Here is a 288358-nt window from a genome sequence, read left to right as displayed (position 1 = left end):
GTATATTTGTGAATGTGGAGATGTTATATTGGTGTCACTGGTAAAAATAAATAATTGAAATGGGTATATATTTGTTTTTTGTTAAGTTGCCTAATAATTATGCACAGTAATAGTCACCTGCACACACAGATATCCCCCTAAAATAGCTAAAACTAAAAACAAACTAAAAACTACTTCCAGAAACATTCAGCTTTGATATTAATGAGTTTTTTGGGTTCATTGAGAACATGGTTGTTGTTCAATAATAACATTATTCCTCAAAAATACAACTTGCCTAATAATTCTGCACTCCCTGTAGTTTCCTCAGACTTTTAAAAGACACACTGCACTCCATGCAGAGGTATGGCAAGTTTTTGGCTAAAAGCTTTTGGGTATCAGCTTGTTAGTGAACACCTTCATATTTGGCTTTTTTGTAGATTCAGCTCATGAAATGGGAACCAATCATGTATTTTTGTGACAGGTGCCTAAAGATATAATTGATTCTCATTTATGTACAAACTATGTTTCATCTCTTGAATTAGGTGCCTTTTTTATAAGTACATATTGGTTCAGTAAATTTTATTTACTTCATACAGTAGCAATTTGCTTGTGTACTCTGTACGAATGACACTTGGTTTTGCTAAATCATGTCTGACATTCTTCCCTTATGTCTGTCTGTGGTACAAAATCAGCTGGTTAACTCTAATATACTGGAGAGAAAGAAAAATCGCCAGAACAGATTCCACCTCCCCCAAGATGAATTCCCTTTTCCTTTTGCTTGGCTTATTATTGCGCCACTCTCAATACAATATGTCCTTATTGAAGCTTTCAGATGCAAATGAGAGCCCTGTCACCTTCTCTGTGTCCCGCCTGACAGCTGTGAGGCCTGCTACCCAACCTCCTATAATTACTACTAATTGTTATTCCCCAATCAGGCATCAGCATAGCACTTCAGAACACCCAGCACCCTGTTATTTGGACTGGGGTGCTGTGATGTGGTATTATGTTGTAGGTTTATGTCTCTACCCTGTTAACGATTGGTTTTGATTTTTTAAAAAGTAAATAAAGAAAAAAAACATGAGATGTGAAGTAACTTATTTAGTGAACAAAGGAGAGTTTAGAGCGATTCACAGAAAATGATTTAGCAAAGAATTAGATTAAATTAGACTACAGTAAGTCTACTCAGTATGGTACTTGCAGCTGTTCTGCATTTGCTAGTTATGTTTCAAGGGACCTACTTTACTAATTTCTTGCACTATTAGAATAGCTTTGTATGATTGATAACTAAAAAGAATCCCTGTTTATCTTAAACAACAGTCCCTCAGTTTGTCCTCTGTCTGAAACAAGTCATTTTAGCTTCCTGTCCTCTTCTTGTATGCCAGCTTTATTTTGATTGGGTGCCCCTCGTAAATGAAAGGTTTTGAACTATACGTGAGTGGAGCTTTATGCTAGATACAATCACATTTAGGATATCTGGTTTCATTGATATTATCAAGAAAAAAAGAGTAGAGAAAACTATCAGCTCACAGGGATCATTACATACTGACCTCAGGCGGCCTTAGGTGAGATTTTGGGCATGTTTAATACAGTCCCAATCAAAGGTTTAGGACCACACCTCCAAAAATCCCATAAACCCCCCAAAAACAGAAATCAAAGTTCCAAACATGAACTCCGTAATGAGCAGCTCCACCGTTATTGTTGATCACTTCAAAAATTCATTGCGGCATGCTTGATGCAAGCGCTTCCATGAGGTGAGTGGGAACAAGTGGTGAAGACGGCCGCATGAAGGGCATCTATTGTCTGGAACTGTTGTCCATGTTTGTAAACTTCCCTTGCCATCCATCCCCAAAGGTTCTCAGTTGGATTTAGATCACAAGAACACGCAGGATGGTCCAAAAGAGTGATGTTCTTTTCCTGGAAGAAGTCCTTTGTCCTGCAGCGTTGTGTGCTGTAGCGTTGTCCTGTTGATAAACCCAGTCGTAACCAAACAGACGAGGGCTCTCAGTCATGAGGACGCTCTCTGCAACATCTGGACACAGCCAGTGGCCGTTTAACGTCCCTGCACTTCCTGAAGCTCCATTGTTCCACTGAAGGAAAAAGCACACCAGACCATTATGGCGTCCCCTCCACTGCGGAGCGTAGAAAACATGTCAGGCGGGATCTGCTTGTCATGCTGGTAATGTTGGAAACCATCAGGACTATCCTCATCAGAGAATAAAACTTTCTTCTACCTTTCAGTGTCCCATGTTTGGTGCTCTCTTGCAAAGTCCAAATGGTCAGTTCTGTGGCGTTCAAGGAGACGAGGCCTTTGAAGACGTTTTTAGTTTTTGAAGCCCTTCAGTCTCAGATGTCATCTGATGGTTATGGGGGCTGCAGTCGGCACCGGTAACGGCCTTAATTTGGGTCTGTTCCATAACCCTCAGGATCATTTATGAATTTTCAAATGTCTCATTGCATCCCACCTCAGCAGCGATGGCGTGCTGTGAGAGACAATGCTTATGCAGTTCAACAACCCGGCCATGTTCAAAAGGGGAATGTTTTTTGCCTTTGCCATCAGAACATCATGACAGTGTGACTACCTGACAGAAAATGACAATGAATCCACATTTTTGCATTTTGCATTATGTGGTCCAAAACTTTTGATCAGCTGTAAAACAGCCTGTGTGTTTAAGTTTAAGTGGTGTGTTTAAGTGGTGTTTTCAATAAATTGCATGCTCAAAATTTTTTGTCTCACTCCCAGTTCTTCTTGTTGCATGTTGAAGTTCTACTTGGAACCTTGTTAAGATCCAACCATGCAAGATACGATTTTTTTTGCCATTTCTCCAAAAGTCTTAAACTTTTGATCGGGACTCTATCTGCCATTGTAGCAGCATATATACGACAGAAAGCACAATAGGACCACTTTTAGTGAAGTGCTTACTGTTAATAAAGGAAATGATGTATACTGAGCAGTTACTTGTAAGTGGTTTAAGCAAATCCAGGAGTGACATAATTGCTATTACTGTTGTAATTACTTGATGCTGACCAAAACAAATTCAGGTTGTATTTGATGCCATTTCAGTCAGTTTTTGGACTAGTGATTGATTCAGGAATAAAAAAATAGATAAATCATATTAGTGTTGTATGACAGCTTTCATACATTCCTTCTAGACAATGGGCCTCATATGTGGGAATATATCAGAAATGTTAATTTTCTTCTCACTGTAGCATTTCCTCATGGCGTTTATTTGCTTGCTGGTCTTTTTTGCATTTAATGGAATTGAGAAACTTTATGACAGTGCTGTATGAGATCGCTTTACTTTGGTATTTCTTCATTTATGTCTAAATTTAGATTTGACAAGTAAAGCACTGCTTGCCTTGCTTGTCCTGGCAGAACATCACTGGTTTCTGTTTTCTGCCGTCTCCCTGTGGTCTTCTTTTCTGTTCTTTCCCCACGTCCCACAAACCAGTCGCAGCGATGGCTGTCCCTCCCGGAGCCTGGCTCTGCCGCATGTTTCTTCCTGTTGAAAGGGAGATTTTTTTCCCCGCTATCACCAAGTGATTGCTCACAGGAGGCTGTCTGTTGCTGTGAATTAGCACTACGTTAATAAACTGAATTGAATAAAATTGTGTGTGTGCGTGTGTGTAGGTGGGAGATAATGTAGATGAATCAGATGCTGTTTGCTGCATTGCAGTTGTTTTCTCACATCATTTCCTGTGGGCATTAGACGGAGACAGAGAGTAGTTTATCTGTGTCAGAATGGTGTCTGTCTGTCTCTGTGCATGTCAAATCTATGTTTATCTGGACTGACAGCCCTGAAAATCTTGCTAGCACGCACGCACGCACGCACGCACACACACACACACACACACACTTTGATCAGATTAGCGTGCACATATAATTAGTCTGGAGAAGAATATACACAGGGCTTTGGGCACCAATGTTTGTTATTCACACAGTGAAAAAACCATTGGATTTTTATGAATGGCTTTATTAAATAAAATAATAAAAAACATTAATATACAATATTAATTAAATACTCTCTGTTTAAAACATTTGCCTTTCAAGATATTAAAAATTAGACATTACAGCACATAAAAGTAAATAATATTTGTGTAGCAAATGAAAATAAGGTTTATAAGATTCAGTTTAAACACCTGCTCATATCTGTCTGTTTATATATGTCCATAGTCAGAACCTCACATACATCAGAAGTTTAACTGCTGAGCTTCTAACTTGCCAGAAATCCAAATGCACAGTTCTTCACTGTTAATGGTATTTTCCTTCAAAGTGCATTGAAAAGTAATTAGATTTAACTTCCAGTGCAGTTTAAAAAGGTAAAAGCTTTACAGTCAGCACTGTAGAGTTGTCAGATGTGTTTCTCTCATTATAATCTGGATAACAATATTTTTAGTATTAGTAAAAGTTCATTGGTGCTCAAAGATTTCTCTGGATGTTTACTTAGATAGCGCTGACTTTGTAGATCGTACAGGTGTCGTACTCTCCCTAGCTGCTTTTGGTAACAGATGGTTCTACTGTGGTTTCTTCTCTTAAGTATTAAAATGTAGTTTGTTTTTTCCTTCAGCACCCTGTGGACACAGCGATCCTTGTCTTGGCATTCCTGCTGGTAGTATGAAATGAAGCATCGGTTACAATCAGAAACTAGTTTGGTGTATGGAAAGCTTACATGAAACAAAGAGAGTTTGAAAACTGTCCATCACGGCCACAGTGTATCACAGGCATACGTCAGCCATTAAAATCAAGGAACCACTACTGATGGATCTAATTCGATAAATCAAATTCTTCTCACAATAATATTTTTTCAAAGGAAAAAAAGCCATTTTATTTTTTTAAATTAAAAACTCTGTCTGCTCTCCAGTTCTGGTGTAAGTGATGCAATAGCAACAGCTTATCTAACATCTCTAGAAGCATACCGTTGTTATTTTTGATGGTGAGTAATGAAATATAATAACTGTCCAACCAACAAAGGTTTGGCTACAAGCCTACAGCTGTAAGGCAAGTCTTATGATTGTAACCCTGTTAAAATAAAAGGGAGAAGCTTTGTGTCATCGTGGTTACAATAATGAACACATAAGGCTGTGGAGCAATACAGTTTAATGAAAGTGTATCCTGTAGTTTGGATGAACAGCAGTCCTCCATGCTGATGTTTGATTTTGTCAGTTCACTCATCTCAGCCTGCGTGATGTCACTGTGTTACCTTGGCGCACACTTTTATTCCTGGAAGGTGATTTATTTTATTTTATTGTATTTTTTTTACCTTCTAGAATCTACCAGCTCTCGGGCAGCTGAAGCCTTTGTAGTAAATCCTGCTCCCCTGTGATTTGAAGATGTTTGGATACGGGAGCACCACTGAGATGCGTTTGATGGTCCTTAATAATGTAGTTGTTTATGTATCTGACATTGCAGATTTATTCTTTAGAATGATAAAGTAGCTATTAGGAGACTGACTCTGAAAACAGTCCCGAGGATGCAGTTAAAACTGCACTTTGTATTAGTCTGACCCTCCTGCTACATTCTTTCTCTTTTTACAACATCGCTTCACCAAATCCACTCATTACCACTCCTAAAAACAAAGTGAGGGTCACTTTGTTTTTCATTTATTGAAAAGGACTCCTTCAGCTCTGTTGCTAAGTCAAGTGAAGTGCTTCTTATCTTCTGTTAAAACTATAACTATGAATCATTTGTACTGGAGCTGTAAAAAAAAAAGTGTATGAACACAAACCTTTAAATCTCGCAGAAAACAAAATGTTTTTTATTCCATCATCGTGTACCAAATTTTTCTTTGTGATTGAAAACATCCCTCGTTTGTAATTTTAGAGCACTGATTGTAATGTTAATGCATCCAAGTTGAAAATATACCCAGCGCTAACCTTGACCAATAATTTGTGCATCTATTTAGACTTTCAGATGACGTGATTAGGTATTTCTATATTACGCATCCAATTAGTCTGCATTTATGCAGTTGTTCAGTTTACTTGTGTTTTGTCCAGCACTTGTACAGACTCACCTCTGCTCACCTCTTGACATACTTACCATCTAAAGATTGCAAAATGAATAAGGCTTTGGAATCACTTTGTTCCATGACTAATGGTGTAATTTAGCTGCATTGATGTGCAGTAGGAAAAGTCCTTTGAAGTAGAGTAGAGCAAGACACTGATGCAGCAACTCAAGCAGCCATCTTCAACATCAAAGAGAACAAATAGTTGCCATGGAGGTAAACATCATCCCTCCGTCCCCTTATTCCTTTGTCATTACTTCTTTCTGTGTACCGTCATTTACTGTTTGTACTGAAGCAATACCTGAAAGCCTATTTGTGTGAATCTACTCTTCCTTTTCTGCTGGACACTTTATCAGGTATACATTCAAAGTACTGGGATTCACCTCCTTTTACCTTTAGCACTACCTTAATCGCTCATGGCAACAAGGTGTGAAAACATTCCTCCGAGATTTTGATCTACTTTGAAATGATGCAGTTGTTGTATTTGAATACAGTGAATTTACCAGTTTCAGATTATTTGAGCTTTGTTACATTGCGACCTGATAGCAGCAGCCATCAAAAGATGAGTACACTTTGGTACTAAAGGGATGGACATGGTCATACAATGGTGTTTAAACAATGCTCTCATGGTGCTACTGGGCCCAAAGTGTGCCAATACAATATCCTCCGCACCATTGCACCACTACAACCAGACTGAACCGTTGATACAAGACAGGATGAATGTTTGCATGTTTTTATCCAAATTCTGATCTTATCATTAGAATATTGCAGCAGAAATCCAAAATCTGTCACCACCATAGTAAAGAACAAACAGCGATAATTCCCCCAACGTTTCAAGCACAGTGCATACACAGGCAGGTTGACAAACATGGAGGAGCTGGAGGGGAGAGTGAAAAGCAGGTCCAATATTATCTCTCAAAATCAGCCAACCAGTGAAGCTGTTGAAGGACAGGAGAAATATATTCTACAGAAGCGGTTCTGGTAGTTACACGAGCAACTGCATTTTGGACCAGCTGACGACTATGGAGAAGTAACCAAGAAAAGACAGAATTACAATAATCAACGCGGAGTGTAACCAGGGCACATACAAAAATAACAATCCGGTCATTCAGTCTGACGTCACTAGTCGTGTCTGGACCTAAACTCCGCTGCAGGTCCATATATCAAACGATCACTATGGCATTACTGAGAGTTGAAAAACTGTCTAAAGTCTTTCATCTTTAATAAAATGATCAGCGTTCCGCTCTACCAGGTGTAACAATTGAGTTTAACATCCAGGCATCCATGAAAACGGAATTTATGACATTTAACGGAGTTAGAAGTTAGCAGGAAGTTAGCTTGCTAGCTTCTATCTAAATACAATATAGCATGTCCTGACTGCGAGGTTTTGGAAACAAATTAAAACGTACAGCTCTGTTATCACTTCCAACATAAATGAAGACAGAAAACTAAACAGCAGTGACGTTTGTAGGGTTACTGAAGTTGGGCTAGCTGGTATATAATGATGTGCTACGTGACCGCTAGCGACACAGCTATGTTAGCATAATATAAACAAGCTAACTTTTTTTCCACTCGATAAAAGTTAACGTGAGTGTTCTCGGTGGTCAGGAACAAATGTAATCGCATGGCAGGATGCTGTAAAAGGACCAAACTTCAGCCAGGAGAACAACTGAGATAATCCATCCACAATATGAGGTTAGTCATTCATATACTGCTGCATGGGCTGGGCTGTAGTTACATCCTAAGGTTTTAAAAACTGAGCTTAAATAAATGATTAGCGGTAATAAAAGCCGAGGGAGGTCAACAGTGATCACTGACTGTTTTAGGAGCTTTTTGAGATTAAATAGAAGAAAATACATAACACTAAACATGTTAACAACACAAAAGCCATATTAAACGCAGACTACTTTAGGCCCGCAAGTAGGATTCGTCACGTCATCACTTAACGACCGGATTGTTTGACGTCCTGGTCACTTGCTTGTCCAACAACACTTAAAACTATTGAAAACATTTATAAAAGAAGTTTAAAACTACTTGACAAAAAACAGACTTCCCACCACCACTGTCATGTGTTAAAAAAACATAAATTATTGAACTTCAATAATTTAGTGGCACCCCCATACTCTGCAACCCGCCAAAGGGGGCCCAGGCCCATCCGGACCGGGGCCTAGTTCAGCAGCACCTTTTTGGTTCCCAGATGTTCTGTACTCATAAAAAACATTCATAGCTTTTGTCCCATCACTTTTGCATGTCATATTATAATAAGTGAGTCAAATTTTAGTTATGTATTTACAGCATAACAACAGAATTTAACAGTTTAATCTTTTAAATAAACATATTTGTGAAATTGTTTTAAACTTGTGACTGTTTTGCAGTTTTTTGTGTGTAGAAATGTGCCTGGCGGGACTGTCGATCGAGGACGCTGAAGATATCTACCTATTTGGAACCATGATAACAGGGTTCTTGCTGATCGGAGCTGGCTTGGCCCTGGCTTATCGGAGAATTAAGAGAGCAGAACCGGCTGTTCAAACCCCCCCAAGGCTGCCCGCTGGGATTGAAGCGATGGGTTGAGGCACGACTTCTCACAACGAACGCAGCATGGTTAAGAGCTTGGAGACGCTTACAGCTGCCCTGAAGACTCAAAATAACACCATTGAGCGTATGATGGGATACATCAGAGAGAGGCCTGCTCAAAATGAGACCCTTGAGCAAAAGTTGGATCACATCGCAGAACGGCTCACTGCAGTTGTGGGGTCTCAGAATCACAAGAATGACAACACCACAGACCAGAAGTTTGATACCATCTTGGGGAGGCTCGCGGCTCTACAACGGGAGATTGAGAGACCAGTGTCGGAGTGTTAAAGATCAGGTTTGAAATTCTCCTAAGCTGCTCGCATAAAAGAAAAATCAACGGCATCAACATGCGAACACCACGGCGCCAGCTGCACGGCTCAAGGCTGGAGCCGCACAAAAACTCCCTGATAACGACTGTGTTGAGTCTGTTCCTTCCCATCCCATGCAAGGCCACCTGGTTTGGCTGGAAGACTGTTTACTTAGCCTGATAGGGTGAAGGACACTGTCTCAGCTGAACTATGGACACGCACACACATACACTTACACTGATAAGCACTCACACATCCCCCCTCCCCTTCCAATGCCTTCGATGCTTGTTGCCTCCTGGGAACACGAGGCGGGTCTGGGCCCGCGCTGGTGAGTCGGCGCAGTGGCAGGATGGCTGCTGTGTTGCCTGGGATTACTCCTTTCCCCTACCCAACCCTGTTGCTGGTCACGTGCTCTATAATGTTGTGCTGTGGACATTTAAGTGCTTTTTTGTGCAGAGGAGTTTTTTTGTTTCCTGTTCTCATGCTGTCCTCTATAGCCCAGCATGAGCAGAGGTCTCTTTTTTTCCTCTTGTACTTTTCCCATTGTAGTGTACATTTCAGTGGTTTTTTCTGTAATGCAACCGTTCTCTGACTTGTATCCCCATGTGATGTCTGTGTTGTGTGTGTAAGGTCGGGGGGCGGGTTCATTTCACTGCAGTTTACTGCATGTGGCGATTAAAAGTTGATGATGATGATGATGATGATGGCCTTTATTTGTCAGTTGCAGGTCTTTTGCCCACAACCGAGATGACAGACCTTGCCGACCGTACATACAATACAAACATCACATTGGGGAGACAGGTCAGGCTAGGTAGCGAGGAAAAAAAACATTGAAATGTGTAACACAGAAGGATAATACAGGAATGCACAGATATCAACACACCACAGCACAATAAACACAGACAGCAACATGGGAAAGTGTTCCAGTGTGTACATCTGATCTGGGACCGCTGCAATCTTTCGACTGCACCTCCAACTGACCCGATGTCCACATCAGAGGGGAGGCAAGCATTGGAGGTGGCATTGGATCCAGGGTAGGGAGGGTGATGCGTCAGTGAGTGCTTATCAGTATCAGTATATGTATGTGTGTGTGTGTCCATAGTTCAGCTGAGACAGTGTCCTTCGCCCTGCCAGGCTAAGTAAACAGTCTTCCAGCCAACCCAGGTGGCCTTGCATGGAATGGGAAGGAACAGACTCAACACAGTCGTTATCAGGGAGTTTTTGTTCAGCTCCAGCCTTGAGCCCACAGCTGGCGCCGAAGGGATAGCCGCATTATGATGGTGGTTTGTCTTTTGCAACAACTCATGAGAATTTCAAAGCTGTTCTTTAACACTCCGACACTGGTCTCTCAATCTCCCGTTAATAGCTGCGAGTTTCTCCATGATGTTATTTACCTTCAATTCCGTGGTCTATTCAGGCTTTTGCTCACAGAGCAGATTCTGAGACCTCACGACCGCAGCCAACTGATCCGCGATGTAATCCAGCTTCCGCCCAGAGGTGTTATTCTGAGCCTTCACTGCAGCCGTTAGCGCCTCCAAGCTCTTAACCATGCTGCACTCAGTGAGCCCTTTCTGAGAAGTTGCGCCTTGTCCCATCGTTCCAATCCCAGCGGGCAGCCTTCGGGGGGGGGGTTTGAACAGCCGGTTCGGCTTTCTTAATTCTCCGATAAGCCAGGGCCAAGCCAGCTCCGATCAGCAAGAACCCTGTTATCATGCTTCCAAATAGGTAGATATCTTCAGCGTCCTCGATCGACAGTCCCGCCAGGCACACGATCCTCCATGTCTGCCACCCGTCCATCGTGTATCCGGCAGGGAAAGTACCTCCAGGGCACTCGGGCTCTCCTGAGCCCAGACTTCTCTTTAGGTTTTAGAAACAGACTGTGAGAGAGTGTTCCAGGGAAAGTAATACAAAAAACACACGAGACAAGACAAGGACATAAGCAGGGAAGATAAGGGAGAGGAGAAAAAGTGCGTCCGCCTCCTCCGAGAGCCAAAGTAGTGACTTGAAGCAACTGATCAGCCTACACTGTCAGTGTCATCTGTCGTATGTAGCCACGAGCCATTATTAATAGTCAGTAACAGTACTTTGACCCGGGGGCCTGCTTCGTCTGATTATATGAAAATATTACAGTTTGATAAGATCAGCCAATTCCTTCTCCTTGTTCTGTCCACTTCAAGTGTTTTATCTTTTTCACACTCACTGGGTATAAGCAGCCATTGATGGACTTACACATATACATGCAACCTGAGTTTTACTTTTCCTGTTGCGTGTCTTACTTGGCAGGATATTGAGATAAGGACCAATGCAGGCCTGTACCTGCCCCAGATCAGCGACTTGTTGAACAGAGTTCCCCGGCAGATGCTGTTGCTGCTGAAGACCAATGACCTGCTGCGAGGCATTGAGACCACGCTACAGACCAGGGCCTCATCCTCATCCTTCATCAACATGTCCCGCTGCTGCATACGAGCCATAGCCAGGTAAGAAATGTACTTTCAGAAAGAGGTGACATAAGACATGACATAAGAATCTGTTAACATATCAAAGTCTTGGCTGGTCTGTGAGTTTTGACATGTTTCACTGGTAACATAGAATTTACATGAGTGACGGCTCTTTAGAGGTTACCTTGTTTTCAAACTGCAAACTTTTTGCTTTATGGTAGGTGGAAAAAGAATCAAATATAATAACCAGGGTGTTTTGTTTGCTGTATGTTGCAAACATGTGGAGGTTACTTTGAGTGACAGTTTGACCAAGACTTAGATTTCATACATGTAATGGAGGTGAATGAAATATTCTTTGTGCTCTTTGGAGCACTGAAAAAACCTTTTGATAAAATGTGGTATCACCTGTTCTAATTGCATCAGTTTTTAAAAATTGAAATAGGACACCCAAGAACCAAATGGACTCTCCAATGTGGACAGCACATCTCACTGGGTTTGTGCAGCTTAAATGAACAGAGGATAGTGAGGGAATGTGGCTAAAGAAAACTACATCTATGAAACTACCCAAAGGTCCAGTTGGGCTGCAGGTTGGTTCCATTTAGATGAACAATGTCAAGAATCCAAATATTCAATACCAATTTATCCATGACTAATGGTATGAGAACCTGGGCTTGAAGTGAAGGGCTCCATGGGCTGCTGATGAAAGTAAATTCTCATTTGTGTGTTCATTAACATCTTACCATTGTCATCCAAAAAACAACAAAACTTTACAAATAAATGTGGTTTCTTTTGATTGCACCATATTCTGTTTGTGTGTTTGGCAACAACATTTTAAAATGTCTGTGAAGATTCTCAGTCATCCAGGTCATCGTAGTCAAAGGAGCTTGCAAAGAAAAGCGTCTGGACTTCTTTAAATTAACGTCTTCAAGTAACTTAAAGAAGTCCAGACGCTTTTCTTTGCAAGCTCCTTTGACAACATTTTAAAATGTATTTTCCTAACGCTTTGAACATGTACAGAGCACATTGATTCATTCTTCTGTGCATCACAGTGCAAACGTCCTCACTATTCCCACAGTGGTAAACAGATGATGGCTCGTGCAATTGTCTGTGATTTTGTGTGAAACTCATGAGAAATGGCTTTTGAGAGAAATCTTGATTTTATGACCCAGACTGTGCCAAAGGCATAACCACTTCCTCTTTCTTCTGCTTTGTCTGACAGGCACAAGAGGACTAAAACTCAGAGCAGGAGAAGGCGTGTGCAGATCACGCTGGCCGAGTCTCTCAGCCTGTGGAAACTCTACATGTATGAACTGTTTCTGTGGCTGAAAGGATCCATGACCATTCTGATGCCATTACTACACTGAGACATATTTGGATGTCAACCTTGTTTTAAATTCATCTTTTACCTCAAGTGTCCACTCATTAGTGTTCAGATAATGATTGTAACATCGTTATCTGTAATTTACTCAGTATGCTGTACATTGCATTTTCAGCAGGTCACTATTGTTGGGAATTTTATGACGTGAAAAAACATTCTCCTGTAGGTTCTGTAGTGCAGAGATGGATCCTACAACATGAGCTCCGAGACATCTGGAAACCTGAACTTTTAATTTTAGCTTAAAAATGAAATATCGCAGTTTATATTCGGTAGGGAATAACACATACAAAATACAAACGGATTAGTTATTAGTTAGTATTAATTAGTTGTTAAAGGTGCATTATCTAAAATTGATGGTCAATAGAGCAGGAAAAATAGTAACTCTTACCAACACCTGATAAAACTCACCTGCAGATATCTACTGAGCAGCTAGCCTAAATGTTTGGCCAACAGCAAATTTGTGCTGTTGTCATCTTTTTACATGGTGGCACATACCAAACATGACATCATCATGAGGGTGGGTGTGGCTTAGCAGGTAGAGCGGGTTTGTTTTTCAATGGGAAGGCTGATGGTTTGATCGCCTCTGAGAAGCACGTGAGACAGTATTTGTGACAGAGAACGTCACATAAATGTTGCTGTATTAACTTCTATTCCTCTTGTCTTCATTGCATACCTCCACCTCTGCAGGCTTTCTTCCACCTGCTCCCCCACTCTCACTACAGATAAAAGTTTTATCCACACACGTCATAGCCAGGAGGACTCCTGCCTGAGCTCATCTCTTTACCTGCCCATCACCATTGCAACCAACAGCTGATCCCTGGTGTAGTTCCACCCCCACCTTGATCCCATCTGTCACTCCTATGCACACCTCACCGCTGCCTTGCTGTTCTCATATATGTCCTGTGCAGCCCTCACCTGCTGCTCTGCCACTCCTAATTTCCTCATATAATATCCCAGTTCCTCTCTTGGAATGCTGTCAGGCTGTCAAACAGAATGAACCCGACAGACGGAAAAAGAAAACGAAGGAAACGAATCATGACCCCTGGATCATGTATAAAACGTTTACCGTTAGGGTCATATGATCCTCTCAATGATAAGAAAATGGTTTATATTTGAATGTCAATTTAATGTAAGTCTGATACAGATCAGTTACAGATTTCCTACATACAGTATACAGTAGTCTGCATCTATCCCTCAGTCACTCGTTCAATGAAAATCACCTCACACTGTCCTAAACTCATTATTTACAAATGTTCTTGGCAAGAATGTCAAAAGTGGACAACTAAATGATGTAAGTGACCATTCCCCATGTTTTATCACAAACTGGTACAATCCCATTAAAAAATAATTAGTCAAAAACATATTTTCTCTCTGAATCATAACTGCAGTAAAATCTTTGTAGATGATTTAAATGAAGCTTGCTGTCTATAATGACTCTTCTTAACAGATACTGTCCAAACAATAAAACACAACTCTTACCTCACACCTCAGTGTCTGTCCTCATACATGTCCTGCACCACCCTCACATATGTCTCTGCCACTCCTGACTTCCTAACGTAGTACCACAGTTACTTTCAGGCACCCTAGCATATGTTTTCTCTAGATTTCCTTCTGACCTTCTGTATACTTCTCTGTTAACAAAAGTCCACTACAGTCTCTCCTGGACCTTTTTATACCTCCACAGGTGTGTCATCGGACCATTTGCCTCCCACTCTGCTTCGTAGCTGCCCTCACGTTCTCCTTTCGAATCATCACTTCCTGATTCTCTCTCATGTTCTTCATTCATTAGTCCCTCAGCGTATTCCTTTTACTCCTCAACAGTGTGTTACAAAGATGAAACACACGTCTTAGTACTCTGCTGTCTATCCTTAGTCTTAACCCACGTCACATCATTACAGCTTCCTCTCTCTGCCTAGCCAATCAGTACATGTCATTTTCTCTGTCCGGGATCACATATAACTCATACAACTATAAGCCTTTTCGTTTCCAGTTTATTTTCCTGTAAAACCTCGCTCTTTGCTGGACACCTGACATCCCGCCACTCCTGTCTGCTTTCTCCATTTCCCTGATTATTCCACTTCTCTTTGAGATACCTTTCTATACTTTCTCATTCCACCACAAGAGAGGTCTCCTTGTCTTCTTTCCTCTGTCCACGAGATACACTAAATACCTTCTTGACTGTTTCACTCACCACTTGGGCTTTACTTTCCCAGTCATCTGGTAACTCGTCCCTAAAACCCAGAACCTGTCTCAGCTCCTCCTGGATAATATTCTTCTTTCTTCAGTTACTGCCATTTAGTACTTACCTCTGCCTTCCCACACACCACCAGTATACCCTAACCCAGGGGTCGGCAACCTGCGGCTCTTTAGTCCTTACAGTGGGGCTCCGCGTGGTTTGGGAAAATAAATTAGAAGTATTTAGCTGAAGTGTATTTTATTTATGTTAGTTCTTTTTTAACTTGTAGTTCTAAATTGTTAGATTATTGTGATGTTGAAATACAAAAATACAATTATATTCTATTATTTCTTCATTGCTCAAAATAAGCGTCACACTCGCGGGAGCCGGCGTACTCGCCGAAACACCATTAATTTATCGAGACTTTCAACCCCAGGTTGGCCAATTATGGATCTTCGGATCCACATTATGTCAGCAGCTCCACCGTGAACTATGTTAAAACAAACACCGCTCACGCCTCACAGACGACAGCTTACAGTCCTGCGTAAAGATGAAAGTGACTTCGTACAGCCCCGATTTGAAGACGCTGTGCGCAGAGGTTCAGGAGCAGAAGTCCCGTTGTAAACATATCACGGCAGACCTTGCCGTACGCACACAGCCGGCTGTAGCTTTGCAGCTCACAGCCCGACACACACCAACACAACAGCATAGATCGCACAGACGTTAAGGCGGCGAGGCGTGATTGTGGGTGCCGCTCAGGTGCGTCCGCCTCCCCTGCAGCGGCGCTGCAGACCACGCCCCGCCACACACATTAACCAGGTAAAATACATATTTAGAATTTTGTAAATATTTATTTTTCTTTCTTTTTTTTAGCAGCATAGAGCTTTTTTCCCAGTTATTTTTTAAAAGTCAGGTCAAGGCTCCAAAAGCCCAAAGGCGATATAAGGGTGGCTCACAGCAGTTTTTGTTTGCTGGATCATTTTAGTTCAGCTGGGTGTCTTTGCTTTTGTTATATTTCTTTAAGAGTTAAAAATGTGTTAATTACTTAAATAAAATGTAATTTTCTCTGTAGCACTTCATGGATTTCATAAGCAGCACACCTTAGTTGTTCACACAAAGCATAAAGGTTAAAAACAATATATACAGTGTTATCTTCATTTTAGATGTCAACAAGTATTTGCAGCTCCCAGTGTTTTCTTCTGCGTGGAAACCGGGTCCAAGTGGCTCTTTGGTGTTAAAGGTTGCAGACCCCTGGGCTAACCCATGTCTACCCAACATCTGCTCATAAACTCTGTCTACTAACATCTGCTCCAGTTACCAGTTACATCTGCCCTCCTTACCAGTCCCATAGTACATGTAAAGTCCCTACCTCCACACTCCTGCCTTCTTTCTCCCTGCCTCCAAGGTTTTCACCCTCTCCTCCTATGTTTGGGGCAACAGCACACAGTTTCCTTGGACAGCATGCTTGCCAACACACCGGAGGTTGTAGTTGTTAACCCAAGCTCTGACTGACCCGATACAGAAATCTCATTCTTGTTGATGTTTGATTTGGCAGAATCCCACTGCTGACACAACCCTCCCCTTTTATTTGGGCTTAGGACTGGAACCATATTTTACATACTGCACCTTTAAAACACACGGTGATTACTCTGGATGGCAGAGCTTCCAAATGAATGTAAGAATATTTAGCTCTCATTACCGGTCATGTTATGAAATTCAGTAGTCCTGATATTGAGACAGGAAGTATCATAAGCTGCCTTTTAACCCTGACTTGGCCAAGAGACTCATAACATTATTTCATAATTATCGTCAAATGTTTCGGTCTAAAATTTCAAAAAGGTCTGCTGGAGCGAAACAAACATGTAAAGGAAATGACGTCATAATAATAAAACAGTGAAGCAGCCAAGTGCCACATCTTTAAGCCTTTTTCAAAGTGCCACAGATACAAATGCTGTTTCAATGCTATGAGCCAACAAAGTGATGAAGGGTGCTGAGAACTAGAAGAACAACCTGTACGAAGCTCAGTCCTGACAGTATTTCTAACTCATTCCTGCTCCTCTACAAAATACCTCAAAGATGTTTCCATCAGATCACAGAGGTTTCTGCTGATGGTGAATGCATCTGATGGATAAATAGCTTATGATAGAATTATAGTATGTGACTGACCGTGTTTACCATTTCAGAGTACTGTTGATCTTAGGTCAAATACTAGGCACTCATCCCTTAAACGCAGCAGTTTGTGTTACTGACTGTGAAGCTGTCTGAGCTGACAGATAACAGGTACAGCGATGACAGAGACTGAACTTTTCACACCATCTCTGAGCCTGAGTCCAGCTTCAGAGAAAGCTCGTTCCTGCCCCTTGTATCCACAGTCTCATTCCAAAGCTGAGTGAGGGTAGGGATGCAGACTGACTGGTAAATCAACAGCTTCAGTTCTGGAGAGTATCGCAAATTCACATAAAAATTATGATATTAGTATTTATTCATAATTTTTAAGAAACCAGACACTGGATGGTTTACAACAGACAGGAACTCCATTTCTGTTTCTGTGACATTCATGTCTTTTATTGTTTTATGCAGAAGTTTCGCTTCATCTTATTCAGTGGATGACTTTTGATTTATGAGGAGAAAATATTATTTTAGTGTTTGGCATAAAAAAAAACTGATGTTCATTAAAGTTTTTCTATTTTTATTGTCATCTTTACTTCTGGATCCAAGTCAAATAGAAAAGGCTTTGGGTGTAGTGGAAGTTCAATGACGTCTTCACAGTTCACCACCGTGTTAGAGCACACAGGCCACAGTGTTTGTACTTTGCACTTCTTAGAATTAGCATGTGCAAATAATGAGGAAATCCTACACATGTCTTTGAAACAGCTGGTACGACGGAGATTATCTGAGACTTTACTGATTCTTCTATGAAATGATCCAGCACTGACCCTTGTGCCATGGCTTGAAGTAATTATCATTTTAGGTAATGACTGCTTATTGTTATGTTATTATTCTTATCTATTGAGCATGGAGTGTTTATTTTATTTGTATTTTTTTATTTTTTTTGTCCTGTTAAAAATTAAACGATTTTGTGTGTTTTGAAAACCAACCACTGCGTGTTTTGACTTTATTATTGAAATACAATAACCATGGTTAATAAAACGCAAAAGCCTTTACAAATTATTTCACTACAACAAAGAATGAAATGATCATAATGAATATCACGTTTGTTTGGAACGTTATAATTAGCAGGTGGACTGTTTTAAATCAAGACTGTTAACCTGGAAACTGGTCTTATTTTTTCTTTGGTTATATTTAGACTCAAAATATGTCTGATTGTAAAATTAAGGTTGCATCCAAAAAGTACACACTAATCAGAGGATGTTAAACTGTGACATCGAATGATGTTGATAAAGTTTTATTAACAAGATTTCCACTCAAAATTTTGTAGGCTGTAGCTCAGGAGCTAGCACAGTCAATTCCATAATTAGATCTACTGATTGGATGGTGGTAAATGGAACCTGGGGATTCAATTCCTGGGTGCCTCAGTCTGCATGCTAAAGTATCTTTGGGAAAGATACTGAACCCCAAGTTGTTGATGAGGCATGTTTTATAAAGTGCTTTGAGTGCTAAAGTAGAAACGGGCCATTTACCATTTACTCACTGATCAGTAACAAACTGTATAAAAAAATAACTTGAGTGTTACAAGCTAACTAAATGTAAAATGTAGTTGACTCCAGTTATCATATAAATATATATGATGGTACGTTTTTAAAAAAAAGTTTATTTAACCATTCATTTTACGTTTTATTATTGGTGATTATTATTTATTTTGATAATTATCTCCGGCTGTTACTCTTAAATTGAGTCATATCATGTGCAGTTGCCACCAATCAAATGAAAATATAAAACACTATACCTGTATCCCACTAATCAGTGTTTTTGAAGGCCCGACACTGTGATTCCTGTTTCATTCCTTCTGTGCCACAGAATGTTGTTGTTACTGATAAATGGGTAACAGTCACACTTCATTATCTTGGACACCTACGCTGTAGTGTGTTTCCATTCATTTATGCAACAGTGTCTGAAATGGTTGATCTGATATCCTCGTGTTGGTGTTGTTCCCAGATCATCATACTAAATGTTGTTCCAGGATCAACATTGCAAGTGACCAATCAGAATGTTGTGACGTCATACTTTTGCGACTTCGGGAAAAACCGGCGTAAAACAAAAAACTGTACTTAAACTGCGTGAAACCGCCTCTGTCCGCCGATCAACAGACCCTGACCCTAACCCTAACCGTAACCCTTTAATAAACAGTAAGCAGAATTGATATTGTCCTTGCCTCATTGGAATTTCATAAATGCACGAATGGAATAACGTCACAACAATGTGATTGGTCACTTGCAATGTTGAACCTGGAACAACATTTTCATGATGGTCTGGGAACAACACCGACACGAGGATATCAGATCATCCGTCTGAAATAATCAGCTGGCACAAACAAACCAAACAATAAATAAACACCAAACTTTGGACAGGCAGAACACTTCACCTTCTACAGCTTTTTGAATGCTGTCCATATGTATTTAGGATTGGCGTGTGCTTAATGATGATGTCATGTTCAATGGGCTTCAGCTGAGTTCTGAGCAGACAGACTGCTCCTGCATTTATCTTTGTGCTTCCAGTGACACGGTCAGTGAATGGCAGCCATGCATAATCAATCCATCATTCGGTAAATTAAGTACTCTACTTCTTCCTAAGGGGAATTGGTATTGCAGCAGTGTAACAGACACTGAAGAACCCGTATGTTTGATGGATCTACTCTGTTTCTTTTTCTACCACACATTCATCTTTTTCATCAGGGGACTTTGACACAGGTAGAAATTCTTCATTACAGAACTCTAAAGGTTCAGTTTTGGAATATCACAAGACTAATTAGTGACAAATATGAGTTACTAAAGGTTGTATCTATGAAAATCTTCATCTAACCCCGCTGTTAGGTGATATGTTTGTGTTCCTCAAGCTTGAGTCCTCTACCAGGAGGTCCTGCACTGTAAGAAAATACATACATATTCAATAATCATCCAAACATCCAGAAATCCTGGACTGAAAGACAGCACAAAGGCACTAATCATGGCAGCACAGGAACAAGCTCTGAGCACAAGATCCATAGAGGCTGGGGTCTATCACACCAGGCAAGACCCCAGGTGCAGGCTGTGTAAAGATGCCCCAGAGACAATCCAGCACATAACAGCAGGGTGCAAGATGCTAGCAGGCAAGGCATACATGGAACGCCATAACCAAGTGGCCGGCATAGTGTACAGGAACATCTGTGCCGAATATGGCCTGGAAGTCCTGCGGTCAAAATGGGAGATGCCCCCAAGGGTGGTGGAGAATGACCGAGCTAAGATCCTGTGGGACTTCCAGATACAGACGGACAAAATGGTGGTGGCTAACCAACCGGACATAGTGGTGGTAGACAAACAGAAGAAGACGGCCGTAGTGATAGCGGTTCCAAATGACAGCAACATCAGGAACACCTTTTATAATTATGTATATATGTATATAATTACCCTAACCCTAATGGAAAAACAAGGTTCAAAATAAAATTGAAATATCGCAGACAGGTACAATTACACACATCTGCTGTAAACATGTCAATATTCCAGTGAGAAGAATTATAATTCGTTGTCCTTATGTCAATCAGGCAATTTGGTATTTAGGAACTGGTCCTCAAACTTCAGTGTTTCAGGTTGAGCTATCTGGGAAAACAAAAGTGAACATTTAACAAAAGCAAAGTTTAGTTGTGTGTAAAATATATATATTGTAAGGTTGTAGGCAAAGGAACAGGTCAAACCAGGACGACAGGGCCAGCCCACTGCAGTAAGCCCACTCATGACTTTCACAGTGTCAGCCTTTCAAGCTCCACCAAGTTCTGAGTGTCCTACAACATTAAGCTGTAATCAGTGTCATTATATAAACTGTATATAGTTAGCATATCACATCACTATACATGTCAAAGGACATGTGGCTCCTAGCAGAGTATTAAAACCAACTAAAATAAAACCAATAGGTTTGATCATGTCACTGCTGGCATGTCTTCACAAAATAAATGAAACAAAAACACTTTGAGTATTTCTCTAATTTAGAAATTTACAGAGATATTTTGTTTTTGTGCAACCTGGACTTTATTTTTGTTTATCTGGTGATTGTGCATAATGATTCTGTATCTGACCTGTACAGACTACAAAGCGCGTCATCAGAGTCCCTCTAAGGTGATTCAAACTTTGTTTCCTCAGAGGCTGCATGAAATTCAAGGACACTGATACTGTGATGCATGTGTCTCATTTCTCTCTCTTCTGATCTGATGAGCACAATTAACAAGAGATTATGTTGAAATGGATATCCATGTGTGATTAAGCTAATAATAAAACAGCATAAATTTAATGAGACATGAAGAAAAGTATCTTCATGTAGTTACTGATAAATCATGTTAAAGTACAAGAGAAATGTAAGGAAATTATTTTAAAGTTTAAACTTTATTTTAGGCCGTGCTGCAGTGAGATCACAGAGGGAGGATGATAGGGTGTGGCTGGACATCAGGTGATTCTCTGCTCATTTTTCTTGTGCTGCATCACTGCGGCCACAGCACCAATCCGTCTGTCGATCTCCCGCTCCCTTCTCCCATCACTCGTGAACAAGACCCCGAGATACTTGAACTCCTCCACTTGGGGCAGGAACTCATCCCCGACCCGGAGTGGGCACTCCACCCTTTTCCGGCTGAGAACCATGGCCTCAGATTTGGAGGTGCTGATCCTCATTCCCGCTGCTTCACACTCGGCTGCGAACCGTTCCAGTGCGAGCTGGAGGCCCTCACCCGATGAAGCCAACAGAACCACATCATCCGTGAAAAGCACAGATGAGATTCTGAGGCCACCAAAGTGAAAGCCCTCCGCCACTTGGCTGCGCCTAGAAATCCTGTCCATAAAAATTATGAACAGAACCAGTGACAAAGGGCAGCCCTGGCGGAGCCCATCACCCACCGGGAACGAGTCCGACTTATTGCCGGCAATGCGAACCAAGCTCTTGCAATGGTTGTATAGGGATTGAATGGCCCGTAGCAATGGGCCAGACACCCCATACTCCTGCAGCATCTCCCACAGGACACCCCGAGGGACACGGTCGAATGCCTTCTCCAAGTCCACAAAACACATGTAGACTGGTTGGGCAAACTCCCATGCACCCTCAAGTATCCTTGAGAGGATAAAGAGCTGGTCCAGTGTTCCGCGACCAGGACGAAAACCGCATTGTTCCTCCTGTATCCGAGGTTCGACTAGCGGACGAACTCTCCTTTCCAGCACCCTGGCACAGACTTTCCCAGGGAGGCTGAGGAGTGTGATCCCCCTGTAGTTGGAACACACCCTCCGGTCTTCCTTCTTAAAGATGGGGACCACCACCCCGGTCTGCCAGTCCACAGGTACTGCCCCTGATCTCCACGCAACATTGCAGAGGCGTGTCAACCAGGACAGCCCTACAACGTCCAGAGCCTTCAGGAACTCGGAGCGGACCTCATCAACACCAGGGGCTCTGCCACCAAGGAGTTATTTAACTGCCTCAGTGACCTCGCCCCCGGAAATTGGCGGGTCATTCCCCTCATCCCCAGACTCTGCTTCCTCCTCGGAAGACATGTCAGAGGGATTAAGGAGGTCCTCGAATTATTCCTTCCACCGCCTGACAATTTTCTCAGTCGACGTCAGCAGCGCTCCGCCAGCACTATACACAGTGCAGGTAGAGCACCGCTTTCCCCTCCTGAGACGCCTGACGGTTTGCCAGAATCTCTTCGAGGCAGTCCGAAAGTCTTTTTCCATGGCCTCTCCGAACTCCTCCCACACCCGAGTTTTTGCTTCAGCCACTGCCCGAGCCGCATTCCGCTTGGCCTGTCGGTACCTGTCAGCTGCCTCCGAAGTCCCACAGGCTAACCAAGCCCGATAGAACTCCTTCAGCCTGGTGGCTCCCTTCACCTCTGGTGTCCACCATTTGGTTTGGGGGTTACCACCATGGCAAGCACCACCCACCTTGCGGCTGCAGCTCAATGCAGCAGCTTCGGCAATGGAGGTGCTGAACATGGTCCATTCGGACTCAATGTCCCCAGTCTCCCTCGGAATGCTGTTGAAGCTCTGCCGGAGGTGTGCGTTGAAGATCTCACGGACTGGGGCCTCTGCTAGACGTTCCCAGCACACCCTCACTACGCATTTAGGTGCACCAGGTCTGTTCAGCGTCCTCCCCCGCCACCTGATCCAACTCACCACCAGGTGATGATCAGTTGACAGCTCAGCCCCTCTCTTTACCTGAGTGTCCAGAACATATAGTCGCAGGTCTGGTGATCAGGGAGGCTGTTCCTCCCAATCATGCCTCTCCAGGTCTCGCTGTCGTTACCCACGTGAGCATTGAAGTCTCCCAGTAGGACAACAGAGTCTCCAGGCGGAGCACCTTCCAACACCCCACCCAGCGACTCTAAGAAGGCTGGGTACTCTGAACTGCCACTCGGCGCATAAGCACAGATGACAGTCAGGACCCATTCCCCGACCCAAAGGCGCAGGGAACAAACCCTCTCGTCTACTGGGAAGAACCCCAACATACAGGCAGCAAGCCGAGGGGATATTAGAATACCCACCCCAGCCCGCCGCCTCTCACCAGGGGCAACTCCAGACTGAGACAGAGTCTCCTTCCCCACCAGAGAGGTGACATTCCATGTCCCAATTGCCAGTCTTGGTAGCCGGGGATCAGTCCGCCAGGGCCTCCGCTTCTGGCCGCCGCCCGGCACACAATGCACCCGACCCCTATGGTGCCTCCTGCGGGTGGTGGACCTGCGGGAGGTTGGGCCCATGTCCCCTTTTCGGGTTGTGCCCACCAGACACTCACTCTCAGGCACCCTCCCCGCGCCTGGCTCCAGGACAGGCCCCGGTAACCCATCCTGGGCAGGGTGAACTGTTCCTTTGATGGCCTTCTCATAGGGGCTTTCTGAATCGCTCTTTGTCTGGTCCGTCACCCAGGACCAATTTGCCATGGGAGACCCTACCAAGTGGCCGAAGCCCCTGGAGAACATAGCCCCTGGGGTCCCTGGGACACACAAACCCCTCCACCATGATAAGGTAGCAATTTGCGGAGACGCTGCGTAATAGCCAGTTCACAAAAAGCCAGTTCACACCTTCTTGTATTGGAAGTGCCTGGTCGAGAGCCAACAACCTTGTAAACCTTCCCTTTCACTCTTGTTGCTATCCTGCCATAAATCACCCTGACACAGCCCACACTCTGTGACACAGAGTTTATGTCACACTACTTGGGCTGGTTTTACCTGCGTTCAGTTGCTGTGGTGTTGCCAGCCACCTCCAGCTCTTCCTTTCATATTATCTCTGACTTAATCAAATGTCATATCTGTTGTCACCTTAGATCATACACATAACTAAAGGTGGAATGATTAGTTATTTGACAAGATTTGTTTTTACTGTTTTGACCACCTTTACTGTTTTTGATCCCTCCACTGCAAACATGTCATGGTCTCATTTATATACAACAGACAACTGGATATAATTGTATAAGCCGAACCATCAGCTGACGTGTCCTTGCATTCAGCTGATCTCCCAAGACTGCATGACTGAACTAATGTTATATTGTTACAAGTTACAAGCTTTAAGCTACAAATAGTATCTCTCAGAGAGATGGGAGAAAATGTGAAGAGCCCAAAACAACCTAAGATGCTTGAACATGTTGAAAATAAAAAGTCAGAGCTACTTGATACACAGTTTTCCAAAAAAATCCAGTTGGCATAATGGTGCTATATTATATGTACTATATTTAACCCTTAACCCTAAGGGTTTGTGATACCTGCAGAACACCACTAAGGTATATCCACACAATTTCCTCACACTTTGAATTAACATGTGCTGTAAATGGATGACCTCTCATACTCCTTCAGAGCTCTTCCACCACGGGAGGGCTCGTCTCTGCTCTCTCTCCATGAAAGAAAGAGAGAGCTGCTCTTATTAGCATTGGCATCCCTGGGTGGCTCTGTGTGATAGAGATGGATGGTCCTCCTGTGGCAAGTATACGCACGCACGCACGCACACACACACACACTATACAATATATCTAGTGCAGTCATGCTGGTCTTTATCTCTTACAGACAAACACACAAACACACTGGTCTGAGAAAACACTATAATGCTAAACCGTTGGGAGATGAGCACCTCTGCATCTTTTGTGTGATTTTGGGTGAATCTAGATTGACACATTTGGAGAAAATTTGTCCCCTGACATGTAGAGGAAATGCCAAAAAATCAACACACATTTGAATTCACCTCACAGGGCATTGCAAATGAGCACAGCCACTGGATGTTCAGTGTCTTGTCCAGAAACTGTTTCCCTTTTGACACTTTTACAGTTATGCAGTTTGGCTAGGTCAACTGCCCAGACAGACAAATTATCAGCAGACTGAGTAGTGAGTGTGTCTCTGAGACTGGCTGGTGCAGGGATTATACCCTGGGAAATGACAGGCTGATGTTCAGAGTGTGGCCTGAATTTCAGAGGAAAAGAATTTATATATATAAGTTAAAAGCCACTTGTTCCATCTTGTCTTTGTTTGGAGTCTTTAAAGAATAAAACAAACTGGTGTGATGTGCTGCATTTGCTGGTCCCTGGGGTTCCTTATCAGATTCTGGGAGGGCTGTGATGTTTGATGTCTGGCATGGTGGTGCAGTGGAAGCTTTATGCGTCAGATCTCCTGGTCGAGTGGGGACTTCCTGTGTTGAGTTTGCATGTTTTAACTGTACCTTTGTGGGTGTCTTCCAACTTCCTCCCACAGTCCAACGGATGCAAATTAAGCCAATGTGTGAATCAACGGGTATATCCCAAAAGGTGGATATACCCGTTGATTCACACATCTGGACGTTTTCAGTGCAAGAAATGTTTCATCACTCATCCAGGTGACTTCTTCAGTCTCACCTGACTGCAGGTTTCCAACCTTATAAACAGCACATTTGCACAATGACCGAAACTAGCACCACTGAAGGAACAATGGTTTCAGTCATTAACATTACTATAACATTATAATATATATAATATAATATATAATAATATATTATATATAATATGTATAAGACTGAGCTCATTTTAAATACTTAATATTGTGTTTAATGTCCAGCATCAGATTCTGTAATCATGCTGTAGTGGCTGTCCTGGGAGAATCACTGAAAGGTCTAGTATGTTAAAATAGTAATAGCAAAAAAATCATCTCAATTAAAAGGCTTGAGCAGTGTGTGACATGGTTAACTGCTAATATCTACATAGGAGATTAAAAATATTAATGAAAAATGAAGATGAAGTGTTGGAAAAATAGCTTAAACATATTAGATTCGCTCATTCTCATAGATGCTAATCTGAAAGTGCTGCTGAGCCTGCACCTAGTCAACCCGCCTGTTTTATTACAACAGACACAGTCTGAGCTGTAGTCCCCTCCATCACTGTCATGGATTTCCTTACTAATGTACTAAAGGACTTATTAACAACTTTTTTACACTCCATCTTCTCTACATGACACATGTTGGCCAAGATGAAACTTACCCGTTACAGTTCTGAATCACTTAAGGTCAGTTACTTGCTATTGCTAGCTCTGTTTCCATACAAGGTGAAGGTTGTAACTGATCTCAGGGCAGTGAAAGCAGCGCAGCTTGCCTCCTATGTTGCTCGCCCATCAGATTGTGGCCAGAATAGTGGTTTACCCACAATGCCCGTGCACAAACCACCAGCCTCTCAGCTTTCCCAGCTGCAGTCATTGTTAACAGGAGACAGACCCGCCCTCAGACACAGAGAGAGCTACACAATGACTATATAAAAGATGAGGCTACCCTTCCTCCCATTGTACAAACTTAGAGCCAAAACTTCCTGTTTGTTAAATTATTAGGTACATTAGTATGACGTTATTTTTGTGCCACTATTCTGAGCACACGTAAAACAAATTTGAGCGCACGTGAAAAAAGTTTGCAGGTACAAGTGTTGTATTTTGAGGAGAAATTTATTTTGAGCAAAGAAAAGCTGAATTTGAGTGAACAAAATTCATTCCTGCGTGCAAAAACTGTATTTCAGTGTTTGCTGTTATCCACACTCACACACAATAACAGCCCCTCTCACTCAGTTTTTGCATTTGCGCAGCTCCGAAAACGTTAGAGCACTTATGCAAATATGTGATGTCCTGATGAATCGAGCAGGTATTTGAAGTTTACACAGAAACATTCTCACATGAAAATATCTTAAAAGTTTATTTTGTGACCCAGAAAGAGTAATATTTCAAACCCCGCCACTCTGTGTTCCTCCACCACTGCCTCGTTTGAGTTTTGGACGAAATGGATTCTGGGATATTGCATTTCATCATTTTGAGCTGATTGGAGACCAGAACAGCCAATCAGAAAGAGTTGAGCGTGCACGGGCAGAAATGTTGAGAGCGCGAACAACACTTTGCGAGCGAGCGCAAGTGCAAAAACTGAGCGAGAGGGGCTGCTGTTGTGTGTGTGTGTGGATAATAGCAAACACTGAAATACATTTTTTGCACGCAGGAATGAATTTTGTTCACTCAAATTCAGCTTTTATTCGCTCAAAATACATTTCTCCTCAAAATACAACACTTGCACCTGCAAACTTTTTTTACGTGCGCTCAAATTTTTTTTTACGTGCGCTCAGAATAGTGGCACAAAAATAACGCCATACATTAGCCTCTAGCATATGCACTGTGTTAAACATAATGATGCTCTATTCAGTCCTGCAGAAAATTATACACATTTTGCATAAATATGTAGGAATGACTCTAAATAAACTCAAACAGCACACACTATTAGAAAAACACTGACACAATTCTAGATGAGTTTTTAGTTCAACATGCAAGAAAAAACGTTTGACCTTTATCAAGTTCTATTTACTGCTGTCAGAGAAATGTCATGTTTTCTTCATGCAGCGGACGACATTCAGTTACAGAAGCAGGTCTGAGATCAGAAGCCAACACTAAACTGAGCTACTGTTTATTTTCCTTTATGAATGGAACTGAACTGAATTGAACCAAACCTTTGTTCAGACCTCTTCAGTTAGTTGGACCTCATTAGATAGAGGGGTAAAGACTCCACAAGGCCCAGTATAGGTTTCAGATTTCAGTGGCTCACACTCTGGTTTCAAACACACTCTACAATAAACCTTCACTAACTAGTGGATTATGTGGTGGCCATTTCAATCCTTTCTATACAGTCTGTGGTCAAAGTAAGCTCACGTTCAACTGAACTACAGCTAAATGAATCAGTGGGTCATTATACTGTGAGTGATGTTGTGCATAAGTGAGATCATCATCTTCATCAACAAACAATGACCCAATGCACTGATAATGAATTTGGTTTCAACAAATCACATTAAGTATGAAAGAAAAAAGAATAAAACTTCTTATATCTTGACAGATCACCATCACGTGTCTGGTAGAGATTTTTTCTGGCTTCTTTAAGTCAGACTCTGTTAGGCTCTCAAGGCCACCGTAAACCCAACCCCAACTTTGTGGCTCTGGCCTGCTCTGCATCATAGGCCAAAGCAATATCATTATTCCTCTTCAGGATAATAAATAAGGTGTCACTATCCATTGGCCCACACTGTTCACAGCACAGCAGCACAGACCACACTCTGTCTCAATAGCCGCTGATGTAAAACAGGGTTACAGGGTAAGTGTTTTTTTCTTCCCTCCCATCTGTCTCCTTCTGGCTTTCTTCTGTTGAGTCACCTGACAGAAAGTTCACTCACTGAAGCCTCTTGGTAATGTCTTCTTAGTTACATCGAGGCTGATATTTTCTTCTTATTAAAAATCCAATATACCTTTCACTGTGGTCCTCCCTCAGCATGACATATGCGATGGAGTTCGTTTGATTTGAAATTTATGGTAGAATTAATCAATGTGACGTTTCCTGTCTATTGGAGGAACCTGGCTGAATTGATTCCAGCACTGTACTTTACCTCACTTTCACTCATCCATTTAGAAAAGCTTTCATCAGTGTGCACTCGACAAAAGTAGTGGCCCACCTAGACATTTACCTGTAAGAACTACTCTCCACTGGAGACCAGTGCCATTGAGCTGTTGGTACACAGTTTCTATAATTATGTCGATGCTAGAGGAGGTTTGGAGCTCTGCAGTTATTGAGTCAGCGGAGTGTTGGAGTCTTACACACAATGCCCGGCCCACTCAGCAGCCCTGCTCTGTAACTTTACATCGGCTGCCACTTTGTGGCTGAGTTGCTGTGATTCCTAAACACTTCCACTTTGCAACAAGACCAGTTGATCAATATCAGGAAAGCAGAACATTTCTCAAACTGAATTGTTGCAAGGGTGCATCCTATGCAGCACTGCAGCTGGGGTGAGAGGGGATTTTTTAATACATATAAAATTCCCCACTTGCCCTGAGGGGGGTATTTATGCTTCAAGTTTGGGCTCTCTTTCAGAGTTCTGGGAGCTTCAGGATCCTGTGCAGTATCTTTCCTGTTCCTACGACTGCGCTCTTCTGGACAGAGATTTCTGATATTTGGCCAGGGCCTGCTGGAGCCACTTGCCCAGCTTGGGGATCACTCCCAGTGTTCCCCACAGAGGAGCTCTTCTCTGAGCCCTTGGTATGTCTCCAGCTTCTTATGTTCCTTTTTCCTGATGTTGCTGTCACTCAGTTAAGCTACACATATGACTATGGCTGTCTCCTGCTTGTCCACCACCATTTTCTCCGTCTGTATCTGGAAGTCCCACAGGATCTTAGCTCGGTCATTCTCCACCACCCTGGGGGGCGTCTCCCATTTTGACCCCGGGACTTCCAGGTTATACTCCGCACAAATGTTCCTGTACACTATGCCGGCCACTTGGTTATGGTGCTCCATGTATGCCCTGCCTGTTAGAATCTTGCACTCTGCTGTTATATGCTGGATTGTCTCAGGGGCATCTTTACACAGCCTGCATCTGGGGTCTTGCCTGGTGTGATAGACCCCAGCCTCTATGGATCTTGTGTTTCAAACTTGTTCCTGTGCTGCCATGATTAGTGCCTCTGTGCTGTCTTTCAGTCCAGCTTTTTTAAGCCATTGGTGGGATTACTGGATGTCAGCCACTGGTTTTTCTCCTTGCTCCTCTTTTTTCTTGGGTTTCTACTACCTGAGATGTTCACTATGCACATGGTCTATTATCGCCATCTTGTTAATGTACTCATGGGGATGGTCATTGTCTCATGCTGGATGGGGGTTATGGCACTCACTAGTCCCCGGCCTCCTTCTTTTTGCTTAGCATACAACCTCAGAGTGCTGGATTTACCATGCATGGCAAGGAGCTTCCTTGTCTTGATGTCAGTGGCTTCTATCTCCTATCCATCTTCATCCGCTTTATCCGAGGCTGGGTCGCGGGGGCAGAAGCCTAAGCAGAGAGGCCCAGACCTCCCTTTCCCCAGCCACCTCCTCCAGCTTATCCGGGGGAACACTTAGGCTTTCCCAGGCCAGCCGAGAGATATAATCTCTCCAGCATGTCCTGGGTCTGCTCTGGGGCCTCCTCCCGGTGGGACATGCCCAGAAAACCTCACCCAGGAGGCATCCTTGTCAGATGCCCGAACCACCTCAGCTGGCTCCTTTCGATGTGGAGCAGCAGCTGCTCTACTCTGAGCCCCTCCCGGATGGCCAAACTTCTCACCCTATCTCTAAGGGAGAGGCCAGCCACCCTTCGGGGGAAGCTCATTTCTGCCGCTTGTATCCGCGATCTCGTTCTTTCGGTCACTACCCACAGCTCGTGGCCATAGGTAGGGTAGGGACGTAGATCAACCGGTAAATTGAGACCTTCGCTTTTACACTCAGCTCCCTCTTCACCACGACGGACCGGTGCAGCGTCCGCATCACTGCAGGTGCAGCACCAGTCCGTCTGTTGATCTCCCGCTCCCTTCTCCCATCACTCGTGAACAAGACCCCGAGATACTTGAACTCCTCCACTTGGGGCAGGAACTCATCCCCGACCCGGAGTGGGCACTCCACCCTTTTCCGGCTGAGAACCATGGCCTCAGATTTGGAGGTGCTGATCCTCATTCCCGCTGCTTCACACTCGGCTGCGAACCGTTCCAGTGCGAGCTGGAGGCCATCACCCAATGAAGCCAACAGAACCACATCATCCGCAAAAAGCAGAGACGAGATTCTGAGGCCACCAAAGTGAAAGCCCCCCGCCACTTGGCTGCACCTAGAAATCCTGTCCATAAAAATTATGAACAGAATCGGTGACAAAGGGCAGCCCTGGCGGAGCCCATCACCCACCGGGAATGAGTCCGCCTTATTGCCGGCAATGCGAACCAAGCTCCTGCAACGGTTGTATAGGGATCGAATGGCCCGTAGCAGTGGGCCAGACACCCCATACTCCTGCAGCACCTCCCACAGGACATCCCAAGGGACACGGTCGAATGCCTTCTCCAAGTCCACAAAACACATGTAGACTGGTTGGGCAAACTCCCATGCATCCTCAAGTATCCTTGAGAGGATGAAGAGCTGGTCCAGTGTTCCATGACCAGGACGAAAACCGCATTGTTCCTCCTGTATCTGAGGTTCGACTAGTGGACGAACTCTCCTTTCCAGCACCCTGGCATAGACTTTCCCAGGGGTACTGCCCCTGATCTCCACGCAACATTGTAGAGACGTGTCAACCAGGATAGCCCCACAACGTCCAGAGCCTTCAGGAACTCGGAGCGGACCTCATCAACACCAGGGGCTCTGCCACCAAGGAGTTGTTTAACTGCCTCAGTGACCTCGCCCCCGGAAATTGGCGGGTCATTCCCCTCATCCCCAGACTCTGCTTCCTCCTCGGAAGACGTGTCAGTGGGATTAAGGAGGTCCTCGAAGTATTCCTTCCACCGCCTGACAATTTTCTCAGTCGACGTCAGCAGCGCTCCGCCAGCACTATACACAGTGCAGGTAGAGCACCACTTTCCCCTCCTGAAACGCCTGACGGTTTGCCAGAATCTCTTTGAGGCAGTCCGAAAGTCTTTTTCCATGGCCTCTCCGAACTCCTCCCACACCCGAGTTTTTGCTTCAGCCACTGCCCGAGCCACATTCCGCTTGGCCTATCGATACCTGTCGGCTGCCTCCGGAGTCCCACAGGCTAACCAAGCCCGATAGGACTCCTTCTTCAGCCTGGTGGCTCCCTTCACCTCTGGTGTCCACCATTTGGTTCGTGGATTACCACCATGGCAGGCACCAACCACCTTGCGGCCGCAGCTCAATGCAGCAGCTTCGGCAATGGAGACGCTGAACATGGTCCATTCGGACTCAATGTCCCCAGTCTCCCTCGGAATGCTGTTGAAGCTCTGCCGGAGGTGTGCGTTGAAGATCTCGCGGACTGGGGCCTCTGCTAGATGTTCCCAGCACACCCTCACTACGTGTTTAGGTGCACCAGGTCTGTTCAGCGTCCTTCCCCGCCACCTGATCCAACTCACCACCAGGTGGTGATCAGTTGACAGCTCAGCCCCTCTCTTTACTCGAGTGTCCAGAACATATGGTCACAGGTCTGGTGATACGATTACAAAATCGATCATCGACCTGCGGCCTAGAGCGTCCTGGTGCCACGTGCACTTATGGACACTCTTATGTTCGAACAAGGTGTTCGTTATGGCCAAACTGTGATTTTCACAGAAGTCCAATAACAAAACACTGCTCGGGTTCAGATCAGGGAGGCCGTTCCTCCCAATCACGCCCCTCCAGGTCACGCTGTTGTTACCCACGTGAGCATTGAAGTCTCCCAGCAGGACAACAGAATCTCCAGGTGGAGCACCTTCCAGCACCCCCCCCCCCCCCCCCCCAGTGACTCTAAGAAGGCTGGCTACTCTGAACTGCCACTCGGCGCATAAGCACAGATGACAGTCAGGACCCGTTCCCCGACCCTAAGGCGCAGGGAACAAACCCTCTCATCCACCGGGAAAAACCCCAATGTACCGGCAGCAAGCCGAGGGGATATTAGAATACCCAGCCCAGCCTGCCGCCTCTCACCAGGGGCAACTCCAGACTGAGACAGAGTCCAGCCCCTTTCCAGGAGACTGGTTCCAGAGCCCAAGCCATGCGTAGAGGTGAGCCCGACTATATCTAGCCAGTACCTCTCAACCTCACGCACTAACTCAGGCTCCTTCCCCACCAGAGAGGTGACATTCCATGTCCCTATTGCCAGTCTTAGCAGCTGGGGATCAGTCCGCCAGGGCCTCCGCTCCTGGCCACCACCCGGCACACAATGCACGCACGATCTGATATCGTCGTGTTGGTGTTATTCCCAGATCAACATAGTAAATGTTGTTCCAGGATCAACATTGCAAGTGACCAATCAGAATGTTGTGACGTCATACTTTTGCGACTTCGGGAAAAAACGCTGTAAAACTAAAAACTATACTTAAGCTGCGAGAAACCGCCTCTGTCCGCCGATCAACGGACCCTGACCCTGACCCTGACCCTTTAATAAACGCTAAGCAGAATTAATATTGTCCTTGCAACATTGGAATTTCATAAATGCACAAATGGCTTGGCGCGTCAAAGAATAACATCACAACAATGTGATTGGTCACTTGCAATGTTGATTCTGGAACAACATTTTCATGATGGTCTGGGAACAACACCAACACGACGATATCAGATCATCCCACAATGCACCCGACCCCTGTGGCGCCTCCTGCGGGTGGTGGGCCTGCGGGAGGATGGGCCCATGTCTCCTTTTCGGGCTGTGCCCGGCCGGGCTCTATGGACTAAGGCCCGGCCACCAGACGCTCGCCCTCGGGCACCCTCTCCGGGCCTGGTTCCAGGGCGGGGCCCTATTCCGGGCAGGGTAAATTGTTCCCTTGATGTTCTCTTCATAAGGGTCTTCTGAATCGCTCTTTGTCTGGTCCCTCACCCAGGACCAATTTGCCATGGGAGACCCTACCAGGCGGCAAAAGCCCCCAGACAACAAAGCCCCTGGGATCCCTGGGACACACAAACCCCTCCACAGCGATAAGGTAGCGATTCACGGAGAGGGCTTCTATCTCCACATTTGGCCAATTTATAATCCCAGCAGGGTATCTGATTATTGGCAGGGCATAGGTATTGATTGCCCCAAATCTTGTTCTTCCAAATCTTGTATCCTCCGCAGGACTTGCCTGACTCTATCCAGGTATTTGGTGGTTGCAGTTTTTCTAGCGGCCTCTTCATGATTCCCATTTGCCTGTGGGCTCACAAGGTACTTGTAGCTGTGCTTGATGTCTGCAATATTGCCTTCTGGTAGTATATTCCCCTCAGTTCTGACTACTTTCCCTCTCTTTGTTACCATCCAACTACACTTCTCCAGTCCGAATGACGTTCCAATGTTGCTGTAGATCCTAGTGGTGTGGATCGGTTAATCGATGATTCACTCTTGGCATACAGGTTGATGTCATCCATGTGGAGGAGGTTGCTGACGATTGCTCCATTCTGTCGTTGGTATCTGTAGCCAGTCTTGCCAATGATCTCACTGAGGGAGTTCAGGCCCATGCAGGACAGCAGTGGGGACAGAGCATCTCCTTGGTAGATGCTGCACTTGATGGTGACTTCTGCAATTGGCTTGAAGTTGGCCTTTTGTGTTGTTTGTGTCATGTCCATTGAATTCCTGATTAAGGGTCTTGGGGTCCCGTTAATCTTGTACAGTTCTAGACATTTCTACACAGCAGCCCTGACATCTAGCATGTATAACACGTCTCTTAGCTTTTCAGTTGCACAATTTTTGCCATTTCTTCCACACTACATTCTGCTCTACAAGCTGCGTGAGTGCACAGCAAAGGTAGGGGAGGGAACAGCTATGTTAAGAGATTTGATTGGGCAATACAGTGTCAGTAATGAAAGTAATTGAATGGACTGCTTTCAGAGATTATAGGGCTGGTGCACAGCCAGTACTTCAATTGACCCATCGACCCAAAAGTCTGTCAGCCCCCAGTCAAATTCCTGATATGCCACATTAACAGTCTGGCTCTGGCTAAAAATAGGGATTGGAATTGAGTTTCCAGTAGGTCAATTCCTTGGAATTGTTAGTTTGCCTTTCAAAGTCACTTGTACTTGTGCTACAATCAGCTGATTTTAGATCATGTTTCAGGAAAATAGTGGCTGGTGTTTATCTTTGCTTTGTGCTGTCGCCTTTGTGTTCATACATTTTTTTTCTTCTTTTGTCTGTCCCGTTTGGTCCTTTATCCATCAAAATTGTTGTCTGAAGGCCAACAAAGATGCCCAACGGATTTATTTTACCAAGTGGATCATCACGGCTGTGCCATATCTGTCCATTTGATCGACCTTTGTTGTTATTATTTTATTTTATTTTATTTTATTTTATTTGTGAGGAAGATCATATATGTGCCCCTCGTGCGCATCCATCAGCCAGCATGCAGCCTGTTACAGCTGCTCCTGCTTTTTCGCTTTAGTTTAACTGTTTTCTTACTTATTTCTTTGTCCTTTTCTTTGTAATTAGAGTGCCCGTCTGTTTTAATAGCTTACCTTTCATTCATGTGGATTGAGAGAGTTTTGTTCTGCTTGTGGCCGCGGAACTGTTACTTTTATTGTGTAAAAGCCCCTACACACCGCACAGGTTGTTTACTTCAGAGATCAGCTGATTGCCCTGATGTCGGCTAGCTTATTGGTCAGATCTGGAGGAAAACACGCAGGATGCAGAGGTGGAGAACAGAAAAGGAAAAGGAAGGAGACGGTGAGACAGCAGAGCCTCAAAGAGAGAAGGAGGTACAAACCATGTCTGCTGCCTATTATAACGGGGAACGTTCGGTTGCTAGCAAACAAGATGGGTGAACTAACAGCACTAGCATGGAGTCAGAGGGAATACCGGGAGTGTAGCTTGATTGGTTCATCAAATTACGCATGCACCAGGATATTCCAGAAGACAACGCATCCGTGGAAGGCTTCCGCACTGTTCGGGCTGATAGGGACAGCGCCGCTAGCAGTAAGCAGAAAGGAGGGGGGCTTGTTGTTCTTGTTAACAACTGGTGGTGTAACCCTGCCTACATAACAATCAAAGAAAGGATTTGCTGCCCGGACATTGAACTGTATGCTGTTGGACTCAGGCTGTATTATTTACTCAGGGAGTTCACCCATGTGATCCTGGTGGCTGTTTATGTTCCTCCCTCTGCTAACCCCACAGCTGCATGTGACACTATCAGCACCCAAGTGCCTTCACTGTGATCTTGGGTGACTTTAACCATGTCACCTTGGACAATACACTACCAACATTCACACAGTATGTGGTCTATCCCACCAGGGGGGAGAGAATCCTAGACCTACTGTATGCTAATGTCCTGCGCTATGTGCCGATTGTGAGGAGGGAACCTGTGATGACGACAAGCATTAGGAGGTGGTCAGATGAGGCCTTAGCAGAACTACAGGGCTGGTTTGAGTTGACTGACTGGGAGACACACTGAGGACATCAACTGGCTTACTGAGTCAATTACTGACTACATAAATGCACTGATTCCATTGTTTCAGCTCAGACTGTTCATTGTTACCCAAATAACAAGCCGTGGGTGACTAAGGACATCAAAGCTCTCCTCAATGACAAGAAGAGGGCTTTCAGAGGGGGCAATAAAGAGGAGGTGAGAACGGTACAGGTGTTACTAAAGGACAAGATCAGAGAGGCTAAGGACAATTACAGGAGGAATCTGGAGTGGAAACTACAGCAGATCAGCATGAGAGAGGTGTGGAGTGGAACGAAGACCCCTGTTTCAATCCAGGGGGTCAACGTGGACATTGTGCAGGACTACAAATACCTTGGAGTACACATAGACAATAAACTGGACTGGGTTAAAAACACCACTACACTCTACGGGAAGGGCCAGAGTCGTCTCTATTTTCTGAGGCGCCTGAGGTCCTTCAACATCTGTCGGACAATGCTCAGGATTTTCTATGAGTCTGTTGTGGTCAGTGCTATCCTCTATGCTGTTGCATACTGGGGCAGAAGGTTAGGGTTGCAGATGCCAACAGACTCAATAAACTGATCTGTAAGGCCAGTAATGTTGTGGGGATGGAGCTGGACTCCTTAAGGTGGTGTCTGAGATAAGGACAATCCTGGATAATACTTCCCACCCACTCGATGACATGCTGGCCAGTCACAGGAGCACACTCAGTGAGAGACTGAGATTACCCAAACGCACCACAGAGGAAGTAATTCCTGCCCGTGACCATCCCCCTGTACAACTCCTCCATCTAACACACTGTAAACACTGTAATAGTTACACCCATTTGCACACACTCTACAGTAAAAAAGCAAATCACAAAGTTCACAGGTTAGAGTCAAATGTTAATCATATAAATTCCATATATATTGGTGTGTGGGATTGTAGCCTATAGGTTTATTACATTGAATGGTAATTAGGAGACAATGCGGTTCATTTTACAGAGGTAATTAAGTAACTACAGTATTCTCTGTAATATGAGTAATAATTAATTAATTTTTTGGAGAAATGAAGCCAGCACTGATCACAACAAAGAGGGGAAACACCTCCAACATGCACAAACCTTTGATCACACGGCATGCAATTAGTTTGAACAAATGTAATGTCTTAGCAGTGGTGGTGACTCTCAAAGCAGAGCCAACGAGAACACAGTGAGAATCGATAAGTGATACTGATAATGGAATCAATATAACTAAATTCTTATCAATTCTCATCCCTAGCTATAACTATTAATGAATTGTCAAAAGCTCAAAGCTTCGACTGTGTCTCATTTTCTGCACTAAATTCTGCTGCCAATTTGTGATTTTAGCCTATAAATCATAAATTACTCATAACATAACATAATGCACTGTCACTCTATTCTGAAGTAGGTTTGGCTATATTTTGCAGTGTTTTTTCCATTTTCTTGCAGCCACTTACATGCTACCTTAAGGTGACTAAATGATACATTTCTAAAGACCCAGCAATATCAACAGTTTCACCCAATACTGCCTGGCAAAGCACCTGCAGCTGTGCCCAAAGTCATTCATACTGTGTGTGCTTGAGCTTTTGAAAAAGCAATGAGTATATGATGTAAAGAGCCATGTGATCTGTCCTTCCTCTAGCATCTGCAGAGCATTTCAGTAAACTGGCTGAGTATTAGAGTTTGTCTGATTCAGCACGTTAACTATTTAGAGGATGAAAGGGAGAAATACTGAGAAGAAATTTATCGTTTTTAAAGGGAGTGTAGATTTTAGTAATTAAAAAAAGGAAACGCCTGAAAGGGGAGAAAAAACTCACCATTAATAAGATATTTTGCCAAATGAAGATAGTGAATTAATTAAAAATATGTAAATAAACTTCTAAATTTATAAAGAAGCAGAAACTACAAAAGATCCTACAAGGAGAGGCCTTTGGGGATTATAGGACATTTAAAAAGGGACAACAATGAATTTTTCACTTTTCAGAAGAGAAGGTGATGACTTTTATCAAATGCTAGCAAAAATGAGAAAATCTGGGGGCAAAAAACAGGCCATTTATAATTTGAACCAGGTGAAGGAGAACTGGCGAGGGAAATTGTGAAGCTGTATCTACCGAAAGATAACTAGTACCTAGCTCGCAGGTAGGCTAAATTCTTGTGGTCTATCCACACAGTAAATGGATCTTCGGCAACTCCTACCAATGTCTCTATTTCTCAAAAGCTAGCTTTATAGCTAGCAATAGCAAGCACACATTTCTCAGAGGCATCAAACTCAACAATGAACTGTTAATGCAGGTCTGGTTGTATCAAGAAAGGTGCTGACATAAATCTCCTTTTCAGGCCCTGAAACACTACCTTCAGTAGAAACTGGTAAAGCCAAGCGCTGGAGCAACTTCAGGGTTGTAGCGGTTAGTCAGCTGCAGCTTTTACCTTTTACATATCAGTCTTCACCTGCCGACTCTCAAACACATATCCCAGCCAGGTTACAGATTTTACATGTAACTCAAAGTTTTCCATTTGGTAGTTTTGCCAGTTTGTCGATCTGTATTTGGACGTATACTCAAACAGTGACTTGGTGTTCTTTTTGTGGTAGAGTATCCCTTCCTGTTCCTGTTCGAACACACAGTGGTGTTTTTGTGTAGCTTATCTGCGTAGCAATTTAATTAAATTAAAACTTTAATTAAAACCTTATAGATATAACTTCTTATTTCATAGTGTAATCTTCATGTGCTTCATCCAAGCACTCTCTTGGATACTCTTGGAGGGGACACTCTCTAGCTGTCCTGAGCAGCTGGGGAAACAGGATGGCTGGGTGACGGCGAGGAGGAAGTCTTAAACAGAAGTCCCAGGTGCACCACCAACCTGTTCATATATCTAACCATTTTCCCCCACTCGGCGACACACCCGCCGGGGGTCCAACTCTGGTAATTGGTGATTCTGTTCTCAGACATGTGAAGCTAGAGACACCAGCAACCATAGTCAGTTGTCTTCCAGGGTCCAGAGCAGGCGACATTGAAGGAAATTTAAAACTGCTGTCTAAGGGTAAACGTAAATTCAGTAAAATTATAATTCATGTCGGCAGTAATGACACCCGGTTAGGCCAGTCGGAGGTCACCATAATCAATATTGAAGGAGTGACATGTTTAGCCGCATGTTCTCCTTAAATTGCTGGCTGTCTGAGTGGTCTCCAAAAAACAGTGTGGGCTTTATAGATAATTGGGAACCTTTTGGAGGAAACCTGGTCTTGTTAGGAGAGACGGCATCCATCCCACTTTGGATGGAGCAGCTCTCATTTCTAGGAATATGGACAAATTTATTAAACCCCCCAAAATATGACTATCCAGAGTTGGGACCAGGAAGCAGAGTTGCAGTCTTACACGCCTCTCTGCAGCTTCTCTCCTCCTGCTACCCCCCCAAAACTCATCTCCACAGAGACTGTGTCAGCTCCCAAACAGACAATAAACTATCAGAATCCTTGATGCGCAGGCCGACGGTGTTTCTTCTTCACTCACTATGTGTTAACCGACCTCTCTGCATTGAATCATACCTGTTATTAACCTCTGTCTCTCTTCCACAGCATGTCTTTATCCTGTCTTCCTTCTCTCACCCCAACCGGTCGCAGCAGATGGCCCCGCCCCTCCCTGAGCCTGGTTCTGCCGGAGGTTTCTTCCTGTTAAAAGGGAGTTTTTCCTTCCCACTGTCTCCAAAGTGCTTGCTCATAGGGGGTCATATGATTGTTGGGTTTTCTCTGTATCTATTAATGTAGGGTCGACCTTACAATATAACGCAGACCCTACCTTGTATCAAGGCAACTGTTGTTGTGATTTGTTGTGATTTGGTGCCGTATAAATAAAAGTGAACTGAACTGAATTGATTGCTCATTCTCTCAGGTCATTCTCAACTACTTTTGACCTTGGGACTTGGGGTCTACCACACCAGGCAAGACCCCAGGTGCAGACTGTGTAAAGATGCCCCTGAGATATTCCAGCACATAACAGCACGCTTCAAGATGCTAACAGGAATGCTATAACTAAGTGGCTGGCATAGTATACAACAACATATGTGCCAAGTATGGCCTTGAAGTCCCGCAGTCAAAATGGGATTCCACTAAGATCCTGTGGAACTTCCAGATAAACATTGACAAACTTCTGATGACTAACCAGTGGTGGGCAAGCAGAGGAAGAAGACTTAGTCACATATGTATCTATATCAACTGACAGGAACATCAGGAAGAAGGAACATTAGAAGCTTGAGAAATTCCAAGGTTTGATAAAGGAACTAGAGAAGATGCAGAGTATGAAAGCAACAGTGGCCCCTGTGGTACTCGGTGCACTCAGTGCAATGATTTCCAAACTGGGTGAATGGCTCCAGCAGATCCCAGGGATGACATCTGAGATCTTTGTCCAGAAGAGCACAGTCCTAGGAACACCAAAAATACTGTGCAGGATAAATACAGCCTATTTTTATGTCGCTGTTGTAAAGCTTGTGACTATAGGTCTTTGCGACAATGTTGCATTACAATGCCCTGGTTACTGCTAATGTACTGTTTTAATCAGGGTGCAGACCTCTTCACTGAGACACTGATTATTGGTAATAACTTACAGATTACCAATAGATCAGTGTTATAGAGTGCCACTGGTCAAATATTTGTGGTGCAACAACAAAAGTTTATCTACTACTTATTTAAGCTACAGATGTCAATAAAAGCAATCAGTTAAGTGGTCTTATGTTTTATGACGGATCTGCTTACTGGGAAACAGAGCCTTTGTAAGGATGCTTCTGCTTATTCTGAGACAGTGTGAGCATATCAAAGGCGAGTATGGGCTTACCAGAGTGAATGAATATTGCTGTTTAACACTATTATGGACCACTTCAGTCACTTGACATTGCTGGTCATTGGCATGTCAACTTTCTTTTGTCAGTATGTGCGCCACCCCCTGACAGACGTATGCAGCAAAGAACCACATATCTACACACACATACACACCCCCTCCTTGCTCCTTGTGGGCAGGCATGATTTATATACTCTGAGGTGAAGGAGATAACAAAGTAGTGTGAAGAATAGAGCTCTGTTCACAACCACTCCCTGTTCCCCATCCTTAGTATATATACTGTTAGAGGGCAGTAAAACGCTCCGTTCTCTTTCTCTTTATTTCACTTTATCTTTATCACCATCGCTATCCCTCAGTACTAGACCCTCTGCAGTTAAATGTCTTTCTTTCTGTCTGTCTGTTTTTCTTGCACTAATTATTTTTTTGCAGAGAAGATGAATAAGTCCCCCAGAGGGATCACCTTAAAACTCACCAGAAGCCCTATATATCACTCATTTGACCTCACTGCAGGGATTTTTCTATTCAGTATTTATGTAAAATGCAGAGAAACAACTTGTTCTCACTCTATCACAGAGCTCAGACAAACACATTAATGTACTGTACTGGGTGAAACAACGTATGCTACTCTTATTTTGTTCCCATTGTAAATTCAAATCTATATACAGCCAGTGCTGTTAAAACCAAAATGTGTTGTATGTTGAAGTATGTATGTTCTTCAGGGATCATGAATATGCTCACCAAGTTAGGGGTGGCTGTAGCTCAGGAGGTAGAGCAGGTCACCTACTGATCAGAAGGTTGGTGGTTCAATCCCTGACTCCTCCAGTCTGCATGCCAGACACTAACCCAACTTGCTCTCCGATGTGTGAATGTACTTAGAAAGCAGTGCTTGTGTGACTGGGTGAATGTAGATAGAGTGCTATGAGTACTCTGGGAGAGTAGAGAAGCGCTATATAAGAATCAGTCCATTCACCAAATGGGCATGAGACTGATGGCACAAGAAAAGATCATGGAGTATCTAAATCAGAGAACCTTTAGGCCAGGTTACATACTTGTCTCTCCAAACAAGCAAACTACAATTGTAGATTGACATGGAGAGAAACACTCAAGGAGCTTACTTGGTCAGTAATTACAAAGAGAAACTATAAGAACTAAAAGGCTCAAGACACTAAGGAAAGAACCAAACATGATATGTTACAGTAAACAAAAATCTCGTCATGAAATTTGTATCATTCATCATCCCACTTAAGTGTTTAAAATGTCAATTTTATTTTGAGTGAGCTTTTGGGTGTAGACTTTGGCCATAGCGCATTTGCTTTTTTGTAGTTCAGCTGCTCTAAACAATTTCCAACAGTTTCTTCTACGATTGACTCCATCAAGAGAGAAGAGAGACTGTGGCTTTGAAGGGGGCGGGGGTGTGGTCTCTGGCTCTGCTGCAGTGAAGTGCAGTACCATTTCTGCAGAGAGTGTGGCGCAGGTGCTGTTTCAGGTCATCTGCCGAGTCGGCATCCTGAAAGAGATACTGACTGATCAGGGCACGTTGTTCATGTGTCGCACACTAAAAGAACTGTACAAATTATTCTGCATTAAATCTATTCGGACCAGCGTCTACCACCCTCGGCCGGATAAGACTTTAATGTCCATGATTCGTAAATTCATGAGGACGAACACAATTGGGATCGCTGTTTAGACCTTCTGTTGTTTGCAGTGAAGGAGATGCCCCAGGCCTCCATGGAATTTTTTCCCTTTTCAACTGCTGTTATCAGGAAGCCACGGGGGTGTTGGTGTCACAGGGCGGAATGGACAAGTTTAACTTGGTGTTTTTATTTCCTTGCATGTAGTGCTGTGTTTTATTTTTTGATCTTTTAGATGGACTGGTTGGTAAATGGACTGGTTCTTATATAGCGCCTTTCTACTCTTCTGAGCACTCAAAGTGCTTTACACAACTTGTGCATTCACCCATTCACACAAGCGCATTGTTCTAAGTGCTTTCTAAGTAACATTCACACACATTCATACTCCGATGGATGCATTGGAGAGCAATTTTCGGGTTAGTATCTTGCCCAAGGATATTTGGCATGCAGACTAGGGGAAGCCAGGAATCGAACCACCAACCTTCCGATCAGTAGATGACCTGCTCTACTGCCTGAGCTACAGCCACCCTTCTTTTATTAGCGTGTAGTGTTTTATTTTTGTGCGGTTATTGCGTGCTTTTTATTTTGATATGTGATTTGTTCTGGGGGGATGCCCATTCCACCGCCCCTCCTGATCATTAACCTGACACACCTGGGACCAATCAGGGTTCGCCACAGCTATTCAATAAGAGGGAGAGAGAGCGTGAGAAACAGGGGGAGAGACATGGCGTGGTGACCGGGGTTGGCGACGGCCTGGCATAGCGACACAGAGGCGAGAGGGCCTCCTCTCTCCCTATAGGGCCTCTGTGCCCTCTGTGCCCTCAGCCCTATAGGGAGAGAGGAGGCCCTCTCTCCTTTTAGTTTGCACCAGAACGAAGAGGCAGACAGGACGGCGACAATGCTGCCAGTCTCTGCGCCGTTTGGACTTTATCTTCGTGGCTGAGGCCATTGGATTTTGGCTGTATTGTTTTAATGTTTTTAACTTCATGTTCTGCCTGGACAGAGTATTTTAGGGTTTTCTATGTAACTAAATTAACAACGTGAGTTATATTTTCTACTTCCTTTGCTCCTCCACTGCTCTCCCCGTTCTCCCGTTTCCCTTCTGTTTCAACCTACCACCTAGTGTCCACTTATATTTGCCCTAATTATGGAAAACTGGGAGGAAGGTCCAAGCCCGGCAAAAAATGAAAGTCAGTACTAGGGATGGGTATCGTTTAGGTTTTATCCGATACCGGTGCCAAATCGGTACTTTTGAAACGGTGCCGGTGCTCAAACGGTGCTCAAACCGGTGCTTAAAGAATGGAGAACACAAAATTGGTCCAAAAACCTCTCATGTTCAGCTGGTTTTTTGTAAAAAGATAACAATGTTAGCCTTTTCTGCAGCTATGGGGCATATATGGTATCACTCTTGGCTGGAAGCAGTGCTTAAACAATGGAAAAAACACAAACTTTGTCCAAAAACCTCTCATGTTCAGCTGTTTCCCTCTTTTTCTTTGGTCATTTTAGCCTTTTTGGCCAGGGTGAAGGGAGTATCTGCCATCAAACAAGAAGACAGCCGCATGTAGCTATGATGATGTTTGCTAGTTCATCTTACATGCATTAATGTAATAACGTGGTTAGCCTACTCAACGTAAATTACACACGAACAACATTAAGCTACTCACGCAGAGAAGAACGGCTGTTGCTGCATCATCATCCTCATCATTTCTGCTACACTGGCAGGGCTAGGGGCCAGGACTCTCCTCTTTGGGTTTTTGGGTATGTTGCTAACTCCGGGTCTGATAACAGGCACCACACCCGCAGTAGATGTGCTCGGTGTGAGGTCTCGCAGCAACCTATCAAATACGGCGCATTTCTCGGCTTTTAAAAAAAACGCTATGCGTCGCCAGGTGTTTCATCAGATTCGAGGTGTTACCTCCTTTGACAGTATCACAGTATCAGCTTAAAGCACTTGTTGCTGCTGAGTTTGCATCTTTTGCTGTGAAGTACAGCCAGACTTTTGACCGCTTCGCCTTGGGCATTTTTAATCTGTAGCTCTGCTCTAACAGAACTACGTACCTGGCCCCGCCTACTATCCTCGGAAACGTAAAATGATTGGCTAGAAGTGTATCACAGCTCAGGAAAAAAAAGCACTGAAATAAAGCACCGAAATGTGCGCTGCTTTTCGGTCTGGTTACTACCGTTTATGTCAGAACCGGTGCCATCATGGCACCGGATACCGGTACCCATCCCTAGTCAGTACGGCATGGACCTGAGAGCAAAGCTGAAAATGCTTCTCTGGAGAGCCTGGTTTAGGAAAGAGAGTTGTGTTTGGAGGTGCCATATTCATGCCTACCCCATGCCCCGGGTCCACGAGCTCCTTGACCGGTTAGGCACCACTCAATTTTCACGACGCTGAATTTAACCAAGGACTACTGACAGATTCAGACTCCAAGAAAAAAACAGCCTTCTCTGCTCTGTACGGTTTAACCAATTCGTCACACTTCCGTTTGGCTTGTTCGGAGCTGCATATGCATGTGCATGTGCATGTGCAGCGCGTGACTGACGGGGTTGGCTGTGCAGTGTCACAGCCAACCCGAAGAAGTGTGCGGTTGGATGGAGGGAGGTACAGAATCTGGGGTACCACTTGGGGGGTGGACAGGTGCGCCCACAGGTGGAGAAGACAGGAGCTGTTGCATCCTGCCCGTGTCCCAGAATAAAAAGGAGGTGAGGCTGGCTGGTTACTATCTCAAAGGGCAGTGCCAAGGTAGGGCAGCTGCTGTCATTTAGTAATCATGAGCTCCCCTTTTTCAGTGACACTGGAACCTGAGGGGAGAGAGGAGTATGGAGTGGGGAAGCAGGTGGAAGCTGACTGACCCGACATCAAAAAAAAAAAAAAAAAAAAGAACGCTGTCATATAAATAAAAACACTGGAAACTGTCACCTGAACACTGCGTGGGTCCCGACCACTTCACAATATGCATTACTTATTTTATACTGTGAATTATTCTAATCCAAGAATATAAATAGAGTTCAGTCCCTAAAGAGTTTGTAAAAGTAGACTTTATTTATTTTTATCTTTATATATCTTTATGAATTTTTCTGTCTTTAGTACTTTTGATTCAGACTTTTTTGATCCAAAGTTTGGACTGACTCTCAGTAAAAATGTTCACTTTGAGTCTAAATTAAAATTCAAAATTACTGTCTTTAAGCAGTTTTGAATGTATAATTTCCAACTGTTACTCTGCCCTGACACACTGATGAAAAACACAGAGCATGTACAAAGGTTATAAAACCTTTAATGCAACAGTTATTGCTTAGCTTGTTGTTCAGTGAGCTGCTGGTGCTGTTCACTCACATGTTTAAAGTGAATATAGATGTTTTACCCTTTCATGCATGAATTATAACAACCTTAATCAGGATTTTTTTCTTAAGTATTTTTATTCATCTTTAGGCATGAAAAAAGACTTTTGAACTTAACATGTACTCTTCAAAGAGTTTTTACATGTCCACTTGAATTTGACAAACGAATAAATAATATACACTATGTGTTGTGTTTATGTGCAAGTAACCATCAACACTGACACAAATACAAGACAGCAGCCTTTGAATAGCTGTCCACTATGTGTGAAAGGGTTAAGAAACGGAAATTTGTGTGAACCCCCCACTGCTCTTGTGTGCCTTTATAGCCTTTGGAGAGAGTGGAAGGAGTCCGAAAAGATCTTCCTGCTACATACAAGCTTGAACTAAGGGGTTGCATAACGGGTCACTACAAGTAAGAAGGTTTTTGAATTCTAAATCACAAATTTTAAGTCAACAGAATGTGATCTACAGAATGATCACCCTCACAGGAAAGAATTAACAATGAATCAAATGACATTTGGAGATATTGTACCATTTGTAAGACATTATTGAAATAGTAATTATATTTTAATAAAAATTGCATCATTTATTAAACTTTTTGTACATGTAATTCAGAATTTATTGCTTCATTGTTTGTGATTAAACATCGAAGGACCTTTCTTTGTAACGTGGGTGGTGAAAAGGGGCTAATAGCTGCTTCACTTCAATACAAATGCTCTCTACAGGTGTACAGCCAATAAATGCAAGGGACTCCTCAGATGCAAGCAGTTTGAGTACTAAGAGGATCATTGGATTCTCTTTACTGTGCAGTGTCAGAAGAATCGTGTAAAGCAATCACGAAATCAAACGGACAGATTAAGTGGAATTAAATCCTGTTACTTTAAAATACAGGTCAAGTTTGGGTACATCTGCTTATTCATGGATATTTCTGTATTTAATGTAAATATATTATAAAACACTATGAAACTAACACACAAACTGTAAAGCAATGTAATAATTGTTACATTGTTACAGTCACTGCTCAGCATTTACTTTAAGTAATACATCATAAAGCAGAAATAGAAACATTTATTTTTGAAAATAAGAGCTAAACTGTAAAATGTATTGTAAACATGTCGATAAATTATAAAAACAAATGTTCAATTCAATTCAATTTTATTTATATAGCGCCAAATCACAACAAAAGTCGCCTCAAGGCGCTTCATAGATACAGAGAAAAACCCAACAATCATATGACTAAAATAACTTACATTTGGAACCCCTGGCCTCTGAGACAGGTTTTAGAAAACATCGTTTCTCTACTCAGAACGGCACTTTTTTCAGTAAGTTTTATGTTAAGAAACTGAGGACCAGTGTTGGTCAAGTTACTTGAAAAAAGTAATCAGTAACTAATTACTGATATGCACACACTCATCCCCCCTCCCTTTCCAAACGCCTTCGACGCTTATTCCTTTCCGATGCTGACGGTGGATCAAGGAGACCAGCGCACAGGCTGCAGTACTGTCTAATTCGGCTGTCTCTCACCCTTTACCCCCCCTGTTGCTTGTCATGTGTTTCTTTGGTGTATTAAGAGTTTTTCATGTGCAGAGGTGTTTTTTTCTGTTCTCAAACTGATCTCCCTGTTGGAGCTCAGTCTGGGGGAGTTATTTTTTTCTCCTTATCTTTCCTCATGTGGTGCATTTTCCATTGTTATACCTCTCTGACCTGTCTTCCCCATGTGATGTTTGTGTAATGTATGTGTGGTCAGAGGGTAAGATGGCGCCGCCATTGCGTGCAATAGGTCGGCAGCCTTATGAAATTTCCTCTTGTGGGACTAATAAAGGTATATCAAATCAAATCACACGAGGAAGAATCATTTTCTGGTGGATTATGAAGACAACATAAAACCACTTACTGCTTAAGCGACAGACAGTGAAATATCCTCGGTTTCTTAACATGAAACTCATTGTTAGAGCCAGGGGTTCTAGTCAGCTAACATTAACTACTGTAAGACCGCAACCAACAAACCAACCCGATGAGGTCATGTCCTGTACTGGCACAATGTCAATAAACATGCTATAAAAACTTTAACTTTAAGCACTAAATGTCATAGCAGCAGGGGTGTGGAGTTATGAGATGCAGGTACTGGCTTTTATGCGATGAGTGAGCTTTAATTACACGTAGTGAAAATACAGACAGGAGCAGAGGTGGTGAGGACAGGAACTAAGAAATAACCTAAACTGGGAAAATCTAACAAATGAATCTGAAACCTAAACTCACAGGATGACATGCAGTGAGAAACACTGGATGACTCACAGAGGAAAACAGGAAGCTACGCGGAAATACAGAAGCACCAGTGATGAGCACAAGAGACTACACACTATCAATACACACAGGAGGGAGGACGCAATCTGAATACACTGACATCAGACACGGACCTACAAAGTGTTTAAGGTGAGATAAAGGCCATCGAGTGCCACAACAATCTTATTAGCAGGCGTGTCAGCTGGCAAGATAACAGGAGAAACGAATCACTGTAAGGCTCCAGTGCAACATTACTTTTTTTACATTATTAGTCAGTTACTTTTCAAAAAATATGAATAGACATTTGTAGATGGTTGGTAGCTGCTATTTTAGAAAAATTAATATGTTCTAACTTGTTCATAAGCCTTTAGTAAACCTTGAAGTTGGCCATAAAACTCTGTTAGTAAATGGTTAACAAATAACTTGAAAGTCAGTCATAAACCGAATGATTATTATTATTAATAATAATAATAATAATAATAATAATAATAATAATAATAATGATAATAATAATAATGGATTGCATTTATATAGCGCTTTTCAAGGCACCCAAAGCGCTTTACAATTCCACTATTCATTCACTCTCACATTCACACACTGGTGGAGGCAGCTATGGTATGTATGTAACTGTCATGTAATATGATAACATCTAGTGATCTATTAATCGCTTTCCTTGTGTGCTTATTTACATTTTACCTGCTTCCCTTAAGCCATATTATTAGAAGGCATAACATATCTGTAACCCTAGTCATGACTCTTGACAGCTTGGTGAGGTTTATGATGATTTTTTTTTTTTACAAAAGAGCATATTTGTCTTGCACGGTTGTAGCATCTCCGACTAGACAGCTTCCCAGCCGACATCACACAGTCACTGAAAAAGGGGGGGAGATGTGATTACTCAACGAGGTGCAGCAGCCCACCAGCCTCCCTAGCACTGCCCCTCGAGCCTGGCGCACCACCCCTCCCTGAGCGTGAGGCATATTGACTGCCTTGAATTTAAAGGGCTGTAAAGTCAAATACAACCTGGTGATCGGGCATTGGCATCCTTCATGTGGTGGAGTCACTGCAGTGGGGCGTGGTCTGAGCAGAGGGTGATGAGTGTTCGAGGAGGTAATTCTGAAGGGAAATGAGCTCACGAATACCACCTGGCAGTGTTCTGCCCACTGGACTAGATCTGGGGCACCCTTTCAGGTAAAATCAGTCAAGGGGCTGGTTAGGTCCTGGCCTGGCTTTTTATAGCAGATAACCTTAAAAATATTCTGCCGTAGATCAAAAACTGAAGAAAACCATGTTGAAGTGAAGCAGAGCAAAGTTACAGAGGTTTGATTACAGACACAACTACGAGTTTTGTAATTTGGCAGAATTTAAAAAGTTTACATTTCTTCGGTATTGAACAGCAGACATTAGGCTTCCTTGTTGGAGGTCATTCTCTATTCTATTGTTTATGCACATATGTTTTCAAAGTACTTATACCACATTTAAAAGTAAGATTGTGTTGGCTTTTTATTATTAGAGTTACAGTCATACATATTTTCAGAAGCTTGTATTTAATCTGTATAAGAAACAGTCATATTAAGCAGCTTGCAAATTACACATTTATTGAGAAAATTACATATTTTTATTGTAAGATCATGAGGGAGGAAACTATATGGTTCTCCAAAAGAGAAAAATAAAGAAAAACTCCATATTATGGAGTTGACAAGGTGCTGACGGTGGTGACACACTAGTAGAAAACAAGATATTATTTCTTTCAAAATGACCATTAAACCTTAACAACCTTTGTAATATCACAAGACGCATCATAACAATTCTGTTTTTGCACATGTCAAGTTCTACATCTTAATAGTTCACCAGCAAGTAGCTGCCTGCTCCTTGATTCCTAAAGTTCTCTGTGGTTGTGTGTTTAGACGCTGCTGGACTTTCTCTCCTTTTGTTTCTGTGCTTGTTTCCAAAACCTTTCAGATCACTGATGTTCTTTGTTTTTCCCTCTTTCACTCTATTTCTCCATCTTTCCCTTTATGAGAAACTCTTTCTTCAACTCAGGCTGGATGTTAATTGTTTCTCTCCTTCTTTTTTGATACTCCCTGTTCCTTCTCTTTCGTTCCTCTACTGACAGGTTCCCCTTTGCTATTCTAGCCTGAAATGTACCATTTTGTAATTACTATAATTTTTCTGAACCTTATGCTTTTTCACAGATTAAGGATGAATATTCACAACACAATTATGCTTTAAGGCAGCGGTCCCCAATCTTTTTTGCGCCACGGACCGGTTTATGCCCGACAATATTTTCACGGACCGGCCTTTAAGGTGTCGCGGATAAATACAACAAAATAAAACCAGTACTGGTACCGAAAAAAAGAAGATTTATTCATAACACACGTGAAAAGACCCAGGAAAACAGAGTCAACGATAAAAACGATAACAAAATAACGCTGAAAACCGATAAAAACCCTGAAAACCATACATTTCACACCTGAGCCTCAACTCTCGCGGCCCGGTACCAAATGACCGCTGCGGTTGGGGACCGCTGCATTAAGCAATAGAAATGCTATCCGGCCATTAAGTCTGATGTCATTAGCCGTTTCCAGGTCCAAACTCCGCTGCAGATCCCAAAGTCAAAGGAACTCTGCAGCATCACCGAGAGTTACAAACTGTCTAAATTCTTTCATCTTTAATAAAATGATCAGTGTGGCTGCTCTACCAGGGGTAACATCCAGGCATCCATGAAAACAGAATATATGAAATTTAGGCTGACAGTGATCACTAACTGTTTTTAGGGGCTTGTTCAGATGTAATAGAACAAGATAAAAAGCATTAAAACATTTTAACAGCACAACAGCCTTAATAAACACAGAGTAGTTTGGGCCCAGAAGCAGGATTCATACATCATCAATTAAAGAACAGCTCTCGGGCACAGCTAGCTCAGCAGATGCCACATGATCGGAAGGTTGGGTGTTCAAATCCAACGAACAGAGGCGATCCTGGATTGGTAGCTGCCCACTGCATCACTGAGCGAATGGGTTAAATGCAGAGGACTAAGCATGTTCCTACAGGATTAATAATGTATACATAAACAATGAGATTCAATATAAGGCAAATTTGATTATATTTGACACATCTGTGAAGCAGAAATATCAGTAAAATACACAGGAAGTAATATGACTGAAATATTAGTAAAAAATAACTTAATATAAATGGTGAATAGCACACTTTTGTGGCATTTGTCAACACCATTAGAAAAAGGGTCAACACCGTCAGACAAAAATCCTGATGGTGTTGACACAATACCCGACTTTCTCTCATAACACATGTTTTTCTGACAGAAGCCATCTTGTTTTTCATCACTTACTTATGGCCTCTACAATCTACCTAAATTAAGCTCTTTTTACAAGAAAAAATAATTAAATCCTGGATTACATCAACTGTGGTGTTGACGCACTATGGTTGTGACACAGAGCTTTATCAGAAAGGTGTGCAATAAATGAAATAAAAATAAAAACATTATCACAGCAGTGACCTCATGGCATGTGTATCAAACAGGAAGTGGTAAAGGGGTCCTCAGAGTGTAAGCTGCCCACAATAATTCCTGATTTTTTTGTACTTTTAAAAATATCTGACGGTGTTGACAAAAACTCTGGACACGAATTTAATCACTTAAAAAATATTTAAAAATAAATTTTCAATTGCATATTTTGATATTATATAAAGTATTAACTTAAATACTTAATGAACAGAGCCATGATGTTTAATTTAACATTACTTTTAATTTTTTTTCTGTATTTTAATATTATCACACCTGCTTCTGGACAATGGATTTTTAAGGTACTGGTAATGTATTGTACCACTTAAAATAAATATATATGTATAAAAAATGCTAAATCATACTTTTGTTGTATAAACATTGCCTTGGTTTGTCTTTTAGGCAGTTGGGTAACACTTGTATGCATATTTTTAACCACAAAATTGGGTTCTATCTGCCGGACATGTTTTGTCCCTTATCTCGAGAATCACTGAATAAACAGATTTTTTTTTATGTTAAACTGATAACCAAAAACTGACAATGTTTTTTAAACCCTACCATGGTTTTTTGTGTCTGTAATCAAACCATGGCAAATTGGTCCTGGGTCCTGGGTGAGGGACCAGACAAAGAGCAAATCAAACAGACAAAAAGCGATTCAGAAAGCCCCTATGAGAAGACCATCAAAGAAACAGTTCACCCTTCCCGGGATAGGGTTACTGGGGCCTGCCCTGGAGCCAGGGGAGGGTGCCTGAGAGTGAGTGTCTGGCACAACCCGAAAAAGGGACATCTTCCTGCAGGTCCACCAACCGCAGGAGGCACCGTAGGGGTCGGGTGCATTGTCATCACCAGTGTGTAAATGTGTGTGTGAATGGGTGGATGACTGGATATGTAAAGCGCTTTGGGGTCCTTAGGGACTAGTAAAGCGCTATATAAATACAGGCCATTTACCATTTACCATTGTGTGCCGGGCGGTGGCCAGGAGCGGAGGTCCTGGTGGACTGATCCCCAGCTACCAAGACTGGCAATTGGGACATGAAATGTCACCTCTCTGGTGGGGAAGGAGCCTGAGTTAGTGCGTGAGGTTGAGAGGTACCGGCTAGATATAGTTGGGCTCATCTTGATGCACGACTTGGGCTCTGGAACCAGTCTCCTGGAGAGGGACTGGAATCTGTCTCAGTCTGGAGTTGCTCCTGGTGAGAGGTGGTGGGCTGGGGTGGGTATCCTGGTATCCCCTCGGCTTTCTGCCTGTATGTTGGGGTTTCTCCCAGTGGATGAGAGGGTTTCTTCCCTTCGCCTCCGGCTCGGGGAACGGGTCCTGACCGTCGTTTGTGCGTATGCGCTGTGTGGTGGTTCAGAGTACCCAGCCTTCTTGGAGTCCCTAGGTGGGGTACTGGAGGGTGCTCCGCCTGGGGACCCTGTTGTCCTACTGGGAGACTTCAATGCTCACGTGGGTAACGACAGCGAGACCTGGAGGGGCGTGATTGGGAGGAACGGCCTCCCGGATCTGAACCCCAGCGGTGTTTCGTTATTGGACTTCTATGTAAACCACAGTTTGTACATAACGAACACCGTGTTCAAACATGAGAGTGTCCACAAGTCCATGGGGCACCAGGACGCTCTAGGCCGCAGGTTGATGACTGATTTTGTAATCGTATCACCAGACCTTTGGCCATATATTCTGGTGAAGGGAGCCACCAAGCTGAAGAAGGAGTCCTATCGGCCTTGGTTAGCCTGTGGGACTCCGGGGGCAGCTGATAGGTACCGACAGGCCAAGCGGAACGTGGCTAGGGCAGTGGCTTAAGCAAAAACTCGGGTGTGGGAGGAGTTCGGAGGGGCCATCAAAAAAGACTTTCGGACTGCCTCGAAGAGATTCTGGCAAACCGTCAGGGGTCTCAGGAGGGGAAAGCGGTGCTCTACCTGCACTGTGTATAGTGCGGGTGGAATGCTGCTGACTTCAACTGAGAAAATTGTCAGCATGTGTCCACTGGCACCAGGGTGCTGGAGAGGACAGTCCGTCCGTTAGTCGGACCTCAGATACAGGAGGAACAATGCGGTTTTCGTGCTGGTCGTGGAACACTGGATCAGCTCTTTATCCTCTCAAGGATACTTGAGGGCGCATGTTTGTCCAACCAGTCTACATGTGTTTTGTGGACTTGGAGAAGGTATTTGACCGTGTCCCTTGGGGGGTCCTGTGGGGAGTTCTCTGGGAGTATGCGGTGTCTGGCCCATTGCTATGGGCCATTCGATCTCTATACAACCGTTGCAAGAGATTGGCCCACCTAGCTGGCAATAAGTCGGATTCGTTCCTGGTGGGTGATGGGCTCAGTCAGGGCTGCCCTAAAAAACTGAGCCATGAACTCAGGGCGTGGGATAAGGATCGAACTGTGACTCCTCGTTCACTTTGTGGTAGTCGACACAGAACCACATAGACCCATGCTTCTTTACCACGCGAACTATGGGGCTACACCAAGCGCTGTGCGACTCTTCTACTAGACCCATTTTCAGCATTTCAGCCAATTCTCTCTGAGCAGTTTGTATCTTATGCTCAGCTAACCTGTAGGGCCATGAACCCAGCATCACACCACCCAGTGTGTCAAAACAGTGCTCTATGAGATTGGTATGGCTGGGCAGGGGGGGAGAACACATCTGAAAACTGCTGTTGCAATGCAGCAGCATCTGCTCTTTAGGCCTGTGTGATGGTCATCACAATGGAGGGAGGTGGGAATTGCCGATTGCACCTCCAGCACCAACTCATGTCTTTCATTAAACATGCTCACCAGAAAAACGGTTTCAGCCTCTTCCCATGCTTTAAGGAGGTTGAGGTTATATACCTGTGTGGATCCTCCCCTGTCCGACTGTACCACTTCATAGTCTACGTCCCCCACTCGCAGTGTGACCACGAAGGGACACTCGAACAAGTGAGTAACACAAGCACACTATCTCCCAGTGAAAACTGCCTAACCCCTCTGTTGTACAGGCACTGCTGACGTTCCTGGGCCTGGAACAAATTTTCTCGTGACAATCTCCCCAAAGTGTGCAGCTTTGCCCTCAGGCCCAGAACATATTGACTCTCATTTTTAGCTGGGCTTGAACATGGCCTGGAGCACCTCCCACACTGTAAACAACAGAGGGTCTAACTAGTGATCACAATTGCGTTCAGCTGGTGCCCACCAAAGCCTGGCGTATACCTCCATTGCACCTTAGTGGAATGCTGTACATCCCTTCTGGATTGGGGGAGGGTGACCTGAGACACCTGAGACACTCCTGTCCACTAAGGTGCAATGGAGGTATACGCCAGGCTTTGGTGGGCACCAGCTGAACGCAACGTTACAGTATAATGTACCTTGATGGGACGTTTGTTGTGATTGGGCACTATGGAAATAAGAATAAATTAAATAAGAATTAAACTGAAATGTTTAAGAAGTCAGCAGTAAATGATAAGTATCTGACTTGTTTGTTGATATATTTACCAATTAAGGGTACAAAATGATCAAGATCATTTTACATTTTTGAGCAAATTATATTAAATGTATAATTGATCTAAAATGTCAAAGAACATTTTTAAACTGTGCTCATCAGCCACTTGGGTTTTGTGTCAAGTGTGTGAGACGTTCCAGGAAAGCCCCTGAAATGCAAATAAATGGCAGCTAAAAACTTCATGTGTGTCCCTGAAGTTTGTAGCTGTCATTTACTTGTCTGGACTAACAAGTGCAGCAGGAAAAAGGTGCTTGTTCCTGATCTGTTATAGAATATTTATAAATGTGGAGTAAATCACTTACAAAGCGTTCTTGATTCCATAATGTAAAGAGTAAATCATTCATTCCATACAAACATGTAACTCTAGCATTCATTGATGTTCTTCCCCCGTTACAGGTCACTAAACTGAAATTGTGTTACATTCTTTACTCTTGTTTTTATGTGGAATGAACTCAAATAAACCTTTTGGTTAATCACTTGGGACAGCTAGGAAAGAATTTGTATGACATTTAGCTGTTTTTATGAACAGTAATAACACTATGGAATCACATTGTGGTCGTAAATATTTTGCACTTCAGACTGCAGGATTTTCTTCCTTTCAGCTGATTGGTTAATGTCATGTCAATCACAAATTTAACAATCCAATCAGAGAACAGATGGGTTTGGCTGCCGGAGGACACTTTGCTGAGCATCAGGTCCTGGAAGGTTTTGGAGATGGAGGAGCGACAGCACTTCTGCGGCGCAGTGTGACTCACAGCACTGGTCCTGGGTCAGCCCTGACTTTGTGTTAAAGTAATACTAAAGTAATAATGGTATTTCTGATCACTGGTATACCACAACTAAGGCGACCTGACTATATTTCCTAATGAAGCAATAAAGTTTGGCACGAAGGTGACAGACTCACTGAGAAACGGCCTCAATAGAAAGGTGGCTTACATTCTTAAGGCAAGGAAACCGGCTGAAGTGGTGCTCATGATCTTATTAAAATTGATGGAACTTTGAAAGCAAAAAAATACTGTCAGATTTTGATCAACCATATAAAACCATCTGAAAACATCTTTCCACATGGCACCGACTTTTCACTATGACAAGAATCCCAAAGAAACTGCCAATGTGTTAAAACCATAACAGGAAAAATCCACAATGGAAAACTATCGGTCGTGGATTGGCCTGTCCAGAGCCTCAACATAACTGAAGCTCTGTGGGTTCATTGTGACAGACAATAGAACAAAAGCCTGTCAACACAGTGAAACACTATCCCAGCTTACAAAGGGCAAGTCTGGTATACCCAGAAGAGTTCTCCAGTCTGTCACAGTTTACAACCAGTCACATTAAATTCATTTAGGTTAATTTAGTTAATGTTTCAAAATATATTGTGAAATATTATGAAATTATATTTGATTAATTTTGAAAGTGCAGAGCCAAACAAATGATTTAATATGATTTTGAAAAGTTTGATTGCGTGTTTTTTATCCCTCAGTTTTCATAGAATTAGCATTGTTTGTTTTTGTATTGAAAAATAAAAGGAACAAGATTGTCGGCAAATGACAAGAAATTTCAATACTTAAATGTGTTTGAGCAGATTTAGCTTTAAAGGTGTTTACAGATAGTTTGCAAATGTAAAACTTGCTTCAAGGACTTTGAAGAAAACATGTTTAATGTAAGGAAAGAAAATAGTGGAGATAAAATCACTTGTTTTGTTGACGTCTTCATCGAGGTTGTAATCAGATAGTGACATCATTCTACTTCTTCTTTGCAACCACAAGAGGTCACTTGCTCAAAAAACTGTAGTCCTGCTGTTTTCAGAGCTTGAAAAAACTGCTTTCAGGAAAGCTGTGGACGGCCCATTCAGCTCCATTTCACTGTGTTGCAGAAAGAAAAGGGAAGACCTTCAGTAGAGTTAAAAAGAACATCTGGGAACCTTTGTAGGACACAGTGTGATGAACTGAAATGTGGAACATCTAATACAAGAGCTTTGATGTCATTTAGTGTGAATGAAAAACAATAAGGTAAGCAGCATATGTTTCCCTGAGTAACTTTATCCAGGTGGAAAGCAGGTGCTTGACTGTGTGTGTGTGTGTGTGTGTGTGTGTGTGTGTGTGTGTGTGTGTGTGTGTGTGTGTGTGTGTGTGTGTGTGTGTGTGTGTGTGTGTGGAGGCGGTTACACAGGGAGATTGTCCATGTCATGCCTACCTCTGTTTATTCAAATCTATTCATCTAACAATAAGGCTTTTGCAGGCAGGTCTTCCCACAGTTGAAATGATTAGAACTTGCTGTTCAACTCATTTTTGGATGGTTTGCTTTTTATTTCTGATAATGTCAAAGTCATTTTATCCTTGTAGTAAGATGAAGAAAGTAAATTATAAACAGTGGGTCTGTTTGCTGCACTGACAGTGTTGGATGTCCTTCATGAGTCTTAACAGGAACACACATTTTGTTAAACGTGTGTTTTCTCTCACCAAATATATGTACTACCCAATAATCTGAAGCATGTTATTATACAGGTGATGAATTAATTTCCCTCAGTGAGCACTGCAAAAGATAATAAAGGTGAAACATTTTATGAGGTGTCTGCGGGCATTTCAGCACCTTGGATAGCAGCACTGTTAGCCTGCTGCTGACAGGCTCCTCCTCTAATAAAGCTTCTCTTTAGTGAAGATCTTCTTATCTCAGCTACAGAGAAAGGCCACAATAAAGGGAGTTATTAAAAAAAGGTAATTTAAAGAAAACTTTTTTGTCACATATTCTTCAATTATGGTTAAAACAAAAACAATGTAATGCATAATCAGTCAGGTTATCAGTAATATCGATTACACTGTAAACACAGCACAAATCAATGGCTGAGTGCAGCTACACCTTACATCATGCTCTTCTCCACATGTGAAGCCCGAAAGATCTGGTATGCTGCTGACCCACGGTGATAAAGTGAAGCACCACACCTCCTGACAAAGCCTATTACCAGCCTAAAGCGCAAAAGACCATATTTAGAGGTGTGTGAGTGCGAAAGAGCGGGCCGTTATTAACCAGTATGCCTTTAAATGGCGTGTACTGGTGCTGAGGAGAGGGCGGACCTGGGTGGCGCGCGCGTGTGCGCCTTTCGCCTGCAGCCGCTGCAAGTGGCACCGAGCTAACAGCGGCTTTTGTGCCCATGATGCACCGTGGTCGTCGCACCTGTAAGGAAGGATAAAGCTGTCACTGTACCGTCTCTACATCAGCACCACCGGCGCCGGAAACACTGCTGCTTAAAAAAAAAAACACAAGTCTGGACTAGAAGAGGAAAAAAGATCTCTGTGGAGTTGGATTTTAGCAGTTGGATACTCTTGGCTGTCTGTTTAACTAAGGTCAGTAACGTCGTCTGTGTAGTCTAGTCTGTCCATATCATTTATCCACGTATGACTTGAACTGAGACAGGAGCATGTTCCAGGGAAAATATGGGGAAGAGGCGGATCGAGTTTCCACTCCTGACGGACAGGTACCACGGGACTAGCCACTTTTACGGGAGTTTCCCCTTCACTCACAATTTTTACGCACCGAAACGGCGAATGTGCCGAGTCTCCTTGAAGGAAAAGTCGCGTCTGAGGGGCTGAAAATGAGAATTTCTGCCATGTTGTCTTCTAAATTGGTCTGATGGAACAGACGCACAGTGACTGGCGGGTGTAGAATTACACCCCCCTCCACTCTCTCGGTGTTTACAACAGAAATGCTCAATTTTCGTTTCATTATATTTCACACATACACAAATAAACATGCTCGTGTTGAATATGAAAAACGGGGCTTTGAGGGAAACCTGCAGAACTCGTTTTTAAAATGATGAATAATAGATGAGGTGAACGCCAGGTGTCCAGTGTCCGCGCATTGTTCTTGTCTGCAGCTTTTATGCTGGAATGTCAAACACACTGCGACGCCCTTTAGGCCCCACAAACCCAGCCTACAATCTTTACATTTAGCTTCATGTCATTTCGTGTCATTTGAGCAGTTTGATTCATGACCTTCCGGAGATGGACAGCGCGCGGCGGCAGGCTGCACGCTTCCTCGCCATGAAATAACCACCACATTCCTCAATCACCCCCCATTTTTCTGATTTTTTTTAAGCTAAGCGCAACTCAACGGAATTCTTTAAAAGCCTTCACATTACTCGATCAAGATCAATAATAGCCGGTTCAGTTTTAGCATTTGCTTGGAAAACGAACGTGCTCCGCTGAAATGGAGCATAGCGATTATATGTGAGGAAAATTTCATTTCCGTAAAAGGAGTTTTTGGATTTTGGTTTTCCCCCTGTGGATCAAATGGCGTCCGCAGTAACAGCAGGGAGGTTTGCTGACTGCTCCTCTCAGCAAACTGCCTTTCATGGCGCACAATAAGCTTACAACTTTTTTTCATCTGCATCACTCCACATTTGCTGAAGGGGCCTGTTTTAACTGGGCCCGATTATAAGATCAACTCGAATTCATTTAACAACAACAACAACAAAATAAATAAATAAATAAATAAATAAATAAATAAATAAATAAAATGTCATTTTAATTGGACAGTGTTTTCCCCCTTTTACACCATTTTTTTTACACTGCGGCAAATGCAGGATGTCTCATTTACATCAAATCTGACTGTTTTCCACAGGACAAAAACAAAAGGCCCCGCGCTTGTATAAGAATCCACCGTCTGCCGCAAAATAACAATCAAGGCCTCGATCTGACGCCGTCTAACATCAGCTCTACTTCGAACCCATGAACAAGAGTGAAAATGAGTTCAGGCGGATGGCAATTAGATATTTTTTTCTTCGCCGCTGCAGTGCATATTTCGATGTGTCGGATTTGTAGAGTTAATAGGATTAGATTTTTTTTGTGTGCTTTTATGCACGGGGAATTCCTAATCTGGATTTTTTAACGCTTCTGTGGATGGGCGTAACCCAAACCTAGAGAATGCGTCTGTTTCCCCTGCAAAGGGCCCAATGATGTCTCATCACCTACACTTTAAATGGCTAATATTCTCCGAGGCTGACAGTTCTAGGAAGAAAAAAAATCTTTCGTTTGATTATTTTTAAATATTTCTCGGCAGGTTGTGTTAAATCTGATTGTAAATGTGTGTTCATTATTAACATGTGATCCAGTGTTGGGTTGATATATACTGAAAAACGCCTCAGAATACGACGCGTGTTTGATGCAGAAATATAAAACACCCCTTTAATTTTCCTTCATCCTAATTTAAGGTTAGGGTGGTGGTGGTAGTGTGGAGGGTGGGGGTGATTCGGGTAATTTGGCTGTCCCTTTTCCCCCGTGGTTGGCAGCCGATTAACTACGCTGACAAATCAAGTGTAAAAAGCCAAGGGCTCTCAAGGTACCACTAATCCCACTGGGCGGGGAGAGTCAAATAATACGCAGCATTCTGGAGAATGCTCTTTTCTTTAGTTTGGTCGTTTTCTGCATTTTTTCGTTGTGAGTGTGTCATAGTTGGGCCATAAAAAAATCTCAATTTTGTGAACAACTGATCATTTAAAATTGTATGTGTCAGCCTGAAAATACAAGTTATTTCTGATGAAGGTTTTAGGCTTAATGATGGGCAATTCAATAACCGAGTTTTTGGATAACATGAGAAATATAAGGTGATTAAAATACCTTCAATCAAATGAAAAAAGTCCTCAGCTATTAGGCTGTCTGGTGTTACGTAAACGGGTGGTGGCGGTGTGTGTGTGGCTGAGAGGTGTATATCCGTGCTTTGGCTGTCGCGTACACGTGCAGTCGTTTATTCTTTTTATTCGAACGTGCACACTCGTGATTAGACTTATGGAGTGTATGCTGTACGCGTGCGCTCGCGTGTTGCGTGTACTGCCGTTGGTAAAGTATAGGCGTCTGTGGTGTCGTTGAGCACACGTGCACGAGGCTGTGGGAGTTTGTGGGGTGCTGGGTGCTCTCTGACTGGGTGATGTAATGCCGTGAAGGGTGCTGCAGCAGAAATCACGGAGCCCAGGGAAGGCGTGTCCTGCCTGCTGAGAAGCTGGATAACAACACGGTGCCCACGCGCAACCGCTGCCAAATACACCCCCCTCCCGCTCTCTCCCTTCCTTTGCTCCACAAACACACACACACACACCGTCCCTCAGCTTAGCTTTCTTTTATGTTGCTGTTATTTAATTTAATGAACTTGTAGTTTATTTAAAAACGAACAATCTGCAGTAATAAAATATGGAAGCTTTTAACAGGTCAGCAAAGAAAATGAGACTGAACGTTGACTCATTTCATGCTGAAGGTTTTAGGGTCAGAATTTAATAATGAATATATTTGGTTTCCACGACGTTTCTCTGTTGATACGTTGAATTGTTTGATAATTGTATGAATAAAAATATAAAACAAAAAACAAATAAACAAACAAACAAACAAACAAACAAAAAAAAAACCAAAACCCAACAATGTTTTCAGTCAAACAAATTACAATTTCCACCTTAAAAAGATGAAATGATTTATTTTAGTCGACTTCTAATAGAGATTCTGCACATTTTGCCAGTACCTTGGTACATATGATGGATTGTTAGGTTGTCGTCATATGAGATTTTCATGGCATGATTTTCATGTCTGTTAGAATTATCAAAAAACATTATTACTGTCTAAAAAAGCTGAACAATGATCATTTGACCATCTCTTAATCTCATCTGTAATTTCATGTTTCATTTCATGCCAAAGGAATAAACACACGAGTACAGAGAAGCAAAGAGACGTTCTATTGAGGAACAAATACACGCTATCTCAGCGGCTTGTCCAGAGGTTTCAGGACATCACAGCACATCGTCACATCCAGTCTGTGTAGAAGAACTGAGCCCAAATGCATCTGCCTAAAATGGTGGATCAGTGCTGCTCTGTGTACCAGGAAAGGTCTGTTACAGACTTGAAGTATGTGTTTGCAGTGTGATGAAGAATAGTGTTAGGGTGTTTTGTGAAATGCATGAGTGGGAATGGATGAGGTGGAACATCCCTCCCTCCTCCATCTCTGTTTCCACTCATCTTTCCTTCTGCTGTCTCTCCTCCTCCTCCTCGCCACTGTCAGCATGCATGTGCTGCTCAAATGATTTTGTACCACTGCAGCAATAAAGCCAGCAAAGAAAATGGCACTTCTTTGAATCCGCTGTGAGATGCAAAATGGCCAGTGTCTCTGTACGTATCTGGAGGCTTTACTCTCAGTGAGATAAGCGCGTCCCAAAAATCTGTAGCCTGAGATATTATCGTTAAGCTATGGAGGACATTTTGTCTCTGCATCTGGACAGCATTACCGCATGCGTGTGTGTTTTTGTGCAACGGGTTACGCTTGTGATCAGGGCACCTGCTGTAAAATTACTGGCAAGTAGCATCAATTTAAACACAAGAGGCCAGCCGATTGGTCGCTTTCATCTGCATTTGCACACACACACACACACACACACACACACACACACACACACACACACACACACACACACACACACACACACACACACACACACACGCTTCACTCCAGTCCGTGTGGCTCTTAATAGGATTCAGTGTGCTGCTGCCTTTTGTCAGTGAGTGTATGTGGAGTCGTCCCTGTGGGGTTCGTCAAAGGAGCCTTTTACCGAGAACAATGATCCATGCCGTTTAGCCTTTTAACCCCCAACACTTCTCACACAGCAACAAAAGACACACACGTGTGCACACGCGTCGTGCAGAGTGTACACATCCTGAAACCAAAACTGCAGACTTGCATCCTCAATTTCTTACTGCCTAATACTGCGATGCCCATGTGGGGCTGATAATGCAAATTACGACTACAACCACAGAACATTTAAAAATCAAGATTTTACTCATTTGAACATTCATAGAAGATTTCAAAGGATTTGAACTATACCTGCAGCCTGTGCTGCTAGCTGGAAGTTCCTGTTTTCAGTAAATCAGCTAAACATTATGTTCTCACCATCCTGCAGGTCTTTTAAAAAATGTAATTAATTTTTTGGGATGCGTATTAAAGTGATGCAAAATGTTTTGTAGATGATGGCTGCTACTCGAGTAATATAAAATGCACATTCTTAACATCCTTAATATCCGAGTAAATGAAATGATAAAGTTTGCTTCTAAATGCAACATTTAATAATCATCTTTGGCATTAATGAAGAAGAGAAGTGTTTCCAAGAGTGGAGCAGCTGATAATTGAGGGGTTCAGCATAGCACAGTGAGATAGTGCAGGTGTACTAATTGAAAGGCTGGTATTTTAAATCCTGGCTGCCCTAGTCGGCATGCTGAAGTACCCTTGGGCAATTTACTGAACCCTGAACTGATCCCGACGGATTCGTTGGAGTATGAATGCACGCTGTGTGCATTCACTTAGATGTGGAACGTGCTTCTGTGAATGAAACATGTTCTATAAAGTGGTCTGAGTGAAAGGTGCTCTAAAAGAACCAGCCCACTGTAGACATTGTGTGTGCTGATAGAGTCATATGACACAATCATCACACAACACGTAAAAGTCTTACGAGGATCGTTTTGGAGGTTCAGTGATATGATGATGCAAACATCCGTGGCTGTCTCTGTTCTGGTTTCGTTTTGAATTCTGTTATTTCTGCTAAACAGACACTGCAGAGACTCTCTCCGTCAAAAATGGCTTAATTTATGTCAGTAATGCCAGTTTGGCCTTTTTTGGCTGCTTTACTTTACTGGGTTACATCAAGTTGTATTACCATGGTAACCCAAGCAAACAACCAAGTAATGATCAACAACATAAAACAAAATGTTATGTGTGTCCGTGTAAAACAGTATATTAAAATATTTCTTGATTTCACTTCTCAGTTTATACTTGAAAAGTGTCCAGTGATATTAACACGACTGCACTGCATGTTTATACTGGTGTGTTCACAGAGGTGAGCATTCCTGTGCAAATGGTTTGCATAACTCGTACCACTGGGCACATACTGAGGCTGTATGAGTAGTTGACACAGTTTAGCCCAGAAAACAATTTGCAGTGACATCTGGTTAAGACTTCATAATTAATCATGATCCACAGTATAACGAGCCCACATTTCAAAAGAGCTGAAAAATGAGTGGTGAAGATTTTTCACCCAAACAGTTGTCACATGACATCTCGCCAGAGCTCCCACCCCGAGACACAGCAAAGGATTCGGGTGGTGTTTCAATAAACTCACCGAGAGTGTAAATATTCAAAGGGCTGATCTACGGTTTCATTTTTAAAAAGATGATTTATTCTTATTGTAGACCGTGTACAGAAGAAGCTTTGTGAAATACTCTGGTCGGCCGATCTTCATACATTTAATAATAATTATCACATACAACAACAAAATACATCAGTACTGTGTGTACAAATAAAAAACCCACATCATTGCTGTAAGTGTCACTATTACATTTATGTTAGAAGACTGTTTTAGATCAAAGTCATGAAGGTAACATTTTTGTATAATTTTTGTCAGTTTGTGACACCAAATTAAAAGTCTTTAAACGTAAAGTTGTCATGTGAAAATGTATCAAAGTCCTTCATCATGATCAACTATGAAGTTTAACTGATCCTAATGCTGTGCATGAAAAAAAAGAGCTTAATTTTAGTTATGTCTTATTTATAATGGGGTTTTACACACACACACACACACACACACACACACACACACACACACACACACACACACACACACACACACACACACACACACACACACACACACACACACACACTGAGAGAGAAAATGCAGCAGTAATAATTCTACGTAGTAATATTGTACACAAATATATATTAGAAACATTGTATGCACGACAGAATATGTATTGGAAACATTGCCAGTTCCAACACTAATATTAATGACTTTTCGGTGCAGGCCTGTAACAATGCCTGCTAAATATTACCCTGATTATTATATAACAGGGAGCAGTGCGCATGAACAGAACAGAAAAAGTCGAACTTCATGTTGATTATTCAAAGATATTGTTTTCAGTTATCACTCAGGAGTGGAGGACGTACTTGTTGCAGTGGAGATATGGATTATTATTATGTTTACATGCCTCCTCCACGCTCAGGTTGGCCTGCGTTCTTTGATTTTATAATTTCGCTGTAATTTATCCGCCCTTACCCGTGTTCACAATTTCATGGCTCCATGTCGGAATATGTCGGGAAACTTTGAATTCTAGAAAGATTTATTTTACTGCGATGGTGAGAAAAACTGGTTGCTGTAGATCACAGTGGGACATGACCTGCTGGTGAATTAAATGTACAGCTGTATACATTTCCTCGTCTGATTCATTATGTGCACAAAAACTACTCAGATTACTTTAGTAAGGCACCAATTTTTTTTAAATTTTTTTTTTTACACATTTTAGTATTTAGTAAATTTTAGGGAAATTTCACTGATCCAAACAGTTAAAGGAACCCTGTTTATTCAGAGTGTAGCATTAAGTCAACTAAACTTCTGTGATCTTGCTCCGATCAGTTACAGCGCATCCAGAAAGTATTCCAAAATGGATTCAATTCATTTTCACCTTAAATTCTACACACAATGACCCATAATTACAAAGTGAAAAATGTTTGAATGAAATTCTTGCAAATGTATTAAAAATTAAAAGGAATAAAAATGTACATAAATATTCAGTCTCTGTCCTGACACTCAGAATTGGAAGTGGAGGATGAAAGTAAGAAGCAGGGTCTTGAAATTGACAAAGGACTCCCAGACCACGAGAAACAAAATTCTCTATCCTACTATTGCTGTTTCCCTACTAGGGTGAAACCTCCTCAAAAAACCCAGGTGAGTAGTAGAAGTTTAGGCCCAGCAGGAACTGTGAGACTAGTCAGGGTCAAGAGAAAGATGAATGCAGGAATTTACAGAGACATCCTTAATGTTAACCACTCTGTTAATGTCCTTAAGATGCAAGACCAGAGCCCAGACTTGAACCTGATTGAACATCTCTGGAGAGATATGAAAATGGCTGTGCACCGATGCTCACCATGCAACCTGGTGGAGCAATCGAGCTTCTGCAAAGATGAGTGGGACAAACTTCCCAAAGACAGGCGTGCCAAGCTTCTAGCATCACACTCATGAAGGCTGGAATTGCTGTCAGAGGTGGTTCAACATAATATTTAGCAAAAGCTGTGAATACTTATGTACGTGTTACATTTTTGTTCTTTATTTTTAATACATTTACAGGAATTTAAGCTGTTTTTTCATCTTCTCATTAAGGGCTATAATGCAAAGAATTATGAGGTGAAAACAAATTGAATCCACTTTGGAATAAGGCTGTGACGGGACAAAATGTGAATACTTTCCAGATGCACTGCAGGTAACAGGTGTTGCTAATCACTTTGAGGTGCCTTGGTGTTAATGAGACAACAGAGGAGCAACTAAGGCTACGTTCACACTGCAGGCAAAGCGCATCAAATCCGATTTTTTTGACCCTATGCCACCCATATCCGATCATGGTGTGACAGTGTGAACGGCACAAATCCGATATTTTCAAATCCGATCTGGGTCACTTTCGTATGTGGTACTGAATCCGATACATATCAGATGTTTTAGAAAGCGACTGCTGTTTGAACGGTCATGTCGCATTAAATCCGTCTTTTACGTCACTGACACAAGACAGACGCCAATTATCAGCGCCGGGGAAGCGCCCGAGAAGACATCGCGAACGCTTCCTGGCCATCCCGTGTAGATGTTAGTGAAACTGTTGGGAAGACAACGTGAACATTTTATTTGTACTATATAATCTGCAGATTCTGACAGAAATCTGCAACTATCCTTTGAAGCACCGCTCCTCTCTTAAACAGCAATAAGGATCATTATTAGGTTATTTACATTATTATGTAAATAACAAAATAACTTAAAGCAAAATTTGGGAAACGTAAAGTCCGAAGTCTTTCTATTAAGGGCCATCAGTCAAACAATATTGTTTGCTTTGGGTCTAAACAGAGCGCGTTGTGTATGACATCTTCTTTTGCGCATGCGGGCCGCATCGAGCGTTCACACTAGAGCACGTTTGCTGTCGCATTTTATTTGTAGTGTGAACAAGCAGACAAAAAAATTGGATTTGATCAAAAAATCGGAATTGAGCATTAAGACCTGCGGTGTGAACGTAGTCAAAGAGACAGCCACAAAACAAGAATGGTTTTACAGGCGGGGGCCTCTTACAACAGGATTAAGATCGGTAGAGCCGTACAAAATGACCTCTGTCAGGCCACAGGTGCGAAGGTCTCGGACCAAACAATCAGAAACAGACTTCATGAGGTTGACCCACCGTCCTCTAGAGGGGCTTGTGATCACTGCCCCACACTGTGGAATACGACTGGGATGTGCCATATATATCAGAATCAGCAGGTCTACCACAGGTTCACCTTAAGCACATGTGACAGACACGGAGAAAGAAGGTTGTGCTGCCTGTAATTTTTTTTAGCATGACCGGTTTGGTGGCCATATGATGGTCTGAGCGATATAACCATAGAGGGACGCTCAGACCTCTTCAGGTTACACAGAGGCACCTGATCGGTATCGGGATGATAGACAGATCGTCAGACTTGACACATTGTCGGGGTTCTTCTTTATGCAGTGGCTGGTCTCATGTGGACTTCCTAGAGGATCAAGGACTCCATTGCCTGACCTGAAGCCAAAAAACATCTCTGGTTCATTATGTTTCGGTCCATCTGGCCCTGCCAGGTTGCATCTCAGACTGTCCAGGAGCTCAGTAAAGCCCTGGTCCAGATCTGGGAGGAGTTCCCCAGGACACCATCCTGCTCAATGTTGTCAGGCATGCATAAAAGCACATGAGGACCATACAAATTACTGGGTACTATTTTGAGTTGCTGCAATGACATTTCAGACTAGCCTCCTGTGTTTCTTTTCCACTTTTCATTTCCATCCCTGCCCTGATGTGGCATCTTTTAGTTGCTACCCAGTCCATATCAGTACAGATAGCCAGTTTTTCCCCAAGTGTTCCTTTATTATTTTTTATTTTTAGCAGTGTGGTGTAGAAAATATAACTCCACCAATTTTGAACACTTCCTCTGCAGCACTGGCTGAAATGAAGCCCCGAACCATAACAGAGCCTCCACCGGGGCTTACACATTGCTGTACACACTCACTTTTGTGCTGCTTTTCTGACAGTTTCACCTACAAATTTCAATACTTGTATTCATCATACTGTAAGTCCAGTTGCCACAGATGTTTGTAGACGAGTGCTTGTGTAATTTGGCATAGATCACTTTTTTTCTTCCTTAAGATCGGCTCCATGACAGCTACGTGAGACCTTTCTAACGGCGCTCCAGTGAACACAAGCCGGATGAACTGAGGGTCCAGGAGCAAGTCTTAGCCTCTGTGTCTTTAAATGTTTCGCTGTTTCTTAAAGACATGGTTTTCAGATATTATCTGCTGTGTGTAGTTTTTTAGGCCTGACACTTCTTCTTTTGTCCTCCAGGTGTCCAGTTTCCTTCAATTCTTAAAGGTCAGATGTGTTCTGAGATATGTCAAGTTATTGGTGCAAAAAGACCATTCGATGCTTATCTTTGTGTTGTGTTTGTTATTTGTTTTTTATAGATTAGACTAAAGACGATGTAGTTTAAAATGAGTTCTTTTCTATGCTGTCCTCTCTTGAGTTTGGTGCTTTTTGATGCTTGAGTGCTTCATAGGTTAGTGTTGGGAAGCTTAACTAAAAACAAAAGCAAACAGCTCTGAAAATGGACCGGATTGAAAATGAGTGAAAAGCAGCTATGATGAAAAACTATTGAACCTCAGGCTCACTGTAAGCTCGTTGTTCTTTGTCCTTGGACGTGAATAAATCAAGAAATAAGTAAAGCAACGAGAGGTGTCTCAAGATGTTTGGATAGTACTGTGGAAGGACTTGACAGTTCATACAGAAAGCATAAATATAATTTTTTGGAATATAAAAGACCGAGTGTACAATTTGTCTGTATTAAAAAATATATAAACTGAGATTTTATTAAATAAAATAGTATTTAGCTAGTGGATCCGTGCCTGCTTGTGTTTTTTCTGTGCTTCTTTTTATTCAGCTGAAAGCTGAAGCTGAAAGCTGTCTCTCCAGGCTGGTCATCAGATAAAGGCAGTGCGCCTGGCTGACTGATAGTCATGCACTGCCATGAGAATAATGAGACTAATTTCCCTAGCAGATGACCGATAACTCCCAACAACCTTTGTGGAGGAGGGAAAAATGCAGTGATTTCACAGGCACTGTTATTCAGGATTGTTTTCTGCAGCGTGCAGGTTAGAAAGAAAAGGTTGAATGTATTTAGTGGACCATTCACAGCTGAGTGTGTAACCTGGTTTTTCCCTCTGATTATCTCTGCACATCTCTGAATATGAAATAAAGATGATGAAATTCTAATAAACAAAACTGCATTTTTTACAACAAGTGTTTTCCTAGCTGCTATGTGCACAGATGCATTTTAGTGCTCCACTTTGTGTCTGTGTCTGCCACTGAAACTGCATCCATGTGAACAGCCTGGAACAGAGCTGCAGTGGTCTAGCATGTGTGCTGCATAGTGGACTCATTGTAACCATGTGCCTTCTGTTTTGTGACAGGGATGTAACTGCAAAAGGCCAGCGGCTCCCCTGCCAGCTCCACATCCCAGCAGACAAAATGAAGGAGGAAATTCCACTCACATGACCTCGCACCACAAGTCTCCATCTTCGTCCGGTCTGAAGAGCAGGGCGACGTCTTAAAGGTCTCCTCCTTCTGTCAGCTTGCTCGGTAACATTTAAAAGGACAACAATCACTGCCCTGCAACACCTGGACAATTTACCTTACGACTGTTAACTACAACGACTGTTCTCCTGCTATTGCCCTTTCCCTCTTTTAAAGACATATTTTTTTATAATAAATGTTTATCCAAATATATCTATATTGAAGATTGAACTGTGGAACCCTGAAACTGAGTCCAGTCCCTGAGATTTGAATCTAACCGAATTCTCGTCAGACATTTTTTTGGATTAAGAAATTACTTACAGCTATGGATCTTGTAGGTTTTTCTATCAGGCTGCATGTGTTCCTCAGCACATGCCTGGGACTGGAGTTTTTAGGTACACCAGGTCAGTGGGCACGCTACCTCCGCTGGGATGCCAGCACCCGCGGTGACCTCAGCTTCCAGTTTAAGACAGAGGCCTCAGACGCACTGTTGCTGTACTTTGACGATGGAGGTTACTGTGACTTTCTACAGCTCTCAGTGGCGGAGGGACTACTGCGGCTGCGCTTCAGCATCGACTGTGCTGAGACCACTGTTGTGTCAGACAGACGGGTAGATGACAGCAGCTGGCACTTTGCCACCCTGAGCAGGTACAACCTGCGCACAGTGCTGGTGCTGGACGGCCAAGCCAAAGCAGGCGAGGTAAAGCCTCAGCGTCAGTTCATGAAAATAGTCAGCGACCTGTTCCTAGGTGGAGTGCCTCAGGATATCCGCAGCGGTGCACTTACACTGCCTACAGTGCGAAACATGCAGCCCTTCAGTGGCACAATCGCAGACCTCAAATACGGCATCTCACAGCCCCTGTTCCTAGGAAGCCTTAACGTGCCGCTGGAGTCGGAAGGATGGTGCACCGTGAACCCGTGTGAGAATGGTGGGATGTGCACAGTGGTGGACGGAGAACCGGTTTGTGACTGCTCCAAAACAGAATACAAGGGCCGCTTCTGCAGCGAAGGTAAAACACCTAGAAATCCTGCTGCTATTGATCCTGAAGGATTTAGACAGGACTAAAACTGCTAAAAAGTTTAAACTTGGCGTGTCAGCCTCTCAGTATCCTGGCGGTTGGTAGCGACGTCTTCCAGGGTATAGTTATGTTCCCCTTTTCTACTGTAATGAGACTTTATTTGAAAGATCTTCTGACATCTTCTGTTTCTGAAACAGCGTTTGTGTTAGCATGTGGCTAATAAGCAGTGTAACCCCGCCTATATTCTTACTCCTACGTGGTTTCGCTCTAAGAGGCAAAGCTGAACTAGCTCAAATAAGAATGGGCTTTAGCTGGGACAGTATATAGCCGACTTTAGTGAAAATAACTTCATAATAAGAATGTTAAAACATTGTCCTTTTGCACATAACTTGGCTTTTTTCCCTCCGCTGTCACAGCAGGAATCTGGGCGAGCGTGTGGATGTGTTTTTGTATGATTACACCATAAAATCAGAATCTAATCCAGCCACAGTTAGTGAAGTCCAGGTTAATGACATCGGCCCTGCAGGCAGTGATAAGGATGTCTTTCCAGAGAACGGGCCCCCCCGAGTCCCTTTTCTTTACCCAATCACACGATGGCAGGTGCTTTATATCACATCCTTTTGTGCTGACAATTTTGCTGGAGCTGTGTTTCAATTGCTTTACAGATGTATGTAGCCAGGGTGAAATTGATTTCTATTTAAAGAAACCTCCTTTACTTATTTCCTCCCTACAGGCCAAATAAAAGGCACGTTGATTGACTTTACATAGAAACTTCTTGTCATTTGATAAATCCTGAGCTCCGAAAATTCGCTTCTTTCTCTGTGAACAGTACCACTGGTACATGAAATAGATCCCAGCACCTCTCCTTTTATGTGCGCTGAAAACTCTTTCCATGAATTTAATTATTCACAATCAATACACATTTGTCCAAACCACCATCCTTCAGCTACTAAGTAGACACAATAATCTGACTCCTTATAAGATAATCAATACCACTTAGATGAAAAAGTCCCTGGACTCTTTTTTTGTTTAATTAATTTAGATCAGATGTCATTTAAATACATTTATTCTTCTCTTTTCCTCCGTGTTTCGTAGACTTTGGCGTGCTTCTCTTAACCTTTCACAAATATAGAATTTCCATCCCATTTGGGCTGATGCCACATCCCCAGCACACAGACAAAGGCCAGGGAATCTGGAGTTTAAAGATTAGACTCTTTTAATCTGTCTTCGAGGTAGGAGGAGGTATGAGGGCTTTCCTTTTTCTCTCTGTCTTGGTGGTAGCTCAGCTGCTTTGCCTTTGTACAGCTGATTGAAGGAAGGCATTTAACTCACATGGAGGGAAGAAGTGTTTGTGCATTGATTCGTGTCTTTTGGTTGCTTTTGAGAACTGGAGAAGACTGCCTAACGTTTAACATCATGTGCAGAGTGGAGGACTGTCTGCTTGAGAGGGGAAGCCACACTTTCTGTATACTGACCTGTCTGCTCCCAGAGCCAGTCCAATATATAAGAACATTTTGTTATCCTGCTATCAGACCTGTTATTTGCCTTCATCCTTTACTATTTAGAAGATTTATAACAATTCTAAATGGGTCATTTGGGCAGGGATCTTTCAGAATTTAGTTTAGTTTCCATTTAGTTTCTTGTTTTTTGTCTTAAAGCCTGATTCTTTGGGATGCGTTTGCTGACGTTTCCTACAATATGGTTTTTACATGAATAGAATGAAACCTATAAAGACATGTCTGTAGTCTCAGCTCAGGGAAGCATTTGTCCAAGTTTGTTCTGTCTTTAGACTGATGGATTAAAAAAATGATGGTAACTTAAGATAATGAATATGATAAAGGTGACGTCAGAAGATTATATTGCTGTAAGAGAGAGAGCCCACTTTTGAATCTGTTACCATCTAACCATCTGTCAAAACTGGCACAGTTTCAGGAAACAGAAGCAGATCAACACAGGTACAAGTTTCTCTAGTTTTTTTTTACTCAGAATATTTTTATTGAACAATTGTGGATAAAGTTAACAAAACAAGAGAGAAAAAGACGAAGGGAAACATAAAAACAGGCTACACTGAATACAAAACAGAACTTCTCACGTTGGAACATAAAAAACATACAATTAACAAAGCGTTTCTCTAGTTTTTAAAACACATGAAGGTGGTGTAATAGGTGGTGTAATAGGTGAAGTAGTAGGTGGTGTAATATGTCGTGTTATAGGTGGTGTAATAGGTGAAGTAGTAGGTGGTGTAATATGTGGTGTTATAGGTGGTGTAATAGGTGGTGTAATAGGTGAAGTAGTAGGTGGTGTAATATGTCGTGTTATAGGTGGTGTAATAGGTGAAGTAGTAGGTGGTGTAATATGTGGTGTTATAGGTGGTGTAATAGGTGGTGTAATAGGTGAAGTAGTAGGTGGTGTAATAGGTGAATTAATAGGTGAAGTAATAGGTGGTGTAATAGGTGGTGTAATAGGTGGTATAATAGGTGAAGTAATAGGTGGTGTAATAGGTGGTGTTATAGGTGGTGTAATAGGTGGTGTAATATGTGGTGTAATAGGTGGTATAATAGGTGAAGTAATAGGTGGTGTAATAGGTGGTGTAATAGGTGAAGTAGTAGGTGGTGTAATAGGTGGTGTAATATGTGGTGTAATAGGTGGTATAATAGGTGAAGTAATAGGTGGTGTAATAGGTGGTGTTATAGGTGGTGTAATAGGTGGTATAATAGGTGAAGTAATAGGTGGTGTAATAGGTGGTGTTATAGGTGGTGTTATAGGTGGTGTAATATGTGGTGTAATAGGTGGTGTAATAGGTGGTGTAATAGGTGGTATAATAGGTGAAGTAATAGGTGGTGTAATAGGTGGTGTAATAGGTGGTGTTATAGGTGGTGTAATAGGTGGTATAATAGGTGAAGTAATAGGTGGTGTAATAGGTGGTGTTATAGGTGGTGTAATATGTGGTGTAATAGGTGGTGTAATAGGTGGTGTAATAGGTGGTATAATAGGTGAAGTAATAGGTGGTGTAATAGGTGGTGTAATAGGTGGTGTAATATGTGGTGTAATAGGTGGTATAATAGGTGAAGTAATAGGTGGTGTAATATGTGGTGTAATAGGTGGTATAATAGGTGAAGTAATAGGTGGTGTAATAGGTGGTGTAATAGGTGGTGTAATAGGTGGTGTAATAGTGGGCAGGCAGGTGGGTTTACTTCTAGATGGGCCCAACATAACTGTTACTCTCTTTGTTAAGCCTGTTATTGTTGCATTATTATACGCAGACCACTTGTGTATATGAACTGGTTCCTATATTGTGCTTTCCTACTCTGAGCACTCAAAGCTGTCCTCCGCACTCACTCACATTGGTGGCTTGCATCTCCTTTATAAATAAACTGAGGACTTTGCTATTTGGGAGAGTAGAGCTGCTACTCCTCCACATATTCTCTGTATGTATTGAATGTAATATTAACATGCTCAGCACTTTTATGGATTTGTATTCTCAGAAGTATGATGAATGGACTATAGAATAAATCCTTGGGACTAGTAGTCATCCATTATCAGTCATGTGGTGTGTGTACTGGTTAAAGTGGACTGTTTATGTATATCTTTGAGTGCGCAGAGTAGAAAAGCGCTTTATAAATACAGGTCCATTTACTGTTTACCTCAGCCTTATGTAATATATTCTGATGCAGTGTTTCCGAAATAATGACACCGATGTCTGAACAGCTAATGTGAAGCCAAAAGCTCAGGCTGCTCTGACACATAATGTGCAATGCAAGCAAACAGAAATAATAATAATTAAAAAATGTACGTTAAAAGATTATCATTAATTTAAACGACACACACACACACACACACACACACACACACACACACACACACACACACACACACACACACACACACACACACACACACACACCTAACAACCTTTTATCTATTGACCCTTGTAGTTTGATAGGCTGCTTTCTCCCGACCTTGATTTGGAGCCTCCATGCTGGGACCCATTCCCATTGTTGATTTATGTCTGGCTCTCCCTCCTTTGCCGATCCGCCTGGCTGCCTTCTGCAGAGCAGTGATAGGTGAGGGATGCAGGGGCCTCTTCCAAACCAGAGAGAATTTAGATTAATTTTTGTTAAGGCATAAATGACATGCTTAATGAGGCTGGCTGGTATGGATTGGTCGATTGGCTGCTTTCTGAATACATTATGGAGAGAAACTGATATCTTACTGAAAGTAAACAAATACAGCTTTTAGCATATATTCTAAATTTATTCTTCTAAAACACGTGTAAATTATTTAGAGATAATGACCAATGTGATTAAAAAATGCAACTAAAAAGAATCTTACAATATAAATATCAGAAACCAATCTTTGTCAAGTTTCTTGGCCTTTTCCAGCTTTTATCAGACAGATCAGTGAAGCAACAACAGGAAAGCAGGGCAGATATGTGGCAAAGGGTCACAGGTCAGACTTGAACTCAGGCCGGCCGCTTTCAGCCATATGGCATGTAGGCGCCGGCTCAATGCACTGAGCTAACCCGCTCCCCCCGCTCCTCTTCACTTTCATTTGTGCTTTAGCCTTTCATTCTCACTCTACTCTGTCTTTGTGAATTATGCATCATCCCAAGCAGAAGGAGACTCAAAGCAGGAGAGATGTACTGTAGTAGTTAGCAGCCAGTTTACTCACAAACAATAAAGTGAATATCTATGAACAAGTGCCATGTGCAAAACATACAAGCCATCAGGTATGCAAGGAATACCACTTTGCACTTCGGGAGGTAATATAATTGTGACAAACATGTCTGTGGTCACATTTGCTAGTTTTAGCAGCTGACAGAGCAGGTGATCTGCTGTCTCCACTTCTGCCAGTGAGGTTTAAGAGCTGGATATGCCTACTTATCAACTTTACTAGCTCTTTCCACTTTTTCCAGCATATTGGGAACAGTAAGCTAATAGGATACATTAGATAGATACATGGTCGTTGTTTAAGTCTTCAATAAAAATTCTTAAAATTCAATATTAGTTTTTCGGCATGTCTGTTTAGGTTTGGCAGAAGATAAGCTGATTCTTTGCTGTGACAAAAAACCGACATCTGATCGATGGTACTTTATTTAGAAGCATGTGCACTTGGTTTTAAACTCATTAAAACAAAGATGCACCTTTGTGTGTTAAAAGTATCTGAGGAATGTGCGATGCAGTAAAACAGCGCTAATTGTTTAACCACTTTAAGTCAACCAGGTTACTGAGAAACCAGTAACTCAGAGGTCGTGCCACATTTTAGCCACATACCAAACAAGCGTTGTTTGAGAAACTAAAAGAAGCAGGTAACAGTGATTTCATTATACTGAGCTACCAGCTGTACTGAACCTGGACATGAGCAGGTAGCTTCTGCTGCACGGCTCAGCTGTGTGTTCATATGAACATGAACCATGGCGGCTGGTGGAAACTTAGTTCTTTAGGTCCCTGAATGGTGAATGTGTGTGTAGATAAGTGGTCAGTGTATTGGTTTACCTTTTGTGTTTCTAATTTGCAGAAAAAAAAATCAGTTAGCCAACAATGATGATAGAAAGTAGGTTTTGAATGCCTCATTAATCACTGCGCTCTCACACTTTTTCCTGTACATCATGAATCATCCCTTTAAGTAATCCACTTTCAGCTCTAATCCTCTCCTATCCTCACGTCACCTTTCGGGTACTGAATTAAAAGCAGCACAACCTTACTGGTAGCTGTGTATCCACTGATGAATAAACAGATTTGTCAAAGTCCTCGTGAATCACCTCAAAGTGTTTAGTAAGTAATTTGTAAAAAGCAATTTCTGAGGTGAGCTGGAGAAAACAGAGAGTGTTCAAAGGTTCCTGATTCGGTAGTTGTATTGAATTAAATGCTACGAGGCTCCCAGTGGACATCTGTGAGTGTTTGACTGGTTTGTTGACTGGAACCTTCATCAAAAATGTATGTGTTCACATCTTTCTCTGTGTCTCTCCTTTGCTGCAGACACACACACACACACATGCGCACACATGCGCGCGCACACACATACACACACACACACACACACACACACACACATGCGCACACATGCGCGCGCACACACATACACACACACACACATACACACACACACATGCACACACACACACACACAGGTGCACACACACACATACATGAACACACACACACACACACACACACGCACACAGGTGCACACACACACATACATGCACACACACGCACACACATGCACACACATGCACACACACACATGCACACACACACACACACACACACACATACATGCACACATACATGCACACACACACACATACACACAGGTGCACACACACACACACACACACATACATGCACACATACATGCACACACACACACACACACACACACATACACACACACACACAGGTGCACACACACACATACATGCACACACACACACACACACACACACACACACACACACACACACACACACACACACACACACACACACACAGTTGTTGAATTTTACTTGAAATAGTCTTTCGGCACTTGGAAAGTTGGATCACCTGATGCTACTGTAGCACATTTTCTAACCCCCTATCTTGTACCACTGATAGTGGTCTACAGTCCAGAACAATCTACTTTGTGAGAGAATTTGTATGTTTGTCCGATGTTGACTAACAAATTGTGCTCCTGAAGCCAGTTATTTCATCAAGTTTGGGCTGCTGACACCTTTTTTGGTACGCTAACTGCTAGCGCTAACAGCTCCCACAGTTTGTGCTCGCTGCAACATGTTTTGCATTTAGATGGTAACGTAATGTTAAAGTGCTTCGTGGTATGCAGTGGTATTGAAATGAAGTTTGCCTCCGATCGGTCCTGGCAAAGCGACCGTGGCTCAGGGGGTTGGGAATCGCATCTGTAACCGGAAGGTCGCCGGTTCGATCCCTGGGCTCTCTGTCCTGGTCGTTGTGTCCCTGGGCAAGACACTTTACCCTACTTGCCTACTGGTGTTGGCCAGAGGGGCCGATGGCGCGATATGGCAGCCTCGCTTCTGTCAGTCTGCCCCAGGGCAGCTGTGGCTACAACTGTAGCTGCCTCCACCAGTGTATGAATGTGAGAGTGAATGAATAGTGGTATTGTAAAGCGCTTTGGGTGCCTTGAAAAGCGCTATATAAATCCAATCCATTATTATTATAAAGCGCTTTCTTCTGATTCTTTGTAGCTCTGATGTGTAATCGGTATACCAGGAAATCGTATATACACTATACACTACCATTTTAGAACACCCCAATTATCCAGTTTTTTATTGAAAACATTTTATTTTTTATTTTTTATTTTAATATCTCATTCACTTACAATGAAAGCATAGTACAAATAACCTATAGACCTTCTAAACTTTTGACTCATCAAAGTAGCCCCTTTGGCAGATATAACAGCTGAACACACCTGTGGCTTCTGTCTACAACAGAAATCAGATATTCTCCCATATCTGTAGCAGAAGTTCCCATAAATGTGGACCTTGTAGGTTGCTTTGGTTTCACTCTTCTGTCCAGTTCATCCCAAACCAGCTCGATGGGGTTTACGTCTGGAGACTGTGCTGGACACTCCATGTTTTCAAGCTCACCATCTTTATTCCTGAGGTAGTTCTGGCACAGCTTCAACTTATGTTTGGGGTCATTATCTTGCTTCATCATGAGGCAAGATAATGGTCGGGTTCATGCCCCGACCTAGTTGGCACCATACCAGAGGGTGCTGCATGAATGCTGTGGTAGCTGTTTTGGTTCATGGTGCCTCCCACTCTACAAGTCGCCGACCCTGGATCCAGCAAACAGCCCCAGATCATCACACTTCCTCCTCCATGTTTGACAGGTGATGACACACACTGTGGAACCATCCTTTCACCTACTCGACGACAAAGATCCTGTGTGATGAACTGAAGATTTCACATTTGATCCATCGGTCCATAATACCTTCTTCCAGTCTTCAGCAGTCCAGTGTTGGTGTTTCATGGCACAGACAAGCCTCTTTGTCTTGCCTGGCTTTCTCGCTGCAACTCATCCTGTCAAACCTGCAGCTTGAAGTCTTCTCTTCACAGCTGAAACAGACTTTCTTACTACGAGCACTGTTAAGCTGCTTGAAGCTGTTGTCCTGTGAGCCGCCATCACATGACCTGATTCAGTCGTGTCTCTGGGTCTGTCAGACTCTTCCTGTCACAGTTTGTTTCATAGTGCAGAAGGAAACTGGACTCACTGACACCTTGACTTTCTTTGCAGTCTCTCTGTAGGACAGACCTACATTTATAAGAGTTATGATGGTCCGTCTCTCTTCCATTGTTAATTGCCTTTTTCTCACCATGTTTGTACCAACACACTGCTTTCTGCAGCACAGTACTGTTCAGCTGATGCTGACGAGGGTACCACAGTGTGTCCAACACTGCTTTATGCAGACAGACGGGGCTGTAAGTAATCCAGAAAGGTTGGAACACCTGTAGGAATTAGTAGCACCAGCTTCCAAGGCTTGAAAGCTGGTGATACCTGGTGATCCTTCTCCCAGGTGAGGGAGCCAATGAAGCATGTGGATGGCAGGATGTTTTCTGGTTCGGCCGTTTCATCCTCTGAGGCAAAGTCAAAATATCCAAAAAGCAGTGACCATGGAGCCTGATGAGAATTCAATCATTTAGATCATAGGTGTCAAACTCTGGCCCGCGGGCCAAATTTGGCCCGCAGCCTAATTACATTTGGCCCGCGAAGCCATACCAAATTACTATTAGAGCTGGCCTACTGGTATTATACAGCTAATATATATATTGTTTAGTATTAAGCTTTGCTTGTTCCATATTCAGTTTTTCAGCAAAACTTGTTTGAGTCCATAAGAAAAGATTCATTCTTATATCTGGAGGAAGATTTTTTTTTTTTTCAATAAATATTAATGTTAGCCCACGACTTTGTTCCAGTTTTGAATTTTGGCCCACTGTGTATTTGAGTTTGACACCCCTGATTTAGATATTTCTGAACAGACTAAACGACAAATGGGTGTTTGGGTGTTGCCACAAACAATGTTGCTACTCCTCTAATGCTAACTTTACAGCTTGCGGCTCCCATTTTCTGACATTACAATGGCACTCATCAACAGTTAGATGACAGGAAAAAAAGAGCAAGGCTATAGTTTACTTTCTAGAGTGGACCGTTGGGAGAGGGGTGTACCAACACCAGAGGTAGAGGCGTCAACTTCAGTAATAAAATTTGCAAATCCTAGGAAGCGCTGAAACTGCTTCTGAGTCGTGAGGGTGTGCCAGTTCACGGCTGCTTTGACTTACTCCAGATTGGTCTTCATTTGCCCACCCTCAAATACAAAACCAAGTAAGGTGACCCATGGGACTCACATTTCTCTGCTTTAACATATAACGAGTTCTCCAGTAGACTCTGTAGCACATGCCACAAATGGACATGGTGTTTCTTCAGACTTCTGGAAAAGTTTAGGATATTGTAGAGATATACAAACATTAAGAGATAAGGGAAATCACAGCATTAGTGGCTAAAACACTGCAGGGTGCTTGTGAGTCCAAAGGGCATAGAAACTTAAAATACTTACAATTTGTAAGGTTTGTGAAAACAGTGGCCCTTTGAAGTTATTAGAAAGCTGAACTTTCAGAGGGAGTTGATTTTTTTTTTATTGTAATTTGGTCCGAAATGTGGTAATTGATGCATGGCCTGAGACTGTTGTCTTTCTAAGCGACAAAGAAGAATCCTGCAACCACAGGAGAAGAGGATGGTATGTACTCAAGGTGATAGAAGTTACATAATCTGCTGTAGGCAACAGAGTACAAGAAGGAGATCTATGGAAGAATCCTAGGTGGTGGGAGAGAGTGTTTTATCTTTACTGAAGACTGTTGGAGAACATGATATGCTTGTGATACCAAGGATAGGTGGGCTGCTCTGGATTCTGACTAGCAGGTGGAACAGCAGACTGGAGACAATGTGATGAACAAAACAGGCTGCAAAATCTAAAAGATTGCATGCTCATGGTGATTGCTGGAAATAACATGGAGGAGTCTGGTGGTTACTGTAGCGATAATGTGACCATCTATTGAAGATGCTGTAATGGGAGTGTATGGATGTGTGTTCTTCTGTGGGTACCCTCCATGTCTGAGTGGATGTGTGCTGTATGTTGATATATGTCTGTCTTGTATGGGTGTGTCTGTGTTTGAATTGGGAACAGGACCATGCGTTTCTGCAGAATTTCCTGAGGAAGCTGGTCATTGAAACTGAAGTCTGTCCTGTCAGTTTCTGGTCATGTCTCTTAACCAGTTCTCTTCATCTAAGTTTAGCTGTGTACACATTACAATGCTACTTTCAAAAGAACGTTATTTGGATTTCAGTATATTACAAGACTTTTACAGTTGAGCTTTAGTCATTAAACATGAGGCAAAGGATCAAATGTGACAATCAGAACTTTCAAAAGTAAGTTAAAGAACTATTAATACTACTAATGTAATATAGTAGATAAGAGGAGAAATACACACAAGGTTATTTTGGTCTCCTAACCACATGGAGACAGTCCACCAAATCATCAAGCAACTAAAGCAGTTATTCAGTACAGATGCAATCAGACTGCTGCTCCACACACCTGGACAAGAAGCAAACTGTTAAGAGAGCTGGTTTTCAAATTTGTGCAAACCCTCTCTTTATTGTGCAGGTTCAACACAGGTCATCAGTTCCAAGACTACGGTGCACCTGGAAAATATCCACAGCACTTCACTTGCTCCACATTTTGTCATGTTACAACTTTATTCCAAAATGGACTTTGGGGTGGCTGTGGCTCAGGTGGTCAAGCAGATCAGCTACTGATCGGAAGGTTGGTGGTTCGATCCTTGGCTTCCCCAGTCTGCATGCCGAATATCCTTGGGCAAGATACTAACCCTGAGTTGCCCTCCGATGCGTTCATCATGTGAATGTAGTTCAGTTTGCACTTGTGTTTAGAAGTGCTTGTGTGAATGAGGCATGTTGTATAGAGTGCTTTGAGTACTCCAGGAGAGTAGCAAAGCACTATATAAGAATCAGTCCATTTACCATTAAATTAAAAAAGTTAAACAAACAGTTTTTAAACATAATAAACCAAAAATTATAACATGTACATAATTATTCACAGCCTTTGCTTAGTACTTTGTTGAAGCACCTTTAGAGATTTACAATTGCAGCCTGAAGTCTTTATGAGTATGATGCTACAAGCCAGGCACACCTATTGTCTCAAAATATTCTTTGCTGAACCTCTCAGGCTCCACCAGGTATGATGTGGAGCATCTGTGTCATTTTCAGATCTCTCCAGTGTTCAACTGGGTTCAAGTCTGGGCTCCAGCTGGGCCATGCAGAAACACTCAGTGAGGTCCCAAACCCATTTCTTTCTTATCTTGGCTGTGTGCTTGGGGTTGTGGTCCTGTGGGAAGATAAACCTTTGCCCCGCCAGAGCGCTCAGACCAGGTCATCATCAAGGATGCCTCTGTACGCTGCTGCATTGAACCTTTGACTCTGAATAGTCTCTCAGATCCCGCTCCTGAAAGTCTTCCCCACAGCATGATACTGCCACCCTCATGCTTTACTTCTGAAGGCTGTTAACTGTTACCATTCATATTAAAGAATATGTTTTATTTAAAATGTCCCACAGTATTTTAAGTGTGGTACAAAGTATCCATGAAACGCATCTTGGTTTTCTTTTTCTTTCTTCTTTGTTCAGCAGTTATTGCTTTCTACCCAACTTCATTATCAGTCTATTTTCTCACCTGGTTCTCACTGCATATGCACATTTGATAACAGCATAACACACTGCTTAGTTATGTGAAATAACCAGTAATAACCAATAATCAGTGAACATACTCAAACAGGGGCTACAGGGGCTGTCAAAGTACGGAGGCATCCGTGATGATGACCTGGTCTGACCACTACCACTACAAGTCCATCGCTGCTTGTTTCTTTTCCTCCTCTCCTTCACTATCGTCCTCTGTCACTCAAAAGGTAAAATGAACAGGGAAACAGATTTACAGTCCAATAAGGTTTATAGCAATATTCTAATATTGAATAAGGGCTGTTGGACAATAGCTAATGTCCATCTAACTTAGAGCTGGGCGATATGAGATTTTTTCATATCACGATATGTTTTTTTCATTTCAGGCGATAACGATATCTATCACGATATAAGCCAAATAACTATATTTGTAAGATTTAAATGTGCCGTTGCTCACAAGTAAAATGTGAAATAATCAGCAGCTTGTTTTTATTTAAATATTTATTTCCCATAATAAGTTCAACAGGGTAGATGTACTTAAGGAACATGAGACTTTTTCAGCTAAATAAAGGCAAATATTGCAAACTACACAAAAGGCAGCCGCTAAAGCGTTTAAGTTTCAAAATAGAACAAACGAAACAGACTAAATTGTCAATTCCACTTAGAAACAAAATATTAATTCTAAAAATAAATCTTAGTTTGTTTTACAGAAGAACAGACAAAACTGACTAACTTTTGTCAATATCAAATAAACTGAGAACTAAAAGGAAATTCTCAATCTCTCCTTGTTGTATAGCTGAGCTTTTCAAACAGTTTTAACAGTTACTTTAGTCTGACAAAAGCCGAATGACGAATTAGCGCTTCCAGTCAGAGACTGAGGCTACGTCCACACGTACACGGGTATTTTTGAAAACGGAGATTTTCCGTTTTCGTTTTAAAAAATAATCCCGTCCACACATAAAGGCAGAAATGAAGGAAAACGCTGCTATGAACATGCCAAAGCAGCAGGTGGCGCTAGATTCCTAACCGTGCCGAAATGTTGGCCAATCAGAAGTCTAGAAGCCTCGGTGGGAAAAAGTAAACAAAGCTGGGGCATAGAAGCAGAACCGAGTCGTATGTGTGGACGGACAGTAACTGTGTGTACATGTAAGCATTTAAACACTGCAGAGAGTAGAATTAACAGTATTGTAGAAATTCATTTCACCGAAACAATAACGTGGCGCACAGTGTGACGCATGCACCAGTTTATTGTATTTCCAGACTTGCTTTCGGCACAATTTACAGTGCACGCTACTCTGTTTTTGTCAGACTTGAAATAGCCGAAATACCTTCACACTACGGAACTTCTCTGGCTCTTCCGTTCGACAATCTCTCCGGCGTTGGAACCATCATCTGTTTTCTCTCCGGTCACGCTCGGTTGATTTTTCTAGTCGGCACACTCATTTCCTCCATTACCTGCTGGCTGCTTCCCAAACAAACACACGTGCGGCTTGGCACTTGTGCTGTATGTAACAAGTCACGCGACGTGACGCTGCGGCTGTGATTGGTTCGGCTCTGCGCTACTTAATTTGGATTGGCTGACCTTTTTTTTTTTTTTTTTTTTTTAAGAGGACAAGAGCGGCGAGGTCTATCGCGATAGCTTAATTTCTCTATCGAGTAAAAGTTATATCGCGATACATATCGTTATCGTTCTATCGCCCAGCTCTAATCTAACTGTACTGTAAACAATCACCTAAGCCCAGTTTGACCACATTAAGAAACTGTAACAAACGAAGACAATAAAGTACATCAGTTCCTTGGCCAGCAGACTGAAGGTTAAAGTTACAGTTAAAGTTGGCTAATGTTAGCTAACGTTTTAACACTGTTTAGAGAGCAAGTCTACATAAACAGACACTTCTAAGTCATATGAATGACTCTGCGTTTTTGCACTTTTGCTTGCTAGTGTTTCAGGTAATGTTTGTTTTCAATCTGCATCACTGATTTCTGTCATGAAATGAACCTTTGACTTTCTTTCTACTGCACCAACGCATCTTATTTACTAATGATAAGCCTGCACACAATGCCTCTTAGTGAGTGATTTTATTTATATAGTGCCAAATCACAACAACAGTCACCTCAAGGCACTTTATATCAAGACATTAAAACTTTGTTTTATTCTAACTTTTACTGTCTTCAGTAGACAAGCTGTCAAAATGTAACATTAGAAAACAATGTCAGAAAATGATACTGAAATTCATTGCTATTGCCATTGTTAGCTGGAGCACTTCATAAAGGGGTTTAAAACCTACCAATGGTTCCTCCGACTTTCTTTGTCTTCTTCTGAGAGTCACGTCATTCCCTCTGTGAATGATTCTGCCAGTTCTCCGAAGGCTGTGCTCTGCTTCACTGAATTACAGAAAGCTTGAAACTCTTTGTGGAGAATTTCAAGTAGTGACAGACATGCATCAAAACTGGATCGTTTTTTTATCTATCGACTCCAGAACGTCCACCATAACGTTGGAAATGAAAACTAACCAGTCAAATGTTGGTAATCACTGGTGTGCCATCATATTCAATACTGCCGAGACTTTCATTGAAATATGTCGTTATTACAGCTTGTTGTGTACACACACACACACACACACACACACACACACACACACACACACACACACACACACACACACACACACACACACACACTTCCTCCCCCTGATTACCACTGGATCAGCTTGTTTGACATTTGAGCACAGTTGACAGTCTTCACTTTAAACTGAATTAATATGTAATGTATATCAGATTGACTTCCATCTGCCTGCGTTCGTGTTAACTCCCTAACATGCCCAATTTGTCCATGCTAAGAGGATTTAATGGATCGCAAGTCAGTCACACCATTGCTTCATTTCTGTGAGTGGCCCAAACGAATACAGGAAGATATTCTTCACTGATCTAAGAGCAGAATTGGTTTTTAACCAAGAACATTGTATCTTTTGCTACTAACTAAACCTATGAGCTGCTCCAGAATAAACTCACTAGTCTGTTTTTGCAAAATATCTTTGCATTCGTGACAGCTAGAATTTGTCATAACTCACTTGCATGACTTTTTTCTTTCTCTTTTTTTGTTTTTACCATTTTACCTTTTTAATATATTTTATATATTGTATTTGATAAATAAGAATTGACTCATCTGTCAGTAATAATGGATAAGAGCTAAAGTTTGGGTCAAATATTTAATTAAATGTAACCTAATTGAGTGTATTTAATTAGGTTAACATAACAACACTGCTTTACTTGTCTATAGTCTTTTACTTTTTCAAAATGTAGATAATAAAAAAATCAATCAAACTAGTTTATATATCTGTGATTAGGGCTGGGCCATATTATACCGTTCACGGTAATACCGGTATAATGTTAGGCAACGATAGGAAAATGAAATATCGCGATAGAATGGGAGTAAAACGCGCATGCGCAGTGCCTTTGTTTTCATACGCACATGGCCGATTGTTGAGTGAAACAGATGAACCAGAATTGGTTTGTAAAAATGGTGCAACTTCCGTGATGTGGAACTGGTTTGGTGTTTGTCCGTCAGATACACAACAAAGCACATTTTTTTGCAGAACATGCAAGCAGCCGTTGTCATTGTCATATTTGTCGGACTAAGATGCTCTTAAATCTGGGAGTAATCTGGGTCCTAAACTCCGTAATCTTCAGGTCAAACAACACTGCAGCATCACTTAGAGTTAAAAACTGTCTAAATTCTTTCATCTTTAATAAAACGATCAGCATTGCTGCTTTACCAGGTGTAACTATAAAGTTTAACTTCCAGGCATCCATGAAAACAAAAGTTATTACATTTAACGGAGTTAGAAGTTAGCAGGAAGCTAGCGGAAGTTAGCTCGCTAGTTTCGCTAGTTACCTAAGCATGATATAGCATGTTCTGACGGAGAGATTTCTGAAAAAAATCAAACGTACAGCTCTGCTATCACTTCCAACATAAATGAAGACAGGAAACTAAACAGCAGTGACGTTTGTAGGGTTACTGAAGTTGGGCTAGCTGGTATATAATGATGTGCTACGTGATCGCTAGCGACACAGCTATGTTAGCATAACATAAACAGTGAAGCTGGAGGACGAACACTAACACTTTTCCACTTATAAAAGTTAACGTGAAGGTTCTTCATGGTTAGAGACAAATGCAATCGCATGGCAGGATGCTGTAAACGGACCAAACTTCAGTCAGGAGAACAACTGAGATAATCCATCCACAATACGAGGTTAGTCATTAATATACTGCAACAACATGGGAATAGAGCAGCTGCCAGAGAATTCAACATTAATGAATCAATGGTACAGAAGTGGAGGAAGCAAGAAGAATGAGTTTAATAAAGTTTGATTTATCTGACTGCTTTGTTTCGCTTAATGTGCCTTATAATCCCGTGCACCTTATGGTCCGAAAAATACGTACTGCACACTGCAGTTTAATGTTGCAAAGCACCTATTTTTAACTTCAGTGGATATTATATATGGTTATGCTCAGGATATGTCAGCCCATTTCTACTGGAAATGCCTTTTGGTTAAACTTTCAGCAAGGAATTTGCATTTGCACTGTTACATTTTTATAAAGCTTTAATGTACATAAAAACCAGCTTCTTGTTTAAGTGAAAATAAATGGAAGGTTGTCTTTTTGCGCTAGTAATGTTGTGGAGTTGTATTTTGTCTCGCATCAATTATATCGTCGGTTATATCGTTATCGCAAATTTTCAAATATATATCGTGATAAATATTTTTGGTCATATCGCCCTGCTCTATCTGTGATTGGTTCAGAAAATGTTTTTGATTAAATTGGGCCTGTTAGAAAACCTGATTAAAAAACTTAAAGTGAATTAACACTAATTCAAATATCATCCCATTTTGCTTTTGAGACTACCATATTTCTCAAGACAATGGTGTGGCAGATCACATTTCAATATTTCCCTAGTTACCTGTAAATCACCGGTGTCAACAAAAGTTAGATAGCTGTTCTGTTCAGTCTTATAATGCCAGTTTACAACAACAGCTGTCTCAAAGCAAGCCTTACTATATTAGAAAAGCCCAATGATCAGATGATCTCTTATGAGCAAGCACTTGGGAGAATTGATAAGTTAATAGAAGAATTTCAGTTTAACAGGAAGAGACCAAACATAGCTGCAGTAGAGACAAAAGGGAATGACTTGCAATAGTAACAAAGAGCAACAGCTACCTAAATTGTACTTTATGTACAGAAGTCCGTTATCTTGCAGCAGTATTAATTCATGACTGCATACAAATCTGGATACTGTGGCTCTTCTGAAAAAGAAAGCAACCAGTCAGAGACATTTGACTCCCTGGTACAACCCACAAATATGAGCCTTCAAGTAAAGAACTCATAAGTTGGAGAGGAAATGACACCTTGCTAATTTAGAAGATCTTCATTTGGCCTGGATAAATAATTGCTCTATAAGAAAAAAAAAGGGTCTTTGTAAAGCTAGGACATCTTACCATATGTAAGAAAGAGGAAAATGGGAACCTGCCAGGTTGTCAGCCTTGTACCCAGGCTAATAGAGAGTTTGAGCTCTGTTGAGCTATTGCTTTAGCTTTGACTAGTGATGACTTCACTCATTTCTTTAAAAGTCGCCTTCCCACAGACGTGCCTGTAGTGGTCGCTGATGTTTGCTAGTACTGTTACCCTCCTATCCTTATTTACTTATTTTCATTCATTTTCTCCTTTAAATCATCAATAAGTCTAATTCCTACAATTCATTAATGTTTCAGTTTTAAATATGATCAGTTTATCTTTATTAAAACAGACCTGTTTTACGATTGCGGCAATTAATTATTTACTTAAAAAAGCTTTTACTGTCATAGCAAATTATTGTATAGACCAATTTCTATGCTTCATTTTATTAACAAAATATTGTAAGAATAGTTCAAAAATAGCTGGACAAGTGTATGCAAAGAACTTGTTTATTTGCGGAGTTTCAGTCAGGATTCAGACTATAGTGCAGAAACAGCACGAGTGAATGTTACCAATTATCTTTACATTGCCTCAGAAAGTGGACTTATTCGATTCAGTTTAATTCAATTCAGTGTTATTTTATATAGTGCCTTGAGGCAACTTATCGTGCTACACCTCAGTGCATCATTTGATATTCTTGACAATAATATTTTATTATATAGATTAGAGCACACAATTGGTATCAAAGGAACTGTGCTGTAATGGTGTGACTCGACTCTATCTGACAGACTTCCATTTGTTGTTAATGTAAATGAGGAATCTTCTTAGTTATGGGGTTCCGTTACTTACACTACACCAATGCCAAGTAGCTGGTGGACCTAATATCAGACCACAGCAACCTTTCTGAACAGGCAGACATCCAAGACTGGCTTTCCAGTATGAGGAGTTGGACACCACCAAGCCCTGACATGATTCACGCCTACTGGCTGAAGAAGCTGACTGCACTCCATCGTACATATGAACCAGCTAATAACCAGCCAGTCAATGAGAGATACCCAGAATGGCTAACCGAAGGCTGGGCAGTCCTGACACCCAAGGACCCCCAGAAGGGACCGGTCCCCTCCAACTACCGACCAATAACCCGCCTCAGCACCACGTGGAAGCTCCTGTCAGGCATCGTAGCGGCTAAGATGAACATGGCTCAATAGATGAGAAAGGAATTTGCAAGAATACCAGAGGCAGAAAACACCAGCTACTGGTAGATGGAGCAGTCACCCGAGACTGCAAGACTAGGCTGACCAACCTGTGCACTACCTGGATTGACTACAAGAAGGCCTATGACTCAATGCCCCACACCTGGATCCTGGAAGGCCTAGACCTATGCAACATCAACAGGACTTCATCAGGAACTCAGTGGGGGTGTCTCTCTTCTCTTCTTGTCCTTAGCGGGTGACCAGCGGTGGTGGTCTGCCGCGCAACCAGTACGCTGCTGTAGGTGCCGCAGGTTCTCTTGCTTGACCAACGATTATCTTCCACGCTTTTCGATCTAGGGCGATGGTTCTTGCCTGCTCGAGGTCAAGTCGAAGGGCCTTCAAATCATCCGGGATTTGTTTCATCCATGTCTTCTTTGGTGCATTTCGATGCACCCTCCAATCGGTGGGGCGGGTCAACCAGAGTAGGCCATGGGGGTAGCGGCTCGGGTCCATTCAACAAATGTGGCCAAACCAACGAAATCGGCGGCGCTGGATTAGGTGGCCGATCGTCGGTTGGCTGCCGCAGCTGGTGAGGTAGATGTCATTCGAATGACGGTCGCGAAGGGAAACGCCGAGAATGCATCTAAGGCAATGCATTTGGAAAACTTTGAGCTTGCTCAGGTTGTGTTTGAGCATTGTCCACGTCTCTGCGGCGTAAAGTAGAATGGGCATGATCAGGGTTCGGTAAAGGCGGATCTTTGTCGCCAATGAGATGTTGTTCTTCTTCCAGATGCACCAGAGCAGGGAAGCGAATGCTGCCGCCGCCTGCCCAATTCTGGAGCGTCTCTCCACTGATGATGCCACTTTCTTCTCCTCGACGAGGGACCCCAGATATTGAAATTGTTGGACTTGTTTGATCTGCACACCGTCGAGATGGATGATCGTTGGTAAGCCGTCGGTGGTCAGGACTTTGGTCTTCTCGGCATTAACCTTGAGGCCGTACAGTTTGGAGTGCACTCCAGTGGGGGTGTGGCGTACAACACTAGAGGCCAACCTCAAGCCCATAGCACAAGTCACCATCAAGTGAGGGATCTACCAAGGAGACGCTCTGTCCCCACTGCTGTTCTGCATAGGCCTGAATCCCCTCAGTGAGATCATTAACAAGACTGGCTACGGATACCAACTACAGAATGGATCAGTTGTCAGCAGTGTTGGGACTAACTAAACTAAACTAAATTATGATAGGACCCTAAAAAAATTACTATGTACAATAATGGATTTCTATACATTTTACATCAGATGAAAACATTTGTTGCAAGATTCAGATAATTATTTGTTAAAAGTGAGACATTTTAAATGAGAATAAGAATGAAAAGTATTTCTTTGTGCCCCCCTTTCCCTTTTAATGCCCCACCTGCCCCCCTGGCAAAACTTTCCTAGACCCGCCCCTGCACAGTTACCAGCTGTCAGCTACATTAAAAAAAAGGATCCTGGTGTTATTAGTCTCTCAGAAACAGTTCATAACTTCAACCCATTCATGTCACCTAAAAGGTAAACCTGTTTCTCCATCACCTGTTCAGCTCTGATGATTCAGTAAGGACATCTCCTGGTTTCATCTTCATGTTTCCCTCTCACCACATATCCAAACCGACATCATGACCAGCAGCTTTACAGCTGTGGCTCCAGCAAACATCAGCTGATACTAGAAATTAATATTAAACACATTCTAACAACAGCTGATCAAGCTTAAACGTGCTGCTGTTGTTTAACGCGACATCCGCTGGTTTCCTCTTTCTGGCGCAAAGTGGACGATAAATAAACAAGAGAGAAAAGCCGATCAGCTGATCACTGATCAGTTTCATGATTGAAGTAGAAACAGGAGAGGGAGGGGGAGAGGATGAGAAAAGAAGAGGCAGCTGTGCAGCAAAGACAATAATTCCAGCTTTGTGTCTTTTTCATTGTAGCTGAAGTCCGGGACAAACTGTTCCTTTTCACCTCAATACGAAACGTGTAATATTGTCTTTTCGATTCTGTTTTTTACTGGACGGTTGGAAACTCTACTAACTAACCTTATAAATAAAATAAGACAAAACAAGTTCAACATCATTAACATCATAGCACCCGCCCAGCTGTATATAAACTCCGTCATGCTAGCTAGTACGCAGTACGAGTTATTGTAACTGACTGTAAAAACTCAGCATAACGAGAATAAACTCCACCTAAACTTGGTTTATATCTGACCCAGAGAGACTGCAGGTCATAACTTCTTACCTGAAGTTCAGTTCACCGCCTCGGGTCTCTGCTCCTCCTGCATTTCATCCACCTGCCAGCGTGTTGCACCTGCTGCCCTCCACCACTTGCTAATGTTACTGAATCTGTGGAAGCCCCGCCATAGCCACCACCAAACAACTGAGTTATTTTTACACATCTCCCAGCATCTGGCCAATCCACCACCTTTCATTGTTTATACCGTTACGGGAAAAAAACGAAAAAAAGAAAAATTGCCGATGGCCAGTCCAGCTATGCCTATTTGGGATTAATGACATACTGAAAAATGAAGCAGTACATGTGATGCTTTTGAGATGCTATAGCATGGAGGATCACAATCTGCTGGTACTTTTCTGCGTTTATCATTTTGACAAGATCCTCAGCACCACTGGTTGAAATGTAGTCCCAGTCTATGTGTGAAGTTTGCATTTTCAAAGTTTCAACTGAACACATGGAAAGATATTTCATGCTGTTGTGACAGGCTCCCAGGAACAACAATAGCAGAGAAATACAATCTAAAATTTGTTCTTTGCTAACTTGTTCTTTATAGATTCCACAATTATTCATTTCTTGAATTAAGTGATTTACAGGTTAACTGGATTAAGAAGCAAGCAAACAAACAATGTTCCACCTAAAATTGGTTTCCAGTGGCTTTAAATCACTGATTTTGTTGGGTTTCTCTCCAAGCCTGTGTTCAAGGTAAATAAATATTAGTTGCAATGATAATTTGTACTGCTTTTAACAGCATACAGTATGAGTTCTGTGTAGCAAACTAAGTTATACAGAGATCTATTTTTTTGTTGCCATCATTGTCTTAGTGGATTATTTTGCTAATGTAAGTAAATTTGTACGTAAAAAATAGATTGAAACTCATATAGAAGCTCAGTTTTCTTGCATCTGTGACAAAAGCTCAAATAGCTCCATATTTCCACATTTGTATCTGTGGATATGCAAACATGCAGTTGTGATCACAAGTTCACATCCAATCATCATCATCTAACCCACGCAGGGTCAAATCAAATCAAATCAAATCAAATCAAATCACTTTTATTGTCACATCACATGTGCAGGCACACTGGCACAGCACATGCGAGTGAAATTCTTGTGTGCGAGCCCCACAAGCAACAGAGATGTGCAAACACAACAACACAAACGAGCAAAATACAAGAATGGCCAACCTGAAACTAATAAATATATGTACAATATGTAATAGTGTATGCATTTCTGGATGTGTATACTAAATATTTTCCTACGTGTGTGTGTGTGTGTGTGTGTGTGTGTGTGTGTGTATACACATTTTTACAAATTAAATAGTAAAAAAAAAAAAAAAAAAAATAATAATAATAAAATATATAGAATATACAGAGTTGAATATGTGCAAAACAAGTGGCATTTATGAGGATGCGGGGGCTCATGCCGAATCTTTTCAGTCTCCTGAGAAAGAAGAGGCGCTGCTGCGCCTTCTTCACTGTTTTGTTTGTGTGTACTGACCACGTAAGATCCTCAGCCAGGTGTACACCAAGGAAGCGGAAGCTGCTCACTCTCTCCACAGCAGCGCCGTTGATGGTGATGGGGGTGTGTACTTCTCTGCACCTCCGGAAGTCCACTATCAACTCCTTTGTCTTTGCGACGTTGAGGGTGAGATGGTTGTCTTGACACCAGTGGGTCAAAAGTGCATATACAGGCTCAAATAAATAAAGTGTGTAAAATCTCACTGCAGTCAGCTGAATTCTGCATTATTATTTTATACTCGGATAAAGCGGATGAGGATGGATGGATGGATGGATGTTTTATAACATGACAAGGCCAAGGCCTGTTAAACGTTTTGTTAGTGATCATGATTGACTTCTTTCTGTCAGCATAATTTGTTTGGCAGCACTCTTCTGATTGGCCTGAAGATCCAAGAGCTAAGAAAGAGAACTGTGGTCAGTTATCCAACCAGAGTTTTGTCACAAGCTTGTTGATACAAACGTATCCTGTTAAGGTTCAACTTGCTAAGGGACATTTCACCAAATATTCATGGGGATTAATGTAGACATGTAGATCCTGTATTTATACTGAGGTTGGGGATTGCACCTAATACTTAAATAAAGATCTGTTCTGTAAATGGCCTGTATTTATATAGCGCTTTTACTAGTCCCTAAGGACCCCAAAGCGCTTTACATATCCAGTCATCCACCCATTCACGCACACATTCACACACTGGTGATGGCAGCTACATTGTAGCCACAGCCACCCTGGGGCGCACTGACAGAGGCGAGGCTGCCGGACACTGGCGCCACTGGGCCCTCTGACCACCACCAGTAGGCAACGGGTGAAGTGTCTTGCCCAAGGACACAACGACAGAGACTGTCCGAGCAGGGGCTCGAACCGGCAACCTTCCGATTACAAGGCGAACTCCTAACTCTTGAGCCACGATCGCCCCTGTACAGTTACTCCACCCTGAAAGATGCCCATAATGAGTCTCAGACCACAACCGTAGATCTTTGACATTAGGGCCTTTCTGGCTTTAACATTTGACATTTTTATTTTTTCTTTGCATGTCTTCGTGCTGTAGTAACAGTATACTATTACAGAATAAATGAGGTAATGTGACTTCAATGCAGGATAAGGGGAAATGCACACATGCGTGAGAACAAATGCCTTTTTGTGCTGAACATTTCTCTTTGTATTTCCTGTCGTGATTGTGGTTCAAAGTGCTGCTGCTTTAAGTGCTACTTGCTGAAACATTCTGCATTGTAAAGAACATGCAAAAGGCTGAGTGTACTGCCAGCCCTCTGTATGAACTATGTGTGTAATTATTTGCATGATAGTCAGCATGCAAGAAACAAGTGTGTTTCTAATACTACCTTTGCTTGTTTTCTTTGTCTCCTTTTTTTTGCTCTAGAAATCAACAGCAACAACATGCCAGGTGAGTGTTTTTAGTGAATAATGTCAGATGGAAGCAGATATTCAGACAAGTGCAAACAGACTTGGTGACGACAATGTGAAGCTACTGTTCCAGCTTAATGAAATGTTCCTGTCTGTGCTTTAACATAATTCACATTGCATTCCCTGAAATGGGATATTTCTTTTACAAAGGAGGGACAAATGACTAAGACTATTACTATGACACTATGTGTTAATTATTCAACCATGTGCAGATATTAGGTTTATCTTTCAGTTACAAATGTCCATAATATTTCTGTTTATTCCTTCAGAAATCTGATTTTCAACACAGATTATAGGATCCTGCCTCTTGGGCTGTCTCATCATACCAGTAGTTACAGATTACTTACCTCTAACAAGTTCTATAGAGATATTTAAGTATCTGATTGAAAACAAAGAATTTATTAAACTAGAGCATTGCATTAATTCTCATTATTTTACTGTCTTTGCACAAAAGTGATGAAATTCAGTTCTTGTGGACTAAAACTTCACAGGACATTCATGGTGTGTCAAATGCTTGGACAGCTCACGAGCTGGCCTTCAGGAAATCATATTTAAAATATTATATATTCTGTCACAATTCATTTTAAAGCAGCTATAATACTAAAAAAAGACTAAACCAAAAAATAGAACTGGACAATAACCAGAAACAGAAAAACAGACATGTCACTCCCATCAACTGGATGTTTAAATAAGCAGCTGTGTGTTAGCGTGACAGGGACATAAACTAATAAACTGAAGACATTTCAATAATGTGTTTATAATTTGTGTTTGCTGCCTCAAACAGCCAAAGAGCAAAGAGCAAAAATCGCATTTTTATGTCTGTACAGCAGGTCAGTTGAGTTCTGCTACACAAACGTAAAAAGCACACATGAGCTTTTTATGTGTTATACTCGTTACGAGGAAGCCTCCTGCTCAGGCACAGGAAGCTTTGTGGCACCTGTGTGATCTGATGTTATGCTTTCACTATGAGTAAAAGCATGAATCATCACAATACCAGAGGGTATTGAAACTAAGTGTTCTCTTTGCTGAAATATTCTCTCTCTTTCCTCTCTTTTATACCTTTCCTATTTTCTTAAGGCCTTGCACATATGATGGCAGAGCAAGGTATGCCTCTCTTTATGTCTTTGCTACAAGTCTATCTTTGGTTGTGACTCTGTTGTGCTGTGCTGTGGTTGTTTTTGATGGTGTTGTTCAATACACGATGTTATTTTATTTCCCCTCTCTCCTTCTTTTTACTGTCCTAAGAAAACTGTAACAAACAAAGCTTGTTTTTTTCCTGAAATGTGTTGTCCTGGAGAGACTGTAGCTACAGTGGGCAGCATCAGACGTAGTCTGTAGAGTGTTTCTGGAAATCGGGCAGAGCCAAGCGTTACAGGGTGGAAGTTGAAGGAGGAAGTTCAGAGATGAAGTGAGACAGAAACAGCCAAGGAGGTGTATGATTTATACTGTGGACAGAGGAAAGAAGACAAGGACAATTGTCTTTTGGTGGAATGAGGATGCACAGGACAGAAAAGGCATTTCCCAAAGGAAGGAGTGGGAAAGGCAAAGAAAAAGGCTTTTATTGGTTTGTATGTAAAACGTGACACTAAGGAGAAAGATGGATTGGCAGTGATTGAGCTAGAAACAATGTGAAACAGGTCAGGGTGATTAGTGATAGAGATGGACACGGGTGTTCACTGCGCACACTAAAAAAAAAGGAATAGAGATGGAAATGTAGTAACAAGTTACAGGTGTGGTACGAAGATGGGAGGAGTACTCTGAGAAGCAGATAAATGAAGAAAGATGAGAGAGAGATTAGGATGGATGGAGGAAAGTTAGTGATTCAGAAAGTGCAGAGAATTAATAAGGAGGAAGTGAGCAGCTTTAAAAAGGGATTGAGAGTGAAAGGCACTTGGTCCACATCACACACTGGTGCAGGTGTGTAGATGTCTAGGAGAGAGGAGCTGTGCCGGTACTGATGGCTACAGAGGGAGTGGAACCATACCATGAAGCTATGAGAAAGAGTTTTTAAAGTGACCCGATGATCAGTGAGCAGCAGAACGAGAATTACAAATGTGATGCTTGCTCTGAGAATGTTGATGGAGAAGTATAGAGAAGGTCAGAAGGGCTGCACTATTTCTATCTGGAGAAAACGTGTCGTAATGTCAAGAGAGACACACTGAGATGTCTAGTGAGAGTAGGAAGACCGGAGAGGTGAAAGTATGCAGTGGAAAGAAGAGGAATGAATGTCAGTAGAAACGGGACAAAATGCATGAGTATGAATGAAAGGGTAAATTAGTGAAACAGCTCTGCATGGTCATGTAATATATATTGTAAGTTTATTTTCATGCATGCATCTCTACTTTTAGATATTATACAAATTTCCTCATTTTCCTGATGAGTGTTCTATCCGCCCCTTTTCCCAGAAGTCCTCTATTTGAGTAGTTACTGCTCGTGGCTTTCATGTGTTTGAGATGTACAGTTACATCAAAGATGGTGCTGTGCATTATTGAATTCTATGACATGATATGGTTGGTGTCTGCTATAATTTGGACTAAATTTCCCTCTTCTTCTTCTCCCCTCTCTGGGCACTCTTGGCTGTGGATTCTGTGCTGTCTCCGCCTCCCCTGCTCTTCTAGCTAAAAGCAAAGGTACAGCTTTTTCAAAATCTTTCCTTTTCCACCTCTATGAAAAGCGACGGTTGCTCTGTGAGTGTTTAAGAGCAGTGCAGTGTTATGTGTTTGATGTTTTAAAGGTGTGTATTTGTCTGTATTCACTTCTCTTGTGTAATGGCTTTTCACAGAGAGTGCTTGGAGTAAGCAAGTAATTAAGCCAACTTTAATTGAAGAAGGAAAAAAACACACTGTGTTGCTTTCTGCTTGTTTATAAAAGCGTGCATGTGTTTTGTAATTTGATCTGAGTTGTATACAGTACACCTGTGCAGAAGCTGCACATGTTAAAAGAACAAGCGTCACTGTGGGGCAGTTTACAGAACAACCAGGAGAAAATAAAGGATCTTCTCCTGGCTGATGGAACCAGTGACAGAGCAGGTTGTCCTTAAACAATGCTCAAAATGTAACCAGTGTGTTGTGGTCTGAGAACAATGTAGGTGCATTTAGTTTATTTATGTTACTGATAATTCATCTTATCAAGCAAAATCATGCAAACAGACCACTGATACAGAACAGCAGATCATTTAAGCTTTCCAGTAATTTAGTTTTTAGATAGATGCTGTTGATGTTCAATACCCGATTCTGCATCTCTTAATATAAACGTGCTCCAGAGAAGGGAAACTGCTGTTGGTGACCTTTTGGGCAGATTTCTGCAGCGCCGTCTTGTCAGCCTCAGAGCAGTTGCCATAACAGACAATTATAGAAGAAGTCAGAACACTCTCCACCAGAACACGGTACCCCAAGATCAGCTACTTCAGCCTCCTCATGAAAAACAGTCATTGATCAGCTTCCTTCATAATACTGGCTGAATTCGTGGCCCATGTGAGGTTGCTCTTCCACCTCTTTCCTGTACGTAGAGATCAGAGATCAGACCAACAACAGCCATCTACAAACTTCAGAATATGATTGCCTGGATACTTTGCTGAGTAATCACGTGAGAAGTGTACACAGTAGAGGCCACCATACACACCGTTGTGGAGAGCTGGCTTTAAGTTTGATGGTGGAGGATGGCCTGCCTGTCAAGACGTCCAGCACCCAGTTACACACAGTAACAGCTTATTGGTTAGTGTCTGTGGAATGATGGTATTAAATACAGAGTCAGAGTTCAGAAAGAGCAGGCTGACACATGCATGAGAGCAGAGTGGATGACAGACTGGTTCTTCCTGTATGCATGCTGCTGTGGACCCACACTGATGTCAACTGACTCCTGAATGGGGCCAAAAGCAGCCATTCCAGCCACTTCATGATAAGTGGGGTGAAAGCCACCAGGCAATAGTTACTCATGGCTTTCTCAGCTGGGTCTTTGGGCACTGGGAAAACAATGGACCAAAGCCAGAGAGAGAGAGATGTTAAAATTGTCAACACCATGGTGAGTTCCTGAGCACACAGTCTTAAAACCCAGTGATGCTCTTTATTTCCTTCCACATGCTTCAAGGGCCACTGGTGAAAAAATGACCATGTATATTTTGGGCATAGGTTGCCTTTCCCAGTTTAATATCTGCATCCAATTCCCTCCCTGCTCTTCTCAGTGCCACTGGATCTTCAGATGCAAACGCTGAGCCCTGTATCCTTCAGAGATCTCACCTCCACATTTAGCCAGGGTTTCTGATTAGGAGAGATGATTATAACCTTTGTGTTACACATTGCACTTGCTGATGTATCCACAATCTGAGCAAGCAAAAGACTTTAAAGTCTACCCCGCCATCCAGTGGCGTGTCTAGAAAATTTTTGTTGGGGGGGCCAGGTAGGGGCACAGATTTGGAGAAGGGTGGCAGATGTAATTGGCAGATAATGTTTTAAAAAAAAATTCTACCAACCATTAACCATAATTCAATAATCCTATAAACCTAATAACCGAATGCGCTTTTAACTCTTATTAGAATGAGATTTTAACCACTACGGTGCAAAGTTTTTAGATACTGCATTGATAAAGTACAAGAGATACAATCAGTCAGTGTTTATTCAGCATTCAAGGACAGCAATATTTGCATAGTATTTTTACTGACATGTAGTGCACATATGTTTTGGGCAAAAACATTTTTGAATAATAAAATACAAACATTTGTAACAAACAATTGACAAATTAGCCAATGCAAAACTTTCTCTGCCTGTTAAAAAAAGAAGATAATCTTCTTACAAACTGGTGTTTGATTTTGAAACAGGTAAAAAGTGGAGAAACAACTGAAAAGACTAACATTTGAATAAAACCTGAAAGCAAGTAAATACTTTCTATGCTGCCTTATGGTCAACTTTGGTAATATTGATCAAGAACAACACTGGCTGATGATGAAATCCAGTCAGCTGGCATGGTGACACTGCCAGTATAACCTGCAGGGCTGGACTGGGACAGAAAATCGGGCATTTTGACTACAGACCGGCCCACCAGGTAGTAAAGCCATAAAGCCTTTGAATGAAAACAAACCCTGTGGTGACAGTGATGTACAGTCTTGTTGGTATATGTATGATTTCTATACATTTTACGTCAGATAAAAACTTTGGTTGTAAGATTTAGATAATTATTTTTTAAAAGCGAGATATTTTAAATGAGAATAAGAAAGAAAAGTATTTCTTTGTGCCCCCCCCCCCCCCTCTCCCTGTTAATGCCCTACCTGGCCCCCTGGCAACACTTTCCTAGATCCACCCCTGCACAGTTACCAGCTGTCAGCTACGTAGAAAAAGGATCCTGGTGCTATTTATCTCTCAGAAACAGTTCATAACTTCCCTTCAACTCATTCATGTCACCTAAAAGGTAAACCTGTTTCTCCATCACCTGTTCAGCTCTGATGATCCAGTAAGGACATCTCCTGGTTTCATCTTCATGTTTCCCTCTCACCACATATCCAAACAGACATCATGACCAGCAGCTTTACAGCTGTGGCTCCAGCAAACATCAGCTGATACTAGAAAGTAATATTAAATAAATTCTAACAACAGCTGATCAAGCTTAAACGTGCTGCTGTTGTTTAGCGCGACATCTGCTGGTTTCCTCTTTCTGGCCCAAAGTGGGCGATAAATAAACGAGAGAGAAAAGCCGATCAGCTGATCATTGATCAGTTTCATGATTGAAGCAGCAACAGGAGAGGGAGGGGGAGAGAATGAGAGAAGAAGAGGCAGCTGTGCAGCGTAAAGACAGAATAAATCCAGCTTTGTGTCTTTTTTTCATTATAGCGAAAGTCCGGGACAAACTGCGTCTCTTCTCAGCTCAATATGAAACGTGTAATATTTTCTCTGATTGAGGGACCATTCCATTTTTTTAAGGAGCCGTTGGCAACTCTACTAACTAACCTTATGAATAAAATAAAGTTCACTATCAGTAACATCATAGCAACCGAACAGCTGTATAAAAACTCTGTCAAGCTGGCTAGAACACAGTACGAGTTATTGCAACTGAGGGTAAAAAGTCAGCACAACGAAAATAAACTCCACCTAAACTTGGTTTATATCTGACCCAGAGAGACTGCAGGTCATAACTTCTTACCTGAAGTTCAGTTCACCTGACACTCGGACTGGCGGCTGCCTCGGGGCTCTCCTCCTGCCTCCCCTTCCCTCATCCACCTGCTGGCCTCTGTGGAAGCCCCACCATAGCCACCACCAAACAACGGAGTTATTTCTACACATCGACCTGCATCTGGCCAATCCACCACCTCTCATTGTTCATGCCATTACAAAAAAAAATAAAAAATAAGTCACTGGGGATATGCCCGACGGCCAGTCCAGCTATGTTAACCTGCAACCAAATCTGCAGCTCCATACAGCAATGTTACGACTTAGATTATATCTTATAACTCAGAACTCTTATGTTAGCTGCCCTCAGTAGCATACTGTCTGAAATATTTGATGGCTGCAATAATTCTTTAAGTGTTATTTTTTCCTTGGTATTCTAATTTCACCGAAGTTTACTAAACTCAACAAACTTAATATTACTTACCGGGACATTCATTCTGTCCTCATTTTCTTTCACCGAAAAATTGTTTCTTGCAGTGCCGTCTTTCGTGCTTGGCTCTCCTACCTTTGCTAACGTGATGCACATAGCGCAGAAGCCGGTGCTGCATTCACTTACACTCGGATATCTGAGCTTCACCGTGAAAACATAATCGGACATTTGATATTTGATTGAATTTTATTGTTTTGCCTTTGGGGTGGCACCTGGGGTGGCCAGTCTGGTTGGGGGGGTGGCCTGTGCCCCCCCAGGCCACCCCGCTGGACACGCCACTGCCGCCATCATGAATTGCTGCCTCTCTGAAAACCTGCCAATTGGTCTACTCAGAATAGTCCTGGAAGCATCCTTCTAAGCTCATCACGTGAGCTAGGATAATTTTCAAGCCCTCCAAGTAATGGCCCATGGTGCTGAAGGAAGGGAAGTTGAATTGGCTGATTTTAGGGACGGTCATCTCATCCATCATTGAGCAACCAGTCAAGAGTTTGGGTAAGCCTGAAAGAATCCAGAAGCTAAATCAAGAACTTGGAAAGTGGCTTACCAAGGTCAACAAATCTGGCCTGTCTGGTAGATTTAAAACTCGGATCCACCAGCATTCCATCCTGTCCAGAGTCCAGCAATCACTGCTGGACTTTGCAGTCCCAATAAAACCTGTTGAGTCTTTGGAAAGAAATACTTCCCAGGGCGATCGTGGCTCAAGAGTTGGGAGGTCGCCTTGTAATCGGAAGGTTGCCGGTTTGATCCCCGGCTTGGACACTCTCGGTCGTTGTGTCCTTGGGCAAGACACTTCACCCGTTGCCTACTGGTGGTGGTCAGAGGGCCCGGTGGCGCCAGTGTCCAGCAGCCTCGCCTCTGTCAGTGCGACCAAGGGTGGCTGTGGCTACAATGTAGCTGCCATCACCAGTGTGTGAATATGGGTGGATGGCTGGATATGTAAAGCGCTTTGGGATCCTTAGGGACTAGTAAAGCGCTATACAAATACAGGCCATTTACCATAAGGGCTAGCAGTTTTTTTCTTTTAACATTGGACTGTTAAAATACATTTTCTACTTTCAGCTTCATCACATCTTTAATATGTGTGATTGTAAATGTGCTACTGAAATTCTAGATAGTATAGAGTGTACTGGATTTATAAAGCAGAAAGCCTCCCGTCTGTTATAATTTTATAAAGTATTAATTGAACTTAAAAAGACTTGTTCCACTGCATGTACAGTTGGTGCCACTCTATGTTTGATGATCACATAATACTTCAGCATGCCAATTCATTTGGAAATTTAAGAGCTGCAGTAGGTGTTGGTACAAAGTCTTCAGTGCAAAAAGATTGTCGGGTGTTTGTCCTGAGAAGCTGTGATTGGCTGGATCTCGCTGTGTACACCTGTGATGGCTTCCCCCATTCACAGAAAAAGCTTGTGTAAGCTCCTGGAGATTCCTCTTCCCTCACCACCTGTGCGGTTTTTCTTGTTACTGTGTCTAATCCTTGAGCAAGATGTAGACATTATTAGGTATCACACACATACACAGGCTCCCTGTTGTCTCGTATTAGGCAGACAAGAGGCTCCGTTCTGGCTCCATTTGCATGGCAGCTCACTGGTGGCAGAATAGCAGAGCAAGAAAGGAATAATAAAATTTGGTGCGTCTGCAGTTGTGGAGTCACATTTCTTGATGTTTTGGGCTGACATAAAGCGATTCTGTCCTCATCTTGTTCAGATATCTGGTCAGACTCTTTTTGTCTTTTTATTATTTCCATGGTCAGTCACCCTCTCTGCTCTACTTATCTGTCTTTGCTTTCTTACTCTGCATCTTTTTACTCCTCTTTTATGGTCTTTCCTTCACTGCCTGCCCCTCTTTCTTTGGCTCATCAGTTTTTGTTAGCTTCGTTCTCTGTTTGTATTTTTTCTTTTATTGCATTTTTGTATACCTTCTGCTCATTTACATAAGCCTATGCGTTGTGATGAAGCAGTTAAGAGAGTGTGTGCAAAAATGCACACTGGCAATAAAGCTGTCGCAATCGTAGCTGAAACTAGTTTGTAATGTGAACAGTTCTGAGTTGTAAAGTCTTTCCTGAGATAAAACCGTATTCAGTTTTGTTGCCTGTGAGGATGCACTTTTCTGTTTTCACTGGTGTTTATGACGATGAGTGAACAATATCACTACCATGCATGTTATCTTGCTGTTGCTTCAGACATCACTTGATTCATACAAACAGTAAAAAATCTCTCTGATAGATAGTACATGAGCCTATAGCTTGTTTGTAAAGATACTGCAATAAAGTATCAACCTAATATACAATTAAACCGAAATGTTAAAGCAGTTTCGATAGAGTGCAGTTTGTGAAAACAATACTGAGACATATCCATAATATTGTCTTTCTCTAATAAGTAGTTCAGCTGCTCTGCTGTTACTCTTTTTCCAAAACCTTTGACACAGAATTCTAGACTGGTCTGTAACTATTCGACAGAGGTGCGTCTACTGTGGTTTCTTTGGCCCAACAGCAGCTTGTTTGAGCTGGAAACTGAGCAATAATCCTTTCCATGATACAGTGGCCAACACAGTCAAACACAGTCAAACACAGTCAAACACACTAATTAAAAACAAAAGTAGGAAGGACATCGAGGGGGCTTGAATTTGGGGGACATTATTGAGACAGTGATGGAGAAATACTAATGTCAGTGACCTAATTTACAAATTGTTCAAAAACTCATTGTACTCAGACCTGGTGCATGTGGAATATTGGAAGAGACAATATTGTTGCATCAGGTGAGGAGGCCACCCATAAATGTTCTAACTTGTGACAATATCTCATAAAATGACAAATATTTATCCAAGGACAAACATGTTACCATTGGACAATATTTTGTTTCAGAGTTGCTCCTGTACCTGAATAGATTGAAAGTCAAAGGATGAAAGAAAAGTGTCATGAAATGTGGGGATTATTATATGTGCAGGGCCAGAAACATGTTGCTGAAAGTTAAAATACTCTGTGATAATGATGAGATCAGCAGCTGTCCTACAAGAGTCCATCAATCAAGAGTTCGTCAATATGAAGGTTAAAATCTCCCAGTGTTACATCCATCTAATGATAAATGACAAAGGTCATTAAATTCAGTTAAAAAAGAGTCCAGCAATGCCAGCAGGTAATAGATTAAAATAAAAGGTTTTCGGAGAACCGACCTTAATCGTCTGTAACTCAAATGAAGAAAACCGGTTTGAGTTCATCAGGCAGCAAGTCCTCTGCTATGACTCAAAAGACACGACGTTCCATTGACGGAGCAGCCAGAGAAGTGAATATAATCTATATGTCGCTGCCACGTCCGAGTCAGCAACATCAACTCTACACTCTAAAAAAAGATCTGCTGGCTTAACTTAAAAAAATTAAGGTAACAATTTGCATGGATCTTTTTAAGTTACTTCAGCTTAGCCACTATAGCGTAAATGCCACAAGAGTTCTCTAGTTAGGCAAACTCTGTTCCTTACGTACAAACAACATGATTTGCTTTGTCCTCTACAAGCTTAATTAAGTTGAACCAACTTAATTTTAATTGTTTAAAAATTACTCCATTTAGTTATTAAAACTTATTTTTTTACTTTTATTCTACTCAGAAATATCCATGCAAATTGTTACCTTAATTTTTTTGAGTACTAATAACTTACAATAACTTATAACTTACAATTATACAATAAATTACACATTGAAATTCCAGTTTTATGATCAAACTGTTTATTAGAACACCAGTCCACCATTCCAGACTCACTGACATTTCAATAGCAGACAAAATTGTTGCCTCCATAAAATAAATGACATAAAACACCCCTGTAAATCTGTCTCAAAAAGACTGAACATTTTGACAGTCATGCTCTGATTCAAGTTTGTTTGTGTTAAAGTGATAGTTTAGGTTTTTTTTAAGTATGAAGTACATTGTGAGTATATTACACACAGTAGACAGCAGTCAGCACATTCCTGCCACCGACACGCACGATAGGCTCAGTTTGTTTGTGTGACTTTGGTAAATCTGAACTAACCCGAACTAACACCAAAGTCACCAAATAACACAATTACACTTACTGATCAAGGCAGCAGGAGACCAGCAACTCCTGTGTGCTGTCAGGTAAAATTGCTGTTTTTGTCCATGGACGCTGGTGGGCCAGAGCGATTGAAACAACAAGCAGTAGAACTTCTCTTTCCCCACAGAAAAGGCTGTCTGATAGCAAAATAAAGCAGTAAACATATTCTTGATATAATGTACATTTAAACTGACATCAGTTTTATTAGGATGGAGGCTCATCTTGCGTGCCGGTGGCCCCGTCTGCTTCTCCGTAGGTGGAGCTTACTGACTGCCATCTACTGTGTGTAATACACTCACTATACATATGTACCTCATACAGCCTCACTTCAAAAGACCCAAGCTATCCTTTTAAAGTGCATTATTTTGAACTAGGTGTACTTAATGCTCAACGCTCAACTTTACACCTACTGCCTACTGTACAGTATGTAACACAACACATTGCAAACAACAGTGGAACATTTCCCGTTTAATTTGAGGATAGCCTCACTCTTCACATTTTTTAGTACAACAGTTTACTTTTTAGTGACATTACCTTAGGACTGGCTTTCAGATCATCCAGCTCGAGGAATATCTTTTGAAACACTTCAAAAGTGTTTTTCAGTTCTTTTGGGTAGCTGAGGTTGAGTGCATATATCAGCCCCATTAGCAAGGCACAGGCTCTGGGTACATCCAGGTCTGCTAGGACTTCTGTTCCTTCAAGTATGATCCGTGCACTGGCTGGATCAGACGTTGTGGCACCTCTGGTTACAATCTTCATCACTTCATTGGTAATATCCCCGCCACCATCCTGGTAGGTCAGAATCAATATAAATGTTTTAAGTAATCATACTTATACATGAGAGTAACACAAAATAGGGCTGCAACTAACAATTTTCTCGATTATCTGATTAGTTGTTTGGTCCAGAAAATGTCAGAAAATGGTGAAAAATGTCAATGTTTCTCAGAGCCCAATATGATGACCTCAAATGTCAAACATATTCAGTTTGCTGTCATAGAGGAGTAAAGAAACCCCAAACCATTCACATTTATGAAGCTGAAACCAGAGAATTTGGACTTCTTTTTCTAAAATAATTACTCAAACCGATCAATCAATTATCAAAATAGTTGCCGATTAATTTAGAAATCAATTAATAATAGATTAGATCGTATCTCTAATACAAAGTATAGTCATGTCTGATTTACCTGCTCTTTGAAGAGATCCTCCTCCTTTTCCCTGAGATACACCACTAAGCCACGGATAGCGACCTCTCGCCTTCTCTCCACAGAATCGTCCTGTGAATAAGAAAAAGAATGTCGAACTGCTCTTCGAGGAGGATGGGTTTTTGATAATTACATCCAAAAAAAAAAAAGGATTGACTTTATATGGCCTGAACTGTACCAATTATAGATTTCCAGTGATAATCAAAGTAATGAATTGATCATTTCAAAGAGCCATTTCTCTGAAATGATCAATTCATGAACTTGAAAAATCCAGGTAACAAATAGAAAAACTGGAAAATCTTGCAAATTACTCTGCCAATCATGATCCACATCACCTATAATTTGTTTTATTATTAAGTATTTATAGTTTTAATTGATATTTGTGCCTCAAGCTCTAAACAATAATTTGACATAGTTGAGTTGTAAACAGCTACCTTTTAAGACTCAATATCACCTATTGGAAAAAAAAAAGTGGATTATCCTATTTGAAATAAACTACATTTCATTCATTCATACCTCTAGCAGCATGTTCTGGATGCGCCGAATGCGCATTTTTGCAGCCCCTCCTCTTGAGGACAGCAAGGACATTATTTTCTGAGAGTACTGGTCCAGCTTTGCCATGAATGTTGTCTCCAGGTTAACAGTGGTGATCCTTCTGAATTCTTGGTTTATCTGTATAAAAAAAAGGCACAAATAGGCACAACATGTTAATGTATACAATTTACTTTAAAAGAATACATACTGCAAATTATCTTATGGAAAAATATTTACCTGAACTGCATCAAAAAGAGCAGGCCATCTTTCTTTCAGGTCATTGATTTTTGGTGCTTGATTGACAACTTCCTGCCTGCGAATGGAGAATGTCTTCGCCATTTTGTCACTGATGATCTGACAGTTGTCCCTCTTCCTCACTTCACTGAGGAGCTCCACTCTTCCATATTCCAAACTTTCTTCCGTTTCTCCTTGTGGGTGAGGAGGTAAATAGTTCACTTCTGACTTTTTTGGCTTTTTGACATTCTTTGCAGGTGCTTTCTCATGTAGTCGCTTCTTTCTGAGAGAGTTCACATCAAGTTCAGGGCATCCGAGCCCTCTCAACTTGGTTCTATAGTTGCCCATTTTATATTTTAGTCTCTGTTGCCATCCATAGCATCCATTATATGACCCTGGTTCTTTAAGGCAAGGATGCTTCTGAATCAGCGCCTCAGCAACATCCACAAACTGTGCGCTTGTTGGGTAGGCAACATACTGAAAGACGCTTTCAGCCAGTCTCTCAAGGATGTCTGGAAGGATTGAGGTAAAGTTGAGTGGAATTCCATCCTTCTTGAAAGCTTCATTTCCTGAGGCAAGCAAAAGCTCTGTGTCATAGGCAAAGCGAGGTACAGGAAATTCAGCCGGCCACCGCTGTGATCGCTGAATCCCATGTTCAGGTGATGATAGAATCAGTGTATCCTGGGATCCGGATGAGCAACTGCTTTGGGGAGGACCGACGGCGGTCACTGAAGTACTGACTGAGGTTGCTGAGCTATAGATGGAGGTTTCTGATTCACTTTCAAAGGAAGTGTTCACTTCAGTTAAGTTCAGAGTAAATGTGGGAGGTTCAACAATGTTAACCACTTTTATTGTGTCCTTGTCCTTGATGTCACTTGTTGAGGTAAGACTGAAATATTCCTCTCCAAAATCAGCATCCTTGTAATGCAAAGTAAAATTCCCTTGAAGCCCAAATGTCTCTCTTACAATGGACTCAAGTTCACCCACAGTCCCAGGGAGGCCATGAGGTAAGTCAAGTTTGCGAATGTCATGGTCCTGAAGAACGATCCTAAGTTTGGTTTGATGAGACATTGGAGTGTCTGTAAGAGAAACCACACGCTTCAGTTTGATTTATAGAATACATCCAGTGTCAACCTTAAGACATTAAGTATCAGAGGTAAATATTACCTTTGATAAGCTAAGGACTTTTCATCACCTTTGAGATATTAGCTTGCATGCAGAAAGGAACTAAGGTAGTGATTACGTCTCTAATCATTAGCTTTCACATTACACTGTGACATTTTATATATGCTTTTTGTCAAAATTGACTACTGCGAAACTGAGTGCCCATTTATATACCTGCTTTTAGTTTGACTAAATGTTTGAAACATTTATTTCTATGGAAAATAACAGGAGTCTTTTTTCATCTTCTTAATATTTTCCATTTTTTCATTGAAGCATAATGTAATAAATGCAAAACTACAAAGATCACAAAATTACAGTAGCTGAAAGTAATGTCACATGTCACATAAAAGCTACAACCATAACATTTTCAGTTATATGCCAGTCATATTTACAACTACTACTCAGATTTACTTTTTTGTTTCTGCATACTAGTGGGAGTCAAGAGATTCATCTCTTTTTGCTCTAAGAAATGGCATGATCTGAGATTAAAAGGCGTTCCAGGCTTTATTATTATTATTATTATTATTATTATTGTCCAATGTCTGATGGTAGATATAACATTCTCACTTGAACTGTAAAAAACAAAACACTTATACAAGGTAAACATATTAGCCAGCAAATCAAATCTTTCACACATCAGATGGTGCAAGGCCAGGTGAAAATGATTAACTTAAGTTTGAGATACATACGTTAATGTAAACAGCCTTTTTGTTTTCTTCATGAAATCATGACCTCACCTATAAAGAGTATTTTTGGTTATGCATTTTATCCCAGAACTGCCTGGTGTGTAAAGTCAAACAAATGAGAAACTGTTAATGACCACTACACATGGACATAAATGTAACGCTTCTGGGTAACAATACGCTTCCCTGCAACAGTGTATGCTGCCATTGGGAAGATGTCAGACAACTCACTCAGCTCAATCACCTTAACACTTCTTGTGTTTTCGAGTTCATAGCTTCTAAGATGTTCAATATACCATGCATTTAAACATTTCACAATAAAGCAAACCTTTCCGTTGACAACAGCTATCTGAATCAACTCCACAAAATCTGGAAGGCAACCTGTTGAGCCATGTGCCAAGATCATTCCAGTGGAGTAACTGGTGCCACTGCAACACACTGTAGTTGCCATCTGGACAAACGACTTGCTGGGGAATTTTACTTGCAGTGCTTTTTTTATGTCTTCCCTCAGCACAGTCAAATCCACTATTGACAGTTTTGTTGCCTGCAGAGATGGTGGAACAACTGCACCACCATGTAGATGGTGTGCAACCATGAACTGATGCTTCACTGCAAGAGACAACAGAATGTTTCGGAAGCTGTGGGTATGCCTGACCACACGCTTGAAAAAGCTGTGTTTAGCTTCAAAGCGCATAGTCCAAAGAGATACAAGGGGACCAAAAGCCTTTATTAGCTGTGGGTAGTGCTCTAGAAAATGATGCTTTGGAATAAGTCTTTCCTGAGGGAAAGTCTCCAGGAATCTGTGTCGATGCTCAGAAATCTTGCTTTCAAGGAAACAAATAGTTAGGTCTGTATGCACAGGAGAAAGGACAAGTTCAACTATGTCCTTCAGGTTCAGGATGACCAGCCACGTTGGTTCACTCTCTGGTATTCTTTCTCCAACTATCAGGGGAAGGAGGCGAAGCAAAGCCCAATTCTCATGGGCATTTCCAGCGACAGTCTTTCTTGTAGCAAAAGCCAGTGGAACTGCTTGTGGTGAATCAGATTTATCTGCCCATCTGTATGGGAACTCTTTGATCAATTTATTTAGTTCATCAAGTGCGAAATATTTTTTTTTGATTAAGGCATTTAAGCACAGTGCTAACTCGAAAGGTACAATACCTTCAAAGAGGTCGTGGAGCAAATCAGGTGGGTAGCCAGATAAAACATCAAAATGTTTTAGTCTTTCAGTCAGTGGGCACTGTCTCTTTACTCCATAACAATGATTATGTCCCTGTGCTGTCTGAACATGAGCCTTGTGCTCTTGTATTGTCCTAGGCTTAAATGCTCCAGTTCTAACTTCACTTACTTGGAATTGGGATCTTTCTCCAAGACAGAACCTGCAGACGTGTGTACTTGAGAAGCTCTCCACAAATCCTCCGATAGAGTGGGCGCCAAGGTTATCTGCAACAACACAATACACAGTACCTTTGACTCGAATGTCTAATGAAGGAATGTAAAGTCCTTCTTCTTCAAGGCTGGCAAGATCTTTTAGCATTGGCTCAAACACAGCACTATAGCCAAACTTTTTGATATCATCAGCCTTGCAGAGAATGGCAAGGTATATCGATGTTAGTGATGATCTGAGCAATGGTGGCACATTTGCTAAAACCCAATACACAGCAGTAATTTTGTGCTTTTTTCTTGAAGTGCCAAGTGGATTACACACTTCAAAATCATCCACATACAGAATAAGAGAAATAGCTGGATTGTTTTCTGACAGCAATGTATTGTTTTTAAAATGTGTGCCATCCTGAAATGATTTGTATTGACTTTCGGAACTGCTGTCTGCTTCATTACTAGATGTGAGCAAATCCTGGATCTCTTTTTTCTTCAAAACCTCATGCAAAGACTTCAAAATAGGTACATATTGAAAACTTCTCTGCTCCCTGGCACTGAGCATATATTCTATGGGTTCCACCACGGAAAAATGCTCCTTGAAATATTCTCTTCTTTTGTAGGAGGTGGAAAGAGGACCATTATGCCCTAGGGCTAATGTAATTGGGTTGCACTCACATAGGTCTGTTACCATCTCAGAGATGATCAAATCATCAACTTCACAATTATGCTTTTTTAAGCATGACTGTAAAATCTCTTTTAAAATAGGACCTGAAGCTGATGAGGAGATAAAGTGTAGCTCTTCAACTAACTCATCAATACACCGTTGTGGTACATTGAATATGCTTTCCAACTTAAGCAGCACGTGGGCTACATGTTTTTCTATTAAATTCGGCAATTCTCTTATTTCATTACCTTCAGGGTCTTCACTCACTGCACCTTCAGTATCGTCTTCATCCACAGGATCATCCCCTGCATTTAGAGGATTGACACACCTCTGCAAAAGCTCAGGCTTGAAGTCATCAAGTGTATGAGGAGTGTGTTTCCGGCTCCTATGAGAGGCAAATGTTCCATGAATGTTTGTTTTGAAAGGACAATTTTCAAAAACACAAGACACAGTTTCCTGTTTCTTTAAATGACGACCAATATGCTCAAAGTATTCTCTTTCTGTGGAGATAGTGTTTAAAGAACAACATGGACATTTAAATGACAGTACAGTGGACAGTGTCACTGACTCACGGGTCGAGTGAGTTCTTGACAGATGGGTTCGCAGGCTGCCCCATGTTTTAAATGAGCAATAACACTCCCAATAAAGACAAGGGTGAAATTCTCCACCATGACCATGTCTTAATCTATAATGCTTTAAGAGATCTGTCTTTCTTGGTGTTTCAAATTTGCAAATTTTACAGATCCACTTCATTTTAAAAACAAACAGTTTAAATTACTTTAACTTGGGTGATTCAGAAGGCTGTAGTACAAACAACTTGTGCTATATCAGCATTACAGTAAATTTTAATTCATTGTTTTTGAATATTCAAGATGAAAAACAAGAAAAATGCTTGTAAACTACTGCAAAGAAATGGGCGAACTACACGCAATCAATATTCACGCTTTTTTAACTATAGTCTTTAGTCTAATCATTATCTCACAGGAAATCCTTATGACATTAAAAGTTAAAACTATGTATATTATTTTTAGTGTTGAGTTTCTCCTAAAAGTTGCTTTATGTTTCCAAATCAAAGATATTTTTTCTTAAGTGATACAACTGCGCTTATGTATCTGCAGTTAACACCCAAAAGAGCAAAATTATATTTTATGTGCTAATGCACACTCAATGTAATGTCATTAAAACAACTAGTTTATGAATGTTACTTAAGATCTTTCCTGTGGCGTTTCTACAACATGGCGTTCGCTTCCTCGCCCGCGTTTTTTGACTGAACTTTGACACAGGCTGTTCTTCAGCTAGGGCTCAATTAACAAACTTCAATCTCACATAAAAATAACTCTAGGACTTAAACATCAAAATGCATCGATGTTAAACCGAATGTATACTCAGTAACCTACATTTGTTTAGTCATGAATGTAAAATGGCCCAGCCTTTTGCTGGTCAAACCTTCATCAACGCTGCAACGATTTCAAAGTAGAAAGAAGAAAAACGTGTATTACCCTGTCTTTGCAGAGTTAAAACTACTGCTACAGAAGCTCAGTGTCAATTAACACCATTTGGCTGCCACCGTAAAACAAAACTTAACAAAGACTAATGTTACGGTCGAATTACTTCACAAGTTAGCCAGAAGTGTAACGTTACTAGCTTATCACCACCACTCGCCGAGGAAGAGTTTAGTGTTGTGTAAAAAGGATTTCTTGCAGTGCGTGTTGATAGAGTTAAAGTTAGAGTTATTAGCTGCTGTGAATAAAACAAGGCAAAAAATTGTACTCACCACAAAGCTTTAACGTTTGATAACGTTCCGTACAAACTGGCGCTTCTCCGCTTTCTCTCTTTGCCTCCGTTTCTTTCGATCAGTGGTCTGAGAGCAGCATGTCCGGGCAAGTCAGCCTTGTACTCAGCTTTTAAAGGACGCTTACGAGATTTTTAAGTTGTATTAACTGAATACACTTTCATGTTAAGTTAACACAGAAATGTCTGTTCAAAATCGATATATTACTGAGCTAAGACTGTTTTCTTTATTTTCATTTCGACCAACTCATTAAATTAAGTTATCAACTGATTACAATGTGTACATGCAACAAACTTAATTTTTTATGCAGAAAAAGCTATTGATTTTAAGCTTTACTTACTAACCCCATGAATCGTTTTTTAGAGTGTACAGAGTCCTTAATAAAGAGATTATTTAGAATAAATAATGTAAACATTAAACAGGGCAAACTGGATTGGTGACCATTGATTGGGACATTCAGCAGCTCACTGGAATTCAACACCTGTACACATCTGCGAACCTGCATTGACTCCTAAAACAGATAAAACGATCACTGATGAGAGGACATCGCTGCCACCAGTGAAACAGACCCAGATGACCATTCTGCCATCGAGCCGTGGACCCAGAGCCACAGACAGCAGGGCAGTGTGCCTGCCAAGTGACAGGAGAGGAACTGGCCACAGGCGCTGGGAGTCTCCCCACAGCCAAGAAGCTAGCCTCCAATGCTGCCTGTTTCACCTCGATAATAACTCTGTGTGTTGTGTACAGTATCAAACACTCCACTGAGGAACACAGAACGGAGGAAAGGCTTTGCTGTAGTTGCTCCAGCTGTCACATTAGCTGTCCAATGAATCCGTAATGTACGTCGATCATAAATTCAAACAGCATACAAAAGAAAAACATAACGCTGCAAATGGCGATGGCCGGCAATAAAAAACTACACCAGCAGCGGCAACCAAACATGGGTGCCACCTTGAAGAAAGCCCATCAATACAGATATTCAAGTACACACATTGATCCAGTGCTGAGTAAAATTGGCCTCTAAAATAAATCTGAAAATCCTGTGAAGCTGTTAGATCAGGTCATGGACACAGCGATGTGGGAGTGGGGGATGCTTGGACATTTGGGTTTTCTGTGCTTGACTGAGTTCTGGTAAGTGTGCCAGACTCTGAGGCTAGCCAATAATATCAATGCATCAATGACAGCAGGTAGATGATGAGTAGGCCTATGAGTGTATCCAGGAATCAGGGTGAAATATGCTGTTAGTTCACCCTGGAAAGCAGTTATTTTATTGGCTTAGTTAAAGTCGTAACAACAAAGCAGCAATATTACAGCTTGCACTTCTAAAACATTTATATCAGTTACTTGGTGTTGGATCAGTGTTAGTCCCAGTTTTATTTATTTTATCCATGTCAGTATTCATTTCCAAATTCAGCACTGTGAGATGTATTTTTGTACTGATGTTCTGTAACACTGGTAGCACTGCAGACCTGCTTTTAACAACTCGCAGAATCATCTGCTGAAACCAAAAAAATGATCCCTCGCATATTTTGATTATAGATTATAGATTTATTACTGCAGATAACACGATAACCCTCATCTCTGTGAATTTAAGAAAAAGCGTCTTTGTTTGTTTTTAAATGAATTTGAAAAGAATACACAAAAGCATTTTGGGAGACTAATCACTGCAGCGATGTACAGAGACATCTTTGATCTAAACCTGCTTCAGAGCGCTCTGGACCTTCGACAGGTTTGTCTTTAAAGAGGACAATGACCCGAAGCACGCGGTGAAGATAACAAATGATTAACTTCAGGATCATGTGAACATCCTTGAGTGGTCAGAGCCCAGACCTGAACCCAATGGAACTCCTCTGAAGAGATCTGAAAATGGCTGTGCACTGACGTTTTCCATCCAAGCTGATGGAGCTTCTGAGGTTCTGCAAAGAAGAAACTTTGTCTAGTGTCATACTCAAAAAGACTGTAACTGCTGCCAAAGGGGCTTCAACAAAGTATTGAGCAAAAGCTGTGAATACACATGTACATGTTACAATTCATTTTATTTTTTTCCACTCTTACTTTGGTGTTTCGTTTGTACCTGGGTTGATGCAGATACAGGCAGAACATTCAAACTTCATACAGAAAGTTTCCATCAGGCTGGTGAGTTCAAACCCAGGCCGTCTTTGGAGGAAGGTGGAGAACGATGTTTACATGTTCCATGTTCTCCCCTTGCCTTCGTGGGTTCTTTCCAGGTTATTCCGAAAGGTTTAAAATGACCAAAATGTGTGAATGGTTGACTGTTATCTTTGTGACAGACTGGCAGCAGATGTGACAGGCTCTAGGACCCAGAGATCTTATGTGCCATTCTACTTATTTGCTATTTGTTATATGTTTGTTGTTTTTAATGTAATTTTTAAATGATGTAACAAATAATTTCCCAAATCAAATCACTTTTATTGTCACATCACATGTGCAGGTACATTGGTACAGCACATGCGAGTGAAATTTTTGTGTGCGAGCTTCACAAGCAACAGAGTTGTGCAAAAATACAATAACGTAAAACAAGCAAAATATAAGAATGGCTACATCTGAAAGTAATAAATATATGTACAATATATAATAGTATATGCATTACTGCATGTGTATACTAAATATTTTTCTACGTGTGTGTGTGTGTGTGTGTGTGTGTACACATATTTTACAAATTAAATAGAGTAAACAATAAATAAAATATATAAAATATACAGAGTTGAATATGTGCAAAACAGTGGCGTTACTGTACAGTATGGAGTGTTAAAGTTCCAGTAGTGAAGCTGAGGTGTCTATGACGTGTTCAGCAGTCTGATGGCCTGATGGAAGAAGCTGTCTCTCAGTCTGCTGGTACGGGACCGGATGCTGCAGAACCTCCTTCCTGATGGAAGCAGTCTGAACAGTTTATGGCTGGGGTGACTGGAGTCCTTGATGATCCTCCCCGCTTTCCTCAGGCAGCGCTTCCTGTAGATGTCTTGGAGGGAGGGAAGCTCACCTCCAATTATCCGTTCAGAGCACCGCACTACTCGCTGGAGAGCTTTGCGGTTGTAGGCGGTGCTGTTGCCATACCAGGTGGTGATGCATCCAGTGAGGATGCTCTCAATGGCACAGTGATAGAAGGTCCTGAGGATGCGGGGGCTCATGCCGAATCTTTTCAGTCTCCTGAGAAAGAAGAGGCGCTGCTGCGCCTTCTTCACTGTTTTGTTTGTGTGTACTGACCACGTAAGATCCTCAGCCAGATGTACACCAAGGAAGCGGAAGCTGCTCACTCTCTCCACAGCAGCGCCGTTGATGGTGATGGGGGTGTGTACTTCTCTGCACCTCCGGAAGTCCACTATCAACTCCTTTGTCTTTGCGACGTTGAGGGTGAGATGGTTGTCTTGACACCAGTGGGTCACGGCGCTGACCTCCTCCCTGTAAGCCGTCTCATCACCGTTGGTGATAAGACCCACCACTGTAGTGTCGTCCGCAAACTTCACAATGATGTTGGAGCTGTTAGTGGCTGTGCAGTCGTAGGTGTAGAGTGAGTACAGGAGAGGGCTCAGTACACACCCCTGTGGAGCACCAGTGTTCAGTGTGATGGGGGATGAGGTGATGCTGCCCAGTCTGACCACTTGGCGTCTGTCAGACAGGAAGCTAAGGATCCAGCTGCAGAGGGAGCTGCTCAGTCCTAGATCCTGCAGTTTCCTGTCCAGCTTCGAGGGAACGATGGTATTGAATGCTGAGCTGTAATCTACAAACAGCATTCTCACATACGTGTCTCTCTTCTCCAGGTGTGACAGGGCAGTGTGTAGTGTCAGGGCTATGGCATCATCAGTGGACCTGTTGTGGCGGTATGCGAACTGTAGAGGGTCCAGTGAGTCGGGTAGTGCAGAGCAGATGAAGTCCCTGACCAGCTTCTCGAAGCATTTGCTTACGATGGGGGTCAGGGCTACAGGTCGCCAGTCGTTCAGTGAGGAGATGGTGGAGGATTTGGGTACAGGGACGATGGTGGCCATTTTGAAGCAGGCTGGGACTACAGACAGAGAGAGGGAAAGGTTGAAGATGTGCGTGAACACTCCAGCCAGCTGAGCCGCGCATGACTTGAGGACGCGGCCGGGAATCCCGTCCGGACCAGTAGCTTTGCGTGCGTTCACCTTCCTGAAGCACCTCCGCACATCCTCCTCAGACACAGTGTGCGCACTGACGTCATCCGCGGTGCGCACACTGTCCGGTCTCATGGTGTTCGCTGTGTCGAATCTAGCGTAGAATACGTTTAGATCCTCACACAGAGAGGCCGTGGTCTGCGGTGTGCTGAGATGAAAAAGCGCATCTCATCTTATTACCCTGTGATCTTATATGTTACCACATTTTGAAAAGTCACACGCACCATACAATGAATAATACGTTTTCTAGGAACTACACGACTTGCCATGTGATTCATACTGGCGAGCTACTCACAGCCAAGCTGTTCATGCAGGGCCATACTGTGCTATGTACCTTACTGGCACAGGTCACGTGTCAACAAACAGCAGTGGCAACAAAAATAGAGGCAAAACACACACTGAGAGAGAGAGAACACAAACACTGACAAAGCTTAATTCTCTTGGGTTCTCTGGTACCAGCCCACACAATTTACCTGCAAAACTAAGGCAAAATGCAGAAGCAGCGTATGAAAGTGCACCCCATCATTCAACAGTTTAACTTTAGTGCTCTCTTGTTGTGCAGTTTTGGTCATATAATTGTTACAGTGTTGCTTCAGTGTTCCATTGAGGTTTGTGGACATTTGTTTATGAGCAGTTCTTTCATTTCCTGTCAGAACGGCTGATATCTTCACTGTTATCACTGTGAAATTGCAACACTTGTTGTTCTTGTTTTGTTGTAAATTTGCTGATGTGCTTGGGATTATTGTCCTGTTGCATTTCCCTGTTTGGAGCACACTTTAGTGTTTAGACAGATAGCCTTACATATTAATCTAAAATACTTTGGCATGCAGAAGAGATCATGGATTCAATGACTGCAGCACGCCTGGGCCTGTGGCTGCAAAACAAAGCCAAACATTATCCTTCCACCACTGACAGTCGGTATGAGGTATTTATGCTGACATGCTGTCGTTGTGTGGCGCTGTGCATTGTTGCCAAACATCTCCACTTTGTTTGTTAAGTCATTTCAGATGCGATGAACTATGCATAACTTTGTATTAAGATGTGCTAAGTGTTGGGGTGTGTATTAAGATATTTATTGAGACCCTAACGGCCTGACCTTTTGGTGAATGTGATGGGACATGCGTTCCTGGGAATAATGGTAATTGTCTTAAATGTTTTCCACTTTGAATAATTATTCTCACTGTAGACTTCAGATTGTTTACAAATGACCTCGTAAACATTCACAGACTGAAGGGCAGCTTGCTGATGTCATCCTTTCTTGGCACTGATTAGCTGATCATCAGTTAATCAGGTGCATTTTGGCTTATTTTGGCTAAATAAACAATGACACAGTGCAATATGTCAAGGCTGACTAAAACCTTATTTTTACCGTGTCAAATGTGTGTGTGTGTGTGTGTGTGTGTGTGTGTGTGTGTGTGTGTGTGTGTGTGTGTGTGTGTGAGAGAGAGAGAGAGAGAGAGAGAGAGAAATATTTGAAACATTGGTTCACGAAGGCTTCATTTAATAAACATATTACCCTTCGTGGTTTTGTGCCTGCCGCCCTCTGGAAGGTGCTACTGAGCAATAAGCACCTAGAACAGCTTTTAACTAAACACCATTAAATCTGTCTCATAACTTTGTGCCCTGCTGGGACACTGCCTTGTAATCCCTGTGTGCTTATATAGTAACTAATACTCGTTCTCTCTTACTTTATCCAACTAAAAAATATATAAATGTAAGAATATAAAAATACAAAGGGTCTTTAGCCTTTAATAAAGCAGCTTGTAATGACTGTTGTGAATGGGAACTATACAGGTAAAGTTGAACTGAAGTTTTTTTTTCATTGGTGAAGAAAAGGTAAGATTATTTTTCAAATCAAAATCACTTTCAGTTGATGAAGGTGTTCTCTGAAAGCTCTTCAAGGCTCTGCACTGACTGCAAACTGCAAACACTTGAAGCTGGTGTCAACCATACAACATCAAGGTCTCTTTTGTTTTTGCATATGATGAATTTGAAATAATGCAAACAAATGCAGATGTTTTTTTTAAATTGAATATTTCAACCTAATTGTTTCAGTGTATTTGAGACAAGACGCTGCCATATGAGTTCTAAAGCAGTCTATAACTTACAGCTTGCTATTGTTCTGATAACACTATTAAGAGTAGAGTATGAAAATCAGGAATTGTCTAACAGTTTTTTATTTAGCTGCAGAATGCATCTGCAAACAGTGAAGCAGAACACTGACACTGTCCCACAGACCACACAGTGGATTGCAACCCATTAAGATTTCAGTCCCAGTAGTCCATTTGCCGTAAAGCAAACATTTTTCTGCTGCAGAGCACAACCTAGACAACATTTCAAAGAGGAGGTTATGGGGGTGGGTGAATGAAACATGCTTCAGGGGAAGAAAAACATAGTGTCGATCTGGGAAACGATTAAATCCAGATTCCTACCAACAACATTTCTCACCCCCCAGAGGGGACTGACACGAGCAGCAGCTCAGGAAGAGAAATTGAGTGAGAGAAAGATGGAGGAGGAAAGAGAGAGATTATGAACGAGAATGTGCTAGTTATCTTAATTAAATGCAAGTGGATTTTATGCTCCTCCTATTGATTTCTGCCAGGGGCTTTGTGTGTATTTCAAAGGGAAAGTCTGCTCTGTAATGCTGGTTCAGAAGCATTTTCCTTTTTTTTGCTTTTTGCTCATGGCTGATGAGACTATTGCACTCAACAAACTAGCGAGACATTAATTAAAAAGTGCAACCAAGCTAAGCTCTAAGAAACAATGTGCAGATGTCAGACTCAATTTGGCTTATACTTTAGGTACAGAGTTTGATAGAACAAAAAAACATGTGATATGCATGGAAAGATAGAATAGTGCACATTTGGAAAGATATCTGTTTGCATGGATGCTTTTTATTGTGTGTGTGCACCCACCGCAGTTTGCCAATAGAGATACCACCCCAGTTTCAGGAGTCAGGCCGCAGGTTGCAGATAAAAGCTGATATATTCTTCCCGGCTTCCCTTTCCTTCCATGTGTCATCCCTCCAGTTTTGATTTTGGAAGGTTAATGTTAACATATTTGTCAAGCTCACTGTGCCCCAGGCAGCACTGCTTAAGTACTTCTTTTGCAGTTTAAGTGACCTGCTTTCTGGCATCGCCTTTTTCCCATTACTGGGAATAGCATTTCATTTAGATGGCATCAATCATCTTTCTCACCCCCCCTTCCCCTTTCTTTGCCTTTTTTTTTTTCATCTGTTTTAAAAAAACATATTTACTGCACTCTCTTTTTGCTTTCATAACCTGGCAATTATGGTTTATGCCTCTTATTTTAATATATAGGGGGGGAAATAACACTTGAATTCACTAGGTGCTATTAACATGAAGTTCTAGCCAGACGTTGGTAAAAACCCGTTCAATCCACACATGTGAAGAAATTAAACCCTAGATGTTAATAAACTAAGTTTTGTGTAATAATAATGTAGTAATAAATTACAGGGAAAACTTATTGAACACACTTACTGAAATTTATTTAATGCTTCATATAAAAGCCTTTGATGATTATGACGCCTCCTCCACAGAAACAGTTTCAGCTGGATTCAGGTCAGGTGATTGGTTGGGCCATTCTAGGAGTTTATTTTCTTGTTTCCTTGGCCGTGTGTTTAGGACGATTTACTTGTGACCTGTAGGGTGTCCTGGTGCCACGTGCACCTTTATGTTTGAAGTTGGTGTTTGTTAGGGACGGACTGTGGTTGACACTGAAGTCCAATCACACTGGGACACCACTGGGTTCAGATTGTGCAGGCTTTTCCTCTGAGTCACACATTTCTAGGTTTAATGAGCATTGACTGGGTCCTGCCCACCGAGCTTGGGTAGGGTGAAGTGGTTCCTCGTCTTTCCTTACTTCATAGGGTCACCTGACTCATTCTTCCTTATCCAGGATCAATTTTCCTTGAGGGACCAAACCAGCATACCTCCTTAGATCACTGGGAGACACAAATCCCTCCTTTGCAATAAGTTGGTGATATATATATATATATATATATATATATATATATATATATATATATATATATATATATATATATATATATATATATATATACCCAGTGTAGACCCTCTAAACTAAGTTTGGGGGATGTGATCTTTCAAGAAATGCAGACCAAACTGTTGTTGTTTGTTTACTTACACAGCATGTCTTGTAGAATTAACTGGAGTCACCAGCAACAGCATAGTGCAGTCATATCTCAAGTCTAATAACAGAAGACAGGAAATGATCAGTAAAGAAACAACTTCCCCAAACCAAAGCACAAATAAAACAATAAGTAAAACAGGCTGGTCTAAAGAATGATTAAAGTTCAGCCTGATTAATATAAATGTCACTGACAGTTGTTAATATATTGGAAAACCAAAATACTTACCACTGAGTTGATGTCTTTCTGTCCAACAGCAGGAGTGCTGGTCCCGAGCCTCCCGAGCAGAGGGAGAAAAAACAGAACATTTTTCAGAAACTGATTTGATCCTTAATGGCTGTGCAATCATTGTAACATAGAGTTTGCTTATGTTGTTAAATAAAGGCTAGATTTGACATTAATAGATGCCACAGATGTTCAAAAGCTGCCATAAAGCATGAAAAAAATGGACGTCTCCGAAAACGTCGGAGCATTTTTGCAAATATGTGATGTCTTGATAAATTGAGCAGATATTTGAACTTTACACAGCTACATTCTCGCCTGAAAATATCTTAAAAGTTTATTTTGTGACCCAGAAAAAGTAATACGTTTTTTAGCCGCGCTCCTCCGCCATTGCCGCGCTTACAAGTACGCACAGGCTCCGACAACCGGTGACAAATGCGATCCTCCTTTTCCCCAGACTACCCTTTCTGGGTCACAAAATAACCTTTTAAGATATTTTCAGGCGAGAATAGCTGTGTAATGCTCTAATATCTACTTAATTTATCAAAATATCACATATTTGCAAAAGTGCTTCCACGTTTTCGGAGAGCTCTGTTATCCACCAGCGCGATAGCTGACCGGGAGGTCAAGGCTTGATAGAGTCCAGGAGCACAGCTAACTCCTGGCTTATTGTATTCAACCCCCCTGCACTCTTTTGCTACTCAGGTCAAACACGATATATATAATTAGTTAGTTAGTTAGTTATGGCTATGGATTGAAAATACCCCCCACACCCCACCACACCCCTAACGGCTGCACCTCCCGAAGAATTTTGTCTGGGCTCTTATCTCACTTTTTTATTTCAAACAATCAACAGAAAATTTCACAGACATAGTTTTATGTAAGGTTTAAATCTAACTATGAAACAAATGACACTCCAAAAGACCCCGGGCTTCTGACAAAATGACCCGGGCTTAAGCCCAGTAAGCCACCCCCCCCCCCCCCCCCCCCGCTCTGCCAATGGTTGACTCCAGATATCCCGAACACTATGTCGATCTGAGAAAGCAAGACCGAGACAGCGAGACCAAGACGAGACCGAGGGATCCGAGACCAAGACCAAGTATAAGTGGTCTCGAGACATCCAACTCTACTAAGTCCCCTACTGTACACTGTGTACACACATGACTGTGTTAGTACCCACCCAGACAACGTAGTCAGATACTTTGAGGTGGTTTGGGCATCAGATTAGAATAAGCTAATTATATGAGATGATGCTCATAATATGTTAACTGTTGTTGTATTTATATAGAGCTTCTAATACTTCTAATACTTTTTCAGTACAAGCCACATTCATATAGATTCTGTGCACTTTTATGCATTTATTTATGCATTGAGGTAATTTGGGGTTCAGTGATTTGCCAAGCAACCCTGTGACATGCAGACAACAGCAACTAAGCCAGCAAGCAGCAGTGTTCTGATTTTACAGCCCATTTTACATCTTTAGGTGCACCACTCGAAGAATCACTCTAATCTGCTCACGTGACATTAACAGCAAAAATCTTAAAAGTCATCACTCTTGTGGTCAGCCTCAGTAAGAGCTCTGGTCATGAGGTCATGAGTTTTTAAAATATACCAAGAAAAATAATATGAAAGTTTCAGATTTTAACAAGGCTCAGTAGTGAAAGTTGAACACTGAACTGGTGCAGCTCAGGAAGTAGTGCTGCTCAGCTACCACTGGAAGTCTGTCAGTCGGTACCTACTCTACTTTACACGTTGAACTATTCTTGGGCAAGAAATGGAACACCAAATTTATGTGTCCACACACTAAGTGCATATATGTGAGGTATACAGCTGTGTTTTAAACATAATGTAATGTTCTCTGTTTTCTGAAAAATTACCACTGAGTCACACTGGCCATTTGTTCTATTCTATTCTATTTTGGATCTTTTTATTTAATCCTACAATGGCCCAATGTTTAAATGCAACTTAAGAAAACACCAGTAAATAGAAAAAGACTGCAGAAAGAAACAAAACATAATGTAAGGTGAATAAAACACAAGGGGAGTAAAAATTTCTTAAAACAGCTGTAAAAGTGACAGAAATCAAAACAGTCAAAGTATTTCGAGGTGCAAAGTCACATGTGTTTTGATTGCATGATTCATGTAACGCTGCCGATGTTTGCTTTTAGCCATTTACCGTTAGCTTGTCTCTTCCACACTGTTCTGTCACATTATTGAAAATACTCTGTTTTTTGTGAGGTTTTTGTGAACGTTTGCTGTGTTTTTTTCTGTTTCCTGTTCAACTTCTGTCGTTGTTGGTTTTTGTTTGTTTGTCTAATACCCATTGTCTTTATTCAGCTTCCATTGTGTTTTGTGTGTTTTTGGAGCATTTTTCTATTTGCTGGTGTTTTCCTAAGTTGCAGTGCATTTGAACTCTCTGGGCCGCTGTGTGATCCAGACTACTACATGACATCCTATTTGGGAAAACCAAGCAGATGTAGTTTTACTATCTCAGTTTCTTTACACTGACATTTCCACTGTTTTGTTGAGTGTCTGTGAAGGTTCTCAGTCATCCAGGTCATCGTAGTCAAAGGAGCTTGCAAATAAAAGCGTCTGGACTTCTTTAAGTTGCTTGAAGACGTTTCACCTCTCATCCGAGAAGCTTCTTCAGTTCTAAGGTCAAATGGTGGGGAGTCCCAGATGCCCATAGTGGACCTCATCACAGCCACAGAATCCGCCATACGGATTAATAAATGATCACAGACAGAAGCAGAGCAAATCAGGATGAAAGTCTCAGCCACCCTCTCCAGTGCCAAAGTCCCTCCGTCCAACCTCACAATACAAGAAAAGAAGGCCGTCGCTTCCCTGAGCAAAGACCACAACATCACTGTTTTACCAGCTGATAAGGGAAGATGCACCGTGGTCCTAAACACTACAGATAACCATACAAAGATCACTACTCTCCTCAGTGACAACAATACCTACGAAGCCTTAAAGCGAGACCCCACAAGCAGCTACAAAAAGAAAGTTATAGCTTGCCTTCAAGACTTTGAAAAGGACAAAATCATTGACCGCCTTACATATCACCGCCTTTACCCAGGGGATGCCATACCCTGCATCTATGGACTTCCTAAAATCCACAAGGAAGCTGTCCCACTCAGACCCATAGTCAGCAGCATAAACTCAGCTACTTATAACATTGCAAAACACCTTGCTACCATCCTTGCTCCTCTCGTGGGGAGCACCCCACACCACATCAAGAACTCCACTGACTTCACTGACAAGGTCCAGAAACTTGCCCTGGATCCAGATGAAACCATGGTGTCCTTTGATGTAGTCTCTCTCTTCACTTGCATACCCACCACGGAGGCCGTGGAGACTGTCAGAAAACGACTACAAGAAGACAGCTCCTTGGAGGACAGGACCAACTTCACACCCAATCAGATTTGCACACTGTTAGACCTCTGCCTCACCACTACATACTTCAAATACAACGAGGGCTTCTACAGACAAAAACATGGCTGTGCCATGGGCTCCCCCGTGTCACCTATTGTAGCCAACCTTTACATGGAGGAAGTGGAAAGGAAGGCTCTTGGCTCTTTCAAAGTAAGAGTACCCAGCCACTGGTACAGATATGTGGACGACACCTGGGTCAAAATCAAGACACAAGAAGTGGAATCCTTCACTGCGCACATTAACGCTGTGGATAAAAACATCAAGTTCACCAGGGAAGACACAAAGGACAACTGTTTGCCTTTCCTGGACTGCGCTGTGCACATCGAAGAGAACGGCAAACTCAACATCGAAGTTTACCGGAAGCCCACACACACGGACCAGTACCTCCTCTTTGACTCCCATCACCCTTTGGAACACAAACTTGGAGTAATTAGGACCCTACACCACCGGGCAGAACATGTTCCCTCTAAGCCTGAAGGGAAAAAGAAGGAACACACACATGTAAAGGAAGCACTCAAAACTAAATGGGCGTTCTTAAAGTCAGCAAAGAGGCACAGAAAAGAAGACCAGACACCAGCGAGGGAGGATAAGAAGGACAGACGCAACAACATTGTCATCCCCTATGTAGCCGGTGTATCAGAGAAACTCAGGAGAGTTTTCTCCAAGCAAGACATCCCGGTGTATTTCAGACCCAGCAACACGCTCAGACAGAAACTGGTTCACCTGAAAGACAAAACGCCAAAACACAAACTTAACAATGTGGTGTTTGCTGTACAGTGCAGCGAGGAATGCTCAGACCTCTACATTGGAGAGACCAAACAGCCACTTCACAAGCGCATGACACAACACAGAAGAGCCACCTCCACAGGACAAGACTCAGCAGTCCATCTGCATCTTAAGGATAAAGGACACTCTTTCGAGGATGCCAATGTTCACATTTTGGACAGAGAGGACAGATGGTTTGAAAGAGGAGTGAAAGAAGCATCTATGTCCACTGTGAGCGACCATCTTTGAACAGAGGCGGGGGTTTACGACACCAACTCTCTGCCATCTATAATCCAGTTTTGAGTTCCCTCCCCAGACGCCTTAACGCCCACTCACATCCTGGGCCATCTGACCTCAGGAATTCGCATGATAAGGTGGGGCCAGGTTTCACAATGAACACACCCAAAACTCTGGCTGATTGGGACCCACACCCAGTTTCACACCTTGGCTCAGGCGGTTAGAGGATCATCAGGGGGTCCTTTTGTCCCTCTGTGGGGGGTCACTCCCACTAGGTTTATATCTGGGACTCTCCACCATTTGACCTTAGAACTGAAGAAGCTTCTCGGATGAGAGGTGAAACGTCTTCAAGCAACTTAAAGAAGTCCAGACGCTTTTCTTTGCAAGCTCCTTTGACTGTTTTATTGAGTGTACTACACTTGAAGTGTGTGTTTGTGTGTGTTTACTCTGACACACGTCATATTATGTATGCTGACGGTATGCCCTCAGGCTGCATATAGCTGTCCAACCTGATTCTTTGATTCCAGTCAAATCTAAAAAAATGTTGGTCTGATAGTACAGTTTACCAAGAAATAAACATCCAGTAGTTTCTGAATGTGGACATTATTATTTATTTATCTTAAATGTAATTGTTTAAACTGAATGTTTATTTTTTTAAGTGTATTTATTGTGTGTTCTACAGAAATGTTAACCGTTGGGAGATTTGGACTTTGGTTTAACCATCAGATATAGGTCATGGATCTCAGAGACAAAAGCTGAGCATATTTTTGTCAGGACCGCATTAAAAAGACTTTAAATTTGGTGGTATTGTTTGTTTACACATAGATTTGCCATCCATTTTTGTTTAACCAATTCAGAATGAAAATATTGCTGTTAACTTTAAAGTTGTTGAGTCATTCAGTGCAATGTCACCCAAGCTAATCCAAGGGTTGGCAGCTGACAGTCATGGTAGATTTTGGACCTAATGCCAAGACTGCCCTGACAACCGAAGACGCAAGTATCCAGTATCTGTTTTACCTGCAATATTATTTCTCTTACTTCCCCCCCAACAAAAGCCATGAAAAAGGTCTGGCCTAGTCTTCATGTTCCATTTAATACAAGATACTTTACAGGTTTTAGTGAAGTTGTGTTGCCTTTTTTAAGACAGAGAGATAAATAGGCAGATGGAGAGCGAGAAAGAGGAAACTTTACATATTACATATGAGTACATAAATCTAGGCAGGTTGATACACTGAATATTCGTTTTTTCATCATTGCCCCATCATTGATGCATTCAAGGTTCAAGGTTCAGATGTGAAGCTGTCTTTGTGCTACAGAGGAAGAAGAAATATTAAAGATAAACCGAGTTTAATCTTCTGGCTGTTAGTTTAAATACAACTTTTCAACACGCAAACACTTTCTGTAAAGTTTGGCAGTCAGTCTTTCTGCTACAGGTCCAATGACAGTCATTTACAGGAAAGTAAAAAGTGTGTAACAATTTTACTCTGGAGATAAAAAGTGTAAGAAAGAGAGGACAGAAGAGGAACATGAGAGCTTCTTTTCTAAAGTAAAGGCTACTCAAAGTGGCATTACGTAATCTAGAAATTTAACGCTTACGTGTAAATCCTTACTCATTTTATATTTTTTATATGATGTTGGATTTGATGTGATAATTCATAATAATCCCGTAATACATTAATAATAATCCCATCATAATAATGTTATAAGTTTATACTGGACTGGGTGGGTTTAAACGGGAGTAAACTGGGTAGCTTACAATGATTCATTTAACAGTGATAAACTACCGTATATTCCACACTATAAGGCGCACTTAAAATTCTGAAGTTTTCTCAGAAATCGACAGTGCGCCTTATGTATGAATTCCGGTTGTGCTTACTGACCTGGAACCGATTTTACGTGCTACACGGTGCGCAGAAATCTGTCAAAAATGTTGTAGTACGACTTTGGTAAGCTATGAAGTCGCCCCGCTTGATGGATTGTTGGAGCATTACGGCTACCGTAGTCAGGAGCCTCATGCTGTCCACACAGACAATATTAACTTGTAAATGATTCACTAACAATGTTGTCAACACAAAGTTCTTTATTTAGAGCACATTTCTAAGGAAAGATAAGTTACTGAAAAAGTGCTTGTGCTTAAAGTGCGTTGGCACTCTTTGGCAGTATTGTAGACAATGTTAAACTTAATCATCACATCGGCTCCTCTGACGACCTGCTTGCCGCTGAAAGGCAGTGTTAGAGGGGACACTTGGGCAGTTATCGCAGCATATAATGTGTTTCCTGGATACACTGTGCTTTTTCAGCATTCAGAGGTTGATGGCTCCGTGTCAGAGCTGGCTATGAATTTCAGACAGATCAGGCCTTAACTTAACAAAAAATGTATCAATAGTTCTTTTCATCTTTTCTTATTACCCACAGCTACATCCCCTCTGTCAGGCCTAGGCTGCTCATGAGGGCTGGGCATCATCACTGATTTCTATAATCCATTCGTCTCCGATTCACAAGGTCCTGATTCGATTCAGTTTTGCCTGAGACAGTCAGAAATATTATAATTCTGATCATTTATCAGAACTGATACATGTGAGACTTTAACAGAGGTGTGAGCATCACAGTAGAGGCCTTTGTGTCAAAGTAACTGAGGATAAAACAGAAAAACATGAAGGAGATTTTCCTGGCCTGGATTTTTATAGCAGAGAAACTTAAAAATATTCTGCAATATTGCATAATTTGAAAAAGTTTAAATTTCTTCAGTATTGAACAGCAGAAATAAGTCTTTCTTGTCTGAGGTCATTTAAGTAAAGTAAAAAAAAAGACAGCGGTCGACAGCGCTGTAAACAACGGTAGACTGATGGGTAATGGTCAGAGGGCCCGGTGGCGCCTGTGTCCGGCAGCCTCGCCTCTGTCAGTGCGCCCCAGGGCGGCTGTGGCTACAATGTAGCTTGCCATCGCCAGTGTGTGAATGTGTGTGTGGATGGGTGAATGACTGAATGTAGTGTAAAGCGCTTTGGGGTCCTATGGACTAGAAAAGCGCTATACAAATGCAGGCCATTTAATAAGTGAATGAGTAATGCAGAAAACAGAGATTTGAGATGGGAAGCTGAGAGACAGCTGTGCATGAAGTGTGATTTTATTGTGGTGGAAGCAAAACAGCAAAAGTAAGAGTGAATTAATGACGACATTTAACAAATGTGAATCGTAGTTTGGATCTTCTTTTGCTGCTGGTTCAGGCAATTTTGGTTGGAGAGAGATAAAACCTGCAGCTCAGAATCTAGCATAAAAAAGACACAAACGCAAAGCGCGGACCCGCCGTCGCATCAGAATCAGTGAGCTGTCGGCTTTCAGCCCCAACGGTGTGTCCGTGTATGGGCCGTCGGGTGAGAAAGCAGAGACAGAGAAATTTGAGACCAAATTGGTCTCTCTCTAGAGCCCTGTACTAATAAGTATACACTAATATATAATATTTATTAGTGTTGTCAAACAATTCAAATGTTTAATCAGATTCACCACAGGGTTACTGTAGATTAATTTTGATTAATCACGATTAAATATTCATTTTTATTCTATATTAATCGCATTATATTGCATGAGTAAACAGACTTGAGAAAACAGTTAAAATATGTGTATTGAACATCTTGCACATTCATGTTAACAAAAAACTCTGTAAACATTTATCCACTCTGTCTGTCACTCTGGGGAGGCACTTCAAGTCCTTGAAACGAGGAACCAAAGCTGTGTAAAGTGCATGTTTTCAACAATATTAACAGGTCTGCAGTTTGTTGCAATCCCTTTGGCAACTGTGTCAGTCAATATGTCCAAGCTAGACTTACTGCGTCCCCGATGCTCCGTGAGTGGTTTGTCCAAGCTGTGTGAGACGTTAGCCAAAGTGCTAGCAGCCTAACGTGTGCTTCACGTCAATGTGATATTTTTAGATGGTTGTGCTTCAGTGAAAAGGAAATTCCTTGTTGCACAATGTGCATAATACTTTTATTTGTTTGTTTATTTGTTATTTTTTAATACTCAAATTTCCCATCGAGAGAGCCAAAGTGCGTTTATCATTTTCCATATTGAGTTGATTGATTCAGCCATTAGCACACGTGCGAAGGTAACTCTACTTGGACAAACTGCCCGGAATGTGTTGACAGAAACATTTCGGGGATTTTGAATCATTCTGCACTCCAGATGCGTTAATTGCATTAAAGATTTTAATCACGTGACCGTGATGGCGGATTCATTTGCGTTAACGTGTTAATTTTGACAGCACTAATGAAAACAGACCTTATGGTCCAAAAAATACAGTGTATTGCAGTAGTCCTATTAGGCTGTAGTATTTAGTGTTTTTTCTTAGTTTAGGTAATAGATAACAGTACAGACGATAAAAGAGAGAGGGTTCCCCCACCCGTCAATTCCTACTTTAACTAATTGTCAGCCTTGTGATAGAGGAGGATGCTGAGGAAACTGGAGACCAACTTTGGCAACTTTCTGTAAAAGGTTAATGATATGCTGGTGTATCTCTGAAGATACAATAAAGTAAAAGTGTATCAATTTGGCCAAAAAGCCAAGCAACAATATTACAAACCTGAATGTGGCCATTCTGCTCTGTGCAAGAACTATATGGTCTCACAGCGGATGTCCAAATTATGATGTTAAAACAAGTCATCTGAGAACCAGTTTTAGGTTGTGTAAAAAGATAAGAAAACACTGTCTGTGTGTGTTTCTTTCACACACTGTTTCTTTCTCTTCTTTCAATGTAATTGCTTTCTAATGTTTCCATGTGTCCCATTAAAGTCCAATTAGTATATTTTGTTCAACTTCATATTTATTGTAGACGCTACACAACTTACCAAGATGCAACGAAACTCGTCTCCTCATTACCATCGTCCCACTGTGCATGACGGTGTCAGCCATTGTCACTACCACACAACCCCACTTTATTGTCCTGTCATTATTCAGTCCTCAGTGAGCCTCTGTGGACTCTATCAGTGGCTTCATCTTGTGTTAAAGGCTGCAGTGAGGGAGCAGTGACAGGATCCAGTGTTCTATAGATATTATCTTCATGTCACGATGCTTGCAAGCATAACTTGACATTTGTGTGTTTGCGTGTGGCAAAAGTGTCAGGGGTTTGCTTCCTGTGTTGACTATGTTGTTCCAAGTGTGTACATACACAAAAATATTATGAAACAGAGTGTTAACTGATTGGAGCAAGCTTTGACTAAGTTTGTACGTGTTGAGCTATTCCCACATGTACAGCAGTGTTAGTGTCATGTTTAAAAAAGTCCATTGATTCTAGTCTGAGTTCATTATTGTTGTATCTCACTGTAGTTAACCACAAAACAACAGCTGTCTGCTGTCAATACTGCTGCCTGTTATTTCCACTTCAGTAGCACACCATCCAACAGTGATTGAAGAGGTTGAGATCATTTACAGTTATGACTCTATACACTGAACTACTATTGATTCTCAAACCTATTAAAATCCTTATTCTATTTTTGAAAACACTATCATATGTATGACAGCATAGTAACACACATGATAGTAGAGTAATAATTTGATGCATACAAGGTCTTGAATAATCAGGCCCCATCTTATCTTAATGACCTTATAGTACCATATCACCCCACTGAATCATACCTGTTATTAACCTCTGTCTCTCTTCCACAGCATGTCTTTATCCTGTCTTCCTTCTCTCACCCCAACCAATCACAGCAGATGGCCCCGCCCCTCCCTGAGCCCGGTTCTGCTGGAGGTTTCTTCCTGTTAAAAGGGAGTTTTTCCTTCCCACTGTCACCAAAGTGCTGCTCATAAGGGCTCATCTGATTGTTGGGTTTTTCTCTGTATGTAATATTGTAGGATCTACCTTACAATATAAAGCACCTATAAATGATAATAACAATAATAATAATATAAATAGGTAATAATCACATAGTAAATTAATATAACCAATGGTATAGATGAGTAATAATAGCAAGGAATTTATTTTGCACGGTTACAAGAAAAGTGACTGAATATAAATATTTTGAGAGCATTTTACAAATAAGTAAATGCAGTTAATAGAAAAAGCAGTGCTTGTATGCTCAGGTATAGTTGAATATATAATAAAGTACATAAGAACCAATCCATTTACCACATTATTACTCTGTTGCCTCACACTTCCTGGTTCCAACTCATTCTGTAGAAAATGATGTCTCATTGGTTTTTCCGTCATATTACCCAAAAGTTTATTTTGGTTGTTGGTCTTTCCTGCAGGCGTCGTCATTATGTGAAGAAGCGACAACAACAAAACAAACAAATACTGTTGGAAAGAATCATTGATGGTGATTTGTTGTGGTAATGGTGTACGTTTACTGAGTGTACAGGTTTTGATGAACACTTTACCGGACAACATTTAATCATGATAAAGTGTGTTTTCATGGATTCGCGTGCGATGTGTGCAGAGTAGATTACTGCAGTGGACCCTGCTATCTTTATCAACCAGATGCTCGCTGTGACACACTATTCACATGACAATTCAAAGAGAGAGAGCGCTGTTATCTCTTTCTGTCCAGATCCTACACTCTCACCTCCCCCACCCCGCTCCCTCCACTCCTGGTGCCCCTTCACATTTATTCCTTTCTGTCCCCACCCCCCACCCTCGTTAATGCATGATTGCTTTCCTATTCATCTTTAGGCTTGAAACCCTTTGCCTGTTAAAACTGCTCCTTTTATTTAATTTTAAACAAGTTAAAAAAAAGGCCACTGAGACAAGTGTAAAGTATTTATAACAAAGGTAACCGTTAGTCCAGCAAGTTTTAAAAATGGCAAAACTAATACTAGATTTCTTTCTTTGAAATATTATCTATTTTATCCTGTTAAAGCTAAACAAACCCCACTCTGAACTGTAAGCTTGCAGATAGCAGGACAATGATGGAAACGAGAGTAAAACAAAGTCAAAAAATGATCAAACAATGATGTGAAAGGACCACATGGAGCACAGGTAATGAAACTGTCAGATGAGTGACATTAAGCTCAGCAGTCAAAGAACTGAGGAAGCAGAAGAACAGATCGGCGAGGTGGAAAACGGTGTGCAAACAACTTGGTTCACATTTAAAAAATGCTTAATGGTCCAAATGCAGCACACGCTGACCAAAGAGGAAGGTCAAAGAGAGATTTTCTTCTTTTTTCTATTAGAATATACAACATGCTGTAAAACGAGGAGGGAGACTTAGTGAACACGCTGAGAGAGAGTATGTTTAATTCTGATTGGCTCACAGAGCAAATATCATACTGACCAAAGTTACGCACCAACACAGACAGGATGATAAGAGAAATGTCAAAAGCCGAGTTTTCTTTTGGGGAGCCTGTCTTCTGGAAAGATTTGTGGTTTGGATCAGGTGAGACATGAAGTGACTGACAGACAGGATCAGACAGACAGTAGGACCACTGAGGAGGAGGAGGCCTGTTCCAAGGCCAGCAGTCTGGGACTTTACCTGGTCTTAGAAAACAACAGATACGTCATGTCTTCTTTTTTATTTGTCCTTGTGATGAACAGAAAATAGAAAATTGTTTTACAAAATAGATATTGTATAATCCTATACATACAGCACAAACAAACAGTTAAAAATAGATCATGTGATCTTTTGTGTGCTCACTGGCCTGCTTATTCTACTCTGGGGATTTGGACATGATGTTTTCTTGGATATCTTGATAATGTTCATCCATTTCTTTGTTTATCCAGTTCAAGGTTGTGATCTGAGACTTTTCAGCTGTCACAGGGTGAGAGAGAGGGCACACTCAGGTTCCCAGTCTATCACAGGGACACATAGGAGCAGACAACAGTTCACACTTACATTCACACATTTGGCCAATTTAGAATCACCCATTAAGTAAAATGCACTTACAGAAACTCAGCTGTTTGCCCAGCTTTTCTGCATTCAGATGATTTACCTCCTGCTGGCTATTAAAAAGAATGAAGGCTTAAGGCAGAAATGCCGCATCACTGTGGATGCTGCCCCAGTCCATCTGTCAGTCTCATGCAGAATCTCCCCTCATTTCTGTACGGGACACCGAGATAGTTAAACTCCTCCACTTGGGGCAATAACTACTCCAAGACTTGGAGTGAGCACTTCATCATTGTCTCAGACTCATACTGCTTCACACGTGGGTGTGATCTGGGCCAGACCAAGCTGAAGGTGAAGCCAACAGAACCAAATTATCTACAAAAAGGTAACCACCTGGCTATGCCTACAAGTTCTGTTCATAGAATTGGTGACGAAGGGCAGTCCTGGCAGAGTCCAGCACCCACCAGAAACAAGTCTAACTTAGCTAACATAGCCTAACTTCTACCCAGGGGCCAAATGACCCATAACATCGGTTAACCTTCCACAGGGTACCCTGAGGGTTGAATGCCTTTTTCAAGTCCACAAAATACATGTACACTGGTTTGGCTACCTCCTATGCACCCTCAAATATCCTGGTGAGGATAAAGGGCTGGTTTGGTGTTCTGCGGAGAGTCACATTGTTCCTCCAGTATCTGAGGGTTTTCTCTGTGTTCTCTGTATTGTTGTAGGCTCTTTACCTTACAATATAAAGCACCTTGAGGAAACTGTGATTTGACCCTATATAAATCAAATTGAATTAATTATCATTTAATTATAAATGTATGATAGTAACACACTGACATTTTTTTCAAACCAGTATTTAACAAAACTGCTTGGTTTTATTCTGCATTTCAGTTTTGTGTTGAAATTTCCTTTTCGGTGGCGTGAAGCTCCGACGTGAGGCGAGCTGTTGTGTTGTAGGGGGAGGAAGAGGGGCAGATAGCGATGTGATTATTAGCCTTCCTTGGGGGCTTTTGTCTGGGCCCCATGAGAGAAAGAGGTTAATGCCACTTAGCCTCAGGAAGGCTTGCAGAGGCCCATTGTGGGTGTTTGTGTGAGTGCACATGAGTGTGTGTGTGTGTGTGTGTGTGTGTGTGTGTGTGTGTGTGTGTGTGTGTGTGTGGCTCTGAGAGTGATAATGCGATATGCTTCTCTGTGGCGAGCCAAAATCACTTACTGTTTTTGTCAAGTCGCACACACACACACACACACACACACACACACACACACACACACACACACACACACACACACACACACACACACACACACAGGCCTGCATGTGTGTTTTAAATAACAGCGTAAAATAGAGAAGGTTTGTGTTTATCAAACATCCTTGAAAGAGTAGTTGTCAAACAGCTAACAGATCATCTGCAGAGGTTTATTTGAAGAGTTTCAGTCAGGTTTCAGAGCTCATCACAGCACAGAAACAGCTTTAGTGAAGGTTACAAATGATCTTCTTATGGCCTCTGACAGTGGACTTCAGTGCAGCGCAATATCTCATTATCTATATCATTCTTCTTCTTCTTCTTCTTATTATTATTATTATTTAATCATATGTAATGATGAGAGGGCCTAAGTCAACAGTGAGGTGCACTATATAGTATAGAAACAGCTATTTTATTTGTACATTTAAAGTTACCAAAATGTGTTTTTCTCAGTGTGGTCTTTTTGTTCTGGGTGTTGCCGTGTATGGAAGAGATTAGACATAAGCCTTTAGACAACTCGGGTTTGGGTTAATAGATACAGATAGTATAGCATATCTATTAAATCTGTTACTGAAACTCCATAATTCCCAGAAGTTCCACATGCCTGAGGATCTTTTTATTGAATTCAACACCGCAGTCCAGTCTGCAGTCTGCTCATCCAACTCTGCATGGTGTGAACCACCAAAGAAGAGCAGACTCGAAAGGACAGCGAGCTCTACAGAAAAACAAACATTGGTGCCCACTTGCCCATGATTCAGGATTTGTAAAAACTGAGCGTCAGGAATCGAGCAGGCAACATCGCTGCGGACCCATCACAGACGTCACGGCGACGAACACTTCAGATCTTCACATGCAGACATTCACAGAGTGTCTGTAGTGCTGTATCAGAGCATATATACATGAACTTATATTACTAAAAGGTGAACCAGCGTTTATTTATTATAAATCAATAAATTTGTCACACAATCTAAAACATTCAGTTAAAAATTGCAAGTATTGACATATTGCTGTAGTGAGATGATACAATATTTCTAATTATTTATTCTTTTAATTCAGAATAATCGTGACATTAGTTTACAAATTACTTTATTTAAAAGTCTGATTCATCCATCACGACCCAGACAGGCTGCCTGTTGCTGTTCACAGAGGCTGCAGTCCTCAGCTGAAGCTCGCAGGCATCTCATAATCCTGACTGGACTGTCTTTTCATTAGGTCAGAGTGAGCATGGAGTATTAGACCTGCCACATCTCATTGTTGCAGATTGCCTGGAGACAGTGTGTGGAATTGCCACCTTACCAGTGTCCTTCAGGAATGAGTTTAGGTTTTTGATTAATCTGGCCCTTGTGTCATCCGTCCCTCTCAAAATGCAATTATGTCTTTTAGTTAAAGGACAAACTGTCCATCAGCCGAGCATGATAACAAATATGAGAAAAATGATGAGTGGCAGTGGAAGAGGAGCGAGTGTATTGGGAAGATATGTTTGTTGTATTTAGGAGACAGAAAGGAATTCAGAAACAAGACTAAAGAAGGAGCGACCCAAAAAAGAAAACGAGGAGGCCGAATAAACTGTTTCAGTTTCAGTGTTCAGGGTTTTCAAATCTAAACCAGTGTTGCTACTGTAATGTTCACATCACCCAGCATCGAGAGAATTCCAGAACATGTGTGTTTTTAGAATATATACATCGGCTTCCTTCTGCCTTGCACCTCTGATCATTTGTCAATTTGAAATCTGACACAATTGGAAATAAAAGCTAGTGCTCAATGCTGTTTTAAGTAGAGATGGCACGATACCACTTTTTTATGTCCGATACCGATTCTGATATCATAAATTTGGATATCTGCCGATACCGATATGAATCCGATATAGTGTTTTTTAATCAACAAAACTGTTTTTTTTTTAAATATCTTGCTGCATTTTGTATAAGTTCATACTCAAGTTTAAAACAACAACTACACTAAAGCTATTCTGTTATACCTGTATGTAAAAAAAAAAATTTCATAGTTCAGGAATACTGATCAATCTAATAAACTTAAACCTACACCATCCTCCCTATTCTGGTATTTTAAAGAGTACTTAGCATAAATATTAAGCAACCTAACTAATAGGGTTCCAACTCCCAGCAACAACAAAAATAAATAAATAAAAAATAGGGAACCACCCCTCACGCTCCACCTCATGATGCTTAATCGACGTAATCAACCTTAATTTGATGCAGTGTGAAAAAAAATGCACAGAAATCAATTATTTTTCAAGAAATATTAAATAGATTCAACATCTTTCTTCAACAAAATTGCAGACTGCACAGATGGTACCTTCCCAAAGTAAAAAGTACTATAGCTTACTAGGGTATATTAGACTTAATAGTCACTATATACAGTAATGGACTTCTATACATTTTACATCAAATTAAAACTTTGGGTGTCAGATAATTATTTATTAAAAGCTCGACATTTTAAATGAGAATAAGAAAGAAAAGTATGTCTTTGTGCCCCCTTTTCCCTGTTAATGCCCTATCGGCCCCCCTGGCTAAACTTTGCTAGATCCGCCCCTGCACAGTTACCAGCATCAGCTACGTAGAAAAAGATCCTGGTGTAGAAAGTAATAATAAATAAATTCTAACAACAGCTGATCAAGCTTAAACGTGCTGCTGTTGTTCAGCCGCTGGTTTCCTCTTTCTGGTGCAAAGTGGGCCAAAAGCAAACTAGAGACACGGACTCGCGACAGAAAAGCCGATCAGCTGATCGTTAAGCAGTTTCATGAGGTGCTTTCGTGATATTTAATGGATCGGATTACATTTTTTATTTTTCTCCGATATCCGATCCAGTAATTTAGGTCAGTATCGGACCGATACCGATACGTAATATCGGATCGGTCCATCTCTAGTTTTAAGCACCTTGGACAGATCGGCTGACACAGGGTGACATCTCGAATCACCAGTTAACCTGACCCCACTAACTGCACTGGGGTCAGGAAAAGAAAGGGCTTTTCAGTAAATATGAAACATGTTCAACAATGACTTTTGTTCTTTCTGGTGTGGACGAAAATGGTTTGTTTGTGTTCCAGAACAATGACCGAAAACAACTAAATCAAATCTGATTCTGCATTGAACTAGCTCTTGTTCTCGTCCTTTATTCCTTACTCCCTGTAATAATCCCCCATCAAAACCACCCTCACCAGTGCCCCCTTTCCCCCCAACACTCCTGTTACCTTGGTGACCATCAGCTGAAAAATGGCAACCGTGGCCCTTCATTAGGTATCAACACAGGCTCCGACAGCCCAGATAATAGCCAATAAGAAGCTGTGCGTGATTGTGTGTTTGGGCGGGGGTGGGGGTGGGTAGGGATGCGGCATTATGCTGGGCAGTAAATGAAAAGCCTGCAGGGACGAAGTCAACCTTGTTGTCATGCTTCAGTAAATTGTGTGTGTGTGTGTCTGCGTGTGTGTGTTTGTAAGCGTGGCTGGAGTCATCCTTCACTTCACTTATGTGGGAAGATATGCACATGCAGTTTTACACACGTGTATGCCTCATCTACACACCGACACTGTGAGGAAGGACTCACAGAGACAAAGGCCCATGAAGACTAGTCACAAGTCAAAGCTTTGTTTGTCAAACATGCTCAACCTCGCTGTCAGCAGTTGTTAACATCACCAGTTACTACAATAATATATTAAAAAAAATACAGAAAGAAAGGTTAAAATTTGGCAAAATAAATATAAAAAGAGCAAAATCAAAATGTAGACTAATGATAAAAGAAATAAAATGAGAGAAGTTGAAAATATGAAAATCTGTTTTAGTGTCGTTTTAGTTATAACTAATATAAAGCAATGCTATTATAAATTTACTGTGGAATTAATAGATCACTGCACTTTAATAAATAGTTACTTTAAACAATAATAAAGTCATCATTAATAATATTTAATCCCACATATTAATATTTTAGCCTACAGAAAGTAGATGGCGAATAAAGTCGAATGGCATAACCTGCCACTTCAGTGTTGTTTCTGCTGATCTCTGGAGTTCTGTAATCTTACACTGGTTCACTTTTTTAAACTTGGTACTGTTAAACTAAGGCACCAGCGCCTGCCCTTGGAACCTTCAACCATCATGCATGCACATTTTAGTTTATTTTATTTTATTTTACTCAATTGAATTCTCTTAAAATCTTAAAGAGCCCACTATAATCACTCTTTAGATCTTGAAATACATCATGGAAACTAAACAGTCATTAGCATTCCTTCTTTTTCTAATCACTTTATAATAACATTGAAATCTGCAGGAATGAAATACACAGCAGTGAGAGTACATTTCATTACAGTAGATGTCTTTTGTTATGTGCTGTAACTACATTTAAAGACATAATTCCTCCACTGTTGCTCTCTTCATTACCACGTACCAACACAGTGCAGAGCAGCTACCTAAACTCTTGTGAGTTGATCATCTCAGTAATAGTGTTACATCCTCACTGAAACAATCTTGGATACTGTGGCTCCTCCTCCTCTGAAGAAAGCCTCAAACTGAAGTACTTGAATCCTTGGTATAACTTTTAAACACTCACCTTAAAGCAGATCATCTGTAGGCTTGAAAGAAAATTGCATCTCACTAATTTATTTAGGAAAAAGAGTTTGCTTTATAAAAAACCTAAAAGGCTGTACAGACATGACTCAGTGTTCTGCTTAGATAAATAGGCTTTTTTTTAAATTTTGTGCAAGGTTGATGAGCTATGTGCAAGTCATTTTCCACATTTTAATATTTTTAATAATAATGTTATGACGTTTGTTCCCTTTACATTAACCTGAAACTAAATACAAATAAAACAAATGTTAACTTTTGGAAATAAATTTAAACTTGCATTTTTTTTTACTGCTTAAACATTTTTATTTTTAATATTAATTATTGGCAGTGTTGGCAAATATAACTTAGACTTAGTCATTATTCAAACAAAGTGTAGCCGACTGAAATACGTCTCTATGCTGAGAGTACTGAAATCTGTCAGCACCTGCAACAGTCATAGGGACTGTGCAAAATGCATGCAGAGGAACATGTTTCTGTTTATGTGGGTTATACTGAGCGTGTATTATTATTACAAAATAAATAGTGTGTAGAAAAACAAATACATTTCCCAGGGAGCCTCTTGCACATTTTTTCGACATAAAAGACTCATCAGTGGCGCTGGTTCAGTGTCAGGAGTGTGGGTACAGGGAGATAGGAGTGAGACGGTAAGCTGGAGGTTTGGTCTGTTTGGATTGGCACCAGGTCGGCAGATACATACACTACCTGTCAAAGGTTTGGACTCAGCTTCTCATTTAATGGTTTTTCTTTATTTTTACTACTTTCAACACTGTAGATACTTATGACATCAAATATATGAAGCAAGATATATGGAACTATGTAGCAAAGAAAAAAATGATAAATAACTCTAAATACGTTTTATATTTTAGATTCCCTCCTTGCTTTGTTGACACTGCTGCAAACCCTTGGCCTTCTCTCAGTGTGCTTCATGATATGGTCACCTGACATGGTTCCCAGAGTATTTAAAAGTAGAATGGGAGGCAGAGCCTTCAGTTTTCAGGCCCCTCTTCTGTGGAACCAGCTTCCAGTTTGGATTCACTATCTCTACTTTCAAGATTAGGCTTCAAACTTTCCTTTTTGCTAAAGCATATAGTTAGGGCTGGACCAGGTGACCCTGAATCCTCCCTTAGTTATGCTGCAATAGTCTGCTACCTTATGGCACTGAGTATTTCTTCTTCACTATATGGTGTTTATATATAATCAGTTATTATCAATCCCTTTTATCCTGTGTTCCTTCCATCAGCCTCCAACCAGTCGCAGCAGATGGCCCCGCCCCTCCCTAAGCCTGGTTCTGCTGGAGGCTTCTTCCTTTTCAAAATGAATTTTCTTTCCCACTGTCACCAAGTGCTTGCTCGTAGGGACTCATTTGATTTGGTTTGAATTTAGTTTTCCTTCCCCCCCAAAAAATTGTTATAACTGTTATAATATTTGTCATTAAGGTTTGTTTGTTTTTATTATCACGTTTCCTTCTAGATAGAAAAACAAAATTAACAAAGCTTTGAGTCTGGTGGAAGCTCCCTTTTTCCCATTACATATCATTCCGTCCCCAAAAAGCATCCCTTTAAAGGTTGGGGTTTGTACTGTGGACTTCTTAGAATAAGTATGCCATAGTAATTTTGGATATAAGCAAAAACAATTGAGGATATTAAAAAGCAAAAAACTAGTTTTTTTTTTTTATTATTATTATTTTTATTTTAAAACAGCTTTTGGAGAAAGGTGATTTCTGAGACTTGGCTGATTTATATGTGAAAGGACCCAAAGGTGAATTGCTCCTTGGGACTAAAAAACAAGAAAAAAGTCCAAAACTTAAAGGAGCAGACTGACGCAGGAGGAACAGTCAGAGGGCAGGCTGAAGAGGGAAAGCAGAAGAAGAGAAGAAGACAAACCTTGACCCTGCAGAGGCTTCGCTGGAGGCTGGCGACCATGACAGGACATCTTGGGATGAAATTCATACATGGCATTTTGATGCCATGTATGAATTAAGTTTGCCCTTAATCTCACAGTATATAGAGAAACCATCCAACCAGTGTAAAGCCAACACAGATGTGCTTCTGGGTACGATGGCAATTTTGTAACAAGGGCACTTATCCGGTCTTTAAGTCTGACCGAGAGAAGCAGACAGTGATCACTGCCTGTTTTTAGGGGCTTGTTGAGATTAAATAGAACAAGATACAAAGCATTAAAACATGCTAAAAACACATCAGCCTTATTAAATGCAGAGTAGTTTGGGCCCGGAAGCAGGTTTCATCACGTCATCACTTAAAGACCGGATAGTAAATAAACTGATTCTTATATAGAGCATTCAAAGTGCTTTATACAATATATGTCATTGACATATTCACACCCACTCACACTTTTGTTTTCTACCTAACATTCACACATAACTTGGAGTTTCTTGCCTAAAAATATTAGGCATGCAGGCTGGAGGAGCCAGGGAACCAGGAAACGTCCGATTCCCTTCAGCCCATCTGAGCCAGCACCACCCCTCTGCGTTTATGAAGGAGTCCCAGGGGAGTGCCAGGAGCTTTGATGTACTACAATATGGTTATTATTAGGGCTGAATGAGTGGGAAATATGCTCCACAATTAGTGGTCTATTTCCAGTAGGCTGCTTGCCCTTCCGGGTCATTCTGCATATGATTTTATAGAATATTATCACCATTTCCTGTTGTCGCATAATGCAGGCCATATGTTTGCCACTCAGCTTCTTATTATAATATTAATCTCTTCGATTTTTGCCATACAGTCGCTCTAATTTTCTCTCTTTTTTAAGTGAACATCAGTTACAAAGTGATGTTTAATCTTTAGCCACATGTGTTTTCTGTGTGTGTAAATATTGAAGACCCTATTGTCTGAGCAGCTCAGCCTCCACTCTCTGGACACCACCAAAATGGCAGTACTGACTTCTTTTTGTTGTTGAGCTAATGCCTGACAGGCTCCATCCCCCCTTCCTGTCGCTTCGGTGTTTCAGTCCCACAATGCTGTTTGGTTCAGACATCCCAACGCACCACTGGTCAAGCTAACAAACAAATGGAAACCCACCAGCATGCTGAAATTACTGATGGTTATCTCCAAACCCTTCCCCCTTCATCGTCACAAACTCCCCGTCAGCCTATTCTGTTTTGCCTCCTTCAGCCATCCTGCACCAATCAGCCTCCCCTCAGATAAGCTTTTTCAGCTCAGAGGGATGAGGATTTTCTCGCCTATTTTTTTTATTTATTTATTCCCACCCCTATTGCTATTATTCTGTCATTCACATCCACTGTTGGTGATCCTGCTCCAGTTAGTGAAGAAGTCAGCAGTAAAAGTCATATAGCAGTTATTGTATAATATGTTGTGATATAATTAATGCCTATCTGGTGTGTTTTTAGCTTGTTTGTCAAAGAAAATGCACAAACAACTAAAAATCTAAAATTAGACTTATAACACTTTCCTTTCTGTCTAACCAAGTGTCTTCTATGCTCTTTGGCCTTACTGTTATTCTGCCATTCCACTTGGGTTACCAAATATGTGAAATTTTCTTTGTGTGAAAGTTGACAGCACAGATACACACAACATAAAACATACAGAGAGGATTTAGCCACCTACTGGCTTTGGACTCCATGTCAGACTGCATTATAAAGTCTCAACATCTGGGTCACCACAAGTCAGAGATCACAGTGCTGACTTTTCCAATTAGTAGGCAACCCTTTGGAGATACATTTGCTATGAAATGCGATACTATCCATACAATCCAAACACTTTTTTTAAACTATGCTTTAAACACATCTCCAATTGCAAAAAAAGCTGCAACACTGGGTAAAAACTAAATAAAAACAGAATGCAATGATTGGCAAATCTCTAAACTGTCATGTATGGTGCTGTGTGGCAGGCAGGACGAGGACCCAAATGCAGGACTCATAAACAATAGAGGAAGCAGCCTTAATGTGCTAGAGCCAAACTCAAATACAGGATATAAGAACACAACACCTAAAAACTAGGAACCAAGAAACTATGAACTAATAAACTAGAAAACTAAAAGCTAGGAGTTGTGATGGACACGAGGTACAGTGAAAAATCAAACAGCAAATGGGACAACACAACAACAGACAGAGGGAAACACAGCTGGGACTAATCAGACACAATGAGTCAGGGAGCAAAACCAAAGCAAACAAGGAGAGAAAGGCTGACTAAATATAGAAGATAAACACTGAGGGAGGGAGAACCAAGATCACTATGAACCAAATCACAATAGTTATTCAAAAACAAGCAAACGCATTCAAAAACTGAGGTCTAGCAGGACAAGCACAGAGATGAGTCCACTGTCAGAGGCCATAAGAAGATCATTTGTAACCTTCACTAAAGCTGTTTCTGTGCTGTGATGAGCTCTGAAACCTGACTGAAACTCTTCAAATAAGCCTCTGCAGATATTTATCCTTAGCCAGCAGCTTTAAACTTGCCTCAGTGTTACCTGCTCTTGCCGTTAGACGACAATTGACTATGGTTGCTGGTGTCTCTAGCTTCACATGTCTCAGAACAGAATTGCCAGTTACCAGAGTTTGATCCACAGTGGGTGTGTCACCGCATGGGGCGAGACAGTTAGGCACTTGAATGGGTTGGTGGTGAACTGGAGGCATCTTTTTAGGCCTGCGCTTACTCCTCACTGTCAAGTATCATTACTGCTAAAGGAGGCAGAGGAATAACTAAACACCTGACACAAAGAGCAGGAAAATGCAGGGTGGACAGGTGAAGAGGCCATGCTGCTAGTTTTGATCACATTAGTCCGGAGAGAATGTCTGCCTCTTTATAAAACCAACTGGATGAATTTGTCTCTCTCTGGTCCCCATTGATCAATTCCATTACTTAGTGAGAGGAGTCAGCTGTAGTCTTGTTTCCCTATTTGCCTTACAGGTGGGTGGGGATGGTCTCTGGGACTACTGGTATATGGCGGCCCCCTGGGGGCTGGAGAGCTGTGGTTGCTGTTTTGGAGTGTCTGTATGTCTGCCTTGGTTGGTCACCGTGGAGGATGTGGGGTCTGGGGTTTTTGTGGTGGCAGGTGGCCTCATCCTGGTGGAGGCAGGTGCTGGGCCTGGTCTCTGACTGAGTCCCTCCTTGTGCGAGGGTGGTCTGGACCCCCCTGACCACCTTGGCATGTCGGGTGGGTCGACCCATGTTAGGATGTCTGTGCCTCCAGGGCTTGTTGGGTGGGGTGGGGCATTCAGGTGAGCGAGCAACCATTTTTTGGTGCAGCTTGTCTGACACACAAAACAGTTTATATCATCCCTTTACTGTATGTGTCTGTTATAGCTGAGTGGTGTTGTGACGCAGTGTGCAGATCAGGCCCCTCTTCTGTGGAACCAGCTTCCAGTTTGGATTCAGGAGACAGACACTATCTCTACTTTCAAGATTAGGCTTCAAACTTTCCTTTTTGCTAAAGCATATAGTTAGGGCTGGACCAGGTGACCCTGAATCCTCCCTTAGTTATGCTGCAATAGACGTAGGCTGCCGGGGATTCCCATGATGCACTGAGTTTTTCCTTTCCAGTCACCTTTCTCACTCACTATGTGTTAACAGACCTCTCTGCATTGAATCATATCTGTTATTAACCTCTGTCTCTCTTCCACAGCATGTCTTTTATCCTGTCTTCCTTCTCTCACCCCAACCAATCACAGCAGATGGCCCCGCCCCTCCCTGAGCCTGGTTCTGCTGGAGGTTTCTTCCTGTTAAAAGGGAGTTTTTCCTTCCCACTGTCGCCAAAGTGCTTGCTCATAGGGGTCATATGATTGTTGGGGTTTTCTCTGCATGATTTATTGTAGGGTCTACCTAAATTGAATTGAATTGCAGATGAGTCTTTGGACTCATTTGCACACTCCAGTATCCGCTATGTGGTGGGGGTGGTGGGTGCTGCTGCAGACTTGGTGGCATTCCAGGGCATTGCCATTGTAGGCCCTAGACTTCCTATCCTGGTTCAGGTTCAAGGTTCAAGGTTCTTTATTTGTCACATGCATAGTTATACAAGTATAACACACAGTGAAATGTAGCCTGACACGCTCCTCGACATGTGCAAAAATTGGGGGGGGTGTAGAGGAAGAACATTATATATATATATATATATATATATATATATATATATATATATATATATATATATATGTATGTATATATATATATATATATATATATTTATATATACATACATATAGTATATACACTGGGTGAATGTGCAGTAGTAGCAGCAAGCAGGTGAATTCTGTACATTAATATGAATAGATATCTGACTATTTTACAGGATAGACAATATAAACATATTTAAAATTAAAGGAATTTGAAATGTACATTGTGCCTTGGTTTAGAGTGTTTGGAAGAGTCCTGTCTCAGTCAATTATAGATGATGTGAGAGGGCGGGTGTGTGTGTTTAGGGCACGGATGGCTTGGGGATAGAAGCTCCTCTTGAGTCTCTCTGTCCTTGCCCGGAAGATGCGGAACCTTCTACCAGATTGCAGAAGTTGGAACAGTTTGTTGCCAGGATGGGACGGGTCCTTCAGTATCTGCTCTAGTCCGGCATCTCCTGGTGTAGGTGTCCTGAAGCGGGGGGAGAGCAATCCTGCAGCAGCGTTCTGCTGTACGGATCACTCTCTGGAGAGCTTTTTGGTCCTTCACACAGCTGTTCCCAAACCACGATGTCATGTTCTGTGTGAGGATGCTCTCCACAGCGCCTGTATAGAAAATCCTGAGGATCTTTGGAGAGACCCTGAACTTCCTCAGTTGTCGTAGGTGATACAGGCGCTGCCTAGCCTTTTTGGTCTGGACCTGAATGTGGGCAGCCCATGTCAGGTCTGAGGAGATGTGGACACCAAGATACTTGAAGGACTGCACCCTCTCCACTGGAGCTCCATTGATGATGATGGGCTTGTAGTCTCTGTGCTGACCCCTTCTGAAGTCCACCACCAGCTCCTTGGTCTTGCTGACGTTCAGCTGGAGGTGGTTGTCCTGGCACCACGATGCCAGATTCTTCACTTCATCCATGTAGGCCGCCTCATCGTTGTTGGAGATGGCACCCAACACCACTGTGTCGTCAGCAAACTTCACAATGGTGTTGGAGCCATGGGTGGCCACACAGTCTGAAGTGTAGAGGGAGTAGAGCAGTGGCGAGAGGACACATCCCTGAGGTGCTCCTGTGTTGATGGTGATGCTGTTGGAGAAGCACCTGCCCACCCTCACCACCTGAGTTCTGCCAGTGAGGAAGTCCAACACCCATGCACACAGACGGCTGTTAACTCCCAGATCCCTCAGCTTTGTGAACAGTCTGCAGGGCACTATTGTGTTAAACGCTGAACTGTAATCAACAAACAGCATTCGCACATAGTTACCCTGTTTCTTGTCCACGTGGCTGAGAGTGGTGTGTAGGACGTGGGCGATGGCATCCTCTGTGGATCTGTTGGATCTGTAGGCGAACTGCAGCGGATCTGTGGTGTCTGGGATGGAGGAGGAGATGATGTTCTTCAGCAGCCTCTCAAACACCTTCATTACTACCGAGGTCAGTGCAACTGGCCGGTAATCGTTCAGGGATGAGGGTTTGCTGTTCTTGGGCACAGGGATGATGGTGGATCTTTTGAAGCATGTGGGGACCACAGACTTCGCCAGGGACTCGTTGAAGATGTAAGTGAACACACCTGCTAGCTGGTCAGCACAGCAGCGCAGCAGACGGCCGGTGATGCCGTCTGGCCCCGCCGCTTTCCTTGTGTTCACTCTCCTCAGTGCCGCTCGGACGTCATGCTCCGCGATGCTGGTCACCGGTCTCTCGCTGATGACGTCACTGTCCTCGGTAGTCAGGCGGTAGATAGCATTAGCCGCCTGGCTAACCTCAAAACGGGCGTAGAACCGATTCAGCTCGTTGGTGAATGCAGAGTCGGCGTTGATCGGCGCAGTGTCCCTGGCTTTGTAGTCCGTAATGGTGCGTAGTCCTGTGGCCTGGTGTAGGGAATGGGGGTGCCTACTGAGCCAGTTGTTTGCTAGCTCGCTCCTTCCGGAAGTAGACCTGTACGTCCCGGTCTTACACGTTATATTGTGTAAGGCCATTCGTGTGCCGGGTGGTTCTTGGGCCCCTGGGACCCTGTTCTTGACTTGTACCAGTTTTTAGATGTGTCCTTGATCCAACACAGCTGATTCAAATGGCTAAATTACCTAACAACATGTTTTATAGTTCTCCAGAGGCCTGGGAATGAACTAATCATGTGATTCAGGTGTGTAGACCCAGGGTGAGATCTAAAACCTGCAGGACACCGGCCCTCGAGGCCTGGAGTTGGAGACCCCTGATTTACAGCTTTGTGGTAACTGACTTCTTTAACTGATCTTAATGGAGAACTTTATTGTCATGTATGTGCTCAGTGTTTGAAGGGAGAGTCCATGAACAGTCTGAATGCCTTTTTAGTTATCGTTGTGAGATTGTGCCTTTGGCTCACCATGTGAGGCAGTTTGCAGGCTAAGCTGGTAGCCAATTTGGCAGTAAAAAAATCTGAGTGATGAGGTCTATCTTCTAAATGTAAATGTTAGTGAAAGTCACCACTATGAGATCTCTCACCTCTGACAGAGCTTCAACAGCATTCAGAGGAAGACTGGGGACACTGGGTCTGAATGGACCATGTTCAGCTGCAACTAAAGATTATTTTTGTAGTAGAATAATCTTCTTGTTTTTAATTAGTCGATTAGTCAACAGTTACTTTAATAACTCTTATCTCCACCATCTGTGTGCAAACCTGCTGTTCTAGGGTCCAGTACCCAACCGGCTCTAAGTTCTAATAGTATTTAAACAAAAAAACTACCTAAACTAAAAATGCCTTCTGTCCAGAAGTTTAAATAAAGCTTGAAACTAAAATAAAAGTTTTTATATTTCCAGTCAGTTTACATATGATTTAGTTCATGAATTTATGTAGTGGACATGCTCCGGAGTGAGAGGTTTACTGTTCAGAATAAACAGTAATATTAATGTGAGAAACAAAACTAGGAGACAGTGTAGCCCCTCCTGTTCACTGGTTTACTATGTATTTCACTCATTAGCTAACAAAGATGAAAGTGTTAGCTTAGCAAGCATCATCCATGAGAAGTTTCTGACAGCTAAGCTAACATAAACATTACCGTACAAACATTGACATAAACGAGGTACCAACACGACACACTAACTTAAATTAAAACCTACCCATTCAGCGTTGATATCACAGCATCCACACTAGTGGCAGGTGGGCAGCATTTACACATGAATGTGATAACTTGAGAATGAGGCAATGTGGGATTTTGAAATCAATACCATAGGGGGATCTACTAAAAGTCTTGTAAGAGTTGAAGGGCTCATTGGAGATGGTCATCAGGGGTGGTCATCAGGAGTGTCTCGTTGCCCTCGCCCTCACCACCTAAGGGGTACCTTCCTCTGCCACTCCGCCTCCAGCCATGCCACCTGAGTGTCTTCACTGCCATCTTTGACCTCCTGTCAAAAGTGTCTTCCTCTCTATTAACGTTGACCCTCGCAGTTGCCACCTGAGTTGCACCATTGTCTCTGTCAACATTTGCCTTGGCTCCATGGTTGACCCCGAGAACTGTTTTTCCCCGTCAGTCCCCTTAATCGCTACGTGGCCTCAATTTTGCCCCTTGGCCAGGCCAACCCTCTGGACTGGTTTTCTGTTCTATTTGGACTCTGTTTCTTTGGTTCTGTTGATGTTAATCTGAAAATGTTGGTTGAGCTTATACCTCTGTATGAAACTGGAGATCCTGTCACAGATCGCTGTGTGACAGGCAGCGGCAGGAGTTGGACTCAAATGGAGGACTCACACACAAGGGGAGTAAACTGAAAGAGGCAGCTTTATTGGCAGTTCAAAACTCAAGTACTAGATACAAAAAAACATAACCTAAAATGGGAAAACTACAAGCTAGAAGCTGGGAGTTATGAGGAAACTGAGGAGCACAGTGAAACTACATAGCAACGAGGGACGACGTGACAACAAGCAGAGGAAGACAGAGGACTAAACACACAGAGGATAACCAGAGAATGGGAAACGGAGGAAACACAGCTGGAACTAATCAGACTAACGGGACAGGAAAATAACTGAACATAATGCACACAGGATAGGAGACTATCAAAATAAAACAGGAAACAAACAGAAACACACTAAGACATGGACTGAATGAATGCAGGGAACAGACAGAAGGAGAGATACGTGTGGGAAACAGATGAATAAACATAGAGACAGAACCTGGTAACTACATGGTAACTACACAGGGAGGCATGAATGACTAAAATGAACAATAACCTAAGAACTAGAAACTAAACTCAAGCTAAATGCCACATGAGAGCACAAGAAACAGAAACACTGGGTCATAGACTCAGTACCACAACAGTATCATCAATACTTTCCTTGTGCTGAATTAGTTATTAAAAGAAAAAACTTTAAAAAAAACGTATCGGTTAAGACGATAAATCACAGAGTAAATTGTGTACTGCATGTTTACAATAAATGTAAGTGATATCAAATCAGTGGAAGGAGAGCTATTGGCAACGTTTCTAGCACGCCGATCTCCTGTCAGTCTCCCATTGAAAACTAGAAGACTGTCCACAATGCACTTAAGCAAGCATTCTGAAAAAGCTGCTCTCCTCCGCGCCAAAGTTTGTTAATGGTTCATGGACACGCTCATGAAACTGACTGAGCACATCCTGGACATTGAGTGCATCAGCACTGAAGCCCCTCAGCACTGTGCACGTTCTCCTCTCCTCTGTATTCAAGCATTGTTTTCAATGAACTGCATGCTTAGAAAAATGCTTTGTCTCACTCCCATTTCTTCTTGTTGCATGTTGAAGCTCAACTTGGAACCTTAAGGTCCAACGATGCAAAATATGATGTTTTGCCATTTTTTCAAGTGTTCTTAAACTTTTGATCGGGACTGTATCACCAGTATTTTTTTGTTTTACACCAAGCCAATTTTGTGGTGACACAACACATTAGTAAATCTATCCCAAAATGCTTTTTAAAAAATTCCTTATTAACAGATTACAGGTGGCTCATACTTCCTTTGTCATGTTTGCATGTTTCACTGTCTAACCTATTATTATTATTGTTGTTGTTGTTATTTTGATGATGATGATGATGAAATCAGTGTGCATATGGTTTCTAAACAACACCCCCAATGAAATAGATGAAACCTGTACTCGTGCAGCTCCTTGCATTGGAGTCCTGTGGTTATATTGTTTGATCAAAGTGTCCAGCATTCTTGCTTTAGAGACAGAAAGTTAATTGCAGATAACACCTTACATGTGTTATCCCTCAGCTGTCCAGTTCCTTTTCTTCGGTTCCTCTCAGCACCTGGTTTTGCAGGTTTTGCTTTTTGCTCTGTCATGTCCGATATTTTTGAAGGGTCATATTTATACAGTTATCACATTGATATTCCTTTTATTCACCTAAGAGTATCTCTTGGTTTAACTGACCTATCTTAATTTATTCAACCTGTTTTTTTCTTTCTTTTCTTTTATATTCACCCAATTGCTCAGTAAGCAAAAAAGAAAGAAAGAAAAAAAATCCTGTAAATACAAATATGATATGATAAAGTGTAAAGATATTATTATATTATATCTTTATTATATAATACAGTGGGGCAAAAAAGTATTTAGTCAGCCACCGATTGTGCAAGTTCCCCCACTTAAAATGATGACAGAGGTCAGTAATTTGCACCAGAGGTACACTTCAACTGTGAGAGACAGAATGTGAAAAAAAAATCCATGAATCCACATGGTAGGATTTGTAAAGAATTTATTCGTAAATCAGGGTGGAAAATAAGTATTTGGTCAATAACAAAAATACAACTCAATACTTTGTAACACAACCTTTGTTGGCAATAACAGAGGTCAAACGTTTACTATAGGTCTTTACCAGGTTTGCACACACAGTAGCTGGTATTTTGGCCCATTCCTCCATGCAGATCTTCTCGAGAGCAGTGATGTTTTGGGGCTGTCGCCGAGCAACACGGACTTTCAACTCCCGCCACAGATTTTCTATGGGGTTGAGGTCTGGAGACTGGCTAGGCCACTCCAGGACTTTCAAATGCTTCTTACGGAGCCACTCCTTTGTTGCCCGGGCGGTGTGTTTTGGATCATTGTCATGTTGGAAGACCCAGCCTCGTTTCATCTTCAAAGTTCTCACTGATGGAAGGAGGTTTTGGCTCAAAATCTCACGATACATGGCCCCATTCATTCTGTCCTTAACACGGATCAGTCGTCCTGTCCCCTTGGCAGAAAAACAGCCCCATAGCATGATGTTTCCACCCCCATGCTTCACAGTAGGTATGGTGTTCTTGGGATGCAACTCAGTATTCTTCTTCCTCCAAACACGACGAGTTGAGTTGATACCAAAAAGTTCTACTTTGGTTTCATCTGACCACATGACATTCTCCCAATCCTCTGCTGTATCATCCATGTGCTCTCTGGCAAACTTCAGACGGGCCTGGACATGCACTGGCTTCAGCAGCGGAACACGTCTGGCACTGCGGGATTTGATTCCCTGCCGTTGTAGTGTGTTACTGATGGTGACCTTTGCTACTTTGGTCCCAGCTCTCTGCAGGTCATTCACCAGGTCCCCCCGTGTGGTTCTGGGATCTTTGCTCACCGTTCTCATGATCATTTTGACCCCACGGGATGAGATCTTGCGTGGAGCCCCAGATCGAGGGAGATTATCAGTGGTCTTGTATGTCTTCCATTTTCTGATGATTGCTCCCACAGTTGATTTTTTCACACCAAGCTGCTTGCCTATTGTAGATTCACTCTTCCCAGTCTGGTGCAGGTCTACAATACTTTTCCTGGTGTCCTTCGAAAGCTCTTTGGTCTTGGCCATGGCGGAGTTTGGAGTCTGACTGTTTGAGGCTGTGGACAGGTGTCTTTTATACAGATGATGAGTTCAAACAGGTGCCATTCATACAGGTAACGAGTGGGGGACAGAAAAGCTTCTTACAGAAGACGTTACAGGTCTGTGAGAGCCAGAGATTTTCCTTGTTTGAGGTGACCAAATACTTATTTTCCACCCTAATTTACGAATAAATTCTTTACAAATCCTACCATGTGGATTCATGGATTTTTTTTTCACATTCTGTCTCTCACAGTTGAAGTGTACCTCTGGTGCAAATTACTGACCTCTGTCATCATTTTAAGTGGGGGAACTTGCACAATCGGTGGCTGACTAAATACTTTTTTGCCCCACTGTATATATATTCATTATATTATATGTTATATAATGTAAAAAAGATTAAGATGTTAACCTTTATTGAAACATATTCTTCACTACAATCTTTTTTTCTTACTATAGCAAGAGAAGAGAATGTGGCGACTTTCCGTGGCTCAGAGTACTTCTGCTACGATCTCTCCCAGAACCCAATCCAGAGCAGTAGCGATGAAATTACACTCTCCTTTAAGACGTGGCAGCGGAACGGCCTTATTCTTCACACCGGCAAGTCAGCTGACTATGTCAATCTGGCGCTAAAGGACGGAGCTGTCTCCCTCGTTATCAACTTGGGCTCTGGAGCCTTTGAAGCCATTGTGGAGCCGGTCAATGGGAAGTTTAATGACAACTCGTGGCACGATGTCAAAGTGACCCGCAACCTCCGGCAGGTAAGGTGTACTTTAAGATATGAACATGTCAGTGTTTTGGTCAGGATTATTCAACAGCAGCTGAATATACCTTGTAGAACATAAGGACGACAGCACACTGACAGCTGCAAACGGGCTGTTAGTTATCCTGCTGACTGCCACTAGGAAGCAACAAAGCTACTTATGAGTTTAAGTCATGAATGCATCTGTGGGTAGTTTTTACACTCATCCCTGATTCTGTCCTTTGCCACTTTTATCAACGGATATACTTTGTATGAACAAAGCCTCTGTTCAGTCATATAAACTTGTCTTACCCACCCCATCTTTCTGCAAAGCAAACAGGCATTGGATATGGTGTGATAAACAAACTCCATTGTATGGTAGATATCATTCTTATTATCGTCTTTTTGGTTTGCTGTGTACTTCGATCTTTCCTCTTTTCTGCCTTTTGTACCCTTAGATAGCACTCCTCTAAAAATAAGTGAGCAGGTTCATTTTGCTCTTCTGATCTAGGCTTTCTTTGGCTCCTTTGCTCACTTCTTCATTTTCCTTTTAGTCTCTTCTTCCTTTTGTTTTAAATTAACTTGTTTTTCATTTTTGAATTTCTTGTTAACCTCTTAACATCAACCTGATTAAGACTAGGCTGACATCGACCCGTTTATGTTGAATGTTCACCTATGTGGTATAATAACCAAATGGCAAATCTTGTAACAGAAAAACTGTAAGGAAAGATATAAGCTGAAACAGAGACTAATCCACATTACAACTCAGATAATAGTTTACTGTATACTGTTTATATCCCGTAAAATTATATGGAAAATATGAAATAGAGCAGGATGCAGGAGCATAATAGATAAGTACCCGTTGCAGTAAGAGTACTGGCTTTGAGGTAATTACACACTGATTGTACAGACTTGTAAATACGAGAAAAGGAGTCTTCAAAGAAAATATATCTCTCTGGAAACAACACTACCTGAGCTGGACGTGAGCTTTAGCATGCTAAAGAAGCAGCTGGAGGCTTGCCTAATCTAATACTATTTTCTTCAACTTCGGCACAAATGTTCTCCTTTGATGGTCGAAGATCAACGTGACCTTTGAAAACACATTTTTGATCATATCTTAAGAATTCTTCTGCTAATTATGAAATAAGCTCAAAAAGGATCACAGATGATGATGATGATATTTTGGATTTACAAAGTCAAACTCCAGGTTCATTGGTTTTCCTTTCATATATTACATGCTTTGGCAGTTGAGTTATTGGCATGCAAGACATGCAGCTGGAAGATTTAAGTGTAGAGTTCTCTGGTAACATCTTTTTAAACCATAAATCTTACCAGTAGAACCAGAGGTCCTCACAGCAATATTACTTTATTCCTTATTATTACAATATTACTACATTTTCCCATGTCCTGCGATGTGGCCTGCACTCTTTGATTCTGTGCGCTCAGCATTTCTTTCCTGTTGGTTGGTTGGTTTCATCTGCTCTTGGTTGCCACAATATCCTCATTATTTTCTTTTCTATATTTATTATATATATTTACATGCAACAGAAAATCAAATCATCTGCTTGCTTGATTACTAGTTACATATGAATATTAATGCATGTTTTTGTTGCTTGAAGCTAAATCCAGTCAGTTAACATATTGTTTTACTATTTTACACAGACAGCAAACTTAGCACAAAAAGTGATTGATCAATTATTTCTTTGTTGTAACAGTGCTTCTTGGCAAACCTTAAACTGTTGATAAGCCTGTTTAAATGGTGCCACATTTGTAGGGAAATTTGATTTGTGGGTTGAGCAGCAGAGTTGAGTATCTGAGCTGCACCCGAGAAAATCTTCTCTGCCAATGCCAAGCAGCTTTGTGCTATTGACTCTTGGTTGGTGTCATCGGATGATTGAAGTCTGAAGAAACAAGACATGTTGGGAATTTAACAGTCGATCCATTTGACAAACAGGGCCGCAGTATCATGTGGAAGAACCATACATAGCCACTGGTTACAGATGTTATCTCGCTATCTCCCTGCATTGAAGTTGCCTCCCCTCCAATGATGACAAGCCTTTATTATCAGTGAGGGAGATGACGTCCGACACATCACACTGCCTCCGCTAAAAGCAGTTATCTATTATCAGTGCAACAATCACCATATGATCCAACTGCTGTAGACAGAATCTGGACTCATTGCTGCACATAATGTTCCTCCACATGTGCAGGTTCCATAGTACATCCATATGTACATAGTACACAGTAAAGGACAGTCATGGCTGCTCTAGAGTCTGGAGATTGACTGTTCAGTCTCTCACAAATTTTAATGGGTAGAGAGCCACCAGCCATATCATCCTGCAAACCTCGGCTCAAACCACTTTCTTCCTGTGTTATCATTTTGGCACACCTCTGACATCCTCTGCTATATGAATCTTGGCTTTCGATACACTAGCTTGATGATGCCCTGTGGCACTGGCCCTCAGTCAGATGTGAGCAGATATCAGCTGATCACTAGGTCCATGCTCATAGGTGCTCCTAATCGAGTGCCCATCAGGCATTGGATTGTCAGCTCTGCACCTGGGGTAACAGAAGCTCAGCGCAAGAGTCAGTCACAGAATAAGCTGTTTGGCCTTGGCAGAGAAGATTTGGCAAGTTTGTCTTGTGCTAATCCACATTCTCAACTCTGATGCTCAATCCACAAATGAATCCACAAATCTAGTGATATAAGAAACATCGTTTCAACAAAGAAATATTCAATCAAACAGAAATTTACTAACTGAAAAAAAGAGAGAAATCAAATGGTCTGGCACAATTTTCTCATCATCTGTCTCATGTCATCAGTAACACAGATAAACCAGGTCTGGCATTTATAATTAAACACCTGAGTGTGCTCTCAAATAGCAGCAACCGCTCTATCTTACACTCAAAACAAAACAATTCTGCCTCACCTTGCTTTTACTCCTTTTTGCCAGGTGACAATATCAGTGGATGGGATTCTGACAACTACAGGCTACACCCAGGAAGATTACACCATGCTGGGCTCCGATGACTTCTTCTATGTGGGTGGGAGCCCCAGCACAGCTGACCTGCCTGGTTCTCCAGTTAGCAACAACTTCATGGGCTGTCTCAAGGAGGTAAATACCTCGCTTACAGTTCAGTTTGATTACTATGCAAATACATTATTTAAAGCTGGACATCAGAAGAATGCAATTTTTAAAGACCTTAAACCTCAGTTTTGGCTTTTTGGACTGTTTATTGGATTCCATGTTCACATAATAATTAATTTCTATTTTGTTTTTTAGACTAAAGATTAGATTTCAGGGATCATTGAGTTTCATGACAAAAGAGACCAACAACATGTAGTCGTAGTTCTTAAATCTGAATGCTGTTGGAAGAAGCAGACGTAGTTTTGAAGCTTTACTTTCATGTTATTTACATTTAGTTAAAGTCAGTTAGTTACAGATTGGATATATTTGACCTACAGAGAGCAGAGCACTGAAGTTCTGTCACTAAATGAAATAGCAGTAGCACTTTTAAGGAGCACACTTAATTGACTGCTATATTAGCCATAATTCTGATGACATCATTTCCTGCTTTTAATTAAGTCCAGTCTTCTTAAATGTGTTTGCATTGCAAGACCAGTGTGTACAAAATGCACTTTAACACATATTTCTTTTTAATTTTTTTTACATTTAGGAATTTTTGTATTAAGAGTCTTTTTAAAGGTTGTAATAAATCAAAATCTTGCTTCCAGTTTGCTTTCATTTCACCAGGGGGACGAACATCTACATCTACTCCTGTTTCCCTCTGTGTAAGCAACAAATCTTGTTTATAAACAGGATAACTGCTTTTATTTCAAATATAAAGTTCAAGACAGAGAGAGCATCACCGCTACTTTTAGAAGGTGTTTTCTTGCATTTGCACAACATCTCTAAGTGAGAAATATCCTGCCTGAGAGTGATGCTGAAAAACTAGTTTATGCAAGTGTTACTCCTTGGCTGGAGTATCGTCATTCATTATTATCAGCTTAACTAAAAGCTCCCCCCAACCCCCTTTTTCATTTAACAGTTAGTTTCGCAGACCTTCAGCTGGTTCCTCGGCTTTTAAAAGTAGAATGGGAGGCAGAGCCTTCAGCTTTCAGGTCCTTCTTCTATCTCTACTTTTAAGATTAAATTTGAAACTTTCCTTTTTGGTAAAGCATAGTTAGGGCTGGATCAGTTCTGGTAAGCCGAGGCTGCCTGGAGTTCCCGTGATGCACTGAGTGTTTTTTTTTCTTCAGTCATCTCAATTCACATTCTCTCACTTCCACAGCGTGTCTTTTGTACTGTCTCCCTCCCTCACCCTGCAGCCCCTGCCTGAGTCTGACTGTGCTGTGGTAAAAAGGAGTTTTTCCTTCTCACTGTTGCCAAATTCTTGCACAAAGGCAGTTGTCTGATTGTTGCCGTGTTCTCTGTGTTACTGTGGGGTCTTCACCTTACAACAAGGTTTCTCAAGGGAAACGTTGTTGTGATTTGGTACTATATAAAAAATGATTAAATTGTAGATTACTGGTACATTTTGCAGAATAGACAGAAAAACTGACACACACACACACACACACACACACACACACACACACACACACACACACACACACACACACACACACACACACACACACACACGTATTTGTCACATACACTTGCAAATATTGTTTGCTTAAGGTGATGTCATACCACAGCACTAACTGGAGGAAGAGTAATATGGCAGTGGGGGCTTGGCTTTCTCTGTCAGTGTTCACCAACTACACACACACACACACACACACACACACACACACACACACACACACACACACACACACACACAGAATACACATATGTCTGCAAGGAGAAGGGGGTGGGGGATGGGGGGGCACAGTAGTTATTTAATCCCCTTCTGGCCTACTTCCTGCTCTGTGTCACGCTGGTCATGTTTGCAGTTCTCTGTACTAACCACTCTCGACAAGTACACACAGGGACAGACAGACACACACATTCACAAATAAACCAAATCATCAAAACCTTTATTCTCCATCAGAAAACACAGGATCAAAGCATAAGGTAACAACAGCAGAACACAGCCCGCAGTATTACAGTGTAAAGGACGTCCTCAGGTCGTCACATCAAACTGCCTCAGACATCGGGTCACAGACACAAAGATGATGCTTCAGTGGCCATCACTGTAATGGTTTGGCTCACTGGCCACTAACATGGAACAGGATGCACTCGATATGTAGATATGAAGCCTCATGTTACACTAATAATAATAATAAATACCTTGGAAAGTCATAATTCAGCTCTACCTCCTTGAGCAGTCTGTCTGTGCTGACTGTTGGTGTGATACCAACTGATTATACAGTAATGGAAATATAATTATGAATGATTAATTAATGATTATGAAATTAATTATGAATACTACAGTAAATTTCTGCTATTATGTCTACTTATATTTTGCATACTAGTTCTTTTAAATTATTTTGAAGCCTTATGTTGTCTGCTGTGATTGTGATTGCAGCCCAACTCTCTGTGAATGGTTCTCATGGCCACTGATCAGTGGTCTTACTAGCTTTACAAGGCTTTACTAGCAATATAGATCAGTGCTTTTTGTGTGTGTTTGAAGTCAGTGCTGAGACATGTACACAGATGTGTCAGTGCTTTTTTATTGAGTGGCAGGAGAGCTTAAACATTTAACCACTGTTTATGTTCACTGTTGCCATCTTGAATTGTTAACTCAGTGTGGCTGCATATAGCTTTATAAATCAAGTTTTACATGTAAACGATGTGGGATGCACAAGGAGCAAATAGTTTTAACTACAGTACGTTTCTGTATTAGGGATGTAGGCAATTTCTGTTAACTCACTTAACTGCGAGTTAACAGAAATTGGATGCACACACAATATAAGGTATATATGTTGCAGCCATAAGTGCATTTTGTGTGTGTGTATTTTATAGGGTTAGTCAGAAAGAAAAATAACATTACATACCTTAGACAATAATACGGCTTTTCAGTGTAACCATACGTCGACCACAGTGTACAGACATCAGTATAAGAGTGGAGTGGATAAGCATCAGTTATGTCTTCAGTGCAAACTAAAGCAACCTCTTTATTAGGATATATGGTCGACTCTTAAGTCATAAAGTGCTCATGATACTAAGCACACAATACTCTGAACACAAAGCTGAAGCTGTTTTTAACATGATTTGAAGAATTTTATGAAACAGGCAGATCAGCAGTTTAACCAAAAGCAGTTAGCACTGTGTGGTTGATTTATCTTTGAGCATCTCTGCCTGAGGTTTGCTACTATTTCCCTTTTCTGTACATCCACAGGACGTGCAGGAACATTAACTACTTCCAGTTTTGATTTAGGGTGGGAAACACTGGTACGGTCCACAATCATTTGGTGGAGTTTCTTTGCTAATGTGAGCGTTGTATTGGTCAACAGCAAGTTTCTTTTGTAAGCTGTAGTCAGGGGCCATGTTTTGCAAAGGCTTTAGCTGAAGGACCAGATTTGCGCACCACTTGAACCGACTCTAAACATGAACACTATGGCTTTTGAGAAGAATAGCTGTTAAAGGTGATCAGAACAAATGGAATGGTCAACAAATAGTGTAACTCCTGCAGTAACGGATCAAGAGCTGTAACTGGCACAACTAAAATATACTCCAAGCTATGTTTTGCTCTATAACCTTTGCTGGTAGAATCATTTTACATTGTCTCTTCATATATTTCTTTACATTTCCGTGTGTACTCCCACACGGAAATGTAAGGTCCCACAGACCCATAGGTCCATTCACTACCTAGAGAGACAAGAAAACGTTGTTCCTGTGATATTATACATGAGAGTAACGGACAAATATCACAGTCTTAGTTTCCAAGAACATAAGAAGTGTCCAGTTGCAGACAGGGATATGTACCTGCATGTGCACAAAAGAAACATCTGAGCACATGCAACTACCTTTTTACCTCATCTTTCCCTTATATTTAAAATATTTAAATATTACTTGAAAGCAGCCACTCTGCACATTGTTCAGCTTTCCCACTGTACGAAGAACCGAAAACTTAGAAGTGGAGCCTGAGGAGTCGGTGCTGGCCGTTTAAGCTGATGGTGCCAAAAAGTGATCATCTGCCTAAAAATGATTTCTGGTTTTTGCCAAAAAGTTTTTGCCTTTATTTTATTAGTGATGTGTCGGTCGCGAAACGAAATGGCTTTTAGAGCCGACTCTTTGAAGTGAACGACGTGAGCCGGATCCTTATTGGGAGCCGTGTTTTTTTTTTCTTCTTTCTCTCACCCTCTCGCACTTTTTTCCCACTTCACTCCGCACGCAAGCCTTGTGCTTTGCGCTACACTCGCAGTAGTACAGGAACAGACCGGGGGGGGGGGGGGGGGGGGGGGGGAGAGAGAGAGAGAGAGAAAGAGAGCCAGGGATTAGAAAGTTAGAAAGGTATAGTAATCATCCACAAGTATTTTTAGTTGCAGATGATAAAGGATTCAGAAAGTTTATTCATGCAGGTCCATATGACAGAGAATGTGCATCTTCTGTTTGTTTTCATATTTTTTCATATTCATATTTAATTGTGTTGTGGTTTGCAGCGTTTTGTGTTGTTTCACTTTAAATTTGTGTAAAAGGAAAGAAACTGAAAATTTAAATAGTTAAAAGTTGAAATGTAAACAGTTGTTTTTTGTATTATATGATTTATTTATTACATTTTATATGGAGTGAATAAATAAAAGTATATTTACGGTGGCCCCTAGAGACAAAGCACGTACAAGCTCCGAAGAAGTGCTCCAGGGTGCTAGGGGGCAGTGTTGAGCTTTTGTTACCTAGTGGCTACACAAGCCAGCAAGTACCAACGACCGGATTTGGTGTGTGGTAGTAACAGGTAAATGAACATTTTTTTTTTAATTATTTCAATATATGTGAGTGTTTGTGTATAAATACACGAACAATACACATATGCTTTCAATTGTGTAATTTAAGTGATCTAGGTAGCTCTGTTTTGAAAGTTCAATCAATCAATCAATCAATCAATCAAAGCTTTATTTGTCACATGCAGGTTGGGACCCCCCACCCGACCTTACACACATAACACAGACATCACATGGGATTACAAGTCGGAGATCGGTAGCGTTGCAGAAAAACACTGAAAGGTACATAACAACGGGAAGGTACAAGAGGAAAAAAAAAGAGACCTCCACTCATGCTGTGCTTCCATGGCAGGACAGCACGAGAACAGGAAACAAAAAAACTCCTCTGCACAAAAAAAGCACACACCATAGCACAATAAACACAGACAAGCAACAAGGGAAAGTGTTCCAGTGTGTACATCTGATCTGGGACCGCTGCAATCTTTCGACTGCGCATCCAACTGACCCGATGTCCACATCAGAGGGGAGGCAAGCGTTGGAGGTGGCGTTGGATCCAGGGTAGGGAGGGTGATGCGTCAGTGAGTGCTTATCAGTATCAGTATATGTATGTGTGTGTGTGTCCATAGTTCAGCTGAGACAGTGTCCTTCGCCCTGCCAGGCTAAGTAAACAGTCTTCCAGCCAACCCAGGTGGCCTTGCATGGAATGGGAAGGAACAGACTAAACACAGTCGTTATCAGTTATCATGCTAGAAATGTGTTTTGGAGTTTGTATGTGTTTTGTCTCTAGGGGCCATCGCATATATTTATATATAAACATATATAAATAAAAACACTTTTTTTTTACATTAGTAATTCATTTTGTGCATAATTTTATATTGTTGTTAATAATAAATTAATTAAAGCAACAAAACAACCTTTAGAGCTGGTTGGGGGCCAAAAGAGCCGGTTCTCTAAAATGAGCTGGAAATCCCATCACTATATTTTATTTAAATGACTTGTTGTCTTACAACCTGTGAAACACTTGTCAAACATATCTTTCGTGAAAGCCTCTGTAGCATTTTAAGTTATTTTAAGCCAGAAACATCATTCCTGTTATAATGCAGAAGCTGTAAATACTTTGTTGGCGAAAAGGCTTTTATATAGCTTTTATTTATATGGGTAACAAAGTGTAATTAAAAATGTCTTTTCCAAGAGAGATCTGGCCAAGAGGACAGCAGAAATTACAACAAACAACGCATTACATTTCTATAAAAATACTTTAAGTAGCTAAAAAGAACTGGATTGAGTGTAATGTAGGTAAAACAACAAAAACACTTTCAAAACAGGTCATTTCTTTATTATATATATATATAATCATTTCATACATCCTGTTGACTACAGTTTATCAGAATCAGAATGCTTAGTTAATCCCAGAAGAAATGATGTGGTCACAGTTGCTCCCAGACAGCAACAACAGACCCTAAACTAAATTGAATATTACAATATATAAAAATGTTACAAATGATAACAAAATAGCTCTAATAAATCCAAATGGCTCTAATTATAAATATCCCAGTATATTACACAAAATTAAATAGATAAGATTGACAATGAGGTGTCCTTTTTATCACATTAACTGTAATTTTCTCTGTAGAGGATGTGCAGATATTAACAGTGTAACTATTGTAGCGTGTACTTGTACTTTAACTGGATGAATTGTACAGAGAGAAGGTCACAGGCAGGAATCATTTCCTGTGTCGTTCAGTGGTACATTCCTCAATGAATGTGCCCTGTACCAACACAGAGCAGAGCAGCTATCTGAACGCTGCTCCAACAGAGGTCGATCATCTTGTTAATAATTTCACCTCCTCACTACGTACGACTCTGGATACTGTAGCTCCTGTGAAAACTAAGGTCTCTAATCAGAAGTACCTGACTCCGTGGTATAATTCTCAAACACGTAGCCTAAAGCAGACGACTCGTAATCTGGAGAGGAAATGGCGTGTCACAAATTTAGAGGATCATCATTTAGCCTGGAGAAATAGTTTGCTGCTTTATAAGAAAGCCCTCCACAGAGCCAGAACATCTTACTATTCATCACTGATTGAAGAAAATAAGAACAACCCCAGGTTTCTCTTCAGCTCTGTAGCCAGGCTGACAAACAGTCAGAGCTCTGTTGAGCCAACCATCCCTTTAACGGTAACTAGTAATGACTTCATGAACTTCTTCACAAATAAAATGTTAACCATTAGAGAAAAAAATACCAGTAATCATCCCACAGATGTAATATTATCTACAGCTACTCTTAGTACCATTGATGTTAAGTTAGACTCTTTTTCTCCAATTGATCTTTCTGAGTTAACTTCAATAATTACTTCCTCCAAACCATCAACGTGTCTTTTAGACCCCATTCCTACAAAACTGCTCAAAGAAGTCCTGCCATTAATTAATGCTTCGATCTTAAATATGATCAACCTATCTCTAATAATCGGCTATGTACCACAGGCCTTCAAGCTGGCTGTAGTTAAACCTTTACTCAAAAGCATCTCTAGACCCAGCAGTCTTAGCTAATTATAGGCCAATCTCCAACCTTCCTTTCATATCGAACATCCTTGAAAGAGTAGTTGTCAAACAGCTAACAGATCATCTGCAGAGGTTTATTTGAAGAGTTTCAGTCAGGTTTCAGAGCTCATCACAGCACAGAAACAGCTTTAGTGAAGGTTACAAATGATCTTCTTATGGCCTCTGACAGTGGACTCATCTCTGTGCTTGTCCTGCTAGACCTCAGTGCAGCGTTCGATACTGTCGACCATAATATCCTATTAGAGCGATTAGAACATGCTGTAGGTATTACAGGTACTGCACTGCAGTGGTTTGTATCATATCTATCTAATAGACTCCAGTTTGTGCATGTAAATGGGGAGTCCTCTTCACACACTGAGGTTAATTATGGAGTTCCACAGGGTTCAGTGCTAGGACCAATTCTGTTTACATTATACATGCTTCCCTTAGGCAGCATCATTAGAAGACATGGCATACATTTACACTGCTATGCAGATGACACCCAGCTCTATCTGTCCATGAAGCCAGATAACACACACCAATGAGTTAAACTGCAGGAATGTCTTAAAGACATAAAGACCTGGATGGTCGCTAACTTTCTGCTTCTTGATTCAGATCAAACTGAGGTTATTGTACTCGGCCCTGAAAAGCTTAGAAATATGGTATCTAAGCAGATTCTTACTCTGGATGGCATTACCTTGGCCTCCAGTAACGCTGTGAGGAACCTTGGAGTCATTTTTGACCAGGACATGTCCTTCAATGCACATATTAAACAAATATGTAAGACTGCTTTCTTCCATTTGCGCAACATCTCTAAAATTAGAAATATCCTGTCTCAGAGTGACGCTGAAAAACTAGTTCATGCATTTATTATTTCCAGGCTGGACGACTGTAATTCATTATTATCAGGATGTCCAAAAAACTCACTGAAAAGCCTTCAGTTAATCCAAAATGCTGCAGCAAGAGTCCTGACAGGGACTAGAAAGAGAGAGCAGATTTCTCCTGTTTTGGCTTCCTGTTAAATCCAGAATTGAATTCAAAATCCTGCTCCTCACATACAAGGTCTTAAATAATCAGGCCCCATCTTATCTTAATGACCTTGTAGTACCATATCACCCTATTAGAGCACTTTGCTCTCGCTCTGCAGGCCTACTTGTTGTTCCTAGAGTATTTAAAAGTAGAATGGGAGGCAGAGCCTTCAGTTTTCAGGCCCCTCTTCTGTGGAACCAGCTTCCAGTTTGGATTCAGGAGACAGACACTATCTCTACTTTCAAGATTAGGCTTCAAACTTTCCTTTTTGCTAAAGCATATAGTTAGGGCTGGACCAGGTGACCCTGAATCCTCCCTTAGTTATGCTGCAATAGACGTAGGCTGCCGGGGGATTCCCATGATGCATTGAGTTTTTCCTTTCCAGTCACCTTTCTCACTCACTATGTGTTAACAGACCTCTCTGCATTGAATCATATCTGTTATTAACCTCTGTCTCTCTTCCACAGCATGTCTTTATCCTGTCTTCCTTCTCTCACCCCAACCAATCACAGCAGATGGCCCCGCCCCTCCCTGAGCCTGGTTCTGCTGGAGGTTTCTTCCTGTTAAAATGGAGTTTTTCCTTCCCACTGTCGCCAAAGTGCTGCTCATAGGGGGTCATATGATTGTTGGGGTTTTTCTCTGTATCTATGAAGCGCCTTGAGGCGACTTTTGTTGTGATTTGGCGCTATATAAATAAAATTGAATTGAATTGAACTACAGGAAAGACATAAAGTCACATGCATTCTGTATTCTGCCCACCTCTTAATCACAGACCCACCCACATATCTGTAGTACCCACCAGCTCTCCCTCTGTCTGCTGTCCAGCACCTTCTTGTCCTCCACTCCTTGCCATTAATGCTAATTTGCCTGTTCCCGATGCTCTTGTCCTCGCCATCCACTGAGCAGCATTATGGATAAATGCTTTGTTACCATGGCACCAGGTACTGGTTGCCTGTGGTAGCTCCTGCAACTGGGGGGACTATTATTTTTATGCCTTTTATAAGCCAGCAATTACAAAGAAAGCCTACATCTCAAAACCTACAAAATACATAATGGCCTACAATAACACATAATTGCTATAATTGTCGTTGTCATTACACCTCCTCAACCACTCACACGGAGGCTTCTGGCTTTCCCGTGTACTGTAGCCAAGAAAGAAACACAAAGGATGAGCTCACAGACTGAGCACTGAATGGGATCAGCAATGACAGTATTTTCCAGTGGAAATATGTCTTTGTTACTCTAATTAATCACGTTATAACAGCTATATTACACATTGCTATTATATTTATTATATTCTTTCTGAACTTAAGTTTTTTTCCCTAATTTTATGTAGTTTAAAATAATAATTTTGTCTTTAATAATTGTAGACAATTCTCTACTGTGAGTGAGAGCAAGCCAGATAATGCAGTAAATTAATCTGGTGTTGTCATCGAGTGTGGATGGAGCGGACTTGAACGCAGATCTCCTTTGCAATGAGACAGTAAATTTATTTACAGTGCAAAAACAATGACAGTTCAGTGTGAAATCCTTAGGCCGTGGCTCCCCGTGGTCATTTCTCCCGACTCCCGATAGTGCTGTATGGCGATGTGAAAAAAGGCGACACTCTGCACTTGTGCATTAATTCCCCGCTCGTGGTTCAGCTCCTGTGTTTTCCTCTCCACCTCCAGGTGCAAAAGACAACAAAGGAGAGAGAAGGTAACCAAAAGGGCATCTGAAAGAGCACACGATCTTCTTACCTGTACTAACGAGCTTAGTCTAATGATCCAGCGCTGACTGAAGCCTGGTCACGGCGTTAAATACATAGGTGTCAAAGGTTCCAAAGCTAACCAGAGATGGATAACACTGGTTGCAACTTTTTGAACAATTCGTGGGTCGTCTTTGGTCGAATTCATTGCAGATTATTTCAGGAGGAAATATTGGATATCAGAATCAAAAATACTTTATCAATCCTGAAGGAAATTGTGGGTTACAGCAGGCAGCATGCTGGTTGGTGCATGTGCAGTAACAAAGGAAAAGGATATCTTAATCATATGAACTGCAGTGGTAGAATTTATAAAAGGGAAGTTATTACAAACTTTTCAGGATGTACTACAGTTGGTGATGTGCATGATTCATGGATCCAAATCGCCCTTATTTACCTTCTTGGTGCAGCCCTTCAGTTCATCCTCTGCCTGGAGGATGCCACTTTGATTTGCTGCCCCTCACAAATGTTAGAATATCAGGGGTTTCGAGTTTCAAGGGAAGTTTAAATTCACCTCTCCCTGAATTCTTACAGAAAAAAGTCTAATCTTTTGGAGACGATACCCAAAAAGCAGCCCAATCGCCGATCTAGCACTTTTTTAGCAGCACTTGGAATACCATGAGGGATGTCCTGTGGTGTGTGCCATCTGTTGGCATCTTGGGTCATGTGGGTTGCAGAGCGAGGCCTCCATACACTGATATTGTTCCAGTGTACCCCACTGATGCTCTATTAAATTGAGTCCTGGGTGATTTGTACTATTTTAGATTTTTTCTCAGCTCTTCTGGCTTTTGTATCGGCATTGTAGTTCTTAGGGATATGGGAGGATGTTCTTGGTTTGGAACCAAGGTTAGTTATACACACCAAGAACATGTTTACTTAAATCCACCGTACTTTCTTATATTTACGTGCTGTGATGCAGTGGGACTCCTTCTCTCCCTCCTGTTTAGGATTTCTGTGACTGCAGTAAAAATGATCCCAGCTGAACTGGACTGAAATAAAACTTTTTTTTTCATTAATTCACCAAGTAGTGCATACAAAACAAAACAAAACAAAACAAAACAAAACAAAACAAAAGCAGTACAGACAGGCAGAGCTGCTGATTTACTAAATAACCAGCAAAAGCAAAAAACATATGGGTTACACATGTGGCTTATATGTTAGGTTACATTGTTTTCAACTCTTGGCAGTTATTTCCTGGTTTGTTTGTTTGTTTGTTTGTTTGTCTGTTTGTTTGGGGGGTTTTTTTAGGCCGGGGTGGGGTGGGGGGTCCCAATATTCCTTGTTTTAGTTAAACCCTGTTTCCCTAATGCTGTGGCATCAGCTCAGTTGTAGAGTTATAGAATATATTTGAATGAAATGTTCAAATTGTTTTCTTATGTATTGATGATTGTTGTGTGAGGTCTAGCCATTGTGATGTGCTGATCTTTGTCCTGTTTTTCCAGTTGGGCAGTATTGTTCTTGGTGATAGTCAGGGACACAAGCAGGGCTGTTTTGATCTGCATTATGTTTAGTTCTTCCAGATTGCGAGGTAAACAGACAGAGGGGTATATCAGGTCTTTTTCCCATTTGTTGATTGGCGTGTGAGGTGCATTATCATTAGAGAATATTAGTTTATTTAGCTTCGAGAGTGTGTTTGTGTCTGCGCTGTTTTGTTGATGCTGTCCAGTAGTGGTAGTTGTCTTAGCTGAGTGTCATTGATACTCATTTTTGCTTTGATGGAGTGTTTTAGTAGGTTATACTGAAGAAACTGTTTCCTGTCAATGAGCTGTTGAAGTGTTAAGAAATGATTCTAATCACAAATGTGGCAGAGGTGTGTGATGCCTTTTTCTTTCCATTTAATGCCTGCCAGGGGTCATTCATTTGCACTGAAGGGTTGTTCCATATGGGTGTTTGAGTTCTTTTTGATTTTGCTCGTCTTCCACCAGGCTGTCAGAGTTGTTGCTATTGGCGGGCTTTTAAAGCAGTTGTAATGTCTAATTGTATTGTTGATGAATGGTAGATTTTGGATTAATATGTCTTTACAATCAGATTGTTCGATGTCCAGCCATGGATGAAGGTGATGGGTTGAATGCATCCATTTGATGAGGTGTTGTAGTTGGTTGACTAAGTAGTGGTGGAGATTTGGTGCATCTAGGGCTCCTTAGAGTTTTGACTGGTGTAATGTTAGTTTTATTATTTATTATTTATTTATTTTAGTTTTTTTGTTTTTTGTTTTTTCTTTCTTTTTTTTTTTGCCTGTCCCGTTTGGCTCTTTTGCATCAGAATTATTGTCTAAAGGTGACGAAAGATGCCCAACGGATTTACTTTACCAAATGGACCATCCCAGCCTTGCCGTAATGGTCTATTTGATTCACCTTTTATTGTTTATTTTATTTTCACTTGCTAAATACGGGTAAAGACTTGACTGGGGAAAAGAAAGGGGAGAAAGAAAGAGGGAAAGAGAAACAGCGGGGAAGAGGGACGGGGATAAAGGGCAAAAAACAAAAAAACAAACAAAACAAACAGACAAAAAATACATCTATCAATCACCTGGATCACGTGTTGAGAAAGAAAAAGCAAGCCCCAGGCTCCAGGCCCCGATAAGCAGCCACCAAGGAGTGAGCCGGTGTGTACCTGGACGCCCATCCCTGGACACAAAGAACCACCAACGCACCGATGTCTGAGGGAGTCCGCCACTGGCAGGGGAAGTGGTGGTGGGGGGAGATAGGCCTCCAAACCTTAGAGGCCCTGAGATGTCCCCAGAGAGGTGGCGTCTGATACCCAACCTGGCATATAGACACAGACATACAGGCACACACATATACAAACATCCATTCCCACCCTCATGCTCTCATATGCACTTACTCCACACTCAACCAACGTGGAGACAGACATAAAGAGACGCTGTACACACGATCACACTCCCCAAGCGTACTCTACAAACCGGGTCTAGGTACCCTTGCCCCTGGAGGGGGGAACTGCACCCAGACCCAGGTGGTGTTACCCTTTTCCCTGCGGTGGGGAGAGGCAGACCACCCCGACTCCGCAGCAGCAGGGAGGCCCCACACTCCAGACCGCAGTCGGACGGCTGACTCCTCCTCCCAGCCCCCCGCTCCAGCAGGCCGCAGAGAATGGGGGTGAGAGAAGACTCCAAACCTCCCTCCACCCGCTCATTGTAGTGTTGATGCATGTGTGTTCTAAGGTGCATTTAAAACCCAGGAGGGCTTGGAGCTACCTGCCAGAGAGCAGCAGGTAAGCGCATGGTCCCTCCTGCTAGCCCTCAATGTCTACGTGTATTTAAAATTGAGAGGTGGGCAACAACGCCAGGGGTGGGGTGTACACCCTGATGGTACTTTGGACTCCGTGTATCGTGCCCACCCCCAAGATCCTACATGTATGTGTAATGAGAGTGTGAGTAATGTGAATGTCTAAGTTGTGGGATAAAATTGAGGCAGAAGCAGCCAGAAGGGGACAGAGGGGGGGTAGCCTCCCCTGCACCCTGGTGACACACCTTTACCCCAAGGCCCTGCATGTGTGGGTGGTTGTGGTGGAGTGGGAAGAGGGAGGCAGCTGGAGATGGGGAGGGAAGGAAGGGAGGGGCAAGTGACCGCTGACCCCCGCTGACCCCAGTAGGCACCCCCATACTCTGCAACCCGCCAGGGAAAGGGGGCCCAGGCCCATCCGGACCGGGGCCCAGTTCAGCAGAGAGCCCAGGACAGCCCACCCGACCCCACCACAGAGAACTGCACCCACCCCGTCATCCACTCATCTTCCAGACTACACAAGTCAATAGACGCCCAGGCTGAGAGCTTCCTCCACCTCTCCTGTATCTCCCCCTCCTGCAGAGTGAGTTCCTGGAGAGAGGAGAGCTCCTGCAAGATGTAACAACCTCCCCCACCAGTTGAAGAGCCCCCATGGTGGCTCGATGCACTGGTGGCATCCTGCGCCAGGGCTGGGCCCCCATACACCCACCCGCCCACAACCCCGGCAACACACCAACCAGGACCCAAGCCCCAAGGCCCAGCCAGGGCCCCAGCCCAGAGACGGAGCGCCCCAGAACCTCACACCTCTCCCAGACCCACCCAGGGACAGCCAGGCTACCAGGTCAGTAACCCACGTCCGTCAGCACAGACCCTCCCCTAGCCCCGCTGCACGCAGCCACGAGGAAACCATCACCTAAGAGCCAACAGAGCCCTTAATAGGCCATGACCGCAACCCCGGGTCGAACCCTCCAAGGAAGATGCTCCTGGGGAGTTTTTTTGTTTTTTCAGTCGAATGATGTTATTACTGTGTCCAGAGTGGTGAAAAAAAGCTGTTGTGGGTTGAATAAGGATCATTGTGAACAAGTAATTGATCTTGTATATGATTTGGGAGTATGTTTTAATGATTTGGATTAGTTCTTCAACTGATTTGTTGGGAACAGGAGTGCATCATCTGCATATAAACTTAGTTCATGTGTTACATTATTGGTGTGAATGCCTGTGATGTTAACGTTCTGATGGATTGCTGCTGCTAATGGTTCAATGTTTAATTGTAGAGTGTTTTGATCCATTGGATAAATGAGTGTTTCCATAAGAAATGTGCCGTTTACTTTGTCAAATGCTTCTTCTGCATTCTGAGAAGATCGTTGTTTTATGGTTACTTTGGTGAGAGAGATGTACGAGGTTGAAAAGTCTACGTGTATTATTTAAAGAATGTCTGTTCGGTCTGGATGAATGGGAGAGGAGATAACTGATTCAATGCGGGTTGTTAGAGCTTTGCTGATTATTGTGACGTCCGTGTTAATTAAGGAAATAGCTCTGTAACTGGAGCAGTGAATAGGGTCTGAAATTAGTGCTGTATTCACATGATATGGAATGAACTGGTTATTTTTAATTTCATCTGGCATTTTAACAAAAAGCGGAGACAGAAATTTCAGGGGGACATCCATCAGGAGCTTTATTGTTTGACAATTTTTGCTCTCTCATCTTCTGTGGATGTCAGTGGGGAGTCTCAGATGTCTGCCTCTTCCTTTGACAGTGACAGTAATGTGATGTTATTGATAAACTTGTCTGTTTATTTGAAATCATATATATCATCATATCTTTATATATTTCATAATGAAATTGTCTGAAGGTGTTATTTATGATGTAAGAGTCGTTGGTGATGTTTCCTGTCCAGTCTTTAATTGCTGTAATGAGAAATGAGAAACTTGTACTGTTTAAGACTCGTCATTGTGTTTAGATTGCAGTCTCTGTAAGATAAATTGTGTATTTTTTTTTTATTAATGATGCTGTCGAGTTGAAGTTCTGTAATTTCTTTCAGTGTTTGTTTTGTGGGATTTGTGGCATATAAATTGTGTAGTTTTTTCTTCTTCTGTGGCACAAATATAACGGTGTAGAGAAAGAGTTGAGCGCGCACGGGCAGAAATGTTGAGAGCGCGAGCAACACATTGCGAGCGAGCGCAAATGCAAAAACTGAGCAAGAGGGGCTGCTGTTGTGTGTGTGTGTGTGTGGATAATAGCAAACACTGAAATACATTTTTTGCACGCAGCAACGAGTTTTTAGTTTTTTAATTTCAAATTTAGCTTTTCTTCGCTCAAAATAAATTTCTCTTCAAAATGCAACACTTGCACCTGCAAATTGTTTTTACATGCGCTCAGAATAGTGGCACAAAAATAACGCCATAGGTATCTCACTTTTTCTTTGAGTACTGTCCTGTACTTCATCACTATTCCACAGTCTCCTTGTGGAAATGCCAAACATCTGTTTCATCCTAGATGCAATCTAGTGAGGCAGTTACCCTCACCAGATTATATCAAGTACAAATTAAGATGTCATGTCACACACAATTGTGAATTTATTGGATGTAAACCTAAAAAAAGTTTAGATGATTCAGTTTGTTTGAAGGTGTACTTACAGTCTATTTGACAGGAGTTTCATGTATTTAAAAAATAGTGTAAAACTTACTGTAAGATTACAGGGTTTTATTTACAGTGAGTCTGTCATTATTGCAGCGGTCACTTCCCAGGGTTAGCACAAAGCTTGTGCTCCTACCAAAAAGATTTAAGCAGCTGGGCCTTTCCAACCTTTCCAGTATACCTTTGCATCATTGCTGCTTTGTTGTAAGCTTCTGAAAGCATACATAATGTTTTACTGTGAATTGTTTTCTTTTTTCTTGGAGAAAATTGTGTTACTTCCAATCTTGTGGTATTTCTTAGTGAATGATACCAGAAAATTGTGGTAGCTATATTAGCGGGCAATCTAAAAGGTAAATTAAATATTGTGTTATGTTGTTTTTTCTCAGACACTGATAAGTGCGTGTGTGCATACATGTGTAATGATGTGCACGGTGGAAGTCTGGTGGAGGGGATACTGCATTGATGGTTTCCTTTCATCTAACCATTGTCTAACATTTTTCATTATTTTCTCTCTGTCAAGCTAAAACATACTCAAGCATTTTTATATATGCTTGTGTGTATATTATGTATTTATCACATGTCTGATATGATTAGGTATTCCTCGGTCTGCTATCAGTGTCTGCTTATGCTTCATTCTCGCGTTAACCTGCAGCCTGCATCTGCAGTGTGTTGATAAAGCTCTCTTTATATTTTCAAATGCCTTTTTGGTATTATTGTTCAGAGGTGGCAGGACCTGAAAGTAATTTGTCAAATCCTCAGCTACGCCTTCCATCCTTATCCCCTTCTCCCCGTTACACCCCCCTTCTCCTCTACCTACATGATCACATTTTTCACCAGCAAGGGTGCAACAGGAGAGGAAACATTAACCACATTAAGAACTTGTTCACATATATGTGTGTGCAAGATACCTTTTTGGATGCGCTGAGAGGCATCATCAGTGATGTAACCTGGGCTCAATGGGGTGTGTCGGGTCTTTCAACATAAGACAGTCTCGCCCAGACAACCCAGCTAAGGTTGATCAGACCCCAGCCTGCGTCCCAGCAGCAGCCACCCATGGACCAGCCCTCTTTATCCACAATCACCTTGTGGCTTTCTCTGCGCCTTCACATACAGACCAGATGGCCCTCTTCCTAGCCACTCCTGTTAGGTCCAGTTGGTTTAGGACTTTGCAGAGTGAGCATCATGCAAAGGCTCTGCAGCCCACCTGTATTCGCTCATATTACGCCTTCCAGCCCCTTCCCAGAACTTCTCTACCAGCTCCTGGTACTTGGCGCATTTCCTTTCATTTGACTCTTCCATATGCTCCTTCCAGGACATGGTGAGTTTGAGGACAATAAGCTGTTTTGTTGCCTCTGAGACAATAATTATGTCTGGCCAAAGTGATGTTTCAGTGATGTGCTGAGGGAACTTCAACTGCTTCCTTAGGTCAGCTTGCAGCTGGCAGTCTGAGGCTGTATAGAGCAGACCTGACCGTATTCTTTGCTGCTGACAGGTCTCCTCTCCAGCTTTAACAAATGCAATTCTTGTCTTTTGGCCAATATGGTGTTTGCCAGGAGTGATGGTGTTGCTTATGCTTTCTGAAACCGCCTTCAGCACCTGGTCACGGTGCCAGCGGTAGCGACTTTCTGCAGGGACTTTGTACTTTCAGCTACTCGTGTTGCAAGGATCCCGTTCCAGAGCATGGCTGACATGCTGGTGTTTCACTATTGACACAGACATGGAGGTTGACTGGGATTGGTAAGGCATCATATGCAGCCTGAACAAGGAAATGGACAGAGGTCTGCCTCAGTGATGTTTGTCCAGGTTACCTTTTGCTGTAAGATGTTCTCCCACTTTGCCTCAGCCCCACTGTCTTACTTAATCGGACCTCTTCCTGAATTAGCTGGTGTCTCTCCTTCCCTCGGGCCTTCCCCATTTGGGTCTTTGGGAAAATACCCAAGCCAGCTGCCCCGGTGGCCAGCGTCCCCACCAGCTCCTTCTGCCTGAGGTATGACTCTGCCACCTCCACTCCTCTCTCTCCTCTCCACTTCCTCTCTGTTCTCACCTCAATACCCGCTGCTGACACTTTCTGGTCCCTGGAGTCCCAATACTGAAGGACTTCTCTAGTGCATGCCACCTTAAATTCTTCTGTGAGACTACTAAATGGGAGCTGCAAGGTGTTACTGGTTCCATAAAGCGCTGCACTGCAGTGGGGGAAGCCCAACCATTTGTGCAGAAAGCTATTAATTCTCCTCCCGAGGGACTCCACAGTTGACACTGGAACTGAGTAAACAAGCAGAGGCCACAGGACATGCGGTCGGATAGAGTGCTGGTAAAGCCAGGCCTTGAATCTACTGGCAGGCCTGACTTGTCAACCTTAGTGAGCCAGCTATCCAGTTCTTTGGTGGACTTCTGGATGGTGGTGGAGTTGTTCAGAGATGTGTCGAAAAGCTTCCCCAAACTCTTCACTGGAAGACATGATTGTGAGGTGCAACCAGTTATTCTCCCTTTTTCCAGCCGATGGCAGTTGGATGTTACTTCCCCAGAAGTGACCCTCAGTCTGAAATTGTCACAATAATCCAGGACGAGGTCTTGATTTTACCAGGGACATGGTGGCGGTGTAGTGCAAGATCAACCAACCTGTGTGGAATTGATCCATATGCGTTGGCCAAATCCAGCCACAGTCATCCCTGTTCTCCCGGGTTTCTCTAATGAGCTGTGTGCTCTAAGCAGCCAGGTACTCCAGGAATGTCACCTGTCTGCACTGAGGGATCGATGTAATTGCTCTTGTGGAGAAACTCCGTGAGCCTCCGGGAAACGATGCTAAAAAAAACTCCAATATGTGCTCAAAACATGTGGCATATACTGGTTCTCTTACCAATACTGAACAAACACTTTTTTAAAGGTTTGTTCATCTTTAAACTCAGTGATCATGAATACAGACGTATATATTAATTCAATTCAATTCAATTTTATTTATACAGCACCAAATCACAACAACAGTCTCCTTAAGGTGCTTTACATTGTACAGTAGATCCTACAATAATAGATACAGAGAAAAACCCAACAATCATATGACCCCCTATGAGCAAGCACTTTGGCGACAGTGGGAAGGAAAAACTCCCTTTTAACAGGAAGAAACCTCCAGCAGAACCAGGCTCAGGGAGGGGCGGGGCCATCTGCTGCGGCCATATTATACCTGCTAACTAGAGCTAAGTAATTAGTTTGTGAAATGCAATCAGTTTCACTCACCAAAACTGGAGCATAGATGTCCTGGATGGGCTGCAAAATATTTGTGAGAATATTTGTATTTATTTTGTTTAAAGGTGTCTATTTAGGTATTCAAGATGAACGAAAATGTAATGTCAAGGGAAGAAGGCCTAACTATGAATTTAACCTTAGACAAGTAATCTGGTGGATGGAAAAACAGTCCTATAAATAACAGTAACTTTGCTGTCTTTCTTTTCATTAGAAAATGATGCACAGTTTTGATACATTTTCAGGTTTCATAAACAATGTAACACAATTTAAATGCTTTGTATTGGTTTAAAAAAAACAAACAGTCTCTTTTCTGTTAGTGGGCTACAATAATAAAGTGCTTCAAAGCTTTTTTCGTAATAATAAAAAGAGTAAAGATGAAACACCATCACAACAGTAAGGCACTGACGCAGCAATGCAGGTTTTGTTCGTATTTATGTGAAAATGCTGCAAGTTTTCTTAGTCTCAGGGGACAAATTTTCACTTGGCCTTTTCTTTCATGTTGTCAGTGAGCTTGAAGGGACTACTATTTTTATTGAAGCTTTTATTTTGGAGTGAATGATCGACCTGTTCAGCGGCTCTAGGTATTTATGCTCAGTCTGAGTGGGAGAAGAAATGGCTGCTTCTTGCTGAGAGATGGGGGGATGAGGTAGCTCGGGTGAGTAAGGGGAGGATGGATATAACAAAAAGAGGAGGAAAGGCAACAAATGAAAAGAGAGACAGACTGTTTTCTATCTAGTCCCTCTGCACCTTAAGGGACAACTTGATATACTCTAATGTCTGTTTATGGATTAATGATAATCTCAGCCAGTCCCCCCAATCCACCCACTCCAACTCCATTTCTACAATCCAACAGAAGCCGAACAACCAGCAAGAGCAGAAGCATTAATATAGGAGAATGAAATGGAGGAGAGGGTGTGTTTGTTTAGTGTATGTATGTGGCCAAAATATAGACAGACAGAGGGTGTTTTTTTCTGCCCAGAGAATTAGGAGAAAAAAGGCCTTCAATTTTCCACTTGAGCAGATTTCAATTTACTCACACACACCCCTCCGTGACGCCGTCCTCCCATTGTTATTGACAGCATTTAGACTGGCCCATGGCAGAAACAGTGTATGTCGCACACACGCCTTATGGAGAAAGATGTACACTGTATATCTGGTGGGTTGTTTTATTTTCTGTCTGTGGGACTGATAAAGTGAACTGCAGCTGTGGACCATACATCATTAAATGATGTGGGTCCAACACATCACTTCTTTTTTGTTTTTTAAACAAAATGCACAGAGAAATAGTACCATTACATGTTTAAACAACAGAATTTCAGTACTTTGACAACAAACTCAACAGATACTAAATATCCTGTACTGCTGTTAAACTTGTTAATACAAACTTCATTCACTGATTTAGTCTATCAGCAGAGGAAAATCATATATATCTTTCCATCACATATATCAAACATTCATGAGTTCCATCGTTTAAAATGTGATGATTTTGTGCATTTTTCTATTTCAGGACATTTTCAATTACGTGCAGCAAACTCTCAGTCTATTTTCTGATGCATTTCAAAGGTTAAAATCTCTGTTAGCATTTGTGTTTTTACCTTTTTGTTGATTTTTTGCTCTATTTGCACTGTTATGCAAACAAATAGAGATCGGAAGATGAGTAGCAAAAGCAAAGGTTGGATTTGTGCTTGTAAATGATCGATTGTGTCACGTCAGACATGTTACAGTGAACGATGTGATCTGCAGTCAGGATATTGAACTGCTGTTGTTCTTAGACTGCACTATGCACCAAGGGAATTTTCACACATCATCACCAGAGGCCAACAAGTCTTTCAGGGTTTGTTTTGAGTGCACAGACTGGACTGTGCTGGTTGTGACACCTTCACAACCTACATCAGCTTCTGTAGGGACACTTTGATTCTAGTAAGGACTGTTTGCTGTTTTCCCAAGAATAAGCCCTGGACATTAAAGAAATCCTTCACCAGAAACGCAGACATTCAAGTCAGCGATAAAGAAGGTATTTTCAACACCAACTGAAAGGGCGATAGATGCGGCCAAAGGTGGAGTATAAAAGAGAAGCAGAGAGTAAATCGGGAGCATCAAGGGTCACTCACAGAAGAGCAGCCATCAATGAGTGCAAATCCAGTCAATTCAACCTGTTTTATAGCTGGTTTGATGGGTTGCCACACAGGAATGCCTGCTGTGCTTTAATATCTGTCCTCCCTCGGACTACTTCAACTGATGCTCCTGTTTCAATGACACCTCTATGCCTCCACCTCTTGAGAGGCTGCTCCAGCACCACTATCTTCTGTCTCCTGCACACAACAACCCCAACACCACTGCAACTGCAACATCCACTACATCTGACCATCTGCCCCCATCCTTCTCAGCTAACAAAGCAAGGGCACAGCTCAGAGACTGCGTCCAGGGAAAGGAGCAGGCCCAGATGGTGAGTGACAAGACTCCTGAAGGATTGTGCAGCCCATCCAGCTGAAACCATTCAATGGGTTTTCGGCTTGAATCGATGATAAGGCAACGTCCATGTGCAGTGTGCAGTGTACAGCTCAAAATCCTGTACATGCAAATATAGTTCTCCACCTCAACACTGCTAAAATAAAGGGGATTTCAGAAGATCTAGGCCATCCCACTTCTATGCTGACGATACAGTTATTTACAGCTGTGGTTCAACTCTTGTCCAAGCCACTGACTCCTTGCAGAAAGCCTCTTTTGCTGTCCAGCACTCATTACTTCAGCTTAAACTTGTTCTCAACGCAGACAAAACAAAGCTCATGTTGTTTTCTAAATCAAGGAGACGAGCCCAAACAATCCCATCAGTAACCACTCTTGAAGAGTTGGTTCACACCTATAAATATCTGGGAATCTTAATTGATGACTCGCTCACCTTCAAACCACATGTAGAGAATCTTGTGAAAAACCTGAAGTTAAAACTGAGATTTTATTTTCAAAACAAGTTGTGTTTCTCTTTTAATACAAAGAAGCGGCTTGTTGCTGCAACATTCTTGCATGTGCTGGATTATGGTGATATTCTATATATGAATGCTTCCGCTCAATGTCTTCGAATGGTTGATTCTGTGTATCGTGCTTCTCTGAGGTTCATCACTAACTGTAAATTTCAGACTCACCACTGTGAGTTATACTCTCAGGTAGGACGGCCTGCTTTGGTAAGTCGGAGGAACTCTCATTTATACAGTTTTAAATATAAGGCGATACTTGGGTTGCTGCCTGTTTGTAATGAAACGTGCTGGTCGGTATTCTCTTCGTCCGCATGGTTACTTGTTGCTTTCTGTTCCATTTGCCCGAACTGAACTTGGTAAAAGAGCTTTTGTCCATTTAGCACCCTCGGCTTGGAACTGCAGAAGGAAAATGACTGAATTCATTTCATTAAGTGCTTTTAAATCTAAACTACGAATCCTTGAGGCCAAGTCCATAACATGCAACTGTTTCAATTAGATTGATTGTCATTTTAACTGACTTTTTTTTTTTTTGAATTTTATTTTTTATTTTATTTGTATTCTTTCACTTAGGATTTCTCTAGCCTGCCAATCAAACAGAGGTCTCTCCAAAATGTATGTTAAATGAAGGTGGGAAAAAGAAGGTTAAATATGTGAAAAACACAGTTCATCACCATAGCTCTGTTTTTGAGAGAATTCTCCTGGAAAAACACTTTTTTAATAACTTTGCAGTTCTAGTGTAAAATACCTGAATCTGTGGTGTATCCTTACTGGTTGGATGTGGTAACAGAGATAAATAATCATTCCACAGATTTAGATTTTAGTGTTGTTTATTTTGAGAATTCATTAATTGAAATTAAAAGAAAAATACAACTTGTTGAATAAAGAATTGCCAGCAAACTATGAGTGGATAAAAATCGTTAAGGAAATCCGTTAAATGGAACAGTTGACCTTGTCTCTGAGACTTGAGAGTGTAAAGTATGAAACGCACTGGGAACATGGAGATGATCTCAGTCTGTGAAACGAAATATCTGACAAACTGAATGATCAGTATTTTTGGTTCCTGTATTTTATGTGAACTCAATAACATTTTCCTTTATACTTTGTTTTTAAATAACAACATGCCAAATAGGAATGTGTGTATGGTATATAGTAACTCTGTATTCTGCAATTTATCACACTAAGCTTTACTGAGATATGTAAAGCCAATAATGTCCTTCCTGACACAACATTGATGATTTTCTTATTTTACAGTCTTTATTTTACTGAATTAATTTTATTAATTTAGTAATTGTTGGAAGTTATTAAATGTGTATCTCATGTTAATCCTAAATAAAAGAGTCATTAATCCTGCTCTTGCCTTATTGCAGGTAGTGTATAAGAATAATGACATCCGTCTTGAGTTGTCCCGTCTGGCTCGAATTGTGGACCCCAAGATGAAAATCCAGGGTGAGGTATCCTACAAGTGTGAAAATGTGGCCACCCTTGACCCAATTTCTTTTGAAACCCCTGAGGCCTATATCAGTCTCCCTAAGTGGAACACCAAGCGGATGGGATCCATCTCTTTCGATTTCCGTACGACTGAGCCCAATGGACTCATCCTCTTTACCCATGGCAAACCCCAAGAGCGCAAAGATGCTGCACGGAGCCAAAAGAACACCAAGGTCAGTTCATAATCTCCTCAGTCACTTGATAATTTCTGTTTTAAAAAATACTTGACTGAAAACAGTTTGAAAGGACTGATGTGTCTTGACATCAAGGTCACCACCTGGTGAGAATGGCAAACCAACAAATTCACCTGTGTTTGCGAGGCTGTTGTAGACAAGTCGTTCCCAAAGTGTGTTTGCTAGGGCCCTCTTTGTTTTACAAGAAAAATCCCCACTTCGGGAACCACTGTTGTAGACAATAAAATTTTCTAGCTTTGTGACCATTTGTTTAAGAGGAGTAGTTCATTTAAAATTAGATTTGCTGTTTATCTTAATAACACATTGCATATTAGATTATCACAGATCACTTTAACCATAGAAGGGTTCACTGGAGACAAAATGCCTCTTTTGTCAAAGGCTTCTCCTCCTTTGAAACATAGAAGTTGAAGTTCTCTTTCTCCAAATTCCAAATTAGACCTAGATTCCTCTGAAGAGGTAGTGATTGCATTCCTAAATATAGATCTTTCAAATCCTTTCAGTCCTACAAGTCTTTGGGTGGGAATGCTTGCATAACACTGTTGCTGTTCAGTGCAATCTCGTGTAGCTTAATGTTTGATTTAGCTAGCATTGCTTGGGAAGTGCGCAGGACACCAATGGCCTTCGCTTCATTAGGAAAAGATGCAAGTCCATCGTGCACATAAAAATTGCATGTGATGAACTTCCTTGCACTGGTAGTGGAGTCATCTGCTTCCTGAGCAGCTGGTCTGAGGCAGTAAATGGCAACTGCTGGTAAAGGACTGTTGCCAAATGCATGTACTGTCATTTGAAACTCTTTCACTGTTTTTGCAGATCATTGTTTTCATACCATAAGAACCTCAGAAAGTTTAGATGCTTGTTGCACACTTTGAGGCAGTAGAACATCTGCTGCTTATCTGCTGTAGCTGCTATTGGTTCCCCACAGAAGCAGATCAGAACTCCAGTGAGAGTGTTGTTCAAGTCAGGTCCACTCAGGAGTAGGGATGGGTATCGTTTAGGTTTTATCCGATACCGGTGCCAAGTCGGTACTTTTGAAACGGTGCCGGTGCTCAAACGGTGCTCAAACCGGTGCTTAAAGAATGGAGAACACAAAATTGGTCCAAAAACCTCTCATGTTCAGCTGGTTTTTGTAAAAAGATAACAATGTTAGCCTTTTCTGCAGCTATGGGGCATATATGGTATCACTCTTGGCTGGAAGCAGTGCTTAAACAATGGAAAAAACACAAACTTTGTCCAAAAACCTCTCATGTTTAACTGTTTTCCACTTTTTCTTTGGTCATTTTAGCCTTTTTGGCCAGGGTGAAGGGAGCATCTGCCATCAAACAAGAAGACAGCCGCATGTAGCTATGATGATGTTTGCTAGTTCACCTTACATGCATTAATGTAATAACGTGGTTAGCCTACTCAACGTAAATTACACTCGAACAACATTAAGCTACTCACGCAGAGGAACGGCTGCTGCTGCATCATCATCCTCATCATTTCTGCTACACTGGCAGGGCTAGGGACCAGGACTCTCCTCTTCGTGTTTTTGGGGGATGTTGCATAACAGCCAACCCACCCGCAGTAGATGTGCTCGGTGTGAGGTCTCGCAGCAAGCTATCAAATACGGCGCATTTCTGGGCTTTTAAAAAAAACGCTATGCATCGCCAGGTGTTTCATCGGATTCTTGGTGTTACCTCCTTTGACAGTATCACAGTATCACCTTAAAGCACTTGTTGCTGCTGAGTTTGCATCTTTTGCTGTGAAGTACAGCCAGACTTTTGACCGCTTCGCCTTGGACATTTTTAATCTGTAGCTCTGCTCTAAAAGAACGTACGTACCTGGACCCGCCTACTATTCTCGGAAATGTAAAATGATTGGCTAGAAGTGTATCACAGCTCAGGAAAAAAAAGCACCGAAATAAAGCACCGAAATGTGCGCTGCTTTTCGGTCTGGTTACTACCGTTTATGTCAGAACCGGTGCCATCATGGCACCGGACACCGGTACCCATCCCTACTCAGGAGTATATCATCTAGAGAAAATCCTTCATGTTTGGGACTTGAATTGAACACAAATATTTCCTTTCCTCACCTTCTTGTAGTCTGCAAATGAGCTCTTCAGTTAAAGGCTTCCAGGCAACAAAAATCCTCCAGAAGGTCACAGCACCAGCGGCTTAATGGATGGGTGAGGCAAACAAATTTTACCATCAACGTGCTAAAATCTCAAGAGGAGCTGATCCAACAGAGACTTACGATTAGATGAGAGTACTCTTAAAAAGGTGTTTGACATCACTGAGAAGGCTCATCTAGCACAGCACAAAAAGTCTAAGACCAGGCAACAAAGGAAGTTTGACCTACTTGTTGTATGTCGGAAACCACAGCAAAATACGGAGAGTGTCCTCAGTGGCCAGAAAAGAGAAGGATGTGACACCGAGGATGTGGACAAGTGGAAAAGAATTTGTCTGACAGACAGCTCACCCAAACAGAGAAAAACATCCTTGCTAAAGGGTTGAATTTTGCTGTCACGCCAAGACAAATCCCGCTAGTGGAGCTAATCACAGCCACAGAAACAGCAATTTGAAACAACAATATTGCAGACATGGAAGCAGAGCAACTACGGACAAAAGTTTTGGCCTGTCTCCAGCAATGCAAAGCCCCCAGCATCCAACATCACCATGGAGGAGAGGAAGGCACTCACATCACTTAGTGATGACAACAACATTATCATCCTTCCGGCAGACAAGGGTAGGTGCACAGTATTGCTAAACCAGAAAAACTGTCATGAGAAGATTTTGTCACTGCTCAGTGACAGAAATACTTATGAGCCCCTGAAACGAGACCCAGGAAGTGGTTACGGGAAGTGGGTGATAGACTGTCTGAAGTGGTTAGAACAAGACAAGGCTATTGACCGGACCTCATACCACAGGCTGTACCCAGGGGAGTTTACACCAAGTCTGTATGGTTTACTGAAGATACATAATCAGGGTGCACCTTTAAGACCAATTGTCTGTATGATCAACTTGGTCACCTATAACAGCGGTCCCCAACCTTTTTTGCGCCACGGACCGGTTTATGCCCAACAATATTTTCATAGTATCGGAGCAGTTGAGAAGCATTTTTTTCTAAACACCAGGTCTCTGTGGCTTTTAAACCCCAAAACACACTGCGCCAAAAACTGGTCCACCCCAAGGATCGGGTCCCCCGACACAAACAGAGTAACATAGTTGTTAAGTGCCAGGAGGATTGCCAGGATTCATACATCGGGGAAACCAAACAACCTCTGGCTAAGAGGATGGCACAACACAGCAGAGCCACCTCGTCAGGCCAGGACTCTGCAGTCTATTCACACCTACAGGCCAGTGGACTCTCTTTCAATGATGAGGATGTAACATCCTGGACAGGGAGGAACGCTGGTTTGAGGGCGGAGTCAAGGAGGCCATTTACGTGAAAAGGGAAAGACCATCTCTGAATCGAGGAGGGGGCCTAAGGGTACATCTGTCACCATCTTACAATGCTGTGACTGCAGCCATTCCCCAACTCTCTGTGAATGGGACTCATGGCCATTGATCTTTGATCAGTGGTTGTTGATCAATGGTCATGAGAATTTGCATAATTGAATGAAGGTGACCTCCCAGCCCATTGTTCCTTCAGTGGGCTGGTTTCAGTCATTATGCAAATGTACTGTTTATAAGATTTGGGGAAACCTGCAGTCAGCTGAGACTGAAGAAGTCACCTGGATGAGTGATGAAACGTTTCTCCCACTGAAAACGCTACGTCCAGATGAACAGAATCAACTTTTGGAGACCTGACTGCCAAGATCGCTTCTCTTACTTTCCAGGTGTTGTGCAGAGCTTTGAAGACTTAGGTTTGAGGTGTGAAAACCTTTGACTTGCATATTGTTTGGACATGCACTCAAGAGTGAAGCTCATCCATTTGGTAGAATGTTGGTTTTGCATACACTAGTGTTGGCTGCCTTGTGCACCTCTCCCAGACACACTTCTCCCACGATCACCCAACCAAGGTTGAGTCGCTGATGATGTGGCTCATTATGGACACAATTATGCTGTTCTCTGACTTTGTACGCATGCAGAATGTCTCTGCCAATGAGAAGGAGGAAATTGGCCTCTGAATCAATTTCTGGGATTTTGTCAGGTATCATGTCACACTCAGTAAGAGTAGGCAGGGGAAGCTGAGTGGTACCATCAAAGGACTATAAAATGAAATAGATGGGCTCGCCTCCCTGCTATCTCCACAGCACCTGAGGATGTTTTCAGTGAACACGGTTCAAGCTGTTCTTCAGTGTTGAAAATGTCAAAAAAGTATGGTTTTGCCAAGGAGCGGTTGCTTTGTTCATCTAGAACAGCAGACATTCGACTCCTTTCTCTGGTTGTACAGCAGGATACAGCAGTCGGGTTAAGGACCATGAACTTGAACTGATCGAGTCTCCTCATATTTCTGTGCATTTTGGTGAAACATCAGCCACACTTGACTCTCTTTCCTCCCCGACATGCCCTTCACTAGCCCATGGCTCTCTGCTTTTTGAGGATGAGGATTGGGGTTTAGTGCTGTGGCGTCTTTCACTACCACACTCTGGAAAGCAGATCTAGCTCTTCTTGTGACGTTACATCCAGTCTCTTGTTCTTAAATGATTGTGAAGCACTTTGGTTAACTCTGTTGTTTTTATATGTGCTATACAAATACATTTTGAATTGAATTGAATGACTACCACTTACAGGTGTGGGTGTCCATACCTTGGACTGAGAATGGTGAAATTGATCATTATTTGCTGGCTGTCCTCCGTAACTCCAGTTGCAAGACTCTTTCTTTGGGCTCAAAGCACAGAAGACTGGCAAAGGTGTGGCAGCGCAGTTGGATGCTCAGCGCAGACGCTTCCCAAGCTTGAGCCTCAGCTAATGCTGCTGCAGCTGCTTTATGCTTTTGCTCATGCTCTGTCGACAGCAGTAGATGATGATGTAAGCTGGCTGGAGCATAAAGAACTGGACATTTCCAGTGTTTCGTCCATCTTTTCTTTTACAGAACTCACTACGATTCATGAGAATGAAGCGTTTTACTATTCTGCCCTTCCTGTACGTCGATGCCCAGTTTGACAGATAGATAAAGAGTTCTTCAAAAGGAGAGGCAAAAGTTTCCAGTTGTCATTGCAGGGTTTATTTGTCTCCCTAATGAAGGCGCTGTAAGACTACAAACATAACAAAAAAGTATATTACAACATATATTTCGAACATAATATATTTCTCATCTTACACAGTATAGACTGACGCTAGTAACTGAAATTACAGCTGGTATAACCAAGAGAAATAAGTGAAAAAAGATTTAGCGTTCATCCCGCTAGCATAATGCTAACATATAATGGAATTTCCCTTTGACCTGCTAACATAATTAGTACTGACAGAGCAATTACATACTAGTTTCAAATATGAGCGTCTACAGAAGCGTTTGGTATCACTTTTTTGACATAAACTCAGAATATACTCATACTTAGAGGCATAATATCTCATGCTCCAGTATAACCAACTTTGAGACTACAATGTGTGCGCTGATAGATGCTCCAAGTGGTTTAGATAAGTTGGGTTCAAACATTTGCACTAGGTATACCAAATACCCAACTAAATTTTCAGGATACTTTAGACAAGTCAAGAGGGATGCTTTGTTTCCAAAGGAAGATGTCAATATATCAGGACGCTTGCTGCATCATTTTGGATCAACTGAAGGCCTTTCAAGGCGTTTTTAAGGACAGGATGACAGGACACAGAATTGGCCTTAGCGTGGAACATTGTGTAACTCCATGATTAACCTTAGCTTCAATTTTCTGCTTGGAAGTTTTAAGTTAATTTCACCTGTCACTAAACATAACCTGGGTGTGGTAGAGTGTGGTTTAAAATGTACTGACCAAACTAAACAGTGATGCCACATTGTACTGACTGCAACAGGGTAAGAAAGAAAAACTACTGTAGGAAATCTGATTTACGTAACGTTGCTTCTTGGTATCACAAACTGAATTATGGTTTAATTATAGGTCAAACTTGGGAAGTTGCTTCATGTTTTATCCATGCTTACCTGAGTGTACCAAAACTGAGTGTTTTGTGTATTTGTCAGATTATTTGACACACAGATTTTAGATTTTAGGAAAATGAAAAAGAAGCACCCAAAGAAAAAAGTAACTGTCTTAATTTTTTCAGATAAGGAGCTTCTTTTTCTCTTGCTCAGGTGGATTTCTTTGCTGTGGAGCTGTTGGATGGCAGCCTGTACCTGCTGCTGGATATGGGCTCTGGGACTATCAAGGTTAAGGCCACCCAAACAAAGGTGAATGATGGGGTCTGGTATCATGTCGACATCCAGAGGGATGGACGCTCAGGTCAGTGAGGCTAGATGTATGGGGTATACAGTCTACTGGACTACAAATACAAAAAATCTTTTTTGAAGTAATGTAAAATTCAAATATCAGAATCGGAAAGAATTTGTTACTCCAGTAGTATGTCAGTGAGGGAACCTTTATAATGAAAGGCAAAATCAATAAAAATTGGTGGCACATCTCATAAGATCAAAGAGTAGGAGCACTATGATGAAATTTGCAAATTTCTCTTCAGGCACCATCTCTGTAAACAGCAGAAGGACTCCGTTCACAGCCAGTGGTGAGAGTGAGATTCTGGACCTGGAGGGTGACATGTATTTGGGGGGGCTTCCAACTGACCGCACCAACCTCATCCTGCCCACGGAGCTCTGGACAGCAATGCTCAACTATGGCTATGTGGGCTGTATTCGTGACCTTTTCATTGATGGTCGAAGCAAGGACATCCGTCAGATTGCTGAGGCACAAAATGGGGCTGGCATTAAACCATCATGCAATAAACAACCTGGCAAGCAGTGCGAGAGCTACCCATGCAAGAACCGAGGAGTCTGCAAAGAAGGCTGGAATCGATTCATCTGTGACTGCACTGGTACTGGCTACTGGTCACGCACCTGTGAGAGAGGTAAGTGTGGATGTGTAGATGTGCACACGGTCGGTCCTCTTCCAAAAGCCTTACATACTCATACTATCTGTAACACTGCGATCTGAACAGATGGAGCTAGCTGGAGCAGGACAATCGTTGTGACAGCTATAAAGGAAGTTCTGATTGCAAGATTTGCAAGCTGGTAGATTGGTAGATTCACACCATTCCATTTGATAAATCAGTTACGTTAATAGATGTCTTACTAGGCTGGACCTGAACCAAGGCATAACTTCACTTTCAACAACATAAGCAGGACTGAGTCCAGCTGAGTTTGACTTGAGTATTTCCATCTTTTGTCTCATCTGTACTGTATGACACATGTTTTAGTATCTTATATTAAATAGATGAGAAAATAAACTGACAGTCAGTGTAGAGTAGATCACATAAAACCAGAAAGAGCAAACAAGAGAGATTTATTTTAATATTTCCAGCAGAATTAGCCTTATTGATATACCATCAACAAAAATGTTGTTGATTTTACCCGTAAAGAGGACAACAGTCAGATGAACTTTGTTACATCTAAACTGAATATAGCCCAAAGATATTTGCAGCATTAGCAGGATTCCTGCATTTAGTAGCTTTGAGCCTAGCATAAAAGAACAACATGCTCACTGAATTCCAAGAGGAACCTTTAATATCCATAATTACTGTATGTTTAATTATTTAAACCGAATTAGTTACCATTTGATGCAGGGTGTTCAACTAACTTGGGGCTTTCCCCTTCTCCTTATCTCCTGTCTTGCTTCTTTTTGTGTGTGACAGACTGTCAAAATTCTTGTGACAGAAAAATCAATTAACAATATTCAACTTTTATTCAGACAATATTAAAACTATTGCCCTTCTGACCAGTTTCCATCATGGTGTTCAGACAGGTTAATAAAGACTAATTGGAGATGAAAACTAATTTCCACATCCCTAGCCAAACTGCTAGCTTGAACTGATTTTTAGCATATCAGTGAACAGTGTTCTGATTATATCTTTAGTTATAGAAGTGCTTGCAGGACATCAGTGTGGAGTGTATATGCACTGAGTTATGATTCAAATGATGATTGCTGTGAAATTTTAGCTTCATATATTAAATACTTTTCTAGATATTTTCAAGGGCCACTCAAATATAACATACACAAAGTTTTTCAGCTCTTCAGCTCGTTTTATTTATATAACACCAAATCAAAAGATCATTTTATATGCTTCATCAAAAACGGAAGTATTAAGCCTAATGTTGAAAGTAAAGAGGGTGTCTGTCTCACAAATACAAACTAGAAGCTGGTTCTATAGAAGAGGGGCCTCAAAGCTTAAAGCTCTGCATCCCATTTTACTTTTAAATCTCACAGGAACCACCAGTTAGCCAGAAGTCTGAGAGCAACCTACTCTATTGGGGTGATATGGTACTGTGACATCTTTAACATAAGTTGGGCATGGCTCTCCCAAAGCTTGCCACCTTTGCCACAAAACTCAAAGTTGAACTCAGGTTCATCCTGATCACTGATCATCTGTCACATGTTTTTAAAACTCGATTGGAGTCCATCTGTGGAAAATTCAGTTGAATGGACATGGTTATGAAAATTTCACACCTGTCTATAAGGCCCCATAGCTGCATAGTTGCAACAAACCAAGCCATGAAGCCCAAGGAATTGTGTGTAAACATCTGAGAAGGGCAGAGATCTTGGAAAGTGTACAGAAAACTTTCTGCAGCATTGAAGTCTCAGTGAGTCCCCATCGTCTGTACATAAAAGACATTTAAAACCATTAGTGGTATTCCTAGTGTCATCGGGGTGCTGTGTGGCAGACAGGATAAGAACCCAAACACAGGAGTCAAAACACAACAGGATAAACTCAAAGAGGCAGCTTTATTGCTGTGAAAGAAACATACAACGGAAACAAAAGCCTAAAAGCCTAAAACAAACTTAAACAGGAAACATGAGACACACACTAAGTGACAGAGGGAGAGACACGACTGGGAGACAGAACTTAACATACATCATAGATATGTCAGACTAACAGGGACCCACAAAAGGAAACAAACCAAAACGAACAAGAACCTAAGAACTAGAAAGTAAAATGAAACTAAGGAGAAGGCCTACAGCAGCGAGCAGCGAGGACTGGGCCCCGTACAAGCAGGCCAGAAACAAACAGAGCAAGAAGATCAGGGTAGGAAAAAGGAGCTACAGCGAAGAGCTAAAAAACTGCTTTTCAACAAATGACCCTGAGTGATGACCTAAGCACTTTTTACTGCAGATTTGAAAGACAACCATTCACACCTCCCATCTGCTTGCCCTCACCTCACCAGTGGCATGTCTTGAAATTTTTTGTTGGGGGGCCAGGTAGGGACACAGAAGGGTGGCAGATGTAATTGGCAGATAATGTTAAAAAAAAATCTACCAACCGTTAACCATAATTCAATAACCCCATAAACCGAATGCGCTTTTAACTCTTATTAGAATGAGATTTTAACCACTACGGTGCAAAGTTTTTAGATACTGCGTTGATAAAGTACAAGAGATACAATCAGTGCTTTGTCAGTGCTTACTCAGCATTCAAGGACATCAATATTTTCATAGTAATTTTACTGACATATAGTGCACCTACGTTTTGGGCAAAAACATTTTTGAATATTAAAATACGAACATCTTTAACAAACAATTGACAAATTAGCCAATGCAAAACTTTATCTGCCTGTTAAAAAAAGAAGATAATCTTCTCACAAACTGGTGTTTGATTTTGAAACAGGAAAAAAGTGGAGAAACAACTGAAAAGACTAATATTTGAATGAAACCTGAAAGCAAGTAAATACTTTCTATGCTGTCTTATGGTAAACTTTGGTAATATTGATAAAGAACAACACTGGCTGATGATAAGATACAGTCAGCTGGCATGGTGACACTGCCAGTATTAACCTGCAGGGCTGGACTGGGACAGAAAATCGGGCATTTTGACTACAGACCGGCCCACCAGGTATTAAAGCCATAAAGACTTTGACTGAAAACAAACCCTGTGGTGACAGTGATGTACAGTCTTGTTGGTATATGTATGATTTCTATACATTTTACGTCAGATAAAAACTTTGGTTGTAAGATTTAGATAATTATTTAATAACAGCGAGACATTTTAAATGAGAATAAGAAAGAAAAGTATTTCTTTGTGCCCCCCTCTCCCTGTTAATGCCCTACCTGCCCCCTGGCAACACTTTGCTAGACCCGCCCCTGCACAGTTACCAGCTGTCAGCTACTTAGAAAAGGATCCAGGTGTTATTTGTCTCTCAGAAACAGTTCATAACTTCAACTCATCCATGTCACCTAAAAGGTAAACCTGTTTCTCCATCACAGCTCTGATGATCCAGTAAGGGCATCTCCTGGTTTCATGTTTCCCTCTCACCACATATCCAAACCGACATCATGACCAGCAGCTTTACAGCTGTGGCTCCAGCAAACATCAGCTGATACTAGAAAGTAATATTAAATAAATTCTAACAACAGCTGATCAAACGTGCTGCTGTTGTTTAGCGCGACATCCGCTGGTTTCCTGTTTCTGGCGCAAAGTGGGCGATAAACAAACGAGAGAGAAAAGCCGATCAGCTGATCATTGATCAGTTTCATGATTGAAGCAGCAACAGGAGAGAGAGGGGAGAGAATGAAAGAAGAAGAGGCAGCTGTGCAGCGTAACGACAGAATAAATCCAGCTTTGTGCCTTTTTTCCATTCTAGCTAAAGTCCGGGACAAACTGCGTCTCTTCTCAGCTCAACACGAAACGTGTAATATTTTCTCTGATTGAGGGACCATTCCATTTTTTTAAGGAGCCGTTGGAAACTCTACTAACTAACCTTATGAATAAAATAAAGTTCACTATCAGTAACATCATAGCACCACCCAGCTGTATAAAAACTCCATCAAGCTGGCTAGAACGCAGTACGAGTTATTGTAACTGACAGTAAAAAGTCAGCATAACGAAAATAAACTGCACCTAAACTTAGTTTATATCTGACCCAGATAGACTGCAGGTCATAACTTCTTACCTGAAGTTCAGTTCACCTGACACTCGGACTGGCGGCTGCCTCGGGTCTCTGCTCCTCCTGCCTCCCCTTCCCTCATCCACCTGCTGGCCTCTGTGGAAGCTCCGCCATAGCCACCACCAAACAACTGAGTTATTTTTACATTTTACACATCTGCCAGCATGTGGCCAATCCACCACCTCTCATTGTTCATGCCGTTACAAAAAAATAAATAAAAAAGTCATCAGCCCACCGGGCAAATGCCCGGTATGCCCGATGGCCAGTCCAGCTATGTTAACCTGTAACCAAATCTGCAGCTCCATACAGCAATGTTACGACTTGGATTATATCTTATAACTCATAACTCTTATGCTAGTTCCCCCCAGCAGCCTACTGTCGGAAATATTCGACGGTTGCAATAATTCTTTAAGTGTTATTTTTTCCTTGGTATTCTAATTTAAAGTTTACTAAACTCAACAAACTTAATATTACTTACCGGGACATTTATTCTCTCCTCATTTTCTTTCGCAGAAAAATTGTTTTCTGCCTCTTTCGTGCTTGGCTCTCCTACCTTTGCTAACGTGATGCTCATAGTGCAGAAGCCGATGCTGCATTCACTTACACTCGGATATCTGAGCTTCACCGTGAAAACAAAATCGTACATTTGATATTTGATTGAATTTTATTGTTTTAGCTTCGGGGTGGCACCTGGGGTGGCCAGTCTGGTCCAGGCCACCCCCGCTGGTCACGCCACTGCACCTCACTCTTAGGCAAAAATACCTGCAGCCTTCACCTCCTTCTCCTCTGACCCCATGCCTACACTAAAGATTTGTGAGGAAGATGTGTGCAAGCTCTTCCAAAGACAGAAGACCAGGAAAGCTCTGGGATCTGACAGTATGTCCCCTTCCTGTCTGAAAGGCTGGAGCTGTTTGAAGTGCCCTCCTGCTTCAAATGCACCATCATCCTGCTCCCAAAAAAGTCCGCCATCACAGGATTAAATGACTACAGACCTGTCACCCTGACGTCTGTGGTCATAAAGTGAAAGACTGGTGTTAAGCTACTTGTAGAACATCGCAGACCCCCGCAGAACCCCCTGCAATTTGCATTCTGGGCCTACAGACCATCCAAGGATGCAGCCAATATCGAATTGCACTACCTCCAGCATCAATTTATCAATCTGGGACATACACAAGGATACTCGTGGACTTCAGCTTGGCCTTCAACACCATAATCCCAGACATCCTCCACCAGAAGCTCACACAACGTACTGTGCCCGGCTCCACCTATCAGTGGATCACCAGGTTCCTGATGGACAGGAAGAAGCAGGCAAGGCTGAGGAGCATCACATCCCACACACGGACAATCTGCACTGGCATCCCTCTCTCCCCACTGCTGTATGTAATGATACGATTACAATTACATCAAAATGTCATTCTGACTAGAGAAGTGTACTCTGATATTAACAAAGAGAAGATAATCAGAACTGAGAGGACTGTGGTACATGGAGCCAATATTGCAGACACTGAGGACAGCTACAATTGCCTTGGAATCGCAAATTGCAAATGGAAATCATGAGGCCACTAGAAAGTTGCAACCACCAAATACTAGCAGAGAATAAGGCAGGTTCTTAGGAGTCAGCTGAATTGGAAGAACAACATCCAGGCAATCAACACCTACGCCCTGTCTGTCATCAGTTACCCTGGTGGGGTAATAAGCTAGCCAAAGGAGGAGAGAGAAGCCACTGACATAAAGACAAGAAAGTGCCTTACCCTGTATAGAGGGATTCAACCCAAATCCTGAAACTGTATGTCAAATGTAGGGAAGGAGGCAGAGGACGAGTGAGTGTCAGAACCACTATCCAAGATGAAACAGCAAAGATCCATGAGTAAATCATCAAGCTGGCAGCAACTGATAGTGTGCTTAGTGAATATCTCAGGCAGCAAAAACCTGAGAAAGAAGAGGAACCATTATAGAAGGACGGGTCCCTGCACAGGATGAACCAACGGCAGATAGAAGCGGCTAATATAGAGAAATCCTACCAGTTGCTGTACAATGCTGGACTAAAAGATAGCACAGAGCCACTTATCATGGCAGCACCGGAACAAGCTCTAAGCACAAGAGCCACAAAGGCTAAGGTCTACCACACCATCCAAGACCCAGGTGCAGGCTGTACAACAATGCGTCTGAGACAGTCCAGCATATAACAGCAAGATCCTAGCAAGCAGGGCATACACGGAAGGCCATCAACAAGCAGCAGGCAAAGTATACAGGAACATCCCAAAAAGTCTGTTTATCTGGACGTTTTCAGTGGGAGAAACGTTTCGTTACTCATCCAAGTGACTTCTTCAGTCTCAGCTGACTGCAGGTTTCCCCACTCTTATAAACACACCTTTGCACAATGACTGAACCAGCCCACTGAATGAACTGTGGCTGTGAGGTCAGATCCTTGATCATTAATCTTCAAATTGTCACGCAATGGCCATTGATGACTGGTCATGAGTACCATTCAAATGATCATAAGTCTGAATGTTCAACTCGGTTACCTATAACATCTCACAGTGTCTGGCTTCAATCATCAGCCAGTAGGTAGGTTACTCTGAACACCACATCCCATTTTTTTCCACTTTATCCGGGGCCGGGTCGCAGGGGCAGCAGCCCAAGCAGAGAGGCCCAGACCTCCCTCTCCCCAGCCTTCTCCTCCAGCTTATCCAGGTGAACACCAAGGCGTTCCCAGGCCAGCCGAGAGATATAATCTCTCCAGTGTGTCCTGGGTCTGCCCCGGGGCCTCCTCCCGGTGGGACACGCCTGGAACACCTCACCCAGGAGGTGCTCAGCGGAACCACCTCAACTGGCTCCTTTCGAAAGGAACATCCCAAAAACCTTCCACCTATTTCACATATAAGGGTCAGTACTACAGGCAGAAACATGGGTGTGCCATGGGCTCCCCAGTTTCATCCATTGTGGCCAATTTGTACATGGAAGAAGTGGAAAAGATGGCTTTGCTACCCTATCCAGGTATCAGGATGACACCTGGGTGAAAATCAAATCTCAGGACGTACCAAATTTCACTGATCACATTAACTTGGTGGACCAAGACATCAAAGGGAGGATATGAAAAGTGGCAGGTTAGCCTTCTTAGACTGTGAGATTTCCATCAGTAATGGGGGACATCTAAAACTGATGTGTACAGTAAACCTACACATACAGATCAGTATTTAAGGTTTGACTCTCATCATCCACTGGAGCACAAACTGGGAGTCATCAGGACGCTACAACACAGAGCGAACACCATCCCCACAGACACAGCAGCCAGGGAGGCAGAAGAACATCAAGAAGGCCCTGAGTAAATGTGGTTATCTCAGCTGGACTTTTGTCAAAGCTGGGAAGGCTCCTAAAGAAAGCTCCAGCTGATCCAGGAGAGAAGGACAACCGCTGCCCAAGAGAAAACCTGTAGTGATCCCGTACGTGTCAGGAGTAACAGTTGAGACACATTTTCTATAAACACTGCATCTCTTTGGCTTTTAAACCCCAAAACACACTGCGCCAAAAATTGGTTGCCCCGACACAAACAGAGTTTTGTAGTGTATGCTGTTAAGTGCCAGGAGGATTGCCATGATTTATACATCGGGGAAACACAACGCAGAAGAGCTAGTTGTAGGCCAGTGGACACTGTTTCATTACGTGAAAAGGGAAAGGATGCAAAACTGAACATAACTCATAAACACAGATGGAGAGTAAAACACACAAACATGGAGAAATAAAGAACTATATACAGGGGAGCTTGAAAGGACACTATATAAACAGTGCTAAGAACAAGAACAAGGCCAAAAAGGGAACCACCTAAGAAAAGAGTCTAAGAACTAGAAACATGAATTACTAAACTAGGAAATACTGGAAACTACACAAGGACCAAGAAAGAAATCATAATAAGAACTCAGATAATAAGAACTGGATAAAGAACACAGAAACTCAGAATATAGGACAAAACCTAGGAACAAAAAATATGATGCTGGAATTAATCCAGCATCATTGTCTGACCTTACAAATGTGCTTCTGAAAGAGGAACCTATAAACACACTCCTAAACCTCGTGGAAAGCCTTCCCAGAAGAGTTCAAGCTGTTATATCTGCATAGGGTTGGTTGACCTCATATGTAACCCTATGAATTAATAAGGATGTCACTCAAGTTCACGTGAAGGTTGACGAGCAAATACTTCCGGCAATAAAATGTATAAATGTGGGCTAGCATATCAGAAGAAAACTGGCTTCAGAGAAGGCACGAGTTAAAACAACTCATTTCACATAATTGATGAACTTGTGGGTGTGCTCGGCAAGACATTTTTAAAACTGTGAATAATGTAAAGCAACTCATCTAGAGTCCAGTGTCAAAAAGAAAAAGGAAAAGAGGATGATTTCAGTTCTTCTTCTGGGTCTGCACTAGTATGTCTATCACTCCTTTATTATGCATATTTTTTCTTCCCACTCACGCCACTGTGCTTGCTCCTAGGGGGTCATGTGATTGTTGGGATTTTCTCTGTTTTCTTTGTATTATTGTAGGGCTTTACTGTATACTTTAAAGCGCCTTGAGGCAACTTTTGTTCTGATTTGGTGCCATAGAAATAAACTTAAATTGAACTTTATGTGGAACAACACAGGAAATGTTTTAGGCTTTAGAGACTCAACATTCTAACATAAACATAAAATAAGCATATGGGGGAATGTAGCTGTTATTTCACTTGGTTACCCTGACCTATCTGCAAAAAGTAAGGTGGTGCATGAGACTATTGGAGATGAGAAAGTAATTGATTTTATCAGATCTTAGTAAGTGATATGCAGATTTATTCAGACTCCATCAGTGTGGACGCACATGCCTTTTACCTACTCAAGCTTTACTTTTCCTCAGCTTAGCTTTATCCAATCATTATCCATATTTTAATTTACACATTTGTTTCTCAGTGAGCCACACCCACCCTAATTTACCTACAGGACTTTCCAACAGATAGATGGACTGTGTCTCCACCTTGTGGCCATGTGATAGAACTACAGCATCCCAGTCACGCAGATAAACTGAACAAAGGGCATTTAGAGGACATGAAATGCTTCAGCATATTATCAGATCATTTATCAAATTAAGCTACTGTGACAGGACAAATAATCACCGTAATCTGATTGATGCAATGAGAATGCAAGAAAATGGCAATCAGCCTTAGAGGGTTTAGGAAAGAGAGGTTTGACTACAGAAAGCAAGAGTGTAAAGTGAGCTCAATGAAATGGATTTTTCTTTAGGTAGAGAAATAAAGAATGATATCACTGGTGGCCCATTTAGATTAGGTTTAGAGTTGTGTGAAACTAGGCAATTTAAATTCTTTTTTTTTTAGCTTTACAGTTTTTCTATTTGGTTGTTTCAAACACTTTGACTCTGAAGTTAAATGTAATCTGACTGTGCAGTGACAAATTACTACAAATATTCAGTAATATTACTAATAAAGCAATCAAAGGGAATGCATGTACACAAAATGTTAGATATTTCAGTTGATTTTTGTAAAAAGGATATATCTGTTATCTATACGTAGAGGCAAACCATAAAGTACAACACTGGACTTTGATAAACAACTGTGGCCTACAGCTTGATATCATCCATGAAGAGGAGGTGGCCAACTATTGCTCCATTCCATAATTGGTATCCATATCCAGTCTTGTTAATGATCTCACTGAGGGAGTTCAGGCCTGTGCAAGACAGCAGTGGGGACAGAGTATCTCCTTTTGCGTCCTGCAGTTGATGGTGACTTGTGTTATTGGTTTGGAGCTGGCTTGTCAACACATCCCCATCAAATTCCTCATTTCTTGTAAAGTTACTGGTATTCCTAGAACTTTTTTGTATCAATCCAGGTGGTGCACAGGTTGGTCAGTCTGGTCTCACAGTTTTGAGTCACCAGTATATCTGCCAGTAGCTGTGTTTTGCCCCTCTAGTGTCTTGAATGAATGAATGAATTGAACCATGTGCCTGTTCGTCTTAGCCTCGATGATGCCTGATAGGAGCTTCCATATGGTACTGAGGCAGGTTACTGGCCGATAGGTCAATGGGACCATTCCCTTCTGGGGATGCATCGGTTAGCCTTCAGTTAGCCTTCGGTTAGCCTTTGGTTAGCCTTTGGTTAGCCATTTCAGGTGTGTCTTGTCCATTAGGAACTGGTTTATTTGTGCTGCTAGATGCTCATGGAGTGGAATTAGCTTCTTTAGCCAGTAGGTGTGAATCATGTCAGGGCCTGGTGCAGTCCAGCTCTGGACATGTCTACCAATGTGATAGTTGCTGGACCTTGTGTGCTCTTAGCTCCACAAGCATGGTTGTCATGGGTTGCATTTGTCCCATATGGTCTTCCAGTATTGTTCCGTCTCCAGCCTTGGTGGGATTGTTCTCATATTGGTCCCCTGCCACTGAGAATACGCCTTGGACGATTCGGTGGAGTACAGCTGGTGTATACTGGTGGTCTCTATCTGTCTGGTACAAATCTTCAAGCGGCTGGTCAAAACTGAATCCCCCCCACTACATTAGGCAGCTCTCTCTCACTCATCAGTAATGTATATATAATTTTAATTACCTATGGCCTTCCTTCACTTTGCATGCCAACCATTTGATTCAGTCTTTTAGAAAGTATTTTTATTTTATTTCCAGTCTGTATGTGAATGTGTCAATAACCAGGATCTCCTCAACCACAGTTACCTATTCTCTATAGCTCTGTGTTTCATAGTTTCATAGTTTCTTAATTAGTTTTCTTTGCCGCTACCAGGAGAATCTTAAACAGGTATTCGTCCTTTGGATGCACATTTCCTTTAAGATGACCCAAGTATAGGATCTGAAATGACCGTGGAAATTGTATATTCAAATATGTTAACAAGAGCTGAATGAATACCAATTTGGAGATGAGTTCATCCCATTTTTGTAATTTAATTTTTGGTGCTTCTATTGGCACTGATGAAAATAGGTTTAGTAATTGTGGCAGTATATTCATCTTTATCACCCTTATTCTATCATTTAATCTGAATTGGTAGGAAAACCATCTGTCAATGTCAAAGTTACCATCATTATAGTCATAGTTGGTTTGATATAGTTTTGTCTGGTTTTCGTTTATAGCTACACCCAAATATTTAAGTTATTTAGCTCCCCAATTTACTTTATATTAAAGTTCCTGATCTGGTAAGCGGTTGAACATGAAAATGTGGGTTTTCTGAATATTTATCTTACAGCCAGAGTACTCGCTAAATATATCTAATACTTGGACCAACCGAGTAAAGGAGTTTGTTGGGTTTGACAGATAAATCATAACATCATCTGAAAATAGGCTTATGGTATTTATCTGATTGGTCATTTCTTTTTCCTGTAATCAAGTCACTTTGCCTGATCATTTGGGCCAGTGGTTCAATATACAGAGTGAAAAGCATAGGAGTCAGGTGACATCCCTGTCTGGTTCCCCTGTGCAGCTGAAATTCCTGTTAAAGCCAGGAGAGGGACTAACCTGTGCTCCCAAAGTTGTGCACCACTCACTCCAAACACGAGTGGTGAATTGAGGCGCACAATCCAAAACAATGTCGAAGGGGATTCCATGAAGCCAGAGGATGTGGTCAGTAAGCAGCGAGGCAATTTCTAGAGCTAAAGGAAGCTTGGGGAGAGCAACAAAATGGACAGCTTTGGAGAAGCGATTGATGATGGTTAAGATGACAGTGTTACCAGATGGGCTCAGTGTGTTACCTGGGGATAAACCTTAAAGGGATGTGGAGACAGCTGGGTGGCCCATTTCTGGTGTCAGGCTTATCCAGCTGAGCATCCCAGAGCAGGGACTCAATCTCCCAACTCAGGGAACCAATGATGCAGTCCAGTGAAAGGGGACCAGACTTTCTGGGACAGCACATCAGGTTTGATGTTACAGGACCTTGGTCGATAGCTAATGTTGAGGTTAAATCTGGTAGAGGTGGATAATATCCACCTGGCCCGATGAGCATTGTAATACTTTGCAGTCCGGGGATATGCAAGGTTTTGGGATCTGTCTGTACTACAAAGGCATGCTCCTTCCAGCCAGTGCCTTTCTCTTGTAGGACCAGTTTGATGGCGAGGACTTATCATACTTCCTTTCTGTGGGAGAACAATAGTAAGAGAAAAAAAAACACATAAATGTATTTTACTTCTGTTCCCGACTTTCTCTTCCAGAGGCTTCAATCCTCTCCTATGATGGCAGCATGTATATGAAGGTTGTGATGCCGACCATCATGCATACTGAAGCTGAGGATGTGTCTTTGCGGTTTCGCTCCCAGCGGGCTTATGGTCTCCTCATGGCCACTACCTCCCGAGACTCAGCCGACACGCTACGGCTGGAGTTGGACGGGAGTCGCGTCAAACTCACGGTCAATCTAGGTATCGTATGCCCCACCCAGCCATCTGCCACTACACCTCCACCTTCACTGTGAGATGGTTTACCGTCGAGCGGTAACTTCTCCTTTTCTATTCTCTTTTTTTTCGTCTTTTCATTGGTTACTCATCACAGTGATCCCTCAAAGATTTCAACCATCTTTAGAACAGCAATCAGTTCTCTTTTGCATGGCTGTTAATGTGTGCATAAATCACCAGACAGCAATTACTGGAAACATTTAAAAATACATACATTTTACTTCACTATTAAATATGTTTGGAAACCTTTGAACCAGAAACGTGTACTCACTTTTGTTTATAGAACCTTTGAGACAGTAAAAGCAAAATAAGTAGAATACACATCATAAACAGGTTCTATATCTGGTTTCATTTTGTTGTTTTTATTTTATCTATTTTTTTAAAGAACAGACTGTGCTGAGATTTTCTCAGATGTAATCCGTAGTAAGAATAACCACTGATCCATCATTCAGCAGGATAGGATATAAAAGGAACAAGTTTTCTTTCTACGACCTTCATTTTTGTGTCTGACATCAGGTAATTTCTGTGTCACCCTGCTGTTGTTCTGGGTGTCTTTTTGTTTTTTGTTGCTCATGATAGTTTCTTTTTGTTATTAAATTTTGTGGTTTTTCAGCGTCTTCCTTTTGCTTGTTTTCCCATCAACTCCATTTCCCATCATGCTTTGTCAAAAGATGGTATTCACACCTTCAAAGGCCTTAAGCCTGCGGCCCGTCAGGCGAACAGCCCGAGAACAGAGCCCAGCAAAACCTACAGCTAGCTGCAACCCCAATGTTAAAAAGAAAAGACAAGAAGAAGAAATGGCAAAGAAACACGAGTCACAAACTGCATTTTGTCTGTTCTATATCGTACATACAGTTTGTCTTGTTTGATTAACGGTGGAAGTTGTATACCATTTAGATGAATTTTATGAGGCATACTCTTGTTTTTAATTTCAAAAATGAAGCGCCAATTGGTCAGTACTTTATATGACTTTCTATCCCATATTAATCCATGTAGTTTTGTACTAAGTGTTAATGTTAGTAGCCTGACCCTTTGATGGAGCGTAGCGACATGCAGGAACAGTATAGCAGGAGTTTTGATGCTTGGGGTTCCTGTGCTTCTGCACGGTGCTGGTGCTGACTGGATCGTGGCTGTTTGCTCCCACTTTTCTGTTGCGGTTGACGACACATGAAACCACCAGCCACATGGTGACCAACCCTCGCTGTCGCAGTGTGCGGCAGTTATTCTGGCCTTAGTTCAGATAATGAACTTGCTTTTTCTCAGTTACAAACGTTTATTTAAAAAAAAATCTGTTTGAATATCAGATCCATTTATAATTATTGTTTGTTTTTATTAAGTAACTGAGGCAATTTCACTGGTGCGGAGGCTTTGATTTAAATGCAAAGTCAAATAGTGTTGGGTCGGAAAACCCATGTAGCTGGTATTACAAGTGGCCATTTTTATGTAAATATAGCACAATTATTAATTACAGCACTGTTGATTAACAAAAGAGCAGAAATTAATGTATTGAGTAATGACATGTTATATTTATTACATGATTGTTTGACTTAGAGATCATTCTAAAGATAGACCAATGGGATGAAATGGCTGCCTTACTGCATGTGTACGTCCCCGGAAGGGTGGATTTTTTGTTTTTGGATGTCTGCAGCAGTAACCTTGAAGGATGCAATTTCATCTGTCATTTATTCTTCCCCATCTAGACTGTATCAGGATAAACTGTAACTCCAGTAAGTTAACACTCAAGTTTCATTTTGTTTTGTTTGTTAATGATATCGATGTTTTTTGTTTTTTAAAGAAGAAAGAAATGTAATTTTTCAAAATCCAACATCTTCTTATTTGAAGGGTGAGTTTGAGCAACATAAAGCAGTAGAAACAGACTCAGTGAAATTAAATGGTGATGACATAATTCCTCATTTTATATATGCCAGAGGATCACAGATAAAATCAGTCTTCTGTTTCCTCTATACTCTACATAACCAATATTTAAAGAAGCTTTTATGAGATTAAATTACTCTTACCTTCCTTAGGAGAAAAAACGTGAATATACAGTAAATACAGTATATTTCACTATATTTGCCACCTTCTTTGGTACAGAGTGGGAAATAATAATTGAGAGCCAATACTAGCAGAGTACTACTGACATTTGTCGTCCAGTTTGGCGCTATGGCACCATATTGCCTCAGTAATGGAGACACTGGTACGGTAGATGAACAACCTTTTGGTGTTACCTCACAAGATGGAAATTAAAATTAGATGAAGATAAATATGAAATTTGGTAAGAATGTATGAAAAGGATGAGTAACTGTTATGTTCTGTGGTAGCAAACCAATAGAAATTGCTGGTGTAGAGCTTGTGCTTTAGCTGTAAGTTAGTACATATTGTTCTCTAAAGAGTGCAGTAATAGCCTGAAGTTAACACTGATGTAGGTAAATGACACTGAACAAGGTAAGTTATTATTAAACGATTATTATTAATCTGTCATTATTGGTTAGCACCAAAATGATGAACTTGACTAAATCATACAAGCCTCTGTCTTCAGTGGAACACGACTGAAAGCACTCAGATTTAAACTAAAGGGACTAAAGTAATTAGGTGTGTAAGCGTTCATGCCCAGCACATGAGTGCTCATGAACTACCTTTGATTTTATGTGAGGAATTTATAAACACCAAATATTAAAGCCTTATTTCAGGGGAAAACTTGACAAGCTAAACGATGTAACCATAAAAATTGAATTTTGTGAATCATTTTGAATTTGAGTGTTTGTTAAAACATTGATAATATCCATAATAATGCTATGATAAAACCCATGTAGAACTAGGAGCTATCACTCCTTATTTTTCAAAGCACACTAATAGAGAAATATAAATCCAAGGAAAAATTCACATGTTGTTTCATCAGGTGGACATTTTCAGTCCATTACTTTTTCTGTACAACGAGACAGTTTTTTAAACTGAAATTTGTGTTTCCATAAGTAATATGCATGCTAATGACAACTAGCTGAGTACTGACTGACAACGGGTGTACTTTACACTCCTAACACAAACCCAGATTCAAAAGACTGAAAAATCAAACAGTCTTTTAATTAAATGTAATATTTGACTATTTATTGAAGAAAGCGTGTTTTTCAGAGGAAACTAGTTCGCAGGATAGTTTGTCATGTTAGGGAACTTTCTAAGCATTTTTCAGGCTAGCTGTGATGAATCATTAAGCTCTTTCTACTTATAGTGTGTCTGTTGCTGTTTTACAGTCATTTCCAAGATCACTACGATTGCTTTTACTCATAATGGGGTAATGGAGATTCGATCAGCTTAAAGATGTAATCAAAATGATTTAACCCAATTTAGATTTTAATTTAAATACTCAAAGAATGTACATATTAAAAACTAATATTAATATTGATAATATTACACAATTGTTTCCCACGTTTCAGACAGCTTCTTGAAAATTGATGATGATCAATCTCATCAACTTCTCGCCAACTTGCCTACATAATCTGTCTTTATAGGTTCACAGTGTTGGCATCTGTATTACTTGTGTATTTACTTGGTATTGGATCGATACCAAAAGTTGTAGCACCATGCATTAAACACATTGATGGGATGTTAGCTATCCACTTCCAGTCACTCAAATAAACAATTAAATATATGAGGTCCACCAAATTCTTGGAGCTGCTTGAGCAAAGGATAGGTTGGTCCAGCAACCATGGAAAAATATAATTACGTTTCTCGTCTACGGTTGTGAAAGATTAAGACTGAAGACTCAAACTAAGTTAAACTTTTCTTTAATTTTCTTTTTTACATTTCAGTGCACCGCCTCGACTGCCACAAAATACTGCAAATAGTTCTATAATTACAGACTTTGACATATGCTGGTGACATAAATGCCACCATGTCTCACATGCATACAAAATATTAATTTTAGTTTTGGATTGTTATGATGCAACACATCTTTTTATAAAATCTGCCTGTGATTGCTAAAATACAGGTGGTGCATCAATTTACCCTTACCCCACTTTCCTCTGCATTTCCATGTGTGGCATCGCTGATGTAAATGATGTAAATGTAAAGAAGAAAATGCTTAAATTAATTTAAAGATAAATGAATAAAACTGTATGACCAACCTGTTTTCCACATCAGTGCTAATTTCTTTTAAATCTCATGACTGTTTTCTAACCTGAAGTAGTTTCATACTTTTCTAAAAGGAAAGAATAGTTCTCCTCCTGCCCTGAGATCAGGTGTGGCTGAAGAAATGGTTTCCAATAATATAAAGCAGCCGTCCTCATCCTTTTTTGTGCCAGGGATCGGTTTATGCCCGACAATATTTTCACAGACCGGCCTTTAAGGTTTTGCGTATAAATACAACAAAATAAAACCAGTACTGTTATCAAAAAAAAAAAAAAATTGATTCACACGGGAAAAAACCCTGTTAACACTGAAAACGATAAAAAACGATAAAAACCCTGAAAAGCATGAATTTCGCACCTGAGCCTCGACTCTGGCAGCCCGGTACCAAACGACTCCGGTCCGTGGCCCGGGGCTTGGGCACCACTGATATAAAGCCCTAATGTTTGCTGAACACAAACATATAACACTGGTCATGTTAATAGCATTTTGTTATTGGAGCAGGAGATTAAGAAATGAAGATAAAAAAGCAGTGCAGAACATGGAAGGAATGACAGGAAGATTTCTTTAACTCTATGATGAGTAAAAGCAATTATTTCTACTGCTTAGCAGTCAGGTAAATGATATGAGCACAGATGTTTGACATCTGTGCTCATATCATTTACCCTGTGTAAATAAATGAATGACTATATCAAACCTTTGTTTCCCATCAGATCTAATTTCAATCCAATTTTTCCCTCATTTTTAAACCACTAACCACGTTGTGGAAGACCTGTAAATGTTCCTATTGTCACTGGTGGGAAGCAAAGGTTTGGTTTTAGGCTCTCAGGATGTCCTTAACTTTGTGACTGACCATTGTTCTCAGGCAAGGGACCGGAGACCCTGTATGCTGGGCAAAAGCTCAATGATAATGAATGGCATACAGTGCGTGTGGTGCGTCGTGGCAAAACCTACAAGCTAACGGTTGACGATGATGTAGCAGAAGGTACTTGCCTCCATCAACTGGAAATATTCTTAGTATGTCTTTGTCAGTGTTATTCCACCATGCTACAGCATCTCGCCATAAACACTAAAGTCAGTGTGTAATTCTGCTCCAAAAAAGCAAGTACACATGTACCCATTAGTGTCAGTTTGCATTCATCTAATACTGTGTAATGTAATTTTCTCCTTAAATCAGCCCTTTTGTGTTAGTGTCAGACGGTGTTCTCTTTTCTTTTCGTTTTTTGTCTTTCTTTCAACCCTTCCCCTCCACCCTCCCCGTCTCCAGGCCAAATGGTGGGTGACCACACTCGTCTGGAGTTCCATAACATCGAAACAGGCATAATGACAGAGCGCCGATTTGTTTCTAGCATCCCATCCAGCTTTATTGGTCACCTCCAGAGCCTAAGGTATTTCTACTTCTAAGATGAATATTCTGTAGATTTTTAAAAATGTTTCCTTATTTTTGCCCACATGTTCTTTTCTTTTTCTCAGATTTAACGGCATGCTATACATTGACTTATGCAAGAATGGTGACATTGATTACTGTGAGCTCAATGCCCGCTTTGGGATTCGCTCCATTATCGCTGACCCTGTCACCTTCAAATCCAAGAGCAGCTATCTCAGCCTGGCCACGTTACAGGCCTACACGTCCATGCACCTCTTCTTTCAGTTCAAGACCACTTCACCAGATGGCTTCATACTCTTCAACTCTGGAGACGGCAATGATTTCATTGCTGTGGAACTAGTTAAAGGGTAAACTTTCCTTTAGAGGATACCTGTTAAACTTTTGTTAATGGTTGGTTGATTTTATTGTGTTCCAATAAGAATAACGAACAAACACATTTTTGTCAAAAGTCTGATATCCTGATCATGGCCGAACCTTCATTATAGGATAAAATTCATCTTTCTGTTATATTTTTACTAATTTGCAAATAGCAGATGTTTGTATTGCTATTTCACACTTGTTTTTGTTGTTAAACCCATATAACTAGTGATTTTTCTCTTGTAGGTACATACACTATGTTTTTGACCTTGGAAATGGGCCCAACCTCATCAAGGGAAAAAGTGAAAGGGCACTAAATGACAATCAGTGGCACAATGTGGCTATTACCCGAGACAACAGCAACACCCATACGCTGAAAGTAGATGCTACAGCCACTAGTCAGAGTATCAATGGTGCCAAGAATCTGGACCTTAAAGGTACACTCAAGATATGACTCAGTTTTTCATTTAGATATAGTGGTTGTTTGCTGCACTGATAAGAAACGAGTGTTTCGCTCTGTGGTATAGTGGTTAAGACATTTTACCTGACATGCAAAAGCTTCCTGGTTTCATTTTGGCAGGAGACACACAAACCATACCTCAAGCCCTTTGAGGGTTTTAAAAGATGCCTATAAATAAATGTATTATTATTATCATTATTATGAATAAACTTTATTACGATCTACTCAAGCTGCTTCAATTTCAGGACTATAGATGCACAATCCTCTTAGCTGTGTGTGCAGCGCGCCTTCAAGCCCAGTTTTTGACACTTTGTGGAGCATGCTGTAACCTTGGGGATATAAATCAGAACGATGACGATGATCACTGTTGACTTAGTTAAATTTGAAGTTAAAGTTTAGGACTGCCAAATATTAATGACTAATTGTGTGGAGGATGGGCTCATGGCGTACATCCTTTGATGCCAACTGGTCAGCCAGCTTACTACTTACTTCTAACTTACCTTTAATCTTTTCATGGATGCTAGGCGTGACGTTGTCAGCAGGAAGTGTGGGTCAATATACTGACACTGAAATACTTCAGGACTATTCCCCAGTCGTGCCTTGATGCCGGTTTGCATTTGTGAAATGAAGGAGTTGGTTTTTGAAGAGAACAACTACCACGGCTGGGTATCGATTTTGATTTCTATAACTGACTCGACGGTCCCGATTCGATTCGATTCAGTTTTGACTCAGACAGTCAGAAATATTAGAATTCTGATGATTTATCAGCACATGTCCATATTTTTATATCTATGTATAAAAACAAAGCTGAGACTTCATCAGAGGTGTGAGCATCACAGCAGAGGCCTTTGTGTCAAAGTAACTGAGGATAAAACAGAAAAACAAGCAGATTTTTCTGGCCTATAACCTTAAAAATATTCTGCAGTAGAACAAAACCTAAAGAAAACTATGATACAACATGTGAACATTACCTGAGGCTATTTTTGAGGAAAAAAAAAAACAGCGGCCGGCAGCACTGTACACACTAGCAGACTGGTGCGTAATAAGCAAGCGAATGATGGAGACAACAGAGACGTTTGATGGTAAACTGGTCTGTGAGTACACTGAAAGAAAGCTGAAGTGCAATTTTATCGTGGTGGAAGCAAAACAGCAAAAGTACGAGGAAATGCATGAAGCGTAGTTTTGATCATTTTGTTTTGCTGATGGTTCAGCGAGTTTTGGTCAGAGAGTGACGAAACCTGCAGCTTCAGAATCTGTGAGATGTCGGTGTACGTGGCGTCGGGTGAACGATCCACGCTTTGTGTTTTACGTCTTTGTGTGGAATCTGTTTACCTGCTCTCATTTACTGTTTAGCTGTTTGGTGGTTGTTGAAATAGTTTTGTGAGCTTTAACCTGAGATTCTGACAAAATACTTTTATATTGAAATATTGATTCAGGATTTAGTGAATCGATCTCACTTTATTTAAACTAAAATCGATTTGGATAGAGGAAATTTATTTTTTAAAACCTCCCCCAATAACTGCATCAGACTTAACAAGACAGTGCAGACGGATCTTTCTGGTGTTCCCAGTAATGCAACAGTAAAATAGTTTGTGTGCTCAAGCAATAAGAAGGTGAATAATTAGCATACATTTGCAAATCAGCCAGCGTTGTATTCAGACAACAACAACAATAAAAATCCACGTACGTGTACAGCTGTCAAGAGGAAAAGCCTGTGTGATATGTGCGCTCTCTTTAGTTCGGTTTCGTGATTAATTAAAAGTTCTGTTTTGTTTGTCCTGATGTCGTTTAGATCTGAAAAGATTTCAACACAAATCTTTCTATAAATATCCATAATATTTTTAAAGATAATGTTCTCCTGCACTTTTACATTTTTTCTGTGCCCCAGGTGATCTGTTCATTGCTGGACTGGGTCCAGGCATGTATGGCAACCTGCCTAAACTGGTGGCTTCCAGAGACGGCTTCCAGGGCTGTTTGGCGTCAGTGGACCTCAATGGTCGTCTTCCGGATCTCCTCAACGATGCATTGTTTCGCAGCGGGCAGATTGAACGTGGATGTGAAGGTACACCGTCCCTCAAATCTCAGCCTGATTTAGACTACTACAACACAAACTTCAACTCCAACTCCAGCAGCCCTTTCTTCCTGCTCAATGCAAACAGTAGCTCTGCATCCATGAGACCATATGGAAGGCGCTTCGTCTTATTAACTGTATTTGTTGCCTCACTTATTCACTGTTAGAATTCTGATCAAATCAGCTCCTCGTACAAAACCAAGTTATCGGCCACATCGGTCGCCTCCTTACAGAGCCTTCATCATCACTATTTATGCAGCCTTTGCTAATGCAAAGATTACCTCTCTTATTTTTTTTAATCTATGATGCTTTTGTAAAGTTTTTTTTCTGAATGATATGAATATTAAGTTTTATAACTGATTCAAAACAAAAACAGATTCTAATGGGTGCTGGCTCAGGTATGTCAGTAAAAGGACAAAAGACAGAGAGAGTCACTACATTTACATTTCCTTCAACATACTCACGTTATTCTTCACTTACACTAACTCTGAGAGTTGGCTACAATGCTTCTGACTACATATGCTGAACACTGTCCTGTGTCACGATGCCAATGATGTGTCAGTCCTGAGTGGATCATTGTTTACATCCATTTCAACCTTTAAAGCCCACAGAGTAATGGATTCAGATGAGACAATGCTACACAGTAAATAAAGTTCTCTCTGGTCTCAGAGCACTGTCATAAATGGTGACAAAATGACAACTATTTCTTTGTGTACATCATTGTTGAGGTCATTAACTATCATCATTTCTATTACTTTATTCATTTTTTGTACTCTCTATAGATGATTCATTACAGTAACCATAACTATCATTACTTTTGTGTTTGCCCTGGTTATTGTTACATCTGCAAAAATCTTTATCCTCACTGGGGCCACCAAACAAGATAGGACAACAGAAAGTAATGTATCCCATTACTGCACTGAAATGAGTATGTTACAAGGAAATGTTATATTTGGAATAGCATTAGGCGAAACATTGGACATGGACCCAAGTAGATTTTTTTATATGACAGTCGACATGCCTTTGAAACTTAAGCAACAAGAAAACATATTTTATGTCTGCACTGTGTATGTTCTGCCATGAACATGTAAATAGACCATATGAAGAAAAGTACAGGGGCGGCTACACATTACAAGTACAGGAGGTACTTGGTCATGGAAACCTATGCCATGAAGCGCCTTTGTTTCTGTGCCGATGTTGATGGGCAAGGCTGAAACTGTTAGTCAGTCAGCAGAGACTCTTACACACTTACGACGCAGCAATGCATGGCACCTTTACATGATCTGCCACTCTGTGGCTGACTTGTTAGGATTCCTAAATGATTCCACTTTGGAATAATACCATCACAACACCACAGTTCATTATGGAATATCCAGGAGGGAAGAAATTTCACAAACTGACTTCAAATGCTCGTATCCGATTGCATTTCCATGCTTGAACTCGGTGAGCTGTCAGAATGACCCATTCTTTCACTGCCGTTTGTAAATACAGATCTGATGGTTGGTGCTTGATTAGATACACCTGTGGCAACTGGACTGAAAATATCTTGGCTGTGGTTGCGTAGTAACAATGTCCTGATTTTGGTTAAAACATTCTCATTAAGTTGTTTTTTCATGACTCTCACACTTTACCAAGAGATCAAGCTGTTATATATCTATTATAAAAATCAAAGCTCAAAATTTATGTGACTCTTTTGAATAATATTTGGCACTTTCGATGGGAATCACTGTTTTTATTACATTTATTTTGTTAGACTACTGCTGTTTGAGGTAGCCGGGGTTTACAAATGGTCAGCTGCAGAAGTACAAAGCAAATAACAATGTAACTACTTCAAAAAATAGTTTATATCTTTATTTGTTGGATGTGCAGTTTTACATCTTGCCATTATTTCTGCATCAGGCTATATTTGGTATTCAGTTCACACAGACCTTTGTTCACAAAGACAAACTTGCCAAAGGTTTTAACATGTTCTGTGTAGCTACACCAAAATGGGCCGTTGAAACATTTTGCACAAGAAAACAAATGTCATTGTGGACAAAATGTTTCCATCTTCCTGTAAAAGTTGTGCATTTTTATTATTCACTTATTTATTTGTTGCTGTTTTATGGGCCATCTTCCACAATCTGTTTGCATGGACATCATTTTCTATACAGCAGTTTTTCTTATGCCTGCCATATCATTGAGTTGGAAATGTATGTATTGTACTTTTTGTTTTTCATGGAACATTTATTTAAAGAGCCCCATGTTAAACCAATAAATGTGCTAGCTGACATTTCATTTTAGTAGAAAAGAAACGGTATATGTCCTTGGTATAACAATCTGAATCAGAATGAAAACAATGTTATTTCATTGTACTGTATGCAGCGCAAGAAAGTATCAGTTGATTAATTTATTTTTCCAAATAAAATTTCATCAATCGCAGTTTGTTGGTCTTGTCCATGGCATTTTTGTGTGTTTGTATGATTTTTGTATGGTTTTCTTTTTCTTTTGCAATACACCACGATCAGCTCAACAGTCTTTTAAACTGTTTGAAATTTCATTGTTTGTAATTTCATTACAAGCTTTCATCACATTAAAAGTTTTTCTTGTTTGTTTGTTTGTAAGTTTGTTGCCTATATCGAAGCCCATCTGTAATTAGGGAGTTCAGACTGCAGCAATACATTTTGCCGTCACTAGAGGGCGATGCTGCACTGCTAACAAACAGCAAATAAGCATCAAAACTGAGCTTTAGGATTTTCTTATAAGCTAACGTTTAAAACAATCCCCCCTCGACGGTCAACATGACTTTGTCCCGAATACCTCCTTTAACTGAGCACCTTTGACGAGGTAAGTCTCCGGATTTGAGGTCGAATAACAATAAGTTTTTGTTCAGTATCATTGCAAACCAACCATTCAAGTTATAAAAAATAAACAATAATTTCCCAAACAAATGAATGTGTGTGAGTAACCAAAGTATACAAACAACAGCACACAAAGCAGTTTAACAAAACGTCTCGTTGCTCTTTATTTGTCATTATCATCCTAACATTCACAGAGTTATCGATGACACATTGTTATAGTGGCACAGTCGCGTTCTGACAGCACAAAGGTCTGGCTGGGCCTCTCCTCCTGCTCTGTGTACTCCACCTTCCTCTCAGTCCAAAGACATGCATGCCTGTTTAATTAATGATTCTAAATTGGCTGTCAGTGTGAATGTGAGCATGAATGATTGTTTGTCTCTCCACGTTAGTCCAGTAGACTAATGGCCTGTCCACACGCGTCTACCATGGCAGCTGGAATGGGCTTCAGCTCTCCTGTAAACATGAACTAGCTCAGCCGTTAAAACTGATGCATAGAGAACAGCCAAACAGAAAGTCTGAACAGAAATAACTGAAATGTACTATGCTTCATTTCAAATATAAAATAGTGTAGTTTATTTAAAGAATAACTACATTTTGCCACATTCCAATGAGAAAAAGATTTTTAGGGATAACTGTAGCAGTTGAATGATCTTTTACCAATTCAGTCCAATCAAAATTCAGTATTGAGTTTTATTCAATTTTATTTATATAATGCCAAATACAACAACAGTCACCACATGGACTTTAACAGCCATAAGACATTACATTATGATGACTGACAGGTAACGTGAATAACACTGATGATCACGTTATTCTGGCACCTATTATTGAGTGAGAGATATATAGATAATATTTTAAGGAGCAAGTGCAAGGACCAGATTGTGATGGTTAGATGATATGGTCAGAGCATCTCCTAAACTGCAGCTCTTGTAGTTTGTTCTCACTCTGCAGTGGTATCTATCAAAAGTTTTTCCAAGGAAGGAACAGCAGTGACAGACAGGTTGTTCATGGGCAGCCAAGACTTCAGTGATGCGCATTCAATTTCCATTCAATTTTATTTATACAGCACCAAATCACAACAACAGTCGCCTCAAGGCGCTTTACATTGTAAGGTAGACCCTAATACATACAGAGAAAACCCCAACAATCATATGACCCCCTATGAGCAAGCACTTTGGCAACAGTGGGAAGGAAAAACTCCCTTTCAACAGGAAGAAACCTCCGGCAGAACCAGGCTCAGGGAGGGGCGGGGCCATCTGCTGTGATTGGTTGGGGTGAGAGAAGGAAGACAGGATAAAGACATGCTGTGGAAGAGAGACAGAGGTTAATAACAGATATGATTCAGTGCAGAGAGGTCTGTTAACACATAGTGAGTGAAGAAGAAACACCCAGTGCATCATGGGAATCCCCCAGGAGCCTAATGCAGCATAACTAAGGGGTCATTCAGGGTCACCTGGTCCAGCCCTAACTATATGCTTTAGCAAAAAGGAAAGTTTGAAGCCTAATCTTGAAAGTAGAGATAGTGTCTGTCTCCTGAATCCAAACTGGAAGCTGGTTCCACAGAAGAGGGGCCTGAAAACTGAAGGCTCTGCCTCCCATTCTACTTTTAAATACTCTAGGAACAACAAGTAGGCCTGCAGAGCGAGAGCGAAGTGCTCTAATAGGGTGATATGGTACTACAAGGTCATTAAGATAAGATGGGGCCTGATTATTTAAGACCTTGTATGTGAGGAGCAGCATTTAGATCTGGGGCCAATGAATGGAAGCCAATACAGGATAAATTACATTAGTCCAGCCAAGAAGTAATAAATGCATGAACTAGTTTTTCAGCGTAACTCTGAGACAGGATATTTCTAATGTGCATGAAAAATGAAGGGTGGCCTATGTTTTCCAGTCCAACCGATCAACTACTGTAGCTCAAATTGCTGAAAAATGACACTGATTATTATAGAAAGGTGTCAGAATACACAGTCCATTGCAGTTTGCTGTGTTTGGGGCTGCATAGTTGCAGACCCATGCCCATGCTGACCCCTGTCCACTAACAATGTTCACACGAGCATCAGAACTGTACCCCTAACTAATGGAAGAAGGTAGCCTGGTGTGATTAATCATGTTTCCTTTTACATTGCATGGATGGCCGGGTGCGTGTGTTGCTTACCTGGGGAACACCTGACAGCTGAAGAAGACAAGCCAGCAGTGGCAGTGTGATACTCTGGGCAATGTTTGGGGAGACCTTGGGTCCTGCTAAGCATTGTTGCAGACCATGCACACCATTTCATTGGACTGGGACCTAGACAATATTAGGCAGGTGATCATAATGGTATGCCTGATCACTGTATATTTTAAGATAAAGACCCAGCAATAATAGAGTGAAACCTAATGCCAAGTATGTATCTGTTTAAAAACCACATTTCTAAGATTTGTAGGGATTTTTAGGAAGGCTTATGAACTAGATAAGTATGGAGAGAGAACAGGGAGAGACCAGAGAGACATGGGGACACAAATCACTTCCACAGGAGACACCGGTGATGAGACAAAGACAAGAATGGGACAGACTGGGCACGGAAGAGAATCAAGAACTTAAAATATAAATGAAAAAACTATGGACTACTAAACTCAAAACTAACTGATACATAGCTTTAATGTAAGTATTTCTTAAATTACCCAGGACCAAAACACTGAGTAGCTCCGTAATTACCCTGAGTGTGTGAAGACTTCCCATTTACATGTACAAAATGTAAACTATTCAATAGATTTGCTTCAAATCTCTGTACTAAAGTATTGTGGTCAGTGGTAATGAATGCTGCATTGAGGCAGCACACGCACAGAGGTGAGTCCTCTGTCAGTGGCCATAAGAAGATGAGTCCTCTTCAGTACCACTGTTTCTGTACCCTGATCATAAACCGTTCCTCTCATTCTTTAGTATAGGAGAATCATATACATATTTTGAGCTGCAACACTGAACTGAAGCCAGTTTTGCCAGTTTTGTGTTTGCTTCTTTTGTCTGATCCCCAGGACCCAGCACTACCTGCCAAGAGGATTCCTGTGCCAACATGGGCATTTGCATTCAACAGTGGGAGAACTACACCTGCGACTGCTCCATGACTTCATACACCGGCACACAATGCAATGACCGTGAGTAAAATCTAATGTCACATTCATACAATATCACTTTTTTGTGACCAGTGAGTGACAAATGTGAGATTCAAGAAAAAAATTAAAATGGAGAACATTCAATGTGTTGACTGCATATTAATACACATGTTGCAAGTCAGCTTTATATTCTTAGAAATATGTAGCCTATACACTAAATATTAATTTAGCTGAACCTTAGTGGTGGTGAGTGGCACTGATGTATGCTTAGTATTAAGTCTTCCTAGCTATGGATTCCAATTACAAAGAAAAATCATGGACAAAAATGAAGGATTTAACATTGTGTGGACATGTTTCTTTGTTTACCGGCTTGCGTGTGTGCTTGATGTGCAGCAAGATATTAAGCAAAATTATTTGGGAAGACATTTCCACAACAAGCTCTGTGAAATTGCTGAACAGTATCTGTGTGGATGTGAGACACAAAGAACAATTTCCAAGCTGCTGAGAAAAGCTGAGTAGAGCAAACTCCTAGTCTTGTAGTTGTGTTCACAAGTGGTGAATAGATGAAAGAGTCGGTTGTAAAAAAAAACTCATTCAGTCTCTGAAGAGGATGTTCTTTCCCAATACATTCATCCGTGGTGCTAAACCAAAATAATGTAACTCCAGTGCTGCTAGGGTACAGAACAAAACTGTCAAACACACTAGTGCATCTGACCGTGCCAGCAAACACGCTAACATATCAGTATGAAACCAAATAGTCTGCTGCTAATTCTCTTATTAATCTTAAAACAGATTAGTGGGGGGGTCACGTGACGTCAATGGCGGAGTAGCTGTGTTTCTCGCCCGCTCCCGCAGCTTGGCATTTGTTTAGGCCTTTATGTGTCTTATTTGGTTAAAGTCTCTGTTTATTTCGACTTTTAAACTTCGTACGATGCCAAGCACCCAGAAGAAGCTCAACCTTGGGTCGAAACCGGGCAAATCCGGAGGAAATCACCCTCCGCTCAGCGATCATGCTGTAGCGGTTATGGCGGAGGCCCAGTCGCTCCCACTTCTCGACCGAATGGACGTCGACAAATTGGTGGAGAGGATATCGGTGGAGGTGCTGAGGGCGGTGGAGGCCTCCTTTGAGAAGAAGATTGATCCAGTTCTGAAAAGACTGGAAACATGCGCAGCTAACATTTCTGCATTGGATGTTCAAATGAAGGAGGCAGAGGCACGTATATCAACGCAGGAAGATGTTACAGCGGGATATGGCGCCAAGATTTCTGAAGTGGAGCTCAAGCTGGAGGCCGCTTTGGATAAGATTGATGACTTGGAGAACAGGAGCCGACGGTGTAACATACGTGTTATTGGGCTACCCGAAGGCAGTGAAGGTACCAACCCTGTGTCTTTTTTCAAAACGTGGTTACCGGAGTTGGTGGCTGTGAGTTTCAAGGGCGGCGCTGTTAAAATCGATCGCTGCCACCGGGTGCTTGCACGCCTCCCTTCCAGTGCCCAGCGACCCCGCGCGGTCATCATAAAGCTCCACAACTTCCAGGATAAAGCACAGATCATGCAAGCGGCTAGGAGGAAGCAGTCCTTATTTCATAATGGCATTCCTATTATGATATTCGAGGACTTCTCCGCCGCTGTTCTGAAGAAACGCCAGGGATTCTACCACGTCAAACAACGCCTTAGGGAGATGGGTGTCCCCTTCGCTATGATGTACCCGGCTGTCCTTAGGATCAAGATCGATGGCCAGGAGAAATCTTTTAGATCTCCAGAAGCAGTCTCAGCTTACCTGGATAACGTACCTCAAGGGGCGGGGCCGCGCTCATCCTCGGTGGCTCCAGTGGACTGTTGATCTGTGCTCCTGTCCCATACCTGAGGCATTCGCCAATCCCTCGTCTCCTCCTCCTCCTTTTTTTTTTTTTTTTCTTCCTTCCCTGTTTATTATTATTGTTATTTTTTCTGTTTGGTTCCTTTTTTTTCTTTTCGGGTCTGTGCGGAGATAATAACCCCATACACATAGACTATTTTATTTAGCCATTTATAATCCGAATCCTTGTTTTAGCTGCGGGCGGGCAACTGTTTCACGTTACTGATTGAGAAAAGACTCGTACTCTGGTCCAGCATCTTTCTATGTCCAAGTTGGAAAGTTTGCTTGCGCCCCCTGCTGGGCGTTGGAGACCTTTGTCTGACCTCCATACTCACTGGTTTCTTGACGGTTCTGTTTCTTGTAAATAGTTTTTTGTTAATTGTTAGCAAAGCAGTACGTTTGTTTTTCTATGTGTATTTTACTTGCCACTGGTGTTGTAGAGCAGTGTTTGGGAGCCCTACATATCAGCTATGCTTTGGTCACCTGAGCGTGGTTCCATGCTTATTTAAAATGTTGTATGATAAGTGATAATTCAATGTTAAATGTTTGTTCCTGGAATGTAGGAGGTATACATAACCCTATTAAACGGGAAAAAAATATTGAGCTTTCTTAAGAGGGAGAATGTACATGTTGCCTTGTTGCAAGAAACTCACCTGTCTCCTCAGGAGCATCTAAAACTGAAACGTGATTGGGTCGGTCAAGTTTTTAGTTCCTCCTTTACGAGTAAGAGCCGCGGTGTAGCCGTTTTAATACATAAACACCTACCGCTGACAGTTGACCAAACAATTTGTGATAAGTCTGGTAGATATGTTTCCTTAAAAGGCACCCTAGGTGGTCAGGCGGTGTCATTTCTGAATATTTACTTTCCGCCAGTACAGTCTAGCGACTTTATTGCTCATATTTTCTCTTCCTTTTCTGATTGGGTTTGTGATAATTCTGTGATAGCCGGTGATTTTAACTGTTATTTTTCTACAACTAAGGACAGATCCCCTCCTAAACAAATTCAAATGTCTACAAGGGCCAAAGCACTTTTAGATACTTGTAACGAACTTGATCTGGTTGATACCTGGCGGACTCTTCATCCTAATGTTGCAGCTTTAAGGCAGGGATGACTCCTGGAGTTGCTTTCACACTGTATATGCTTTATTTCACAATCCGATCATACCAAAAACATACAGCAGCTCCTCTCCGACTCCTAGCCCCTTTGCTGCGGTGGAAAAAGAACCACTCCAAAACCCCTTCAAGGAACATATGTACAAAAGAGTTTTCCTAACACACCAATGGGGCGTTCAATGCCATCTGGTTAATATGAGTACTCTGGCAGAATAACAGTTCAAATGAAAAATATACCAGAACAAACAAGCAACCAAAAAAGAAGTGTGGGGTACCTTTGAACCAATGAACAAAGTATAACCATTTATACTTTTTAACATAACCTGGCCCCGTCGATATGTGTATCTCTCACACTCTCCCCCACTCGAGAAATGTCGTCCCGACATAAATGTACCTTATAATCGACAATCCATAGAGAACAATAGAATGGCATGGACTATGTACCAGGTTACATTACACCCTTTTTTTTTTTTTTTTTAAGTTACCCAAACTACCGTGCACTGTAGTTGTGTATACTCCTGATATAATCAGTTCAGCTTTTCTTTTTTTTTTTTTGTCCACAATTCAATCTATCAAATTACCATGCTATTTGTACTCTCCTGTAAAGGCATTAACTTTGTCCACATCTCATCTGAACACTAAGCATCTTCCCTTTACTCATACACATGTTCGGCCTGCAATCCATGTGTCACAATATTTCAATCAACATAGGTACATTTGTTACAATCTGAAATAGGGGTACCAAGTGTAAACATTATATCTTCCCCTTTTACCAAGGTCGCCAGTAACCTTGAATATTCACACATTTGGTGGCCACTATTCTTTCTTCAAGACTTGGTTGTCCAAGTTTACTATAGGTCAAAGTCTGTGGTCTCCTCCTTTCTCTCTTTGGGTATGGACTTGGCTGGTCTGTTTCCAAAGCCTCTTCGACATCAGAGCTGCTGTCCACCTCCCCTGCCCCCACAATAGCCACATCCTCTGGTTCCCTATTGTCCATTTTCTCCTCATCAGCTTGGCTGGGGTCCCCCTGGCCATCTCCTGACATGTGAGGAAGCTCATCTGGCTCACCCCCGTCCCTTAGTGGCATAAACTCTGCCGCTGTGGGGTCCAATGTAGGTGAACACTGAGGCTCAGGATAAGGCCAGGTGAAAACCGCATCAGAAAACTCATCTGTGTCCTCCTCCTCCTCACTCCCCACTTGTGTCGGAGTCATGCATGTTTGTTTCCGTTTGTTATAATGTCTTTTCCTTGTTTTAGTACTAGTTACAGTTGCCTCCGTATCTGCTGGGAGCGGAAGAAAATCGCAAGGCAACAACATATTCCTGTGCAAAATCCTTGTCCTGCCTTTACCATTCTCTGGCTCTAACTCAAACACAGGACTGTCCTCTCCCTTTTGTCTTTTAATGATGTAGATGTTGTCTTCCCAATAGGAGCGGATTTTACCTGGCCCACCCCTCTCCACAACATTTCTAACAAGGACACGACTCCCTATTTGAAGTGGTGGACCATGCACACTTTTGTTGTACTGCCTTTTACCTCGGTCAGCTGACTTAGCTGCATTTTTGGAGGCGACAGTGTAAGCTTCAGCCATTCTCCTTCTCCATCTGTCCACATAGTCCTGGTAGGAGCCTGAACTGTCCTCCTGCTCAATGCCAAAGAGAAGGTCAACTGGTAACCGTGGTGACCTACCAAACATTAGGAGAAAAGGAGGGTAGCCAGTGGCCTCATTAACAGTACAATTGTAGGCATGTACAACTTTATGGAGGTGGCTTTTCCAGTCTCTTTTCTGTTCCTCTGTTAGTGTTCTTAACATCGAGAGCAAGGTCCTGTTGAATCTTTCGGTCTGCCCATTTCCTTGTGGGTGATAAGGAGTAGTGTGTGACCCTTTAACACCAGCCAGTTCTTTTAAATGGTGCAATAGTCTATTCTCAAACTCTCGCCCCAAATCGTGGTGTAGTTTTTCTGGAAAACCAAACCTGAGACAATAATCATTGAATAGTTTTTCTGCTACAGTCTTAGCTGTCTTATTTGTAGTTGCGTAGGCCTGAGCGAAGCGGGTGTAGTGGTCCATAACTACAAGTATGTATTCACACCCCCCCTTGCATTGCTCCAGGTGCAAAAAGTCAACTGAAACCAACTGAAATGGATGAGTGGTCTCTATGCTCAACATAGGTGCCCGTGCCTGTCTGTTTGGCTTCCTCTGTTTGAGACACTCACAAACATTACTGACAAAGTGTTCAATGTCTCTTTGCATCTTAGGCCAGAAGAAACGATCCCTAATTAAATTTAGGGTCCTTTCTGATCCCAAGTGGCCCATCTGTTGGTGTAGTTCTTTGAGCACTAGTGGGTGGTAAACTGAGGGGAGAACTAGTTGTTTTTTGTGTCGAGTCTCTCTGAACATAGTTCCATCCTCTCTGATTTTCAGTTTGCTCCACTCTCTAGCCAATGCTTTAAACTCAGTGCTCTCAGTCTTAATTTCCTGTGTGGTGGGCCTTTTGTTTTGCACTACAGACTCGTACATTTTACCTATCACGGGGTCTTGCCGCTGTGCTGCACAGATTTCCTCTCTCGGTATTGGCTGAATCATGTCCAGCAGTTCCTCTGCTTGTGTTTGATGCTGAAGGGTGTGGAAGGAGACAGCGTTAAACATTAGAGCTTCTGTTTGCTGCACTAATATGCCCTGCTGTGAGGCTACAACCACGTCCTGGCTAACCGTCTGTGTACAGCAGTTCATATAGTCCTCAAAATCGAGGGGCATCCTGGATAAAAAATCTGCATCTGCATTTGTTTTTCCTGGCCTGTATTTTATCGTAAAGTTGAAATCTGCGAGCTCAGCCACCCAACGCTGACCTGATGCATTCAACTTTGCTGTCGTTAACACATAGGTGAGTGGATTATTATCTGTATAAACCACAAACGATGGCGCATGCAGCAAATAATCTCTGAAGCGCTCACAGACAGCCCATTTGAGAGCTAAAAACTCCAGTTTGCCAGCATGCATATGGTAATTTTTTTCTGGCGGCGTTAACGTTCTAGATCCATAAGCTATGACTCTTAACTTGCCATTACTGCGCTGGTAGAGCACTGCTCCTAACCCTGCTTGAGAAGCATCAGTATGAAGCACAAATGGTTGGTCTAGATCAGGGTAGCCTAGGATCGGAGGACTGGCCAGTTTATTGACTAAGTAAGACAAAACCTGATGGTGTGACTCTGTCCATTTCACAGGGGCTGATGAAGGCAACTGTCCTTTAGCCTGTTTGTTTTTCTCCTTCCTTCTCTTGTTCTGTGTTTTTAAGTCCTGTGGGCTACTTTTAGCATTTGTTTGGGCTGCTAGCAGTTCATACAAAGGTTTGGCGATACGTGAAAAGTCCTGTATATAGGCTCTATAATAAGATAGGAAGCCCAAAATCTGTCTCACTTCCCCCACTGTACTAGGGTGTTTCTCTTTAAGTGACATCACGGAGGCGACTTCTGCTGGATCCATACTATGGCCATCTTTTGACACCACTCTACCCAAAAACCTGACCTTAGGCTTGAACAGTTCACATTTCTTAGCAGTAAGTTTGACCCCATGTCTCTGATACCTTTGTAGCACGGCTCTTACATGCTCAACATGGTCCTCAAAAGATTTACTGTGGACCAAATTGTCATCAAGGTACGGTAGACAGATATCATCACGCAGACCCCAAAGACACTCCTCCATGCTCCTCTGGAACTCTGCTGGGGCGGAGCTGAGTCCAAATGGGATTCTAACCCACTGGTATAAACCCCAGGGGGTGATGAATGCAGTGAGTGGCTGACTGTCTTCGTCTAGGAATCCTTGATGATAAGCCTTTCCCTGGTCTAGTACTGTAAACCAGGAGCTACCAGTAAGGCTGTCCAACATGTCCTGTATCCTGGGAATAGGATGTCTGTCAGGCACCGATTTGCGATTAAGTTCTCGATAATCCACACAAAGTCTGAGGTCACCGGACTTTTTCCTAACACAGACTATCGGTGACGAATAAGGCGACTTGGATTTTGTAACCCACCCCCTATTGATCAAGTCTTGCAGGTAAGCTTTTACTTCCTGATGCAGAGGTTTAGGCACACTGTTGTAAGTCTTTTGAACTGGTGTTTGGTCGTTGAGGGTGATGTGCATCCGAAGGCTAGGAATGCAGCCTACATCATTTTCGTCTTTTGCAAAAGCTTTGCATTCCTCCCTAAGCATCATCCTCACCGCCGACTGTTGGCCACTCGTTAGATGGTCTAGAACTACAGGGGGATCCCAAACACCACTTGTCTCACCTGTGGGGGCTAATGGGACTTCGACACCTGCATCGTCTGCTGTTTTAGTTGTTGGAGTTTCTACAGGTTTTAGGGCAGCTGGGTATATTGCTTTTACGCCCTCAATGTGCCCCAGGACCACACGCGGATCTACAGTAATATTATGGCATGTGGTATTTGTGACAGATACTGGGACCATGGCTGAGTTGCCCCTTTTTACTTTAAACAATACTTCCTGCAAATGAAGCCCCTCAGGCAGGCTGGGGTTCAGAACAGGACAAAATAACATTACAGTGTCCTCGTCAGCCTGTATGCGTGTGCGACAGCGAATGGTAGTAGCTTCACTAGGGCCTAAAACAACTTTACTCCGCCCTGTCTTGACTTGGATCTCTTCCGCAGCTGTTCGATGTGTCTCTATCAACTGGATAAAAGTCTTAGCAGATCCGACGTCAATACCAAAAGCACTACTCACAATATTTGCAGCACAGTCACTGTTTTTAACACCCTGTTGTTTAAGTTGTTCGTTGATGATTTCTTCTATAACATTGTATCCAATAATGGGATCCTGAGCTACATTTGGGTCACTAGAGACCAATACGGGCACTAGGAGACTCGAGCTGGTCGTCTCCACCCCCGTCAGTCTAAACTCTACAGGGACCCACCCCATAAATGGTATCTCTGTCTGATTAGCTGCGAGCCCATTTAATGGTTCTGAACCTAAGAGTTCATCTATCCCCCTGATAGTGGTGTGAGGTAAGTGCTCGACTCTCCAGTTCTCATTTATTACGGTAGCCTGTGCACCCGTGTCCCACAATGCGGTGACTGGTACATTGTCAAAGGTGCATCTCACCATTTTTCGTCTACCAATCAGCTTCACTAATTTTTGTCCTTGCTTATCTGATAGAAGGTCAGAATATCCCATGTATGACAACCACCCCTTTTTCTCTCTTTCCCTCAAATGTTGTTCAACTAGCCTCACCGCTTTACATACATGTTTGTGATGGTGCCAGTGTTGTCCCTGACAGGCTTTAGAACAGTAACTGACAGATGAGCAGCCTGCACACCTCTGGAGTGGGGTGCTGACCGACTCTCTCTGGTGGCAGCAACCACAGCGGCGGGACTCCTGATGTGGCGGTGGGGTCACTGCTGGTCCCGTGGCAGTGGCCCTCTGGCGTTTCCCTGCAGCTGAAGTGGAGCTCGGCATCCTCTGGAGATGTGGCCAGGCTGGCCACACTTAAAGCAGTGGGTGCAGTTGTCTCCCTCTCCGTTGCTCTGGCAGGTCCTGCAGCCTTTCTTCCTCCAGGTACCCGCGGCAGCATCTGATGTCCTCTTTGTAGTCTGCGACTTGCCAGCGTTCAGGGAAGCAAGAACCATCTGCCTCACCTCTGCAACCTCGTTCCTCAGCTCTTTCACCAGGTCGTGCATTTCGGGTGGAGGATGATTTTTCTTGTCTTCCTTGGTGGCGGGGATCTGTGAGCTGCTGCGTGGTTCATCCCTAGTATGTAGCTCATTGATTCTTGGTGGTTTTGTATTGTTCCTCTTTAACTTGTTCAGTCTTTCTGTCTCGAGATTGGCAGCTTCATTTAGTTTCTCAATCAGCATTTCATCAGTCACATCTGGGTTGTCAAGAAGGGCTTTAATCTGGAACTTTATGTTGTCATTTTGCAGCCCAGTACCCACTGATCTCAAAAACTTCCTTTTTACCAGGTCCCGACTGTAGTGTTCTGCTTCTTTGTCCTTGGATGCGTACAGGAGGCGATCTTTAAGCTCAATGGCTCTGAATAAAAAGTCTTGAGCTGACTCTTTTGGATCTTGGGAAATATTTATCAGTTTTTGGTACAAATCAGATGTGTCATCTTCTCGGTAATGTCCTTTTAATATTGTCTTTAACTGTGTGAGTGTCAAATCAGTCTTTATTTCAAGCATATCACGCAGTTTGAGACCTGGATTGATGGCTCTTATCACTGCTTCAATAACTTCTGACTCACTGTGGCCTTTGCGGAGTCCATTTTCCATCTGATGCAGCAGGTTGGTATAGGACAGCCGATCGCGCTGCCCTCCCTCACCTATTTGGCCACAGATGCGAAACTCCCTGCGAATTGTCACCTCTGGTACTTTAGAAGACAGCAGGTTCGGGGCAGCGTCCGCCATCTTGAGTTTCTGCCCTATCGCTCTAATTTCTTCCTGCAGCTCGTCATACTTGTCTCTTGCGTCTGAAGGGCGGGAAAAATCACTCTCGGCCGTATTGTCTTTAGCTTTATATTCGCCCAAAAACGATAAAAGTTCTTTCACAAACTGTACAGCATCGTCTGGTGTATAACTGTTTTCCACCTCGTCCAGTTTATGTTCTATAACTTTCATCAGTTGGCGTCTGGAAGTGTCTTTTGTAGGCTCATTTAGCGGTGTAGCAAAGCCTTTCACCTTATAACCCACTTCTATGAGCTGATCACGACTTAGCTGGCAGAGTGTGGCGGTGATCTTATCTCGTCGGGCTTCTATCTCCATTGTGGGTACTCACAAGCTTGTCTTTAGTCCGTCAGATTTCAGGTCCGGTGCTTGGAGAAAGGTTTTTCTTCAGCCGTGCGGTAGCGCTAACGTTAGCCGCTAATGGCGCTAACCAGGCTTCTGCTTCACTCTCGTGCGGGAAGTTCTTCAAACCTTCCTCCTGGCTGGCTCGCCATGATATGTTGCAGCTTTAAGGCAGGGATGACTCCTGGAGTTGCTTTCACACTGTATATGCTTTATTTCACAATCCGATCATACCAAAAACATACAGCAGCTCCTCTCCGACTCCTAGCCCCTTTGCTGCGGTGGAAAAAGAACCACTCCAAAACCCCTTCAAGGAACATATGTACAAAAGAGTTTTCCTAACACACCAATGGGGCGTTCAATGCCATCTGGTTAATATGAGTACTCTGGCAGAATAACAGTTCAAATGAAAAATATACCAGAACAAACAAGCAACCAAAAAAGAAGTGTGGGGTACCTTTGAACCAATGAACAAAGTATAACCATTTATACTTTTTAACATAACCTGGCCCCGTCGATATGTGTATCTCTCACACTAACGATAAAGAATTTACTTTTTTTTCCGGTGTTCATAGAACAAGTAGTAGGATCGATCTCGTTTTCACCCCCAAACGATCACTGGGAAACATTTTGAGATGTACAATAGGCGATATTATTATATCAGATCATGCGCCGGTTTTTGTTCAGCTAAGCGATCTAAATCCTGTCCCTCGGTCTCATACCTGGAGATTTGACAATTTTTTGATTCACGACCCAAGGTTCGAAACATTTTTAAATGATCAGCTTGAACATTTTTTAAAGGTCAATGCAACCCCTGAAGTTTCTCCAGGCCTGCTTTGGGACACCCTGAAGGCTTACACCCGTGGACTGATTATATCATATTCAGCAGGCCTGAAGCGGAAAAATCAGATGGAACAACGGATATTAGAACTGGAATTGCACGAACTGCAAGCTAAACATAATGAATCACCTTCAGAGCAATTAAGGAATGAAATTCAGGTGGTTAAAACAGCTTTGGAGGCACTATTGACAAGAAAGGCTGAGAAATCTCTTTTCTTCATGAGGCAGAGGTTGTATGAGTTTGCTAATAAACCTAACCGCTATCTGGCCAATCTTCTTCATAATAAGGGTGCTGGTTGTAATATCCCATGTGTTAGAGACTCATCTGGTTTACCTAAATATGACAATGTAATTATTAATGATACTTTTAAAACTTTTTATAAGCAGTTATATACCTCCCAGTTTAAATCAACATTGGAACAAGGTATGCATCACTTCTTCTTAGGACTAAATTTACCTAAAGTTACTGAAATCCAAAGGGATGATTTATGTAAACCTATAACGCAAAGTGAAATTTTGAAAGTTATTCAGATGCTTCCAAATAACAAAGCCCCGGGTCCAGACTGGTTCACGCGGGAATTCTTTAAGAAATTTAGTAATATTCTGACTTCCCCACTGTATAAGATGCTTCTGTCCTCTTTTGAGGCAGGCACTCTCCCCCCCTCCTTAATGGAGGCTAATATTTCGCTAATTCTGCAGAAGGGGAAACCTCCAGAAGAATCCGCCTCCTATAGGCCTATATCTGTTTTAAATCTTGATTTGAAGATACTTGCTAAGGTCCTGGCTGTACGTCTTGAGCCAATACTACCTTCGATCGTTGAGAATGATCAAACTGGTTTTATACGAGGGCGGTATTCCACACATAGCGTGAGGCGCCTACTTAACATTATTCAGCACTCATCTTTGTTTAACCCTGAGGCTCTAGTCATCTCACTTGACGCTGAAAAGGCCTTTGACCGTCTGGAATGGCCGTTTCTTCTTTTCACACTTCAAGAATTTGGTTTAGGTGACAACTTCGTTAAATAGATTCAGATCCTTTATACTTCCCCTCTTTCGGCAGTGATTACCAATGGTTATAGGTCAGACAATTTCAGTATTGAACGTGGCAGTCGGCAGGGCTGTCCGCTGAGCCCTTTGTTATTCGCCCTGGCTATGGAACCCCTTGCCACAGCCATTAGGAAGGATGCTGCTATTGAAGGACTCTGTTTGAAGAATTCTCAACATAAAATTTCACTTTATGCAGATGACGTCTTAATTTTTCTAAATTCTCCTGCTCACTCAAATTCCTAGATTAGTTGCGTTAATTTCCCAATACGGCTCCTTCTCAGGCTACAAGATCAATTTTTCTAAAAGTGAGGCTATGCCCCTCTCTGTTCTAAATGAGGTTGATCCAAACATTTCTCAGCCTTTTCGTTGGTCTCCCTCCGGTTTCACTTATTTAGGGGTAAAGATTTCACCGAATCTAAAAGAAATGTATAGTCTGAACTACACCCCTTTAATTCAGACCATCAATCGCGATTTGGGTAGGTGGTGCAGCCTCCCTCTGTCTCTCTTAGGTCGTATTCATCTGGTCAAGATGAATATCCTCCCTCGCCTCTTGTATTTATTCCAGATGTTACCGCTTGCTCTGTCCAAAAAGGTTTTGTCAAAATTAAATGGTTCAATTATTTCTTTTATATGGCATAAGAAAAGACCTAGGCTGAGATACAGTTTTCTGTGTTTGCCTGTTCAGAAAGGTGGTCTTGCCGCTCCCTCCTTCCCACAATACCTCTTGGCTGCACAGTTTAAATTTCTTACAGAATGGTTTATGGACGATCCGGATTCCATTTACCTCAGCGCTGAGTCCGCTTCTTTAAAGGGCATTCCGTTGCGGAACCTGCTATATATTTCCTCAGGTAAAGCCACAGTTCTAACACAAGATAATATGGTGCTAAAGAATATGCTCGTTATTTGGCGCAAAGTCAGGCGCCTGGAAGGATATTTTAATTGTTTCTCCCTTCTTACTCCTATTCATGAAAACCCTGACTTCTTACCTGGTCTTCGGGCTGGTTTTGAGGACTGGTCTCAAAAAGGGATTAATACAGTGGGTGATCTTGTTCATGAGAACTCTCTTCTTACTTTTAATCAACTGAAAAGCAAGTTTGGTCTGACCAATAAGGATTTTTTGAAGTACTTTCAGGTAAAGCACTATATTACTTCTAAATTGAAGGATTTTAATGGAGGGTTTGGTCTTTCTCCTATAGAATCACTCATGGTAAAAACTACCCAACTAAAATGTATCACTAAAAAGATTTATAACATTCTGTCTGATCTTAGAATGGATGACTCTAACAAAATCAAGGGCCAATGGGAATCAGACGTAGGCGCTATAGATGCTGAAGCTTGGGATGAGTTGTGTTGTCGTCCTTTTAAAGCCTTGGCATCTAATTCTATTTGGGAAAGACAGTTTAAACTTATAAATAGGCTTTATATTACACCCGAGAAGAGACACATAATGTTTCCAGCTTTGCCTAATCTCTGTAACAAATGTCAGTCTGCTGTTGGTTCCTTTTTTCATTGTCTGTGGAGCTGCCCTGTTATTCTACAGTTTTGGAGATCACTCATAGACAAGCTATGTACTATATTTAATTGCCGACTGCATCTGGGTCCAAGGACTTGCCTGTTAGGACTGAACGATGAGCTACCTGCCGGCTTTCGCAGCAAAGATCTCCTTCACATACTGCTACACTACGCTCGAAAGTGCATTATGGTACTGTGGATTTCTGATAAGGCCCCATCTGTCAACCAGTGGCTACAGTCTGTGATATGTATCATGCCAATGGAAGCCTTCTCTACAGCACTTAAGGACAAACCTTTCCTTTTCTATCGCATATGGGACCCTTTTTTGGCCCACTTGAACACTCCTTCTGCTCAGAGGTTGAAATCGGGCTTATGGGATTTAGCCTGGCAACAAAGGGACGATTGTTAACCTTTTTCATTGTTTATGAATATTGCTGTTGGCTTTCTCTTTCTGCCTCCCACGTCCTGCTATACATGTAGATGCATCTTTGTCCTGTGTGTGTATATGCTGGTCACTGCTGTTTCCCTGCTTTGCAATTAAAAGTTCAAAAAAAAAAAAAAAAAACAGATTAGTGTGTTTACAATTGAAGTGTTCTCTCAAGTTTTATCATAAGCTTGTTCACAAAAATGCATTTTACAAGAAAAACCTAACTCAGGCCAGCAGGAGTCACTGTATGGAGCACTGAAATCCAAAGCATCTCTCCATGAGAGATCAAATTAGATGAACTGAGTTGCATTGAGTTAAAAAACGATAAAATTCAGAGTGGCAAAAGAACCATAGTTAGCTTCACGATAGTGTTTGGTTGTCACATACACTTTTTTGTCTTCTCAAAGAGGTTGTTTAGGTGCTCTCTTTATTTGTCCAATATAACCTTGAGCACAGGGGCATTTGAGCTTGTCGACTGTGATGTTGTGCTGCAGTTTATGAACTGTCTAACAGGAAACTTCTTACCACTGTGTGGAAAAGTAAAAAAACACATAGTAATAGTAGTAAATATACAGTTTTGTTATGTGCATGCATTTGTCACATCTGTAGTTTTGCTTCAGATGATTCAGCCATTAGAATCTGCCATTGTCTTTTAACTATATCCTTAAGTTGCTGATCATTATGGTTAAATTCAGTGATGAAGGTTATTCTTTTTGTTTTTTGAATTGAGTTTCTTTTTTCAGTACTTCAGCTCTTGATTATATTAAAGTGTAGTTGTAAGTTTTGTCAGTTGTGTAAGAGTGGCACTTTCCTTTTTAAATCTTGAATATCCTTAACCTGGTTTTAAATTCCTCTTCCAGAAGTTTGAGCAATTTCTCCTAAGGTGGAAGAACTTCCCCATCTTGGATGCTTGCTTGTCAGGAAAAGTATTGCATAGTTTTTTTATAGGTTTGTGCTAAGTTAAAGTAGTGCTGAGTCATTACTACTATTCTATGCCTTTTCAAGGTGGTAACATTGTATAAAATCCCACAATTTTATCATTTCATCTGAAACAGGGCTCGTTGAACTATTCAAAAATGTACTGGTTAAGGGAGGGCAATGAGTATACAATAACTTTGTTTTATAATTTTTTTACTACAACATTCTGATGTCAGCTTTTGCTTTTATTACAATATGTTCTCATAATCAGTTTTTAAAGATCATTTATGCTCTTCTCTGAGCCCTTGGTATTTCTCCAGCTTCTCGTGTTGCTTCTTCCTGATGTTGCTGTCATTTGGAACCGCTACATCGATCACTACGGCCGTCTTCTTCTGTTTGTCTACCACCACTATGTCCGGTTGGTTAGCCACCACCATTTTGTCCGTCTGTATCCGGAAGTCCCACAGGATCTTAGCTCGGTCATTCTCCACCACCCTTGGGGGCATCTCCCATTTTGACCTCGGGACTTCCAGGTTATACTCGGCACAGATGTTCCTGTACACTATGCCGGCCACTTGGTTATGGCGTTCCATGTATGCCTTGCCTGCTAGCATCTTGCACCCTGCTGTTATGTGCTGGATTGTCTCTGGGGCATCTTTACACAGCCTGCACCTGGGGTCTTGCCTGGTGTGATAGACCCCAGCCTCTATGGATCTTGTGCTCAGAGCTTGTTCTTGTGCTGCCATGATTAGTGCCTCTGTGCTGTCTTTCAGTCCAGCTTTGTCCAGCCACTGGTAGGATTTCTGGATATCAGCCACCTCCTCTATCTGCCGGTGGTACATACCGTGCAGGGGCCTGTCCTTCCATGATGGTTCCTCGTCTCCCTCCTCTTTCTTGGGTTTCTGCTGCCTGAGGTATTCACTGAGCACTCGGTCAGTTGGGGCCATCTTCCCAATGTATTCTTGGATGTTCGTTGTCTCATCCTGGACTGTGGTGCTGACACTCACCAGTCCCCGGCCCCCTTCCTTCCGCTTAGCGTACAGCCTCAGGGTGCTGGACTTGGGGTGAAACCCTCCATGCATGGTCAGGAGCTTTCTTGTCTTTATGTCTGTGGCTTCTATCTCCTCCTTTGGCCAGCCTATTACCCCAGCAGGGTACCTGATCACGGGCAGGGCGTACGTGTTGATGGCCCGGATCTTGTTCTTACCGTTCAGCTGACTCCTCAGGACTTGCCTGACCCTCTGCAGGTACTTGGTGGTTGCAGCTTTTCTAGCGGCCTCTTCATGGTTCCCATTCGCCTGCGGGATCCCCAGGTACTTGTAACTGTCCTCTATGTCTGCAATGTTGCCTTCTGGTAGTTCAATCCCCTCAGTTCTGACTACCTTCCCTCTCTTTGTTATCATCTAACTACATTTATCCAGTCCAAACAACATTTTGATGTCATTGTTGTATATCCTGGTGGTGTGGATCAGTGAATCGATGTCTTGTTCACTCTTGGCATACAGCTTGAGGTGGCTGACAATAATTTCATTCCTCAGTCAGTTTCCGTAGCCAGTCTTGTCAATGATCTCACTGAGAGGATTCAGGCCAGTGCAGGCCTATGCAGAACAGCAGTGGCGACCAGTGTTCCCTCTAATGTTTCATGTGTCTGAGCGAACACACAAACTCCCTGAGCGTCCCTTGGACCACTGTGAGCGACAGCAGACGTGTGCACTGTGGTCACGCCAGCATCAAATCCATCCAAGTTACATGTTTATTAAAATAATCAAATTACAGCATTTACATTTCTGTTAGACTACTTTTAATTAACTGCTTTATCCCACTTACAATGAAAATTAAAAACAATCTTGTTCATGACCTGTGCAGCATGTTAACACTATTGGAAGTAAAAATAACTTGAACTCCAATTTTGAAAACACAACTTTCTTTTTTCTTTTCATAAAGCTCTGACTTGTATTATGAGTCTGTGGTCTGGGAGAGAGTCTGTAACTCTGTCTGCAAAATACAGTAAATAATGACCAATGTTGGGCAGTTAATGATATAGTTACGTCTTCAAAAAAGTAACTGAGTTATGCAAACAAAGTGTTTTGCAGCTGTTTACCTAAAAATGCAGCCAAGGCGTTTTTTAAATAAACAAACTATTTACAGAACAATCAGCTGTTCTGCATCAAATCTGATGCCACACAAATTATTTGTGCCGCTCCAAAAAATAATTTCTGTCCACTATGAGATGAAGGAGAACAACAGCCTGATACCTGCAGGCCTGACAGCAGCAGATGTGTCACTGCTGTAACACCTGTAACACTCAGCAGTCGCCTCAACAGTCGACACACACAACAAAACTGTTGACTAGACTACACACTAACTACACACTAACTACACACTAACTACACACTAACTACACAAGATTTGTGCGAAACGTCTGAAATCTCTCACAATATCTCAAAACACCGCCGTCACTCCTAAAACTTCCCCCTCCCTTAACAACTAAATGCCATGTTGCCATATCATGTTTTGATTGGTCGACATGGTACATTTTTCCACCAATAGGAAAGGCTGAGGGAGGGGGGCTGTTTTTGCTCACAGGCTTTCGAGCATTTTTCTTATAAAACGCCGTTTTTACCGTTTCTTCCTGCAGTAACTATAAACAACGACAGTATTCAGGAAGAAAACCAAACATTGCAGATATTTTATCATAACTCTGGTTTTACGTGGCCGATCAACACAATTTAAAAACTGGTATAAAGTCCACACTTTTCCCGTCAGTTGTTCCGTCTGTCCTGCTCACATCTCCAATGGTTGTACACATTGTCATTAACGTGGCTTCACTCCACATCAGCACCGGTGTCGGCACATATTTACTTTAATTTCAATTCAGGTTAGAATTTTTTTGTGTGCAGATTTTCTCTGCGCAGAGACCGTGCCATCAGGGCGCAATTGTGCACGTGCGCAGCTTAGACGGAACATTGGTGGGGACAGAGCATCTCTTTGGTAGATCCCGCACTTGATGGTCACTTGTGCTATTGGCTTGAAGTTGGCCTCTAGTGTTGTCTAGTCACCCCCACCCGAGATTGGGTACCTAACCCCAAGTGCAATAGAAGAAGGATCATTGAATGCGGGAGGAACTGACCTGAAAGACAGAATCATGGCAAAGCTTGAAACCTGGATCCTCCGCTGCCTCCTTATCCTCCAGTTACCATGACTACGTGAAGTACCCTCAGAAGATCTACTAGATGATGTGAATGCAGCACTACGGACGCCGCCACCATTACCGAGATTAACAAGCTGATCTACACCACGGCAGCAGTGATCAGATCAAGGTCAGGGATCAGAGCTGCAGAAAGGTGCAACAAAGAAGGTGCCTAAGAACTACAGCAAACTGTCCATACCTGAGGCCTTGAGAACTGCCAAGCAAAGACTCACAGCCTTGGCCAGCTGCTTGAAGAGGTACACGAGAGCGATAAAAGGCAGGAGAATAAACTAGCTGTTCTCCACAGAACCGGCCAAAATGTACTCTCAGTGGCAGGGGAACAATGTGAGAACGGCACCGCCAAGGCTGGAGATGGTGCAATACTGGAAGACCATAACAGCAATTCTCAGTGGGGAAGGTAACAGTGGTCCCAGTGGTAATTGGAGTACTACGTGCAGAGACTCCCAAGCTAGGCGAGTGGCTCCAGCAGATCCCAGGAACAACGTCAGAGATCTCTGTCCAGAACAGCGCAGAACTAGGAACAGCTAAGATACTGTGCAGGACCCTCAAGCTCTATATGAACCGGACCATTTAAGCATAGAATCCCAGACCTCCCCTGCTATCTCCTCCAGCTTATCCGAGGCTTAGGGTCAGGGTTAATGACCCAGAGACCCTCTACTCACCCATCAGGTACTTTTTTTTTGCAATTTATGTAATTACTATGCACTTAGTACTCTAAGTTGTTTTATTATGTATGTTGTATTCTTGTACAGCACTTTGGTCAACGCTCCTGTTGTAATTAAATGTGCTATATAAATAATTTAACTATTAAACTATTAAACTTAATGCAGACATATTATTAAAATCTGGGCTATAATGGTTGTATTGATGTATAGCAACTTGAAATGCTCCCAAAAACGGCACTACAGCATGTAAAAATATAAAGTAAGCTCTGGCGGACTTGGTTCTATGGTAGGTCTTAAAGGGTTAAATGGCTAAATTAGCTCCTCAACATGTCCTGAAGTTCTCCAGAGGCCTGGTAACAAACTAATCATGTGATTCAGGTGTGTTGACCCAAGGTGAGATCTAAAACCTGCAGGGACACCGGCCCTCGTGGACTGAGATTGCCCACCCCTGGGTTAGGGGATGAAGACAGGATAATTCTACCAACATACCAACTAACTATACCAATAAATATCTCGTTAGCAGGGCCACTGCCTACTTACAGCATTATCGTATTTTATTTAGGTTCATTATTGCCACACGAAGAATAATAGAAAACATTAATGCAAGGACTTGTTGCTATCTTTCTGTTTGCTGAGTGCCTTGCTGAGCCACCACAGCCTCCTGGAGTTAGCTGTGTATCCTGCACCCCATGTGTATCCTGTGTCACTTGAGCCCAAGCATGAGCCTGTGCCACCTGAGTGGCTGGTGGACCAAGTCAGTGTGCCTGTTGTTTCTTGAGCGTGAGGGTACCGTGCTGTCTGAGCCTGAGGGTATCCACATCTTTTGCTCTAACCAGCCCCGAGCTACATCACTGGAGGATCCTAGTCACTGTCATCGGCCCTCAGCCAAGAAATCTGAGGTGTCCTGTCATCTCCACCACCTCCAGAGGAGTCTGCTGATGTGTGCCTTCAGGAGAATCTCTAAGAGAGGAGAGGTCAGGAGAATTAACCAGCTGTTCTCCACTGAACTGTCCAAGGTGTACTCTCAGTGGCAGGGGAACAATATGAGAACAGCATCACCAAGGCTGGAGACGGTGCAATACTGGAAGAGCATATGGAAGAAGGATGCAACCCATAACAGCCATGCTCAGTGGCTAGTGGATCTAAGAGCAGACCAACTTCATTGGACAGGCTCCAGTAACCATCAAAGTGACAGACATCCAAGAAAGAGTCTCAAGCATGAGAAATTGAACAGCACCAGGCCCTGACATGATTCATGTACTCTATGAGCAGCTCAAATGAACCAGCTGCTAATGGATGAGACACACCCAGAATGGATTATGGAAGGATCCAGAGGGGGGGGCCTGTCCCAACCAACTGCTGGCCAGCAACCTGCCTCATACCACAACATGGAAGCTGCTTTCAGGAATCATAGTGGCTAAGGTGAACAGAAAAAGGGCTCAGCACATGAGTGGGGGACATAAAGGAATGGGCAGGAACACCAGAGGGGCAAAATACAACCACTTCTTTGCACGCTTTGAGGTGAAGGGGCCAGAGGCAGCCGTGGCTAAGCTTCATGGTGCAGGAATATGAGGTGAGGCGCACACTGAGGGGATGGAACCCCAGGAAGGCTGCCAGTCCAGATGGGGTGAAGGGAAGGGTCCTAAAAAATGTGCAGACCAGCTGGCTGGGGTCTTCACTAAGATGCTTCACTGTCCCAGTCCTGCATCCCACCGTGCCTAAAGCCGGCCACAATCGTCCCACTGCCTAAGCAGACAAACATTAGCAGCCTCAACGACCAGCTGCTCTAAGACCCGTTATAATGAAGCGTTTCGAGAAACTGGTCCGGCGTCACATCATGTCCTGCCTGCCACCAACACTCGACCCGCTCAAGTTCGCATACAGAGCTAACAGATCAGCTGACGACGCCATTGTTACAACGCTCCACACCACCATCTCTCACCTGGAACAACAGGGGTGTTACGCCAAGCTGCTCTTTGCTGACTTTGCTGACTGCCTTCAATACGATGCTCCTGGACAGACTAATAGTAAAACCGCTGGATATCGGACTTCCTTCTACCACCTGCAGCTGGAGCAGAGACTTCCTGTCAGATCGTGTACAGAGAGTTAGAGTGGGCCCTCATCTTTCCTCAGTGTTTCCTTAACACCGGCTCTCCACAAGGCTGTGTAGTGAGTCCCCTACTGTACACTCTGTACACACATGACTGTGTCAGTACCCACTGGTGGGGCTCATCTCTGGGGGAGATGAGACGCCATACAGAGCTGAGGTTAAAAGGCTGACAGATTGGTGTGCAGTCAACAAGCTGGACCTCAATACCAACAAGACAAAAGAGCTGGTAGTCGACTTCAGAAGGAGGAAGTCTGAGCTGCAGCCCGTCAGCATTAACAGGGAGTGTGCGGAAAGGGTGTCCAGTTCCAGGTTCCTTGGTGTGCACATAGACACAGACCTCCAATGGAGCTCAAACACCTCGGCTGTTTTAAAGAAGGCCCAGCAGAGTCTCCATGTTGTATTCTCTCTCAAGGTATCCTACAAATTACTTTCTCTGGGACTGCTTGACACCGCTTTTAGTCTGTATTTTTTCTGCAATGCGTCGGAATGATTCAGAGTCTACAGTGGAAATCGGCAACATTTCCTTGGTGATATAGCCAGCAAAGAGCTTCCTCAGTTCAGCAACACTAAGACCTGTTGCTCTTTAGTCTGTTTTCACCTGTTTAGCATGTTTGTCCAGTATAAGTGGATGTGGTAGCCGCAGTGGTTATGTCAGTGGGTTTCTCTGTGAATTTCACATTCCCGTGGCAGTGTGCTCAGATTTGAAGTGGAATTTTTCACTGTAGAAAGAACTTTTCTTCCCACAAGGAGTGAACAGCGGACGCTAATGTTTTTGTCACTTTTTCCACAATGAAACACAAATTAATGTCAGCACTTCCCAGCTTTAAATGCTGCATGGCCGTACTCTCTCCCACACTCCATATTATCAGTTGTTGATATTACACACGTGTCTGTTGCTACCACAGATGTCACATGCTGCTACGTCATTGTCATGAGACACTCTCACAAACAAAATCATGGTTTAATAATGCAGTAACAGCGTGCTTATGGGAAAGTAGTAATCTAATTACAGTAATCTAATTACTTTTTTGCAATAGTAATCCCTTGCTCTACTCGTTACTTGAAAAAAGTAATCAGATTACAGTAACATGTTACTTAACACGTTACTGCCCATCTCTGGTGCCAAGTATGGCCTGGAAGTCTTGAGGTCAAAATGGGAGACGCCCCTAGGGTGGTCGAGACTGACAGAGCTAAGACCCTGTGGGACTTTCAGATACAGACGGACAAATTCGTGACGGCTACCCAACCAGACTTAGTAGTGAATGTGGCACTACAGTAGAATAATTTATTACTTTGCATAGAGAAATGGAGCAGAATAAAGTCAAAATTTCAAGAATAAACTTGAAATACTATTTTGAGGAAAATTCAAGACTAAAGTTGAAATAATATTTTAAGAATAAAGTTGAACGGTGGAGATTAAAGCTGTTGTTTCACATTAAACAATAGTGTAGATAAGTTGTTGAAGACATGGTGCCTCTGCTCAGAAGTAAAAACCACGCAAACTTGGAAGAGTTGTGCAAAATGAAATAGTTATCAATGGATTCAAGGATATTGATGGTTACACGCTTAAAGAGGGTATATGCTGCATCACAAGACACAATAAGGCAGCTGATCAAGTTGTTTCACTAACTCATCAACACCAAGCATTCTGTAAAGTTGGTATGAGGCAGTTGGTTGACTTAAAACCAAAACTGTAATCTTGACATTTATTCTCAAAATTGTTTTTTTTTTTTTAACTTTTTTTCTCAGAATAGTATAGTTTAATCTTGAAGTTTCAACTTTATTCTCAACATGATCAAAACTTATTTTTCTTGATGTGACCCTATATTCCATCATAACTTTCAGATTAGCATCTACGGTATGAAAATATCTGAATGTAAAATGTTTAATCAGCTGTTTTGCCAAGTCTCTGCATTCATTTTTCATATTTTAATCCTGCCGTAGATATCGACAGCTAACCATGTAATACAGTTCAAGCCTTTAATTCAACTGTTTTTTTTTTAAATTTTATTTTAATATCATTTTTGAAAAATCATGTGTGTGGCTTGAACCGTTGTTTGATTTATACAGTGGGGCAAAAAAGTATTTAGTCAGCCACCGATTGTGCAAGTTCCCCCACCTAAAATGATGACAGAGGTCAGTAATTTGCACCAGAGGTACACTTCAACTGTGAGAGACAGAATGTGAAAAAAAAATCCATGAATCCACATGGTAGGATTTGTAAAGAATTTATTCGTAAATCAGGGTGGAAAATAAGTATTTGGTCACCTCAAACAAGGAAAATCTCTGGCTCTCACAGACCTGTAACGTCTTCTGTAAGAAGCTTTTCTGTCCCCCACTCGTTACCTGTATGAATGGCACCTGTTTGAACTCATCATCTGTATAAAAGACACCTGTCCACAGCCTCAAACAGTCAGACTCCAAACTCCACCATGGCCAAGACCAAAGAGCTTTCGAAGGACACCAGGAAAAGTATTGTAGACCTGCACCAGACTGGGAAGAGTGAATCTACAATAGGCAAGCAGCTTGGTGTGAAAAAATCAACTGTGGGAGCAATCATCAGAAAATGGAAGACATACAAGACCACTGATAATCTCCCACGATCTGGGGCTCCATGCAAGATCTCATCCCGTGGGGTCAAAATGATCATGAGAACGGTGAGCAAAGATCCCAGAACCACACGGGGGGACCTGGTGAATGACCTGCAGAGAGCTGGGACCAAAGTAACAAAGGTCACCATCAGTAACACACTACAACGGCAGGGAATCAAATCCCGCAGTGCCAGACGTGTTCCGCTGCTGAAGCCAGTGCATGTCCAGGCCCGTCTGAAGTTTGCCAGAGAGCACATGGATGATACAGCAGAGGATTGGGAGAATGTCATGTGGTCAGATGAAACCAAAGTAGAACTTTTTGGTATAAACTCAACTCGTCGTGTTTGGAGGAAGAAGAATACTGAGTTGCATCCCAAGAACACCATACCTACTGTGAAGCATGGGGGTGGAAACATCATGCTATGGGGCTGTTTTTCTGCCAAGGGGACAGGACGACTGATCCGTGTTAAGGACAGAATGAATGGGGCCATGTATCGTGAGATTTTGAGCCAAAACCTCCTTCCATCAGTGAGAACTTTGAAGATGAAACGAGGCTGGGTCTTCCAACATGACAATGATCCAAAACACACCGCCCGGGCAACAAAGGAGTGGCTCCGTAAGAAGCATTTGAAAGTCCTGGAGTGGCCTAGCCAGTCTCCAGACCTCAACCCCATAGAAAATCTGTGGCGGGAGTTGAAAGTCCGTGTTGCTCGGCGACAGCCCCAAAACATCACTGCTCTCGAGAAGATCTGCATGGAGGAATGGGCCAAAATACCAGCTACTGTGTGTGCAAACCTGGTAAAGACCTATAGTAAACGTTTGACCTCTGTTATTGCCAACAAAGGTTATGTTACAAAGTATTGAGTTGTATTTTTGTTATTGACCAAATACTTATTTTCCACCCTGATTTACCAATAAATTCTTTACAAATCCTACCATGTGGATTCATGGATTTTTTTTTCACATTCTGTCTCTCACAGTTGAAGTGTACCTCTGGTGCAAATTACTGACCTCTGTCATCATTTTAGGTGGGGGAACTTGCACAATCGGTGGCTGACTAAATACTTTTTTGCCCCACTGTAGATGTGTGGTTCTCTGCTGGTGCAAACATATGCTTTATTGAATGCTGGACAATGCAGGACATTAAACCGTATTCAATGCATTTAAAATGAGCTCAGTCTTAAACATATGCAGCAGTTATATTAATCCATTTGAAACTCATGGGGAACGTTTTTCTAATGAATACCTGTTTTTATTTTAATATGTTTTTTGCAGTACTTTTGCGATTTTCCAATAATGCAGTTTCATGTGTAGTGAGGTACATTCATTGTGTTTTGGTTTTGAGACATTCCTCCACCATTTGTCATTTTGGGCTAATAGTAAATAATTTTTGGTGACACCCTGGTTTGTAATATATAGCATATAGAAGTACAATGCCTCTGTAATTTTTTAACCTATGTTACTTTTTATGGTAGGTTGTAAGTATTTCTGACATTATTTGCAGAATTAATCAATACAATATAACTTCCATTTCATAATCATTCTTTTCCTTATGGAACTTTTTTTTGTGTAGGGGAGCAGGGCGTCAGGAGATGTGTTGAGGATGAAAGTAAATAAGTCAATTAACTGTATTACAAGTACAACTGGACAATCAAATACTAATGGGAAATCTTAGAATAGGGCCCTTTTAGGCGGGCTGTAACCTCGGCTAATTATCATGGATGTTTTGTAGTCTTTGCTTTTTAGTTATTTAGTATTAAGTCAGCAAATATAATCAGGTAGATATAAACAAACGTTAAAGAATGATGGCATGAATGATACTGATACTGAGTATCCACTCAGTATGCCATCAAACTGAAAATAGTGTTACTTCAAGTTTCAATGTGTACACAGTTGCTCTGCAATCCATCCATGCTTTTTTTGCCCCCCTCTGCTCTTTCTGGTCTTTAGCTTCCCGTATATGCACATGGAAGGGCGGGGAGGTCCCAAGACATAGTGCTATTGAACCAAATATGAATTATTGCAGATGGAATATATATATATATTTTTTTTTTCTTAACTAACATGACTCAGAAATCCAGCTTTTGGAGAAATTCTGTCCACCCAAAGCTGTAATTTGGCAGGACAAAGATTTGGAATATATTGGTCAATGAATGAGAAACATAGCCTGTATATCTTTGGGGCAGATCCACTGGGGAAGGTTTCACAGGTGATCACTCTGCATGTATTTGCCAGCTGGTCACAACTGAGCAATCTGGCAGCAAATCAGAGAGGTTGAGAGAGACTCTATTTTTCCCTTCAGTGATCTTTATATCTATCTTGCTATGTGCTAGATCATTCCCATTGATCCCCTAATAATCAGGTCCATGTGCATGCCATAAAGTTGCCCAGTAGCCCCAGCCTACATCCTGGAACAGCTCTTCATCCATTCCTGCTGTTTCTGATAGGATGGGTTTCAGAGTGTCAGTAGTTTGAAAAACTGCAGAAAATAAGAGTTAATGTCATTATATTGGTGTCAGCTTTTTGCTTCCTCCCTTGCTGGTGCTGATAGGTGAGGCTGGCCTAGTTTGTTTCAGTATAATGCAGTAGGGGGAAAGCTGTGTTATTAGACCCTTGATAAGCGGAGGATGTGTTTGTTGACCTTCATCTTACTGGTCTTGTATGAGTGTTGTTTGTGTCATCTATGTCCTTCACTGCTCTCCCTTGCATGTGTTCTGTGCAAGAAGAGTGAGACAGAAATAAAGAATGTGGAGAAATAAAGACGTGTGTGGTGGTGGAGCTGGCGTGGAAAAAAACAACCGTGCATCACAGTGGACAGGTCGTTTGAACAGTGCAATGCTGTGTCTGAGTGTTCCTGAAATTAGGGAGGCTTATAATTTCTCAGGACCATGCTTTATGTTAATGGGACAGGGTATGCTGTATAGTCCTGCTGAGGCATGATCTTTGTGGCTCTTCATTTTTCTTTAATGGAACTTTCCTGTTTGTATCAACAGCCACCTCTGATATTTTAACCACGCTGAATTAGAAGTACAGGACGTCCTTGGATTTTTTTTTGATCACAGACATAATCATGGACATCCCTATCACACAGACTTCCCCAAAAACAAACACTATAATTTCATGACATTGTTCCATTATCAGGTGTAATTAGCAACATGGACTTCTGATTCTTAGTTCATAATCTTTGTCACTCATTTTAGGTGTAATGGAATAAAAAAATGAAAAATGCAAGCAACATCTACAAATTATGCCAGGTGACAGTAATAGTGAAGAGACGAAGCACGTTTTATAAGGCGCACTATCGATTTTTGAGAAAATTAAAGGATTTTAAGTGCGCCTTATAGTGCGGAAAATACAGTATACCAAAGAAAAGACTATATCGCGATATATAACATTACCGCACATGCTTCAAATTATACAGCGATATGGATTTTAGGCCATTTCGCCCAGCCCTACCTCCAAGCTATACAAAATGCAGCAGCCAAGCAAGTTTACATTACTCCTATTTTATATTCTTTACATTGGCTCCCAATAGATTTTAGAATTAATTTTAAAATTCTTGTTTTAACATACAAAGTTTTAACATACTAAAACTTTATTTATCCAATTTTCTTTTTATTTATCTTAAACTTTTATTTACATTTAACCTTTTGTATTGTTTATATTGTCTGTTTATTTTAGCCTTCGTGTACGGCACTTTGTGACTGCCTGTCTATGAAAAGCGCTTAATAAATAAATGTTACTTACTTAACAACTTGTGACCGAAAAGTGAAATGCTGAACATAACATTGTTGGACTCTGATGCTTACTGAATAAACTCTTATATTTTGTGAGAATATGATCTACCAGCCACATAGCAGACAGGTCTGACCCAGATCTGGTGTTAAGCCGGCACTGCTGGCTGACTTCTGGCATGGTAAGTGGTATGTCTTCCAGATATGGGCCAGGCCTGGCATAGATGGCACTGTCTATGTGATGGCATGCCACATCTGGCCTGATTGTGGTTTGGTTTATGTGGCCCAGGCCCATAGAAAACAGGTCTGGCCCTGGTCTGGCATCAAGCTGGCACTTCTGACTGACTGGTGTCATTGCAGGGTGTATGCCAATGATGGCACTATTTGTGTTCCTATTGTATTCCTATTAGTTAGAAGACCCAAATGCCATGTTGCAATACTATACTGCTATGGTAGCCAACGTTTCAAATGCAGGTTTGACAGGGTTGTGAGTATATGCTTTATCCAAAATCTAGTGAAGTTTCCCACCCAGTTTTGCACTATTATGTTGCGGCACATGTTGTTACTACATGGCTTGATTAAGGTACACATTAGGCTGACATCTGGGGCCAGAACTTAAACTGTTCTGGGCCAGCAGCGTGTCTGCAACTGGCCCGTGGCTGCGCACAACTTACACATGGCCCACATACCGCAAAGAATGATGGCCCTTTGGTGGCCCAGATCAGGTTTGCCAGAGGTGGCCCACACATGGGCCAGCACATGGCCAGTTGCAGACACACTGGTGGTCCTATGCTGGCCCATGTGTTACACCCCGGCCTAGGCAACCGGAGTGCAACACGAAAAAAGTAAAAATAAAGAAAAAAAAAACACACAAAAAAACCCCCACTAAAGCTCACCACCAAAATCCCAAAATGAAAGTATCGACAAATCTATTTACAGCTATTTACAACAAACTATTTATTTACAACAAAACACCAAACTATTTACAACACGGGGGAGATTGCGACCATGACCAACTGACACACAGGGCTTAAATACATAGAAGGAGCAATCAGGGAATGGACCACAGGAGGGAAACACAGCTGGGGCAAATTAGACCTGACGAGACAAGGAAACGTAAACTGAACACACTAAGATAACAACAGACCTTCAAAGTAAAACAGGAAACACATGACAGTCACGCAAAAACAAAACACTGACAACACCGAAACGTAACACATGTGTGATCCTCTCTGGAAAACCAGATCTGGGCCACCAAAGGGCTATCATTCTTTGCGGTATGTGGGCCATATGTAAGCACATTATGTGGGCCAGATCTGGGCCATACCAATTTTGCTATGTAGACACATAGAATGCTGGGCAAAAATGCCACTGATACAGTCAGGGATACACACCAAGGGCAGAGACACGCCTGGTGGTGGTCAGGTGCTTAGCTGGCTTAAGGTAAGTGAGGTTCTTATGATCGGTGACTATGGTGAATGGATGTTCAGCCCTGTCTTCGAGATGACACCTCTCCTCTTAGGCTAGTTTTATAGCTATCAGTCCTCTGTCTCCTACATCATAATTATTTTCCGCAGCAGACAGACGGCGTGAAAAGAGTGCACAGGGTTGTAGCGCAGCACGGGGTCCAGAGTATTGTGAAAGCACCGCTCCAACCCCAACATCAGGCACATCAGCCTCCACAATAAACGGTTTAGTGGTATCAGGATAAACCAAAACAGGAGCTGAGGTGAACATATTGAAAGCTGACTCAGGTTCAGGTGTCCAGTGAGAGTGTCTCTTGGTGGAGGTGAGTGTGGTGAGTGGAACAGCTACCTGGCTGTAGTTTCGTATGAAATGGTGATTAAAATTGGTGAAGCCAAGGAAGAGTTGGAGCTGTTTGCAGGATGAGGGTATTGGCCATTCCTTGACAGCTAGAACCTTACCTGGGTAGGTCTTCACCTGCCCACCTAAAGTTACAGAAGCAGAGTGGAACTCACATTTTTCAGCCTATACATAAAGCCGGTATTCCATGAGACATTTCAGGTTATATGTCAAGGTTGGCTGAAGGAGAACCCAAATGCTGGACTTTTAGAATGGAGAAAGTGTGTTTATTTACAGAGAAAACTGTGCCAACAGTCCACAGTTTGTGCTTTCCCAATTCCCCGTGCCGTGATTCCTTTCCATGATGTGTGCTAGTGTTTCGTCGTCCTCGGTGCCTGTGTTCAACAGTGTACTGCTCCCTCCACATGTTTCCGTAATCACCATGGAAACAAGGGATGCCTCAATGCGTACCGTCCCATCCACCGGCCGACAAAACACATTAACCATTCCAACAAGAGAGTAATTGAAAACACGACCATACGAGCTGAGCACTAACTCTATTTCTAGTTTAACAATCCCGCGCCAACTGCTGCTCCACTGCTCTCTTAAGTAGAGCTCCTTGATTAGACAGATCGGAAACAGGTGAGTGATTATCACAGGTGTGGCTGGCTCAAAGGCAGGGACTCTCCAGGCCTGGTGGGGCAGCAAAACTGACACAACAACACACACAGGGAAATGAGGAACCCGGAGCAGATCTGTTTTCCATTCACCCCTCTCCCTTATGTCGACCAGGTGATAGGCATTATGGAGGTCGAGCTTCGTCAAAACGGTGGTGCCATGGAGGGGTTCGAAAGCGGAGTTGATTAATTGAAGTGGGTACTTGTTTTTAACTGTTATTTAATTTAGTCCCCTGTAGTCCAGGGTTTTGTCTTTCTTAGCCACATAAAAAAAATCTAGCACCCACGGGGGAGAGGGACAGCCGGATGATTCCAGCGGCCAGTGACTCTGATATATTTTTCCATAGCCTCTGTTACAGGCTTAGAGATGTTGAACAGCAGACAAGAACAAAGGGGCACCAGGGAGGAAATCAATAGCACAGTCATAAGGAATATGGGGTGGAAGTGATAGTGCTATGTGCTTACTAAATACTTCTTGCAGGTCGTGATATTCTTGAGGAACAGTCGTGAGATCAGGAAGAACTGGTTTGGTGATCTTAGTTTCAATGGGTTCAGATGGAAGAGCTGAGTTGAAGTAGTTAGCTAGGCAAAATAGACTCCAACTGGCAACCAGAGAATCATTATGGGGGGTATGTTTCTTTAGCCAGGGGAAACCTAGAATTAGGGGTGAGTCTAGAGATGTGAGGGAGATGATTTCATGGTGGTTACCTGACGTGACGAGAGTTATGGGGCCAGTTTGGTAAGAAATAAGTGAAGACACTTGGTTATTTCATGTGGTGACAGGGATGGGAGGATTGAGTGGTTCTAAAATCTCTCTTGAGCAATTTAAATCTTTACTAAAGACACACTTTTACGCTCTGGCTTTTAACACATTATGACCCAAGCATTTTGGATTTATCTGAATTAGTTAGTATTGTTTCAATTCTTCTATTTTATTGTTTCTATTGTTATTATTGTATTACACTGTAGTTTTTAATTTTATTGTTATTGTTAAGCACTTTGTGCAGCATCGGCTGTTGGAAATGTGCTATATAAATAAATCTGACCTTGACCTTGACCTTGACCTAAAATGGTCCGGAAAACGTCAGAGAATGGGCGAACATGAGTGAACATTTTAATATAAAGGTCCCCCACTGACCCTGCGCACCGGAATACGGTTCAGGATCCAGGAACGCAGCGTCATGAAACACCGACCCTACCGGAACAGACAGAACCTGGAACGACGGCAGGGAAACTGTCGCAGTTGTCGGGGTCACATATTTGGAGTATGAAGGGAGCGTACATGCGTGGGAGGTAAGCTAGCCTGAATAGCCTGAATGGACAAGAAGATGTCAGACTGGGTGTCACTGATGGCTTTGCACTGAACGCCTAAAGCCTGCAACTCCTATTCGTGACTCCCCAGGACTGCTACCTGCTTGGCGATTGCCGCCCGCACAGAATCCGCTGAGTCCATCTTGCACTTGGCCTGTACCAAAACATGGCTCAAGTGCTGGAAAAGGTGCGGAGACAGTTAACTTTACGCAATCTTTGTGCCAAAGCACAAAGTATCAACTTGGCACGGGAACGTGACACAATGTTTAGGATGACACAAAATACAATTTTGCTCAGCATGAGATTCATGCCTAGGGACTCTAGCATGGAGGTCTAAGGGCAAGCACAAAGCATGGCTGGATACAAGAGTGGTTGCGCTGAGGAGAGAGGACAAACAAGGGGTTGGCGTATTCCAGAACTCCTCCAGGTGTACATGGATTTAACAGAGGGGTATGGCTTATGTTGCAGGTGGAGTCAGAGGGTGCATTGAGAGGAGAAGGTGAAGGTCCGAGTGAGATGAGTAGAGATATGACCTGAGTTCCAAGGCAGGGTGGCACCACTGTGTGCAGTGGTGGCAAGAGGGCAGGCAGGTGTATGGTTGGAATCCTTCCCAGGAGATGGAGCATGAACAGTAGTGAGTGTAGTCAGTAGTGAGTATAGCTCAGTGTCCGAGGGGCGAGCTGACCAGAGAACTGTAACACGAGAAAACGAGGTAAATACAAAGGTTTGGGATAATAACATGAAGCATGAAAGCCTGTTACTAACGTGGGTAAGTTGATGAACTGGTGGTGAAGAGACTGCAGCGGTGGTCTGAAATAAATATATATATATATATATATATATATATATATATATATATATATATTAGGGGTGCAACGATATTCGTATCGATATTGAACCGTTCGATACAGTGCTTTCGGTTCGGTACGCATATGTATCGAACAATACAAAATTTTTATTTTATCAACTTTCCTTCTGACGATGCTGTCTGTGTTGAGCGCTCAGTGGATCTGCGTTCGACTACTCCACCTAGGCTGCACTCTCGAGCGCAGATCCACTGAGCGCTCAACACAGACAGCATCGTCAGAAGGAAGAGTGCAGGGCAAGCTAGCGAGACAGAAGTTAAGCTCTCCTTGCAACATGGCAAATTGAACCTCCCCCACCCTCATTCAGATCTGGCGTTTGGAATTATTTTGGTTTTCATGTGACGTATGACCCTGAAGGTAAGCGCGTCATGGACTAAAGTAAAACAGTATGTTGGATGTGCCATGCAATGCTCAATTACATGGGTGGGAACTAGTGTGTTAGCGCAGTTAGCTCGTTAACGTGTTGGCCGTCTAGCCCCATGCACGGGGCGATCAGGGGTAGCTCGTTAACGGAGATTTGCCGTGTTGTGGCGTTAAGGTCATTTCTAAACTTCCTACAATAGCCCGAAGGAAAAATATATGTCAATGCTTTTGCATTCTTTCAGAAATGTAGCTGTGTAATTATGTCATTGGCATCGGTGAGCCACTGTCAATATGTGACATATTGAAATCGCGTTTGAATTTGCGCTTGTTTTTTTGCTTTCACTTTGCAATCGCACGAACTGTGTATAGAGAGCGACAGCACTGATCTGTGAGTGATGATAATTTGTGCACCAATTCCTCTGACATCGTCTTATTAATCGTTAGCTTACTATGCAAACATGACAAGTGAAATCTCCGGCAGCTTAAACATGTGAGAGGTTGATCGAGCAGAGAATCGCTGATTCTCTGCTTACCACAGAGCTTACCACAAAACGGAAAAGTTATGACAAATCAGACAAAAAGAAAGTGCAGCTTTATGGTTTCATGGTAAATGGCCTGTATTTATATAGCGCTTTACTAGTCCCTAAGGACCCCAAAGTGCTTTACATATCCAGTCATTCACCCATTCACACACACATTCACACACTGGTGATGGCAGCTACATTGTAACCACAGCCACCCTGTGGCGCACTGACAGAGGCGAGGCTGCCGGACACTGGTGCCACCGGGCCCTCTGACCACCACCAGTAGGCAACGGGTAAAGTGTCTTGCCCAAGGACACAACGACCGAGACTGTCCAAGCCGGGGCTCGAACCGGCAACCTTCCGATTACAAGGCGAACTCCCAACTCTTGAGCCACGATCGCCACGACATTATTTTGTTTCATGGACTGCAATATGATGAGCTAAATAACCAGGGCTGCACATAAGTGGTCCGCAGGTGCGCATTCGCTGTCAAAATAAAAAACACGCACAAGGGTTAGGGTTAAATTTAAAAACTGTACTTTTGAGTTAAAATATATATTTATAATTTTAATAAATGACAAATTAAAAATGCATGAACATTTTTTTTGTATCGAAAAAATATCGAACCGTGACACCAAAGTATCGAACCGAACCGTGAATTTTGTGTATCGTTGCACCCCTAATATCTATATGTCAGTACTTGCTAATGGTGGTAAAAGTGACTCATAAATTTAAAGGTGAATGGGTTTCTTAGAATCTCGACAGTCTCTCTTATTTTACCCTGTCTATGTTTCTTCTGCCACGTCTGTCTTTCTTGCCTTCCTGCCATTCTTTTATTTACATTCTGCCTCACTATAAACACTCCCTGCCTTTTGCTGTTGTGTTTTTACCATTCCAACTCAACCCTCTATCTCTTTTTACGGCCTTTGTCAATATTTACAACAGGCTGTTCACTTCTATATTTGCATTTGCTTCCACATGCTCTTGTCCTGACATCACTCTTTTACCTCTCTTTTAATTTTGCTATCTCTCTCAGCACCTCTAAAACACCCACCCCTCCAACACCTCCACCCCATTTCCTCTTTATCTCTTTCACTCACTCTCTCGCTCTCTCACTCTGGGATGCTCTGGCACGTAGATTACAGATCATTGCTGCCGCCTTCACTGAAAGGCAAATATCAATGAAGGGTCCACACTAAGATGGACAATGGTAAACAGCAGAAAGGATTTTCTTCTTTAAATTGTAATTTATTGGACACAAAATCTTTGAGGAAAGGAAACTGAAACAAAATCAAGAGGACCACACATGACCAAATCTCTCTGCAAACTGGAGAAGATCAAGAGGCAGGGAACAGTTCTCTTTCTCTCTGTGACTTTGAAATTCCTTTCCGAGAGAAAAAGCAGAGATGAAGGGATAGTCAGAGAGATGGGCAGTGACTAAAGTGTAGCACATGAGGAGCAGGTGCTGAGTTGGAAAAGGGCTGCACAAGCTAATCTGCAAGTTGCGTTCAGAAGAGGCTGCAAAAGATATTCATTTGCATTTCGTCACTCACTTGGATGAGTAACGAAACATTTCTCCCACTGAAAACGCTACGTCCAGATCAGCAGAATCAACTTATCTGCATTCGTTTGAGTCCTTATTTGCTGCATTTGAGGATTAAAACTGTTTCTCTGTGACTGTTTTTCTCAGGTCAACCAATTGCATCTCTCAGATGTCTTTTGAAAGATCTGAGAGTGAGGTATCGTCTTTTAGTTTTTTAAATTTTCTCAGTCATGACAGTTTTGCTGTCTAGAGCCGTGTTTCAGTTTATGTCTACGTGAACTGTTTGGAATCATGTGCCCCACTGACCTGTTACCTTCGCGGGGTCCCATTAAAAGGTTTCCATCCCAAGCCTCTGGACTAATTGCTCTCTATAAGAGTGCCTGGATAGGATGGCTCATTCTGGGATGTATTGCTGGACCTTCCAAACACAGTTCATCCCCATCAGGGAGGTTAGAGAACTCCAGGAGCGCCACCAGACCTCGGGTGGAAAAAGGCTTGATTGCTTACCCCGAGGAGCTACACTTAGAGGTGGCAAGGCACCACTCCACTTCACCCGTCTCCATATATAGATCTCCACTATTGCTAAAGGGTGGTCACAGTGAGTATCAAAAAACAGCACAATAACATTCAAAGAACAGGGAATTCAATTTCAAATGTATTAGTAAAAATGTGAAACTCTAGTATGAACGGCTGCCATCAGTTAGCAGTATAGTGAATAGTTCTTGTTCTCCTTCCTGTTATCATGGACACTCAGGTTTCCAGCCTACATGAAAAAAACTTCCTCAAGCCTCACAATTAAAAATGTGTAAATACAATTCAAAGATCTATAACAAGCTGCACATTAGGTTGTTGCTTAGCTACTTTTTTGCACAAATGTTATAAATAAATCTCTATCCACAAATACATACCAAGGTCATGTACATCATACAGAATATACTGTTAGGTCCAAGACTTCAGCATCCCCTGTCACAGAAGTCAGACATCACAGAAAACACGGCCAAATGCAAAACGAAGAAAGAGATAGACAAAGGTGTTTCCACTTTATCGTCATCGCTATTTTTCTGAGCAATATGTGATTTAGGAATTTGTCTTCAATAAGTAAAAGTACTTGTTTTCTTCCTGTAGAATACCATGGTCAAATCACATTGTATAATTAACATCAGCATGAGCAGTGTGTTTTTGTGCAGAGGCATTTTTCTGTACTGTCATCAAACTGGTCTCCCAGTCAGGAGTCGAAAAGAGTTCTTTTTTCTCCTCTTGTCCCTGACGTGTCTCCCTGTTCTTTTTGGCGCACATGCAGCCTGACTGGAGCTTCCATGTGGTACTGAGGCAGGTTACTGACTGGTATTTGTTGGGACTGGTCCCTTCTGGGGGTCTTTGGGAATCAGAATTATCCAGCCTTCAGTTAGCCATTCTGGGTGTCTCTCATTGACTAGCAGCTGGTTCATGTGTACTGCCAGACAGTCATGGAGTGCAGTCACCTTCTTCAGCCAGTAGACGTGAACCATGTCAGGGCCTGGTGCTGTCCAATTCTTGGACAATTGGATGTCTGCCACTGAGCATTGCCTTCGCTACTCTGTTTAATGATCACAGCAAGTCTGAATCAGACCACACTGTCTTAGATTTAATCTGGTATGACTGAAGCACAACAGATGGACAAGCAAATACTGTACTTTCAAATAGACTATGAAATTCAAGCCAAGATGATGAAATTGTGGTTCACTAAGCCAAAGCGCAAGTTCAGTACACGCTACACAATTAAACTACCAGCCTGACATGACAGTGTTTTTATGTGCATTTGTGTCATGGTCCTGGGTCTTTTGACCCAGCATTTTAAGTTTGAGTTTATTTTGTTCATTAGGTTATCTAAGTTCATTTGGTTATTAGACTCCTTGTGTTTTCTTCCCCTGTATTTAAGCTTCCCCTCACCCTTCGTGTTTCATGCTGCGTGTCTTATGTTATCAAGTTTGTATTATCATGCCTAAGTGTTTCTAGTTCTTATTATTTCCCCCTCGTGTTTCCAACCATGTTAAATCTCCCCTGCTCTTCATGCGTTTCATGTCTGTGTCTTACGTTGTCAAGTTCTGGTTGTCGTGTCTAAGTCTGCATGTTTCCTGTTTTATTTTGAAGAGGGGTCTTGTGTTCTGTGCTCATGCGGTTAGTTTTACTCTTGCCTGTGCATCATTATGTTTATCCTAGTCAGCTGTTTCCTCATGTGTCTCCACTTCCCCTAATCACCTCCTGTGTATTTAAGTCCTCTGTTGTCAGTGTGTGATTGTCAGGTTGTCTGTTGTCCACGCCATGTTTCCGATGCCATGCTTCCAAGTTTCTTGTCTAGGTTTTTCTTATTGTTTGTTTAGATTCCCCAGTTTAGGTTTGTGTTAATTTTGCTTCAGTTTGCCTTGCCCTTTGTTTGTACCTTTTCTACCAGCCATATTAAACGGCTCGCCTTTTGTTAACATTTCAAGTTCTGTTCCCTGTTCCTTGGAGTCTGCGTTTTGGGTCCTTTTCTCAATTCATACAGTCTGCTCTCGCCAGACTGTGACAGAACGACCTGACAATCAAACCTGTGGGCACTCTTTGTACATTAGTAAGCACGTTGAAGCTGAGCTTCTATTTAGTGTAAACATGTCATTAAGTTACCTCAACTTCTTGTTCAAAGCTACCACGATACAATTTACAACACTTAGTGAAAAGATGCAGATCTACAGTTAGCAGGTCTTTATTTTCTAATTCATGATTTCTCCTTGTTTTGCTCAGCGGGGACAACATACATCTTTGGCAAAGGTGGGGGCCTCATTACATTCAATTGGCCAGCCAATGAGAGACCAAGCACCAGGACGGACAGGTTGACTGTCGGCTTCAGCACCTCCCTGAAAGATGGCATCTTAGTCAGAATTGACAGTGCACCTGGTCTAGGGGACTATCTCATGCTGCATATAGTAAGTTCAACTCAAAATATTGTCCTTGAATAATTTGTGATTTTTTTGTCCTTTTATTGAGTTTTTGGTTCCTTTTTTTACAGTAAAGTAGATTCATAGTTTTATCCCCCAGCATGTTCCACGGGCTTCAGCTGTCACAATATGTGGATTTTAGAGAGAAGGACACAGGACTATGTATACAAGAACTCATTACTTGTGAAAAAGAGAGGGACACAGAGGACAATGAAACACTAAATATTTAAACTGATAGAAATTAACATCACTGAGCCCTGCTCTCAAAAACTGACATAGATGTAAGACTGTCTGTGAAGCTGGACCGGGAATCCCATCAGCAGTATGTCAGCAGGGAAAATAGGTCAATGTGTGCAATGGCCCAAAAACACAAGCCAAAAAAAAGAGAAGGCTCAAAGGAAGAGATGCCGCACTTTCCTCCCTCACGTCATCTCACTGACTGGATTACTTCTCATTACAATTTAAGAAATCCGAAGCCCGACTGTAACAAGGAGACTTTTTCCCCTGCAGACATGTTGATGGAATGTTAGGATTTCCAGTCGTCTTTGGTAAGACGCAGCTTTGGTGTGATATGCATGTAGTAACCTGTTATGTAGTACTGTTTGGCTCAAACAGGCTCTCCTCCACACAGTCCTCATTCATAAAGTGCTTTACAAACCCAAACATTATGGCTAACAGGCGGATTTTACCGTTGGAGTGCAGCTAGCCAAACAGTCAGATTTTGAGAGCAGGGGTCCGTGATGTAAATTAGCCTTTATATGTGTAGTGTTTCACGTCCTGTTTAATAACTCTTTACTCTCATTTCAGCAACAAGGCAAAATTGGAGTGACCTTCAACATCGGCACAGTGGATATCAGCGTGCAGGAAAGCAGCACCCCAGTGAATGATGGGAAGTATCACGTTGTCCGTTTCACCAGAAATGGTGGCAATGCTACACTGCAGGTGGATAACTGGTCTATCAATGAACATTTCCCACCAGGTACAGTATTAATAAATCTGTCAGCTGTTAAAGAAAAACAACTGGTATTAACTGGTAATAATGATGCAGTGGGGTTGTGTCATTATGATACGAGATCACTGGGCAGCATGTGCTTCAGTAACATCAGATTTTAATTTCTAGCATAAAACGGTGTCTAACATAGTGGGATTTATCTGTGAGGAGCGAAACACATTACGTACTACCATACTGCATTAGGGATTACGATGTAACTCTGTAGACTTTGGATGGACATGTTAGACGCGTTGTCCTAAAAGTAAAGACAAAAAGAATGATGTTCCAAGCCTCCATCAGGATTTCGGAGGATTGCTGTATTAGTGCTAAAGTTCAGGGCCCCTGCTGCTGTGATGGTTTACAAAAATCTCCTTTCATTTGTAACCCTTTTACATGAGTGAAGAGCAGAACTCTGTTAGCAGTAGTGTTTTTTATTCCTGTGTTTGCTCCAACTGTCTGAGATAATTTGATATCCCAGATCGCACTTTGAAAAAGCACAGATTGGCAAATGATGATTGCTGTGATTCGTGCAGCCTGTCGAAACCCAGTACACACCCACATACCATGGGGTGGTATAATGGAACTATGGTGACTTTATCATACTGACACAATGAGGATCAAGTGTTTGTGGAAATACTGAGAGGAAGGAGAAAGCTGTAAGAGTCAACATAAAGTCTTCTGACCAGTGACCTGTTATGGATAGATTGAGGATAGCATGTTCTAGTTTCTGAAACTGTGCTTGTTTAGGATGTGGCAGAAATGCAACCTAACATTAATTGTACACCTATGTGGCTCACTAGTGACCTGGTGGAAGTTAAGGGGTTAAGTCTGTCAGCTGAAGTATTTTCAGTGTCTCTTCTATCCTGTAGTCAAAGTAGTTTGAACAGTAAGGAAGGTATATTATCAGTTGTGTTTTGAAAATCTGATACATATTGAATCAATAAATAGTCTTTGCATGAACCACATCCACACCTCATATGCCAGAGATATGAGGTAAATTCCATCTATGTCCATACAGAATCTCACAGCTGAAAAGACTTGGGAGAAATTTAAATAATGACAAAAATAATTGCCCTCATCCCCTGGGTGTTGGTATTTGTTCCTCTAGCTTGGGTCCTCTGAGAGTTTGAGGGCTCTGCTGTATCTTAGCTGTTCCTCTGATGTGCCTGGAATCTGCTGGAGCCATTCTTCCAGTTACGGGGTCACAACTCCTACTGGTCCTATTACCACTTGGCCACTTTAGACTTTACCTTCCATATTTGCTCCAGTTATTCCTTCGGGCCCTGGTACTTATGTATTTTTTGTACTCCTTCTTCCTGAAGTTACTATCCACTGGGATTTCCACATCACAGCTGTGGTATACCTTCTGTAGTTGAGGTCAGTCTGTAACTTCCTGTCAACTGTGGCAGACTTCAGCTGGAGTCTCAGTACCTGGCCTACCTTCTGGAGATATGTCCGGTATATCTGCCTGTCTGACACACATGATTAGGTTAGGGCTATCAGTGATGAGAACTTAGACATCACAGGGTTAACCTAAACGAAATGAAAGCACACAGCTAGAAAAGCCAGAAAGTTCTGGGTTTGAATCTTAGTGGTGCCTGGCTCATTGCTCTGGTTTCCTCCCATAGTCAGAAGGTTAGGTTAACCCTGGAGCACAGTTTCACGTGGGAACTAAATGAACACATGTAAAAGCATACAGTTATGTTTAGGGTCATCATTGACGATGACTTTGACTTCACAGGGTTAACTGGTGATAAGTGGTGGTAAGGTGGAAACAGATATAGATATAATACAGAGCTTTCATGTGGAGCTTTGAACATCACGTTTAAAACGTGTTATAGAAATGCCCATTAATTGTGTGTAACCATGTTTGGACCTTGTTCTGTGAGGTCTAAGTCACATAGGGCTAGGTTTGTCAGCTGGGGTTGTCACTGGATGATGACTGTTTTTGTGTGACATTATATTAACATACAAAATTGTCACTATTACCCCAGAAACTACAGACAAATTAAATCCAGACTCTAGAGAGCGTCTGGCTGCAGGGCCTTGTGCAGACTGCAGAACAATTTCCATCACGTTCATGTCCAAGACAAAATCCCTTAAGTCAAATAGAATCCACTCTGGCACCCTCCTCTACTAGCCTGCGCCATCATTTGCTTCAGTGCTTTCGATCATTGATTCAGTTTCCCATGGGTAACCAGCACCCTGGAGTCTTGGTAACAGTGTGTTTGAGGCAAGTGTAACGGACAAATTGTTCTGCTGTTCTGGCCAACAACATTTCTGCCTCCAGGAAGGGTCTTTGAGTATAATGTTTTGTGATTCAGTGTGGCACTCTTTGTTAGACAAGCTTTCAAGTACTGAACTATTTGGCAGCGCTTCCTGGCACTTGCCCTGGATGGATACATGATGTACACAAGCCTTCCACAGTCTTTTCACAAGGCTGCAGTAGTGGAGCAGTGAGGTGTTCAAAGAATGGTGCAGTGCTGAGGGATGGGCCTTCAGTTTGTCCTGTAAACCTGTGCCTGTTCCTATAAACTCATCTCTTCAAATTGTAATATTTTAAACTGTTAAATTTTTTTATTCTATTAGATATAAGAATAAGATTTATGTAAGACAGTTTATATGAAGGGTAATATCTTATAATCTATAAACTCTGCTGGAGGGTAATCTATGTGTAACCAGTGTCTGCAATGTTTCTCTGAGCTTATCAGGAGACCCATTCGGTCATTTGTCCTCACACACATATGAACTTGAGGAACATTCCATGCTTAATCCATAGGGCCCACTATTTGAAGCTATAACAGTTTCAGCTCTTCTGGAAAGGCTCTTCGCAAAATTTAGAAGTGTGTTAATGGGAATTCTTCACCCTAGAAACACATTTGTGGGATCAGATACTGATGTTGGAGGAGAAGCCCTGCTTTGCAGTCTCTGCTGTTTGTGATGATGCTCTTATCACAAGGGTGTTGTATTGAGTTGATGCCAAGACTCTGTGCAGGCAGATTCTTCCACACCAGACTTCAGACACCAGCTCTTCCATGTCTTTATGCTTTGAGCACTAGTGTCTGACAGTACAGTCTTTTCCCGTGTGTTTTGAATAAACCGCGACATCTTAAAGGCCGGTCCATAAAAATATTGTCTTGAATTGAATACTTCTGGCAATATAATGCATGTCAAAGGGAAAGCCAGGCATCCTCACCAGTAAACCTATTGTTGCTGGTTGTGTCTTCTTTCTCTTTCTTTCAGTCTCAAGACAGAGTCCATGGCCATAAGTGAAAGTAGACACAGAGCAATAGCTTTGCTTAACAGAAGCTGTACCCATCCATCTGTCCATGATCCACGTTGTTCTTCCCCCGATCATGGATAAGACCCATGATTTGATGTCCTCATCCAGAATCTAATTCCCACCCCACAGTGGCCAATTCACCCTTCACTTTTGAGAATGATAGCTTGTTTGTAAATGAACAAGATAGAGTTGACATACTGCAAATCTCTCGTTAAGAGTCCTCATTTTAAACCGTCATTTACATAATCCTGTGTAGTTTTAAAATATGATGTCCATAATTACACATGCTGCCCAGTCGTGGTGCAACGGATCAAAAATCTCACGGTTCGGATCAGCAAAAAAAGAAAAAAGACAAAAATGTAACATTTACTTATTTACTTATTTACTTATTGAAGTTTTTTTGCCTGTTAAAAACATTCAACTCAAGACTCATTCCATACAATTATTAAAAAAATATAATAGGGCAGTACAGTCTTTGTATCTACCACTCAACTCAATTCAATTTTATTTATAAAGCGTCAAATCACAACAACAGTCGCCTCAAGGCGCTTTATATTGTAAGGTAGACCCTACAATAATACACACCGCTCATTACATCGCACTCCGCTGTGATATAACGAGCGGTCACGGTCACGTAGCTTTCCGTTGCCCTGGAGCTCCGCCCGTTTGTAGCAGTTAGGGCAACAGAAGATGCCTGGGACAGTTCAGCCATAACTTAAATCTTTTCCTGCTCATACATGCTTGGAACGATCTTGCCACTGAAGTGGACGCGAACGGGATATCATAGCGTGGCTCAAGCACGTTCATCATAGTTTAAACCTCTTGTTTTGCACAACGTCTGCAGCTAAACACCCCAGTAGCTTCTGTAATAGCTTTAGCCCGGTCGGACTGGGCAGCAAAGGGCTGCTTAAATACCGAAAACTCCTCCGCTCCTCCACTTGGACCGCTAGCGCTGACCATAACTATCGCTTGACAGACTGACCGCGCGCACTGAACCGTGGAGTGGGATCGGATTACGGATCAACCGTGATCCGCTGCACCTCTACTGCCCAGTGAACTACACATTGTGTTTGGATTGGCCCTTTTTTGTGGTTTATGCTGTTTTACTTTGTTGTTTTACATTAATGACAGCCCAGAAGTCTTTTGAAAAATTTTCATTTTACTCGGGCTCATCCTCTTTGGTATTGGCTGAAATATATGTTACCTTATACGGTGAAGATATATCTAATCATTTTGATTGTCACTAAAATGTAATTTTAGCATGATTGAATGAAAGCACTGTTCATATCAGTTAAATAAGCTTGGTCTAGCCACAGAGAGTGTGCATTTGATGAATCATACAATTTAGGGGTTAAAATTGAGTCAAGTCAAACTGAGATGTTGAAGATTTGTAACAGACAGGTGAAGGTGAAAAAATAGAAGCAATATTATTAAAGATAATTTCCAAGTTTATTTTTTCAGAAAGATCCAACTTCACAATTGTAATATGGCACCACCTTTTGTGCTTTGGGTGCTGGGTTACTTTTAGATAACAGGACTATTTATACCTGTACAAGAGGAAAACGTTTACAAATCCTAGTGAAAATGTATAGAAAGTGATGAAAAGATCGAAACATTTTATTTTAAAAAGTCTTCTGGTATCACAGCAACAAATACATGTGGAGAAAGTTGGAATAAACACAAACATGCACATCAGCTACTGAAGTGGGAAGGCAGTTTGAGGATTTCTCTGTGTAAACATCATATGTGCTGTATATTTAATGAAGATTTGGGGCAAGCTAATATTGTCAGAGAAGAGCGTGATCATTTTAAGAACTTTGAATGAGCTCTGCATAACCTAAGGGAACTCGTTTTCAATGATGACACACGGCTGCTGAGTGACGTAGTTTTTCAAAGCACAGAAATCAGTCCAACTCGTCTATGGTCATTCAATAAATGTAGCCTTTTTAACCTTGGATCGTACACTTGACTGAGTCAAAGCCTGAAAATGTCAGTCAAGATAAACACAATCTGTTAGCAATCTGCCAGGTATGCCATCAGGCTCACTGGCTTTCTGAACACTGACTCTTGATTGTTTAAGATGAGACACTGCTTGCTGTCACCTGCAAGAAGCAGTGGAAGAGAAAGGCCAGCAGCACTAAGTCTTGTTCACATTTCCACACAGCTTGTTGTAATCTTAAATGTGCCTGAGTTTGCATGGGCCTAAATAGTGTTGAGACTTTCATAAAATCCCACTTTACTGTATATCTGAGTATCAGTCATGACAACAGAGCAAACAGATACTGTACATGCTGTGTAACTAAATGGCTAGCTATTACATAACAGCTATCAGGTTCATCTCAACTTGCTTGCTTAACAACATTTTGACTTGCAAAATAACCAGTTTTTCCCCATTTAGTCTTTCATGTCTACAGATGATCATTTGTTGAATTTTAGTGATTGATTATTATCAATTTCTAATGTAATGTTTGGTAGTGTTACTTACTGTTGATGTTGTAAGTGTAAAAGGAGTAAGGCAAGTTGCTCTGGAGCAAGCATCTATTACATCCTTTGTAGGAAATTTTTACCTGAGTTTTTCACGTCACAGGCTGTTAAAAGAAATCTAGCGAGTCTTGAAAGATCTTATTTTTTAAGGTTTGTGAAGATACATCCAGTGACAAAAAGTGATAATGAATGAATTTCATTGCATGAAAAAGTTACCCCTAAGACATTACCTACCAGGTAGGCAAACCTGACTGGTAGGAGGGATTGTACAGTTTCATTAGAATATAACTTGGTATTCGGAACACATAGGATTAGGCAAGTTTTTAAAGTGTTTGTGATGATTTCCATAGTAAGAAAACTAATCTTGCATTAAATGTGACATCAGTGCATACGCTACACCAGGAGTCTCCAACTCCAGTCCTCAAGAGCTACTGTCCTGCAGCTTTTAGATGCATCCCTACTCCAACGCAGCTGGATCAAATGGTTGGATGACCTCTTTTTTTTCTTTTTTTTTTTTAAACATTATGTTTATTGACTTTTATATTACAGAACAAGCAAAGAATAACAGTACAGTTAACATGAGATTTATATTAAAGAACATAGTCCCCAAAATAAACAAATATAAATTAAAAGAAACAACAATAATAATAATAAAAATAAATAAATAATAAAATAAAACAAAACCGATGCACAGCATGGGTAAAACAAACGAAAAATAAAAACAACAAAAACAAAGAAACAGATAACAAAGAAAACAACAAAAACAACAAAAAAACCAAAAAAAACCCACACACACACAAAGAAACCCAAAACTCAGCACCAAGTATCACTTTCTAAATTAATTCCCTTCATAATGTCTCAGAAACTCAGTTAAAGGTAACCATATTTCTTCAAAATCTACTCCCTTTCCTCTGACAATATAAGTAAGTCGTTCCAATACAATACATGATGCCATCTCCTTCACCCACATATGACTTGAGAGTACATCCACTTTCTTCCAATACAAAGATATTAAGCGCCTAGCTTGCAGGAGGCCAAAGTCAATTAATTTTAGCTGTCTGGTGCTAAAGTCACAGTTCTTTGGATATTTACCAGACACACACATTTTTGCTTCAACAGGTATATTTAGATGACCTCTTTAGCATCCCATCAAGTTGGGCAAAGGCCTGATAACAAGCCAATCATTTGATTCAGGTGTGTTGGAACAAGGATGCATCTAAAAGCTGCAGGACAGCAGTTCTGAAGGACTGGAGTCGGAGACACTGCTCTACACAATGTGAAGAAGAAAAAAGTCAGGATTGTAAACAAAATGTTTGGTAACAGCCAAAGAGCCAAAGATGATGAGCCCTGTGCATCCTCTAACCAACAACCGTTTCAACCAAAATTAATGTTTCTGCTAAATTCAGATTTATTTTGTAAATGTAGCTAGAAATTGATATTTCCTTCATGATGTGACTCCGGTCATCGATCTGTGTTTAATACATGTGTTTTTAAACTTTAAAGGGAACAGCGACATTGAACGCTATCAGATGGCCAATAAGAAAATTCCTTTTAAATTTGCCAGACCAGTAGAAGAATGGCTACAAGAGAAAGGTAATTTCAAATCAACCTGATGTATCTGATTGTGCTAATGTAAAGTTAACTGTAACCTCTAGAATAGCATGAAAACCTCTGAACATGAATGTGAACCCACACACCGCTTAAAAATGAGAACTCACCAAAGAACTAGATAAGTGAATGAATTTGTACAAAAGCAATGTCACTGAAAGTTATAGAAACAGAGCAGCAATAACTGTGAAGGTTGTGTTTTTAATTTAGCGAGTGTGTACACAAACTTCGTCCACAGAGGAGATGTCATCTCCCTACAACCGCTGCACTTATGCAGCTCACATCTGCCTTTCAGCGTCTCCACTACGCAGTAGTGAGATCAAGCACATCTGATTCATTCCTTACTAATTTATTTTCACCAAATGATGTGCTGTTAATGGTTCTTTTTATGTTCTGTTGGTAAAATTCATCATGCAGTTTTATGCCACTGTGTGAGAAATCTATGTTTCAGTTTAGTACATATAATATCATTCAGTTTTAATAAAGGAATACATTATGTATTGTCCTTCACACTGTCAAGATAAATGAATTACTTTTGTCATTGTAAGGTGGAATCAACAGCTAAATATGTGTAGTGTAATGTTTGAGGTTGGCTACTGTGCGCACTGTTGCAGTTTGCTTAGTATTGGGTTTTAGTGGCACTGCACCTGGGTGTTTGCATTTTTGTTTTATTCAAAGGTCCTTTCTTTGTTGACAATATCTTACTCTGGATGTCTTCTCTAGGGCGGCAGTTAACAATTTTCAACACACAAGCAACAGTGGCAATTGGTGGTAGTGATCGTGGCCGGCCCTTTCAAGGTCAGCTCTCGGGCCTTTATTACAATGGCCTAAAGGTGTTGAACATGGCAGCTGAAGGCAACCCAAACATCAAGATTAATGGCAGTGTAAGGCTGGTAGGCGATGTACCTAGTGTGCCAGGTTCAGCCAGGACCACAGCCATGTCTCCAGAGATGACAACGTCCTTCATTGAGACTACTACCATGATGTCCACTACGACCACACGGAAACACAGATCTTCCTCAACTGTACAGGTATGTATGTTCTTATGACTATACATACAGGAAGCAAGAGTCATATTTGTTGTTCTTCAACCTTCATGATTTGATGCATTAACATTTGGTTGCACTTTCTATCACGGCTCGGTAATAAAGTGGTAATAGTAGGGTAACAAAGCGGAAACAAGAACGTAATAATGTGGTAATTTCTAAGTTTTTACCATGCAATTGCCAAAGTAATAACCACTTAGTATCCAAGTAATATTAGTCTGGTAGCAACAGTGTTCACACTGAGTAATATTACATGCAAATTTATGTAATTGGATGATAAGAGCCCAAAAGCAACACCATCGCCCTGCACTGCCATCCATAGATCTAGCTGGGGGTGGATAGCTATATTCTGAGTACACTAAACCACCCTAAACTGTTGAAAACTGGAGTGCTTTATTTTTTGGTGACTATGTCTTATTTGAAAGTATAACTAACCACATCTAGTTGTCTGTCCATATTTACAATATTAATGATCAGCTTATTTCATGACAGCATCACTTTTATGCAACCTTAGTTTTTAGAACTACTCTAAGTATTATTAGCTAAGCTAACATTAGCTACTAACTTGCTGTTAGCTACTCTGTTAGTGGTGTAAGTTGACAGTATGTAACATAGATTAATAACTACAAGTCACATGGTGCTAAATATAACTTAAGGAATAAAAAAGGTTTTACATACCTTGCAGTCCTGCAGCAGTTGCTGTAATATGGGTTTGACTCCAAATGTATTGGTATAATCCGTTGGTTTATGCAAGCATGGCTCTATGGGGCCAAAAAGGATGCAAATGGTGGCTAAAGTTAGCAGTTAGAGTAGAATGTAGGCAGCAGTCTGCCACGTACCGCCAGCCAACTCTTTGCAAGCTGCTTCTATTTATGCTTATTAAAAAAAATCAAATGCTTATTGACGAGCGACTATAGCAGTGTAGTCGTGTCTAACTCCAATAATGACCATAATTTTTAAAAAGGTAGATTCAATATAACTATGAAACGGGCAGGTGAACACATGATCCACTGTGGCAACCACTAAAAGGTGCAGCTGGAAGAAGAAAACTTAACATAAGGAAAATATTAACTGAGGCCACAGAGCAAAAAAGTCAAAAGCCCACCTCCCATAGATATCATACAACTATTAATGTTTTTGAAACCAGAAGAGTCAGCGCCTACTGGTCATTAAAAAGAATGTAGGTTTATTGCATTTCCACCGGCTTTACTTTACAGACTCGAATCTATATTCATGCTTTATGTGCAGCTTATAGTCTGGATACAATTTCAAAGGTTTTACACGTTATCTGAACCTAATACAAAGTAGTAGCAGCTGAAAGTGAATGTCTCATTGCTGTGTTGTAGTATCAGATTATCTCGCTTGTGTATCTGCTGTTCCCGTTTTAGGGAGAGAAGGGAAAGACCGACTGGAGTATCTTGACAGATTTTAGAATATGAAATATTTTTAAATATTGAATATTTTTAAAGGATTTTTCTTCTGATGAAAAAGAATTAATGATTTAATATGATTCAGAGCAACTGCTGTGAAGATTACTTGTGATGATTTAGCACTATAGAAATAAAAGTAAAAACTGCATTAATGCAAAGAGCTCATCTGTCAGTTAACCTATGTTAAAAGTATCTGTTTACCGTTACACAATATTAAAGACGTGGGCATTCACAGCTTGGCATGGTTTGGTAGATTCCAGAGTCTTTTGTGCCAAATTTAGGTGTAAAAGATTAAAAAGAAACTGGGGCAAGGATAACAGCCGAACTACTCTTTGCTTGTTGCTCTTACTGCCCTGCTTGGGTTTATGTCAGCTGATGCAAATGGAATAGCTGCTCTTTGATATTAAATGTAAAACCATCTGAATGTATTTAATGTTAGGAACCCTTAGATAATATTGGTAGAACTACTATTTTTCAAATGTTTATATGAGTTTTGTTTATTAGTAAAAAAACAAACAAAAATAAACCAAAAAAAACTCAACTCAAGGTTCTATTGCAGAGCCTTTCAGTTGAACTCAGATCATCTGTACATTACAACATCTATTCAATTCAATTCAATTCAATTTTATTTATATAGCGCCAAATCACAACAAGAGTCGCCTCAAGGAGCTTCATAGATACAGAGAAAAACCCAACAATCATATGACCCCCTATGAGCAGCACTTTGGCGACAGTGGGAAGGAAAAACTCCATTTTAACAGGAAGAAACCTCCAGCAGAACCAGGCTCAGGGAGGGGCGGGGCCATCTGCTGTGATTGGTTGGGGTGAGAGAAGGAAGACAGGATAAAGACATGCTGTGGAAGAGAGACAGAGGTTAATAACAGGTATGATTCAATGCAGAGAGGTCTGTTAACACATAGTGAGTGAGAAAGGTGACTGGAAAGGAAAAACTCAATGCATCATGGGAATCCCCGGCAGCCTACGTCTATTGCAGCGTAACTAAGGGAGGATTCAGGGTCACCTGGTCCAGCCCTAACTATATGCTTTAGCAAAAAGGAAAGTTTGAAGCCTAATCTTGAAAGTAGAGATAGTGTCTGTCTCCTGAATCCAAACTGGAAGCTGGTTCCACAGAAGAGGGGCCTGAAAACTGAAGGCTCTGCCTCCCATTCTACTTTTAAATACTCTAGGAACAACAAGTAGGCCTGCAGTGTGAGAGCGAAGTGCTCTAATAGGGTGATATGGTACTACAAGGTCATTAAGATAAGATGGGGCCTGATTATTTAAGACCTTGTATGTGAGGAGCAGGATTTTGAATTCTGGATTTAACAGGAAGCCAAAACAGGAGAAATCTGCTCTCTCTTTCTAGTCCCTGTCAGGACTCTTGCTGCAGCATTTTGGATTAGCTGAAGGCTTTTCAGGGAGTTTTTAGGACATCCTGATAATAATGAATTACAGTCGTCCAGCCTGGAAGTAATAAATGCATGAACTAGTTTTTCAGCGTCACTCTGAGACAGGATATTTCTAACTTTAGAGATGTTGCACAAATGGAAGAACGCAGTCTAACATATTTGTTTAATATGTGCGTTGAAGGACATGTCCTGGTCAAAAATGACTCCAAGGTTCCTCACAGTGTTACTGGAGGCCAAGGTAATGCCATCCAGAGTAAGAATCTGGTTAGATACCATATTTCTAAGCTTTTCAGGGCCGAGTACAATAACCTCAGTTTGATCTGAATTAAGAAGCAGAAAGTTAGCGGCCATCCAGGTCTTTATGTCTTTAAGACATTCCTGCAGTTTAACTCATTGGTGTGTGTTATCTGGCTTCATGGACAGATAGAGCTGGGTGTCATCTGCATAGCAGTGTAAATGTATGCTATGTCTTCTAATGATGCTGCCTAAGGGAAGCATGTATAATGTAAACAGAATTGGTCCTAGCACTGAACCAGTTCCGAAGTTATATTACCCGGCAAGCAGGCAACAGAAGAAAGGTTCAAGTGTGGAACCACCAGCTGAGGTCATTCTGTGTATATGTCAGGTATATAACACCCAGAGCCTACAGAAAGTAAATAACATTTAGCAACTTTGCCTGACCTAATAGCAGAGGACTTTGCACCCAGTGTAGACTTAGCATAACTCCAAAGCATTCAATAGACGGGGCAGACCCTAAAGTCATCAAAAGTCCAAATAAATTTGGGAGACAGTAGATGTTTGGAGAAGTATGAAAGAGGGTATTTGCGTTCGACACCAAAGACCATCTTAATTAGAACGCCACCAACAAAATAGTGTAAATAACAGCTGGGCCATGGAAAAAACTATAACAAACTGAAAGCTCTGAAAAACGATGAACCTTGACTTAAGATCTTTTGCTCGTTGTTGTGCTCCTGTGATTGGCATTCACTTTCTAACTTGTCTTAAATATTCTTCTCCTCTCTTTATGCGCTACTTTGTGTCTTCTGGTGGCTCTTTGCTGTTTTGGTATATTTGCTATGGATATTGTGTCTCTGATGACCAACATTCTGGCCCTGAAGCACCAAGAGGACATTGGGTCATCTGCCGAGTGTTCGAGTGATGATGAAGATGAGGAGGAGTGTGAAACTAGCCGTACAGGTGGGCTAGGTTAGTTTGCATTTGCTTGCTTTCTATGTGCTGTCACTCATCTGCAATAGAGGATCGAGGTATCCTTAAAGCATCACGCCCCCATGGTCAGTCAAAGTGTATCTTAATAAATGGCCAAGGTGGTAACAGTAAGCTAAGCCCAATTCCTCAGCAATACTTAATGTAAGAAAACTGGGTATTCAAATGTATTTGTACATTCAGAATCTTAATTTAGCACAGTGCTAATGTATCAAGGTCATGAGCTACACTTGCACATGGGGTTATACAAAGTAGTCAACATGGTCACCAATGTACATTCAATTGTTGTCTGCTAAGGGGGAAAATGAGGGTTAGTCCATGTCATCACCAGTATGCCGAGTTTGTATGATGGTGAACCATGTTCTCTGTACTGATGCTGAACTTATAACATCATGTTTGAGTCCATTGCTTCTGCCATTCATTGCTCTGTTGATTTTAAGTTTCAAACAGTACATTTGAACAGTTTTTGGTTTTAGATTTTGTGTTCAGCTAAAGTGTTGTCTAGTTTACATCAATGTATTTTAATTTTGGTTTCTATTTGTGCTTTCCCAGATTTAGAGGCTTGCATTGGTACATGTGCTAGAGAACAGATATCATTGAATTTCTGTGTACAGGTTTTTCTTTTTTTGGGTTACACTTTTGCTTTTAGGTGTACTTGTTATTCTGTCTTTTTTGTACCTAAATATTTAAAATAAACGACTAAATAAATAAAATGTTGCGATAACTTAACACTCAAATTGAAAGAGTTTGGGAATTTCCATATTTCAGATTTTGTAGTGGACAGTTAACAGATATATTTTTGCTATGGCACAAAAGCATAGACACGTATTTCTTAGGTAGATAAAAAGTTGAAAGTTGTTAGTTTTAATATGATCACAGGAACATCCACCAGGTCACTCAGGAGTTGGGGTAAGCTACATCTTAGCCACACACCAAAAAGTATTTTCAGAAATGGAAAAGACGTTGCTTTTCAAGTAAAGTGTTTCTGTGATAAGATTTATTGTAACACTAAACCTGACTCTACCTTTAACACCCAAACAGGTCATCTGGTGGATGTAAATAGGTGGAGGTTCTGTGTCTCATTTACAGCACAATCGTCGATGCGAAGGTTGATTTTCACCCAAATAGTAAACGTAATGCCACCAAAGTGGAGCTATGGGTGTGAACTGCATGTTAAAATATTCAAATTCCAAAACAGTCGAGATATCTATAAAATCACAAATGTTGGAGGTGATAGTGTGATAAAGAAACATTTACGCCGTTTCTTAAGTTCCCTTTAGGGAAATGGATATAGTGTGATTCCTAATCCGGAAAGATGATGTTCATCACAACATATGCCCTTACTGAAGGTCATTCCCAAATTTTTTCAGAGTATGTGAAATATTGTTGTTAAATGGGTTTAAAACGGTCAGGTCCAGGGGGATTTGTGAAGAAAGACAAAGACAGGGCCCCAGTCATCCAATCATATGTTTACACAGAAATTCACATCATTCTAACCCGGACATCACGTTGACGTTGACAGCTGCATGCTTTGATTTTACTTTTCTTTTGCTCCTTTTTCTAAGTCGATGCTTTTTTCTGGTTGTTTTGCATTTTTTAAAGTTTTGTTGCCAAGACTTCATTCCCGCCTTTTCGCCAGTTGTCTAAAAATGCATTTTTGTATTTTGGCCTCATCATGTGTGGCATGACGTTTTGGTGGGTGACAACTGTTTCCAGCTGTTAAAAAAAAAAGAAAAAAGAAAACACACACACATCACCTTATTATTTCAAAGCAGCTACAAAGGCAGAAAAAAGAAACTTTTCTTGCCATCAACGTTTTAATCCTGAACATACCGAGGTCCACACGAGACTGACGGCAGAACCAGTCTGCCGTCCTGCTTTGACTTCCTTTCTAAAGCTGCTTTACATTTGAACATGTTTTGGTGCTGATGGCAAAAAAGGACTTTTTGCCACAAATTCTGCTTTCTTCATTTTCTTTTCTTAAGCGATCATTGTTATCATGGTATGATAAACTCTAAAAATCATTGACTTCAGGAAGATCGTTTCTTGCATGTGTTTTGACTGATACCATGCGCCTGCAATTACACAAACTCGGTTGTTTTGTTTGCATTTCTGTTTACGTTGGAAGCCATTTTTTGTGGTTGCATCATCATCAATGGTCATCTTTCTCACTCAACGCAGTGTTTTTCTTCTTTTTCTTTCCTTTTCTTTTCTTCGTGTGGCTGTTGTCTGTCTGGTTTGTTTAGAGAATTTATCAAGTGATTCTGTTCTCTGTTGTAAATTTTCCGTTTTCCTTTTTTTCTTTCAGTTGATTTCATAAGATGGCAACTAAAAGGGCTTCTTAAATGGTTTTACTGCAAACTATTAAAAACCTTCAGTGTGCAAATAAGCAGGTTACATTTTTTCCATGAAAAAGGCCAACAACCAGTAACAAATATTGTGCTAATCCTTCATTTAAATCCTGTAAGATGCTAGCATCACTCACTGATGAGACTGCACTAGAGACAAACATAAACTTCTGACTCAACATGTCTAACTAGATCAAATCTGAGAAGCATTTTCAGTTAATTGTCCAGTTGTTCTTATGAAAAATGCCAAAAATGTTGCAACAATAATTGTTTTATCAAACAGGGTAGAGAAAAAATAACTTGGATCATATAATATTAGTTTGTGATTGCAGGGTTCGGCTAAAGATGCATTTACATTCTGTCATAGGGTTCCTTATTCTTCTCTAGTTTTTACTGAACTATACAGAATAAAATCTCTTTGACTCTTAAGTATTATTTAATAATATTAAATAAAATGTTAAATAGTGTTTTTGTACATACAACACATTTAGGAAAGTTTGGCTCAAAAATAGGTTGTACTTTAAGACCGTACATCCCAGCAAGTCTCGATGGGTTTTACCTTTGGAGACAGTATTTATCAATTTAAGCATTTCCTTTTCTTCTGATGTTTTGATTATCTGGGGGATCTTGGCTGCATCAAACTTGCTTTTGGATATTTAGGCTCCTTCTTCTCTTTAATTTGATTATCACAAAGGTTTGTCAGTTATTACCAGGATGAAGTCGTCTTTGGCCTATGAACAGAAAAATATCTTTCCTTAGGGTAGTTGTTGCAGTATAATGTAGGATCTTTGGGAAATTCTCGTGGTCTTCAGATAACTGCTATTCTAGTGACTTTACTTTCTTATCCTGTGGCTCCACATAGGTTTTAGCAACCTATGCAATGGATTTCACCCATAATCAACCAGTGTGATAAAAATGAAAGTAACAGATAAAAGCAAAGCCATAAATTTAACAATAATAATGATAATTTCCTTTTTTTAAAGGGTTCATTTTAAAGTAAATTATTATATAAGGGAGGGGTTTAGAGACTATATGCTGGATGTGCACTCAAACACAAATCACACACAGAAAGGTGTTGACCATTTTCTGAAGCGTGACTCATGATAATATTTTTTTTTTGACTTCCTACAACCTCTGACATTGTTTATTTAGTTCAGGCTAATCAGAGATTTGCCATCTTATGGAATTCATGTCGAATTCAATTTTGACCTACATGGAAAAACATGTAGTTATAATACTGACTCATATATCAGATGACACTACAGGTTTAAAGCTGATATCCTTATTTTTTGTATCATCAAATGATAATCATTTCTATTTATGAGAATTGTAGAATAAGTTACAATTATATATGTTTAAATGCTGCAATTATTCAATGACAATAGGATGTTTCTGAACGTAAAACGATATGTAGAAGTGAAAGACATAAATGTCATCAGATGACATATTACACTATATCATTGTTTATTTTGTGCAAATTGAGCTAAAATGCAGAAGCAGCGTGTGAAAATGAAGTATTCCTTCAACAGAAGATGGGAACAAAGGTCTCGAATCGACCCAGCGTAACGCCACAACTCCTCACTGAAAGGCTGTGCCAAGAGATTTATAATAATAACAATAATAATGGATTGCTTTTACAAAGCGCTTTTCGGGGCCCTCAAAGCGCTTCACAATTGCAGTATTTATTCACTCTCACATTCACACACTATTTATGTATAAACTAATGTTTAAAAACTTCAATGGGCCAGAATTCCTCCATCACAATATGAGAGACTGATAAAGCTGCACAGGAAGTTGTTACTGAAGGTGTATTGAATCACTGGGTGTACTTTTTTCACACACTGCTTCTGCACTTTGCTTAGTTTTTGATAACTAATAGCACAGTATAATATGTCACGTTTTGTTGTGCATCTGACTTTAAATAATTTTAGAATCTACTGAGGACCGTATGATGATATATGGGGATAATTCAGAACAGACCTACGATATTAATGTCTTGATATATCAAACCTTAAAACGGAAACATATTGTACTTTCTGTTTCACTGTAGTTATATTGATACAGGACAACAAACATTCTGACACTACAAAAACTATATCCCAATTAAAACAAGTGGTTTCGTTCATTAAATAAATAAAGTTTTAAACCAAGATTGCAGTCATAAAACTGTAAATGTTACTATTCTCAATAGTAACATTTACAGTTTTATGCTTTATTAAGGTTTAAAGTAACAGTTTCTAGGATTTTTGTTTCAAGTCTCTAGAAGTAACACAACTGTAACTAAACCTTAAGCTCACTGATGAAACGATTGCTTTTATATTTGCGGCAGTACAATCTGTCTGTCAAAAGCAACACAACTAGAAAGAAGCAAATAAGTTACTGCTGACGCTAATGTAAACCAAAGAGTTCCTACTGCTGCGTCTTCATCTTGAAAACATTAAAGCAGGGAAACATGAGCTGACTTTTCATAGAAAAGAGAACACAGTTGACCTCCGCTAAGAACGAGCTCCTGGCCACAGGAAGGAGAATCTCCCTTTTAACAGGAAGAAACCTCCGGCAGAACCAGGCTCACAGAGGGGCGGGGCCATCTGCCCCAACTGATTTTGGGTGAGGGGAGGAAGACGGGAAAGAACACATCCTGTGGAAGAGAGACAGAGATTAATAATAACAAATGAATAAAGTCTTGTATAAACCCACAGTGAATAAGAAAGAGTGACTAACCCTAACAGTGAAGTGTCTGTCTCCTGGATCCAAACTGGAAGCTGGTTCCACAGAAGAGGGGCCTGAAAACTGAAGGCTCTGCCTCCCATTCTACTTTTAAATACTCTAGGAACAACAAGTCAACTTTCATTATGCTCTACAGTTTAAACTCACAGTGAGTGCAGCAAAAAGTCGTGATGGAAGAAGACAAGTTATGCATAGTGTTTTGTTCATATATTGATTTACCATCCTCATCAGGTCTGGGTCACAGAGGCACCAGTCTAATCAGAGATTCCCAGACCTTACATTCTTGGCCCAAGCCAGCTGTCAGACATAATCTCACCACCCTATCGTCTCAATAGAAAATGAATGAAACAGCTCAACAAGGAGTAGGAAGCATGCTAGTCAGATGCCTGGACCACGTCAACCGGCTCTTGCTTTAATGAAAAGGAGCTGTGTTTGCTTGAATGACCACACCTTTCAACATGCTTCTCGCGCTTCTATAAAAGGCCAGATTCCCTTTGGAAGAAATCCTTTTCTGCCACATGTGCCCACAGTTGCATTCTTTCAGTCACAGCTGGTGGACATAGGTGCGAGTGTAACATGAATCTGTTCTAAATCAAAAACCGTGCAAAAGCCTGGCTCTCTCTGCACACCTGTCTGCTACAGTGTCCACATAAGCACAGATGCTCTTTCTTCCCCCCCTCATGAAGCTAACCAAGACATATTTGAAGTCCTCCACTCGAGGCAGAATTCCTAAACTAGACTGAGGAATTCACCTGTTTTCTCACGAGAACATTTGGAGTGCTGACCCAGCATGGACCAAAGTTGTCCAAGTTGCTACTTTAAGATCCTTGTTTGATCTAATAAGATAAGTTTTGGCTTGGCAGCAATTTATCCCAAACTCCCCCTCTGGAGAACACCTTTGCAACATGCACAGTCTAATGGATATCAGCTTTATACTTGTCTTTTAAATTCTAATGAAATGCATTCCACATTTAATAAAACATTATTAATGTATGTTTTATGTTACTTGTTTCTGTTTCTCACACACTGCTGTTAGTTCAACGTGAGCTGTGTCCCAATTGCATACTCTATACAACTATTTTCTTTGGTGATTGGAGGGGTGGGGCTATTGGGATTGTTTAAAGTGACAAACTCGTCATGTGAGTTTGCGTCCTGGATACATTGGACGTTGAATGAACAGACATCGGGGAACTGCTAATGGCTTTCCAAAGTTGCAGCTTGGCTGTGTGCAACCTTGCAGCACACGTTTCTTTTCAGTGTAAACTCCTGTTTAAACTTCACTGGTTATGAGATTGGGACACAGCGTCTGTCTCCTGTTCTTCTAACATCGGTCAGTCCTACCTGCGCCCAGTTTGCTGTGTCGTTTCTTTTCTACTTTCCCTAAATGCAACTTACTTTAAGCATGCATCAACATCCTGCAGTACAACTAAAACGAAACCAAAGGAGAGTTCTAATAACAACCCATTTTCAGCCAGTACCATCGCTCTCCGATGTACACCCAGACTGCACGGCCGGTTCATGTTTAAAAACTAACATTACAAATAGATTTGTCATCAAGAAACACACGAGAGAGGAGCCCGTCGTCCAGTCGAGCACCTTTCTCAGCAGTGTCTGTTTTCTATTGTGTGCATCTGGTTGTAGTGTGTGCAAAATTTTAAATGGCTTCGTTCTTCCATCTTAACATTTTTCATTTGATAGTTTTTAACTGGTCATATTTTTGGTAGTTTATCCAATTGGTTTTGAATATGTTTTTGGCTTTACAAGTCTGTTTTCTATTCTTTTATGGTTTTTCTTTTTGAAATCAGATAATACATAAATTACTATTTTGTGAACAATTTCCATATAATTTAACTTTTTGGGCTTTGGAACTCCTTCACAGCGACTAGCTTGTGTGTTTTACTTTCAGCACTAAGCTCTCCTAAGTCACAATGAAAGCAACATTCAAAAGATGGCAAAAAAGTCCGACTTGTTTGAACCTGTTCAGAAACTCACAAATTAGTAGGTGAAGCAGTTCCACATCCACTTGTCACATTTCTTCCATTTTTCAGATTTTTTACAATCTTTTTTCACAAAAAAGAGGGAAAAAAAAGAAAGAAAGAATATTTTGACTGTAATGAAACAAACAAACAAACAAACGAATGAATTGCATGGCTAAGAAGTTGCAGTTTAGGGTTTGTGAGACATGTCAGTGTTAGAGTTTTTCTGTTCTTTTCTGTAGATGGGCATGTATATTGCTCATTGTTTGTATATCCCCATCCCTTCCTTACAGCCCAAAGCTCTAATGCCGCCCGACCGCTTCGTACTGCCTTTACATGGACATGGCAACTGACTTACACTGTCACCCTCATCATCCTCATTTCCTATGTAATATGTTCGTAGGTCCCAATCCCTCTTCACCCTTTCCCTTGTCTTTAGAGATTTTACAATATAAAGTCATCCATCCATTCTAAAGAACATATGTCAAATTAAGCAAAAACTATAACATGAATAGATTTTAGGTGTCACTGAAGTCTCTTGCAATGAAAAAAAGATACACAGATTTTTTTGTACAAAACAACTTATTTACCAGGAAAAAACAAAAGATAAAAAACAGTATTATGGTGTTTATTTTTTATGTTATGTGGTGTGGTTGTATGTGTTGTTGCCTCCCTGTACCGTCACGTTTTAAGATAGAACACAATCTACAATGGATAAAAATGACCTTTAACAGTGGCTATCCAACAGTCTTACCCAACTTTTCCTTTGTAAATTCTTTTCCTCATGCCTAACTCACGTGGGCAATTTGTTGATGTAAGTTGACGATATCCAGTCTGTACGTTTTCTCCTTGCACTGATTTTCAAAGATGCAGTTTGTAAAATGTGAGGCTTTTCCCAATGTTTCATTTTAGGTGTGTCAGACTACTGGCAAGGTGACATTTTACATTAATATACTCGGAATTAGCTGCTTTCTTCCATCCGTATTAGTAGCTTACTGGCTCTTTCAAATTTCCCACGTGTGGCATTAATAAAGGTTATCCTATCTTAGTCATTTTAAAGAGTTTATTCGTTTCTTATTCTGCATTACAGTATCGATCAGCTGTTATGCCGGCACTTGCTCTCAGAAACCTTTCGATATATATCCTTTAGGGATATAAGTAAATTAAACTATGACAACAGCCTTTTATATGTAGCCATATTGGATTGTTATTTTGATGCCCCGTAAAAGCCACTTATACTTGTTAACATGCAACACACACACACACACACACACACACACACACTTAGTCTAACTGACATAACATGACGTGACATGAAAGACTGCCTTTCATTAACGGTTTAGGCTCACACCAGTTTGTTTGATGAAGTAAAACCCTTCAGATATCTTAAACAAAAAGTAACAAGCCTGTTTTGAAAATGTGGAAAGTGTTCAGAAATGTTTCAGAGGAATAAATACTCAAGTACAGTAACAAAATGGTATACTTTATTACTTCTCACGTCTGGATAGAGTCAAAGCATTAGGTTCACATTAGTGTAAATTTCCCTTTTTGGTTAATATCCTCGCGGTTGTAGAATACTTTCATGCAGAATAAGCGTTAATAAATTTAAAATGACTTTTAAAATGCAGGTATTGTACTACTACTCATCCAAAGAAATAACTGATTAGTGGTGAATATGTGTATGTAATATATATACAGTAGTAACACTTTTTAGAAGCTAATGATCTTAAGGACAGGTTTTGGTTTTAAAATCTTGCAAACTGCATCTCTTAACCCTGGATATGTTTTATAGAAATGATCATCTTAAATTTTGTGCTTGTGGATGTTGTGTTTGTGATTATTTGTGAGTTGCATACTTGCTGCTTTTAGTTGACATCTAATTTGGTATGTGCATCAACAACTGTATACAGGTGCTCTACTGCATGGAGACTTTTTATGTCAGTGTAACAGTCGCATTTTCGATGTTTACTCCGACTGTTGCCAGCTTTAGATTACAGACTATGATAAGTACATCAAACTCTTTTATACAAAGTGTAAAATATTATCAGTCCTATTTTTGTACAAATTCAATTCTGCAAATGTTGGGATGCTGTATGAAATGTAACTACAAACAGAATGCAATGATTTGCAACAACAACAATGAAAAACAAACAAACAAACAGTTTAAACTGGCATTTTCCTTCTTCTTTCTAATACTAACACCTCAGGTTAGTTTAAATACCTCAGGTCTTCTCACTGATCCTCACCCCACTTTGTAGCCGAGCTTCATCAGCTCGTTCTTGAAAATTGGTACACCATGTCAAAACGTGCAAGGTGTGTGGTCACTGACTTGTTGAAATAAGCAAGACTTCCTGTAATAAATATTGCCTGGTTGATGCCATACCTTGTAAACATGTTTACAGTGCGAGTAACCAATGCCAATGCCTGCACAATCACAAATGCTGGCTTTTAGCTGTGCTTGATAACAAGCTAGATGGCCTCTCTCTCCAAAAAGAACTGTTAAGCAGTCAGGCCAGAGCACAGTTTTCCACTTTGCATTTATTTCAAATGAGTGTGGGCCCAAGACAGTCATTTACATACACAGTCATATGTTACTTGATAACCTGATTAGGTGTTTTTGTTTCGTTTTTTGTTGTTGTTCAACAACTTTTCCAATCTTGAAGTGCATGAAATTCAAAGTGAATATTTTAATATACTATAAATAATTTGCAAATCATTGTACTGTGTTTTTATTTAGATTTTTCAGCCTTTCCCAATGTTTTCAGGAGGAAATATAGTGGCATCATCTGTTTTATCAAAATTATTTTTATTGCATGTGCGATAAAATGATTTTGGCTTGATATATCAGTTTACCTTACTTTCTTTAGGAAAAAACTGTATCTTATAAAACGACTCAACTAAATATGATTTAAGTAATTTGCATTTAGCACAATTTAGCATGACAAAATGTAATGGATTACATCTGAGGACCGGAGAGTTTGTTAAATGTGGTTAGTAAGTAGGGATGGGTATCGTTTAGGTTTTATCCGATACCGGTGCTTAAACAGTGCTCGAATCGGTGCTTAAACAATGGAAAAAACACAAACTTTGTCCAAAAACCTCTCATGTTCAGCTGTTTCCCTCTTTTTCTTTGGTCATTTTAGCCTTTTTGGCCAGGGTGAAGGGAGTATCTGCCATCAAACAAGAAGACAGCCGCATGTAGCTATGATGGTGTTTGCTAGTTCACCTTACATGCATTAATGTAATAACGTGGTTAGCCTACTCAACGTAAATTACACTCGAACAACATTAAGCTACTCATGCAGAGAAGAACGGCTGCTGCTGCATCATCATCCTCATCATTTCTGCTACACTGGCAGGGCTAGGGGCCAGGACTCTCCTCTTCGGATTCTTGGGAGATGTTGCTAACTCCGGGTCTGATAACAGGCACCACACCCGCACTCAAGCTATCAAATACGGCGCATTTCTCGGCTTTTAACAAAACGCTATACATCGCTAGGTGTTTCATCAGATTCGAGGTGTTACCTCCTTTGCACAGTATCACCTTAAAGCACTTGTTGCAGGGTGCTGAGTCTGCATCGTTTGCTGTGAAGTACAGCCAGACTTTGACCGCTTCGCCTTGGGCATTTTTAATCTGTAGCTCTGCTCTAAAAGAACGTACATACCTGGGCCCGCCTACTACGCTTGCAAAGGTAAAATGATTGGCTAGAATCTAAAGTGTGTGACGTCTCAGGGAAAAAAAAGCACCGAAATAAAGCACCGAAATGTGCGCTGCTTTTTGGTCTGGTTACTACCGTTTATGTCAGAACCGGTGCCATCATGGCACCGGATACCGGTACCCATCCCTATTAGTAAGTGGATCATTTCTCTCCATTGACAGAAATCACCTTTGAGGACACATTATTAACGGTATCTTCTATGTATATGCGTCAAACAGCACCTACCTGCTCTTGTTGCAGAAATAACTTGTTCTTCAGTTTGTTAAACAAAGATAGATAAGTCATGCATTTTTACTTCCTTTGGAACTTAGAGCAGGATTCAAAGATAAATGTGCATCACTTTTGACTGATTTATTAGAAACCGATATGCCAAGTCATGATCATTGATTTGAGATGAGGTGTTGTGAGTCCAGGTGTGTCAAATGCATTGCACTGTCTTAATAAAACGTTGCCCTCTAACGTGTCTACATGTGTGTCTCTAACCCCAGGAGATGAGTTAGTCGTCAAAATACTTGAGGATCCATTAGTGCACCCCTCTGTAGCTCCTTGTACACCCTTCATTCCCACTCCCTCAACCCACCACCCACTCCTCACCATTTTGAGACCACCAAAGAGTCCCTGTCCAAGGCCACTGAGGCGGGGCTACCTTGCTTGTCGGACCGAGGCAGCGATGATTGTGATGATGATGGCTTGGTGATATCGGGGTATGGCTCTGGGAAAGCGTTCAAGTCTAAGCTGCCACCCTACTGATGATGAAGATTTTTACTCAACCTTCTTCTTGGTAACAGATAAGACCTTGTCCACGTCAGGCTTTCAAGGTGACTACAAAGCAAATGCAACCAAGACTTTTATACGTAACAAACCTTCCATCTCCAGACGCAGTAGGACTACCACTATCGCCATAGCACGAACCGCCGACCAGAGCCGCACCACCACCACCTCTGCCTCCACCGCAACCCTCCAAACAGCCAGCTGGCAAAACGAATAACCGCGAGCTAAAACCCCGGCCCGACCTAGCGTTGCTTCCATTGCCCACATCCTTTGAGGTAGACAGCACCAAGCTGAGGGGCCCATTAATAACCTCCCCAATGTTCCGTAATATACCCACAGCACTTCCCACAGAGCCAGGCGTCAGGCGAGTTCCAGGGCCCTCGGAAGTGGTCCGCGAATCTAGCAGCACCACCGGGATGGTCATCGGAATAGTGGCGGCCGCTGCCCTGTGCATCCTCATCCTTCTATATGCCATGTATAAGTACAGGAACAGGGATGAAGGCTCCTACCAGGTGGACGAGAGCAGGAACTACATAACCAACTCGGCTGTGCAGAGCAATGGCGCTGTCATGAAGGACAAACAGCAAAGCTTGAAAGGCAGCAACAAGAGACAGAAAAACAAGGATAAGGAGTATTATGTGTGACTGTGAGACTTTCGTGTACACGAGAGAGCGAAGAAAGAGAGCACTAAGAGAACTTTTACTTATCAGTTTCCTCGTGAGGAGCTATGACAAATGATGGTATAATATGGAACTTGAAAATTCTTATACTGTGCTGAGTAGTTGAACTGATGATATGTACTGTAACATAAAGCACACTTACTATTAAGCAAAAGCTTAATGACAAGGTTAAATAGCAACTTTAGAGACCTTACTCTTCTATCTGGTCAGAGACATTATTGGTAGAGAAATACTTCACAGCATCATTCTCCTAAGTGACTTTTAGAGCTACGTGATCCTTGGCATTAAACAATTTTTTGTGAAATTGTTAATTACAAAAGGCTCATAAAATTACACCTTTTCAGCATGTAAACAACATAGTGCTTAACAAGAGGGGGTCAGGCACACAATGGTTGTAAAAATAAAGGACTCTTGTATCAAAATATTACCAATTTTTATGGTTTATAAATAAGTGCTGTGTCTTAACTATTTTTGCTCCAGGCTAATGAGAAACCAACAAAAGAACAGCAAGAAAAGAAAATGATTTCTGTGTATAAACTAATGGAGAGGGCATACCTCAGAACACAATTATTCTCATTGTCTGGCTGACACAGTGAAGCTTTGTGGAGAGAGCTTGCCAGTTCTCTCGGTAAGAAACACGTGATTGTAAAATGCATGCCATCCTGATTCATATGGTATAGCACAAGTCCAGTATGCAGTGTTCGACTTGGACCACGTTCTCTTTAATGCACAAGCCAAAACGTCATCATTAGATTGGGACTTGCCCTGAGCCCCTGAAAACTGCTGAAAAATCTGCAAAAGAAAAAGGTCTAATATCGACGCATAGCTAGTGGTGGTCTTCTCTCTTTGCAAAATTGTGTGTTGGTTCATTGCGTATCATTCTCTTTTTTATGGAGGTGTCAGGAAGAAGACAAATGCAGTACTACAACACTGTTAACAAATGTGTATACAGAAATAAATCTAATGTTGAAAGTGTGAATTCTATCTGCTATCGCAGTCAACTGTGTCAAAAAAGAAGAAATTTGTTTACATATTTTATTACATGCTATCTGTTGTACTTTGTAGGTAGTAAATTGTACATATACCATGACAGTTGTAATTTTTAGTACCACTATTGTACAGACTAAACACATGGTTTATCAACAGATTTCATGAGAAATTTATTAACTGTTATTAATTTACATGGAGAAAGACTCTAACGAGAATGTGAAGAATCATATTGCTATTCATAAAGAATAAAATGTATTGTTAGCCTAGAAATCTAAAAAGAGATGTTTCTAAAGTTGCATGAATATTTAATTACTGTCCGACAAATACAACGTGCCCTTTCTTCTGTACCATGACTTTCTTGTTCTGGGTGACAGTACTGATTTGTTTAGTTTCATTTTAAGTTTTTTGGAGAGAACAACATCAGATTTATGACAAAGAGACAACAAAAGAATGGGCCTTCAAAGTTTGGAAAGACAAATTCTGTGGGACCATAAATCATTGCTCAATTGTCCTTTTATGTTTCCATTACCTGTCATTGTCATTAAGTCACCAGGTGCAGTCTTTTTCTTAGAAATCACATTTTTGTCACAATTGTTACTTTTCATAACCTTTTTCCATCAGTTTGATAACAAATAAAACTTTTTTTCTTCAGACGTTATACTGTACTCGTTGGGTAAATATGGTTAGTCTTCACTGTCGTTAGTCTTCACTAAAATACTGTACCGTTTTGACATTTACCACAAATCTCATCACAGAATCAGGCATACTATTTCTTAGAGGAAAACAGTTTAAAAACTATAAAAACTTTTAGCTTTTCTCCTCAAATGAAAGCTGAAGGCTCTGCCTCTACTTTCAAATGTCTTACGAACCACAAGTAAACTGTTCTGTGGGGCTAATACAGCACTATTCCTCTTAGACAAGGCCTTGTATGGGTGATGTACACGCTCTCTTTCTAGTCCCTGTCAGGACTCTTGCTGCAGCATTTTGGATCAGCTGAAGGCTTTTCAGGGAGTTTTTAGGACATCCTGATAATAATGAATTACAGTCGTCCAGCCTGGAAGTAATAAATGCATGAACTAGTTTTTCAGCGTCACTCTGAGACAGGATATTTCTAATTTTAGAGATGTTGTGCAAATGGAAGAAAGCAGTCTTACATATTTGTTTAATATGTGCATTGAAGGACATGTCCTGGTCAAAAATGACTCCAAGGTTCCTCACAGTGTTACTGGAGGCCAAGGTAATGCCATCCAGAGTAAGAATCTGGTTAGATACCATATTTCTAAGGTTTTCAGGGCCGAGTACAATAACCTCAGTTTGATCTGAATCAAGAAGCAGAAAGTTAGTGGCCATCCAGGTCTTTATGTCTTTAAGACATTCCTGCAGTTTAACTCATTGGTGTGTGTTATCTGGCTTCATGGACAGATAGAGCTGGGTGTCATCAGCATAGCAGTGAAAATGTATGCTATGTCTTCTAATGATGCTGCCTAAGGGAAGCATGTATAATGTAAACAGAATTGGTCCTAGCACTGAACCCTGTGGAACTCCATAATTAACCTCAGTGTGTGAAGAGGACTCTCCATTTACATGCACAAACTGGAGTCTATTAGATAGATATGATACAAACCACTGCAGCACAGTACCTGTAATACCTACAGCATGTTCTAATCGCTCTAATAGGATATTATAGTCGACAGTATCGAACGCTGCACTGAGGTCTAGCAGGACAAGCACAGAGATGAGTCCACTGTCAATAAGCATTTAACATTCTTCTGACGAATAGGAAATTAGAACTGAGACTGAGGTTGTGAAAGTGCCTGGCAAAATAAGGAGACAACGCATTTTGAGCATTCTATGTGAATCATCATCTATGTTGTATATTTGTTTTGGTTTTTTGTTTGTTTCATTTCTTTGACACTGAAATTGTCATGACAACAATGCTGAAAGAAGTTACTGGCATCGAAAAACTTTTTTATTCATGTCATTTTTGTCTGTAATTTTCTTTTTTTGACAAGGAATCTATCTTTAATTTTTCTATTAGCTAAAATTAACACCTTCTGGTTACCTCTAAAAAACCCACAGTTTAACTGATCATTAGTGATGACACTAAACCTTTAACTGTATGCTTACCAAATCATTTTTGCAGTTCTCCTCTGAAAAACTTATAATTATCAGTACAGGCCCCAGACCGTGAGACAGGTACACAGTACAATATCCACATGTTGTAGAAATATGAGCCTTTGGAAAATTACAACCCAGTAAGTCTCAAGGCGGGCCCGCTAAAGGTGATCAGCCCTCGATGTGCTGACAGATACTCAACTGTGGCTTTAGGTCGAATCATATTCAACTCACAGAAAACTCCATATTTATTATTTCATGGTGTCTTCAGTGTTGCAGGTTAATCACTGTTTTGAGGGTGAAACTTCTTGGAGATATCGTTGGAGAATAGGTCGCTTGTTTTTAACATTTTACCTGTTTAACCTTAACATTGGGTATGCAGTGCAGCATGGGGGCAAAACCCGTCACATTTATTAAGTCCTAACAACTTCTTTGTGAGATTAAGCAGAGTTTTGTGTTCACGCTGTGATCAGTTTTCTGTTACTCCCGTCTCACTGCTCTTTGTGGATTCAAGCAAGTGAATTGAACAAGATGTAACCACATGTTACATGAGTTTATGACTGATTTCCGAGAGCATAAAGGTACTACCAGAGGTAACATTTGGATCATCTTGGTCTTTAACTTAAGTATAAATTGATTTCTGTTATCTGTGATGTAACTTAATATTGACCATGAACGCCACAGCCTGCTCCTGCTCCAGTCCCATCACAGTACATCGCTGTGCATTTCACCACAGTAATGCAAACTAACCACTTTAGCTTGCAGTAAATGTCCTGTCCTGTCTTTCTTCATCTCTCACTGTTGCACTTTTTTTTTCGAGCAGCATTAAACATTGGCTAACAGATACTTTTTGTGCCAAACTGGCTGCATTTGTTGAGATGTTTGAAAAGTTACATTTGAAATTACCTGACGCTCTAAAAAAAATGTTACTGTAACGGTGGACCCAAGAAATACCAGCCGGAGCGACTTTGACAATGCAGAAACCTTTTATTAAACTCGGGGTAACGTGGACACATATACTCCGCGCTCTCTTTCTCTGCTGTCACCTCCGTCTCCGTCTGTCACTGCCAACACATAAAGAGACACAATCACTGTCAGATCCCAGCACACCTGTTCACCCCGCCCCTGCGCCGCCCCGGGAGCTCACTGCGTCACGCCTCCTCTGCAGCTGGCCAAGGACCACACCCACGCCACAGTTACTCTGCTTATGTTTGCTCTTATTTTGTAGTACTAGCTAAATGCTGAAATACTCCGACTTCAAATTTATTTATATCTGCACCTCAGGGGGAAGAACAAAGGGTGCATTGGACGTGTAAGCTAGCTGTGGGATGTCATTACTTTCTTATTTACAGAGGATGTATCTCAGTGCTATCACTGGAAGGGCTGCTAAGCTGCAGCACATGAAAAATTAATTCAATAGTAGTATGCATTCACCTGCCTATCAGATTTAATTGCTCATTACCTGAATGTGTTGGAAGGCTGTTCCAGATTGTGCCGGTCCACTTTAACCTCTGCTTTTATGGAAATACAACATGCTAACAGTCATATTTTTAAGAAATGCATTCTTCATTATAAGAGAAAGCTAAGGTATTTCTAAATCATTGCTATACTTGAGGCCTTCATCAGCTTCCGTTACTATAAATGAAGAGTCTGAGGTTGAGGTCCAGGGAGGGTACTTGAGAGGGAGAGGACTGTCAGTGCTCACTCTCTACTGCTTATCCAAAGCGTAGTATCTACTAGAGTGAGGTGGATAGCTGCAAGAACAACAAGGACTGGGTCTAGCAGTGAACAGAACTGCCATGGGACAAGGCAGGTAAGTTCTATAGTCAACCAGAGACCAGATGAAAACCAAGCAGAACATATGAAGGCAAACATCAAACAAGAGGAGGCAATTTACCACCATGCTGGAGGAAACAATCCACGGAGAATCACTGCCAGAGCCAGTCCTTAAGACTTGATCGAGCTACAAAGAGTTGGTACAACAAACGTTATCTATCCTCTTTGGCTGAACCAGGACATCATTTTTCAACCAAAATCGCTTCTGATAAAAACTTGGTGGATTTGATGGATTGTACAAAACCACAGTAGGTCGAGATGCTTCTAACGTGCCTGTCAAAGATGGCTTTGTGTCGTGTTCAATAGAATACCAATAGAAATAGCTGCCACAACGACCCAATGAGGAGCAGGTGAGTTAATCAGCTGATTTTTGACAGGTGGGTAACTAATAAGGATGTGGGAACGTTTGTAAACAAACACGTGTGCAACAACACAGACATGAGGGAGAAAAAGCAAGAAAACAAGAGAAGACCCGGGACCATGAAAGCCTGAATCTTAATCTAAAACTATGAGTCGTATACAACCACATTCTTTTAGCAGTGTGCCCATAAATGTGTCCAATATATAAACACAATATGTCCTGTATATAATCAGTATATATTCATTTGGACTTCTATGACATTATATGTAAGCTTCGTCAGAATATTTGGGTCACTATAGATACAATGAAATGAGAAAAGAAAATAAGGAGATGCTACTAAATAATACTGAATAAGTGAAGCTGAACAAACAGGATCATTAATATTTGATTCAACCAGGATGTGCTTTAATAGATGTGAGTGTACACACAGAAGCTCACTGTAAGCAGTTAGTCTTGACTGCAGCTTTTGTCACACGCTGTTCCAACAGCTGTTACAAACTGTTCCAACTTCTGCAATCTGGTAGAAGGTTCCGCATCTTCCGGGCAAGGACAGAGAGACTCAAGAGGAGCTTCTATCCCCAAGCCATCCGTGCCCTAAACACACACACCCGCCCTCTCACATCATCTATAATTGACTGAGACAGGACTCTTCCAGACACTAAACCAAGGCACAATGTACATTTCAATTCCTTTAATTTTAAATATGTTTATATTGTCTATCCTGTAAAATAGTCAGATATCTATTCATATTAATGTACAGAATTCACCTGCTTGCTGCTACTACTGCACATTCACCCAGTGTATATACTATATGTGTGTATATATAAAAACACCCAGCACGCCCCTGCGGGCGGTTTATCCTTCAAGCTCGGGTCCTCTACCAGAGGCCTGGGAGCTTGAGGGTCCTGCGCAGTATCTTAGCTGTTCCCAGGACTGCGCTCTTCTGGACAGAGATCTCCGATGTTATTCCCGGGATCTGCTGGAGCCACTCGCCTAGCTTGGGAGTCACCGCACCTAGTGCTCCGATTACCACGGGGACCACCGTTACCTTCACCCTCCACATCCTCTCGAGCTCTTCTCTGAGCCCTTGGTATTTCTCCAGCTTCTCGTGTTCCTTCTTCCTGATATTGCTGTCATTCGGAACTGCTACATCGATCACTACGGCCGTCTTCTTCTGTTTGTCTACCACCACTATGTCCGGTTGGTTAGCCACCACCATTTTGTCCGTCTGTATCTGGAAGTCCCACAGGATCTTAGCTCGGTCATTCTCCACCACCCTTGGGGGCATCTCCCATTTTGACCTCGGGACTTCCAGGTTATACTCGGCACAGATGTTCCTGTACACTATGCCGGCCACTTGGTTATGGCGTTCCATGTATGCCTTGGCTGCTAGCATCTTGCACCCTGCTGTTATGTGCTGGATTGTCTCTGGGGCATCTTTACACAGCCTGCACCTGGGGTCTTGCCTGGTGTGATAGACCCCAGCCTCTATGGATCTTGTGCTCAGAGCTTGTTCTTGTGCTGCCATGATTAGTGCCTCTGTGCTGTCTTTCAGTCCAGCTTTGTCCAGCCACTGGTAGGATTTCTGGATATCAGCCACCTCCTCTATCTGCCGGTGGTACATACCGTGCAGGGGCCTGTCCTTCCATGATGGTTCCTCGTCTCCCTCCTCTTTCTTGGGTTTCTGCTGCCTGAGGTATTCACTGAGCACTCGGTCAGTTGGGGCCATCTTCCCAATGAATTCTTGGATGTTCCTTGTCTCATCCTGGACTGTGGTGCTGACACTCACCAGTCCCCGGCCCCCTTCCTTCCGCTTAGCGTACAGCCTCAGGGTGCTGGACTTGGGGTGAAACCCTCCATGCATGGTCAGGAGCTTTCTTGTCTTTATGTCAGTGGCTTCTATCTCCTCCTTTGGCCAGCCTATTACCCCAGCAGGGTACCTGATCACGGGCAGGGCGTATGTGTTGATGGCCCGGATCTTGTTCTTACCATTCAGCTGACTCCTCAGGACTTGCCTGACCCTCTGCAGGTACTTGGTGGTTGCAGCCTTTCTAGCGGCCTCTTCATGGTTCCCATTTGCCTGCGGGATCCCCAGGTACTTGTAACTGTCCTCTATGTCTGCAATGTTGCCTTCTGGTAGTTCAATCCCCTCAGTTCTGACTACCTTCCCTCTCTTATATATATATATACATATATATATATATATATATATATATATATATATATATATATATATATATATATATATATATATATATAATGTTTTTCCTCTACACCCCCCCAATTTTTTTGCACATGTCGAGGAGCGTGTCAGGCTACATTTCACTGTGTGTTATACTTGTATAACTATGCATGTGACAAATAAAGAACCTTGACCTTGACCTTGACGCCTAGAGCCCGGTCTTTGAAGTCTTTGACATTTATCCAAACATGCTAACAACATTCTTAAAAGGCCCAAACAATGTGTGCTTGTCAGGTTTGTATGTTCACCACACAAGCTTTAAGTGAATCAAGAGCAGAAACAACCAAACTCCTAATTCTTGACACCTGGCTGTGCTCATCTATAGGTGTAAAACATCCTTTATAAGAAATAAACTTCTGTCAGATGGTGAAATGACAAAGATTAAGAAAATGTTCTTATCAAACAAAAATAAAACAACCAGGTTTGTACATGACCCCACTTGACCTCATGGTGTCAGTGTTGTACCTGACCTACAAAACCAGAACTGCAGTATGTGGTGGAGCAGCTGTTATATGAAAGCATTTCTTATAATTATTACTTTAGGCTGCTGACGACAGCTGTACAAATGAAGCTGTACTTTTGATGTTGAGAGGGACTCATTATCATCGGAAGAGAATATTAGAGGTTGATTTGCACACAGTGTTTTGAAGAACGTGGATCAATGACTTCTCAAGATTGTGCTTTAGTAGATCAGGTGAGTGTCCGCAAGATTTCACCTCATTTTGCAAACCTGCTGCATGTTACCAACATATCACACATCTACTTTTTAGTTTTAGTTAATACGTTTGCTAAGATTCCTCAATAAATTAGGAAATAGAAGTTTGAAAAAAATCCCCTCTGTCTAACAACTTTCTTGGTGTGTGGACTTTTTAAATGGCTCCTGCAGTTATTTATCTGCATGGCCAGCTTCACAGTACGAGTTCATAATTCATATTTATTTTTGGAGAGTAAAAAAAAGTCCCACTGAAAGTAAATAAAACATTATAAAATGTCCTTTCTGGATTTCTGGAAAAGGAGAATTTCGATCCACCCCTGGGACAGACTGGCGACCCGTCCAGGGTGTAGCCTGTCTGTGACATGCTCCCCACCCCCCGACCCTGACGAGGATAAGAGGAAAGTGATGGATGCATCTTCGATCCCTGGATGTAAACTACTCTATTTTTTGAAGTTTTGCAGTAAACACATTATACTGTTTATTTGAAATGCTGAAGCAAAGGACTTTTTTGTGCACTGGGTGCAGAGACAACATATAAAAGAATTCCACACAAACACATTCATGTTTATTTTCCACTTATTTTTCCTTCGACATATAAAAATATACATTACGCTTCAAATAATGGCAAAGTACAGTAAAGAGAATGGAAAATAGAGCTATTGATATCAGTCATTGAGACATTAGCAAAGTGACAATGAAAACAGATGCTTTGGATCTGCGTCACGTTGACCAGGTGCTGCTCTCTATCCAACCAGAGACTGAGCTGTGGACTCTTTCGTCAAAGGTTTTCATTTGCACACCTTTGTCACTGTGACCAGAACAAAGCATCTGTTCGAAGGAGCTTTCATTTGAAAAGAATCACCCGAACAGCTACTGAACTTCCACTGTTCATATTTTGAGAAATATGAATTTAAATCTGAAATTACATCTACATTTAGCTGTTAAATATGCATTTACAAATGAAATCTTCATGAAATGAATTCTTCACAAGACATGAGAGAGAGAGCTGTATGCAGGAGAGATCTGACTCTAAAACAAAACATTTGTGCTAATGTGAAGAAATTGTATTTTATCAATGAATATTTGAAAAGATATTAATTAAAAAACAAAAACAGAGCTCTTCTGTTAGTTAGGGGGTGTACTTTTGACCGAAGGTGCAGATCACTTGATAGTTCATGAACAAAGCTTAGGTGACTGATTTGTTTATAGGCACACACAGCTAAAGGCTCCCAGTGCATCTCCCCTGTTGTCAGAGTAATAGCTGGATAACAGTCATTTTATCCACGTTTGTAATGTGCTCAAAGTCTGATGCATTTCCATTAATACTGCCAGTTATTTATTTAACTTCAAATGAAATGCTCAACCAAAAGTTGATCACCCTTTTAAGCCTTTTCTCAGAGTGTTTAAAGGAAGTGACATAGATGCAACAGCAGGTCTATTAACATCCACAGAGCCACCAATGACAAGTATGGGGCTAGGGTTAGGTTTACTAGTACCGCTTTATTGAACTGTTCATCTTTATTACATATCTAAATGGATATCTTATAACAAAGAGCCAAAAGCAAAGACTTGGTTTGAAAGGTAATGACTTCCAGTTACATGTGAAATTGTGAATGTTGAGCATGTAGCTAGATGCAACCTAACCTTAACCCACAGCAGTTTACTCGTGGCATAAGAGTTTAACCAAACCATCACTTTACAAGACTTGGCCAAACCATCGAACATTCAGTACACAACATTCGGAAAGATACACGCTTCACTTACTGACAATAAATTTTGCACTTGGTAATACCCATCATCCCCCTGAGCGTCTGCCTAGAGTTTTCCATGCAGTCCAGCCCACGGAACCTCCTGGAAAAAGATCTGGTCATAAAGTCAACAAAAGTGCTTCTTCCTTTGCAAACCATGCAAATCAACTTTAAATGTGATTTTTACAAGGCTCACTTCAGTCTGTGTCTACATGCAAAGTACATGTGCAGTCGTGATCCGATGCTTTGAACAATAATCTGTGTATGTACTTATTCACTGTGCCTACACGTCATATTTTGGATTGCGTTCAGTGCTCATTATCAAATTAGATTTACTAGATTTAATGTGGCTGTTATCTCAAGGTTTTCAAAGCAGTTGACTCACAGTCTTCTAGAGATTCAGTCTCAATAACACATTCATCAGGTGAGATGTAATAACATTTTTACCAAACTAAGAAATACTAAAACTCAGCATCTTTCCTCTCTGTGTGTAGCTGGAATAACGTCATCCCAGCTACTGCTGTTGTTGTTTCACTGCTCTTGTCAGCTGTCTGGGGATGGGAGGGTCGCATGTCTGATCTGCTGACAGTAAGTAATTCGGACAAAATCTGAAATAAATACGCACGTTTATGCACAATATTTGTATGGAAAAGACTTGACTTTAGTTCAGGAGGTAAGGCTTGAGGTGAGGAGGGTGAGGTTGACTTGATTAAGATGCTGGTTGAGTTGTCTCTTGCCTTTGCCCTTTCCCCCCCTTTTTTGGTAAAAGGGACCCTTTGTTACAGCTTTATGGTAAAGAATACCATCACAACACATTCTTACAAAACCAAATAATCTCTGTTTTCAAAATTTTAAAAAGGCACTTTTAATCCTCCTACCGTCTACCATAACTCTGTTCCAGCCACTGGCGCACATCCTTCAGATTGTAAAAAAATGGCCCTTTGCCCCCCAGGTAAGCAATCTTTTTTTGTTGCACTATACACACCCGTTCGTTGGACACACCGTAAGCCACATTAGCATTATTGTCCATGCAGTCAGCAACTAGTTGACACTGCGGCGGCAAAGAAAAGTGCTCAGTGAGTTGACGTGCCGCTCCCATCCTTTCCTCCAGGTTCTGGTGTTTCCGGAAACTGAAGGAGCAAGAACCCATGGGAGGGGCCACCCAGCCATCAGATGGATGAGCCTCATCAATGTACACTAACAGGAAATCAGCCACATCGCTGAAGTCTTCCACTAACTGCCGGAAAGCCGGCAGGTGGCTGATGAAGGGGGGTCAGGTGGCTGAGCCAAAGTTGACCACCAGGGGGCGATCTGATGACTCAAAATCCAGAAGTCTGCACTCACCCCCATTTTGGATTCTGATGGTGCTGCTCCACCGAGGGCCATCAGGTACCTTCACCACTTTGGAATTGGGTGCCTCACAGCCAAGTTTCACCTAAAGAGGTAAAATAGAGACGAACACTTAATGTAGACTGTGTGCACATGAAGAAGGAGAACTGGGATTTGCATTTCTGCTGTTTTGGCATATTGGGCCTGGTGTAGTTTAACTGTTGCTATTGCAAAGCATCTGGCATTGTGCTGGAATTTCAGTATGTGGTTGATTTAGATTTGACAGTATGTTATAATTATGTCTACAACACACACACACACACCCACATACATATACATATATACATATATATATATATATATATATATATATATATATATATATATATATATATATATATATATATATATATATATATGTATATATATATATATATATACACATATATATATATATATATATATATATATATATATATATATATATATATATATATATATATATATATATATATATATATCTGCCTATGATTAGGCATTTCTGCATTGGTATTGAAAATAGGAGGCTGTGATTTAAAACAAGTCAAAGAGTCGACTTTGCACCCA

At 41.6% G+C, this 288358-nt stretch overlaps 4 protein-coding genes across 10 annotated transcripts in view; 2 read left to right on the top strand and 2 right to left on the bottom strand.

Moving 5' to 3' along the window:
* adck1 (aarF domain containing kinase 1) overlaps positions 1 to 17941 on the top strand; it is a 121368-nt gene extending 103427 nt beyond the window's left edge. For 6 of the 7 annotated variants that reach the window (XM_080870509.1, XM_080870508.1, XM_080870505.1 and 3 more), the window contains 2 exons: positions 11144 to 11337; positions 12518 to 17941. In XM_080870509.1, the coding sequence (XP_080726635.1) occupies positions 11144 to 11337; positions 12518 to 12662 (339 nt within the window). In that variant the 3' untranslated portion in view covers positions 12663 to 17941. Of the gene's footprint in view, positions 1 to 8353; positions 9561 to 11143; positions 11338 to 12517 lie in introns of those variants that run through there. The other variant, XM_080870510.1, reaches the window with a different exon arrangement.
* A 40382-nt stretch (positions 17942 to 58323) lies between these two features.
* On the top strand, positions 58324 to 277995 carry nrxn3a (neurexin 3a). Its single transcript, XM_080870806.1, has 24 exons — positions 58324 to 58739; positions 69920 to 71032; positions 94599 to 94622; positions 95720 to 95746; positions 152870 to 153171; positions 153486 to 153530; positions 156107 to 156268; positions 179795 to 180088; positions 186317 to 186464; positions 186697 to 187080; positions 199292 to 199495; positions 201229 to 201255; positions 204516 to 204635; positions 204918 to 205038; positions 205124 to 205384; positions 205641 to 205831; positions 207743 to 207916; positions 213781 to 213900; positions 250527 to 250708; positions 251528 to 251699; positions 258982 to 259071; positions 259810 to 260117; positions 264090 to 264168; positions 276076 to 277995. The coding sequence occupies exons 2-24, from the start codon at positions 70348 to 70350 to the stop codon at positions 276378 to 276380; spliced, it is 4425 nt and encodes a 1474-aa protein (XP_080726932.1). The 5' UTR covers positions 58324 to 58739; positions 69920 to 70347; the 3' UTR covers positions 276381 to 277995.
* Positions 104976 to 107371, bottom strand: LOC308389411 (uncharacterized protein). Its single transcript, XM_080870807.1, has 5 exons — positions 107266 to 107371; positions 107011 to 107166; positions 106477 to 106566; positions 105827 to 106081; positions 104976 to 105429 (listed from the first exon to the last, which is right to left on the bottom strand). The coding sequence occupies exons 1-5, from the start codon at positions 107365 to 107367 to the stop codon at positions 105268 to 105270; spliced, it is 765 nt and encodes a 254-aa protein (XP_080726933.1). The 5' UTR covers positions 107368 to 107371; the 3' UTR covers positions 104976 to 105267.
* A 7230-nt stretch (positions 277996 to 285225) lies between the features above and the next one.
* The window catches only part of dio2 (iodothyronine deiodinase 2), a 12979-nt gene continuing 9846 nt past the window's right edge, over positions 285226 to 288358 (bottom strand). Inside the window, exon 2 of the mRNA XM_080870503.1 lies at positions 285226 to 287858. Coding sequence (XP_080726629.1) covers positions 287298 to 287858 — 561 coding nt within the window. The 3' untranslated portion in view covers positions 285226 to 287297. The remainder of the gene's footprint in view (positions 287859 to 288358) is intronic.

The sequence above is a fragment of the Rhamphochromis sp. 'chilingali' genome, assembly GCF_963969265.1.
Source record: "Rhamphochromis sp. 'chilingali' genome assembly, chromosome: 21".
Lineage (NCBI taxonomy): Eukaryota > Metazoa > Chordata > Actinopteri > Cichliformes > Cichlidae > Rhamphochromis > Rhamphochromis sp. 'chilingali'.
The sequence above is the reverse complement of the archived record's forward strand: the minus strand, read 5'-3'. Positions and strand labels throughout refer to the sequence as shown.

Excerpts from the sequence above, each read along its gene's own strand:
- LOC308389411 (XM_080870807.1), bottom strand. The coding sequence starts at position 107,367 with ATGGCGAAGACATTCTCCATTCGCAGGCAGGAAGTTGTCAATCAAGCA. Across the intron at positions 106,567-107,010 it reads TCCAGAACATGCTGCTAGAG|GACGATTCTGTGGAGAGAAG; the intron begins GTATGAATGAAT and ends TCTTATTCACAG. Across the intron at positions 106,082-106,476 it reads AGGATCTCTTCAAAGAGCAG|GATGGTGGCGGGGATATTAC; the intron begins GTAAATCAGACA and ends CTGACCTACCAG.
- nrxn3a (XM_080870806.1), top strand. The coding sequence starts at position 70,348 with ATGGATCTTGTAGGTTTTTCTATCAGGCTGCATGTGTTCCTCAGCACA. Across the intron at positions 153,172-153,485 it reads TGACCCGCAACCTCCGGCAG|CAAACAGGCATTGGATATGG; the intron begins GTAAGGTGTACT and ends CTTTCTGCAAAG. Across the intron at positions 186,465-186,696 it reads CCAGAGGGATGGACGCTCAG|GCACCATCTCTGTAAACAGC; the intron begins GTCAGTGAGGCT and ends ATTTCTCTTCAG.